This window comes from Pan paniscus, chromosome 4, assembly GCF_029289425.2.
Source record: "Pan paniscus chromosome 4, NHGRI_mPanPan1-v2.0_pri, whole genome shotgun sequence".
In the NCBI taxonomy this organism is placed as follows: domain Eukaryota; kingdom Metazoa; phylum Chordata; class Mammalia; order Primates; family Hominidae; genus Pan; species Pan paniscus.
In genome coordinates this window covers 167442975-167731332 of record NC_073253.2, presented here as the reverse complement: position 1 = coordinate 167731332, position 288358 = coordinate 167442975, and the positions used below count along the sequence as shown (strand labels likewise).

Sequence of the window (288358 nt, the reverse complement as noted above, 5' to 3'; positions counted from 1 at the left end):
AATTTAAGCAAGTAGGCACATTTGCCAAAAGGAATCTATGAAAAATGAGGATGGACTGTGTGTCAAAAAGATGTTAATGGCGACATTGTAATAATCAAACAATTTGGCCACTGGATAAGGTCTAAATGCTAATTAGTGGGACATTGGTTAGATCAGCACCATTGACATTTGGGACCAGGTAATTCTTCATTAGAGGGAGCTGTCCTGTCAATTGTAGGATGTTTAGCAACATCTCTGACCTCTACCCACTAGATGCCAGTAGCACCCCGCCCCTCAAGTTGTGACAATCAAAAATGTCTCCAGATGCTGCCAAGTAAGAACCTTGAGTCAGATAAACTAGGAGGCAGCCGTGCAATGGACTGCTGTGTCGCCTTGAAACCGCATGATGTCTAAATAGCTTGGGAAGATTCCCGTGACATTTTTGAGTAGAAAAAAAAAGACAGGTGGCAAAACTGGATGTATAATAAGATTCCATTTTTACATCTGAGTGTATTTGCATGCACACACGTAGAAGAAAGAGAAGAGAAAAGGTGAAAGCTTTTCTGACTTCCTGCTGCACGGGTGTATCTGAGGCCTTCACACCAATGAAATCTTGAGTTTTTCGGAGTCCACGGGAGACACAGATTTGAGGGCCACGAGCACTTCCTGCTTGGACTCAGACCCCTGCTGGGAAGGGTTTGGGATCTGGAGTCAGGCCCCACCTCCAGCTGGTGCTCCTGGCAGCCCCTTGCCTGGCATGGAGGACCTCTCTGACGCCGGCTGTCCACTGCACGGCTGGGATCAGCGCTCTTCCCTAGGGATAGGACCCTGGTCCCTACTGCCAGCCCCTAACTGAGGTTGCCCTCAATAGGTCACAAGCCCTGGCACTGTGCTCCACTCCCTTGCTCCCCCAGCTAAGCCCCATCTCCAGCCTGAGTCCCTGGTTCATCTAGACAGTTCCTCTGCATCGCAGAATGCCTTGCTAGGTCCTCTACCATCTTCTGGGGTGTGGGTAGAGATCAGCCCAGCTGTACCCCAGTGGACAGCAGCAGCAGCTGGGTGGGTTTTACCCCAGTCTCAGCATCCTCCAACTGCCCCCATCAGACATAATGGGCTCTGGAGTTGGACAAACCTGGACACAAATCCTGTCCTGGGCATGTACCACCTGTGTGGCTTTGAGCAACGTATTGTTCTTTCCTGAGCTTCATTCTCCTCATCTGCGAAACAGACTCCTCTCAAAGCTATGAGGAGGGTTAGCTGAGCTAATGGGAGTGAAGAAGGCAGCACAGTGCATAGTTTCTCCCGAATCAATGGTAGCTTATGGGGTTTCCACTTGGGGTGGTGAAAAGTTCTGGAACTGGATAGTGGGCATTGTATGACATTGTGCATGTCTTTAATGCCACTGAACTGTACACTTTAACACAGTTGAGAGGGCAATTTTTATGTTATATGCATTTTACTACAATCGATCAATCAATCAGTCAATCAGTCAGTCAGTCCATCAATGGCAGCTTCCTTCCTATCTATTCCAGAGCTCTTTATGCTTTGGCCTATCCAGGTTTAATATTTTCATGTCTTTGCCTACTCTTCCACATCCAGATACTCCTTAGAAAAGTGCTCTGACCTTAGAGTTGAGACATCTTGTCTTTTCCTCTTCTTGGAGGGCTCAGAACCCCAGAGACCTTCCATAGAGCAGGCCAGGGAAGGGAGGGACCAGAGGAGACAGGGCTGACCATCCCCCATGATTCGAGCTCCGTAACTATAGTTGGCACCTGGGAGGGAGGAACAACTGGCCCAGGAGTTTGGAAGGAATCCTTCATCTCTCTGGGGTGCTGGGGGTCAGCAGCTGAGGCCCTCCTCGGTCTGTAGCTAAGCCTGGACTGGTGAGCTCCCCCATTCAGCCTCCTCGACCACAAGCCCCTCAGGGCAACCTGCTCGCTCTAAATTCATCACCCCCATCCCAGCTGCCTCTTCCCTTTTCTGGGATTCCAAAACCCGGGAGCAGCACCTATGTCTATTCAGCTGCCCAAGCCAGAGACCCAGAGCCCAGAACCCTCCTTCTCCCCACTTCTGACTTTCCTCCAGACCTTCAGGAGCCCAGAATTCTCTGCCCAAACTTCCAGGGCCAACACAGAGGACCCGAGTTCCACCTCCTGAGAGTGGACTACACCACTGATGTGTGCATCAAGCTGCCTCCAGAGGGTGGGAGATGGGGTCCAGGCCCTGCCTCCTGCTCAGGAAGGCTGGGTGGCGAGGGATGGAGGAAACAAGCACATCTTTTTGCCCGAGGGACGGTTGGTGGAAGTTTGGGCTAGGTCCACTGCGTGTGTGTTGCCGGGGGGGCAAAGAGAGGGGTGAACCTGCTTCTACTCCCCAGAAACAGAGGGGTGAGCCTGCTTCCACTCCCCAGAAACAGAGGGGTGAGCCTGCTTCCACTCCCCAGAGGGAACTTGTTTCCTCCAGCCCCCACCACCCAGCCTTCCTGCGCAAGAGGCAGGGCCTGGGCCCCATCCCCTACCCTCCAGAGGGCAGCTTTCCGTCAGTCCCTAAGTGTTTAATCCCATGTTTCCAGTACATCTGCCACACCACTTATCTCTGTGCCTTCTGTGGTGTGGAGCCAGGGCTTCCAACCAGTGAGGCCTGAGGCTTAGCTTGATGCCAACTAGGAGGTCTCCTGCTAAGAAAGAGAACGAGGGCCGTCGATCTGGCCAGCAGGGCTGAAGTGGAGCCACCCAGGGCAAGGCCCACACCTCAGCTTCCTCTGGAGACCAGAGAGCAGCTGCTGGACCTCAGATCTTCCTCCGCCCTCCCCAGCCTCGCTCTTCCTCATACAACTGGTCAAGCCGCACCCCACCCCATCCCCAGCCCCCACCCTTACTCGCCCCCTGGCTCCCCAATCTCTCTGCCCTGGTCAACCTCTCCCAGCCATCCTCCACCCTGCAGCCGGAATGAACTCTCCAAAACGCAAGCTTTCTCCCTGCTGACAGTGCCAGGGGCTCCAATCGCTGTCTGGCTAACGCCCAGATTCCTCGCAGGACCCAGCTGACCCCTCCCGCCTCGCCCTGCCTCACTGTTTGCTATAGCAAACAGCTCACGTTTTCCTTCTCAGGGCGAGCTGGTTCCTACTTTTGTGCCCTTGCATGACACCTCCTCCACCTGCCTTTTCACCTGCAAATTCTCCTTCATTCACATCCATCAAGACCTGCAAGGTGAATCTTAATAGCATCCCTGATAGAATAATACCCAACAAGCAGCTCCATCGAAGGAGGTGGTTTCAAGTAATAACACAAAGAAGCAACTCTATCCTTTGACGGCCCTGGGTGCAGATCTCCAGTGTGATGTTTATTGGCTTCGTGACCTGGGACAAGGTACTTAACCCCTCTGAATCTATATCTTCACCTGTAAAGCAGGACCAAAATATTGACCTATAGGGAAGTGATGAGATTGACATTAACAAGAAAGGAAGTGAGCAAGGCTAAGACAATATCAGTCGTATTTTCTGCATCAAGAAGGACACATAGGTAGTGCATCTCAATTTTAATAGGGAAGATCTAATCCAGGCTTGAAAAACAATGAGAACATACATTGTATTTCATCGGGTGAAATAAGCAGATCCCAATGGTGTGCACAGGATGACTGAATTTTTGCATAAATAATGACATATTTTTGTAGAGAGGGAAGAACATTTAGGAGACATCCCAAAAGGTTAGAGTTGTTATCTCTGGGTAATGCAACTTTTTAACAATTTTATTTTTATCTCTTTTTTCTTTTGTTTATCTCTGTTTTTGCCTACAAATTCCCTACGATTTCCTACCCAAGTTGTTGTGGGTAGAATTGTGTGCTCAAAAGCCAGGTGGAAGTCCTAACCTCTGATACGTGTGAGTGTGATCCCACTTGGAAATTGTCATCTTTTCCCATGTAATCACATTAAGATGGAAATCATACTTGATTAGGGTGGGCCATAATCCAATATGACTGGTCTCCTTGTAAGAAGAGGAGAGACACAGGGACACACAGGGAGAACGCTGTGTGACCATGGAGGCAGAGATTGGAGCAATGTGTCACCAAGCCAAGGATGCCAAGGTTTGTCAGCAACACTAACAGCTAAGAGGGCGGGGAGGAAGGATTCTCTCCTGGGGCTTTCAGAAGGAGCACAGCCCTGCCGACTCCTTGATTTCACACTTCCAGGTTCTCTAGAATGGCGAGAGAATTAATTCCTGCTCTAGGCCACCCAGCTTTTATAATTTGTTGTGGCAGCCACAGGAAATTAATATAAAGAGTAAGCCTTACTTATGTACTAGAAAGGGCCAAGGGTTTAAAAAAGAAAAAGAGGAGGAGGAAGAGGAGAGTGCCCCGATCAAGAGTGCTCCCTGGAGGGCTGGAAGTGTCTGCTCAGGACTCGGCGCATATGCGTAGTGAGTGTTTGTTGAGTGAATAAATATGCCTGCAGCATGTGACATTGTCTTGTCTCTGTCCTGTCTCCCCACGGATCTCTCACTCTAGCCCAAAGCTGCCTGTCATGAAGGAGCTCCCTAGAGAGGCTGGAAGCACAGCTGGGCTTCACGCACAGGCCCAGCCCTCAGCTCTGTGGCTGCCATGGGGGAAGCAGGCAAGGACCTGAAGGACTCTAGGTCAACAGCTCTATCCCCATCAACTTTGTCAGGGTCCCTGTGTGATGATGCCATGCCCTCGGCCGCATACCCAGCTTCTTATTCTCTGTGACCAAGCCACACCTTGTCATTGATCAGATCTTTATGCTGCTTCCAAAGCAATCTACCTAAAACTCAGGTTAGACCCTGCCATGCCCTCCTAAAGACCTTTGGCGGCTCCCCCATTCCTCGACACAGCATTCAAGGCCACTATCTATTCCAAGACATTTTGGGGCTTACCTGTCAACTCCCCACCTCCAGCCCCTCTTGCTGCCTTCTCCCCCAGCAATCCCACATGCTCAACCTCTGCCCCGGGGGCCTGCCTGCCCTCCCACCTTCTCTAATCTCAGCACTGCCCAGGCCTCCCAGCAGAGTGGAAATGTCATTCAGGGGGGCTGTGGAGAGCACGGTGTCCCTGGCTCTCCTTCCAGGAAGAGGGAACAGAGGGAGGGCTTTTCTGGAATGTTTCCAGGCCTATCCTTCTTAGCTGGACAGGGACTCTATCTGCAGCAGGGGAAGAAACAGCAGATGTCTTCTGCTCCTCTGAGTGACCCAGTCAGCCTTGAAGAATCACAGGAAATGGCTCTTGGGACTTGCTAATGAGCTTTGGACGTCTTCCCTCTGTCCTGGCAGTGTTGGGTGGGGAGAGCTTCTGGGTCCCACTTGTTGGCCTTTCTCCTACTTTCCAAATGCCTCCTTCCTTTTCCTCCTCCAGGAGCTGGGAGGTGCGATGCCGAGCCCCACGTAGTGAGGGGAAGCCCTGGCAGAGGAAGCCTGTTTGTTCTCCAGCTTGGGCTCGCTGTAAACAACTTTTCTTTTTCCTGATTAGGTCACACTCTTGAGCAGGGTTTTCGGGACACCTTGACTTGGTCAGGGGCTACTTGCCTCTAAGGAACAGAAAACCCAGTCAAAATAACTGAAATTAGTGGGAGACTGGGAAAGGTCATGGAACCCAAGGGGAACCACCAAGCCTCAAGAGGAAGAACCATCAGACACAAAGCAAGAAGCAAACTGTCAGACGCAAAGGGGACGCTCACTCTGTCCCTCCTTGGCCCACCTCTCTTCGTCATCACCATTTTTTCTGATTTGCTTTGGAGATCAGCTCCCTCTGTTTGCTCATGAGGGTCCCCAAATGGCTGTCCTCAAATGTCAGTCTTCCTTCCCAAACCTTACAGGTCCCCCAGGCCCAGCCAACTAATCTAGTCTCTTCCTCTGTGGGAGCAAGAATGACCATCACGACCCGATAGCAAACTTGTGGAGCCCCAGTGATGTGCCAGCCACTGGTCCAAGGTCTTTATGTGAGTTTTCTCATGTAATTCTCAAAATAACCTCACAAGGCAAGTTGTATTGTCATCCTTACTTATGAAGATAATAAACAAGGACACAGAAGCTAGGAGGGGTTAATTTGCCCAGGATCACCTAGTTAATGGGTAAGGAAGTTGGGGTTTGAACCCAGGTTGCTGGGCTCCAAGGTCTGAGCTCTGAAATGAATTGGCCTGGCCCAGTGTCTGATCCACTCCCTGGATCAGGTGTCCCTCCCCGGCCCAATCAGCAATGGCGGCAGGATGGGTTTAGGGGTGTCACAGAACACTCCAGGGCTGTGGGAGAAGGAGGGGACATGGCACTCTCCTGGAACGTCAGCTCCTCCGTGGCTGCGATTTTTTTTGTCTTGTGCCTTGATGCACTCAGTGCCTAGAACAGTTCCTGGCACACAGTAGGTGCTCAGCAAATGTTTGCTGAATGAATGAATGAACTTCAAGTATCTTGGACTTGTCCCTGGCAGATGAAGAGGGAGAGTTGGACATAGCCTTATTTGGGGCACCTGTGACCATCTCACCCTTCCAAGAAAAAAAAAAAGATACATTTTATTGGTGTTTGGTCATGGGGAAAAAACAACCCCAGCCCTGGTCCTCTCTCCTCCGCAGGGAGCCTCCTCCTCACTAGTTTAATCCGAGAGCACCACCCAGAAGTTCTGCTCAGAGCGATGCCGCTGGATGTTAGTAGCCATCCATGCCAAGGGCCCTGGTTCTATATGTGGACACTGTGGTGTCTGGTTCAATGTATTTTCACTCTGCACCTTCAATGGCTTAATGAGCTCTGTGACTTACATGTGGTTCTTCCCCAAGATATTTGATCACCAAAGGCATCTCATGGGACTAGTAGTTTGAACAATACATTTTGAGAAATAAAAATTTGATCAGTTTTGTTGCCTAATTTCATTTGCTCATTGGAACTGGGTTTAAGTTCCTATTGCATGCTGGGTAAGAAAGTCTCTGTTTCTCCCCAGTCCCTCCAGTTCCTTTGGAAGTGCTTACAAGGGCTTCTAGGGTGAGACCCTTCCCCAGGCTCCCTCTCCCACCTACCTTCATTAACCTCACTTGTTGAAAATCTCCCCCAAAGCCCTTGCACCCTCAGGTCTCCTTCTTGGCCTCTAGTTGGTCACCGGGATGGAGCTTCTCCTCCCACACTCCGGCTGTCTGGCCCCAGCCCCTTTCTTTCACTTCGTGGTTTAAAATGCAATTATAGCACATTTCCCTGAATGGGTTCTAGGCAGAATATTAAGCTTGAAAACAATTGCAGTAGATTGCATTAATCATTTTCATTTCGTTTTGCAAATCTGGAGGTTGGGACCTTAGCTTGGGATATGTCAGTGAAAGAAAATTAGGCAGCATCTCATCAGTTAATGGATTTCTTTGGTGCTAGGTAGGTGGCTTGTGCTTGCTCCAAAAACCCCCCTTTGGGTTCCTATCAGCTGCCTGACACATGGTATAATCTTCCAGAACTTTCCGAGGCATGTCCTTGGACTTGGCTACTCTTCCTTTTTTAAGAAGGGAATACATTCTTATAAAAAAATTATTATTATCAAAAACTGTTTTGTTGTGTTTGTTTGTCCTTCATCACTTGTGCCAAGCAAAAGTGACAGTCTGAGTGTCCCAGCCTTTCCCTTCCCCAGCCACTAAAGACCGTCTGGCTTGGATGTCTTGTCTTTGTGTCTCCAGACCCCCTGTCCCTCCCCACCCTGCTCAATGCCACACTGTTCTCCCTTTTAGCTTCCAGTCGGGTTGCCCAGTGGGCAGTGCTGGAGGCTGGAGGGAAGGAGGGAGGAGAGAGGTCAATCTTTTATTTCCTTGGTTTCCAGCAACCTCTAGGTTTGGGTCAGTTGCTCCCTCCTCTCTTCCCTTTCAGGCCTAGGGTGGTCTCTGTGGTTTTTGGCACCTTTCCAAATAGTCGCCACGTTAACCCCTCCTTGGGAGACTGGAGTTCCTTGTCCCATCTGTTGTCTGGGCCCTGCACTGAAAGGGGCAGTCAGGTTCTTCCCCTTCCCTCCTAGGAAGGATCTACTATCCTCAGTTCTTTGGGGGTGTTGATGATGCAGATTTGGAAGAACAGGGGAGGGGATGGACCTGGAGGCTCTGCAGGTATGGAGGCAACAGATGGAAGAGGAAAGAGAGACTTTAAGAAAAGTTGTTAGGAACCAGGAATTCCCATCATGGTGTTTGCGAAATACAAATTGGAGCCAGGCAAGGTGGCTCATGCCTGTAATCCCAGCACTCTGGGAGGCCGAGATGGGCAGACTGCTTGAACTCAGGAATTTGAGACCAGCCTGGACAACATGGTCAAACCCCATCTCTACAAAAAATACAAAAGTTAGCTGGGCATGGTGGCGTGCATCTATAATCCCAGCTACAAGGGAGGCTGAGGTGGAAGGATGGCTTGAGCCCGGGAGGCAGAGGTTGCAGTGAGCCGAGATCGCACCACTGCACTCCAGCCTGGGTAACAGAGCCAGACCCTGCCTCAAACAACAACAACAACAAACAAACAGAAAAACCCCAAGAAATATAAGTCGAGAGGTTCAGCTACTCTGAGCACCCTTTCTGAGGCTGCACTGGTTTTCTCTGACCTCATCAGCAAGCCTGGACCTTATGGGTATGGCCTCAGCATGCAAATCTCCAGGTTTAGCTATCTTGTGGCCTCTTCGGAACGGCTGCACCTCTAAACCTTGAATCTATTTATCCTATCACTACCAAAATAGAAACCCCCCAAAACTACATAGACCTTCCAAGAGGGCCTGAGACAAATTCCCAGGCTTCAAGGCAACCCAGTGAGAGCTTGGCAAAGGAAGTGTCTCACCACTTCCGTGCCTAAAAGAAAATCCCTCCAAACCCCGCATCCAGGCAGAGGATGTGTTTGCTGTCCCCTTGCAGAAGATTAGGGTTAAAATACCTTAGGACCCAACTGTGCTCTGCACCCTGCCCTGGGCACCAGGGAATCAGATGATGCAGACAGAGCCCCTGCTCTCCAGGAGCAGCTGGGGAGATGGGCGTCCCTAGAAGACGGTGACGCAGCAGACAGCACAGTGGGGGATGATAGGGAAGCACCATGAAAGGCCTTGGAGGCTTCCTGGAGGATGACAGGACCCCCCTTCCATAGGGGGTACCAATGCCAAGTCTTACAGAGAAGCAAGGGTTGGTGGACGCAGGGACAGGGAAGTGGAAAGGCCATTCTAGGTGTCTGAGGAGTAGGCAGAAGGCACAACAAAAATAAAGGCTTGAGGCTAGAACGGCATGGGTGTACAAGAAGCTAAGCAGGTCAGTGTTGCTGGCATGTCATATGGGAGGCAGGGCATGTACAGGTAGGAAGCCGGAGAGCCAGGCAGGCCAGGTCCCAGGGGGCTTTGGCTGTCATGCCCCTATGACATGGCTGTGAGTCTGTGGGCTCCCAGGCAGTTACTAGAAGGGTCAGGTGGGAGAATGACAAGGTGTGGATTGGGAGGATCACTGGGGGCTCTAGGGATGGGGCATCTGAGAGGAAGCCCTGAAAGCAGGGGTCCAGCCAGCAGGCTGCTGCCCACACCAGGAGAGAGGAGGGCTGGCCTCTTATTCTCCAGGCAGGCATCTGGATGCCAGCCAAGCTGTGCCAAGAGCACTGGTAACACTGCGCTGCTCAGAGTCGGGCACTGTACCCCAGCCTCACTTGGCAGCAGGTGAGGATGGAGGTGAGTGGGGGCGGTGTGGCGTAGGGCAGCCAGGCAGAGCTCCCCCTTGGTGGCCTGCTTGTGGGTGGCCGCTTCCCATGGTATCTGACAACCTCTGGGTTGGGTGGCCCTTGGCTGGGAGGACAGCAGGGTTGCGAAGGTCTCTGTCTGCCTTCACATGCTCTGTCTGCCAGAAGTTTCTGACAACTCCCAGATAGGGCTTTTGGCCCATGGAGGCAGGACAGATTTCTGGCTATAGCCATGGGCCCCAGTGTTGTTTCCTTTGGGAAGCTGTACTGGGGATGTCAGACACAGAAGCTGTGTGCTGGCATAACTTCCTCTCCATCCCTTCCACGCAGGTCACGATGGGGACTGACTCCAGCAAGAAAGGGCTGATTGATGCAGATCCTGCTCTGCAGACCCAGAATTGGAGGTGTGGAGGCCTCGAGCTGGAGGAATTGGAGGTGTGGAGGCCTCGAGCTGGAGGAATTGGAGGTGCGGAGGCCTTGAACTGGAAGCAGCAGGAGCAAAGGCATGAAGTTCCAGAGTAGAGAGAGGTGGGGGCCATGACGAGCCATGAGTGGGCCACAAGGAGGCAGGAGCCACGAGAAAAAAGGGCAGCGAGTAGGGAGGGGAGCAATAAAATGAGGGGAGCCAGAGTCCAGCAGGGAGAGCTCAGCATGCCCAAGTGGGGCAGAAGAAGGGACACTGACCACCCCCAGAGGTCCCTCAAAGCTAACCCCATCCCCACAGGCAGGACTCTGCCATATGTGAGCATCCCCATTATCCTCTGTGTATTTCTTAACAAATCCCCATCACCCTGGGACCAACGGCGCCAAAGCAGGTGTGTTGCGGGTAGCTTTCCACCTTCGGATCCCAGACCCTGCCTGTGTCTGCACAGGTTGGGACACCCCACCCTCCAGCTCCATTTATGCCTCAGTCCCAGACTTCAGGGATTGAAGGACACTTGGTGGCCTCTAGGACAGCACTTCCCAGGTGTGGGCCATGAGAGGATTTTAGGGGGCAAGGAGAAGGCTTTTCTTCAAACATTTAAAATATATGCATTGGCCAGGCGCAGTGTCTCACGCCTGTAATCCCAGCACTTTGGGAGGCCAAGGTGGGTGGATCACAAGGTCAAGAGATCAAGACCATCCTAACCAACATAGTGAAATCCCGTCTCTACTAAAAACGCAAAAATTAGCTGGGCATGGTGGTGGGTGCCTGTAATCCCAGTTACTTGGGAGGCTGAGGCAGGAGAATCACCTGAACCTGGGAGACAGAGGTTGCAGTGAGCCGAGATCGTGCTACTGCACTCCAGCCTGGCGACAGAGCGAGACTCCATCTCAAAAAAAACAAAAAGTATGCATTAATTTTAAGACGCATTAGAAAAATCACATAACTAGCCTGTCGTATACATGCTTTCAAGATAGAGTTTAGAATGAGGATGGATTTAATTAAGTTTTTTTAAAAAGGAGATAATAAAAAGGTAAGTGTTAAGTGTAAATGCAAGTGGAGGGCTGATTAGTGATGGTTGAACTTGAAAACTGACACTTACGGAAAACTGCTCCTGGATGGTCCTTTTCTCTCTACCATACTTCATGCAGGAGCCTTGAATTCTTCTCAAAATGAGCATCTCACTACAGATAAGGCAGCTGTGGCCCTCTGTAGATCCAAGAATCTGACTTACCCTGGCCCCCAAGTTTGGCTCCACAAACATACACTATCCTGTCTGGCGCACCTGGTGCTGGACTTTTTGCTGGGGATGTGCGGTTGAAAAGGTCACAGCTCTGCCTCTTTGTCCCATGCCTTTGTCTCTTCGAAGCTTCTGTTTCCCATCTGTAAAGTGAGGATGCACCCCTTAAATCAGGAAAGCTCCTGGCTTTCCTGGTAGGTGATCAATAAATGCTCCTTCCCTTTTCCTTGACCCCCTTGCCAAGTTCTTTCTTTTGCAACACAAAGAATGGATGTCATAAAAAGAGTACAGTGTTAGAGACTTCTTGGATAGCTGCGTGACCTTAGGCAGGTCACTCAACCTCTCTGAGCCTCAGATTCCCCATCTATAAAGTGGGGATAACAATATCACCTGTTGCACATTTATGTGGATAAAATGAGGTATTATTTGCAAAGCACCAAACACAATATTTGTTCAAACTTCCCCCTTAAAAACTCTTCTTGTCTGAACAGAGCCTGCCTTTCTGTAGCTCTCTCTCAGGGCCAAGCTGTGGATAAGGGCAGGGTAGCCCAGCAACGAAGAAGGCTGACCCTTCTGGGAACTGCTCATCCTTTGTGTTCTTTTGTTTTTTGTTTTGTTTTTTTTTTTTTTGAGACGGAGTTTCACTCTTGTTGCCCAGGCTGGAGTGCAATGGCGTGATCTCAGCTCATTGCAACCTCCGCCTCCCAGGTTCAAGTGATTCTCCTGCCTCAGCTTCCCAAGTAGCTGGGACTACAGGGATGCATCACCAGGTCCGGCTGATTTTGTATTTTTAGTAGAGATGGGGTTTCACCATGTTGGTCAGGCTGGTCTCGAAGTCCTGATCTCAAGTGATCCACCTGCCTCAGCCTTCCAAAGTGCTGGGATTACAGGTGTGAGCCACCGCATCTGGCCCCTTTGTGTTCTTTTTCTCTTGTAGTTCAAAGTCCTCTCCCACTCCTCTTGGGCCCCTTAAGTCCCACTCAGTCTCTGACCCTCACCCCATTCTTTCATCAGCAGCTGGATCATGGGGTAGGCTGACTCTGCATGGCCAAGCCGAAAGCTGCCACCTCCACCCAAGCCCACCTTGGCTCTCTCCCCATTGTGCCTCCCTCTCCCTCCACTTTTAGGCCTTCCTGCTTTCAGAAGCTACCTCCAGACAACAGTCTTTTTTTTTTTTTTTTTTTTTTTGAGACGGAGTCTCACTCTGTCACTCAGGCTGGAGTGCAGTGGCACGATCTCGGCTCACTGCAAGCTCCGCCTCCCGGGTTCACACCATTCTCTTGCCTCAGCCTCCCGAGTAGCTGGGACTACAGGCGCCCACCACCACGCCTGGCTAATTTTTTGTACTTTTAGTAGAGACGGAGTTTCACTGTGTTAGCCAGGATGGTCTCGATCACAACAGTCATTTTTTAATACTCCCCACCCTGCTGGTAGGAGATCCTACTGCATCCTGATGACAGAACCAACGAGGTTCTATAAAGTCAGTGGGACTGTAAACCCATCAGCTCCAGTCTATGACAGACAGAATACAAGGTCTGCCCCCACAACTGAGAGCCCTGCTTCCCTCTGCCCTTTGGATGTCATTGGAGATGAGTGCTCTGAGCTTGCAGGCGTCTGGAATCCCCTTCTAATGGTGTCTTTGTTCTGTTTATTCCACATGTCATGGACAACTAAGTAGAGTGTTCCTCTCACTTTCTGGAGCCCTGGCACTGTGTCCAGCACTGAGGATCCAATCAGGAAATGTCTGTGGAAGGGAGGGAGGGAAGTCTGGTAACAATGGCATCTGCATGATGGCCAGCCTTCTTTCATCTCTGGTTGCCATTTACTTTCTTTGCAAGGGACTCCCTTGGGCAGCACTCTGGCCAGTTCTAGAAATGCACGTGGGGGCCACGGCCTGGGGCCTGCGCCTGAGTCCCCCACCTCTTCAGCATTGCTTGCACAACGCTCAAGTGTCCCAATGCGTTCCTGGGTCACATGGCTGGGGGACATACCCCCTGTGGGGCTAGTGCCATGTGCTGTGGCTGCAAGCACAGGGCATCTTTGCGAGATCATCCAGATAACAGCGGCAGCCAGCTCTTCAAACGTGCCAGGCCCAGGGCCCACAGCCATCTTCTCACACGTTCTCACAGCAACCCCTCGAGGGAGGAATCCATGCTGATGAGGAAACTGAAGTTCAGAGAGGCAGGGAGACTGCTCAAAGTCACACAGCAGCAAGCACTGAGGATGGATTTGAACTCCTGTCTGCCTGATTCTCAAGTCAGGCCTCTTGATCCCATGCTGTGCTGCAAATGGGGCTGACTGAGAAGGGACATAGGCACTTCCCACTGCGCATGGGCGACAGCTAGGGGCTGGCATACAGTGTCCTCAGTGCATCCCGATTAGGGGACAGAGGTTGAGAAGTCTACTCGTGGGGCAGGGATGGACAGAGCCCGAGTGGCCCAAGGCCCACTGGATAAGCAGAGGTCCAGCTGCAGAGAGGGCTTAGGGGGAAAGGGTGGACAGAAAAGGCCCTGTGGCCCAGGCTGGGTCAGAAAGCCTGTGATCTGGGGTCCAGTTGTGCCTCTTTCCAGCTGTGTGCCACTGGGCACGTTACCTCCCATCTCGCTGCCTCTGCTTCAACATCTGCACAGCAGGAAAGTTGTGGAGGACCAGCACCTCTGTCCAAAAGTACCTGGAGGGGGTCTGGCTGGAGGACAGGCCCGGCCAAGCCTGTGCCCTCTCCCTTCCTTCCCTCTCTATGTCCATTCTCCCTCCCTCCCTTTCTTCTCTCCCTTTACCTCCCTTCCTTTATTTTCTCCCTCTCCAACCCCCTTCTTGGAAATTCCTTTTCAGAGGCTTTGCAGAGACCCAGTCCTCCTTCCAGGGTGATCTCAGTGCTCCCAGTGGAGCACTGACTCTGAGGCCACCTTTCAAGGGGTTTGGGGGGTGGGGTGGTGCCCTGGGGGCCCCTCCCAGGTGCTCTGGCAGCCACAGAGACCGCCTTCCAGCAGGGCCAGAAAAAGCAGGGCTCCCAATCCCCCACAGACTAAACCTAGCAACAGCCAGGGTTCCTATGGCAACCCACAATTTATTTTTAGTCGTACTTTAACATTAACATGATGTGAGGGGATCTGAGACTTATATTACTCGCTTTTAAACAGTGCCCAAAAAAAGGAAAGAAAAAGGAAAGAAAAAAAGAAAAGAAAGAACGTCTCTTTGGAAGGAGGCATCGGCCAATGGGGGAGGGGAGAGGGGACAACAAATCCCCAGTGGTATCTGCAGGGAACTGATCTTGGAGAAAAGCAGCAACTCTTTTTCTCTGGTGTAGCCAACTGGGCTTCAGGATACTCAGGCCACAAGGAGGAAGAGGGGCTGTGAGTGGGGTCAGCCTAACCCACACAGAAACAGCAGCAGCCCTCCCTTCCTCAGCTTCGTGGCCAGAGTTGGAGAAGAACATAAAATAGTCCACTCATTTTGTGAAGGACCACTGAGCTTCCAAGTGAACAAGCAAGGGAAAGGGAGAGAGGGAGAAGAAAAGAAAGAAAGGAAGGAAGGGAGGGAGGGAGGGAGGGGAAGGAGAGGAAGGATGGAAGGAAGGAAAGAAGGAAGGGAGGGAGGGAAGGAAAGATGGAAAGAAGGAAGGAAGGAAGGGAAGGAAAGATGGAAAGAAGGAGGGAAGGAAGGAAAGGAAAGATGGAAGGAAGGAAGGAAAGGAAACATGGAAGGAAGTAAGGAAAGAAGGAAGGAAGGGAAGGAAAGATGGAAGAAAGGAAGGAAGGCTCAACCATGAAGCCAAGTAACCATGTGACCTGGGATGCCAGCCTCTGGGATTCCAGCCCGACCTCGGGGACTCAGAAGGAAAGAAGGGCTGGCGTCCGCCTACCAGCCAGAGGACACAGCAGTCCCGGGAGCAGTGCCTAGAAGAAGGCAGGGCACAGGCAGGCAGAGAGCAGAGGGTGGGTTCAGATGGAGGCCGTGGAGAGGACACTGGACGCTGGCTGTAAAGACGTATCAGCCCATGCTCTGTGACCAGCCCCATAGCAGGCATCGGGGCCGTGGAGATGTGGGGTCTAGTCCTATCTGGAGAAACTCGCATTTGGGGGAAGAGGATGTGGAGACAAATAATCCAGAGGCAGCTTGGAACATGCATATGCCTGTGCAAGGTGGGTTACGCACAGAAACGAAGAAGCATCTGAGCTGGTTCTGGGTTTTCAGTTGTTTCGCTTGGGCTTTTTTCTGGCCAGGGAGGGCTGCTTCTTCCCCTGGTCCTAGATGGCACTCCTCTGGTCAGAGGCCTGGCCACTTAAAATACTGCATCCTCGGCCAGCGTGATTGGCTCAAGGAATGGGCACATGACCCAAGCACAACCAATCAGAGCCTTCCCTGGGACTAAGCTACAGATATCGGGAGAGAGCGGCTCTCCCTCCTCTGGGTTGCTGGGCCGGGGCTTCTGAGAGCCTCAGTCTTGGCCTCCTGGAGGCAGCACAGCCACAGGAGGAGAAAGAAGGCCGACGGCAAAGAGAAGCAGAGACAGACAGAATGTTGACTGACGGGCACCCACATGCTTCCTTTGCTGCTGGGCCCTTTGACAGGAGCCTCTTCAGTTTTCTTTTAAGCCAATTTGAGTTGGCTTCTGTCCCTGACAGTAGAACCAACCTGACTAATTCAGATGGTCACTGTGATTTTGCTCACATGAGGGGACAGTAGCGCCTTCTGAAGGAGAAAGAAAGGAAGGCTGCTTCCTGCACCTGCTATGAATCAGCACCATGCCAGTGACTTGCAGATCTTTTTCAGAGCTAATCTTCACGGCCTTCTTGGAAATTCAATATTAGCGTAATATTACCTGCAAGAAGCCTGGGGCACAGAGAGCAAATGACTCGCCTAAGGGCACACAGCCAGCAATGCCAGAGCAGGGCTGACCCCCAGGCCTTCCTGACTCCTGGCTGAGCTACACCATCTTTCCTTCCCAACTCTGGAGTAGCGGCCCCAGGACAGGTTGTCTGGGTGTAGCCTGCGATTCCCAAAGCGTAATCCTTGGACAACGCCCATGGGAAGCACCTGGTGCTGAATAAAAACAGATTCCTAGGCTCAAGATCTCTCTCCAGCCTCCATTCTGACCCCCTATCACCATCATCCCTACCCCAGCAGCCTGTGTCCCCAGCAAGCTGTTCCCTAAACACTGCATGAGCTCTCTGGTTACTGTGCCTTTGCTAGTGACCACCCTCTTTGTCCACCAACTGGGCTGACCTGTTACCTTCCTCACCTCAGTTTCCTGTGACTCTCAACATCCCCCTCCCCAACAAAAACATGCACAAGGCTGGCCCCTCACCCTGGCAGAATCTATGCCTCCCTGCCCTGGCCTCATACAACACCCCTCCCCAGCCCCCTGTCCTGGCCCCATTCTTGTGCCTCTGGGTCTCGGCATGTTGTCTGTCCTCAGCCTCGCTCCCTCCCACCCAGCTGGAAATTCTAAGACAGCAGGTCCTAGCAGGGAGCCTGGCAGACAACATGCATCTCTGCATGGCCGGGCTGCCTCTGACTCTGTTTCTCGGAAAGGGCTGAAATCCTCCACTTCTAATGCTGCATCTTTTAAAGGGTTAACTTCATTCACATTTTATTTATTTATTTTTTAATGTAGGAAGACAGCTTCGCATGGGGCTAAGCACAGAGAACACCCAGGCCTCTGGCTGGTGTGACTTCTGTGAACCCTGGGCAAATGACCCTCCCTCTCTGTGCCTCAGTTCTCTCATCTGGAGATGGGGAGAATAACAGCACCTTATAGGGTTGTGGTGAGGAGAAAGTGAAGTGGTGCCTGTCAAATGTCAGCTTTCATCACTGTCGCTTCACGGGAGCCGAGACATGGCTGGTAACCCCCAGAATTCCCACAGGGACACAACTTTAGACATTATCTCATTTAATCCTCTAGATAAGCATAAGCATCAGAAACATTACTATCATTATTTAACAGTTGGCAAATCTAAGGAACAGAGAGGTCAAGTGACTTGTCCAAGGCCACACAGCCTACAAGAGGAAGAGCTGCGATTTGAACACGTTTGTGGTTGAGCACAAACTTTGACATTACACAGATGTGACTTCAGATTCGGGCTCTGTTCCTCGCTAGCTTTATGATTAAGACAACACGTTTCACTTAATTGAGATGAACTGAGATCCGCCACAGGGGGACTGTTAGCTCCAACTTGAGTGTAAATCCTGGCTCAACAATAGTTGCTTTCCACCACAATGAGCTACCTCTCAGCTGCAAGGCACGTGGAACTCAAGATGGCTCCCTTCTCATGGAAACCCTTGAGTCCTAGGGTTTTCCAAGCTTCCTTCCCAGAACCCTGGCCCCCTGGGCAAGAAGGTAGGCCAGGAAGAACTGACTTCCCCTTTCTGAGCCCTGGCATCCTCATCTGTAGGATGCAGATAGCAGCAGTGCCCTCCTGGCAGGGATGTGGTGTGGCTCTCCCAAGGTGACCTCCCAGTGCACTGAGTGAGACTCTGAAGGTGCAGGTGTAGAGGCAGCCACCAGGCAGAAACATGCACTGTGCCTGGAGACACAGCTGAGAGGTGCTGGGCTCTGCAAGGGGAGAAGGAAAGAGACGGGCAGGGAACAGACAGAAAGAAATGCAGGGAGAAAGCCAGAGAGTACGAGGGCCAGGGCGGAAGGGCTGCAGTGCTGGCTGAAAGTTCCTTTCAGGAGGGGACTCCAACACTGCACCACATCTGTATTTCTGTGAGTAAACCCCTCCTGATCCCTCACCTCAAATGTTTAGGAAATGTCCCTCACTCGCAAATGTTCAACCAGCTTGGAACGGAGGGGGCTTCTCCCTCTGCTTCCTGTTAAATCGGGTCATTCTCTTAAATCCTCCTTCCTCCCTAGGAGCCAGGGACAAACTCCATGTTTGGGGATCTTTTTCTTCCCCCCTTCCCTTCCCTTTCCCTCCCTCCCTCCTTCCTTCCTTCCCTCCTTCCCTCCTTCCTTCCCTCCTTCCCTCCTTCCTTCCCTCTTTCCCTCCTTCTTTCTCTCCCTACTTCCTGGATCTTTTCTTCCTTCTCTCTCTCCCTTCCACCCTCCCTCGTTCCTTTTTTCCATCCCTCCCTTCTTCCTTTCATCCCTCCCTCCTTCCCTCCCTCCCTTCCTCCTTCCTTTTCCCCTCCTTTCCCTCCTTCCTTCCGTCCCTCCCTTCTTCCTTCCATTCTTCCCTCCCTCCCTTCGTCCGTCCTTCCCTCCTTTCCCTCCTTCCTTCCATCTTTCCCTCCTTCCTTCCTCCCTTTAACAGGGAAGAGAGAAGAAAATGTATTGGCTTAATATTTTCAAAATATTCCTAGAAAATTTTCATCTCCATCTGACAGATGGGAGGGGCTCAGAGCTACACAGTGAGGACTGTGACCAGGTCGGCCTGTATTCTTAACTACAAAGCTCTCCTGCCTGCCTGGACACGACAGGTCAAAGTTGTTGACTCTAAAAGGCCATATAGGGCTAAAGCGGTGATGACATCCCCTCCCCCTCTCCAGATTCCCAGCCAGAACCTCAGAGTCCCCATGCTGCCCAGGCGCATGGCCACAGGGAAAGAGGATCTTGACAGAGTCACTCACTTCTTTGCCTTTAAAGGAAATGCCCAGTAAACAACCTTTCTGCTTTGAATCGAGCCCAGATGGTGGGATTTTAGGCACTCAAGAGGGGGATGTCTTCAGGCCAGGGTGCCGCTGAGAAGCCTCCCCAGTCACTGGCCCAGTCACTGCCCAGGATGACAGCCTGCCCTTAAATGAACACAGTTAACCCACCACCTTCCCTCAGAGGAACAGGACTGACGGGGCTTGGCCTCTTGGCCGGCTCCTGTTGTTCTGCCAGAGACAGGTGGGACGGGGCGGGGCGGGGCGGGGGCAGGAGAGAAAGCAGATCTCCGACCCGGGTGAGTGTTTCCAGCAGGGTTTAGGCTGTAGTACACCTGCCTTGAATTGTTCCCTCAGCAAGGAGCTTTTCAGCCAAAATCAGGGGGACTTTTCCATCTGGACAACATCAGATTCTTGTCTAACTCAGACTCAATGTAAACGAGGTGGTGGGGAGTGGAAGGGAGCACTGGGTGATGGGTAATCTCCATCCCACCCCACCCCCAGCACCACGACAGCACGTCCACACATGGAGCCTCGGAGTCCCAGCTGTGTGGTGAGCCAGGTAGACCAGATGATCCAGAAGGACTCTTCCTAGCTCTCCCTATTAAGATGCCTGTGGTGTGAGGGGGGCGACCCCCTGTGTGCATGTGTGGGTGGTGAGGAAGGGATGTCTACCGCCTCCTGAGCACTGCAGTCAGAAAATCTGAGGCCTCAAAGAAGACTGGAACATGTAGGTTTGATAGGCCATCTGAAGAAAAACAACCATCAAAGATTTTAGGAGCCAGGTTGCCCTGGGTTCAAATCCAACACTAAGACGCTGTGTGACCTTGGGCCATACAGGTCTGAGCCTCAGTTTCCATGTCCCCCCATGGTTCACCCACACCTTCCAATGGGCAGGGCTCCGTTAGGACATGTGTGGGCCCTAGGCCATTTGTCTCTATGGCCCCTTATTCCAGAAAAAAATATTGATAATTATGAATGCATTGGTATAGAGAAGAATATATCCAGAGTACATTATATTCATTTTTTCTTGTGATTTTACAGTAAATCAGAACATTTTTGTGGCCCCTGCAAGTCTGGTGGGTTCTAAGTGCTATACAGTGCCCGGGAGAACCTCTCTCCTGCTAAGTATTTATGGGGAAGCCTTGTCGAGATCAGCACTTCCCACAAAAGGATGGGGCTTGGAGGCTGGGAATTTCTGGGAGTGTGGATGGGGGCTGCATGAGGGCAGGAGGATCAGGAGCCTGCTGGTTTTGAGCTCAGTCAGATCCAGGAAGCCCAGCAGTCCGAGTTCCTGAGAAGCAAGAGTCTGACTCGGGCACATGTAGTGCCCCAGGACCTGGGGTCCTACACTTGCTGGGGTGACACCAGCTCACCCCATGTTATTTGCTGATAATCTCCCGTGGGCCAGGCCTATAACACACCAAATGCCTCGTATGTACAATCTCATTTAATGCAGGCAAGATTATTATCCCCATTTCCAAATGGGGAAACTGAGGCTTAGAAGGGGCTTACCTTCTCCTTCTAACTTATCTCCCGAGCTTCTGCTGGGGTCTGATAGAGCCATTGACTGGCCCCTGATCCATCCTCTGGGCCTTTGCACATGCCACCCCTGCTGCTGGGAACTCCCTCACTGCTGGAAGCTCCCTGCTGGGAATATCCCCCCTGCTGGGAACTCCCTCACTGGTCCCTTCCATACCCTCCTTCAAGGCCCAGGTCCAGCCCCACCTTCTCCAGGAAGGCTTCCCTGACTGCTTCTGCTCCTTGTGACCATCTTGTCCTTTGAAATCCCTGGACTTTTTCCAACAGTACATTTATTTAACCCAATAAATGTTTACTGTGCCTCCACCCTGGGCCGGGCCCAGGTCATCTTGTTGGACTCAAGACACAAAGGCAACTTGGTCTAGGCTGGACTGGAAGGAGCTCCCGCCCTGTCCTGTTGTGGGAGACGGGCATCCATGGCTTGTGATGCGACAGTGCAGACAGTACAGTCCAGGACTTAGTGGCAGAGGACCCTGAGGCTGTTGACAAGAGGAGAGAGAGCCCCTCCCACTTCTGAAGGGGTGGATGTTGGAGCTGGGGATGGAGGATTGGTCAGCATTTACCTGGCCTGGAGGAAGGGAAACCCAGGGAATGAGTCAGGCAAAGACCCAGCAGAGGAAGGGGCGTGGCTCTTTGTGAAGGCCACACTGGCCTTTATTCTGTTCTCAGATTCACTGAGCTCAAGCCTGCCTCAGCCCCTTTGCGCTTGCTGTTCCTCCGCCTAAAAGGCCCTCCCTCCAGAGCCTCCCGTGGCCGGAGCCTGCTCCTGGTCCAGCTTGCATCTCCTCAGAGAGGCCTTCCCCGGCCGCCCGCTCCAGCACCTCTCCTGCCCCGCATCCCTCTCTGGCCACCCCTCTGCTTGATTTCTTCTTAGCACACATCACTCTATGAAATTGTTTCTTTATTTGCTGGTTTCACCTGTCTCCCCACTAGAATGTCAACTCCAGGGGGGCAACAGGGACCTTGCCCGTTCACTGTGGTGCCACCTGGAACAGATAATGGCACAGGGTAGATGCTCCATCAATATTTATGGCAGAAGGAAAGAGGAAAGGAGGGGGAAGGGAGGGGAGGTGGCAGGGAAGGAGGGGAGGAGAGGAAGGGAGGAAGGAAGCGGTGAATGAAGGTAATGCATCCGATAGGATTTGGAAGATAACCTAAGTATACTCGATCTGGTAATCTGAAGAGTTATTTTCAAAGGGGTGGGCAGAGTGTAGGGAAATCAGCATGGCATAGTACAAGCCCAGAGCTGGGCAATGGGGAAGCTGGTCATGCCCTGGGCTGCAGGCAGTGTTGCCTGGGTGGAAGCCAGCCCGCAGAGGCCCTATAGGGACGCAGCTGCAGCAACAGTGCCCTGGCCCCTGCCACACTCTTGTCATCTGGACCTAGCTAGAAGTCACCATGCAATGGAGCTACTATAGAGGCCATGGAGGTTGGCTTCCAGGGGCTCAGGTCAGGGAGCTGAGTGGAAAGTGAGTCCAGAGCCACACAGGGAGAGCAGAGGTCAAGGAGGTCATCTGCAGAGACCACAGGGCCCGAACTCTGTTGTTCTGCTAGAACCCAGCTCAGGACTGCACCAGGACCGGGGACACCTCCCTCCCTCCCTGTCCATCAAGGCTCTGATGTTGGTGGGAAACAGTTGTTTCGGCGGTTCCTATCTAGCTTCAGCATTGTTAAGATGTCACTGAGTGTCATCTGAAAATAGAAGGTGCCTGGGCCTGCCATGGAAACACTATTGCAGGAGGAGGCGTGGCCTTCTGCGCCCGCCTGTGGGTGAAAGCGGCTTTCGTCTGAATGCCTGTTCGGCCACCAAGATAGAGTGAGCGTTTTCCAAGAGCACCCACATGCCAGGCACTGGGTTAAGCTCATTCCAGACATCATCATGTTATTTTATTCTCACATCAACTCTCTGTGGGTGGCCTCTTCTTCTCCCTGTTTTATAGATGGGCCGCTGAGGGTCAGGTGGTAGTAACTGCTCGAGACCACATCTAATAGGTGATGGGGCTGGTATTTGGATCTGATGCCAGAAGCAGGTTTCATGAGTTCTCAACGGAGAGAATGTCCAGGAAACCAATCAACTTAAGAACCATTCCATCCATCCATCCATCCATCCATCCAGTGCAATAATCAGTTATAAGAAGAGCCAATGTTTTTCGAGTGGTTACTCTGTGCCCAGCCCTGCGCTGAGGCTTTCTCACACACTCTCTCAGCTAATCTTTATAATAACATTGGAAAGTAGGTACAGTTCCTACCTCCACTTTATTAGTTGTGAAACTGAAGCTCAGAGAGCCCAAGCAGCTTGCCCAAGGCCACACAGCAAGGAAGAGGTAGGACAGGCACTTGAGGCCAGAGCTCCTCACACTTACCAGCCAGGCCCTGTGCCAGTCGGTGTCGATTCACATGTGAATGAGGTCTAGGCCTTTCCCTAGAGGTGTTCCATGTGGAGGGAGGTGACCTTGAGGAGAATTTGGTGGCCTTTTTCTTGGAAAGGTGTTTCAGAAAACCCTGCCTACCCCTTTTGACAAACTTCCAAAGATGCTAAGCCAAGTGGCGATGTCTACAGAGAGGTGGAGTGTCCCAGCCCAGCTCTGTTGGCCCCACCTCCCTGCACTGGTGCCGTGGGGCAGCCCCTCCTACCTCTCCGAGTGCCTCACCTTCCCCTTAATGGGGAGAGGGTGCCTCTGGGCGATGGTGCTACAGACGGGAGCCCAGCCTTGCTGCAGCTTTCCAAGGACAGCAGATGGAAGAGGCCATTTCCTTCCCTCCCCAGCTGTCAGGAACTGAACTGTGTCATCCCCAAATTTACACGTTGGAGTCCTAACCCCCAGTATCCCTAAATGGGACCTTATTTGGAGATAGGTTCTTCACAGAGGCCATCAAATTAAAATGAGGTCTTTAGGGTGGGCTATACTCCAACATGACTGGTGTCCTTATAAAAACACAAAATGCGGACACAGAGAGACAGACACAGGGAGATGTGAAGATAAAGGCCAAGATCGGGTGACATGCCCACAAGCCAAGGAACACCAAGTGCCAGCAAACCGCCAGAAGCTCAGGGAGAGGCAGGGAACAGGTCCTGCCTCACAGCCTCAGAAGGAACCAATCCTGGCAGCACCCCGATCCCGGACTTCTGGCCTCCAGAGCAGTGAGACAATGCACTTGTGCAGCTTAGGGCCCCCAGCGTGTCACATGTTGCTACAGCAGCCCTCGTAAACTTGTGCTTCTCCTCAAGCACTCAGCAGGAGAGAGCTGCCTTCTCTGCGAGGGGCAGGCCTTCTTGGCCAGCAATCTGGGTTTTCCCACCCCATTTCTGAATGTTCCCTGGCAGACCACAGGAGACAAGGAGGTCCCAGAGAGAGCAAGTCTTCCAGGCCAGACAGAGGCTGTGGCAGTGCCCAGCATCCTCATTCAGTCCTCATTCAGTCTTCCTGCCAACCTTAGAGGGGTTCCCATTTTACAGATGGGAAAACAGGAAGAGAGGTCTTTGTCTAGGGTGTGGCAGAGCTGGGATTCAGATCCAATTCCCTCTTATTCCGGGCCAAAGATAGAACCACCATGCTCTCCTGTTTTCCAGGGGGCATGACAGTGGCAATCCAGGCAGAGCTGTCCTTGTTCCCTGGGAAGTTGCCCACAGCTTGTGTACTGAGTCCTCCTAAAGCCCTCCCAGAGCCAGGTACTGCCTGAGAAAAGCCACCAGCTGCCAACAGTGTAGCAGGGCCCACTGGGCTGAGACTGGCTGCCTGCCTCATCCCTGGATTTCACTTCCTGCAAAGCCCCTGGGCCACAAGCGACATGCCCCTATTCCTCTGCAGAGAGAGAGGTCTTAAGAGAAATGGTGTGTCTTCAGTGGGCTCTGCACCCTTTATTTCTCCCAATCTGCTCTTGCCAGCTCCTTCCCCAAACTCAGCCCCAGTTGGGTAGTCAGCCACCAAGTCTGATGTCCATAGAGCTGGGTTCAAATCCTGTTTTTGCTTCTGCTAGCTGGGTGGCCCTGGCTAAGTCGCTGTCACTCTGAGTCCTCATTACCTTATTGGTACGACAGGGGTAATTAGAGTACCCACTCTACAGGGCCATTGAGGGGAGCAGATGAAAGGAGGATGCACTATTGCACTTGGCACCGCACATCATGTCCTCATCTGTACAGCGGGGATGGAAATCCTCACCTCCAAGAGCTGTTGGAAGACTTGAATGAGGAAACGCATATGTTGCTGCCTGGTCACTGGTTGGAATTTACAAACAAACCAGGAGTATCTCCTGCTGCCAAGCTGCTCCCCAGCTTTCACAGAGCGGATCAAATGAAACAATGCAGGTGAAAGCCCCCGGCGCATGGCAGGTGCTCAGCCAGCGTCTGAGCCTGAACAAACAAGTCGAGTGTTTGCCTAAGACCGTGTGTATCTATGTGAGCGCTGCTCGTGTTGGTTCACCCACCCATGCTGCTTAGCGTGCATTTACTCAGGCAATCGATTAGGAAAGGGATCTTATCTCTCAGGAATGGTGAGGGGCCTCCCAGGCCGTGTCTTGCAGGGGCAAGACCTACCTGGCAGCAGCAGTCCCGATACAAACCTCAAAGGAGCCCTTTGGCATGGTTCTGGGCTGGGTATACAAAGCTTGTGGTGTTTTCTTTGCTTGTTTATTTGGCTTATAACCTTCTGGGATGTTCATCTGCTGGCTCTGTTCCCCCCACTCCACCCTGTGCATGATGGGAGGGGACGGGGAGGAGGTTGTCATCAGCTCATCTCTGTCCCCACTTCTCCAGAATCTCCTTGGGAGGGTAGCTGGTCTCCTGTCTGATGGGATCTGGGAGTCGGAAGTTTCCTTAGTTGGTAGATGAGGATACTGAGGCCCAAGAAATGCAGTCACAGCTAATGAGAAACCAAGGCAGCATGCAAGCCCAGGGCTTCTGATCCCACAAGAGAGAACATGGCTGGACAGAAAGAAGGGCTTACTGACTGCTCCGAGGCAAAATTTGAACAGAGACCTCTAGGAGAGTTGCAGTAGGATACCTTTGTGGTTGGAGACAGTTTTCTTACTGAGGCTTAGCATACTAAGAAAACCAAAGCTGGGAGGTGAGGCAACTTGCCCAGGGTCCCAGAGCCACTGGGCTGTGGTAGCAGAGTCTTGGAAGGCAGGTCTCTCCTGGACAGCACCTGGGGGTGTGGGCTTGCCTGGGATGTGCTGCTGCTGGGGGTGGCCTATGCTGGCCGGGGGCTCTCCTTTCTGTTCCCCAAATGGTCAAGTGCGGGCATGTGTGCTTGGCTGGTGGAGTCCGGTGGCTTGGCCTCACTCCCAGGTTCACCTGGCACTGGGTCCCCACAGCCAGCCCCTTCCCAGTGGCCTTTGATGCTGTTCCTGGAGCCCCCTTCCTTGCTTTTGAACCCATCCCTTTTCTTTCCAGTTCCATGGACCAAACCATGACCTGAAGTCCACCCTCTGCCCTGTCAATGCTGGCAGGAGATCACCACCATTTTGTCAGTGTGAGCACTGCCAACCCTCCCCTGGTTCTTGCTGCTTGTGATGTAAATCCATTTTAACCAGCTCATAGCAGACTTGCAGAGGGTGCACTGACTTCTTCTCTGCCCCAAGGGCAAAAGACTGTGAAGGTAGCTAACACAGTGCTTGGCACAAGTGAGTGCTCAATAGCCATCTGGCCTCTGCCACCCTTTATGTCTTCCTCTCCTGCCTTTCTCTCCTGGGCTCCCTGGGCTTCTGCCTCACTGGCCTCCCCACTGTTGCTAGGCAACACCAAGCTTGTTCCTACCCCAGGGCCTTTGCATTGTGTTTCCTCAGGCTGGTACACACTTCCAAGCTCAGCTCTTCAAGTTTGCTGTCTCCTTCTTGTCACTTAGGGCTCAACTCAAATGTCACCTACTCAAATCACCTTCCCTGACCTCCCAGACTAAGGTCACAGCCGCCAGCCCTGGTGCCTCTCTATCATATCACCCTGTTTTATTTTCTTCATGGCATTTATTACTTTCGGAAATTATTAATGTTTAGAATCTCTTTCCTCCCCCTATATGTTTAACTCCAATATGACGGAGGCCTTGACTCTCACATCTACTGCTATGACCCCATACGAGGAACCATGCATGGTATGCCGGAGGCAATCTCTAAGTATTCACTGGGCACACAAATGAGCAAATGCAGAAGTTCTGAGTGTACAGTGTCAAGTCTGAAGTAGCTGGCCTTGCTAGCAAGACGTTTCTTTGAAATCTTATGGTTTATCTTTAAACGTCACATGAATTTTGCACGGTCATGCGTTATCTCCATGTTTGTTTTAATTTTTAGAAATGGGTTTTTGCCTCCATAAAGATGAGTAAAACGAAGCCTCTTGGAGGGTGCATTTCACTTCTCCTGTAGCCTTGTAAGCTCTTGCACTATGTTGGAGAATCACAGATCTGGCCCACATGCTGGCAAAGTGCACAGACTCTATGCATGACACGTTATAGGGAAACGGTCTCTCCTGCCCACTGCCCATGGGGTGTAGACTGAACCAACCATTTAGGAGAGCAATTCGGCATATCCAATAAAATGGAAAATGTACATATTCAAAAACCGTAGTAGACTGCAAAAAATGGCCCCAATTCCTCCCCTCCCTGTGTTCATACCCTTTGCAATGTGACTTGCCACTCTTCCTGTCAAGAAGTGAGTTTTCCAGTCTGAGCAATAATGAGACCTCCACTCTACAAAAAATTTAAAAATTAGCCAGGCGTGGTGGTGAGCACCTGTAGTCCCAGCTACTCGGGAGGTTGGGGTGGGAGGATCACTTGAGCCCAGGAGGCAGACTGTAGTGGATTTTATTTTCCCATCTGTTGAATCTGTGGAATATCCTGATCTGCTTTGGCTGATAGAATGGAGCATGAGTGATGGTGAGCCAGTTGTAAGCCCAGACTTCAAGAAGCCCTGAGTAATTCCACTCTCTCTCAGGCCCCTGTCCCCACCACGAGAATGAACCCAAGCCAGTCTGATTGAGGAAGAGAGGCCACATAAAGCAGAGATGAGTTTCCCAGCTAAGACCATCCAAGACCAGCCAGCCCCCAGCTGACCCGCCAGCCAGCCCTGAACACATAAGTAACACTCAGCTGTGATCAGTTAAGCTGAGGTCAGATCAGCAGAACTACCCAACCAACAACCAGTTGACTGATGAGAATGAACGATTGTTGTTTTAAGCCATTAAATCTTGAGTTGTTTGTTACACAGTATTGTTGTGGCAATAGATAACTGATACAAAACCTTGATGGTTCCACTCCTTGGAATCTGCCTTGAGAAACACACACATATCAGCAAAGAAAGCAAGGACAAGGATATTTGCTGTACGATTGCAACAACAAAACACAACAAGCAAACCTAAGTATCCAGCAGTAGGAAAATTGATTCATAAACTATGATTCATCCTTACAATGGAATTCTAACCAACAAAAAGAACAAGGCAGATCAACATGTACTGACATGGCAAGACCTCTAAGAGAGTCTGATGATTGGGAAAAGCAAGCTGAAGAATGATTTGTACAGCATTTTATCATGCATGTAAGAACACACCCATAAAAACATATACTGGATATTTGTGATGGGGGGGGACATGTCTGCAAATATAAAGAAGGGGCTGGGCGTGGTAGCTCACGCCTGTAATCCCAGCATGTTGGGAGGCCGAGGCAGGCAGATCGCTTGAGCTCAGGAGTTCAAGACTAGCCTGGGCAACATGGCAAAACCCTGTCTCCACAAAAAAAAAAAAAAAAAAAAAAAATTAAATTAGTTGGACATGGGGCACACATCTGTGGTCCCAACTGCTTGGGAGGCTGAGGTGGGAGGATCGCTTGAGCCTGGGAGCTGGAAGTTGCAGTGAGCTGTGATCGCACCACTGCACTCCAGCTTAGGCCATAAAGCAAGACCCTGTCTAAAAAAACTAAAAATAAAGAAGGATCTCTGAGAAGAAACAAGGGGTTATAAAGGGATCCCTCAGTGCAGTCATGGGAGTCTCAAGTCTTACATAAGACATTTTTCCTATTCTTGCAAGATGAATACATTTATGTATATTACTCATGTAATAAACCATTCCAGTTTTAAAAGTTAGGTTAGGAGAGGTAGGGATAATGGCACATGATCCTCTAATCCCCTCCCAAATTTCCAAGGTCTTCTTATGGGAGTGTCAAGGCCTTGGTTCAAGACTCCCCACATTTCATTTTCAAAATCCCATGTGAGATGCAAGCCTGTGAAAAGATACTTAACATTATTAATCACCGGAGAAATGCAAATTGAAACCACAGTAAGATACCTACTAACCCCTACTAACAACACGGCTAAAATTTAAAAGATTTCCAATATCAAGTGATGGCAAGGATATGGAGTAACTAGAACTCTTAGACATTGCTGATGGGAGTGTAAAATGTACAGCCTCTTTGGGAAAAGGTCTGGAAGTTCCTTATAAAACTAAACATACATTTATAATATGCACCAATAACTCCGCTGATATTTACTCTCCTGGTATTTACTCAAGAGAAATGAGAGCATATGTTCACCCAAAGACTGGAAACAACCTAAAATGGTTATTAGTAAATGAATGAGTAAATTAATTGTGTCGTGTCCACATAAATGCAATACAACTTGGCACTAAAAAGGAATGGACCCGGCCGGGTGTGATGGCTCACGCCTGTTATCTCAGCACTTTGGGAGGCCCAGGGGGGTGGATCACTTGAGGTTGGGAGTTCGAGACCAGCCTGGCCAATATGGTGAAACCCTATCTCTACTAAGAATACAAAAATTAACCACGTGTAGAGGTACACGCCTGTCGTCCCAGCTACTAAAAATATAAAAATTAGCCAGGCGTGGTGGTGGGTCCCTATAATCCCAGCTACTCGGGAGGCTGAGGCAGGAGAATTGCTTGAACCTGGCAGGCGGAGGTTGCAGTGAGTCGAGATCACGCCACTGCACTCCAGACTGGGCGACAAAGCAAGACTCCATCTCGAAAGAAAAAAAAAAAAGGAATGGACCTGTGATTCCCTCGGCAAGGTAGGTGAATCTCAGAAACATTTCGTGGCATGAGAATAGCCTGATGCCAAAGAGTCCATCCTAGGTGATTTCATTCATATAAAATTTTAGAAAAGGTGAAACCAACACATAGTGACAGAAGGCAGATTAGTGATTAGTTAGGGCAGAGTGGGTATTGACAGATGGGGCAAGAGGAAATGTTATTGGAGAGATTCTAAGTCTTGATGGGGTGATGATTTTTTGGTTTTATGGGTTTTGTAGGTTTTTAGTAGGTTTATCCAAACTGTGAATTTTATTGTACGTAGATTATATCTCAATAAAGCTGAGAGCGTGCAAAAGACTTTATTCCTTCCAGCCAGGTCCATGGGTCCCAGCACTGCTGCCTCCTTAACTGGTTGCAAAACAGAAACCGGCACTCTCTCTCCTCTCTCCCTTCTCAGGCTCCTGGGCCAGTCTCCCAAGACAGTGAGTAATTAGCCGCGAAAGAGTCTTGGATGTGAAGCCAAAAACAACAGCAGTGTCACGTCAGATGCTGAGACATCTCCAGCTAAGAGCTGAGCTCAGCCCCCACCCGCCCCCTCCACCCCCCAGCCGCAGCCACCAGCAGAAGGAAAACAGCCCCGTGCGGCTGAGTACAACCAGGGCTGCCTTTCTCCCCCGTGTCCGCCATTCTGGTCTCGTGCCGCAGCAGGCATTGCTAGATGATTGCCGTCATGGCTCATACTAACAATAAATAGGTCCTCCCGGGGACCCACCACCCAAACTCCTTGTGCTGGGAACAGCTACTAAAGGGGAGGCCCTTTCCATATTCCGCTTCATTCTCCCCTCCTGGCGTGCCTCAAGGAACGACCACTGTCCCCAGGTTACAGGTGAGGAAGCCGAGGCTCTGAAATATGACTGCGCCAAGTGGCCAGAATCTCGAGCAGCCTGACTGCCTCCCGCCCCAGCCCCTGGAGGCCTCGAGTCCTCCTTTACAGGAATGCCTCCCACCCCCAGCCCAGTTCATTCCAGCAGCCTCCGAGCTCCCCCTTCTCCATCCCTCCCTGCGGTCTGAGCCCTGCCTTCCGAGCCCTGCCTTCCCAGTGTGGAAGGGGAACTGGGTGGGGTAAGGCACCTCTGTTTTCTCACGAAAAAGTCCCTCTCTAGGGCGGAGGCCCTTGAAGAAGAAGGAAAGGCTGTGGGGATTGATGGGCCCCTGGAGGACTGTCATGGAGGGTGGGTGTCTGCAAGTCCAGAGGCACATCCTGCCCCCTTTCAGGGGCCTCTGGTGTGGGGTCTGGAAGTGAGTGGCTGGTGCAGGCTGTGGTCTTCCTGCTAAGCCACTAGGGCTACTGGGGCCATAGCCTCCAGAGCCTGCTCACAACTGGTCTACTCAGCCTCCAGTCCAAGCCGCTGAGCACAGATCTCAGGGCCCTGCACGTTCTGGGCCGTGCCTCCTGACATCTGAGATGAGAACGAGCCCTCCAGGAGGTCCCATATGATGTGCCCCTGTGACCTGCATTGTCTGGAGGCAGTAGACCCAGTAGTTGGTGACCAGGAGTGAAAATCTGAACAGTCTCCTGTGTGTCCCTGGGCAACTTGCTCAACCTCACTGATCTCTGAAAATGGGCACGATAATAGGACCTGGGTGGTTGAGAGTACACCACAGGACCACATGTGCCTTTCGTGGCCCACACTGGTCCTTCTGCCTGGAATTATTTTCCACTTGTCAGGTGCTTCTTCACCCCAACAAGGCTCAATCAAGTGTGTTCTTCTCTGGGAAGCTGCAGACATCTGACCCCAGGCCACAGAGTCATACCCAGTCTGGCTCCCACAGCCCTCCCAGGCTGTCTGGTGTCAGTGCAGTGCTGTGGATGGGAACACACCTCTACCGTGTTGAGCTGCTCTGAGGTTTAAATGCGTTACTGCTAATTGGGATCTTGGAACAACTCCTGGTGCATAGTGAGTACTCAAGAAAATGTGATGTCTCTTTATTCTCTTAGCAACTTTTGTCCTGGGTGAAAGTTGTCTGCCCTCCTCACCGGCCTGCAGGCTCTTCTAGGGCAGGATGGGGCTTGGTTCCTGTCTGCATCTGGTGAATCCCCTGACACACATTAGGTATCCTTACTCAAGGGAAGAGGGGCTTGCCTTTGGGACGGGGATGATGAAACTCAGCAGCCTTTGCAGGGTTTGTGATTTAGCCTGTGTCATTTTTGTGTGTCAGTGTAACTCTGGCTTGGCTTAGCTCTGTCAAACTCTATGGGATAAGAAGAGCAGAGCATGAACCTGAAAACACACCCCAACCCCAAATTATTTCTGTTTCCAGGACACACACAGGACAGACTGGAATAAATACTGGTGGTTTATCACAGGAAGGCTGGCCTCAGCTTGGGAGAGTGAGCGTGCACGCATACACAGCCAGCTGATTTATTGTGACCCGAGCCAAGCACTGAACAGAGCGAGGCCATTTATCTACTTGGTTGGAGGAGAGGTCAAGAGAGAGAAGTCAGAGATTAAGCTAAATAGTTCAGTGCCTTTGTTAACTCCCGGGGCGTCTCCTCTCCACGGCTTGTGTTCCCAGGGAATACTGTCATGAGCTCCACAGGGAAGACTGGACTCCTTCTTGGGGAGACAGCCCTGGCCCCAGGGAGCAGCGTGGCCAAGGACATTCTCAGCCTCTTGGGGTTGCCAAAAGGGAGCAGAAGCAGGAGGAGGGAGGCGGGGAGCTGGGAGGAACACCCCATCGTGGAAGACCTGCTGCCAATGCGGGGCTGCAGTCCCAGTCTCTGCCGCCACCAGACCCTGGTCAGGAGACATCACAGACAGGCTCCCTTCTCCCGCCTTCATTCAGGGCTCTGCTCAAACAGCCCATTTGCAATAGGACTTCCTGCAGTGTCCTAGTTAAATACCCCCACCCATGCCCCCCATCGTACTCTATCCCTTCCCCTGCTTTATTTTTCTTCATGGTGCTCAGCACCCTGACATATCTATGTCTGTATTTGTTTACTTATTGTTGGGTCTGTTTTTGAATGAACTGCTGTGTGTGTGGTGTAAAGTCCAACATGTGGCAGATTCTAGGTGCTCAATAAATATCTATTCAGTGAATGACGAATTGTTGCTAATAGTTTACAGCTGCTGAATATGTGCCTAGATAAGCTTTGTAGATCTCACTGTATATAACACCTCAACAGTACCATACTGTACATACTGTCCTTAGGCTCAGAGAGGCGAAGTGGCTTGCCCATGGCCACACAGCTGGAACCAGATTCAAACTCACCTGGCATCAGGGCCTGAGCTCCAGCCACTCTCCCAAGAGAGGACATGGCCATGGACTTGTCTAGAGAAGGATTAGTCACGCCCCAGCCCAAGGCATCCTAGGAAAGGGGAACCTTGATCTGAAAAGAAATACTTTTTGCCTTCTCCCTGCCTTCATTCAGGGCTCTGATTCATTGCAAGAAGGCAAAAAAGAAAATTTTTTTTCTAACAGTGAGATGACTTGGATGATTAAAGAGGAAGCTAAATATCCTAAATATTGAAAGCAAATTCCAGCCAGGCGCAGTGGCTCACACCTGTAATCCAGCACTTTGGGAGGCTGAGGCGGGCGGATCATGAGGTCAGGAGAACGAGACCAGCCTGAAACCCCGTCTCTACTAAAAATACAAAAATTAGCTGGGCATGGTGGCACACGCCTGTAGTCCCAGCTACTCGGGAGGCTGAGGCAGGAAAATCCGGGAGGCGGAGGTTGCAGTGAGCCGAGATCGCGCCACTGCACTCCAGCCTGGCGACAGAGCGTGACTCCATCTCAAAAAGAAAGAAAGCAAATTCCACCTAAAATGGAATTACCACTGTTTATTGAAAACCACTGTGTGCCAGGCATCGGCCAAGAGCTCCCGTCCATGACCCTGTTTAATCTTCCTGATAACCCCCAGCAGCACATTCTGTTATTATCACCATTGTAATAATAGCATGGCAGAGGAAGGCCTAGTTGTTTTCCTAGGGTCGCTGTATTAGTCAGGGTTCTCTAGAGGGACAGAACTAATGGAATAGATATACATATAAAGGGGAGTTTATTACGTATTAACTCACGTGATCATAAGGTCCCACAATAGGCCATCTGCAGGCTGAGAGCCAGTCCGAGTTCCAAAACTGAAGAACTTGGAGTCCGGTGTTCGAGGGCAGGAAGCATCCAGCACGGGAGAAAGATACAGGCTGGGAGGCTAGGCCAGTCTCTCTTTTCGCATTTTTTTGCCTGCTTATATTCTAGCCGCGCTAGCAGCTGATTAGATGGTGCCCACCCAGATAAAGAGTGGGTCTGCTTTTTCCAGCCCACTGACTCCAATGTTAATCTCCTTTGGCAACACCCTCACAGACACACCGGGGATCAATACTTTGTATTCTTCAATCCAGTCAAGTTGACACTCAGTATTAACCATCACAGCCAGTAAGTTAGTGAGCAGCCCATCTCATTCCAGAGCCTGGGTCATCTCCTCTTTAACCTGCTGCTTTCATGCCTCATTCTATTAGACATAAAGTTGTAAGCTCCCAAATTGTACCGTGCATTTGGCAAGGGGAGAGTCGGGGTCTGGCTTATCTTTTTATTCTCAGTGCAACGCTGGCTATAGGTGGGTGCTCGGTGAGGGTTTGCCGACTGGCTGGATGAATGAATGGAGGAGGGATGTGAGTGAAAAGGGGAGTGGTTTTCAACTTAATCTGAAGACATCGTCTCTAGAACACTGAGGCCTAGACCGCTAGAACACTCTCAAGAAGACTGCCTCAGAAGCCCACATGCGGCTCGTTAAGTATTCAGATTCCTGGACTCCAAGGCAGCCTCTGGTCAGAAGACCTGAAGCCTAGAAAACTGCATTGCCGGGAGATTCTGATGTTCACCGAAGTTCGAGACCTGCAGCCTGAAGCTCAGCTCAAATATCCCCACTGAACTGGGGCCCCTTTCACACACTGGAGCCCCTGGATGCTGCCAATTGGCATCTGCCGGCTGCATAAACGAAGGCCGGCTGGAGGCGGTCCCGGGAAAAGTGAGAGAGATTACCAAGGGTGAGGAAGATGACTTATTAGGAAAGATGGAAGGAACCGACGGGCAGCGTTTGCATGAGGAAAAACAGGAGCCACACATAAATCTTGAGGGCCAGCTGGCAGCTGACGAGGGAGAGGTATTATACATCTTTGCGCACAGGCATTACCGGGCCTAATGGGGGCAGGGATTATACGTGAGAAACTTGAACTCTGTGCCAGGGAGACATTTATAACGGGCGACTTAGGCTGCTAGCCCATTATGATTTTGCAACAAGATTCATCAACTCTGGACCTGGAAGACCTTTACGGAACATCTCATCCATTTGTATTCAAGCTTTTAAAAGGTTGTTAGAAGCAACAGATTTCTTTGTTCAAATGAAATTTTTTACATGATCCAAACATGTAAGACAAATGAAAATGAAAATGCTCAGTCCACCACTCCCCCGGGGCATCTCCACAGAATTCCAGGGCCCCAAGGGACCCAGTGTGAGAGCCACTGACCCTCACTGGTGGATCCTCATTTTAGTCCTCATTTTGCATAAGGAGAAACTGAGTCTCCAAATAGAGAGATAGGACTTGCCCCAAGGCACACAGTGAGTTGGTAGCATTACCAGGAGCAGCCTGGGCTGCTGAGGGCTCAGGGTGGACAGATAAGTCTCCTGCCTTGGAGGAGGGCCCAGGCAAATTGCGGAAACAACAGCAGTAAAAACAGCGAACACACACAGAGTGCTTTCTCTGTGCTGGGCTCTGTTTTCAGTCCTTGATTTGCATGATGTGGCTTCATCCTCACTACAGCCCTGTGGTGACTCGTGTTTTTAGGGTGAGGAAACAAAGCACAGAGAGATTGAACACTGTAAATGAGGTCACACAACTAAAAGAAGTAGAGGGGGAACTGGAAACAAGAACAAGGGGCTCCAGAACACATCCTTTCCTTACCCCTCCAGACTGCTACCCCCAAGAGCACAGAGGTTCTAAGTTGGAGTTGCTCTTGCCTGCTTCACATCATCCTCCCCAGAGAAGCCAGACTGTTGTTTTTAAAACACAAATCTGGCTGGGTGCGGTGGCTCACGCCTGTAATCCCAGCATTTTGGGAGGCCGAGGCCGGTGGATCACCTGAGGTCAGGAGTTCGAGACCAGCCTGGCCAACATGGTAAAACCCCCGTCTCTACTAAAAATACAGAAAATTAGCCAGGTGTGGTGGTGTGCACCTGTAATCCCAGCTACTCAGGAGGCTGAGGCAGGAGAATCACTTGAACCCGGAAGGTGGAGGTTGTAGTCAGCCAAGATCGTGCCCTTGTACTCCAGCCTGGGCAAAAAGAGCAAAACTCCATCTCAAAAATAAAAAAATAAAAATAAAACCACAAATATGATATGGAGCCCCTCTCCTGCTCAAGCACCTTCAGTGGCTCCCCACTGCCCCTTAAGATACCTCTCCAGCCTCACGTCAATGTACTGCCCCACTCCTTTCTGGATTCCAGCCACAGCAGCCTTCCTGGTTCTTTCCAGCCTCCCCACCTTTGTATATATACAACAGTGGTCTCCACATTTTGTTGACAAGCACCACATTCATAGAATTATTTTCAGCACACCCCAATACTGATACACTTTTTATCATCAAAAGTAGCTACCTGTACTTCTGTGCTAACATGTTGCATACATTTAAAGTATACTTCAATAGTTGAAATGAAAGAAAGGCAAGATGAAAAATAGACATATAAGGCAAATGAAAATGAAAATGCTCAGTCCACCACTCCCCCTGGGGCATCTCCACAGAATTCCAGGGTCCCAGGGAACCCAGTGTGAGAACCACTGATCCTCATTGGTGGATCCTCATTTTGATCCTTTTATTGAATGTTTATCAAGATTTTTAAAAATTTAGTGATTTCTTCCTGTACCCCAGGGAATTACCTTGCACATTCCCTGGGGTGCCCATGGTCACATTCGAGGCTCCTGGTCTATGCTATCCCTAGGCTGGGGCACCTGTCTGAAGCCACTGCTTCCGACCTTGGTAACCATCATTCTTCCTTCAGATCCAGGCGGTCACCTCGCTTCTTCCAAGAAGCCTCCTCTGCTCCAGGGCACCCTGAGTATCTTCCAGCCCTGGTCTCTCTCTTAATCATTTAATGGAGTCTTTTAAATCAATTGTTGCATCTGTCCCCCTGTCCAGACTGTGTGTGCCCTCCAGGAGGACGAGGCTGGGGGTGGTTTTATGTGTGACCCAGCACCCATCAACCAGGAGCTAACACCATTTGTTGACTGACTAGGCGACTAGCACAGGGCTTGGTACCTCATGGGTGATCTAAACTCTAGTCCAGTGGTTTTCACACTTGAGCAGGCAGCAGAATCACCAGGGGCTCCTCACAACACAGACTGCCAGGTCCCTCCCCAGGATTTCCGATTCAGTAAGTGTTATGGGCTGAATTGCATTCCCCCAGAAAAATTCGCATGTTGAAGCCCTAACCTCCAGTACCTCAGCATGTATTTGGACATAGGGCCTTTAAAGAAGTAAATGAGGTAAACTGAAGTCGCTGGGGTGGGCCCTAATCCAATATGACTGGTGTTGTTATAAGAAGAGGAGATCAGGACACAGTGAGCCACAAGACACAGAGGGATGACCACCTGAGACACAGCAGGAAGGTGGCCATCTGCAGGCCAAGCAGAGAGGCCTCAGAAGAAACCAACCCGGGCTGGGTGCGGTGGCTCATGCCTGTAATCCCAGCACTCTGGAAGGCCAAGATGGGTGGATCATTAGGTCAGGATATCGAGACCATCCTGACCAATATGGTGAAACCCCGTCTCTACTAAAATACAAAAAAAAATTAGCCGGGCATGGTGGTGCACGCCTGTAGTCCCAGCTACTCGGGAGGCTGAGGCAGGGGAATCACTTGAACCCGGGAGGTGGAGGTTGTAGTGAGCCAAGATAGTGCCACTACACTCCAGCCTGGTGACAGAGCAAGATTCTGTCTCAGGAAGAAAGAAAAGAAAAGAAGGAAAGAAAGAAAGAAAGAAAAGAAAGAAAGAAAGAAAGAAAGGAAGGAAAAGAAAAGAAAGAAAAGAAAAGAAAAAGAAGGAAGGAAGGAAGGAAGGCAGGCAGGTAGGCAAGCTGGGCAGCACCTTGGTCTCATACTTTTAACCTCCAGAACGAAGAGAAAAGAAGTCTCTGTTGTTTAAGCCACCCAAACTACGGGACTTTGTTATGGCAGCCCTAGCAAATTATTACAGTGGGTCTGGCATGGGGGCTGGAATGTTGCATTTCTGACAAGCATGTGAATGACACTGATGCCGCTGGCGCAGGGACCACACTCTGAGAACCGCTGCTCTGGCCTCTGAGTGATAGGGAAGAAGGGGCTGAAGAATGAGGGAAGCCTGGAGGGGTAGAGGGGAAGGTTGCTGGCCAAGAATGCTGCCCTGGCATTTCCTGGGCTCCAGGGAGCAAGCTCTCCCCAGCGGGAGTGAGCCCTGGTATCGGCCGAGGTGTTCTGAGCTGTTACTCACTCTCCCTGCTCTTGGCTGGGGACCCTGGGAAGGAAGGGCTGGGAGTGGGGGGTCTCCCCAGGTATCACATCTCCCTGCTGGGGACTCTGGGAAGGAAGGGCTGGGAGTAGGGGGTCTCCCCAGATATCACAGTTCCCTGCTGGGGACTCTGGGGCCCAGTCACAGGGAAGTCAGCTTGCCCAGTCTCTTCTCAAAGAGCAAGGCACTGCCGGGCAGGCAGAGGCGGGAGGAAGCCAGCAAGTTGATGGAATCCTCAGCTCATGCCGAGAAGATGTAATTTTTTCTCCCAAAGCTCTGAGTGAGTCTACTCATAAGGTGTTACCTTGGTGGGCTTAACAGTCAGTCAAGGAAAAGACACCCAACTGTCCATGACAATCAGATTCTGCCCCAATGAGAGAGAGAGAACCAAAGCCAGCACCACTTGTGTTGGTTGGATTCCCCTAGATCTTGGATGCACGGTTGAAATCCTTTCCCACCAAGGAAGCCCCTCTCCAGTCCAGCACATGAGGCCATGCCCTCCATGTTTTTCTGTTCACAGAGCTTATCCCGTCTCCCACCCCAGATGATACAAGCCAGGACTGTTTTGGTTGCAAGTGGCAGAAGTCCAACTCCAGCTAGCTTTAGCCCAAATGGGCCTTTATTTGCTCCCAGGACTGAAAAGGCCAAGGGCAGAGCCGGCCTCAGGGGCTCTACTGTGTTGTCGGGAAGGGCCTCTTTGCGTGTGGCTCTGCTCTCTGTGGGGCTCTCGTCTCAGGAGGCCCTCCCCACAGGGGCAAGATGGCTGGCAGCAGCACCCGAGACCCCACTGTGCCAGCTCAGCCACCCCAGCAGATAGAGCCCTCTGCCCCAGCCTCCGGAGGGGCTCTGAGTGGCCAAGCCTGGGTCAGGGAGCAGAGGAAGGTGTTTCCCCAAAGGGAGGAGAGGCCAATGGGCAGAAACATAAAGACACACTCTCCAGGGACTTAATCGGGCTTCCTGGCCCCCCTCCTCTTTGCCATGTGACCTTGGACCAGTCACTTCCTGTCCTGAACCTCAATTTCTTAATTAGCAAAACAGGGTGACCTCCCGCCTGTGAGGAATGCTTGAAAGCATTCAATGAGTTAAGGTGCATGAATTGCCTCGCATGGCACCCGGCATGCAGGGGGCACCAGGCCTCTGCCCCACTGCCCGCCGTGTGCACCCATACCCAGGCAGGGATGCTCCCAGCATGCGGACGAGCTGCTCCTTAAACAGCAATTTAATTACACCCTTTCCCCCTCGCAGGCATCTCTGCCTGTGAGCTGTTCCAGCTGCCGTCTCTCCTAGCGCTCTCCTGAGACTATGAAGCTCTTAAGTGGAAGCCCCTAGAGACAGGTGACAGCAATAACTACTCATTCAACACACGTTCCCCAGCCCTGTTAGGAGCTCAGAAGTGTCCTGGGCACTGTGGATGCAGCCGACAGCAAGGCTGACCCGGGCCCTGCCCTCATGGGGTTTGCGCTCACCCACGGGTGTGCCTCTCGCTGTGCTGGCCTGTGTGCAGGCCATCTCCTTCATCCTCCTAGCAAACATGAAGTTAATATTATCTCATTGGCTCATTTGAGTTTCCTTGTGCTCATTTCACAGAGGAGGAAACTGAGGCTCAGGGGGGCACAATCCCCTCATGTAAGTTGATCATTCAGCAAGTGAGAGGCAGAAATAAGACACTTCACTCCTTCACACTTCCTTCCCAGACAAAGCCTGAGTCAGCCTCCACGCAGAACTCAGTGAAGGTTAATTACAGTGACAGCTCCTGTAAAAATCAAACAGGCCATCTCCCAGGAAGCTACAAGAGAGGAAAAAAAAATCCTTGTGCAAAGTCAACGCAGGGTCTGGGGAGAGCCGTGTTGAGTCCATACATGGAAATCCACATCCACCAGGATGGGCCGCCCCAGAGGCAGGCGAGAAGCCCCCAGCAGGCGCCCAGTATCAGGAGGAACCGAACAATTCAAACTGCGACCAAGAAGCTGAGAGCAGACAGGCTGTGTTGAAACAACTGGCCGAGCTGCCATCAGGCCCAAAGCCGCCCTTTGGGAAGTCCTGGGGTCCAGGGGAAGGTCGCGCAGTCCCTAACCCAGCCCACCAGCAGCCACCAGCCGCCACCAGCCTGGTCCATAAGGAGGCCTGGACAAGATCATCCCACAGCTCCAATCGCTGCATAGTTTTACAAAAACTAAAGAGCTAACTGGCTAGTCCAAGGCAGAGACTAGCAGTCAGCAGTGACTTTGTAACCCAACAGAGCATTCTTGGCTGTAGGACTTGGGGCAATTGATTTCCTCTCTGAGACTCAGTGTTCTCGTCTGCAAAGTGGGAATGCCTAATACCTGCCTTAGAGAGTAAGGAATAAATGAGGCAACGGTGCAATCACTCTACACATGTTATACCACACAATCCATGCAATTAGGGATTGAAATTCTCAGCTGCACACAAAGAAGCTGAGGCTCAGGCAGGCCAGTCCCTTGCACGGTCACACAGCTGGTCAATGGCAGATACAGGTTTGAAACCCCGATCTGTCTGAGTCCACAGCCCAGCTCTGCCCACCTCACCCAACACACAGCAGGTCCTGGCTATGTGCCAGGTGCTTTCTCTGCATACTTCCATTCTGGCAGTTTCCAGTTTAATCCTGCACGTGTCCTGCTGGGGTATTAGTTCTGAAAGTGTTGGCTGTGTTTGCTTCCTGGTATGCCGTGGAAGACTTGGGAATTCAAATATACTTGTGAAATCCAAACAGATGCATTTATTAATGGCCCACAATCAGGCAGAGCCTATTCGCTGAACAAACAGACAATACAAGGCCTTCCTCCAGGCACAGAAGAAACAAAAGGTTCTTTCTAGCTGTCAGAGGCTGGGCGGCAGCTTAGCTCTTGGAGGAGATGACAGGCATCCTCGGTGGATAGCCATGGCTCATGCATCTGTACAAGACACAGGATCTGGATAGCGAAGTTCTCATCGTACTTCCCACTCACCACGCTCTCTCTGAAGCTACTCACACACACTGTTGGCTTACCCTGCTCAGGTGTGAGGGCATCAGAGGGCCGGTGTGTGCAGCAGCCTGACAGCTGGCAAGGCCCAGAGAGTGAGGGTACCAGGGGACAAAGAAGAGAAGGGCTGGAGGACCAACTCCCCTTCCCAAATATAGTACAAGCGGCTCCATAGAACCAAGCCCTTCACCTCTTGCAGGTAAGGGACTGCACGTTAAGTGCCAGGAGGAAGGCAGAGATGGAGCTGACCTGGGCCCAGCTTTCGAGGAGCACAAGGCTGATGTGCTGCCTCAGTTTCCCCTGAGTGATCAATTTTTGGGATGCCTAAGGCAAAAGTTACAGAAATATCCGGCCTTCAGCAAGTTCCAGGTTTTTTGGCCGTGCAACTTCTCTTTTCCTCCTGGTGGTTCCTGACAAACACTCCAAGCCTGGCTCCCTTTGCAGGGGGTATCATGCTGCCGACACAATTTGGAAATAATGGCATTCACCTTCCCAGGCTGCAGGGGGAGGAATTTAAGCGGCCAGTCTCCAGCTTAACCCTTGAAGGTTCCCTGGTGTCCCTGCAGACCTGGGTTCAAATCCCAGCTCTGCCCCTTCCTCCCTGATGACTGTGGGCAGTTCACATAGTTCACGTTGCATTGCTGAGCCTCCACGTCTGCACCTGTAGCATGGGGATTGTGATAACAGTGCCTCGAAGGCTTGGTGGGGACAGACGACATAATGTGCAAAGGGCCTGGAGCAGGGCAGTCATCAGATGAACGCAGCTCTTTAGGACCACTGCCCAAAGCCCATCTTCAGTGAAAAGCGCACCTTTGTCTCAGGCAGACAGCGAGAACTTGGATTGAAGACACCCACATTTATGTCGCTATCCTGGACCTCGCCCCAGAAATGAACTCACGTATCTGATGATCTCCTGGACTCACACTTGATATGCACAAGGTTGATTTCTTGATTTTGCCCCCACCCCCTCCAAACTTGCCCCTCTTTTGCCCCTCCCCATCTCAGGAAACGGTGCCTGCTCTGCCAGTTACTCTGGCCAAAAATCTTGAGACCATCTTTGATTTTCCTTGGCCACCCTGTATCTAATTCTCCTCGGCTCTACCTTCAACATGGAGCCGGAATCCAGCTACTTGCCGCCACCTTTTCACAGCTGCCATGCTGCCCAAGCCCCCTTGCCTTTCTGGGGGATGGTTGAAAAGCCTCCTGACAGGTCTTTCTGCTTCTTCCCAAGACTTTTAGTTCTCTGCAGAGGAGCTACAGGGATCTGTATTAGTTTCCTGTGTCTGCTGTAACAAATTAACACAAACTTGGTGGTCTGAAACAACACACATTTATTCTCTTACAGCTCTGGAGGCTCAAAGCCCAAAAGCAGATTCACTGAATAAGGTCAAGACATCAGCAGAGTTGGTTTCTTCCAGTGGCTCTAGAGAGAATCTGGTCCTTGCTCTGTCTAGCTTCTGGAGACCACCTGCCTCAGCTCACGTCTCTCCACGTCTTGCTTCTGCCATCACCTCCCCTCCTCCTCTGGACCAGCACCTCCTTTGCTTCCCTCTAATAAGGACATCTGTGGTTACATCAGTGGGTAATCTTCCCATCTCAGGGACTTTGACCTTCATCACGTCTGCAAAGTTCTTTTAGCCATATTCACGGTCTGGAGATTGGCTGTAGACGTCTTAGAGGTGCATTTTTCAGCCTACTTAAAATGTACGTTGGGTTCTGTCTCTCCTCTGCTCATCCCCCACCCCGGAAGCCCTCCATCTCAGAGTAAAAGCTAGAACCTTACAACAGCCCTCAAAGCCCTCTGAATCCCACGCCTCTCTGACTTCAAATCCTGCCCCCCTGCCCTCGCTCACTCTGCTCAGGTCATGCCAGCCTCTTTGCTGTGCCTCATCTATGCCAGATACACTCCTGCCACAGGAGTGGCAGTCCCCTCTGCCCAGAATGCACTTCCCCCCCATGCCCTCATGGCTCAGTGCCTCTATCACTCCAGCCTCTACTCAAGTGACATCATCGCAGTGAGAACTCCCTAGGCCTCTCTAAAAAATAAAGCCTCCTGTAGCCCCTATCCCTCTCTGTCCCCCCATTCTGCTTTACTTTTGTTTTTAATCATCGTCACCCTCTGAGATAGGTTTATTGGCTATTTGCCTCCCTACTAGGTTGTAAGTTTTTCAAGAGCAGTAATTTTTTTCATTGCTGTATTCCCAGTGCTGAAATCAGTGCCTGACATGGAGTAGGTATGCCAATAAATACTTGTAGATGGATGCATCTGTGTGACCCAGAGTCTCAAGCTCTGAAAGGATTGAACTCTAGCCATTGTATACTGTGTTGATCCCAAAACTCCCCCAGCACGTTGGCTGGAAGATCTTAATCCGAAGGTGAAAATGCAATCGCCAATAGGATTTGGAATGTTACCGCCCGCATCTTGCTCCACCGCTGGTTCCTGGATGGGCTCAATCCCAGACCAGGTGTAGAGCTAACAGCTGTGTTAGCTCTACGTCCTGGCCCCATGTGCCAGGACTAGTCTATGCCCTGCCCATGAATTAACTCATTTAATCCTCAGCACAGCTCTGGAAGGCAAGCACTATTGTGGTCATCCTCATGTTACAGATGATGAAAATTGAAGCGGGGACAGTTCCGCTGTGGGCTAAGGGCACACGATGCTGTGCTTTTCCCACGGGCAGGCTCAAGCCTGGTCCCTCCCTGAATTCCCACCAAGAAGCCCAGACAAGGGCAGAGGGTGGGTGTTTAGAACCTCAGAACAGCCGAGAGGAAAGGAACTTGCAGGTCCATCGAGCCCAACCACCCCTCCCAGGCACCAGGCTGCCCTGTAAATGCTCAGGGGCCCCAGGTCAGGTAGGAAAGGTTGAGAGGCTGGGCCCTGAGGTGCTGGTCTCCAAGGGGTGCTCAGGCAGCCCTGGGGATGTGATGAGATGGGGACAGGGGAGCACAGACCTCCTCTCAGGCAGGGACTGGAAGGATTGGGAAGAATCCTTCTACAAACTCCTCTGGTTGGAGGTTAGACCCCATCTAGCCTAGGTCCTCAAGATGAGAGCCTCTGTAACCACAGAGAGGCTTTCTGAAGGGACCAGGGACAGCAGGTGAACAATGGGGCTTCGTTTTGTGGCTGGGTGTCCAAGTGGGAGCTGGAGCCCAAATGCCAACCGCAGTACAGGAGAGGCTATGGCAGCCACCAGAAGGGCCCTGCCTTCCACGACACAGGGAACACAGTCTGCTCAATATGTTGAATGGATATTTAAAGAGTTTGGGTTGGAAGGCATGACAATTCTTCTCCTGCCCAGACATCTGCGTGCTAACCCTGAATTCACAGTGGGCTCAGTCGCCCCATCAGGCAGTTGGCATCCTCTTCAGAGCCTCCTGGCGTTGCCAAGAACAATGCTATGGGTGTCAAGTAGGTTCCATCTGTCTGCATCTGGTGGGCAGCCAGCTGCACTAATAAAACTTCTCAGCCCCTGCCTGACCTGTAAGAATCTGAGCCAGATCAGTGTGACAAGGTCTCAGCTGATTTTGGTGGCTTTGGGAGGGTAGTGGGTAAATGGCTTTGTGGGGATAGTGGGTAAATTTGATGAAAATATGATGAATGAGTGAATGAATGAATGATATGTACCCAAGAAGAGCATCACGTATCAGACCCAAATAGTGCCTATTCTCCCTGATATACTCCACTCTGTAGCTAAGACCTTCTAATATATGACCTCAAAGGTTAGTTTGCCTCTAGCTCAAAGCCTCCACCTCAATTAGAGGTAATCTCCTTGTTCATGATGATAATAACCATCTATTATTCATAACCCACCTTCCAAACCCTGTACCGAGCATTTACTAGCCAGTATTCTAAGTCATGTCAACAGCCTTCTGTTGTGGGTATTGCTAATCTTACTTCACAGATAAGGAAGCCGACATAAAGAGAGGGAAAGCCCAAGGACACGCAGCTTTGAAGTGACAGACCCAGCAGATGAGTGAACCTGGTCATTCCAGCTCAAGACGTTGCACTATTCACCACTCTGCTCAGGCACTGCAAACCAGAGGCCTGGCCACAGCTTGCCCATGAACTCATGTGCTTATTTATCTGGCTGGTAATTGTTCACACAGGCATGCTGTGTACACGTGTGCACACACCTACACACACACCCCTCAGGAGCATAAGCTCCATGCTAATGAGCACTTCGCATGTCTTGTTGCTGGCACGTGACTCAAATACGTGCTTGTTACTGACTGAATGCCTATGCCCCTCCCCCAAACTCATGCTGAAGCCTTAACACCCGTGGTGAGTGTATTTGGAGACAGGGCCTTTAGTAAGTAGGTAAGGTTGAATGAGGTCACGAGGGTGGGGTCCTGATCCAATAGGATTAGTGTCTTCAACAGCAGAGACACCAGAGAGCTCACTGCCCTCCCTCCGTGCATGCACAGAGAAGAGTCCAAGTGAGGACATAGCCAGAAGGTGGCTGTCTGCAAGCCAGGAAGGGAGCCCTCACCAGAACCCAGCCCAGACCTTGACCTGAGACTTCCAGCCTTCAGAACTGTGCAAAAATACATTTCTGTTGTTTGAGCCACCCAGTCCGTGGTAATTGGTGGTGACAGCCGGAGCTGACTAATACAGTGCTCAATACATTTTTGTTGTGCTGCACAGATCTAGTTTGGTGCACACTATTTTTAAAAAGAGAATTTTTGTAGCTAGAAAAGAAGAGTTATAATGTTCCAACACAAAGAAAAGATCAATGTTGGAGATGATGGCTATCCTTAATACCCTGATGTGATCATTACATATGGTATGAGTGTATCAAAATATCACATGAACCCCCAAAATATGCACAACTATTATACACCAATAAAGAAATTTTTAAGAGGATTTTGAAGGTTCCAACAGCCCTTCCTCCTCAGCATCCCTCATTCTTCTGCCCTGAGTTTGCAGGGGCTCTGGGTTTGTGGGGACCCTGGGTTTGCGGGGGCCCTGGGTTTGTAGCTGTGCTCTGAGCTGGACTCAAGCTTCAGCATCAGGTCAGGTCCAAGTCAGGGTTCGATCCATGTGCATTTTTGGGTAGGTTGAGAGAAACAAGTGGTCCTTCTCATTCCCCCCAAGTCTCCGCCCAAGGTGGGAGCACCCAGGCATGTATGTTGGGGACAGCTCTCTGCTGGGCCTGGGAGGCTTTCCCTACCTTGCAGCTGCTGGCAGCTCCCGGCCTTCAGCTCACTCCACAGGGACAGGGTCTCGCAACCACCACACGGCATGTGGGGAGAGGTTCTCTGGGGACCTGCTCGCTGCATGGTGGCCCTGGTAAAGAGCCCAGCTCCGGCAGCACCCCTGGTCCTCAGAAACAGCAAGGTACGGGGAAGATGCTGAACACTTCACTAGCCCCTAAAGGCCCACCCAGCGTGCAGCCTGGAGAGTGAGGAAATCCAAGAGGGTAACTAGAGTGGCTGCAATGCCCAGGGGAGAGACCCGCCCCTCTGCCACCTGGCCCTCGGAGTCCAGCTGCCACTCACCATCCCACTGCAAAGCACAGGTGGGCAGCAGCGGGCCTGCCGGGGCGCCAGCAGGATGCTGGCCTCTCCAGCTGGGGTGGGGGATGTGGGGGTGCAGAGAATGGAGTTCTGCCCCAGCATAGTCACCAGCACGCCTGAGTCAGGAAGCTGTTGCTTTGCCTGGGTGAGCCTTGTTTTTCCCTTGGAGAGATGGTCCGAGATGAGCGATGGTGGAGGGACAAATATTGACCAGGCACCTACTAGGTGCTGGGTGTTCATTCCTGTGTTAATCATCACAGCTGGTCCCGACTGAGCTCTTGCAGGGCCAGGCACTGCATACATTACCAGTGCCATACATTATCTCACTTAACCCTCACAAAATGGCTATGAGTAGGTATTACTACCCTTGTTCCATGAATGAGGAAAGTGAAACTCAGAGAAGTAATCTGACGGCCCCAAGATCACACAGCTGATGAAACACAGGTTTGGGATCCAGCCAGGGCTGGATCCAGCTAGGGCTCCCAAACACTGTTCCATATTGTCCAATGGACAATAATAAATAAGCTCTCAAATTTCTGGAGTGCTTCCATGTGTCAGGAAATCTTTTGAGCATTTTGCATTCGTTAACCTGTTTAATTCTCCCCATAGCCCTTTAAAGTAGGTACTTCTATTATCACCATTTTATAGATGAGGCAACTGGGGTACAAAGAGATTAAGTGACTTGCCCAAGGTCAAACAGCAGCTAATGAATGGTCACAGCAGGATTTGAAGCCAGGCAGTCTGGCCCCAGGGCCCTAAAACTACAAGGCAACCCTGGCTCTCAGCTCAGCTCCTGTGATCCCCCAACTGAGCCCCAGACTTAAGTTCTCGGTCCAAGGTCACCCAGAGGGCTAAGAGCAAAGCTGGGATTTGAATCCAACCATTTCTTGCTGTGTTCTTACCACAGTAATAACTACCGTTCCCATTCAATGGGCGCTTACTACCTGTCAGGCTTTTAACCAAGAGTGTTACCTGTATCCTCACACTGAAGTTTCACAGCCACCTCGCGAAGGAGAGATTGTCTCAGCCAGGATAGGCACAGTTATGCTGTGATAACCAATAATTTTAATTTTAACAGCTTCAAATTTTAAAGCTTGCATTTATTTGCTTATTTACTTTTTTGCTGACGATACATATTTTACCTAAGGGGCTTCACTCAGGGGCCCAGATTGAGGCCCCATTTATGTGCAGATTCACCAGAACACACAAAGGGAAGATTCAATTCAAGCAGTTAAATGTTCCCCCTGGAAGTGACACATGTCACTTTTACTCACAGCTAGTCATGTGGCCCCACTCAATCACAGGGAGGCCAGCACGTGTAATCCTATCATGTACACAGGAGGCAGAGAGCCCCACGAGCAGACTACCCCAATATTATCCCAGCACTATAGATGGGGAAAGCCAGGCTCCCAGCTGATAAGTAACAGAGCCCTGAGCCAAACCAGACGAGAGCCCGTTGTCTTCCGACCACACGTAGCCCCTGAGACACAAAGCAGACCCATGATAAAAACACATTTAGCCTGTAGTTTACAATGAGTGTTCCCACTCATTATCTCATTTAACTCACTCGGCCCTGGTGCGGGGGACAGAAGAATCTTCCTCAGTTTGCGGCAGAGGAAACGGAAGTTCAGAGACAGGCAGTCACTGGATTAAAGCCAGGCTGATTTTGAAGGGTGGGGCAAGGATGAGAACCTGGGTCTCCTGACTACGGCCTCCTGCTTGAGGTAGCCCTCCCGCCCTCCCAGTTCAGGACAAAGAAGAGAAACTTAGACTACTTTTCTTTTCTCACAAGGTGAGAACTGAAAAGAACAGAGCTGGCATTTTTATACTAACAGAAGGTGGAGAGACAAGCCAGGCACAGACCAAGGTCAAGGAGCCTGATCATGTCTCAAAGGTCCCCACTCATGGCCAGGAACTTCCGAGAATCCAACCTTCATAAGCTCATCAACAAACCTTTGCGGCCCCAGCATCTTATCCAGTCTTCACAACAGGCAAGTGCCATAGATATAACCATTTGGCCCATTTTATAGATAAGGAAACTGAGGCTTAGAACTTAACAGACAGCCTGACACAGAAGACTCATCAAAATTTTGTGAGCAGAGGGCCAGCTGGGTCAGAGGGGCTGAGAGCTTAGCTCATGGGTACCCAGTTCATGAGGACAGGAATTAGTCTCAGCCCTGGCCAGTTTGCTCAGACTCTAGGTTTACTGAATGAGGTGGGGGGTGGGAGGGGGCAAAAATCCCAGCTCTGCTACCCTCTGGCTGTGCCCTTGAGCAAGTGACTTCTCACCTCAAGTTTCTCACCTGCAAAATAGAGGTAAAAAGAGACTACATAGGGTTGTCATGGGGATTAGTTAATATCTGAGAAGCGCAGCATGGCACAGAGGAAGTGCTCCCTGAAGGTCAACCCTTTTTGCTCTTGTGGTTATCAAGTTTCCAGTTTGAAAAGGAAAACACTTCAAACATCAAAGAATAACATGTATAAACCAATAGTGATGGCCATCTATGGGCCAGAAACAACAGACGGGAAATATAAGAAGATTGATTGGCTGACAATTATGAGCACACAGGATAAGAATGTCTCTCCGAGTCTCTCTCTATTTTTAAAATTAATTCGTTAATTAATTTTTAAGTTGACAGATAAAAAATGTATATACTTATAGTGTACAACATGATGTTTTGATATATGTATACATTATTCTCCAAATCTTTTAAAGCACACATAATTATAATTGTATGTCTTAGTCCATTTGGGCTGCTGTAACAAAATATCATAGACTGGGTGGTTTATAAACAACAGAAATTTATTTCTCTCAGTTGTGGAGGCTGGGAAGTCCAAAACCAAGGTGAATTGGATTCTGGTCCTTCCATTTCCCAGCTGTGTGACTGTGGCCTAGTTATTCAGCCCCTCTGAGCCTCCATCCCATCACTTGTAAAATGGGAAAAAAATCACCCCCTCTAAGATTATAATTAGAGAATCGTTAGTTTTCAGAAGTGGGATTGCAGGTTAGCAGGCAGTCACAATTTAAGGCTCTTGGTATCTATGGCCAAAATATTTGAATTGGAATGCAGCTCTTCACCAACCCCAGCAACATTGCCACTGCTATAGTCTGAAGGTTTGTGTTTTATGAGATTCATTGTTTTATGAGGGTTCCTATTTCGTAGATGGCTGTCTATTCCCTGTGTCATCACATGGCAGAAGGGGCAAGGGAGCTCTCTAGGGCTTCTTTTATAGGGACACTAATCCTATTCATGAGGGCTCCACCCTCATCATCTAATCACCTCCCAAAGCCCCCCCTCCAAATACCATCATCTTAGGGGGTTATGAGTTCAACATATGAGTTTTGGGGGACACAAACCTTCAGACTATAGCAGTGGCAATGTTACTGGGGTTGGTGAAGAGTTGCACTCCAATTCAAACATTTTGGCGATAGATACCAAGAACCTTAAATTGTGACTGCCTGCTAACCTGCAATTCCACTTCTGAAAACTAACAATTCTCTAATGTAATCTTAGAGGGGGTGATTTTTTTCCCATTTTACAAGTGATGGGATGGAGGCTCAGAGAGGCCAAATAACTAGGCCATAGTCACACAGCTGGGAAATGGAGGACCAAAATCCAACCCATGTCTGACTGCAAAACCGTGCTCTCCACAGCTACACTTTATGATGACAGTCCTGCAAATACAAGGATATACAGAAATATAAGGGTTCAACATCCTGATTTGCAGTGCCACAGTGGCTCTGTGGAAAATTCCAAAGTATCCATGAAAAAGCAACTTGAACTAACTGGTGAATTTAGCCAGGTCACAGCATACAAAGTCAATACATAAAAATCGATTTAACTTCAATACTCCAAAAATGAATGATTGGAATTTGAAAAATTTTTTAAAGTTCAATTTGCAAAGTATCAAAAACACATGAAATACTTAGAGATAAATCTAATAAAATATGTGCAAGATCTACATACTGAAAACTATCTAACTATAAATCACTGAGAGGTATCAAAGAAGACCTAAACAGAGAAATATACTGTGTTCATGGATTGGAAGACTCAATATACTTGAGATGTCAGTTCTCCTGGAATTGATCCAAAAATTCAATACAATAGCATTTAAAATCCAAATCGGCCTTTTCTGATAGAAATTGATAAATTAAGATTCATATAAAAAGGCCAAGGAACTAGAACAGCCAAAACAATTTTGAAAAAGAAGAGCAAAATTGGAGGACTGTGTTACTTGATTTTAGGACTTCTTATAAAGCTGCAGTAATCAAGACAACGTGGGACTAGCAAAAGGATGAACCCATAGATCAATGGAACAGATTGGAATCCAGAAGCAGATCCACAGATATATGGCCAATTGTTTTTTCTGTTGTTTTGTTTTGTTTTTCGAGATGGAGTCTGCTCTGTCACCCAGGCTGGAGTGCAGTGGTACGATCTTGGCTCACTGCAACCTCTGCCTCCCAGGTTCAAGCAATTCTCCTGCCTCAGCCTCCCAAGTAGCTGGGATTACAGGCATGTGCCACCATGCCTGGCTAATTTTTGTATTTTTAGTAGAGATGGGGCTTCACCATGTTGGCCAGGCATGTCTCAAACTCCTGACCTCAGATGATCCACCTGCCTCGGCCTCCCAAACTGCTGAGATTATAGATGTGAGCCACCATGCTCAGCTGGCCAATTGATTTTTGAACAAAGGTCCAAAGGCAATTCAATGGAGAAAGAATAGTCTTTTCAGGAAATGATGTTGAAACAGCTACACATACAAATGCAAAAAAAAAAAAAAAAAAAAAAACAAGTACCTTAACCCCTATCTCATACTAAATATTAAAAAACACTTGAAATTAATCATAGACCTAAATATATAAAACCTAAAACTCTAAAACTTCTTGAAGAAAACACATGAGAACAATCTTTGTGACTTTGGGTTAGGCAAAGATTTCTTAGGGCACAAAAAGCACAAACTAGAAAAGAAAAAAATTGATAAATAGGACTTTATCAAATTTTAAAATTTTGCTCTTCAAAAGATGTTATTAAGGTGCCTGTAATCCCAGCACTCTGGGAGGCCAAGGCTGAGGGACCTCTTGAGCCCAGGAGTTCAAGACCTGCCTGAGCAACCTGGTGAAACCCCGTTTCTACAAAAAATTAGCCGGATGTGGTGGTGAGTGCCTTAGTTCCAACTACTCAGGAGGCTGAGGTGGGAGAATTGCGGGATCCCGGGAATTCAAGGCTGCAGTGAGCCTGGGTGACGGAGTGAGACCTGGTCTCAAAAAAGAAAAAAAAAATCCAGAAAACCCCCAAAAAACAAAAAACACATTATTAAGGGAACAAAAAGACAAGTCACAGGCTGGAGAAAATATTTGCAAAATACAGATTTGATAAAAGACTTGTATCCCAAATATATAAAGTGCTCTCACAGTTCAGTAATAAGAAAATAAACAATCCAATTTTTAAAATTGGCAAAGGAGTTGAACACATAACTTCATCAAAAAAGAGATGTAGATAAGAACATGAAAAATACTTGACATCATTAATCATTAGGTAAATGCACATTAAAACCATAATGAGATTACACTACATACTATTAGAATGGCTAAAAAATTCTTTAAATGCTGACAATGCTAAGTGTTGGTGAGGATGTGGAGCAACTGGAACTCTCATTACGTGGCTGGTACAGCCATTTTGAAAGCAGTTTGGCAGTGTCTTACCAAGTTAAGTATCCACTTACCAATATGACCCAGCTATACCACTCCTAGAAAAGAAAATCTGTTCACACAAAGATGAACATGCAAATATAGTAGCTTAATCCATCATTGCTAAAACTGGAAACAACCCAAAAATCCACAATTTGAGTTATATCCACACAATGGAATACTGCTCAGCCATAATAGAAATAATTTATTAATACACAGAAACAACATGGATGGATCTCAAAGGTATTATACAAGTGAAAGAAAGAAGCCAGGCACAGGCCAGGCACAGTGGCTCATGCCTGAAATCCCAGCACTTTAGGAGGCCAAAGCGGGTGGATCACTTGAGGCCAGGAGTTTGAGACCAGCCTGGGCAACATGGAGAAAACCCGTCTCTACTAAAAATACGAAGATGAGCCAGGTGTGGTGGCGCACGTCTGTAATTCCAGCTACTGAGGTGGTTGAGGCACAAGAATTGTTTGAACTCATGAGGCAGAGGTTGCAGTGAGCCGAGATCACACCACTGCACTCCAGCCTGGGTGACACGGCGAGACTCTGTCTCAAAAAATAATAATTTTTAAAAAAGAAAAGAAAGAAGCAAGACACAAAAGGCTACATTTAGTGTGATTCCATTTATTCAACTTTCTGGAAAAGGCAAAGCTATAGAAATCAGGTCAGCGATTGCCAGGTGCTGGGGCTGGGGAAGGGATAAACTGCAAAGGGGCATAAAGGAACTTTCTATGGCGATGGAAATACTCTACATCTTGATCATAGTGGCAGATATACAACTGTATACGTTTGTGAAACTCATAAAATGGTACAATTAAAAAGTGTGAATTTTATTTTACATAAATCATCCCTCAATAAAACTGAAAAAACAATAAATGAGGTCGGCCAAACAAAACATTCATTTGACAACAAAAATTTATTGAACATATATTATGTGCCATCAACAAAATGGATAAGGGTCCACCTCTCATAGAGCTTCTGTCCCTCTGTCATGTGTGTGTGCATGAGTCTCAGTCAGTACGTTTATTGATTTCATGGGTTGAAGTCCCTCTAACTTGTCTGCTTTTGTTTGCTCTCTGGCATGTTTAAATAGTTGTTTTAAAATTTCATCCACAGTTGATCATTGTTGTCTGTCAGAGGATTAGTCTGATACAATCTATTCCACTAAGACTAGAACTAGGACTGGGGTGAGATGAGGACATTGATGCTGAGAAAACTGTGATGACTTTGGAGATGTCACAAATAACCCCAACAATAAGCATACATGATTCCAGAATAATTTTAATATTCAGCTATTCTAGTATTTCATAACATGCCTGCAATCCTGATTACATACAGTGTTGTTAGGAAATGGAAGATAATCAGTGTGTTCCACGTACTAATAAATATGTATGTATGCATTTATTTATTTATTTGTTCACTCAACAAACATGAGCTGGGACAGAGCCAGTGCAAAATGATAATTTAGAGCTCCTTGTTCAAAGATCATGAAAAAAGCGCTGTTAAAGTTTCTTCTTTCTTCCATGGTCTTTCTCTTGACTTATTATGATGCTATTCATTTGCTATTTGATGTTCTAAGTAAAGAAAAAATAAAATTTTTTATTACTGGCATGAATTTACTGTTCAGCTTTATATTGTGAAATTCCAGTTTCAAATGCAAAAGAGCGAGCATTTAATGCGTTATCAAAATCACTGAAATTACAGTTTGTATTATGTGGCTCAACCCTATGGGAGTGCCTTAAGTGGCCACAAGAGACAAACAAGCCAGACACAAGAAGGCTGAAAAGAGGAGGAGAGGAACACACACACACACAACACACACACACACACCCCCATACATACTTACATACACACACACCTGACACAGAGCCAGCTGCTGGAGCATTCCTGGGTACAGGGATACTCTCTCTGGTATGGGGGATACTAGCAGGGAGAGGACAGAAGTTCGCAAGTGCCTGGGGCCTTACCCTGCAACATGGGACACGCATGCTTGCTTGAGTCTGAGGGCAGCTGGGTTCACCCTCAGCCAGTGACTGGACTGACAAGACCTGCCCTGGCTAGGGCGGGGTCTGGGGAAGCTGAGCCAAGCCTGCCTCTTCCCACAGCCTGTTCTCCAACCCACCGCAGACAGGGATCCTTGGGAATGTTTAACGCTCTAAGCCAACATGCTCTGGGTACCTGGATCAGGGGTGGGCGAAAGGCTGGACCTGGTTGGACACAGCCTCCAGCTGGCCACCCACCAGATGCACTGTGGTGCTTAACCCTGGGCCATGCCCTACCGAAAGATGCCACTAAGTGTGCATGCCTACCCCTAATCCTCTCCGTGCCTGCTGGATGGAGGACAGCAGCAGTCATAGGGCAGGGGCAGGGGGTGGAGGTGGAGGGATGGGTATCTGACCCACCCTGGGGAGGTGATGGAAGGCAGGACTGTGTGAGAGCTGAGGCTCCAAGTCCCTAAAGCATACTTGGGGTCCCATCAGACTTCACTTACGAAACACAAATTCAAAAAAAAATTATTAAAAATTTCAAGACAACGATGGTGACATCACACGTGGTGACCAAGGCCCCATCTTTCTAGGGCCTTATGTGATGGCCCTGGTCGCAAGCCCATGAAGCCAGCCCTGGGTGATGCCCAACCAGAGATGAATCAGACACAATTCCTGCCCTCTGTTTATGTCATCAGGCAACAAGCATGCGTCAGGCACTTAGGCTAGGCACTGAAGACAGAGGAGAGACCACTAGGAAAAGTGTCCCCACTCTTAAAAAGCTCACAGCCTGGCTACAAGGCAGGCTGACCTCTGCTTGGTAGCCAGGAACAATGGGAGCCCAGGGGCAGGGGCTGCCAGCCAAGCCTCAGGGGTCCAGGGAGGCTCCAGGGAAAAGCAGAATTCATGCAGGATCTGGATAATGGGATCTGGGTGAAGACATGGTGCAAGAACAAACAGTCCAGGCAAAAACTGGGTGTGCCAAAGCCCCAGGCTGGAGGGAACTTGGCATTTCGAGATACTGAAAGGAATGCCTCATTATTCAGAGTGATAAGCACTGTGCCATCCCACAGAAACGTCCACACTGAATTTTTCACTGTAATCTCAGCCTCCTATTTATTACTGTGACATGAAGTGCAGTTGCCTGATGACCCACCTGGGACACACTGTGTCTGTGAGTCTGGTGGGCGGTTATTAAAGTACAAGTAGTCCCTGACTCTCCCTAGTTTCATTTATAGCATGGTCTGTCGGCTTAACGAGAACACGTGGTCTCCCCACAGTGGCTCTGCCTGCCGGGTTCAGTCAGGGGCCCTGCTGCCCACCAGATGCCCACGTTAGGGCCCAGGATTCCGCCCCCACTCCTGGGCTCCCCCTCCCCGACTCTTCACACCAGTTGGGCTGTAGCCTAGTCCTCCTCCCACCCCTACCTCTGTGTGGTTGCTGCAAAGACCAGAGATTCTCCTGTGGCGATATATACAGCTTTAAATACTTCACGTGACGGTGAGGCTTGTGGCTTGTACGGGACACCTGAGCTCTTTTTGTATCTGTCTGTACTGTCTTCCTTTTTTGCAACTTGGCTCTGACCCAGCATGTAAACATGGATTAGTCTTTTGTACTTTTTGCAGGTTGTATAATACCAGTACAGTGTGAATAGAATAAAATAAATGCTTGCAAACTAAAAAGAAGAAGAACCTCATGCCCGGCCCTCCCAGTTCAGGGCAGGCAGGAAGAAAGCCTCCGCCCGGAAGCACCTTTTCAAGCCCCCGAGCTCCCTGTGATTGGACCAGCTGGGATCACGTGCCCATCTCTGAACCGATCAATCCTGTGGCCAGGGTAGTCAGTATATTGACTGGCAGGGAGCAGGGTGGGTCCCACTCAAAGCAAGAAGATGGACGATTGGGGAGCTATGGTTTCCTAAAAAAGAAATTACGGGGCCACTTCCAAAAAAGGGGTTGGATGGGGCAGCCAGAACACCCCTCAAAAGTCGACTATCCCTGTCCTTTCCTATTGATGCTAATTTCCAGCCACATGGCTGGTGTAGTGGAGAGAACACGGCTAGTCTGAAACAGACCTGAGTGCTAGTTCTGGTTTCTCTTCTCTACTGTCTGTGGGTCTCTGGGCTACAACTCCCCGAGCCTAAGATCCCTCCTTTATTAAAAATGCCGGTGAGAATACACAGCAAGCTGTGAGGATTAAATACAAGGAAAGTGCCTGAAATGCAGTAAGTGCTCAATCAACGCTAATTAGCAGCTACACAAACAGTGTCTTGCACCCACACAAATACACAGCCTTTGAAAATGCTGATTCACTTTTCTGGAATGCACTTCTCTCTCTTATCAGCACATGCCCCCAAACCCCATTCTTCCACACGCCACCCACCCTGGGTGCCTCCTCTGTGTACTGTTACAGCAGAGTGGTTAAAAACATGCCACTTGGACCGGGCACGGTGGCTCACGCCTGTAATCCCAGCGCTTTGGGAGGCCAAGGTGGGTGGATCGCCTGAGGTCAGGAGTTCAAGACCAGCCTAGCCAACATGGCAAAACCCTGTCTCTCTACTAAAAATACAAAAAATTAGCTAGGTGTGGTGGCGGGCACCTGTAATCGTAGCTACTTGGGAGGCTGAGGAAGGAGAATTGGTTGAACCTGGGGAGGCGGACGTTGCAGTGAGCTGAGATTGCACCACTGTACTCCAGCCTGGGTGAAGAGCGAGACTCTGCCTCAAAAAAACAAAACAAAACAAACAAACAAAACTTCACATTTGGAGTCAGATAGCACTGAGTTCAAATCCACATAACCTCTTGGAGCTCCAAGTTTTTCGTTTGTCAAATGGGCACAACAGTACTCATCTCGAGGTTGTTAGGAGGATTGAGCGAGCATTCAGGCAAAGTGCCTAGCACACAGAGTAGATACTCAATGAAGATGAGCCTTTGTTATTATGCATCCCACCATTTTGTAAGTACCTTTTCTATGCCAGCCTCTTAGGCTAGAATGGGAGCTTCTAGATGGCAGGGGCTCTGCTGGAGTCACAGCTTCGTTTCACTTTCACCCATGACCCTACTGCCTTCATGCCCAAGCAAGGCCTGGTGTCAAGCAGGTGCCCTGGAAATGCTTAGAGGATGCCTGGATGAAAGCCACCTCTTGCTGCAGGAAGACTGCCTGCCTTCTGTGAAGAAGGTAAGGTAGGCCAGTTTCTTCCTTCCCACTCACCCCCTTTCTCACTTGCCAGCTGCTGCCACTGTTCTGCACTTGAATGGGGATGGCAGGGAGAATGGAGGGGAGGTAAAAGGGGACAGGAGAGGGTCCACTTGATGGGGACTGCCTTATACTGTCCTCTGCTTGCAAGCATAAAGCTGATTCTCGTGGGTGCTTTTGTGAGTTCTTCAGAGACCCCCCCCCACCAGTGCTAGGCCCTCAATGTGGGTGATGTCATCTCTTGAGTCTCATTGCTTCCTCTATCGATAGCCTTTCGGAATCAGCTGCCCCCTCCAGCTTCCAGCTGCTAAGAGCTCACCTTCTCCTGGGGAGGGGGCCTTTTGGACAGACCTTGGATGGTCTCATTCCAGCCCTTTTGCCTGTGGCCCTCATCTAATCCATGGGAAATGTCCATGTATGCCTTCCCCAAGAAACTCGAGAAGGTGGCCAATCCCACTGCGGCCACAACCTCTCTTTCACGTCTGCTGTTGGGGCAGTCAGTGAAATCACTAAGATGGTCTTATCTTGTCGATTTTCCAAGCGAGAGCCAGACACTGCCCACTACTGTATCCCCTGACTGCAAGGGACAGGGATGAAGCCCTCCAAGTGTTCTATTGAAATTCCTCTCTCTTGACCTGAAGTAAAAGAAAAAGCACTCTTGGGATAGGGTGGGGCTCCTGGCCCCAGCTCCTCTCCCAAGCTTCATTCGCTTCCTTTTTACAGCCTCCACGTGAGTGAGGGGCTGAAGAGTCAGGTCACCAGAGGCTGGATAAATCATTTCACAAGTGCCCAGGGGAACTCATCTCAACATGTAATTTAGTTTCTGATATTTATTGTGTCATGGAGCTTCCTCTGAAATTTTCAGTTTCACTTCTTACTACTTGAATGAATAAAGAACTCGAACACATTTTGGGGATCGGTAGGCTGAATTTCCCCACCCCCACCAAGATGTCCACGTTTCTCCATCTATAGGTTAGAAAATCCTAAAGGAGTTACTTCTCAGCCCTTAAAATCAGTAAACAGGCTCTGGAATCAAACAGATTCCAGATTCTATAGGTGACTTCTGGCTTCTCCTCTTAACAGTTGTGTGATTGTAGATAACTTATCTTACCACTCTGTGCCTCAGTTTCCACTTCTGTAAAAGGAGATGCTAATAGTGTGTGCTTGACGTGTTCTGCGAGGATTACCTGAGGAGTACGTGGGAAGCATTGGCCTGGTGCCCGCCGAGGGCTCGCTGTTGTCTCCTGCTGTGGTGCTGATGGGCCTGCCCTGAGCCTGCCTCTGGAGTGGGCATCAGCAGACCCAGCTCCTCTGGCCTCTCCTTCAGCACTCTGCGCATACAGTGAAGCCAGATGCAGGTTTGAAGGACTTGTGTACTGTCAGTTCTAACCCTCGCCACTTTCCTAGGGGGTCACTAGCCATCTCCTGCCTCTTGACATTCACCCAATGTCTTGTCACTACCTTGTCCTTCTAGTAAAAATGGCAGCACCATCCCTAGTGTTTTCATTCAGTCTCTGTTGATTGTGAGGTACTTCATCAAGTTGAATATTTGTCCTTTTGGAGGCTTCTCAGCACCATGCCCATCACCTCAATTTGTGAACCCCCTGACACTGTGTATGCTCCTGGAAGATTCAGGGCCCCCAGGCCTCCCCCAAATCGAAATGGGGATCTACTCTCCCTCTCACCACTCCCTGTTGACCAGGGTGTGTGAAGTGCTCCTACGTAGAGCTTGGCATTCAAAGTGCCAAGTGCCAGAGGGATACCCATGGTCAGGACAAGAGTGCCTAGGCCACCCTATTCCTGATAAGGACAAAAACTAAGTGGTGTCCATGCCTCTCACCTCCTCACTCCCCCATGCTACCTCCTCTGTACCATCAGGGTTGGGAGTCTGCAAACTTTCTCTCCCAGTTTCCCTTGCAATGACCTTTTATTAGGGTCTGCCAATGGGACACATTCACAGGAAGTTAGAAGGTAGAAGAAGGGAGAAGCCATTTGTTTCAGGTTTCTGGCAATGGCTTTCAGCAGCAGCAGCAAACAACTGAGCATAACTGCAGGGGACTTCCAGTAGCATCGATGTAGCTGCATCTGCAGGAGTATGGCCCTGGGATTCCTACCCAGCTACAGTAAGGAGGTTTTAACAGCAGGAGCAGTGGCACCTCCAGCAGCTCAGTGGGGCATGTGGGCTCTCAGGCTCCAGCCCAGGGACTGGTGGCAGCTTCCTGTCCTGTAGAAAACAGCCTTATTCTTCCTTGTGAGTCTTCTCTCTTTTGCTTGTCAGCCCTTCCAACATCTTTGTAATGAATTCCCTGTATTAAATACCTACTGTTTGAAATATCTAGAGTGGTTTCTGATTCTGACTGTTATTGTGTTTCCTGATTCTTGATCCCCCCTAGATCTATTTTGTTCTGCCCACTTATCAAGCCTGAGTCTACAGCCTCCCATCAATTCTATGAGCCCTGACATGCCTTCTAAAAGTCCCCTTTCTCTTTAAAAGTTAATTTCTGCAGCTTCCAATCAAGAACCCTTACTCTAAACCATTAATTTGATTTTAGCTTATAGGTTTACAATTTTAGCTTGCAGGTTTACAAATATTAGATAAATAAAATAATAGCTAATATTTGCTGAGGCTTTTCTGTGTGTCTGGCACTATGCTCAATCATATCTGTTTTTTAATTTATTCCTCACAATAACTAGGTGAGGTAGATATTATTACCAGCACCATGTTGCATACACAAAATGGAGGTTGCTGCAAAGTTAAGTCATTTGATTTAACTTTTCTACAGCTTGGAACTGGTAGAACCAAGATTTGAACTAAATTCATCCAATGAAAGATCTCTCATTTTTAACTAATACAGTCTATTGCCTGGTAACACATTAAATATGCACTTCAATTATAAGATGCATTCTAATTTCAGAAACATAAACTCCCACACCATTCTAAAATACAGTATATACATACTAGTTTTCACTCTGGGAATTTGCTGGTGGGGCACTGCTGGCAAAAAAAAAAAAAAAAAAAAAAAAAAGATGGAGTCATTTTCAAGCTTAGAAGCCAAGTTTCTCCTAAGCCAAAAATATTTCCATTAAATTCCTGTCATAGTGCCTGAAATTCCCACCATTCCATCTCCTTGCATTAGGGCATTCTATCCTCAGAAGTCCCTTGTGAAAGTGTGAACATGTTACTTGACAAGACAGTCAAAAGCATATTTTCTTCAATTGTCCAAAATATTCCCCCAGGAACTTCTTCTCCTGGTAACAAATCTTAGCCCTGTTTCCCATAAAGGCAGCACGTGATTCAGTCTGGACCAATCTTAGCATTCCATTCCCCTGGCCACTGACTGGTCCAGAGAAGGACATGTGACCCAAAGCGGGCCAATCAGAGATCTTCTCTGGGATTTTTTTTTCTGACAAGATTTGCAGGAGAAACTCTTCTTGTCCCTTGGGCCATGGACCTGGAAGGGTATGAAGCCACAGAGCCCAGAGCTAGAAGCAAAGCCAGAGAAAAGGGCAAAGCTGGGAGTAGCGAGTGGCACATGAGGCCCTAAGACCAGCTCCATTCCCAGCCTTTCCTCAGACTGGCTATGAGGAGCCAATAATATCTTTTGGCGTAATCCCATTTGAGTTTGGTTTCTGTTCCTTGCAAACAACCTCACATCAGTTGGCTCCTACTAACACAAGCTCCTGAAATGGCAGAACACTGGACAGATAAATTTAGGAGAAAGGGAAGATATCAGGCATGGGCTTGAGGGGGGACAGGGCTGGAGGAGTGGACAAGACCAGGGACAAACCAAGCAGCCTCTCTACAAGCTTTTGTGAGAACCTCAAAGCCAAACAGCAAGAAGTTCCATCAGCTAAAACCAGCTCCTCTACCAGCAGGTGTGATAAATGTGCAGGGTAACTTTCTTAAATACCTTCCCCTCTTTCCTATTCCATATGAAACAAGCATTCGTTGCAAGCTCCTTCTCTTTGAGCAGAAGCCCTGGAGTGAGGACACCTGGTCCAGCTCAGTTGCGTGCCCTGGATCCAACCACTTCCCCTCTTCAGAACTCACCGGAAAAACAGGAATAATGACTGCTTCCTTCCAGAGTCATTACCAGGATGAAGCAAAATAGCACACTGATGCGTTACACCCCAGGAGACTCTCAATATGTGGAGGTCATTTGGAGAGAAGGTTTCTCTCTAGGAAAGCTATCCCAGACACACAGAATGGGTGTGGGGAGCAGAAAAGTGCACAGGCTGACCTGAGACAGGTTCAGCCCAGCACCACAGAGTTGGGAGGTGTGTATTTTCTTATTTTCTGTATGCTTGATGCTCTGGCATCTGTGGCCCCACTGAGTGAGGAGAGACTGCCCTTCCCAGGGCTAGCCAGTTTTTAGAAATAGCAAACAAGTGTGCCTTCCTTACAAGCGTCCCTTCCATATGCATGTCAATCAATTTAGCCCAACTGGACTTTATCTTTTTTCCAACTACCCATCAAACTCTTCCCATATCATCAAGCCCCTTCTTCCCATATCCTCCTGCCCTCATCAATCCAGGGCCGAGTATCAGACTACGAGAGGCAGTCGCTACACCTGGGAGCCCACTGAAATTATTCAAACTGGCCAGTCCTAAACCTGCTTAACCTGTCTGACCCATTTTTTCTCATGGAAACCACAATCAAGACTTTTGGACAACCCCTTCCCTCACTCCTTCTACCTCCTGCTGAACCTTGGCGCTTCCCCATGTGGCCTTGCACGGCGTGCGATGCCTCCTGTTTCTAGGGACCTAGAATGCTTTAAACAATTGCTTTTGCAGATTAAGACAATTTATAATATCCAGTGTGGAGGAAGGGGCGGAGAGATAGGTACTCCAGTGCCCTGCTGGAAGTTGTGTAAGTATAAACACTTCGTCCTTCGTGACAGTCGTGGGTCTTACCGTACCTAATTTAAACAAATCCTGGGTACATTTTAAAACAGAAGGTGTAAGTTCAAATCCCACCTGCCCTACTGCTCACCTGCGGTGGGACTAGGCCAAGCATTTCCTCTCTCTGAGCCTCACTGTATTGAGAAAAATAAGGGCAAGAATCATAACCACTTCGTGTGGCTCTTGGGAGGAATCATGGAAACCAGGAACAAAAGAAACCCCACACACTGTAAGCTTGAAACCACTGTGTCCATATGAGCTAGTATTATGTAAGACTTCACCAGGAAAAGGGAGCAGCCCCGCTGAGCACAAGGAACAGGGGAGGCTTCAGGTTAAGGCCATAGATTGAGATGGCCCCATAGATAGAGATGGTTAAGGCCATAGATCGAGGTGGCCCCATAGATAGAGATGTTTAAGGCCATGGATAGAGATGGCCCCACAGATAGGGATGGTTAAGGCCATAGATAGAGATGGCCCCATAGATAGAGATGTTTAAGGCCATGGATAGAGATGGCCCCACAGATAGAGATGGTTAAGGCCATAGATAGAGATGGCCCCACAGATAGAGATGGTTAAGGCCATAGATAGAGATGGCCCCATAGATAGAGATGGTTAAGGCCATAGATAGAGATGGCCCCATAGATAGAGATGGCCCCACAGATAGAGATGGTTAAGGCCATCGATAGAAATGGCCCCATAGATAGAGATGGTCACGGTTAAGGCCATACATAGATTGAGATGGCCCCATAGATAGAGATGGTTAAAGCCATAGACAGAGGTGGCCCCAGCGGGAACACACCCCTGATTCCTTCACTACCAGGGAGCAGAGCAGCCACCGAGGAAGACAGGAGAGTTCTCAGCCACCAGAGAGGACCACAGGACCGGGAAGCAGCAGCCCCAAAGTGGGGCCCCCAGTCTGTTCACCGAATTCCTCTTATCTGCCCTGGCCTGGCTGAGGAGTCCACAAAGGGAGCGGGGCTCAGGGAGAGAAAATAAAATCAGGCTCCAGAAGGGATAACTCAAATCCCAGGATTTCAACAGCCAAAGAGAAACACAGACACTTAGCTTTGAGCATTCCTGGCTCTTCCCTGCTAATGCTTTAAACAATTGCTTTTGCAGATTAAGACTATTTATAATATCCAGGGTGGAAGAACGAGCAGAGAGATAGGTACCCCAGTGCCCTGCTGGAGTTGTGTAAGTTAATATGCCTTAAAGTGGCAGTTCCGCATTGAGTATCCAAAGTCCAAAAAGGGCATGTTATTCTTTGGCCGGCAATTCCACTCTTAGAATTTATCTTAAGGATTTACTCAGACACGTGCACTAAGATGTATATACAAGGATATTCATCACAGTGTTGTTTATAACAGCAAAATACTGGAAATGATCTAAATATTCATCAATAAGGGATTGTCTAAATAAAGTGTTACATCCCTACTATGGAATGCCATGCGGCCTTCTAAAAAAGATGTTGCAATTTTACTTTTGTTGACGGTGGAAGATACCCATCATATGTTGTTGAGTGAAAAAAAAATGGGTTGCAAAATAGCACATATAGCATGAGCATGTTTCTGTCAAATTATGCGCATCTATAAATCTACATGTAAATATGCAGATTGGAGGGATGATACCAAAATGAGGACTAGTTGTCTCTGGATAGTACGACTGGGGGGCATTTTTGCCTTCCTCTTTATACGTTTGTACTGTAACAAGATATAGACCATTTCATTCAGCACGGTTCCTAGAAAGCGGCTTCTTAGCCTTGGGATTGGAAAATTCTTCCTCGTAGGAGACTGCCCTGTGCACATTATAGGATGTTTAGCAGCATCCCCAATTTCTACCTGCAAATACCAGCGGCACTTCCCTAACTCCAGCCCCCATTGTGACAATAAAAAACGTTTCTGGACACTGCCAAATGTCCCTGGAATACTAGATCATCCCTGATTGAGAACCACTGTCCTAGAGTAAGGAGAAGGCAGACTAGATGACAAAGCTGCTCCCAAGAAAAGACTTGGAAAGAAAGATTAGACCACATTGCCCCGCAACTAACAAGGAAAGAGCCCGGGGCAGTCTGGGGAATGGGATTGAGCAAGATGGCAGAGGGCCAGATGGCACTTGACTCTATTACCCCTCAAGTCTTTGGTGGAGTTCAAAATCCTGAGAATCCTGAGCAAGACAGGTGTGCTGTGAAAATTGTGATAAGGCCAAACCAAGATGGAAGGCTTGGGTGCGGAACAGGCTGGTAGGGGATCAGTAGGAACTTGGTGGGAGCTGGCAGCATCTGGGAGGCTGCAGACACACATGGGCTGTGCCCCGGAGGCTTGAGGCTGCTGACACAGAGTCGGAACAGCACGCTCAGCCTTCACTAGCTCCATGCCTTACTCCTCTTTAGTTGTCATGTGCGATTGTTGTCTCCATCCAAAACAGGGCTGTCTGGAGTTTGTCAGGGCTTTGTGCCCACAATAGGTCTCTGAAAAATAAAAATTACTAGCATTTATTTAAGATTGTAACCACATGCCAGGCACTATTCAGAGACTTTTTTTTTTTTTTTTTTTGGAAAGGAGTCTCGTTCTGTTGCCCAGGCTGGAGTGCAGTGGCACGATCTCGGCTCACTGCAACCTCCACTTCCCAGGTTCAAGCGATTCTCCTGCCTCAGCCTCCCAAGTAGCTGGGACTACAGGCGTGCAGCACCACACCTGGCTAATTTTTGTGTTTTTAGTAGAGATGGGGTTTCACCATATTGGTCAGGCTGGTCTTGAATTCCTGACCTCATGATCCACCCGCCTCTGCCTCCCAAAGTGCTGGGATTACAGGCGTGAGCCACCGTGCCCAGCCTCAGAGACCTTTTAAAGCTATTACTTGTGTAATCCTCACAGCAGCTGTATGAGATATCATGACCACTCCCAGGTTACAGATAGGGAAACTGAGGTGTGGCCACTTAAAGTAAGTCAGCCAAAGCCCCCTAACTAGTATGAGTGAGAACTGGGTTTCAATCTAGCTCCAGAGCCTATGGTCTCTACCACTTCACTATTCTGTATCTGAAGAAGGGCCATGGGGCCCCAAAGTGAGAATGACAACATTCCCAACCACTGTGCTGAACTGCCTCTTTAATGCCAACACCTGCCATTAGTCCAGTGCCCCACACATGCCCATGCAATAGAAGGTACTTTACATATACTATTTTTATTCCTCACAACAGCCATAGGAGACAAGCACTATGACTACTACTCTCATTTTACAGATGGGGAAACTGAGGCTGGATTCCCTGTCCTTTGTGCTAACTTGGTGGCCCTTTGATCCCCATGTTGCAATTTATCATGCATCTGTATCCCATCTGGTGGCAGGGGCTGTGCCTGACTCTCCTCTCACCCTCGGTGCCCAGCACTGGAAGTACGACACTGCAGTCTGTGCTCATCACGTTTTTGTGTGCCCAACATCAGAGCCCCTTCCTGGGTTTGAAGAAACAGCCACTGTGTAAGTCCTATTGAGCCCCACCTCTCTCTATGGAAGCCGAACAGGCCAGACATATGTTTTCCTGGCCCCTGAAATTCAGCCAGCCTGTCCAGTGACTCCATCTGGGACACAAACATGTATGCAAGACAGAGAGAAGCAGAAATCCTTCCTATTTCATCACAAAGTTGGTGGCATCTGGGACCTTGAGTACTGGGCTGCAGCAGAATGGAGTTGCAAGTCCAGTGGACCAGTGGCCAGTGGCAGCCAGGACAGCAGTAGCAGTGTTCTAATCAGATCTGAGGATGACGTCTCTGTGTGTCCTTGGCCCACCAGCCTCTCCCTCAGTCCTTCTACAAGCTGCCAAGCCAGGATCCTTGCAATAAACCCTTTTTTTGCACAAATCCAGATTGATTTCTGTAATAACGGTTGCAAATATGCAACTAAGATCCTAATGCTAATCAAGAGTAAAAAAAGAAGAGAGGGCAGGAAGAAAGGAGATAATGCAGGAGAGCAGGAGGGAGGGAAGCCATGCATCACTTTCACCCTGTAAGAATCACTACGTTGGCCAGGCGCGGTGGCTCAAGCTTGTAATCCCAGCACTTTGGGAGGCCGAGGTGGGCGGATCACGAGGTCAGGAGATCGAGACCACGGTGAAACCCCGTCTCTACTAAAAATACAAAAAATTAGCCGGGCATGGTGGGCATGGTGGCGGGTGCCTGTAGTCCCAGCCTCTCGGAGACGCTGAGGTAGGAGAATGGCGTGAACCCGGGAGGCGGAGCTTGCAGTGAGCCGAGATGGCGCCACTGCACTCCAGCCTGGGCGACAGAGCAAGACTCCGTCTCAAAAAAAAAAAAAAAAAAAAAAAGAATCACTACGTCAAGTAAAATGTCACCAGCAGTTTCTACTTTTGCCACTTGAAGCATCAGATGGTCTGAGTGGAAGCACTCACTTATGCAGACTCCCCAACCAGCTGCAGATGTGGCCAAATCAGACACAGGAGATAAGGCAAAAGATCGGCTTTGGGGTACTGAGCTGAAGCCACTGTTGGAAAACCCTATTCCTACTGAAACCCCACTCTGAGCCAACCTAACTATAGAAATAGCCTGAGATTATATTATCCTAATTGCTCCTGCAATTCAGGTATTGAGACCTCCCTTGTTCAATGCATTAGAGGGGAAATTGGCCTAAGCACCTTTAATTCTACATGCTGTGGAGTCCAGGATCCCAAGCTTGCAGTGGATGAGTCAGCTGGGAATAAGAGCCATGTGATACTAAATATGGCCACACCAGCCCAAAAGGTGGCCCAAGAAGGCAGCCGGTACTGGCACCTTGGGGCCAGACAGTACAGGCCAGGAAGATAAGAAGGGCTCTGTTCTCTCCTCTGTGGCTCCACCCTTATCATCCCTTCCCTTGGAACCTTCTCTGCCCTTAGCAAGAAGTGGTCAAAGAAGCCTCAATTTTTATGTGGTTGTTAGGCTCATCCTGACCTCTAAATTTCCCCACCTTGCCCTGCCCCTTCATTACCATGGGCAGAGCCCATCCAGATATAGAGCCTGCCAAAAATCTCCCTGTATTTCTGCAGGAAGAACCCTTAATGTGGACAGGCTGAATGGGGCCTTCATAGACACCTAGTTATTCCTCCCTAAATAAAATTGTTAGTTTTGCCTGTTTTTTAAATGCTTTTAAAAATGGATTCATACTGTATGTATTCTTTTGTGCCTTACTCCAATTTGCTCAACATTATATTTTTAAGAACCAAGGTTGTGAGTAGTTCATTCATTTGCATTGTATGAATATACTACAATTTATCCATTGTACTCTCAATGAATATTTGGATGGTTTCATATTTGGGTATTACAAATTATGCTGTGAACACTTGTGTGTTCTTAAAGCCTATTTTATAGGAATTTAACACAGCTACATCAGTTTTCCCTTGCTCAGCACTTCTATAGTATTTCGTTTTCTATCTTTTTATTTTTAACCATTCTGTATTCTTATGTTTTACATGTGACCCTTATAAATAGCATATAGTTAGGTTTCATATTTTCCCCCCAAGTCTGACAGTGTTAATCTTTTAAAAGAATAATTTAGTCCATTTACATTTAATATAATTGCTAATAGTTCTTTTTTCTGCCTATAACTGTTTCATTTTCTCTTATGTATTGACTTCTTTGGGATTTTTTTCTCTTCTAATTTGGAAGTCATTTACTTTTTAGTGCTTACCCATGCATCCTTGACTCATCAGTGTCTAATTGATTTGTATATTTATCTTCCTCACAAATAGAAAGACTTTAGAACATGTTAACACCATTTATCCCCCTCCTGACTTTTGTATTATAGTTGCTGTGCATTTTAATTCTACATATATTTTTAAGGCTCCATTGGTGTTCATTTAAATGTACCACTTTCTTTGCTGTTCATTCTTTCTTTCATTTCCTTTTTGTTTTGCTAGTGTTAAGGTTATGTTTACCTTTTTAAAACAACTTATTGAGTTGTCATTTACATACCATAAAATTCACCCACTTAAAGTGTACAATTCAGTAGATTTTAGTGTGCAACCATCACTACAGCCAATTTTAGTATATTTAATCACCTCAAAAAAAAAAAAAAAACAACCTTTGTACCCATTAGCTCTTACCCCCTATTCTCCACCACTCTCTTCTGTTTCCATAGATTTCCCTACGCTGGACTATCATATGAATGGAATCATATAATATGTGAACTCCGATAATGGACTTCTTTCACTTAGCAAAACCATTTCAAGGTACATTCATGTTGAAGCAAGTATCAATACTTTATTTCTTTTTTAAAAAATAATAAACTTTAGAGAAGTTTTGAGTTCACAGAAAAGTGGAGCAGAAAGTATAGAAATTCTTCCTAGATTTCTGTACACTGCCTGTTCTCAGTCATGCAAAATTTCCCCACCTAGCAACATCCCACACCACCATGGTGTATTTGTTACAATTTATGATCCTACGTTAGCACATAATTATCACCCAAAGTTCATAGTTTATATTAGGATTCACTCTTGAAGTTGTACATTCTATAGGTTTTGACAAATGTAAAATGACATATATCCACCATTGCAGTATACACAGTAGTTTCAACTGCCCTTAAAAGATCCTTTGTGCTCCGCTATTCATCCATCCCTCCAAACAGGCCCTTGGCAGTCACTAATCATTTTATGGACTCCATAACCTTGTCTTTTCCAGAATGTCATGTAGTTGGATCCATAAAATATATAGCATTTTCAGATTGGTTTCTTTTACTTGGTAATATGCATTTAAGTTTCTTTCATGTCTTTTAATGACTTGATAGCTCAATTCTTTTAGTGTTTAATAAATATCCCACTGTCTAGATATATAGCAGTTTATATATCCATTCACCTCCCAAAGGACATCTTGGTTGCTTCCTAGTTTTAGCAATTATGAATAAAACTACCATAAACTTCCATGTATAGGAGCTACCATAAACTTCTACGTGCAGGTTTTGTGTGGATATAACTTTTCAATTCATTTGAGGATGTACCAAGAAGTGTGATTTCTGAATTGTATGGTAAAAGTGTATTTAGTTCTGTGAGAAACTGCCACATTGTCTTCCAAAAATGGCCGTACCATTTCGTTTTCCCACCAGTAATGAATAAGAGTTCCTATTGTTCTACATCCTCATCAGCATTTGGTATTGTCAGTGTTTTGCACTTTGGCCATTCTATTAGGTATGTAGTGGTAGTATTGTCTTAATTTGCATTTTTGTAATGACATGATATGGAACACCTTTTCATATGCTTACTTGCTATCTATATATCTTCTTTGTTGAGATGTCTGTTCAGGTCTTTTGCCCATTTTTAAATTGGGTTGTTTATGTTTTATTGTTGAGTTTCAAGAGTTCTTTGTATATTTTGAATAAGTCATTTATCAGATGTGTTTTGCAAATATTTTCTTCTAGTCTGTGGCTTGTCTTCTCATTCTCTTGGCATTATCTTTTGGAGAGTAGAAGTTTTTAATTTTAATACAGTTCAACTTATTATTTCTCTCATGAATTATGTTTTTGGTGTTGTACCTAAAAGTCATTGCCATACCCAAAGTCACCTAGATTTTTCTCCTATATTATCCTCTAGGATTTTTGTAGTTTTGTGTTTTATATTTACATCTATGATCCTTTTGAATTAGTTTTTGTGGAAGATGTAAGACTTATGTCTAAATTCATTTTGTAGCATGTGGATGTTCAGTTGTTCCAGCACAATTTATGGAAAAGACTATCTTTGCTCCAGTGTATTGCCTTTGCTCCTTTGTCAAATATAAGTTGACACTTTTGATGTGGGTCTATTTCTGGGCTCTCTAACCTGTTTCATTGACCTATTTGCCTAATCTTTCACCAATATCACACTGTATTGATTGCTGTAGCTTTATCACAAGTCTTAAAGTCAAATAGTTTCAGTTCTCTGATGGGGTTCTTCTCTTTCAATAACAAGTTGGCTATTCTGGGTCTTTTGCCTCTCCATATAAACTTGAGAATCAATTTGTTAATATCCACAAAATAATTTGCTGGGATTTTGGCTGGGATTGCATTGAATCTACAGATCAAATCGGGGAGAACTGACATCTTGACATTATTATGTCTTTTTATCCATGAACATGGAATATCTTTACCTTTATTTACTTCTTTGATATCTTTCATCAGAGTTTTCTAATTTTTCTCATATAGATCTTGTACATATTTTGTTAGATTTATATCTAAGCATTTCATTTTTCTTGGTGCTAATGCATATAGTAATTTTTAAAATTTCAAATTCCACTTGTTTTTTGCTCAATATAAAAAAGCAATGGACTTTTGTATATTAACTTTGTATCTTGCCACCTTGGTATAATTGCTTATTAGTTTCAGGAGTTTTGTTGCCAATTTTGGGAGGGAGGATTTTCTGTATAAATGATCACATCATCTATGAACTAAGATAATTTTATTTCTTCCTTCCCAGTGCATATACCTTTTATTTCCTTTTTATCTTATTGAATTAGATAGGACTTCCAGTATGATATTGAAAAGGAGAGGGGATACTCTTGCCTTGTTCCTCATCTTAGAAGAAAAGTGTCTAGTTTCTCACCATTACATATGATATTAGCTGTAGGGTTTTTTTGTAAATGTTCAGTAAATTTCTCTTTATTCCTAGTTTTTTGAGAGTTTTTATCATGAATGGGTGTTGAATTTTGTCAAATGCTTTTTCTGCACCTATTGATATGATCATGTGATATTCCTCTTTAGCCTGTTGATTGGTGGATTACATTAATTGGTTTTTTTTGAATGTTGAACCAGCCTTGAATACCTAGGGTAAATTCCACTGGTGGTGGGCTATAAATTTAATTTTTATATATTTTTTATTCAATTTGCTGATGTTTTGTTGATGATTTTTGCATTTACGTTCATGAGATATACTAGTCTGTAGTTTTCTTGTAATGTCTTTGTCTGGTTTTGGTATTAAGGTCATGCTGACCACATAGAGTGAGTGAGAGAGTTACGAAGTATTCTGTCTAGTTTTATCTTCTGAAGAAGGTAGTAGATAATTTGTATAATTTATTCCTTAAAAGTTTGGTAGAATTCACCAGTGAACTCATCTGGACTTGGTGCTTTCTGTTTTGCAATGTTATTAATAATTGATTGAATTTCATTAACAGATATAGTCCTATTCAGATTGTCCTTTTTTGTTCATGTAAGTTGTGGTAGATTGTATCTTTCAAAGAATTGGTCATTTCATCTAAGTTATCAAATTGGTTGGTATAGTTTTTCATAATATCTTTTATTATCTTTTAAATGTCCATGATATCTGGAGTAATGTCCCCTCCTATATTTCTGATACTAACAAGTATCTTCTGTCTTTTTTTCTTAGTTAGCCTGGTCAGAGGTCTATAAACCTCATTGATCTTTTCAAAGAACCAGCTTTTGATTTTGATTTTCTCTATTGATTTTCTGTTTTTAACTTCATTGATTTCTACTATAATTTTTATCATTTCTTCTGCTTACTTTGGATTTAATATGCTCTTTTTCAAGTTTTTTAAGGTGGAAGATTTCATCATTGATTTTAGGTCTTCTTTTCTAGTGTATGTATTCAATGTGATAAATTTTCTTCTAAGCGTTGCTTTTACTGTATTCCACAAGGTTTGATAAGTTCTATGTTCATTTTCATTTCGTCCAAAATATTTTTTAAATTTCTCATGAAAGCCAGGCATGGTGGCTCATGCCTATAATCCCAGCATTTTGGGAGGCCACAGTGGGCATATCACTTGAGCCCAGGAGCTTGAGACCAGCCTGGGCAACATGAAAAGACCCCACCTCTACAAAAAAAATACAAAAATTAGCCAGGTGTGGTGGTGTGCCCCTGTAGTCCCAGCTACTCAGGAGGCTGAGGCAGAAGGATCAATGGAGCCCAGGAAGCCGAGGCTGTAGTGAACCATGATGGTGCCACTGCACTCCAACCTGATAAAGACCTTATCAATCAGTCAATCAATCAAATAATCAATTTCTCATGAAGTTTTCTTTGACCCATGTGTTATTTAGAAGTTTCTTGTTTAATCTCCAAGTTTTGGGGGAAATTTTCTAGTTATCCTTTTGTTATTCATTTCTAGTTTAATTCCACTGTGGTTTGAGAGAAGATATTGTGTGATTTCCATTCTTCCAAATTTGTTCAAGTGTGTTTTGTGGCTCAGAATCTACCTTGGTGAATGTTTCATGTGATCTTGAGGAGAAGGTTTAATCTGCAGTTGTTGGATGAAGCAGTCTGTAGATGTCTGTTATATCCAGTTGATTGATAGTGCTATTGAATTCAAGTATGTCCTTACTGATTTTCTACCTGATGGATCTATCCATTTCTGGTGTTTAAATCTCCAACTGTAATAATGTTTCATCTATTTCTCTTTGCAGCTCTATCAGTTTTTGTCTCATGTATTTTAACACTTTGTTGTTAGTTGCATACACATTAAAGATTCCTGTCTTCTTGGATTATTGGCCCTCTTATCATTATGTAATACCCCTCTTTATCCTTAATAATTTTCCTTGCTCTGAAGTCTGCTCTGTCTGAAATTAAAATACCTACTCCCACTTTCTTCTGATGAGTGTGAGCATGATATATATTTTGCCATCCCTTTACTTTTAACCTGTGTGTGTTTATATTTAAAGTGGTTTTCTTATAGAAAATATATATTTAGGTCTTGTTTTTGGTCCACTCTGACAATCTGTCTTTTCATTGGTGTACTTAGACCAATTTTTATGTTTAAAGTGATTATTGATCTAGTTGAATTATATCTACCGTGTTTGTTACTGTTTCCTATTTGTTGCCCTTGTTCTTTGTTCCTACTTTAGTCTTCCACCTTTTTTCTGCCTTTTGTGATTTTAATTGAGCATTTTATATAATTCCATTTTCTCTCCTTTCTTAGCATATCAGTTATACTTTTTTGTTTACCTCTTTTAGTGATTGCCCTAGAGTTTGCAATATACATTTACAGCTAATCCATGTCCACTTTCAAATAAAAATATACTGCCTCATGGATAGTGCAAGTACTATTTAGTAATAAAATATTCCTGATTCTGTCTTCCTGTCACTGATACCATTGCTGTCATTCATGTCATTTATATATAATCATACATAAGCATATATATATATACATATATCTAAGTACATTGTTGCTATTATTTTGGACAAACTGTTATCTCTTAGATCAGTTATGACTAAGAAAAACCAGTTTTTTTCATTTTACCTTCACTTATTCATTCTCTGATGCTCTTCCTTTCTTTATGTAGATCCAGTTTCCAACCTACATGTTTTCTTTCTCTCTGGAGAACTTTTTTAACATTTCCTGCAAGGCAGGTCTACTGGCAACAAATTCCCTCAATTTTTATTTGAGAAAGTCTTTATTTTTTTCACTTTTGAAGAATAATTTCATAGGGTAAAAAGTTCTAGGTTGGTGGGTTTTTTCTCTTAACACTTTAAATATTCCATTCCACTCTCTTCTTGCTTGCATGGTTTCTGAGGAGAAGTCAGATGTAATTCTTATCTTTGCTTCTCTATGGGTAAGGCATTTTCCCCCTCTGTTTTTTTTTTTTAAGATTTTTTCTTTATTGTTGATTTTCTGAAGATTGAATATTATATCCTAGGTGCCATTTTTCTGACGTTTATCTTGCTTGGTGTTCTGTGAGCTTTATGTAATCTGTTGTTTAGTGTCTGGCATTAATTTGAGGGAAATTCTTAGTCATTGTTGCTTCAAATATTGCTTCTGCCTCTGACTCTTTCTTCTCCTGATATTCCCATTACATGTATGTTACACCCTTTTGTAAGTTCTTCATAGTCTGTTCTTGGTTAGTGTGTTCTGGGTGGGTGGGGGGTGGGGATTGGTCTTTAGTTCCCTTTGCTTTTCAGTTTTGGAAGTCTGTACTGTCATACCTTCAGATCAGAGATTCTTTCCTCAGCCATATCCAGTCTACTAATAAGCTGATCAAAACCATTCTTCATTTCTGTTACACTGTTTTTGATGCCTAGAATTTCTTTTTTATTCTTCCTTAGAATTTCCATTCTTCTGCTTACATTATCCATTTGTTATTATATGCCTTCTACCTTTTTCATTAGAGCCCTTAGCATAATAATCATATTTTTAAAAGAATTATTTGTCTTATAATTCTAACATTCCAGCCTTACCTGACTCCTGTCCTGATGTTTGTCCAGTCTCTTCAAAATGTGTTTTTGCTTTTTAGTATGTCTTGTAATTTCCTGTTGAAAGGTGGATGTGATGTACTGGGTAAAAGTAACTGCAGTAAATCGGCCTTTAATAATGTAGTGGTAAGGTGTGGGGGAGGGGAACCATTCTATAGTTCTATAATTAAGTCTCAATCTTTTTGTTTTGTTTTGTTTTCACTCTTGTTGCCCAGGCTGGAGTACAGTGGCACAATCTCAGCTCACTGCAACTTCCACCTCCCAGGTTCAAGCAATTCTTCTGCCTCAGCCTCCCATGTAGCTGGGATTACAGGCATGTGCCACCATGCCCAGCTAATTTTGTGTTTTTAGCAGAGACAGGGTTTCTCCATGTTGGCCAGGCTGGTTTCAAACTCCTGACCTCAGGTGATCCACCCACCTCAGCCTCCCAAAGTGCTGTGATTACAGGCATGAGCCACCGCACCTGGCCTAGGTCTCAGTCTTTTGATGAACCTGTACCTCTGAACTGTGAACTTCATCAGTGCCTCTCAGTTTTGTTTTTCCCCCTATGTGTGACAGGATGACTAAGGCTGGCTGGAACTGGGTATTTCTCTTTCTACAGGTCAATCAGGCTCTGATATATCCCAGCAGATTAGAGTCTGGTAAAATAGTTTCTTCTGCAGGCAACCCTTGTTAAGAAGAACATAATGCTCTGGGGCAGTGGTCCCCAACCTTTTTGGCACCTGGGACAGACTTTGTGGAAGACAATTTTTCCACAGACAGAGTTGGGCAGGGGATAGTTTGGGATGAAACTGTTCCACCTCAGATCATCAGGCCTTCATTCTCCTAAGGAGCATGCAACCTAGATCCCTTGCATGAGCAGTTCACCATAGAGTTTACACTCTTATGAGAATCTAATGCCGCCACCCATCTGACAGGTGACAGAGCTCAGGCCATGATGCTTGGTCACCTGCCGCTCACCTCCTGCTGTATGGCCCAATTCCTAACAGTCCCTGGACCAGTACTGGTCCACAGCCCAGGGGTTGGGGACCCCTGCTCTGGGGTATTTCAAAATGATTCATTTTCCCCTCCCCTGCTGGAAGCATAAGGGGATTTTCTGTCTGATTTTTCACTGTGAGGACCTAGTAGAGCTTCTGGAGATAAAACTCACAAAAGTGTGGTGGTCCTTCTATGACTGGGTCCCCCTGGAGTTTTAACTGTCAAACTAAGCCTCCACACTAAGCCTCCAGCAATTCACAGTTACAGTTCAGGTTTTCCTGTCCTGGCACTGACTCTCATGGAGGTTTCTACTCATGGTTTCTGCTCTGGTATGTTGTGATTCTCTATATTCACCTATCTGTCTCTCTAGTTTGGGGGCAGCCGTTTGCCCGGTGACTTCACTTCTCTTACAGACACAAGAAAAGTTATTTTTCAGTTTGTTCAGTTTTTTACTTGTTAAGACAGAGTGGCAACTTCTAAGCTCCTTATATGATGGGCTGGAAACTAGAAGTCCCCTTCCTTCTTTTTATGGCCAAACAATATTCCATTGTATGGATATACCACATTTTTAGCCATTCATCTATTGCTGGACATATGGGTTGTTTCTACCTTTTGGCTATTAAAAATAATGCTGCTATAAATATGTGTACACGTTTTTGGGAGAACATATATTTTGATTTCTTGGACATATACCTAGGAGTGGAATTGCTGAGTCATATGGTAATTCTATGTTTAATTATTGAAGAATTGCCAAACTTTTTCTGAAGTAGCTGTGCCATTTTACTTTCCTACTAGCAGTGTATGAAAATTCCAGTTTCTCTACATCTTCACCAACATGTTATTCTTTTACTTTATTTTAGCCATTCTAGTGGGTATGAAAAGGTATCTGAATGGTTTTGACTTGTATTTCCCTGATGACTGATAAAATTGTACATATTTCCATGTGCTTATTGGCCACTTATGTATCTTCCTTGGAGAAATGTCTATTCAGATCCTTTGTTCATTTTTTAATTGGGTTATTTTTTATTATTATTGAGTTGTAAGAGTTTTTAATATATTCTAGATATACATTTTTATAAGATATATGATTTGCAAATATTTTCTCCTATCCTGTGGGTTGTCTTTTTTTTATAGTGTTCTTGGAAGCACAAAATATTTTCATTTTTATGAAATCCAATTTACCTATTTTTTCTTTTATTGCTCATCTTTCATTTCTGATCTTCCGTCTGGAATTATTTTCTTCTGAAGAATATCTTTAGTGAGTGTCTACTGGTGACCATTTATCTGGGGAGTGTTTGGGCAAAAATTGCATTTATTTTACTTCCATTTCTACAGGATATTTCCATGTATACTAAGTTAGGGGTTTGGGGTACATTCCCCCAGTACATCAATGATGTTATTTTGCTGTTTTCTGACTTCCATTATTGCTATTGAGAAGTCAGCTGTTCTGTCACTCCTTTGAAAATACTATCCCTTTTCTCCAGCTTCTTTTAAGATTGTTTTCTTCAGATTCACTATGATATACCAAGATATAGATTTTTTTTGTATCCTACTTGGGCTTCTTGAATTCATGAATATTGAAATTGGTATTTTTCAACAGATCTGAAAATTCTCAGCCATCATCTCTTCATATTTCTCTTTCCTTCTAGAACTCCACTCCAATTACAATAGTTAGATGTTCTCACTGTGTTTTATCATTCTTTCTTAAATATATTTAGTCTTTTTGTCTCTCAGGATACATTCTGGATACTTTCTTCTGATCTGCCTTCCAGTTAATTAATTTTCTCTTCAGCTGTATCTAATGTACCATTAAACAGACTGTGAGTTCTTAATTTTTTATTTTTTAGTTTTCAAAGTTTGTTTTTTCAATTTACAATATAGTTTCTCATAGTTTTTTGTCCCCCAATATTTCTTTAAGCATAGTACACATTTTCCTTATATTCTGTGTCTAACAATTCTAATAACTAAAGTTTTTGTGTGTGTGCTTCTGTTGTTCTCACTCAGGTTTCTTATTTCCTTAAGTACCTGACTATTTTTCACTGTGTGCCAGACATTTGATTTGAAAAAGTATTTGTAAGAATGATTTGTTACCTAAAATGGTGCTATTTTTCTGCACAAAGGAATTTTGTTTGCTTTTACCAAGAGTCTGGAAACTCTACCAGCATGGAACCACCTTAATTCAAGTTCAAGGTTTGTTGTTTTCTGGATGACCTAGATGACTAGAACCTATAAGTCTGTGGGAATTAATTTACTTATGCTTTATCATAACTTTCAGAGATAGCCATTTGGGATCCCAGCCAAAAGGAAGGAAAGAGAACAGTTATCACAGGCCCCACTTTTGGTAGACTCTGGGCCTTATATTTTTTCCTGAGGCCGCCAAGACCATAGCTGTTTCTTCTGGATTAGTAAATGTCCTTAGGGAAAATACAGCTTTGCATACTAGGTTTACTTCTCTGGGTTCTCATTTTTTACTAGATTTTAGTCAGCTAATTCTTTATTCTCTTATTAGCTCTTTGATACATTTAAGATGTTATTTTCCATATAGCTTTTCCCATTGTCCTCTTTGGATGGTTTGGTCCTAATTAACGGCCCCCCATACAGTGTCTCATGCAAGCTTCACGGCAGTTCTATTGGGTGAGAAAGCAAAGAAACTTTTTTATATGAGGAATGTGAGCCCCCTTTAAATTATCAGGTCCAGGGAGGCATTGGAATGAGACAGCAGTTACATCCCACCCCATTCCCTTGACCTAAGTAATCATCTCCTGAAGCCACTTGTTATTTGGACTCTAGACTCACTAACACCCCAAGAAACTATAAATTAAACTAACAATGTTGCACATGGACATAATAACTCATAGCCTATACAAATATATAGCCAATTACTAATCAATGTTATTTCTGCTAACCTATGAGAATTCCTGAGAAACATCTTTTGTAATCACCCCCTCTCCTGATTCACCCTGTCTTCTTTCAAAGCTGGGGCCTCTCCTTTACTCTCTAGAGCACTTCCCAAGGTAACTTGGAAGTGTTTTCTGGGTTGCAGTCCTCAAATTTAGCCCAAATAAACTCTCTACTTATATTAATTTTGCCTAAATTTCTTCCTTTAGGTCGACATGGGTACACAGTATTACTTACATTTTGTTGATGTAGAAACTAAGGCTCAGAATGGAGAAATGACTTGCCCCAGATTGCACAGAGGATGTGGTAGAGCATGAATTGGACATCAATGAGCAAAAGTTCCATTAACCACCTCTTTCATAAAACAGGTGCCAACTATATCTGCAAAACAGGCACAATGCCCTTCTCTACCACATATCTGGGTGGATCAACTGACATTACCGTTTTGAAAGAATTTTCCAACGTGAAAAATTCTCTGCACACTGCAGAGGTGATTACAATGAAATGTTACTTAGCAGTGACAATGACCTTTTATAGAAGTGGCTTTGATACTCACTGGGAACTAAATTTTTAGCTTAGGAGTTGAAATTGGGTTTAAAGTCACCTCCTCATTCATTGTATTCATGCCTTTAGCATGTAGTTAGCATCTACTCTGGGCAGACCTGTGCTCAGAGATCTCCTGTCTCAGGGAGGATTGGACAAGACTGTATGATATGGTGTGATCAGTGCCTGGGGAGGTGCTGGGAGCAGTAGTAGGACAGCAGCAGTAATAAACAAAACAACTACCATTTACTGGGCAGTTACCATGTACCAAGCACTGACTACTCTGAATTAGATACACACACCCACACACACAAACATACACACACACATTTGGTCCTCAAGGTATGAGGAGGTATACTGATCACTTTCCAGCTGTGAGACCTTGGATAAGTTATTTTGCATTTTTGCACAATGCGACTTAACAGTAGCCCCTACCTCCTAAATGCATCAATATAAAGAGTTTGATAAAAGCAGCTATTATATACTAGTCCTGTGGTCAGATGAAAACACCAAGGCTCAGAGAGTTTAATCTACCTGCCCACCTTCCACAGCTGATAAGCAAACATTACTCAGTACCTGCTGTGTGCGGGCCACAGTGCTAGGGGCTGGGCCATATTCAGAGCAAACATGGCCCCTTTCTCAGACGGCCGAAACAGCCCAGTATCCAACTCTAAAGGCTATGACTTTGCCCCAGCATGGGCAGCAGAGCATGGACAGGTCATGGGAGACTTCCCTAGGGAAATTCCTCCATCTGGCTTACAAAGCACAAAGAGGGGTTTTGCAGATGGAAAAGTTGAGCAGGAGTGTTTCAGGCAGGGAGAACAATGCACGCCGAAAACGAGGGCACGGACCTTTTTCTTTCTTGTTCTGTCTGGGGAGGAGCACATCCTTCACCTGCATTTTCCATCCAAGTGCTGACGCAGCATCCTTGTTACAAGGAAGTAGGTCACATTTCCAGTCCCTCAAAAGGAAACTGCTACCTCCATTGTGACAGAGTGTGAAACAGCCACCTCCGCTGCCTCCCCCACGTGCCTGTGATCCTGGCTCCCTGGGGTTTGCTATTCCCAGAGCAGCTTTCCTCTCCCTGACCGCTGAGTGAGCCTTGCAGGGGAATTCATCAGCAGCCCCTGAGCTGGCCCTGATAGAGGTGGGGGTGCGGTGGGGAGAATCTGAGGCTGGCGTGGGTGCCATAGCCCGCTTTCTGACGCAGCTGACTTGTACCAAGAGGGGAGTGGCTTTTCTCAGGGGGAAAAAAGCTCAGGTAGTGAACCTTGCAAAGGAAGTGGGGTCTCAAGCCCTACCTCGCCTATGATCTACTCACACAGAGCTTTGGAGCCTTTCTTTAGAGGACTGCAGAGACTCTGGGGTCATCTCAGTATGACAGTAAACCTAAGCCTGGGCAACAGATTACACCAAGGACCTGTGGCCATGGGCTCCATGCTGCCTGCATCTGCTTCTTGGAGCTGCCAAGGAAATTATTGATCCCAGGCCCAAGCCATGCAGCTAAGTGTTAGATTCGAGCTAATGATGCCGAGTTCTCTGGCAAAGAGTTCTCTGGGAGAGTGTGTAACGTGGTGGAAACGGTGAAGATTTGGAGACAGATGGGTATCATGAGCAGAACTGTCTCAAAAGGACCCCAGAATCTCATCCCATGTTGTCTAAGCAATGAGCTGCAGGAGGACCACCCTGTTTCCACAGATTAATGGCCCCCTCTTACCACCACGGCAGGGGAACTGTAACATCCCACTGGCCCCCAAGATCCCCAAGGCCTCTGGGTGCTGGCAGTCAGCATCCCCAAACAACCTCTGCAAACAGCCATCTCCCCAACTCCACTCCGCCTGGATCCAAGCAGCTGTGATGCTCCAGGGACTGAGCCACTCTCTCTCATGTTTGCCCTTTCAAAGGGAGACTCCTGGGAGAGAAGGAAGGGGCGTTGGGAGACCTCTGGCTCAGAAGACTTCATACTGGGCCATTTCCCACTCTCAGTCCTCAGGGCCCCCTCCACTCCTGCCTCTTTGGAGAAGGAATGAAGCCCTGGGTGTGGACAGTGCCATCCAGGAAGGGCTCCACTGGGCAAGGACCTTCCCGCTGTTGTTTTCCCCAAGTTCATTCCTGTATTAGTTTCCTAGGTCTGCCATGAAAAGTTACCACAAACTCGGTGGCTTGAAACAACAGAAATTTATTTTCTCATAGTTCTGGAGGTCAGAACTCCAAAACTGAGGCGTCAGCAGGACCAGGCTCCCTCTGGAGGCTCTGAGGCCGTCTCAACCCAGGCCTCTCTCCCAGCCTCTGGTGGCTGCCAGCAATCCTTGGTTTTCTTGGCTTGTAGCTGTGTCCCTCCAATCTCTCCCCCATCTTCACATCACCTTCTCTCTTTGTGTCTGTCTTCTCCTCTGTGTATCTCTTTTAAAGACACTTGTCACTGGATTCAGGGTTCACTGGACAACCCAGGATAATCTCATCTCAAGATGCTTAACTTAAATACGTTGACAAAGATGCCTTTTTCTCTCTCTCTCTTTTTTTTTTTTTTTTTTTTTTTTTGAGACAGAGTCTTACTCTATCACCCAGGCTGGAGTGCAGTGAAGCAATCTCGGCTCACTGCAACCTCCGCCTCCCAGGTTCAAGTTATTCTCCTGCCTCAGGCTCCCGAGTAGATGGGGTTACAGGCACCCACCGCCACACCCAGATACTTTTTGTATTTTTAGTAGAGATGGGATTTCACCATGTTGGCCAGGCTGGTCTTAAACTCCTGACTTCAGGTGATCCACTGGCCTTGGCCTCGCAAAATGCTGGGATTACAGGTGTGAGCCACTGTGCCCGGCCCAAAGATGCCTTTTTCAAGTAAGGTTTCATTAGCAGGTTCCAAGGACATATCTTCTGGGGTGGCCACCATTCAACCTACTACAAGCCCCTTCCAGTTTCTCCAGAAGATGTAATGGTTCTAATTTCACCATCCGGAGAGAAGACAAACCTGTTATGTGTCAGGTACTTTTACGTTCACTATCTCAAATCTTCTTTCTATTCCCTCTTTCCAGATGAGGAAATAGAGGATCAGAGATGTTAAGTAACTTGTCCAAGGCCACACAGCTAAAAAGTAACACCAGGGCATGACACGCCAGGTCTACCTGTGTCATACAAAGGAGTCCCTTCTGGATCTTCCTTGTCACACACCAGGGCTCAAGACAAATTCTACAATATCACATGGGACAGGTTAAGATACTTTCTTGGAGAGAGGGGGCACTCATATGAGCCAATGGTCAGTGAAAAGTGAGAAGACAGGGAGCCCCTCAAACCTCCCATCAGTCCCCAGAGAGGAGTGGCAGGGCCAGGGCACTGAGGCAGAGGTCAGATTGTTGGTGTCGAGAGAGCAGAGGGAGAGAGTTGGGCAAAGCCCTCCTGGTGAAGGGCCTGGTGGGGAGTTGGCATTTTCTCGGGATTTGGTAGCCAGCCATTGCAGGGTTGAGAGCTGACAAGTGAGGAGATCTCCTATACCTTATTTATTTATTTATTTTACTTTTTTTTTTTTTTTAGATGAAGTCTCGCTCTGTCACCCAGGCTAGAGTGCAGTGGCACGATCTCGATTCACTGCAACCTCCACCTCCTGAGCTCAAGCGATTCTCCTGCCTCAGCCTCCTGAGTCGCTGGGATTACACGCACGTGCCACCATGCCTGGTAATTTTTCTATTTTTAGTAGAGACGGGGTTTCACCATGTTAGCCAAGCTGGTGTCGAACTGCTGACCTCGAGTGATCCACCTGCCTCGGCTTCCCAAAGTCCTGGGATTACAGGCATGAGCTGCCATGCCTGACCCCCATACCTTTTAAAAGCTCACTGTGTGAGGAAATATTAGACAAGCCCAGATTGAGGGAAGTGCTGTAAAATCATTGGACTATATTCAAAATGCCAAGGTCGTGACAGGTGAAGACAGACGAAGGTACTGCTCCCAGGTAAAGGAGACTGAAGAGGCAGGAGGACAGAAGGTGATGTGTGAGCCAGACGCTCCTTCTGGGAGACAGGCAGCAGTGAACAGGGCTGCAGGGCTGCTGCCAGGACCGTGTCACCAGCGCTGCTTTTGATCACCGTGCTGCAGTCATGTGAGTGTCTTTGTGTGTCGAAATGTCCCACTAGAGTATTTAGGGGTAAAGGGGCATCGTTTGCAACTGACTCTAATGTTCTAGAAAAAATACATCTGTAGATAGAAAGAGACAAGCAAATGCAGGGAGTAGAGGGAAGGCTGTGTGGGAAGGCTTTGTACTATTGCCATTTTTCTGTAAGTCTAGGATTTCTGTTAAAAATTAAAAGAAAAAGGTGAGGCTGCTGTGTGGAGAGCTGACTGTAGAAGGGGCGAGAGTGAGAGCAGGGAGCGTGGGGAGGGGTCTGAGCAGCAGAGAGCCGGGAGCATTGGGGGTGGGGGTGGACCGTTGCGGCGGCAGTGGAGGTGGGGATGGGTGAGATGGGAGATACATGCTGATGATGGAGCCATCAGGACCTCCTGGTGGGTTGGACTTGGGGGCTTGGGGGAAAGACAATAATCAGGATCTTTTAACCGGGTACAACAAAAATAGAAAGGATGAATAAGACCTACTATTTGATAGCACAATAGAGTGACTATAGCCGTAGTAACTTAATTGTACATTTTAGAATAAGTTAGAGTGTAATTGAATTGTAACTCAAAGGATAAATTCTTGAGGGGATGGATACCCCATTCCCCATGATTTGGTTATTTCACATCGCATGCCTGTATCAAAACATCTCCTGTACCCCATCAACATATATATATCTACTATGTACTCACACACACACAAAAAAAGATCTTACAGCTGAATGGAGGTCCTTTCCCAAAATGGGAAGGGCTGGGGGTGGGGGTGCCGTTTAGGGTAATGTCAAGAATCTGTGACCAGCAATGGCAAGGGTGTCTGGTTTCAAATGCCATCTCCAGAGCCGATGTCATGGAACGGTGTTTAATGCTGTGGAAGAGGACAAGCCCATCTAGGGAGTCGATGCAGGGTAAACAAGAGATGATGGAGTCGCCCATATTTAAAGTCTCTTAAGAGAAGAAACGGGTTCATTTTAAGCCCTAGGGGTGAGTGATTTACAATGATGATTTATTAAGTGCTTCCAGGGTACCAGGCACTGAGCAAGGCATTTTCGATTTAATACCTTTTCCTCTTCTCCCAATAGCCTTGTGAGATGAGCATCATTATCCCATTTAAAACATGATGTTACTAAGGCTCAGAGAGGTGAAGTGACTTGCCCAAGGTCACACAGCCAGCAAGCAGCAGAGCTGGGCTTTGAACCACATCCATCCCCTGCTAGAGAACCGGCCTGGGAGTTCCTGTTTTCCATCATGTCTTGCTCTGTTTCCCCATAGGACTGAGGTCTCACCTCTTTGAAAGGAAGCCACACAGCTGTTTTTTCCTGACAGCTGTGAGGCTACTTTCCAAGGGAGGGAGTCTTTTGTTGCCAATCCAGCCCCTTCCAGGAAAGAGTCCCTGAACTGCAGGATTCCACCCACCCTTGCTCCTCTGACATACAAAACTAGACCTGGCCGCTCCCAGGGCAAGCCCTTTGGCTCCCTGCATTTTCTGTTTCTCCTCCTCTGAAAACAGCTCCCAAGAGGGTGAGGCCCAGCATCCCGGGGCCCTGGTCCATTCTGTGGATGGATGCAAATTTGCACTCCTATACTTGTGTCATGTTGTTAACAGAGATCAATAGCAATGGCTATGAGTCATTGAGAACCTACTGCGTGTCAGGCTTTCTCTGTACATCAAGTCTAATTTCCCCAGGACCAGGTAAAATTGATATTCTCATCCTCACTTTCAATACAGAGAGCCTGTGGCTCAGAGGGTTGAAGGGGCCTATCTGAGGTCACAAGGCTGGGAAGAGTAGCTAAGCCAGCATTCAGCCCACAGCACAGAGCTGCCCTACTGGTGCTCAGTAATGACTTCTTCAATGGACTCAAGTTTTCTGGAGGTTCTGACCACAAAGCTCCATCCAGCTTCTGAGCTTCAGGGTCATGAACACAAGCCAAGCCAAAAGGCAAAAAAAGGTTTTGCTCCCCTGGCTCCAGCCCCTGCTCTAGGCCCTGACTTTCCAATATCCATGCCTTCTGCCTGCTGTCTGTGTTCTAGCACAGCCTCACCCCGCCACACCCAGCCCAGCCCAAGCCAGACTTGGTCTGCAAAACACTCTGTTTCTCATCCCACCTTGCGTCTGCTTCTCCTCTGGGCAGCCCCAGCCTGGAAGGAGGAAGAAGTGGGCGGTAGGGGCTGGGTGCAGCTGGGCCAGAAGAACAAAGAGAACTCCTTCTCAGAGGGCTGGAAGGCTTGGCAGCCTTGCTGCTTTGGGCCCAGACGCATTCCTCTGCACACTGCACAGCCCAGGAGAACAGGCCCGTTATGTCCAATTCCACAGCTGGGTACAGAGAGTCCACCACATCAGTCAGGGCTGTCTAACTGCTGTGGTGAACGGCCCCTCAGCTCAGTGGCTTAGCATGATAAAGGGTGTTTACCTTTTGATTTTGTTTGCCCTTGTGCATGATGTCTGGTAATTACTTTAAAATACTCCAGCAAACAATTTAAAATGGGGTCAGAGGCCAGGCGCGGTGGCTCACGCCTGTAATCCCAGCACTTTGGGAGGCCAAGGTGGGAGGATCATAACGTCAAGAGATCGAGACCATCCTGGCCAACATGCTGAAACCCTGTCTCTACTAAAACTACAAAAATTAGCTGGGCGTGGTGGTGCGTGCCTGTAATCCCAGCTACTCGGGAGGCTGAGACAGGAGAATCGCTTGAACCCAGGAGGCGGAGGTTGCAGTGAGCCGAGATGGCGCCACTGCACTCCAACCTGGCGACAGAACGAGACTCTGTCAAAAAACAAAACAAAACAAAACAAAAAAAATAGTGCGGGGGGGTGGGGGTAGTCGAGTGGTATATTAAAGAAGACTTGGAAAAATGTTGATAATTTCTGGAAGCGGAATGATAGATGGCTAGGATGAGTTATTCTAGTGTGCTCTCTGCTTCTTTTGTATATTTGAAGCCTTTACGTATGTTTATTTCTCCCTCATACAAACTCTAATGCTGTGTTCCTGGCTCGTGGCTCTCATGGGTGGTTTTCCTCCAACGGTTGCCCTGAGACACAGGCCGCTTCTATCTTGAGGATCCTCTACCATCCTGTGGCCCCAAGGTTGTCCTGGTGTCATCCAAACAGCCAACTGGGAGAAGAAAGAGAAGATGGCATAGCCACTACTTAACCCCTCATCCTGACAGCACCTGGATCCCTCTGCTCACACTGCATTGCTGAAAACTAGTCATGTGGGAAGCAAGGAGTACTGGGAAATGTAGTTCTCGGCTGAACAGGCACCTACCAGCCAGCGCCACAACCAGACAGATGGTGTAAGGGGAACTTGACCTCTGTTGGTCAGTTGATCTTCTCAGCTACATCCACTGTGTGTTGGATGGGGCCATGTCAAGGGTGATGCCCTAGGGAAGTGGCCTGGGCTCCTGTGAGAAGATGGCAAAGGGATTGGTAAGGGGCTGATAGGATGAACTTGTGAGTTGCGTATACCAGGCTTCCCAAACTTGTTCCATGATACACCTATGAAACAGTCTTGGCTCACAGAGAGAGGGAGGGTGATGGGGAAGGAGGCAACTCTCACCAGAGCTCTCTGGGCATTTCTCCTTCAACATACTGGTGCCCACCCCCCACCCCCCACCCCCCACCACCTCCTCCTCAAAAGCGGCAAAGGAATCATTTTACAAAATGTGACCATTGGGGTGAAATAGGCACAAAGCACAAGCAGTCTCTCTGAGTCATTTCTTATGACTGTGAATCTGCAATTATCTCAAAATTTTTCAACACAAAAGTAGGGGAGTGGCCGGGCACGATGGCTCACGCCTGTAATCCCAGCACTTTAGGAGGTCGAGGCGGGCGAATCATGAGGTCAGGAGTTCAAGACCATCCCGGCCAACATGGAGATACCCCGTCTCTACTAAAAATACAAAAAAATAGCTGGGCGTGGTGGTGGGCACCTGTAATTCCAGTTATTCAAGAGGCTGAGGCAGGAGAATCGCTTGAACCCGGGAAGCGGAGGTTGCAGTGAGCCAAGATCACGCCACTGCACTCCAGCCCGGCCAACAGTGCAAGACTCTGTCACACACACACACACACACACACAAAATAAGTTGGGGGGAGTGGCACAAACAAGACCCTGGAAGACCCCAAGGCACTGGAGAGTGCCCTAGGATGAACGAAGGGCCTCTTTCTCCAGTCCCCGCCTTTCCTCCCAGGTCCCCCAGGGTGGTTGCTTCAAAGTCCAGATCGGCCTGACTACTCCGCTGCCCTGCTTAATTCTGTGGCTTACAAGATGGTGTCCAGTCTCTGTCACAATGCCTCATGGTCTGACTCTTCCCAAACCATCTCTCCATCCATAACCTCTTCCCTCTGCATGTGCACCCCATCAATCACTCCAAGCCCTAGCTGTTATCCAAACCCACTGTGCTTTCTTCCCCTTGGTCCTTACCACGTGCTGTCCCTTTCAGCCCCACTCCACACGTGGAAAATGCCCATACATGTTCCGAGACTCCCCTGCCCTGCAATGTCACCTCCTCTGGGCTCTGGGCTCTAGGCTCTATGTTCATCTTCAATCCCAGCATTCAGTTGTCTACCTCAGTTTGTGGGTCTTTCTCTCTTGCTAGACTGTAAGCTCCTTGGGTGCAGACACTGTGAACCACTCATTTTGATGTCCGTAGTTCTCAGCATAAGGCCTGGGAAAGACTAGTTCTTACTAAAATGTTAATGACTGGCTAAATGGAGAAATGAATGAATGAATGAATGAATGAATCCGTGAGGGAATGGGGAAGATAGCAGTATGTCTTCTGCTTGTCTAGTAGGGTTGTTGGCAAGTTTAAATGGTCCTCAGAGGGGATCTTGGGATCACTCTCAGCTGCTGCACCACGCTCCCATCCCACCACCTACCCACGCTTCACTTATCCCGCCAGATCCTTCTAGAGCCTGGCCAGGCATTGTGGTGTAGTGGGAAGACAAGGAGACCTGCAACTGGAGAGCCATGGCCTCAGAGCCTGACTCTGCCAATTCCTAGCTGTGTGTTCTTGCACACCCTAGCTCAAGTTTCTGGGCCTCAGTTTCCTTCTCTGTGAAATGGACACAATCACTGCTCCTCCCAGAGTTGATATGAGGATTACAGGAGGAGTGTATGTAGGAACACCCAGTACAGCTCAACGAATGTTTGTTCCCATCCGAAAAAGCCCCTCCCCTTGCCCATTAGCGACCCTTCTTACCTTTCAAATCTTTGATGAATGAATGGTGAGCACTGCACAGCCCATGACTGTTAGTCCGGGATCCCCAGGTGGATTATTAAAGCCTTGAAAGCAAGGGCCTGTGGGGACTATTTCCTCTGTCACCCAGAGGACCCAGCTCAGCAGAAAGCATGTATTGGGTTCAAGCGGGAAATCAAAGCATCATTATGATCATCTTGCCCTTTCCTGGAGAAACACCCTGGAGGGTCACTGTGGCAAGATGACCAGCTCCCATTTTTAAGCACCTACTATGTGCTTTCCATTTTACATTTATTTTTACATTTAAGCTTAACTATACAACAATTTGAAGGAGGTACTCTCATTATCCTCATTTTTAAAACTATTAATATTTATTTTCTACTACATAATTTAATCACGTTTCAAAAATTAAAGGAACACAGTGAGAAGTCTCATCCTGCTCCTATTCTCCTTGTTTAAAGAATCATTTTTATTAGTTTCTAGTGTATTCCCCGAGAGTCTGTTTATGTAAATACCAGAATATATTCTTAAATCCCCCTTTTCTGGCTGGGCGTGGTTGCTGACATCTATCTTCCCAGCACTTTGGGAGGCAGAGGCAGGAGGATCGCTTGAGCCCAGGAGTTTGAGGCCAGCCTGGGTGACACAGTGAGACCTTGTTGCTACAAAAAATTTTAAAATCAGCCAGGCATGGTGGTGCACACCTGTAATCCCAACTATTTAGGGGTCTGAGGTGAGAGGATTGCTTGAGCCCAAGAGGTCGAGGCTACAGTGAGCTATGATCATGCCACTGCACTCCAGCCTGGGCAACAGAGCAAGACCCTGCCTCAAAAAAAAAAAGTCCCCCTTTTACTTATACAAAAGGGAAACACTGTCCTACACTTTACACTTGTCCCTCTACATTTTATCTTAAAGGTCTTTCTATATCAATACACAGAGAATCTCTTGACTTTGCCCCACTGTCTGGAGGTAATTTTAGGCTGTAGGAACCGAAGCTCAGAGAGGCAAAGCTACTTGCTCAAGGTCACACAGACAGGAGGTAAAAAGAAGGACTTACTCCCAGGTCCCCAGGTCCTGCCCTTCTCTCTCTCTCTCTCTCTCTCTCTCTGTCTCTCTCTCTCTCTCTCTGTGTCTCTGTAGAAACAGGGTCTCATTCTGACACCCAGGCTGGAGTGCAGTGGCACGATCATAGCTCACTATAACCTTGAACTCCTGGCTTCAAGTGATCCTCCCACCTCAGTTTCCCCAGTAGCCAGGACTATAATAGGCATATGCCACCACACCCAGCTAATTTTTTAAAATCTTTTTTTGTGGAGACAAAGTTTTGCTGTCTCCCAGGCTGGTCTTGAACTTCTGGGCTCAAGAGATCCTCCTACGTTGGCCTCCTGAAGTGCTGGAATTACAAGCATGAGCCACGGCGCCCAGCCCTCCCCTCCTCTTTTCTTTTCACACCTAGAGAAGCTTCCCTAAGTCTCTCTGGAAAACACAGTGCACACAAGAGTACACTTTGAAAAGGGGCTGCTTCACTCATCAGCTTCCCTGGCTAAGGAAGCTGGCTCTAGGCACCTGGAAATACCTGAAGAAGGTGAAAAGACCTGGATCCCAGCATCAGCTAGGTGATCTGTAATGCTGGTCCTAGAGAGGCTGCCTGGGTTCCAGTCCAGGCCCTGCCACTGAGTGGCATATGACACTGGCCATGAGACCAAATTTCTCTGAGCCTCCGCTTCCCCATCTGTAAAATGGGAATGACTGTTGTATTCATCAGGGTTTTCCAGAGAAACAGAGGTGATAGGAGGTAATGGATAGAAATGTAGACTTATTTTAAGGAATTGGCTCATGTGGTTGTGGGGGCTGGTAAGTCCAAAATCCGTAGGGTGGCCCAGCAGGCTGGAAACTCAGGGAGGATTTCCTTACTACAGTTGAGGGAAAATTGTTCCTTCTTCAGGAAACCTTGGTGTTTGCTCTTAAGGCCTTCAACTGACTAGGTGAGGCCTACTCACATTATCAAGGGTAATATTTTTTACTTAAAGTCAACCGATTATAGATGCTAATCGGGTCTCACTCTGTCACCCAGGCTGGAGTCCAGTGGCACGACCATAGCTCACTATCGTCTCAAACTCCTGGCTTCACAGCAATATCTAGACTAGCAGTGGACCAAACCACTGGGCGCAGTAGACTAACCAAGGTGACAAAACCATCACAGCAGTCATACCCCACAGGAAAGTGGTGAGAAGAGGGTTGGGCATAGCATGGAAACGGATGCACTCAATGCAATTGAGTGCTAGCTGCCATATTGTTCACTGCGCTACCGTGGGGTGTTTCTGTGTTTGAGGAGGCATGAGAGCAGTTACACAGGGTGCCCTGAGCCAGGCCCTGGAGGGACAGAGGTGATGAGGTCAGGGTATGAGCCCCTGAAGAGCTCAGAGGAGGGGCTGAGAGGGACAGAAACGCAGAAACTCAGACCACAGACTGTGGCAACACTGAGAGAATGCCTCTGACTGGACAGCGTGCAGAAGCCTGTGGAACCCCAGCCAGTAAGAGGTGAGCGAGGGACGGCTTCTCAGAGAAGGGTACAAAAATGACTTGTTTTAAATTATTTTAAAAATAAATAAAGCACGCGGGGCACAGTGGCTCATGCCTGTAATCCCAGCACTTTGGGAAGCCAAGGTGGGCGGATCACGAGATCAGATCGAGACCATCCTGGCTAATACAGTGAAACCCGTCTCTACTAAAAAAAATACAAAAAATTAGCCAGGCATGGTGGCGCATGCCTGTAATCCCAGCTACCCGGGAGGCTGAGGCAGCAGAATCGCTTGAACCTGGGAGGCAGAGGTTGCAGTGAGCCAAGACTGTACCACTGCACTCCAGCCTGGGTGATGGAGCGAGCCTCTGTCTCAATAAATAAATAAATAAAGCAGAATTAGCCAAGTGAAGAAAGAAGAAAGGGCAAAAGAATAGAGGAGCATTCCAGGCAGACCGGCAAGCACTAAGCCTTGGAGGTGTGAGAGACGCAGGGAACTGGTGTGATGGGGGGCCAAGTGCTGCGGCTAGAGAGGGCTGAGGGACCCGGTCACTCCGGCATGGTGGGCCAGGCCAAGGAGTCAGCCTTCCTCTCCACAGTAACACAGCTTGCACAAGCACTCACTATGTGATAGGCACGACACTGAATAGGCCTCACAGGAATTGCTGATTTTCACCCCTGCTCTCATAGGAGGTAGGTGCTATTAGCATCCCTGTCGGGTCATTGCAAAGCCACGCAAAGCTAGAAGTGGTGGGCTGAGATTCAAGTCCACACCACTGGCTCCAGAGATGAGGGGGGTGACAGGGGGCTGGGGGTGAACATGGGGATGCTGGGATGGCTGGGCAGGGTTTAGATTGCTTTGTTGAATTTCAGGCAATGGGAACAACCGAGGTAGAGGGGTCAGTAGCACTTGGAGACGCGAATGCTGGAGACAGAAATTCAGACCCACCATCAGCAGCAGAAGTTGGCCATGCTCTCAGCAATGCTCACCCAGCATGTACCAGCCTAAATCCTCCCCAAATCCCTGCAGAAGGGGTATAATCATTTTCATTCCGAGATGAAGAGACTGAGGCTCTCACCCAAGCCACCCCTGGCTATAAAGGAGGCTGGGAATACAGAGGGCCCCAGGCTGTCTGCATCACCACCCTGAGTAGAATCAGGGTTCTGTAGGCAAGGATGACTTGGGAAATGGGTATCGGGTTGGAATTTGACAGCATCTGCTCCATGGAGGCTCAGAGAGGTCAGATATTAGCCCAAGTGACACAGCTGATACATTTCTACCGGGGTTTAAACTCTGTCCAATGTTGTCTGTGCACCCCTTCCCCGGACTCAGCTGCCTTCCAGGAACTGATCTCCTCAGCATTGCACTAAAGCCAACCATTCACTCACGCATCCCGGCTCTTTCATTCCTTCACCCCCAGCACTGCCTGCCAGCACTGGGCTCCGGCCATCTGCCCTTGATTCTATGAGCACTTCCTGCCATGGGCTGTCCTGCTACAACGGCTCTAAAGCTCCCTTGGCCACAGTCCATGCATGCCCAAAACTCTGATTCCTGTTTTTATCTGTCATTCTTTCCAGGTTCTCTGTTCTCCAGCCCTTCCTCCCCGACCCCCTCTTTCCCTAGAGGCTTCCTCAGCCCCAAAGACCACAGAGAATGAATGACATCATCTGAGCTCAGACCTCGCTGGGCCCAATTATCAGGCTATAAGTGGAAGCGCCCTACATTTTCCCACAGGAAAGTGCCCTCCCACACTCCCGACTTGCTGCTTCTGGGGACCTTGGCAGAGTCCACAGGCTCTGGCCTGAAGAAAACCGAGCCCCTTCCCCATGGGCACGCTGTTCAGGTCTCTTTTCTATCCACTGGGCTTTGGAGACATTCTCAAGCTCCCAACCTGGGCACGAGGCAGCTTTCTGTAGAAGGGCGGCAGTGCCATGGGATCATTAAATCAGCCGTGTGGAAGCCTTTTGGACCTACCTACCCTGGCGTCCAGCTCCTCCTTTTTCCACCTCTGTGACCTTGGCCAAGTGGCTTCAGGGTTCTGGGATTCTATTGTCTCATTTTAAATTGGAGAAAATAACAGATATCATATCATTAAATCCTTTTAACAGTCCTCTGAGGTACACATATTATTCCCATTTTAAGATGAGTAACTGTATTAGTCTGTTCTCACGCTGCTAATAAAGACATACCCGAGAATGGGTAATTTATAAAGGAAAAAGGTTTAATTGACTCACGCTCCACATGGCTGGGGAGGCCTCACAATCATGGTGGAGGGCGAATGAGGAGCAGTCACGTCTTACATGGTGGCAGGCAAGAGAGCATGTGCAGGGGAACTCCCCTTTATAAAACCATCTGATCTTATGAGACTTATTCAGTATCACTAGAACAACACAGGAAAGACCCACCTTCGTGATTCAATTACCCCTCATCAGGTCTCTCCCATGACACATAGGAATTATGGGAGCTACAGTTCAAAATGAGATTTGGATGGAGACACAGCCAAACCATATCACTAACCAAGGACAAAGAGTTAGACAACTGTACAAAGCCACAGTTTGTCAATGGTGGCACCAGGGCCTGGATTAGAACCCCTGAAATCAGGAGATTTCTGAACTGCCGAGGAGTGTCTGGAAGCTCATTCACTGGTGAAGGTGGGAGGGTGAGGGGGGAAGGTTCTTAGCTTCCAGACTTGGCTTGGGGCAGAGGGCAAGTTACTTTCTTGGGGACTCAGCTTTTCCAGCTGTAAAATGGGGATGACAGTCCTTGCTTCAGAGCTGCCGTGAAGACCACAGGAGGTAAGGCTTCCTGGATCTCCACCATTCCTGCATTGCAGGCCAGTTTTTAGCTCCCCTGTGTTATTCACTAATGATTTTCTTCTTTAAATAGACTAAGATTTATTATTCAAATATATGTATTGAAATGAAATTTCCTATCACTACCATAAAAAGAAGACCAGGCACATTCACTGTAAATAACAGGTAACCATGAAAATAAATACAGTGAAGCCAAAATTCGGGCTTTGCAGCTGCAAAAGAGTGTTAAACAGGTGTTTAAAGACCTGATTTCAGTGACCTGCTGACCTGACCTGCCCTGGGTCCCCTTCCCACCCCTTCCTGACTGCTGGTTGGTGCTCAGAAATGGAAATGTTAGCTCCCCTCTTCCACCCCAGTCCCTCCCGGAACAGGCTACTCACGGGAAGAAGCTGGCCTTCCTCCTCCAAAGGGCAGAGCAACCACAGCAACAAGCAACAACCTCCAATTACACGCAGATGCCATCCCTACCATCAGCCTTGAAAGAGGGCTGAGGTTTACTGCTGACCATAACTAAACGTGGCATGTGGCGTGGCAGACCATGGCACATTGTCCCCAGCAACTGTCCTGAGCTTTCTGACACTGGAGCTAAATGGCTCTCATGGGTGCTGGGAACCTGCTGTGCTCTAAAACATCTTTGGCTCCCCATTGCCTGGAGGAACAAATCCACCTCAGCCCTCCAACTGTATCCTCATTGTCCTCGGGGTATATTCTCAAGACTCCTTCCCCTAAATCTGAACCTTCCCTTGACTCTCTTGTAGGCTGAATGCCCTTAGGTGAAGCACTCAAACTCTCTGAGTCCCAGCGCTCCAGGAGGGCAAGATCCCCTATTTCACTGGCTCCTCCAGAGGCCCTAAGAAGAGAACGTCCCTAGGCAGCAGTGCCTTGCTTTCCATGGGGCTGTGATCCCTCTGGCAATGTTAGCACGTGGTTTTCCAGTCTGCACTGGCTTCCCCAGCTGGGCCCTCTCTGCTCAGAGTGCTTGTCCTCTACTGCCTGTGACCTCCCTCATGCTTGGCTCTCAGCTTAGGGTCACCTCCTCCAGGAAGTCCTTCCTGACTTCAGACTGGCTCATGTCCCTGTTACTGCTCCAAAAACAAGTGTCCCCTTCAGAACACCACTTTGATTATCTAAACTGCAGTCCCTGCTCCTAAGCTCCATGTAGCCCAGAGCTATGTCACTTCTGTTGCTCCTCTGGCCCCAGCACCTCTTCCAGAGCCTGGCACAGGATCAGAGCCCAAAAATGGATCCTGTCATTAGAATGTTGGTACTCATCAGCCTGGGGGAAACAGGTGGTGTGTCCACCTCTCTATCTTACTCCTGTTGTCTGGATGGTGCATGTCCTTCTCCTTCTTTGTTTTTTTTTTTTTTTTCTTTTTTTTTTTTTGAGACAGAGTCTCACTCATGTCGCCCAGGATGGAGTGCAGTGGTGCGATTTCGGCTCACTGCAACCTCCGCTTCCCAGGTTCAACCAATTCTCCTGCCTCAGCCTCCCAAGTAACTGGGATTACAGGCACCCGCCGCCAGGCCCGGATAACTTTTGTATTTTTAGTAGATACCATTTTTAGTTTCGCCATGTTGGCCAGGCTGGTGTCAAACTCCTGATCTCAGGTGATCCACCCGCCTTGGCCTCCTAAGTGCTGGGATTTCAGGCGTGAGCCACTGCGCCCAGCCCTTCTCCTTTTTCTCTGCCAGTACACACCCCTATCCCATCTTGTCCCATTTACAAACCTTTTTTCTTTGGATCCTCACAGCCTCCCTGTGAGGCAGCAAAGCAGATTTCCATTGGATTTTAGACACAGAAACTGAGGTCCAAGGAGCAAACATGACTTGCCTGAGCTCCCAAATCTAACAAGTGGCCAGACCTTGAAGCAAACTAGAACCCCTATTTTGAAACTCAGCCCTGAGTTCAGCTTTGAGCTCCTGGGCTCAAGTGATCCTCCCACCTCAGCCTCCGAGTAGCTGGGATTACAGACTTCAGCCACAATAGCCGCCTAACATCTAGTTCTAAATGGCTCCAACTTCATTCTCACTTTAAAGAATCCCCTTTTCCATTCTCACGGGTGCTCATCTAGTAAGGAGTCAAGAAGGTGCTAGAATGCAATTTCTCACCAGAGACTCCCTGGTCAGCAGGGCTCCTAGTTCCCTATTACAGGCTGATAGTGCTAATGGCTTCACAGGTTGTCCAAGGTTCCTGGAAGACCCAGAAGCCAGAAGAAGGGAAGGTGCGGGGGTATAGCTCAGGGGTAGAGCATCGGACTGCAGAAGAAGGGAAGCTGGAGACGCAAGCATCCATGGATAAAGCTGCTGACGCAAGCATCCGTGGATAAAGCTGGAGACTCAAGCATCCGTGGATAAAGCTGGAGACGCAAGCATCCGTGGATAAAGCACACCACTGCCTCTTCAGGGAGGGGTTGAGAGGCTCATGGTCTGGAGGGGGTCCCAGCTGCAGACATGTGAGAGTCCTCAAAGACCTGCCCTGGGCTAAGAGCATTGTCTCAACATCTGGCTCCGGTCTGCTCCGCTTCCAGCTGTGTGGACTTGAGTAAGCCTGGCCTGGCTGAGCCTCAGTTTTCTCATCTGTCATGTAGGATGACAGTATGTGTGCCTCCTCCCAGGGCTGTGGAGGGGCATACGGTAAACAAGATCATGTGCATATCTCTCAGGCCAGGCACAGGGCATCACACTGAAGGAATGACAGGAGGCCAGGCGCAATGGCTCATGCCTGTAATCCCAGCACTTTAGGAGGCCAAGGCAGGTGGATCACCTGAGGTCGGGTGTTTGAGACCATCCTGGCCAACAGGGTGAACCCCCATCTCTACTAAAAATACAAAAATTAGCTGGGCATGGTGGCGTGCACCTGTAATCCCTGCTACTGCTACTCGGGAGGCTGAGGCAGGAGAATCGCTTGAACCCAGGAGGCGGAGGTTGCAGTGAGCTGAGATTGCACCACTGCACTCCAGTCTGGGCGATAGAGCGAAACTCAGTCTCAAAAAAATAAAAGAGAAAGAAATGACAGGGATGAGGCAGACAGCGGTGGCAGCAGCTCTTCAGGTGTGTGAAGACAGACTTGTGGGCCCCTCACCCTTTCCTTCCACAGGCTGGGAGTCCTCGTTCCTCCAGTGGTTCTTCAGGAGGGAAGGAGACCAGGAAATCTGGAATGATCTGACCTGGAAGGGAGGGAGGCCATCTCAGGCACTCTGCGGCCTCAGCATCTCATATTCCTCCCAAAGTCTCTTTCCTTACTGTGGCCTCCAAGGGCCCCCACCTCTGGTCCCAAGCCCCAATCTAACCCCATCTCCTACCACTCTGCATGCCCTACACCAGACCAGCCTCCTTGCCGCACTTTGAACACACCAAGCAGCCTCCAGTCTCCGGGCCTTTGCACTTGCTGTGATCCTGCCTAGAATGTTCTTCCTGGACCTTTAAAGTTCAGTCCCTTGCTTCATTTAGGCCTCAGCTCAAATGTCACCTCTTCAGAGAGGCCCTTCCTGGCCACCCCATCTAAACTAGCAGCCCGTCCCTGCTACAGGGGTTTTTCTGCCCACTGTCCCCAACCCTAGGCTGCACAGCAGTCAGGTAAGTTGACAGACCCCATTGCGGGGATGACCTGTGACAGGCCTAGCCACTTACAGTGCCCATGACCCTGCATGCCATCTCGTCTCTTATCTTCTCTTTTCCCTCAGCCCATCCGTTAGCACTTATCCTTCCCTAAAATTATTTCATGCATCTATTTACATGCTTGTTAATTGTCTGTTACCTCAGAAATAAAATATAAGCCCCACAAGGGCAAAAGCTGTGCTTTGTTCACTGCGGTACCCACAGCACACAGAGCAGCAGTGGATGCCCAACAAATACTGACTCCCCTTCAGATGAGCACATGCCTTTCATTCATCCCTAGTTTGGCCATTTCATAGCAGTGAGACCTTGGAAAAGTCACTTCTCCCTGCCTCTCAGTGTTCTTATTCATACAATGTGGCTAACCACCCCTTATGTGCAAGAGTGTCACCACTGCAGGACGCAGCTGTGGGAAGAAAGGCCCTGTACTGTGTACAGCAGGTCCTGCTTGCCCCGCCTTCAGTGCAGATCCTCTAGGAACAGGTGACACGTGTCACCTCAACGCTTTTGCTTAGCTCGGGGAGGGAACCTGTCCAGAAGGGCTTCTCACCATCACCCCACCCTGCTCCCCAGCTGGGCTTTTTGCACGGGTTCCTGCAGACCTCATGAATAACTGATGATGCGTGGGTCCCTTTCCGATCTTCTCATAGTCCCTAGGGAAGAAAAGAAGTCTCTGTCTTGTTTTGATCCCTTGACTTGGCCTCCCTGTCTGCAGGTGAGTCACCCTGTCTTCATCCTGCAGCTGCTCCCAGCAGATGACCCGAGGCCTCCCCTTGGAACCCCAGAAGCAGGGCCAGGAAAAGAGCCTCCCCAGAGTGTGGGTGGCCAGTGGGCAGCTGGGCCTCAGGAGCAGCATGCCCAAGCTGGCCTGGCATTCTAGAAGCAATTCCTGTTCACCTGCAGATGCCAGGCAGAATGCCCATTCCTTCCCAGGCACCCTCAGGCCCAGTCCTGAGACTAAGCCAGGAGCTACCTGAGGAAACGCATGTGCCTAAGGATGGACCGTCCGTGCCCCTGTGGGGAGCCATGCACAGTTCCTGGGTACTGACCAGGGACAGCCACCGTGTTGGACGTTTCACGTCTTGTCTCATTCCTTCCCCCCAGCCCCCTAGAGAAGCAGGGTGGTTGGTCTCATTACACACCTGAGGAGGCAACAGAGAGGTGAAGTAACTTGCCTAAAGTCACACAGCTGGCAAGTGGCAGATCTCTCTGGCTCCATATCAGCAGGGAGACATGCCACACATTTTGGGAGCTTCTGGGATTGCCCACTTTATCAGGCCAGGGCCTAGAGTCACGCTCGACTAGCGAGGGCCCAGCTAGTTCCTTGGCAGCCCCCACCACCCACCCCAGGACACAGAAGAGACATTGCAGGAACGACCCCCGCCATGGCCCATAGTTCACCCACCTCCACTTAGGAGCATTTATTTACCCCTGCCTCTTGCAATGAATCACACGCCTGGCTGATCACTCCCCTAAGCTGAGCACTCCCCTGGGAGTCAAAACCCCTGAATTCTGCCATCAGCTCTGGCCCCGAGCTGCTGTGTGACCTGGACAAGTCATAACTTTCCTGTTTCCTCGCTCATAAAATGATAGATTTTGATATTCTCTCTTGGGAAATCTAGGTTCTAAAAGCAACGATCCCCATGGGGTGATTTTTATTTTTATCTTTTTTGTTGTTGTTTGTTGTTGAGATGGAGTCTTGCTCTCTTTGCCCAGGCTGGAGTGCAGTGGCACAATCTCGGCTCACTGCAACCTCCACCTCCCGGGTTCAAGTGATTCTCCTGCCTCAGCCTCCCAAGTAGCTGGGATTACAGGCGCCGCCCCCATGCCCAGCTAATTTTTTTATTTTTAGTAGAGACGGGGTTTCACCATGCTGGCCAGGCTGGTCTCGAACTCCTGACCTCAAGTGATCCGCCTGCCTCGGCCTCCTAAAGTGCTTGGAATACAGCCATGAGCCACCACACCCAGCCACCACAGGGTGATATTAAAAGCACTGGGGTAGTTGCACCTCTCCCCCCAGGTCAGGTAGTCCGACTGTGGGGTGCGTGTGGACGCAGGAGCCTCCATCCTCACCTATGATCCGACACCCGCTTCATCTTCCAACCTCGCGGGCACACGGAGAAGGCTCCATGTTCCTGTTGCCTCAGGGGCGCAGGGCTTTTGCCGCCCACTCTCCTTGAGGCAGTCAGGGAAATTGACTGACCCCACTCCACGGTGGACTTGTGACTGGCCTGGCCACCTCAAGTGCCTATGCCCCAGCTGAGCTGACCCGCTCCAGGGACAGCCTGTGACCCTAGATGACCCATCAGAAGGAAACTCCAGGCTTTGCTGGGAATGCTGCAGAGAGGTGCCTGTTCTTCCCACTCGATGTGAATGAAGGAAGATGTAGCTCTGGGTGCTGCTGGCAGCTGTCTTGGGACCAGAGGGAAGGTCAACCCAACCACAGGGGCCTCGCTGAAGAAGCCAACCCCTGAAATGGAGAGAAACTGAGAAGTCCTGGAGGATGCTGCCTTGGACAGCAGAGCACATGAGCTTTTACTCTGTCATTTGCAACCAAAGAACCCTGATACTGACTGATATGGTTGGGATTTGTGTCCCCGCCCAAATCTCATGTTAAACTGTAATCCCCAATGTTGGAGGAGGGGCCTGGTGTGAGGTGATTGGATCATGCGGGTGGATTCCCCCTTGCTGTTCTCATGATAGTGAGTGAGTTCTCATGAGATCTGGTTGTTTACAAGTGTGTGGTACCTCCCCTTCCCTCTCTTCCTCCTGCTCCGGCCCTAGGATGATGCACCTCCTTCCTCTTCACCTTCTGCCATGATTATAAGTTTCCTGAGGCCTCCCCCCAGCGATGCTTTCTGTACAGCCTGCAGAACCGTGAGCCAATTAAACCTCTTCTCTTTATAAATTACCCAGTTTCATGTATTTCTTTATAGCAGTGCGAAAATGGACTAAGACACATGCAGATGATCAACACATATGAATCAATGAAGTTTATTCCAGAACTCAATACCTCCATCTTACATGTGGTAGGGCCCTTGAAGAGCAGGTGAGCTGAGGCTGGCTAAGATTCTGCAGTGTGCTCAGGACACAGCCTGCTACTGCCAGGTAGGAAACATGAAGTGCTCAGAGTCAGGAAGTGTTGAGTCCAGACTGGGGCCCACGCTGATCTGAGCATAATTCCACAGAAGCACGGGAAGTGGGTTTTCCTATCTCGTTTGGTCAAGAGGCCTATTCATATCTAAAGATGGTCTCTTTTTCCCTTCCAGACTGGTCACCAGGTCTACTTTCTCCACATGGTTGGGATGTCTGATAGACTTCTGTTGGGGAGGGCATCAGCAGCTTCCCAGTGGCTGTGATCCAAGCCCCCAACATGGGCCTCCCCACTGAGGACCCTCGAAGGCCCACTCCCAAATCACAGCTCGCCATTTCTTCCCAAGGGAAGTTCTGAGGAGTCCCAGCCCTGCCCTCTCCCCTCTGGATTTCCACAAAACCTTCTCCTCCCGCTTCTCTTCTCTCTGGGGCCACACGGCCACCCAACAAGGCTCCGATCTCCAGGGCTGTCCCTCCCAGGAGTGCCTCTGATTGGCCACTCCCCTCTTGGTCGTACCCCCAAGCCTCCTGTCTGAGGCACTGTTAGGAACAGAGGCTCGTTCAAGTGTCTGACACCGCAACAGAGTGCCAGTCACGAGGCCATGCCTGGAGATGGAAGCCAGGCAGAGTGGGGACCTCGCAGACACCTGCCATGCACCAGGCAGGGGGAAACCATGAGGAACAGGACAAAGATGGAATCACCATGTGGAATTTACAGCCCAGCAACCGCAAACTGTCATCACCCCATGCATACAACTGGCTGCGGTCATGTTTAACCCTCCTCCACACACACCACCATCACAGAGTTCTATGAGTCCAAGTAACTCCATATAAACACCTAGGAAAAGGTTTGGAAGGATCTGCACCAAACTGTTAACAGTGGTTACCCCTGGAGAGGGGGGCTGTTCAAAGCGACTTTAGCCCATCTACGGTGCTTGCTTTTCTTCCCGAACTCCCTTTCCCATCATGGAGAATGTATTCTTATTTTATTCATGCTCCTAAAAATTAATTTTGAAAAACTAGCAAATATGCAAACATTGTTAAATAATGAAAACTGTGCGTTTTTCTGGGAAGAGCGTGTCCAGGGTGCTGACTGCTTATCTCAAGACAAAGAGTGGGAAGTGACGAAGCGGAAGCACCCCACGCTCTGAAGAGGGATGCAGGGGCTCTATCCCTACCTCTGATCGCTTCTCTGGGAGGTGGTGCACCCCCACAGGCCTTGCCCCCAGGGCTCGGGAATTTCCTGGAAGCCTGAGGCATCATGAGAAAAAGCATCTTCTCATGGCCTTCCTTCGGGCAGGAGTTGAGTGAATGTCTTTTAATTAGCATTTTTATCATTTTTCTGTATTTTATAAAATCCAGTGTGTGGTGGGGGAGAGGGAGCAGAGTGAGGCTTCAGAGAGGAGAGGCCAGGGTTTCACAGGGTTTGATACCCAGGAGAGAAATGCTTTCTGGACAAAGCCAGCCTCAAGGCCAAACAAGCCTTTGGAAAACAATTTTTAAGAAATATTATGTATCCTGTGTTTTAATGACAAAAGTAACACACGAAAAGGTTCTCTTAACAATTGGAACAATCCTGATGAAGTGAAGGTCCCCTGCCCCACACTCCCCATCCCGTCCCCTCTGAAGGTTGACCATCCTACTCCATTTGGCTAACATCCTTCCAGAACTTTCTCAAAGCCTTGATAGCCATACCTGGACCTACTGAAATAGGAAATCTTGCTTTGCCTCTGTTTTTTAATAAGTACATGCTGTACACGTTCTCTTACAACTTCTTTTTCTCTTAACAAGTCTTAGAAATCTAAGTTGGTTCACACAGATCTTTTTTTTTTAAATATGACAAAGGACTATAGTATTAATGTGCCATACCTTATTTAATACTATTTAATACGGTATTAATAATAATTATTATTATTATAAATATAAGTATAAATAATAATATTTAATACTATTAATACTATTTAATACAGTGATTATTTAAAACAAAATGCTTCACTGATTTACAAAGAAAAGAAGCCTCTGCTCCTCCACCACACTTGCGTCTCTCACCTCAGTTTTCTCACCTGTGAAATGGGGGTATTTGCCTAAATGATCTCTATGGCCATTTGCGCAGCCTGTGATTATAAACATTTTCCCTGCCCCATACAGATGCCCCTGTTGAAGTTCCCCCTGCTGTGTCTGGTTTCCTCTGGGACCCTGGCTTTCCCAAGTCTGTCTGTGAGTCAGCCGAGGACCCCTCCTCTCCTTGTCCTGCCCCCTCTGCCCTGACTTCCAAGCTCACTCCAGCAACTCTGACAAGCCTGTGACAGGAGAACACAGGCGCGCCCTCTGAGCTCCTGCAGCTGCCTTAAAATAGCAGCTTTGTCTCACTCCATGCTTTTCTGACGCAGCCACGCTTGGTCCTGTCTGGAACTGTCTGGAAACAGAGACAACGGGCCCATCACCGTCACCAACTCTCAGAACATGGAGGCCTCATACAAAGGACAAATCTTCTGCCCCAATGTCCTTTCTGATCAACGCCAAGGGGTGGGGGACTCAGGCAGAAGAGAGAGGCTGGAACAGGCCTGACTGCACGCTCCCACCTGCAGTAGGGGATGGCCAACGCTCTTGTCCTTCTGCCCCACAAGAGGGTTGTCTAACCAAGGCACTGAGTTTGGGTTTGACTCAGCACAGCTCTGCTTCCCACGAGATAATAATATATTCTATGAGCCCATTTAGTGACACAAAAACCCCATGAGGTAGGTTCTGCTGTTGCCTCTACTTGGCAGATAAAAACACTGAAACAAGTACCCCAGGTAAACACAGCTATTCAGAGGCAGAGCCGGGCCCAGGCCCAGGCAGTCTGTACTCCAATTCACTATTCTATATGTTCTCCATAACCCTTTGGAGGGATGGAAAGGACTTTTCAAATTGAGAGTGGTGGTAATAAAAGGACTTACCTCAGAGGACCATGGGGTATGATGAAAGAGCCATTTATGGAGCCTGGGTTCCAATTGCAAGCTTCTTCTCACCACAGGGCCTTTGCATATGCGGCTTCCTGTGCCTGGAACATTCTTCCCATCCTACTCACCCTTCTGCCTATCCTCCCTTTGCCTAACTTTTCCAAGGCTAACTTCCTTTTATCTTTTATGTGAGGCAGCAGCCAGAGTCACTCACTCACTCATTTCATTCATTCATTTGTTCATTCATTCACTCACTCACAAAGTATGTATTATGCACCTTCTATGTGCCTGGCATTGTGTTATTGACAAGATAGACACAGCTCCTGCCCTGGAGAGGCTTATGGACCACAGCTGATTGGAAAGTGCTCAGCCAAGAGACTGGCACGTAGTAGGTCTTCAGTAAACAAATGCAGACTTGGAGTAGTTATGGCAATGCACAGTTGAGGACATGGAAGTGGGAGAACTCTGTTCCTGGGAGAGCACTCCTGTCACCTCCTCACACCCTGCTCCATGCTTCTGGGCACCGTCTTTCCAAGATGGTGAGAATGGAAACTGCCTTCCACTCCCCAAGCCATTTCACAGAAAAATTACTGCAAAACCTCCCAGATCATCAACAGGACCCAGGCTGCTCTGAGTCCTCCATGCTACAGTTGTCATAGCAGCCAACCGGGTTCTCACCCACCCCAGGATCCTATTCATTTTCTTGATTCCACCAAATTCCCTGAGGCCACTCTGTGACAAGCCCCATGCCAGGTCTCAGAGATACAGAGGAAATTAGACACTGTCTTGAATCCATGGACAACCCAGTAGGAAGGAGTCTCAAAGAAGATTGGTGGACTTGATCCCCCCCACACATGCACATACACATACACACAAGCATGCACACAGCACACACATGCACACACACACAAGCATGCACACAGCACACACATGCACACACACACGAGCATGCACACAGCACACACATGCACACACACACAAGCATGCACACAGCACACACATGCACACACATACGAGCATGCACACAGCACACACATGAGCATGCACACAGCACACACATGCACACACGCACGAGCATGCACACGGCACACACATGCACACACACACAAGCATGCACACGGCACATACATGCACACACGCACGAGCATGCACACGGCACACACATGCACATACAAGCATGCACACGGCACACACATGCACACACGCACGAGCATGCACACAGCACACACATGCACATACAAGCATGCGCTCACACAAGCATGCACACACGCACAAGCATGCACACAGCACACATGCACACACGCACGAGCATGCACACAGCACACACATGCACACACGCACGAGCATGCACACAGCACACACGTGCACACGCACGAGCATGCACACAGCACACACGTGCACACACGCATGAGCATGCACACAGCACACACGTGCACACACGCATGAGCATGCACACAGCACACATATGCACATACAAGCATGCACTCACATACACATGCACACTGGCACGAGCATGCACACATACACACACGAGCATGCACACACACACAAGCATGCACACATGCACACTCCAGACCCCCGTGCACATGGAAGTGGAAAATCAAGCCACTCACAAGCTTGTAGAGGGAACAGACGAACACAGATTATGAAACAATGCTCTGATGGCAATTTCAGGGGGCAGTGGAGTGCACCTCGGCAGCCACTGTTGTTTGCCAGCTGTATTAGTTATCTACTGCCACATAACAAGTTACCCCCAAACTTAGCAGTCCAAAACAATAGACGTCCGACATTTCATGTGGTTCTAAGGGTCAGGAATCCAGAAGCACTCAGCTGTGTGCCTCTGGCTCATGGTCTCTCGGAGGGGGTGGCAGTCAAGCTCTCAGCCAGGGCCACAGCCTCTGAAGGGGCTGGGGATCTGCTCCCAGGCATGCTAGTATGGCTGTGGGCTTCAGCTCCTGGCCACATGGGCCTCTCTGCTCAAGACACGGCCTCCCCCAGAATAAGCATCCCAAGGGGAAGAGAGAGCACACGAGTTAGCAAGAGAGAAGCCAAGATGGAAACCACAGTGCTTACAACCTCATCTCAAAAGCAAAATACCATCACCTCTGCCCCATGCTATTGGTCACACAAACCAACCCAGTGCAAGGTGAGAGGTAGCAATACAAGGCTGGGCATCGCAGCAGGTGGAATCGTTGGGGGCCATCCTGGAGGCCAACGACCACACTAACTAATAACCTTTCCCCTTCTCTCTTGCTAATAAAACCCCAATTTTGATCAGATGATTCCTCTTTAGCTCCAAAGAGAGAATCTGATTGGTTTGAGTGAATCATGTGATCCCATATTCCTTATCTGGAATTAGTTTAGAATGTGCCAATGACCCAATCCTGGCCATGGGAACCTGAGGGGAAGTCTGCAGAGGGGCTCCTGAGAAAGCTTTTCCTCCCTGCTACGGAAAACAAAGTACCACCCCTTTCTGGATGTCATACACAGATTTGTCTGGAGCTGTGGCAGCCATTTTGTCATCATGAGGGGAGTCATCACCAACAACCTAGATGGCAAAGAAGAAAGACCTGGTTGTGGCTGGGTGTGGTGGCTCACGCCTGTAATCCCAGCACTTTGGGATGCTGATGCGGACTGATCACCTGAGGTCAGGAGTTCAAGACCAGCCTGGCCAACATGGTGAAAACACCATCTCTACAAAAATACAAAAAGTAGCCAGGCATGATGGTGGGTGCCTGTAATCCCAGCTACTCAGGAGGCTGAGGCAGGAGAATCACTTGATCCTGGGAGGCAGAGGTTGCAGTGAGCCGAGATCACGCCATTGCACTCCAACCTGGGGGACTAAGCAAGACTCCATCTCAAAAAAAAAAAAAGAAAGACCTGGTTGTCCCTGAATCAAACAATCTTGGAACTGTCCTACCTCCAGGTTGCTTGTTAAATGAAATGATCAATTTCTCATTGCTTAAGCTTCTTTTAGTTGAGGGGTCTGTTACATACTGCCAAAAGCACACCAATAGAAACAGGCACCTCCCCAAGCATGGGGAAGTCAGGGAAGGCTTTGAGAAGAGTCATCTTTAGGTTGGGCCTTGATGAATAATTAGGAGTTCACCAGGTCAACCAGGGTGGAAAGCACTGCAGACAGTGGGAAGAGCATGACAAAGACCCAGAGGTCTGGAAGAACAGGGGCTGCCGGTTCTGGAGCATAAGACATATGAGCTTGAGCAGCAGCGGGAAGAGGCGATGCAGGAGGGTGAGTAGGATCCGGATCATGAGGGACCCATCAGGCAAGCAGGCAGGCTACAGTGGCCTGACTTTACCTAGAAGGTGATGGAAGCCACAAAGAGGAATGTGGTGAAGCCCTCTGGAAGGACCTCTCTGGAGGCAGCATGGAGATGCCGGGGAAGCCGGAGGCAGAAGGAAAGCAGGGCCTGGGTCTGCTGCATGCGTGGACCTGTCCCAGGCCAGCAGCGTGGCTGGCTGCCAAGGGGTGAACACCAGGCAGCACCCAGGACCTGGCTGGACGCACCTGCCCCACCACCCAAGAGGCTGAAAGGAGGGATTTCACTTGCTAGAGTGTGGCAAAGTGGGATTGCATCATGCTTTAAAACCATCCACTGGTTTCCCATCACACTAAGAGTAAAATCCAAATTCCCTCCCTGGCCTCAAAGGCCCCACATCGTATTTCCTCCACTATCCCCAGATTCTAGTACTACTCATGGCACAACAGTGGACACAGAGGAATGTCTGTTCAGCTCATGCCCACATCTTCATCTTCATGTGGAATCTGAGGCCACTCAGACAGAGAAGAAATCAGCCTCATCAGCAGGAAGATACCCATCAGTTTTCCCATCTTGCTGTTATGTCTAAACCGATCTCTGGCAGATTATATAAGAAACTTAGAGGGCAGAGACTGTGACTTTTACATGCACAGGGTCTGAGTGCAGTCCTACAGCTAGGTATTTAACAAGCACTTGCTGGTCGTGCAAACCAATGATGATGATGATGATCAGTCTGACAATCATCGAACAGCTGGAGATTGTGAAAATACAGAAAGCTAAGGTGGGGCCCTAACCTTGAACAGTTTATAATCGAAACAGACAAGCCACACAGAATGCTGATGATAATAGCACACACAGAGCAAAGGGCACAGGCTCCAGAGTCAGACAGGCTTTCATTTCAAACTCCAGCTCCACTGCTTGCTGCTGTGTGACCTGGAAAAATCCTCAACCTCTCTGTGCCTCTTTGTTCTCACCTACAGACGAAGATAGTCACTGTTACCTCAAAGGGCTGTAAAAGCGTGGCTCAGCACACAGTAAGTCCTCCACAGATGATCATCAGGATTACAATTATAATCCTGATTACAACAGTTATGTTGTAAAAGAAAAACCTTACCGTGTGGAGCGGCCATCCCCAACCTTTTTGGCACAAGGGACTGGTTTTGTGGAAGACAAAATACACGGTCCAAAACCATGGACAGGGCGGGGAGGGCAGGGGATGGTTTTGGGATGATTCAAGCACATTACATGTATTGTGCACTTTATTTCTATTATTATTACATTGTAATGTATAATGAAATAATTACACAACTCACCATCGTGTAGAATAGTGGGAGCCCTGAGCTTGTTTTCCTGCAACTAGACGGTCCTATCTAGGGGTGATGGGAGACAGTGACAGATCATCAGGCATTAGATTCTTATAAGGAGCCGCAACCCAGATCCCTCACATGCGCAGCTCACAATAGGGTTTGTGCTCCTATTCAAATCTAATGTTGCCACTGCTCTGACAGCAGGCAGAGTTCAAGGGTAATGTGAGCGACGGGGAGCAACTGTAAATACAGATGAAGTTTCCCTCATTCACTTACCCACTGCTCACCTCCTGCTATGCGGCCTGGTTTCTAACAGGCCACAGACCCACACCAGTCCATGGCCCCAGGGTTGGGGCCCCCTGTTTTAGAGATACATATTATAATAGTTACAAGTAAAATTGATGAAACAAGAGTGGCCAGAAGTTGAAGACATAGCTGCAAGATCAGTACATTGGACTTCAAATTATATTATTCTCTATGTTTTTATTTGTTTTTGAAATTTTTCATCATAAAAAGTATATGAGGCCAGGTGTGGAGGCTTATGCCTGTAATCTCAGCACTTTGGGAGGCTGAGGTGGGAGGACTGCTTGAGTACAGGAGTTTGAGACCAGCCCGAGCAATGCAGCAAGACCTCGTCTCTACTAAAAAAATAAAAATAAAAATAAAATTAGCCAGGCATGGTGGTGCGCATCTGCAGTCCCAGCTACTTGGGAGGCTGAGACCGGAGGATTGCTTGAGCCTGGGAGGCAGAGACTGCAGTGAGCTTGATCACACCACAGCCCTCCAGCCTGAGTGACAGAGTGAGACTCTGTCTCACCAAAAAAATAAAGAGTATATTAGCCAGGTGCAGTGGTACACACCTGTAGTCCCAGCTACTTGGGAGGCTGAGGCAGGAGAATCACTTGAAGCCAGGAGTGTGAGGCTACAGTGTGTGAGGATCATGCCTGTGATTAGCCGCTGTACTCCAGCCTGGGCAACATAGCCAGATCTCATCTTTAAAAAAAAAAAAAAAAAAAAAGCATATTTAAAAAGTTCTTCAAAGAACAGGTAAGAAAGATACTCTAATTTCCCTGTTTTTCAGATGAGAATATGAGTCTCAGAGAGGTTAAGTTATTTGTCCACAGTCACACAGCTCATGTGGCAACGGAGTCCGAATTCATACCCAGGTCAACAGGACTCTAGAACCCAGACTCTAACCATAACACCAGTCATCAGGAAAAAAATTACAAGACAACCAAAAATCGGTGCAAATGTTCACCGAGAGATATATTTAGTCAAACAACTAAAAAAAGAACTGCTTTTAAAGGCCCAAACTGAAATGTAAATTGAAGGGAAACACTTCTTTCAATCATTCACTTGGGAGGAAAAAAGAAACTCTGCTCCTCTTTACTCATTTTCTTCAGTGCTTCTTTTTCTCTAAGGATCAGAGTTAGAGAGGGTGGTAATAAACAGTAATAGCAATACATGTGTCCTATCTTGCCACAAGGCCGGCCACTGTCCCTGCGTCTTCCAGAGGCTTCCCGCACAGGCCTGGGCACAGCATGGACGCTCCACAAAAGGCTGCCAATCTAAGACTGGTGGCGGTGGGAGGGGTGCACCCCACCATGGTTCCCTGGAGCCCCACAGTCTGGGTTCAAATCCAGTTTGCCCCTTGAGCTGTGTGACCTTGAGCAAGTCACTCTCCCGCAGGGACTCTTGCAGGGCCCTGAGCACTGTGCTGGACAAGTAGGCCTCACCGAGGAAGGGTTCCCCCCACCACCACTGCTCCTCCCTCTCGCAGAAGCAAGCCTTGCTGAGTAACACGAAGCATCAATCCAGCACCCTGTGTGAAACCATCGTAAGTTGTGAATGAGTGGAAATTGACTTACTAAGGCTGGGGCTGAATCATTCCCTGCATCTTCCGCATCTGCGGGGGCTCCCGGCGCAGAAGGCAGATGAATGGGCAGGGCGTGTGTCCCTGACAGCAGCAGCTCCAGCGTCTTCAGGTGCCACACTGCCTCCAGACGGCTTCCCTTTCACGGGGAGTGCATGGCGGGAGCGAACCTGTGTGCCTGGGGCATGTTCTTTGGAAGGCGGGGTCCCCAGCAGGGTGTTGGGAATGGAGGCAGTGGTCCCAGCCATGGGCAGCTCAGAAAGATCAGCTGTCTGTCCCCTCATTTCACACGAGGAAGCAACTGATTGAGAAACAAATTAGAATCTGAAGGGTTTGCCATTCATCCAGGACTCCCTCTGTCTGTCTGTCTGTCTGTCTGTCTGCCTGAGGATCGTTTGAAGGGCGGTGACAAAGCCCTCTGGTGGCGAGTCAGCCCGCTTCTCAGGGACGTCCACTGAGCACACGAGGAATAAGAAGGCAGTGAGTGCCCCCATCTGGCAGGAGTCAAGAATGTAGGACTCCTGATAAAAGATCCTAGAGGAATGACAACAGCCCCAAGGTGACATCATAGCAGGTTTAATGAGCACCTACTGTGTGCCAGGCTCTTTTCACATGCTATCTCATTTAATCCCCACAATCACCCCCACGAAGCCCCATTTTACAGAAAAGAAAACTGAGGCTCCAAGGGGTTTACTGCTCTGGCCAAGGTCACTCAGTTATTCCATAGCACAACCACAATCAAACTCAGGGTCCAGGCTTTATTTGCCAGAGGGAGAAGGAGAGACGAAAAGAATGAAAATAACATTTATTGAGCATCATCTGTGTCCCACTTCTATGGACTGAATGGTGACCCCCCAAAATTCATGTTGAATCCCTAACACCCAATGTGATGGTACTTGGAGATGGGCCTTTGGAAGGTAATGAGGGTTAGACGACATCATGAGGGCAAGGAATTAACACCCTTATAAGAAAAGATACCAGAGAGCTCCCTCTCATTCTCCATCTTGTGAGGACACAGTAAGAAGGTGGCTGTCTGCACGTCAGGAAGAGAGTCCTCACCAGGATCTGAATTGGCCAGCACCTCCAACTTGAATTTCTAGCCTCCAGAACTTTGAGAAATAAATGTCTGTTGTTCCAGTCATGCAGTCTATGGTATTTTGTTACGGCAGCCTGAGCTGATAAGACAGCAGATAGCATGGCCCTCATGATAAGAGCAGCCCACACTTACCGAGTGCTTACTGTGTGCCACGCATGCAGTGTCTGAGGGCATTACCCAAACCACTGGTTTTCATTAATCCACACAATAACCCTGCAAAGTAAGTACAATACATATCCTGATTTAGAAATGAGACACAGGGAAGATAAGTAACCCACCCAGAAGCCAGAGCCTGTGTATGTAAGGGGCAGATCCGGCAGACAGAAATTACTGGCAATGCTAAGTGTGATCATGTGGTGTGCCAGTTCAGGTCCTCCAGGAAGCGGATGCCAAGATAGGATTCAATGTGCAAGAGAAAGAGATGTATTGGTGGAAACACCTGTGTAGGACAGAGAGGGAGCAGAAGGCAGCAGGGAGAGTTTGGGTGCTGTGCACATTTAACACCTAGGAAAGGAGAGCAAGAGGGAAGGACTGGGGAGGAAGAGCGCCAGACAGCAGCAGAATTCCGGGAATGTCTTGGCCAGGCTGATAGGAAGTTCCCAAGTCAAGGCGCTGATAGAGGAATCCCACATAGGGCAGGAATGGCCTGGTTCTAGTATTCCCACTGTGTTCAGTTGTGGCTGTGTCAAGTGTGACAGCAGAGTAGACCACTGGTGGGTTAAAAGTTACGGCCACTGAACTGTCCATCAAATGTGCTTCCCACAGTGGGTCCTCTTGAAGGGAGAGCTGAACAGAGCACCTTGGTGGCTGTCATGCTTGGTGTAGGTGGCATCCACCAGACCACCCGGCCACTCCATTGTACCCTATACCTATTGTGATTGATCTCATGCATGGGACAATTCTTTGAGACCATGTGAATATTCTATACTCCAACAACCTATCTGTCTATTGGTTTTAGCATTTACTGATATGATCTTTGAACCAATTGTGGGTTGCGAGATGATGATTTTCTGATTCTTTCATGGCTTTCGAATGCATTAGTTCTGTTGTTCTGTAAGACAGAACTCCCTTCTGCCTTTTTTAGTGTCACCACAAACTCATGGAGTTTTTCATTTACTATGTGATAAGCCATTCCCATCACTCTTCTTTCAATATTTCAGTTGTTCCCGAGTAGACCATCGGAGCCCCGTCCAACAGATCCTGTGTCCTTTTATTAATAGTTTGTCCACATCAGTCTTTGAGCCCTTCCTTTTGCTCCAGACTCACCTTGTATGTTCCCTGTCCATTTCTTTGAGGAGTTGGTGAGGAATGGTCTTTAGAAACCAAGATCTGGGGAAAGGTGTCCTCACTGCTGTTTTAGTTAAATTTTAATTATTAGCTTACAATGATTGTTCCAAATCAAATTCAACACCCCAGGTTTCTCCCACGCTTTCCTTATGCCATACTTTTTTTTTTTTTTTTTTGAGACAGAGTCTTGCTCAGTCGCCCACACTGGAGTGCAGTGGCGTGATCTCGGCTCACTGCAAGCTCCGCCTCCTGGGTTCACGCCATTCTCCTGCCTCAGCCTCCCAAGTAGCTGGGATTACAGGTGCCCGCCACTATGCCCGGCTAATTTTTTTTGTATTTTTAGTAGAGACGGGGTTTCACCGTGTTAGCCAGGATGGTCTCGATCTCCTAACCTCATGATCCTCCCGTCTGGGCCTCCCAAAGTGCTGGGATTACAGGCGTGAGCCACCATGCCTGGCCCCCTATGCCATACTTGAACCTCTCTTCTTCCACAGTGAGAACTCTGGCTGACAGTAACATCCATATATTAACTCCACTTCACAGTGCAAACGAATAACTACACCAATGCCACTACCGACAACTGCTCTACCAAGTTCATGGTTTAGTGGCGGTTATTTCATCCTTAAAATATAGCCCACTAAGAGTGTGCACGCACAGTCCTGGAATTACTTCCACTGTCTGTGTGGTTGCTATCAATTTGACAGGCAGGTTCGTTTGTTTCTATTGCTTTTCCCATCATTTTGTTTTTCTCTTTTTTGAGACAGAGTCTTGCTCTGTCACCCAGGCTGGAGTGCAGTGGCGCCATCTTGGCTCACTGCAACCTCCCGGGTTCAAGTGATTCTCCTGTCTCAGCCTCCTGAGTAGCTGGGATTATAGGCGCGTGCCACCACGCCTGGCTGATTTTTTGTATTTTTAGTAGAGACGGGGTTTCACCATGTTGGCCAGGCTGGTCATGAACTCCTGACCTCGTTATCCACCCACCTAGGCCTCTCAACGTGCTGGGATTACAGGCGTGAGCCTGTGGCCTCCCATCATTTTTATTTAATTTTTTATTCAGTAAATCATTTATATGGCTCAAAACTCAAAAATTGTAAAAAGGTAGTGACTCTTTCATCTCTACCCTTTTCTCCCCATTTATTACTTTCATAGGCAATCATTTTCATTATTTCTGGACTTACTCTTCCCACATTCCATTTTTATAAATTGTAATGGTTTCACAAAAAAAAAATGGAACTTTTTTGCACTTAAAAATATATTTTGGAAACAACTCCATTCGGCTCATAGAAATCCTCTCAAATATATTTTTTCATTAAATTTGAATTACTCAAGTAAACACAACTCTCATCTTTGTTTTTTAAAAGTTGAACATTGCATGCAAGGCTGAAGGCCTCTCTCACTGCCCTCCAACCTCCTAACCCTCCTGGAGCCCTCCTAGAGCTTGGTCTTCCTCCTCCAGACCTTTCCCCATGCAGGTATAAACTTCTATTTATTCTTAGAGGTTTCTTTGCATAGATGGTATCACATTATAAAATTATTCTGCGCCAGGCACGGTGGCTCATACCCGTAATCCCAGCACTTTGAGAGGCCGAGGCAGGTGGATCACCTGAGATCAGGAGTTCCAGACCAGCCTGGCCAACATGACGAAACCCCATCTTTACTAAAAATACAAAAATTAGCCAGGCATGGTAGCAGATGCCTGTAATCCCAGCTACTCTGGAGGCTGAGGCAGGAGAATATCTTGAACCCGGGAGGCAGAGGTTGCAGTGAGCTCTCACTGCACTACAGCCTGGGTGACAGAGCAAGACTTCATCTCAAAAAAAAAAAAAAAAAAAAAAAAAATATATATATATATATATATATATAGCCTTACTGTATTTTTTATCTTAATTAGAGTCTTAGGGGGGCACCCCTTTTAATTTTACATCTGAGACAAATATCTTACTCAGCTCACCTTAATCCTGGCCCTGCCTTGTGCAATTATTTAACTCTTTTATGCCTCAGTTTCCCCATCTGTGAAATGGGAGGAATAATAGCACCTCCCTGACAATGTAAATAAGCTAAGTTATGTACAGAGCTTCAATCAGAGCTCAGCAGGTGCTAGTTAAGTATTATCTATTATTATGATGGCCATCATGCCAGGCACATAGCACACAGTTAATGTTGGACAACAAATGAAAGCTACAATAGCTACTGCATGCCTAAGAGTTGGTTCAGATCTCTTATAATCATCACATCAAACAAGATTTCACCATAATTCTCTAGGAAATACCATGTACTTGATGTTTCTTTTTGCCCCACAATGATTTGTTTCCAATGTAATCTCACAGTTGTTTTATGAAGGATAAAAAGTTCCACTCCAATCATTCAGCATTCTTGTAAAACCCCATTATCGCTGGCCACGATTACATCTCGCCTCTTCCCGCAAGCTCTCTGCTACTCCGGGATCCCTGTCTGGACTTCAGTTACAAATGCATCTCAATTGCCTGTCAACACGGCCTTCACTGCCTGCTTTCCTCTACATTCAGTCTAACTCACAAAAGACATTTACACAAATGTTCTTTCCACTACTTACATTTCCTGCCAGTGTGAAAACCTAAGCAGTGCGGGGCAGTCCTGCCTCCCTCGTTACTTACCACCTTTTAACTCAGTCATCCATCTTTCAACTCTTCATTCGATTTGTTACATTGTCTTCCTGTGCTAGCTTGCTTTAAAATACAGTTTAATCACTTTGGGAGGCCGAGGAGGGTGGATCACCCGAGATCAGGAGTTTAAGACCAGTCTGGTCAACATGGTGAAACCCCATCTCTGCTAAAAATACAAAAATCAGCTGGGCATGGTCGCGGGCGCCTGTAATCCCAGCTACTTGGGAGGCTGGGGCAGAAGAATCGCTTGCATACAGGAAGCAGAGATTGCAGTGAGCCAAGATCGCACCATTGCACTCCAGCCTGGGTGACAGTAAGACTCCGTCTCAAAAAACTAAATAAAAATAAAAATTAATTAATTAATTAATTAAAAAACAGCTTAACGATTAATCTTTCTCTTATTAAATTGTTCCTTTTCCCTTTTACTCTAACATATTAATTCTTTTTCTTCCATTTTTCATGCCTTTTCTACTTGCTTTCCATTCTGTATCTTGATGTTCTATGCCTGATTCTGTTCTCTGGTCTCCTGGCCCATTCAAATCAAAGCAACACATATTGATCTCCATTTCCATTTAGGACTTCCCAATTATCCCCAGTTCCATTTCACACATCCATTTGTAAAGCCTATATCTTCCTGGATCCACTTTTCTTTTGATCAACTTCACAATGAGGGCCACTGCCACAGCCACAGTCACTGTCGCTCCTGGCCCCAAGCCCAGGCAGCCCCTCTGCTTTGGACTTCATCCCCAGATCCTCCTGCACATCTCAGCACCTGCAGGAACCTTCACATCTGTCCTTAACTCTGCTAAGAAAAGAAGACAGCCCTAGGGCAGCCAGACGCCAGTGAACAGAGGGACCTCTAGGCCCTGGGATCCTAAGCAGAAATGCCAACAGCTTCTTAATTACAATAAGAGTACATTTACTGATTTCCTCTTGGGTCCAAGATCCATTTAGAAGAATGCTTTTGATGTTGCTGTTGTTTTTCATTCCTAAGTAGTTGGGTTTTTTGCTTTCAACTTAAACCATGGTATTCATATCTTGATTTCATTGCTTTGTGGTCAATGGACATGGACAACACACTTTCTGCCTTTTGTATTTAATTTGACTTTTCTTAGTGGCTTCAGATAGAGTCTATCTTTGCACCTGGCCCGTGGGCACCATAAAGATTTATTCTTGCCGGGCGCGGTGGCTCACGCCTGTAATCCCAGCACTTTGGGAGGCCAAGGGGGGCTGATCATGAGGTCAGGAGATCGAGATCATCCTGGCTAACATGGTGAAACCCCGTCTCTACTAAAAATACAAAAAAAATTAGCCAGGCGTGGTGGCGGGTGCTTGTAGTCCCAGCTACACGGGAGGCTGAGGCAGGAGAATGGCGTGAACCTGGGAGGCGGAGCTTGCAGTGAGCCGAGATCGCACCACTGCACTCCAGCCTGGGCAACAGAGCGAGACTCTGTCTCAAAAAAAAAAAAAAAAAGATTTATTCTTTATTTGCAAAGTACAAAATGGAATGTGTGTCCCTTAACTCCACCTTATAGCTCCAACGGTAACAGCCACCATCCACTGAGGGCTTGCTGTGTACATGGATCTATGCTGAGCCCTTTCCATGAATTCTCTCATTCAGTTCCCGGGACCCTGCAAGATATGTCTTTTGTGATCCTCTTTTTACTGACAAGGAAACTAAGGCTCAGAGATGTTCAATAACTTGCCTCCAGTCACACAACCAGAGGCATGGGGCTTGGATTTCAATTTAACTCTGATTCCTAAGCTTGGGCTAGTTTATAATTAAAGTCCTCCATTTCAGGGGCTCTTCCCTTGAGATCCATGGAGCTCATGGCAGTGTAATGAACATCCCAGTTGTGCGCAAAAGACTGACAGACCTGCAGATGTACGCTGGGCAGAGGAGGGCCCATTGAGCTCATTCACTGCTCTAAAATGGCCAAGAACATTGCTCCATGCTTGGATTTATTTCTTGTCTATTTAGCAAAGAATGGGATGGAGGTTTAGCAAGCTGCCCCCCTCTTAGGTTTATTTCCATGTCTTTCTTCTGCTTTGCCTATTTTGTTGCACTGTTTTTCAGCACAGAAAGGCCTGTGACTGACTCACAGCATCAGTATAAATGATACTATCCTCCTTCTCAGCATAAAATGACTCTCCTAAACTAAATAACTATGTTTTGGAATCCAGGTTTAGCCCTTGCTGGCTGTGTTACCTTGGACCACGCATTTCCCTTCTCTGAACCTTGGTTCTCTAGTAAGGTCTCCCATTCCTGACATTAAGGCCCTGGTTAGGCTTAGCAGAAACCATCTAAGCCCATAAGGCCAGAAACACATGTCTACACCTGAGTTCCTGTTTCCTCCTAGCAGAAATATTTTTCTCCCCACATTCAACCAGGGAGCTGACTCTGGGCTTCCCTGCCCCTGGGAGATTTGAAGCAAGACTTTTCCTTCTTAAACCTAAGCCCCCTGAGGAGAGCAGGATTTAAAGAAGAAAGTAAAAGAAAAAAGCAGTCCTGGCCAGGCGCGGTGGCTCACGCTTGTAATCTCAGCACTTTGGGAGGCCAAGGAGGGCAGATCACCTGAGGTCAGGAGTTCACGACCAGCCTGGCCAACACGGTGAAGCCCTGTCCTTACTAAAAATACAAAAATTAGCCAGGCATGGTGGCAGGAGCCTGTAATCCCAGCTACTTGGGAGGCTGAGGCAGGAGAATCGCTTGAACCCAGGAGGCAGAGGTTGCGGTGAGCTGAGATGGCACCACTTCACTCCAGCCTGGGCAACAAGAGGGAGAATCTGTCTCAAAAAAAAAAAAAAAGAGAGAGAGAGAAAGAGAAAGAGAAAGAAGCAGTCCTGACACCAAAAGCTGGTAGCTGGCCTCCTGCTTCCAGCCAGGCTGTGCCACGCCATCCTGAACACACACAGTTTCACAGAATAGCAATGTCAGATGAGGACACTGTGAAGGTGAGGAAACAGAACAAAAAAAGACCACTCCTTAATTGTGCCCTGCAGAGACAAAAACCAAGACCCTGGGCAATGCCCTAAACAGCACGTATTCCCCTCCCGCCCAAGCTGAGCAATTGGGCTCTTTTCCCCCTGCCTCCTAGATAAAAAGTATTACTAGACTCTGAATTATCCCTGCTTCCTGACAGCAGCCCATCCAGAGCAAAACCCCACCTCTTTGACTCCTCTCCCAAATCCCCCAACACAGCCCAAGATCTAACAAGTCCCTCCTAACGGTTCAGGGTTTCTGCGTGTATGAGAGATGGAAGTAAGGCTGGAGTACACATTTGGCACACAGAAGGTGCTCAATCAAAATGGTTGTCATTTACATGAGGGGGCGGGACAGGAAGAGAAATCAGACAGAAAGCTCAAACAAGTTTATGTCAGGGAAGATAAAATAGTACTTATCAATAATTCAAAACCTCAGACCTACTGTTATCTAGCAGTAGCTTGAATGAACAGGGAATTAACTACTAGTGCTTCCAAAATAACAAAACAGTAAGAATAAGAATGCTGGGCCGAGCGTGGTGGCTCACAGCTGTAATTCCAGCATTTTGGGAGGTCGAGGTGGGCGAATCACTTGAGGCCAGGAGTTCGAGACCAGCCTGGCCAACAAGGTGAAACCTTGTCTCTACTAAAAATTAAAAAAAAAAAAAATAGCCAGGCATGGTGGCACATGCCTGTGGTCCCAGGTACTCAGGAGGCTGAGGCAGGAGAATCATTTGAACCTAGGAGGTGGAGGTTGCAGTGAGCCGAGATTGCACCATTGCACCATTGCCTGAGCAACAGAGCAAGACTCTGGAAAAAAAAAAAAAAGAGAGAGAGAATTGCAACATCTCTTTCTCCTCTTGACCTTTATTTGAGCACTTACTGTTTGCTCTACACTTTCTGGGCCTCATCTTGAATCCTCCCAAGAACCCAGCAGGTGAAGTAATCATTTGAGGGTTTCAATAGGTAAAAAATGAAAAGAACCTTGTTCTAGAATTTCCAGAAAAATGGAATAAATATGTTTTTCCCTCTTCTTCCCACTAAATACAAAAAAAAAATCCTAGATATTTGATATAAAACAAACGTAAGAAGACTCTGGAAGGTGGAGAGAAGAAGGCAGACCAGCTGGAATGTTAGGACCCAACTAACAGCAGGGTGGTGGGCTCTCTGGGTTGTTCCCAAACTGAATACTAGACAAGCTAGAAACCCAGAAACGTCAATGGGTCGACTGAAGAAGCTCCAAGAAGAGCCTGCACTCTCTAACTAGAAGACCAGACAAGGGGCAGCTTGGCAAGACAGGAAACGTTTAGATAATAACCACTCTGCTCTAGCCCAGCTCCACAGAAAACACTGCCCACGCCCGCGAAGGCCAAGGGGAGGGCCTGGCCTTCCACCCTGGCCAAGCTGTAGCAAGCCTCCCCTACTGCACCACCAGGGCAGTGTCGGAGAGACCCAGAAGGAAGCTGGTGGTCCTGAGGCCTCCTCCATTGTGTCAGTGGAGACTATGGGGGAGTCTGGACTCCATCCAGCCCACCCGTGGTAACAAGGTGCCCCTCGACCTCCCTACCGGGGTGGTGTCAGAGGAGACCTGAGGAGAGTCAGGACATTTACCACTACTCAGCAATGACGAGACCACCCCATATACACAGTGGCAGTGGAGGCCACATAGGAAAATGGAATTCCCACCCTGCCCAGCAGTAACAAGAAGCCCCCTGCTTCAGGCATAAACATAAGCCAAGTGGAAAACCTGGACTTCCACCCTCACTTGGCAGTAACGAGGAAGAGGCCCCTACATCCTCTACAACAACGTCAGAAAATGCCTGCTAAAACCTACAATTTAAATAAGATCCAGAGTCTTATGATACCCAAAATGTCCAAGTTTCAATCAAAAATCACTTATCAGGCCGGGCGCAGTGGCTCACACCTGTAATACCCAGCACTTTAGAAGTCAAGGCAGGTGAATCATTTGAGGTCAGGAGTTCGAGACCAGCCTGGCCAACATAGTGAAACCCCATCTCTACTAAAAAAAAAAAAAATTAGTCAGGCATGGTGGTGCGTGACTGTAGTCCCTCCCAGCTACTTGGGATGCCGAGGCAGGGGAATCTCTTGAACCCGGGAGGTGGAGGTTGCAACAAGCCAAGGTTGCATCACTGCACTCCAGCCTGGGAGACAAAGTGAGCCTCTGTCAAAAAAAAAAAAAAAAATCAAAATCACTTATCATACCAAGAACCAGGAAGATCTTAAATAAAATGAGAAAAAACAATCAACAGATACCAACATCAAGATGACACAGATGTTCGAATCATCTGACACAGATTTTAAAGCAGAAATCCTAAAAGTGCTTCAACAAACAATTAAGAACACATTTAAAATCAAGGATAAATTAGAAAGTCTCAGCAAAAAAGTTGAAGATATTAAAAAACAAGTAGAAATTTGGGAACTAAAAAAATACAATAACCAAAATTAAGAACTCAATGGATATCTCAACACCAGAATGGATATGACAAAGGAAAGGATTAGTAAACTTGATGATGGAACAAAAGAAATGACCCAACCTGAACAACAGAGAAGAAATAAATTGGGAAAAAAATGAACAGAGCCTCAGGTACACTTACAACTGTAACAGAAGAGCTAACACTCATGCCATTGGAGTCCTGGAGGGAAACGAGAAAGAAACGGAAAGGAAAGGATAAAGAAGGTTGTGCTGAAAAAGGATTTGAAAATGTTTCAACTTTGGGAAAAAAAAAAAAAGTCTACAGATTTAAGAAGTTGAGAAAACCCCAAATAGGATCAATCCAAAGAAATCCACGAGAAGACACACATGGTCAACCTTCTGAAAGCTAAGACAGTCTTGAAAGCAGCCAAAGAGAAGCAACACATTGCCAGTGGGGGGGCGGGAGGGAATTCAAATGACAACTTCTTTATCATCAGATACCATGGAGACCAGAAAGAAGTGGCAAAACATTTTTCAGATGCGAAAACTGCCAACCTAGAATTGTAGGTCCAGCAAATAAAAAAAATCCTTCAGGAATAAAGGAGAAATCAAGACATTCTTAGATGAAGGAATACCAGGAGAATTTGTCACCAGCAGACCTACCCTAAAAGAATGGCTAAAAGAAGTTGTCTAAACATAGGAAGTGACAAAAGATAGAATCTTGGAACATCAGGAATTTAAAAAAAATAGCATGGAAACAGCAAATATATAGGTAAATAAGATAGACTTTCCTTCTTCTTTTGAGTTTTCTGAATTATGTTTGACTGTGAAACAAACATAACACTGTCTAATATGATTCTCAGTGTATGAAGAGGAAGTATTTAAGGCTATTATAAGTAGGGGAGGAGAGGGGACACAAAGGGAGATAATGTTTCTATACTTCATTTGAACTTATAAAATGTTAACACCAGTAGACTTTGATAAGCTTTGAATATATAATGCCTAGAACAACCACTAAAATAAGCTATACGAAGTTATACACTCAAAAACATTATAGATATTCTTTTCAACACATGTGTCTGAGACAACTGGATAACCACGTGTAAAAGAATGAAACTGGACTCTTACCTCATACCGCATACAAAAAATTAATTCAAGATGAATCAAATGCCTAAATACAAGGAGTAAAACTATAAAACTCTTAGAAGAAAACACAGAAATAAGTTTTTATGACCTTGAGTTTGGCAATGGATCCTTAGATAAAACACCAAAAGCAGCAACAAAAGAAAAAGTAGATAAATTGGGCTTCATCAAAATTGAAGACTTTTATGCTTTATAGGACACTATCAAGAAAGTGAAAAAACCAACCTACACAATGTGAGAAAATATTTGCAAATCATAATCTGCTAAGAGACTTGTAACTAGAATAAAAAAGAACTCTTACACTCCATACCAAGAAGACAAACAACCTAATTCAAAAATGGGCAAAGGACCCGAATAAACCCTTCTCCAAAGAAGATATATAAATGGCCAGCAAGCACATGAAAAGATGCTCAACATAATTAGTCCTTAGGGAAATGCAAGTTAAAACCACACTGCGACATCACTTCATACCCATTAGGATGGCCATATCAAAACAAAACAAAACAGTAAGTGTTTGCAAGGAAATGGAGAAACTGGAACCCTCATACATTGCTGGTGGACCTGTTACACGACACATCCACTGTGGAAAACTATTTGACGGTTCCTCAATACGTTAATTAATGAATGACCACATGACTCGACAATTCCACTCGTAAAGAATTGAAAATAGGTATTCAAACTAAGACTTAGACACAAATATTCATAGTGGCACTATTCACAATTGCCAAAAGGTGAAAACAACCCAAATGGCCATCAACTTCTGAGTGACTAAACATTCACAACGTTATAGCCACACAGTGGAATATCACCACACACCTATGAGAACAGCTAAATTAAAAATAGTGGCAATATCGAACACTGGTGAGGATGGAGAGAAATTTGATTTCTCATACATTGCTAGTGGGAATGGAAAATGGTGTAGCCATTCTGGAAAACAGTTGGCAGTTTCTTAAATAGGTACAAAACTTACCAGACTCTAAAGATATTTCAGTATTCTTGAACTGAAAGATTCTAATGGAAAATGAGACTGAAGAAGTAGTTAGAAATCTGGGGATACTGAGCAGAAATTTTGCAATAGACCTTCCCTCTTGCAGGGAAATGAGCGGAAGTAGAAGACAGCAAGCTATGGAAATTTACTCCAAGGAAAAAGAGAGTGACATCTGGCTGCACCCACCTCACTTTTTGCTCGGACCTGAGCTGGCTGCCTGTACCTGAATATTAAAGGAGCAGAGACTCATTAGGGGACAAGCAGGATTTGACTCCACCACTGTCTTCAAAGCCACTGTCAGGTCTCTGGAAAATCTGTAGCTCTTTCTCCCTGAAGCTTGGTAAGGCCTTCCAGACTCTGTCCCCTACTAAGGCCCTGTCCTACCCACTCCCCGGCATCTGTCTCTATGCTTCCCCTTATACCCTGCTCTGAAGGTCCACTTCTTGGCCTCTTTCCAACAGGCATGGCCGGGCACAGAGCCCTTGGAGGGCACTTGTCTTCCGGCCATGTGCTTCCAGGTGGCTCCAGCCCAGCCACGTTCCCAGCCCGCACTTGACCCAAAGGAACTGCTGGCACTTTTGCCTGGCCAGATTCTGGAAGTGAGGCCACTGTCTTCTGAGTCCTCTCACTTGGCTGTGCCCTCATGGGTGGCTCCAGCCCACCATGGCCCTCCGTTTTCCAGAGCACAGACAGAATCCAGTGGCTTTGGCTCCACCCCCGCCCCCAATTCCCCCCTCCCCCGCAATGAGCATCCATGCTACTGGAGCCCTCCAGGGTCTGTAACTCAACGAACGTGGGGTGGATTGGAGGGCAATGACGAAAGTGTCAGTTTCCCTGCTGGCTGACTCCCTACTTTCTACGAGCAGTTGTCTTGAAGGCCACCCCTTTTTTGATCTGCAAGAGGGAGGGAGAGAACCAAGAGAAGAGAAAGAGAAATGTATCACCCCAAAAACTCTCTTCAAAGAAATCCTCACCCCAGTGATCTTAAGCTTTCTCTGGTGTGACCTGGGGTGACGGTGAACTAAGAGTCACAAACCTCTTTTACCCCAGGGATTTAATTCTGCTTTAAGGCCTAGGCATACACAGTGTGGGCCTATTTATCTGACCATCACTCCTCTCTTAAAAATCCTCTAAAGTTGGCCAGGCGCGGTGCCTCACGCCTGTAATCCTAGCACTTTGGGAGGCCAAGGCGGGTGGATTGCCTGAGCTCAGGAGTTTGAGACCAGCCTGGGCAACATGGCGAAACCCTGTCTCTACTGAAAATACAAAGAGTTAGCCAGGCGTGGTGGTGCGTGCCTGTAATCCCAGATACTCAAGAGGCTGAGACAGGAGAACTGCTTGAACCTGGGAGGTGGAGATTGCAGTGAGCCAAGATCATGCCACTGCACTCCAGCCTGGGTGACAAAGCGAGACTCTGTCTCAAAAAAAAAAAAAAAAATCCTCTAAAGGCTTCTCAGGGACCTTAGGATAAAATCCAAAACACTGAATGAAGCCCACCTCCACTACATCCCTGCCTTATCTTACACCACACTCCTCCTCTGAGGCCTTCTCACCATTCCTTGAATGGCTACTTCAGGACCTTTGCACATGCTGTTCCCGTGATCTGCCACCCAATCCCATGATTAAGTCAGTCACACTTACCCATCAGTTCTCCACTTAAATATGACCTTTTCAGGGCAGCCAACAGGCCGGACTGGCCTCCTATGCCTTCATAGCACCCATCACAGGTTGTGAACATAAGTTTATAAACAGCCAGGGACACAAGTGCGTGAACTCTGCAGACTGCTTTGGTTCAAATCCTGGTTCTGCCACTTACCAGCTTTCGTGAGTATTGAATCTCTCTATACTTCATTTCCTTGTCTGCAAAATGGGGGAAAAAAATAGTACCTACCTGATAGCCCTGTTGTGAGGATTGAGTGGTTATATGTAGAGTGCTTAGAAGTATCTGGCCCAGGCACAGGGTAAGTGCAACACAGTATCTGTTTAAATAAGCAAATAAGCCTGGGTGCAGTGGCTCATGTCTGCAATCCCAACACTTTGGGAGGACAAGGCAGGAGGATCACTTGAGGCCAAGAGTTTGAGACCAGCCTGGGTGACAGAGTGAGAACCTGTTTCTAAAAACTAAAATAAATAAGCAAATAAATAAAAATGCATATATGACACTAATGGTAGGTTATATAGTAAAATAAGTAAAAAGGCTGAAAGATATTTTTTAATGTCCCCAAATCATCAAAAAACTCACATTTGTGTCCCCAGGCAAGGAACCCTAATTGGTGACCAAAGAACTCAGGACCAGTTTTCACTGGAGGCATTTGTCAATCTGACCACTTGAGAGGCTGAATTGCCCTCTTGTCAGCCTCAAAGTGCTAGGTGGGCACAATTTAGAACTAGGGACTGTCAAGGGCTGAGATCTTAGTAAACCACCTCCACCTTTTGGGCTGGGACTCTGGCAGGCTGCCTTCTAGAATTAAGGGCAAATCAGAAAGAAGCCAGCCATGGAATAGACTGTGGTTTGGTTTTATAGCATCAAGCCTGGAACTTAGGCCATAGGGTCCCAAAACCCTTTCTGAGGGAAGATAATGTCATTAGGCCTCAAACTATTTCAATAAATGCTTTTTCAATAAAGTATCCAGGAAAAAAAAAAGATAGAAGACAAAATGAATTAGAAACAGCAGAAACAATAGACATTAGAAACAGGCCTATAGAATTCCAGAAGTTGGAATTCTCAGAAAAACTATGAAACAGTGTATTTTATCAACTTCAGTGTATTTTATCAACTTCAGCATGCCAGGGAAAGAACCACCTTTAAAGATTACAGCCAAATCCTCAAAAAGCTCACACTTGGCCAGGAATAGTGGTTCTCTCCTAAGGCAAGAATGGGAAGGTCATAACTCATAACTCACAGGGCATCAGTCAGATTTCTCAGAAGGATCTTGCCTCAGTAGTGGGGAAAAGTTGACCCTAGATTAAATGCAGCTCTCATCTTGCCTAACAAAATATAAAGAGGAGATCCGAAAGAATCAAGCCATTTCCAAATAGCTTTACTGCATTCCAGAACAAAGCTCGAGAATATTTATATGACTATAAAAATATCCAGCACCCAACAAGGTAAAATTCGCCATATCTAGAATCCAGCCCCATCTCAGCATCTCCACTGCTAATGCCTGGTCTGGGCCACCATCATCTCTCATCTGGACCATTGCAGTAACCTCCTAGCAGGCTGCCCTGTTCTACGCTTGCCTCTAGCAATCAGGAAAGGATAGGCTAGGCTGCAGTAAAAAATAATATCAAAAGCCCAGTCACTGAGCCAACAAAGGTTTTGCTCACACATTCGGCACATGTCTGCAGGGGGCTTCTGTTCCTCATTGTCCCTCCAAGACCCAGACTGATGCCATCTGGAGCACTGCCAGGCACAGAATAGAGGCAAAGTTGCCCATTGGGTCCTCCTGCCTGGAGGGGAAGCACTTTGTTTCTCTTCACATTTCAATGGCCAAGCAAGTCACAGGACCCACTCAGAGTGGTAGGGGGTGGAAGACTGTGATCCGGGCCCATGCCCAGGAGAGCTGGCATCTATCCTAGACGGAGCGAGCTCTCCAAAACAGAAGTTAGGTCGTCCTGCTCCTCGCGCTCCAATTCCCTCAGAGTCAAAGCCAGCGTTCCCACGATCCCTGCAAAGTTCCACGTGCCCTGGTGCCTCTCTGTCCCCGTATGTCCTGCTTCTCTTTCCTCTTGTCACTCCACTCCAGCCACACTGACCTCCTTTTTCTTCCTCAGACCTGCCAGCCACATTCCCACCTTTGGGCCTCTGCACTGACTGTTCCTGCCTTCTGGAAGGCTCTTCCCCCAGGCGCCTGCTCGGCTCACTCCCTCACCTCCTTCTAGTCTTTACTCAAATGTCACCTTCTACCCTATTTTAAGCTGCCTCCTATTCTCCCCGCCCCAGCCTCCCCGTCCCCCTTATCCCTGCGTCGTGTTTGTTGCGTTCACAGCGGTATCGTGTTCATCACCTTTTAACAGGCTGTTCAATTTCCTTATGGGCTATATTTATCGCTTATTGCCTGACTTCCCTGTTAGAATGTGAGTGCCACAAGAAAATGAATCTTCACCTGTTTAGTTCACTGATGTATCCCAAGCACCTCACACAGCACAGTGCCTGGCACGCGTCAGGCACTCTGTAAAGACTTGCTGACCTGGCGAACATAATAACTGCACTTTTGGATCATGTTCCGAAGCACTTTCTCTGAGTAGGAAAGGCTGAACCATAACCTTTATAGTCAACGGAACAAACTCATGGGGTAACAAAGCAGTTAGATTCCCCAGGAAATGCGGGGCATGGGAAGCACTGGGGAGCAATTATTAAACATTAATTGTTGCTCCTTGCGGGAGGCGGTGCCATGGCGGCCATGGCAGGCTGCCACCTTGTGGCTGAATAAGGAAATGCACCCAAGCCGCTCAAAGGTTGGTAACCTGTATCTTTTTTCTTTTTTTTTTTTTTTGAGACGGAGTCTAGCTGTGTCGCCCAGGCTGGAGTGCAGTGGCGCGATCTCGGCTCACTGCGAGCTCTGCCTTCTGGGTTCACGCCATTCTCCTGCCTCAGCCTCCTGAATAGCTGGGACTACAGGCGCCCGGCACCACGCCCGGCTAACTTTTTGTGTTGGTTACCTCCATCTTTCAAGCACCCTTAGTCTTTCTGCAGGTATCTCCAGGCTTCTGTGAACAAGATGAGAGTCACCAGGCTTGGACACCGCAGAGACTACTGGAGTATATGCCCATTGACATGAAACATAAGCCAAAACTCTTTTGTGATCAATATGATCTTTCATACGTGCACACGTCCATTCACGATTTTCTCATTCATTCTTTCACCCATCCATCCATTCAACAAAGATTTGCTGAGCACACCAGGAACCAGATACTGTGGGATAGAAGGGTCCCTGCCCTTCTTGTGGAAAAGACACCCATCCACGTATTCAACAACTATTTACTAAGAGCCTGCTGGCACTGTGCTGGCATTGGGTGATAAAAACTAATGAGACAGACTGGACTGCCCTCAAGGGGAGTTCTAGTTGGGAGAGAAACAAGAAAAGGATGACAACAGCAATAAGTGCTGTGAAGGAAATACACAGGGAGGTCGGGGAGCTACTTTAGGGAAGGCCTCAGAAGAGCTGACATTTAAAGGAAAGCTTGAAAGATAGAGTGTTGGTGGGAACGCATTCCAGGAGGAGAGAACAGCATGTGCAAAGAGATGTGTGTTTTAAGAATAGAGAGAACGGCCGGGTGTGGTGGCTCATGCCTGTAATCCTAGCACTTTGGGAGACCAAGGCAGATGGATCACCTGAGGTCAGGAGCTCGAGGCCAGCCTGGCCAACATGGCGAAACCCCGTCTCTACTAAAAATACAAAAATTAGCCAAGCATGGTGGCGGGTGCCTGTAGTCCCAACTCGGGAGGCTGAGGCAGGAGAATTGCTTCAGCCTGGAAGGCAGAGGTTGCAGTGAGCCAAGATCGTGCCACTGCACTCCAGCCTGGGCAACAGAGCGAGACTCCATCTCAAAGGAAAAAAAAAAGAATGGAGAGAAGGTCAGAGTAGCTACAGGGGAGTGTGCCAGGGAGCAGGATGTTATGAGGTCAACAGGTCACGAGAGGCTAGTTCCTGCTGGGCCTTGGAAGCTGTGTTGAGGACTTTCTCTTTATTCTAAGTGCAACGGGAAGTCACTGGAGCATTTTAAGCAAAGGTGGGGTGGGGGTGGGGAATATGATCTGACTTGCCTTTTCGAAAGACCCATCTGGCTAGTGATAGAGAACAGCTTAGAGGACAGGGGCTGGTGTCTTCCTAGTTTTGTATTCATTCCCACCTACATCATGGAGGACAGTGGACACTAGTCCCTGTCCTCAAGGGAAATCTTGCCTCCATGGAAAGAACATAAGTCAAGCAGCCAGATAGATCTGAGTTCAAATCCCACCTCCACAATTTTCCTGTGTTATAACCTTGGGCAACTTCTCTAAGCTTTGATTTTCTCACTGGAATGGGAAAAATACTATGCACACTGCAGACTTCTTGGGCATATTAGATACAGAAACTGATATAAACTATGTGGTGCTATAGACAGCGATTGGTTCGTGCTCAAGAAAAGCTATATTACAACACGCACATCCCTTTGAGAAGTGGGGAAAAGAGAGAGAGATGCAAAATTTTTTTTTCTTTTTTTGAGACAGAGTCTCGCTCTGTCGCCTAGGCTGGAGTGCAGTGGCACAATCTCAGCTCACTGCAACCTCTGCCTCCCAGGTTCAAGTGATTCTCCTGCCTCAGCCTCCAGAGTAGCTGGGACTACAGGTGCGTGCCACCACGCCCAGCTAATGTTTTGTATTTTTAGTAGAGACAGGGTTTCACTGTGTTAGCCAGGATGGTCTCGATCTCCTGACCTCATGATCCACCCACCTCCCAAAGTGCTGGGATTATAGGCGTGAGCCACCGCGCCCGGCCAAGATGCACAACTTATAAACACAAAGTAGATACACATGACGGGAGTACTGAAGGAACAAGGTCATGGAAACCTTGAATGCCAACCTAAAGCTCATGAACACGTGTGAGTGGTAGGAGCAAAGTGAGAGTTTCTGAGCAGGGGAGGATCCACAGAGCTTCCCTTTAGGAAGATACAATTGGCAGCCAGGAAAGAGAGAGAAGATGGAATGAAGGAGGCTGAGGTCTCTTTCTCCCTGTCCCTGAGCTATCGCATCACTCAACCTCCTCCCCACCCCCAAGGCTCTGCCCTGCAACCTGGGCACCTGGAATTTTGCCATAAGGCCTGCTTTCTTATAGCCTGTGGTCTGTTTCTCAGGACCACGTGTGCGGGGCCACTGAGCATTAGAAAGCGTGGCCACATTAGTTATGACCACCCTGCAATGCCAGCCAATCAGACAGCAGTCACGGAGGGAATCTCTTTCCAAGCCCAGCTTCTTCCCAGAGACTGTGGATGGAGAAAGGAAAAGAAGGAGCAGACCTCAGCTCCCTGGGTCTGGCTATCTGTCCTGGGGACTAGGGATTTGGGAGAAGTGCAGCCTGCCAGCCAGGCAGACACCGAAATCACGAAAAGAGTAGAAGCTGATTCAGGTCGATGGACTCAATGCCCCTTGAACACGTGGCCCTGATCACAAATAAACCTGCCATGTGGAATTCTGCGGTCCGTTGGCTCCAGCATTGATTTTCTATGGTCTACAGCTCTCGAGCCTGCAAAATGCACTTCTAGAACAGAAATTTAGAGGAATGAAGTCAGCTAAGGTGGAATATTTACCTCCTTTTCCACCTTCTACACTCCACACCTCGATCGGGGAAGTGTCAGTGCTCCCAGAACCGTGTGAAACAGCGAAATGGCGCGAAGAGGCCTGGGGAATGGGCAGGGGCAACAGCAAGCCTGGCCCTGGAGGTTCAATTAATGTCCCTGAGGACTTAGGTTAGAGTTCATGAGATAGAGGTGAGTTCATTCAGCCCACAGCATCTCTTTGGGGCCTCTCTTTGCTAATTCTGTGCCAAAGGTGGGAAATTTGAGACAAATAAGGCCATTCTGGCTCCTTGGGAGCTTGGAGTCTGGCAAAGGAGTTGGATATTAAGAAAACAATCACAGCCCAGAATGACAGCTGGGACAAGGCACAGTGGCAGCCGGGTGGGGGGGGAGACAATTACCCATCTGGGAGTCAGGGCTTCCTACAGGAAGTGATATTAGTGACATTCAGTATGGACTTTGAAGGCTGCATGAGAGTTCACCAGCAGACAAGGTGGGGAAATGAGCAGCTTATGCCAAGGCATGTCGGTGCTGTTACCGGAAAAGGTCTCGATTAAAACCTCAAGGGAGGGTTCCTGGACCTCATGCAAGAAATAATTTGGGGCAAGTCCATAGAATAAAGTGAAAGCAAGTTGATTAAGATAGTAAAGGAATAAAGAGTGGCTACCCCATAGGCAGAGCCCTGGCATGTGATGCTCGAGTCTAAGTATACTTATGGTTATTTCTTGATCACGTGCTAAACAAGGGGTGGATTATTCATGAGTTTTCCAAGAAAGGGGCAGGGATTTCTGGAACTTTTTAGACTATGTAGAGTAACTTCCAGACATCACTATGGCATTTGTAAACTGTCATGGTGCTGGTGGGAATGTCTCTTAGCACGCTAATGGATTATAACTAATATAATGAGCAGTGAGGACAACCAGAGATCTCTTTCATTGCCATCCTGGTTTTGGTGGGTTTTGGCCGGCTTCTTTACAGCATTCTGTTTTATCAGTAAGGTCTTTGTGACCTGTGTCTTGTGCGGACCTCCTATCTCATTCTGTGACTAAGAATGCCTTAACCTCCTGGGAATGCAGCCCAGTAGATCTCCGCCTTATTTCACCCAGTCCCTATTCAAGATGGAGTTGCTCTGGTTCACACGCCTCTGATAGTGGGAAAAAACCGAATCTATTTTCTTCTAGAGATGACAAGTTATGTCTACTTTTGGGACATGGAGAAAGGGAGGTGACTGGTAGTAGGTGAACCTGGACACATAGCCAGGGAACTATAAAGAGGGTCCAGATGAGAAAAAAGTGAATGTGGTTCAGGGCGGCCCTAGGATTAAAATCAGCTTTGGGATTTGAATGGGTATCCATCCAAATGGATAAAGATGCAGGTTAAAGAGAGATGTTTAACTGTCAATTTGGCCAGTAGCAAAATAATAAAAAACACATGGGGCTTTCAATATATGGTGTAATTTAGACACCCGAACAAGCCTACAGGTCTTATCCCTGTCTTACAGATAAAGAGACTGGGGCACAGAGAGGTCAAGTGGCTTCCCAAGATCACACACCTGGCAAGTGGCTGAGCGACTACTAGACACAGATTCCCAAATGAACACAAAGCCTGGAGTCAGGCTGGCTCCAGATGCCTGCTCCGGACCAGCTCTGGGGCCTTAGACTCTTTCACTTCACTCAGATTCCGTTTCCCACCAGCAACTGAAAAGGATGGCATCCAACTTGCAGGGCTGTTATAATCATTCAGATCATGTATATAAAGCACCATAACCCAGGACAAAGCCCATCAGCAAACCGCAAGAAATATCACTGGGGTGCCTTTCTATATCACCCATTTACCTCCTAGACAACTTGGCTTTCTATATCTTCTTGCCTTTCTATATCTTCTTGCCTTTCTATATCATCCATTTAGGCTCTGCTTGGGAGAACCGAAGATTATCTGCTGATAAAAATCTCAACCCAGATGGTCACTACAATTCACTGGAACTGGACTAGTTGAAATGGGATTTCTCTTCCATTCGAGTTCTCCCTTAGGTTTGGGCTCCCCGATGAACTCGAATTTGCAGAAGTGTTTTGTGTTTGTGACAAGGAACTAGTCCAGTTCCAGTGAATTGTAGTGACCATCTGGGTTGAGATTTTTATCAGCAGATAATCTTCAGTTCTCCCAAGCAGAGCCTAAATGGATCTTTCCAGTCTGAACAGCCAGCCTAAACTGCATCACCAGCCCACAATTCAGTTCTCCAAAAACTATGGTGGACACTCAGAAAAGCCCAAGTTGTCTAGGAGGTAAATGGGTGATATAGAAATGTAAGAAGAAAAAAACCAATAACACAATTTTAAAATGCACAAAGGACTTGAATAGACACTTCTCCAAAGAAGATAAACAAATGGCCAACAAGCACATGAAAAGATGCTGAATATCACTCATCATTAGAGAAATGCAAATCGAAACCACAATGAGATTCCATTTCACATCCATTAGAATGGTTATTATCAAAAACAAATGAACAAATAAAGAAATAAAAACAGGCCAGACACAGTGGCTCATGCCTGTAATCCCAGCACTTTGGGAGGCCAATGCAGGAAGATCACTTGAGGCCAGAAGTCCAAAACCAGACTGGTCAACATCGTGAGATTCTGTCTCTACAAAAGGAAAATTTTAAAAATAGCCAGATGTGCTGGTGGGTGCCTATAGTCCCAGCTACCAGGGAGGCGGAGGCAGAGGATCCCTTGAGCCCAGGAGATCAAGGCTGCAGTAAGCCATGATCAAAATCACTGCACTCCAGCCTGGGTGACAGGATGAGACCCTGTCTCTTAAAAAACAAAACAAGGCTGGGGGCGGTGGCTCATGCCTGTAATCCCAGCACTTTGGGAGGTTGAGGGGGGTGAGGTCAGGAGTTTGAGACCAGCCTGACCAATATGGTGAAACCCCATCTCTACTAAAAATACAAAAATTAGCCAGGCATGGCGGGCGCCTATAGTCCCAGCTACTCGGGAGGCTGAGACAGGAGAACTGCTTGAACCCAGGAGGCAGGGGTTACAGTGAGCTGAGATTGCGCCACTGCACTCCAGCCTGGGAGACAGAGCAAGACTCTTTCTCAAACAAAACAAAACAAACAAACAAAACAGATAATAACAAGTGTTGGCAAGGATGTAGAGAAATTGGAACCTTTGTGCATTGCTGAGGGAATGCGAAATGCCACAGCCCCTGTGGAAGACAGTTTAGGGGCTCCTCAAAAAAAAAATTAAACATAGAATTATCACATGATCCAGCAATTCCATTTCTTGGTATATGCACAAAAGAACTGAAACCAGGGACTTGAACAGATATTTGTATACCAACGTTCACAGCAGCATTATTCAGAATAGCCAAAAGATGAAAACAACCCAAGTGACTGTTGACAGATGAATGGATACAGAAAAAGTGCTATATTCATATAATGGAATATTATTCAGCCATAACAAGGAAATTCTGACACATGCTACAACATGGATGAGCTTTGAGGGCATTATGCCGAGTGAAATAAGCCAGACACAAAAAGACAAACATTGTGTGATTCCACTCACATGAAGTACCTAGCGTAGTCAAACTCATAGAGACGGAAAGTAGAACAATGGTTGCCAAGGCCTGGAGGAGGTTGGGGGGCAGTGGGCGGGGACTCAGTGTTTAATAGGGACAGAGCTCCAGTTTGGGAAGATGAGAAAGTTCTGGAGAGGGATGGTGGTGACGGTTGCACAACAATGTGAGTGTACTTAATGCCACTCAACTGTATGCTTTAAACATGGTTGAAATGTTAAATTTTATGTTATGTATTTTTTACTACAATAAAAAAGTAAGACAAAGGAAAGATACGGAAAGATGCAGGGATAGCATCTTCTGCTACTGGTGGTTGTGGGGGGAACTTTGTCTTCCCCAGACAGAGGAGACGGACACAGCCAGCAGGACCCACCTCTGCCGCCCATGGTGTGGCTGGGGGCAGGTCTCTCTGCCTCTCCGGAAAAACCCAGGAAGCTGGCTGATTCAGAGAGGGCCTCTAGCTTCTACCTTATTAGGAAGGCTTGGCTCCTAATAAGGCAATGCACGATGTGGCAGGGACAGAAAAGCAGACCTTCACTTCTTTGGACATTTCCAATGAGGCCTCAGGACCCTCTGGCTTGGGACTGTACTTCAGAAGAATGTGCCTTACAGGAATTACATGAGTGAGGGTCCTGGCACCGAACAGATGCCACCCTCAAGCTGGGTCCATGAAGACAGTTTAGTAAAGGGTCAATGTATACAGGTGTGGGCGGGGCTAAGGAAGCACCGAGGATGGCGTAGTACCCAGGGCTTGCAACAGCAAGACTGTCACTGTCCTGAGCAGAAAAGTGGCTTCAGGAACCCTGAGAGAGACCACGTGAGAAAGGGCACCTTTGGTAAAAACAATCGGGGAGGAGGGGCTTAGGGATTAAATACCCAGACCTCCCTCTCTCCTCCTGCCCTCAATCTCCTGCCAGGCCCTTCCACTGGCCAAGCCAAACAGGAAGACCAGGACAGAGAGCTGTCAGTGAAATCCACACAGGCCAGCCTCTGGGGCCGAAGCAGGATGGTAAAGTCTGGCAAGGAAGTCAGAGGAGCAAATGGAGGGGCGGATCCAAAGTGAATCAGCCCAAATCATCCACGTGGCCTGGCCAGGGTGGCTGAGAGCCGTCCTCCCCTGGATAAGCCCACCCTCTTCCAAAGGCTGATCCTGGACCGGGATGGGAAGTAGCTCTGTCGTGGCACGGAGAAGAGTCGTACGGTTTGTTGAAAAGAGCCCCCACTTACTGGCTGTGAAAACACTGGCCAGGGGCCTAAACCTCCCATCCATGCATTATATATTCATTTATCCATTCATTCAGCCAACATCTCCTGAAAGTGACTCAGTGCCCAGCCAGTGCTAGGAGGCACTAGATGAAGAAACGAGGAGCTGCCCCAGCCACGGTAGCTTCAACGTGTGAGATCCACCTAGAGGCAGGCAGTGACGGCCTCCATCCACCGCCTCCCTGACTCTGGACCTTCACTGATGTAATTCCTGTAAGGCACATTCTTCTGAAGTGCAGTTCCCAAGTCAGAGGGTCCTCGGGCCTCACTGGAAATGTCCAAATGTCTGGAGGCCGCCCTCTGTAAAAACACCTTTTCCTCCTAGAGTCTGCCTGAGGATGCAAAGACAGCATTTGTGAAAAGCAGGGGCCACGGGGCCCAGCGAGCAGTTAAGTGCTCCGCAACTGGAAATCGATGGCCTTGCTAACAAGCACCCAGGTGCCCCTCACACATAGTCACCACCCTTTTATCCCCTTTTGTTGCTTCCATCGCAATTACATTGCACGTATGCGCATTTGTTGCAGTTTTTCTCTCCCTCACTCCCCATGTCCCAGACTGAGGCTGGGGGAACCTGGTCATGGGTCTCTTGCTCCTCCTGAATCACCAGGGCTTGGGGTGGGTTTAGGAATGCCAGCACTCATACCATGGACTGCACTGCGGAATGGCTTCACATGCACTTAATCCTGGGCGCAGCACCGGCAGGCAGGCGGTACCACTGACACATGCTACAATATGGATGAGCCCTGAGGACGTTATGCCGAGTGAAATAAGCCAGACACAAAAAGACAAACATGGTGCTTGTACTACTAGGCTCATATTATAGACGAACAGACCCAACCCAGAGAGGTTAAGCAACTTGCCGAGGGCACAGAGTGGAAAAGCGGCAAAGCCGGGATTCGAACCCGGGTGTCCGGCTCTCCAAACTGGCGGTGGATGGCGGCTGCCGGAGCGAGAGTGCTGGAATGAATCGACACGTCAATCAGTGAACGGGCGACGGGGTCAGTCCAGTCCCCTCCCCCGGCGCGGCGGCTCAGCACCGGGACAAAGGCCGGGCGGGGGCCGGACGTGGCCGGCGGGGTTCGCGCGCGGTGGGCGGGGGTCGGGGCCGGGCCCTTTAAGGGGGGCGGGCCGGCGGCGCGGGGGGCGGTGCGGGGGGCGGTGCGGGGGGCGGCGCGGGGGGCGGCGCGGGGGGCGGCGCGGGGGGCGGGCCGGGGGCGGGCGGCGGCGGCTGGGCCCGGCTGGAGTGCGCGCCGAGCGAAGGGCGGCGGCGGTGGCGGCGGCGGCTCGTGCTCGGCCCCGGCTGTGATTGCGCTCAGCTCCAGGTTCCCTGCCCGCGGCGGCGCGCCCCCAGCGCTCCCTGCACCCCGCGCCACCCGCACCCGCGCTCGGCCCGCTGCGGGCGGAGGAGCGGCCATGCCGCCGCGGCGCAGCATCGTGGAGGTGAAGGTGCTAGACGTGCAGAAGCGGCGGGTGCCCAACAAGCATTATGTGAGTGCGGCGCGGCCCCCACGCCCCCTTGAGCCCGCGCCCCGTCGGGGGCGACCGAGGGCCCCCGGCTTGGAAAACTTCTGCCTCCAGCGCTTCCCGTCCCCTCCTCCCCTGCTCTCCCCTCGGCCCTGCGGCGGCGCTGCCCGGGTCCCTCCCGACTCCTCCTCCCTCCCCTCCCCTCCCCGCTTTTGCCTCGTTCTCCCCCTCCATCCCTTCCCCTCCCCTCCCCGCTTTTGCCTCGTTCTCCCCCTCCATCCCTTCCTCCCGCCTCGCCCCCCTAGTCGCCTCCCTGCGGCTCCTCTACCCCTTTCCGTCTCCTCCGTGTCCCCCCAACTCCCGTCCTGCTCATCTGTGGAAAAGTCTGGCCCCAGCCGCTGAGGGGTCTGAGACAGAAAGCGGGAGAGAGAGAAGTGCCTGTTCTCAGGCCGCCCGCCTTGCCCCTCCTTGTCCAGAGGCGCGCAGACCCGCAGTCCCCAGCCACAGGTAGCCCCTCTAGGGTTCGCCGAATTTGACTCCGTTCTTTGGCAAGAGCCGGCCTGGGCGATGGAGGAGATCTCTGGGAATGGATCATTTGAGTGGCTACGCCTTTAAAGGGTTAAAAACATCCCCTGCCCCCTCTCTCCAGTAACTTCTGTTTTAAAATGTACGAAAGTTTTCTCCTGGCATCTCCCTCTGGAACATGGGAATCTTGTTTGGAGCTGGCAAGGACTTGAGAAAATGGGACAGAAGCGTCGTTTTGCAGATAGGAAGGCTGAGGCTCAGAGGTTGCAGGTCCTGGAACATAGAGCTGCATTCGGGCTTCCCTCCCTCCAGCAGGGGTGCCTGGGGCTGACGGTGACCTGCAGGTGGAAAGTGGCTTCCGCAGCAACCTAGGGGACACGTCTGCAGATTCAGGAGGCCCTGGGACCACCTCGCAGGTTCTAGGTGGAGATAAAGGGGATGTGGGGTGATGGGCCCACATGAGGCCTTGGGGAGGGCCTCATTACAGCAGGGAAGGGGGCTATAGTGTCTCTGGCGGTGAGAAGTGGGCAGTGGCGGAGCCTGGCTGCAGAGAAGTTAACCAGGAAGGGAAAAAGAGTAAGAGGGAGGGAAAAAATCCTAACAAAGAAGTATAGAACAATGAATAGAAAAGGGCGTTGGCTGGCTAAATTAAGCTCCTTGGCCTCCCTGGAAGTCGTCTTCAGATCTTTTTTTTTTTTAAGAACTAATTCTTACAAAGTAGATCTGCATGCCTTCCATGAATAGCCTATGAAATTCTGAAAGGAGATAGCCGGGAACCCTCTCCGCGCTCTCCACAAGAAAGGGTGTGCTGTGTGAGTCTGTATTGTTATTGGCTGGGCAGCCAGTTATTCAGCCCTTAGCCAGGCGGTGGGAAGCTATTTCCTGGACCTGTGGCATCTTTATATAGAGTGAAGTTTCCCTTGATTCCAGAGCTGAGCTAAATTGTCTTTTTTTTTTTCTTCCTTTTTTTATTTTTTGTTAACTGTTTTCAAATGCTGCCAAATCTTAGTTTCTTGTTTGAGCCTGTTAGCGTGTAAGTGAGTTTGCCTCTTTGGCATGAAGACAGTTTTCACCAACATGGCAACTGGAGGAAGTCTGGAATTCTCCATGCCACCTCCCACCAGGTCTGTGAGCTGGCAAAAACGAGAATAGATACCGCCACCGAGGCCCGGCCATCATCGTCCACGCGCCCTCTTCTGGCCTCTCCTATCACGCCCATATCAGGCAGAGGGCCTTAAGCCCATTTGACAGATGAGGAAACCAGGGCTCAGCAAAGTGAGGTCCCACGCCTAAGGTCACAGTCAAGAGCCAAGCAGGGATGTAGATCCAGGCCCGCTGGACCCCAAAAGGACCACACCACTTCCCACATCCAGTACCCCTATAGTTTCTCTGAGCAAAGTCCTCTGAAAAACTGGGAAATCTCTCTTATCATTAGTGAAAACCTGGAAGCTTTTCATTCTCTGCTCTGTCAGCTCCATCCTTGCCAGTTTTTTGAAGGTTTTGCGCTTTGAGAACCGTCTTTTGAAGCTTTCAGCCACTTTTTGGGGGCCCCCTGAGACAAGTTTCTATGTTAAAACATAGATTGGGATTCAGATCTTGGCCTCCCAGCTTGTAGCTGTGTCACCTCAGCCTCAGTTTTTTCATCTGTGTAATGGGGATGGTGGTGTCCATTTCCTAGGGGTAGCAGCCACATGACAGGCTGCCTTAGGGCATTCCTAAATGCCCTAAAGGCATAGCTCCCTGCCTGCCTGTCCTGAGGTATCTTGTCACTGATTGGGAACATGCCAAAGTCACATGGTAGGGGGATTCATCAAGAACTTGTTTTTCTGCATGTGGCTTTAGTCACTCATGTGATTCAAGGGGCCCTCTCCCTTCTAGCCCAGGCTTCTGGGTTCATCAGATGAGGAGGGGCAATGGGCTGAACTGAAGCCTGAGTCATCCACAGGAACAGAGAACATTTACTGCCTTGATGGCAGGGGAGCCGAACCCAATGGAAACAGATCCCTGTGGTGGGCGACCGCTGCTGTTCCCAAGCTCCACCCCAACCCCTCACACAATCTGGAAAGAGTGGGCATGAAGGCAGCTATTGGCGAGCCTGGACTTTGACTCCCATTTGGTATCCCTCTTTCTGAAGCCACCCTGGAGAGACAGCATCAGCTGGGGAGTTGAACTTTTCTGCTGTGTGACCTCGGACTGGTTGGTTTGCCTCTCTGAGCTCTAGCTTCTGTGTAAATACTGCTACATCCCTCAAGGGCAGAGTTTCTCAAACTCAACACTTTTGACATTTGGGGCTGGATCATTCTTTGTTACAGGGCTGTCCTGTGGATTGCAGGATGTTTCGCAGCATCCCTGGCTTCTACCCAGCTAGTCATCCCCCTTCCCAATTGTGACACCCAAAAGGCCTCCAGGCATTGATTGCTGCATGTCCTCTGGGGGGCAGCACCACACACATCCCACCCCAGCCACTGCACCATAGAATATAAAGTCAGTTTTTGAGAGTCCTCTTCACTATGCCCCCTAATTTCCCACTACCCCTCTCCCCATTTGTAGCCATCTCGGCCACCACCTGCTCATCACTCACTTGCCTGTGAGGGACAGGGTCACAGGTGCTGTAGATGTCATTGGAGAACTGCACCCGGAGTTCAGGGCTGCCCATCAGGGCTGGGCCACCTGCTCCCTCTGAAATGGTGCCTTCTCCATGATCAGAATGGCGTCCTCTCCAGCCCCAGCCTCAGTCACCCGCAGGCAGAGACATCATCCATGGGCCCAGGGGCAGAGCCACAGGCCAGGTCTGGAGAATGCAGGGCCAGAAGCTCCGGGTGCCTGTGAGATCCTGAGAGGCTGATGACAATGAACCATGATATTGTTTGGAGAGCGTTTCCCTGGAGCCACTGCCCTCTGTTGGAAGCAGGGAGGTGAAGATTTGGGGAGCTCCTGCCTTTCTCTGCCAGCATCTTTCCTGCACTAGAGCCCGAGGGCTTGGGGATGAATGGAGAGGGGCTTTTGAGGGTGACATCCTGGGAGACCCTCCCCAGCTAGCTTGTCTTCAGCTTGGGGGGAGGAAGAAGAGCTCCAGGTAGGATTTGTGGGTTTTATTTGGATCACCCCATTTCCCGCACTGGAGAGGGATGTACAGAAGCATTAGTGTCTCGGCAGCAGGAGCCTGGAGATGCTGGCCTGCTCTGTCTCAAGATCTTTAAATGTTAAGAGGAGCAGGATGGTCGGAATATTTATGGCAGCAAGAATAACAGTGGTCAAAGTGTCCTCGGTAACCTGAGCGGGGCACTGGGTCCCTTTCAAATGGGTATATTTTCAATATAGTAATACAATATTCTGCACATATATAGATACATAGAATAAAATAGCTGTCTATATCTATATACCTTCCAAGTCTTCACATCTCTATATTTTGCCAATTTGTTTCAAAACTTTTTTGTTTTTATTTTTAAGAAATAAAGCATCGCAGATGCAAACCCCCCGGACGCCCTCCCCGATGCTGCCCCTCCCCCATAAAACCACTATCCTGCATTTGATGTTGATCATTCCCATGCACTTATAAAAAATAGACTAATAGATAGGATATTTTTTTAACAGCTTGCTTTCTTGAGGTATAATTTACATACCATAAAATTCACCCATTGTAAGTGTGCAATTCACTTATTTTTAAAGTAAATTTGCAGAGCTATGCAACCATCACCACAATGCAGTATTATAACATTTCCATCATCCCCAGAAAGATCCCCCACGCCCATTTGCCATCAATCCCCTTCCCACCGCAGCCCATGGACCTTTTAATGTTTTTCCCTTTTTAACATTCCCTAAAATCTTGTATTGTCGTGAATGTTTTAAAACTATAAATAAGCATTACACTTTTGAGATCTATGTCGATCCAGCTAGCTCCAGTTCGTTTTAACTGTCGTTTACTATGGCATTGATGAATATGCCCCTGTTTTTTCAAGCTCGTGCCGGGAACTGTTAGGATGTTTCCAGCAGTTGACTTTCTTACCGCTGCCTCCTTGCACAGGGTCCCACGGTAGAATTGCTGGGTCTTGGGGTTTGTGCGTTTTCAACTTTGCACTTACATCCCCAGGGTTCCCTTTGCTCTCTGTTCTTGCTAACACTCCGTATCATCAGACTTTTCAGTCTTTGCCAATCCAATAGGTGCAAAAGTGGTGCTTGTTCACACCAGTGAGGTTGAGCAGCTTTTCATACCTTTATCGGCTATCTGAGTTTCCTCTTCTGCGAATTACCAGTTTTTATCCTTTGCCTGTTTTTCAATATATTGGGTTATTTGTCTTTTATTGATTGGCGGGATTTATTTATACATTTGGGATACTAATCCTTCAGGTAATTACATTAGTTTTTTGTTTTCCCCTGGAGGAGTCTGCAGATTCAGAGAGGTGGAGGCATGTGCCTGAGGTCACACAGCAAGGAGTGGCTGCGTGGGAATTGCCCTTGTGTCTGGGAGAAACGTAGGGGGATCCTGTGATTCCACCACGGAGCTGACTGACCTTGGATGGGTCACTTAGGCTTCTGGACCCCGGTTTCCCCTTATATGAGATACTGGGGCCATCCCAGGCCCTTCTCTGATCTCACCATTTATTCAGCCCCGACTGAAGAAGTGCAAGCCACCGCCAGCCCTTAGTCATTCTCACCCCAGGAAGCTCTGGGTAGATGGTGCCCCTGGAGTGATGGCTCTGCAGGCTCTGTGCTGCCAGCCTGAAACCTCCCTCTTTGATTTGCCAGGCTCCGGAAGCCTAGGGGTCACTGTGCTGAGCAGCTGAGTTTGGAAGAGTAGATTGCGCCCTTAGTAGGCATTACTGGCATTCTCAGTCCCTTAAGGGGCCTCCAGCAGGTGAGCCCAATGGTCTAGAACAAACCATGGATCTGCTGCCCAAATTAGCTTCATTATCTTCTCCAGCCCCCAGTTTCCTCCCTCTCCTCCTATCCCTGGCACCTGTTTTGTGGGAACACAGAGGGCAGGGCAGCAAAGTTGAGTGGAAAGAACTCGGGTGTTAGAGGTAAACATCTGGATTCAAGTTCTTCATGGCCTTGGACAATTGGCCGAATGCCCCCGCTTAGTTTTTACATTTGTAAAATAGGTGCAGTGACTTCCTTCTGAGACGGTTGTGCAGGCTTTTGGTGATGTATGCACGGAATCTGTGCTCCAGCCCTGCTGCTGGGAAGAATAAAACTGCTAGCACATGTCTTTCCAACCCACCGTTACCTTCATGATGAAAAGACCTGGCTTTGAATTCTCTTCAAGCGCTCCTGAGCGGGGTGACCTTGCACTATGTGAGGATCTGTAAAATGGGAATAGTCATAGTACCTAGCACACAATGCTGAGCCTCACGGGTATAGAAGGCACTCAATAAATCACTTGAACCTGGGAGGCGGAGGTTGCAGTGAGCCGAGATCGCGCCACTTCACTCCAGCCTGGGTGACAAAGGGAGACTCTGTCGGCAAAAATAAAATAAAGGTACTCAATAAATGGTAGTCATGAAAAGTACTATTGATGATAATAATAGTTGTGATCTAAATTTCTGCACCGCTTTCCGGCCTGCTGCCCAGAAGGCACACCATGCAGTTTTCATGGTCTTTTCATTCAAGAGGCATTCTGGGGGATACCTGCCCCAGGCTGGGCCCATGCCGCTGCTGGGATAGGCCCCCGGGAGCAAGGCAGAGCCATTCCTACCTATTGCACAGGGGGGTTCTTGTCCTCTACTTTGTCTGTGTCACAAGAGTTAGGGCCCTCTTAAGGCCCCTTGGGTAGGTTTTTCTTTAACGACTATTGCTTTCTTTGGATTGGGAAAAAGTAGGTGCTTGTCACACAGGCAAGCTATGTATGCCAAGTGAGTGGCAAGCAAAGGGCATTTCTGTGTTGATCTGGGATGCTCTGCTAGGGACCTGGTCAACCATGCTCCCCCACCCCACCCCATAGGTGCAATGCACCAGCCCCTCAGCTCACCTAGCCGGTCATCCTCAATGGGAGAAGTCCCAGCCTGCTCTGGTGCACTCTGTGCTGCTGCAGGTGTCTCAGGGTCAAAGGAGGTGGAGCAGTCATATCTTCAAATTATTTAAATGTCACTTTAGTTCAGACTTTGAATCAATGCCATTCTGCGCCTCTAGTGGGCTGAGAAAGTACATCAGACAGCTTGGGTTCACATCCCTGCTCTGCCACCTACCAACTGTGTGACCTCAGACAAGCCTCTGTGCCTCAGTTTCCTCATCTATAAAATGAGGATAAAAATAGTTCCAATTTCATAGGGCTAATGTGAGAGTTAAAGGGGCCTAGCATGTAATTGAGGTTTGATAATGGTAAACTATATTAGGAGTGTACAAACCTAGTATCATTTATGATCATAAAAGGTTGGTAACCACTTAAAAGTGCATCAGTAGAGATGCAAAGATAAAACGTGCTATATCCATGAGCTAGAATACCATCAAGATGGTAAAACTGTGTTCCATCTTCTATCACAAGAATATTAAATAGCTAAAGCTGGTTTGCAAAACAGCATGCTCAGGCTGATTTTCACCTGATTACAAACGAAGGATGAAAATATGAGTCTGTGTAAGCTCAGAAGTACAGCTGATAAAATGTCATTCCTTTTTTTTTTTCTGCTTGTCTGTGCTTTTCTGTGCTTTTCTCTTTTCCGAATGTTCTGCAATGAACACATATTCTTGTTTTTAGTAAAAATAAAAAAAACAGCAAATGCTCATTTTTAAAAAGAAGCTATGTCAAGCTGGGGCAGCTCCAGCCAGATCCCCACATCCTGCTGCCCCATCCTGTCCCAAAGGATTCTCCTGTCCTCCTGAGGCAGGCACCAGCCTTCAGAGGCTCTTTCCCCACTCCTGCCACAGAGGGAGGTCTCTGGATGTGGCTTTCCAGTCCGTGAGCTAGAGAAATAGAAAGCGATGAGTTTAAAATACCACGAGGGAAGGCCTGGGCAGATGCTTTCCTGGTTAAAATGCTCCTTGCTCAGCAAGTCCAGGCCCTTCCCCATCGTGCTTGCAGCCAAATAGGGTTGGGAAGAATTGTAGGCTCAAGTTCTGCAGATCCAGCATGGTCTGTACCCTAAAGTCACAGGGCACCAGAAACGTCATCCAGGTTAGAGGTGTGCCCTACAGCCCACTTCCCTGGGCGTTTCATGCATCCTCTTGCCTCCCACTGGAGGTGCAGGCGAGTCAGCAAGCAGCCCAGTTATCACACTGCCAAACAAGGAAGGCTAGAGGGACCATGCCGTTCCCGCCGTGACACTCACGTCCTGCTTGCAAATTGTGCATCCTTTTTTCCTCGGAGAAAGAGCTGTGGTAGCGGGAATGTCAGGGGAGCAGTCTTGCTTTGCATGACTCAGTTTTCCCCTTCCCCTTGGCGATGAAGCCAGCTGTGGGTCCCTGCAGCTGCAGGAAAGGGAGCCACTGCCCCCCGAGCAGCCTGTTAGTCTGGTGGGTTCAACCAGGGAGTTGTGAGCACCCACAAGTGGCCAAAAGAGAAGACAGGTTTATTGAGAAGGCCATGTGGCTTCTGCAGGCAGGGCCTGGGTTCTAATTTGGTTCTGTCATTCACTCACTGTTGGCCCTGAGCCTTCTCTGGGCAGTAGGGGGCTTTGTTGGGGAGATCCAATGAGCTTTTATGCAGAATGCCTGAGGAGGGGTGCTGCTGGCCTGGGTAATGCCCAGAAGCCGAGGCTCTGTGGTCCCTATCCTAGAGCCCTTGTCGGGGGGGTCAGCTGGCCCCTGGGTGGAGCTGGCATCCTTTGCCCACTGACGTGACACGGGAACCAGCTGACATGACAGACTCAGGAGGCTCAGTGCCTCCAGCAGTGGGCCGGGGGCAGGGCTCATGTGGCTGCCTGCTGCGGACTCTGCCTCTGCAGAAGCCTGCGGACCTGAGCTCCGCCACAAGCCATCGGCCTCTGCCCCATTCTCCAAACTGCAGGACTTTCTCCTCCCTTATTTGCTGGCCCAGATGCACACCTGCAGGCGGGCATGACTCTCAGCCCAGGGTCTTCTTCAGGTGGTAAAGGGAGGAGGGGCTGTGGGCAGAGCTCACCTGCCTGCTTCTGCAGCCCTGTCTCAGGCTTTCCCAGGGCTGAGGGTGGCCAGAGTTAGCAAATGAAAATGCAGAATGCCCAGTTCAATTTCGGTTTCAAATAAACATGCAATATTTGGGACATTTTTATGAGAAACAATTACTCGTTGTTTATCCGAGATTCAGATTTTACCGGGCATCCTATTCTTTAACTGGCAAAGCTGCCAGAGCTACCACTTTGGAAAAACAGCAACCACCACCAAGAAGCCTTCATTATAAGGGCTGGGCATGGGAGTTCACGCCTGTAATCCCAGCATCTTGGGAGGCTGAGGCGAGAAGATCGCTTGAGCCCAGGAGTTCAATACCAGCCTGGGGAACATAGTGAGACCTCATCTCTACTAAAAATCCACAAAATTAGCTGGGTGTGATGATTCTCGCCTGCAATCCCAGCTACTTGAGAGGCTGAGGCAGGAAGATCGCTTGAGCCCAGGAGGTGGAGGCTGCAGTGAGCCGTGTTTGCGCCACTGCACTCCAGCCTGGGCGACAGAGATGACATGTGGATAGACAAAGCAGGAATTGAGACCTCAAGAAGGTCAGTGTCCTGACAGGCAGACAGGTGCCCTGGGCTTCTGGGGGACCTGGTCCTGGGGAAGGCAGCACTGCAGAGGTGACCCGAGGCCAGTCACAAAGCATGGGAGGGATGCTGCCAAGTGGGCAAGGGTGAAGGAGTTACAGGTAGAGAGAACAGGAGGGCAAAGAAATGGAAACCCTGGCACATGGCGTGTTTGAAAAAGCAGAAGAGGTTTGAATAATGGAGATGAAGCTCTGTGGGTAGAGGGGCCAGAAGGACCTGGGGGCTCCTGGCTGACCTGAGAACCACAGGAGAGAAGGCATGGGTCCCCCTCAGGAAGGCCATAGCTCCAGTACAGCACACGAAGGCTGAGGCCAGGGCTCGGGGCCAGAGGCAGTCACTGGAGTAGCGGGAGGAGCTGGTGCTCAGAAGCACTTCCCCAGCTTGAAGGGTGGGTAGAAGAGCCCTTCATGGGTGAATCCAGGGAGCAGAGCACAGACAGACCCAGGAGCCCCTGTCCAAATGAGCCATGTGCAGACAGTGGAGATGGAGGGAGAGAGGGAAGGTTATTAGAGGGGACTCTGCAAGCCAGTAGTAATCCTGAAATTCCAGGGCAATTAAATAACTCCAAATTTGTTTTGTTCTCAAGATTCAATAGTAATTTTTTATTATTAACAGTATAGAAGAGCTATCATTTATCTAAGTGCTTACTATGTGCTCAAGGCTTTTCATGCTTTATGTCTTTGAATCCACATAGCAGCTCTGTGAGATAAGGAGTATTAGTCAGGATTCTGGGATTGCATGTGACAGAAACAGACCTGGCTAACTTAAGCCAAACAGAATGTATTGGAAAGGTGGGGCTGTCAGAATCAGGGGGAAAGCTCAGCACCCAGTCTTGGAAAGAACGTGGGCAGCTGGAGCCATCCAGGGAGTGGGAACTCCAGTAGGTATTAGGACATCACCAGGCAGGCAGCTGATCCATCCATTTTCAGACCTTTTAGCCGCTCAAGAGTCCAGTTCCAGGAGAGACTCTTACTGGCCCAGCCAGATTACCTGACCCTATGGGCCAGGTGTGAGTGGGATATTAAGATCGACGGTCCCACTGAAATCACTGGTAGTGAGAGGGATAGTTGTGGAAGGAGATTCAGGGCGCTGTTGCTGGGAGAAGGGGGCATGGAGCTTGGACAGGCAAAAACAATACATGTCTGCTACATGGATGCTGTTATTAGCCCATTTCACAAATGTGGAAACTGAGGCTTAGAAAGGTGAAGCAGTTTGCCAGGATCACTCTTGGCTCCCCTGCCTATCACTGACTGGTAATAAGGGGATAGTCACTTTCCCAGCCCCCACCTCCGTCCTGAATGGAAAAGTTGCCTTCAAGCACATAAGCATGGTATTTTCTGTTTTGTTTAATTAAGCAGAATTGCATGGCCCCCCGCCCGCTGTGCTGGCAAAGAAAGCTAGAACCCACGCGTTGGCGTCACCATTTCCTCCTCCTCAGCCAAGGTGTGAATCAGCAGCCTGTGGCTTCAGGCCACTGTTGGCTTCCAGTCAGTTCCACAGATGTGGGTTTATTGTCTGCCCTGGGCCAGGTCTGGCCCAGAGCCAGAGAGAGGCTAAGATGACCAAGCACAGTCTTGTCCTCACAGAGGTCACCGTCTGTTCAGAATGCATCTCCATAGGATAAGGGCTGCGACAGGGCCTGGAGTACCCATTCCTGCTGGGACAGAGAGGTGCACTGTCAGCTGGGTTCAAAAGCAAAGGGGTGTTCAGGGGCTGGGAAAGCCGACTAGCAGTGGGGTTCTTTACATGGGTGGAATTCAGAGGGTCCTTGAACGTAGAAGGGGAAGAATTACATCTTAATTTTCACTAACCTCCAACTGAAATTTAGCATTGCCTTCTATGATGAATGAAGGCAGCAACTCGCGGTGATACTAGTAATACATGTGACTTTGTCACCAATAGCGATTCCCTTATTTTCATCTTACTTGACAGTCGTTGCATGGATGCCTGGAGAGCATCTATACTCCTGACTATTTCCAAGTTACGGTGTCATTAGACCCACCACGAGGTTCTGTTATTTGTGGTTTTAATAAAAATGTACATATAGTCATAATTTTGTTTTTTGAAACATTTTGATAACTGTAATTCAGTATCATTAGTTTCATTTGGGATCTATGTGTTTTACTCGTTTTAAATCATTCTGAGAAGGGGTCCGTGGGTTTCCTCAGATGCCAAAGAGATTCATGGCTCCAAAAAAAGATGAAAGACCCCTCTGGGTGGAAGAGGTAGAACTTGGGAGCCAGATGGCGTGGGTTGGACCTGGCTCTGCCGTGTGTGATCTTGAGTCAGTGACTGAACCTCTCCGTGCTTCAGTTTCCTCTTCTACAAAATGAGGCTAACAAGAGTATCCACTGTGGATTATTCATGTAGAGGGTTTAGAGCCCTTCCTGGCATGTAGAAGTGCTGAATAAATTACCTGTTATTATTATCTTTACCATCATCATCATCATCATTTATCTGACTAGTGATGTGCATTTTGAGTAAGCAACCTCAAATGATGTGACACGGGCCATCTGGAATGACCACATATTAAGAAACAGACCCTAATTAAGGATGTACTCCTTGAAATTTGTAGCTGTTTTCTCCCAAAGATTTATATATTTGGATATTCAGCAGTATGGGAATTTAAACAATGTTCAAAGTAGCCTAAATGTTTATCACTGGAGGCATGATTAAATAAATGATATATATAGCCTTACAATGAACTATAAAGGCATCTTTAAAAGTGGTTTGTCCAAAGGATGTTTGATGAAATGGAGAAATGACCGCCATCTCATGCAAATGAAAAAAACCAAATCATATATATAGTGTGATCATAATTTTGAAAAATATTTCTATGCATAGGAAAAGGGTCTGAGAAGACGCATGCCCAAAGCATCATCTCTGATGGTGGAAACATGGACAGTGTTTAAGACCTCTGACCGTGCAGTCAGCCTGTTTGATTCCTAGGTTGAACAAGTTACCCAGCCTCCTTGGGCCTTACCTTTCTCCACTGCAGAACGGAAATGATAGGATAGTGTGACCTCATAGGATTGCTAAGATAGAGCACATTAAGCACATTCTAGACTCTTAAATGTTGTTAGTGATTACGGTAAACTGTCTACATTTTATTTACTATCCAAGTTTTCTCTGCAGGAGAGAGGACAGTGTAGGATGGCAAAGAAGTCCACACAGGGCTCACATTGGGACAGGGGCAGGGATTAGTCTCTGGCAGATTAGGAGCCCAACAAGGGAGGGGTCCAGGAGTGGCCAAGGGTACCCACAGAATCTGGCCTTCAGAAACCACATGTGATTTCATGGAGGAATCCCTTCTCCTCCCCTATGACACCCCTAAAAGGTGGCTGTCCCCAGGGTCTGAGAGCATACTCCCTTTACATTCCTATCTAGTTCTCTTCTCCTTGTCCTGACCCCAAGCTCAGTGGGAAGGGAGGATGAGGCTGGATTCGGTTGGGGCATTGTCAAGAGGGTATCCTAGACCAGCCTAGTTGGCCTGTTTCTGGGCAACCCTTCCGTTACCTCACCAGGGTACCCAGCTTTGATGTTGAGGCCCCAGTGGACCAATCCTATCATGACACGTACACACTGAGTTCATCATCGTCTAGGGTGTGAACCCCCCCATTTTTTCTTCAGGGCCTGGCCTAGAATAAATGCCCAGCCCAAGTGTGTTTCTTGAACAAAGCCATTAACTGCTTGTACCCTCGCAGTCCCAAGGTCCCATGATTCTAAGGCAACGGCCACTGACGTCCTTGGTGCTGAGACAGAAGCACATGTGATAACGCCCTGCTGGCCCCAGGCCGGGCAGTCAGTGTGTCATCATGTTTAAGCTGCAGGCTTTGGAGGCAGCCAGGCCCGAGTACAAACCCTGGCTTTGTCACTTTCCAGTTATATGATTTGGGCCAGGTTACTTAACCTCTCAGAACCTCAGTATCTTCTTCGTCTCTAAATGAGGGGGAAGGAGGGTCATCGCTGTGCCTGATACTGAAGTGAAGAGTACTAACTCTTAGTCTAGTTCAGTGGACACAAATGAGATCCTCTAGCCCCTGGGATGCTGTTAGGTTGAACCATATGAAATTGTCAATATTTAGCCTATAAAAATGGCAATTTCACTTGGTTCATCGTAATGTTTTAGGATTGATTTGGGCCTGTGGAGCTCACTCTTGCTTACATGGAAGGGGGTTATAAGCCACCACTGTACCAGGGGTGTTACAGGCACAATCCCATTTATACTTCACAGCAGCCCCCGAGAGACAGGTTCTTAGCACCCCCCTTTTACAGATGGGAAAACTGAGCCTCCTAACTAGCTTCTCTAGGACCCCCACTTAAGTCTTGTAGTTGGGATTGAACCCAGGTCTGTCCAGTTCAGAGTCTGTCGCTTCCACCATTGCTGTCTTGAGACTTGGTTTCCTTTTGCGTGTGGCATGGCCTTGCCTCGCAGCTGGAAGAGCCCTGGACATTCTCTAGGACGCCCCGGCCCGGGACCTGGTGGCTCCCTACTGAGATTCCCCATGATGCAGCCAGTCGGAGCCCCAGTTTCCAGCCCTAAGTGGGAGCTCGGGTTTGAACTGTCTTGACTTCTGCAGTTTTCTGCTCTGACATTTTTGGCTTTGGTTGTGGGGCTGAAAGGTGAGAGGATGACATGTGTCAATTCTCCTTCTGCACTTTGGGGGTGTTCTTCCTGAGCTCTCCTGCCCGCTTGTTAAATGCAAGTCCCGACACCTAGACTCCTGATCCAGGCACAGCATCCCCAGGTCTCACCCTTGCCCACAGCCCCATCGAGGCAGGGCCAAAATGGCTGCTGGAGGCAGGAGGTCAGACCTGGGGGATGCGGGGTGGGGTGGCAGAAACCCAGGCGGGTGATTGTGTAGGAGGACGTGCAGGATTGCTACTTTGCCATCTCGACCGCGTGCTCCTTGAAGACAGCTTTGATGCTACTGCCTTGCGCATAGTGGGTGCTCTTGTTGGCGGCTCCATTCACTCTGGACAGCTCTGTCAACACGAGAGAGGCCCTCACTTGAAATCTTTCACCCAGGTCTGTTTCCTTCATTGCCCAGGCTCCTCTGAGGCCTGGCAGCCTTGGAGATCTCAACAAGCCCTAAGTGCTTGCCCTGGAGACTTTCCTAGAAAGCCAGCCTTCAGGTTGGTTCCGGCTGAGCCTGGGCTCCAGCTGCCAGCACCTCTGCTTGCCATTGGAAAGTTCCCCACGCCGCCTCGGGCCAGATGTGTGCGAGTAGCAGTGCGTGAGCTGGCAGCCAGAGGCCTGGGCTGGAGCTGCACGCCTGGAGCAGCGAGTGTTTCCACCAGCCCAGTGTCTCAGTCGGCAAGAGTGGAGATGCCTGGCCTGGCCAACCCTGGAAATAGTTCCTGCTGCCCATGCCGCTGGATAAGATTCCATGAGTTAGGGGAGCCCAGAGGGTGGGCAGCTCTGTGTGTGTGTGTGTGTGTGTGTGTGTGTGTGTGTGCGCGCGTGCGCACGCGCACACACACATACCTGGTTTTTACAGCTTGACATTCCCGACTTTTCCTCTTAACATATCTTACTTTGCAATATTTGAGTTGGCCCAAGGAAGATGGCTACTCAGTTGGTTGGGGCCTCCAGTGTCTAATCTCCTTAATGGGTTATTAGTGATGGCCCTGGAAGCTGTCTGTGACCAGATGGTGTGCCAAGCACCTGACATGCATTAGCGCCTTTAGCCCTCAGCCAACCCTATAAAGTAGGTACTGTTCTCTCCATTTTCCAGGTGTGAAGAAATGGAAGCTCAGAGCTGTGAGGTGATTTGCAAAGTCACAGCAGCATCAGGCTATAGAGGCAAGATTCATAGTCAGGTATTCTAAAGCTGATGCCTGTGGTTTTTTTGGGGTTGTTTTTTTTTTTTTTTTTTTTTTTTCTGTTTTTTCTGTTTCTGTGGCCCAGGCTGGAGTGCAGTGGCGTGATCTTGCCTCACTGCAGCCTCCACCTCCAGGGTTCAAGCGATTCTCCTGCCTCAGCCTCCTGAGTAGCTGGGACTACAGGTGCGCACCACCACAGGCCGGCTAATTTTTGTATTTTTAGTAGAGATGGGGTTTCACCACATTGGTCAGCTGGTCTCGAACTCCCGACCTCAGGTGATCTGCCCGCCTTGGCCTCCCAAAGTGCTGGGATTACAGGCATGAACCACCACGCCCTGCCATCTTTTTTTTTTTTTTTTAATGACATTAAAGCATGATTGTTATTTTTAATTTTTTACTTTACGTGGATGCTGTAAAATTCCCTTTTGTGGTGTAACGCAGTAAAATTTTGTTTTTTGGTGTAGCATGTTATGGTGTGCAGGTTCCTGTAACCTCCACTACAGAACAATTCCAACACCTCAAAGAATTCCCTCAGCTTTACTGTCTCTGACATACAATGGGATGAGGCATTCCCCCTGGAGTTTAAATCACTCCTGGGTATTCTGTTTTTTGCCATTACCTCTTCAGAGAAACTCTGGGGTGGAACGTGGACTTCCCTTTTTGGGTTGGGTCCCATGCCTGCATTCCCTCTGTGACAAAGCCAGCACTGTTTCTGGTACCCTTGGCAATAGAGCTGTTCATTCAGCTATTTCACGAGCATTGTTACTCTCTGGACACAGAGAGCCTTGAGTGAGGTCACCTTGGTTTTTGACTGTGTGGCCCTGTTTCGGCTTTTTGTCTCTTTTACCGGGCATTTCCTGAGAGCTCATTGTCGCCAGGCACTGGGGGGACCATGGTGAATAGACAAACCCGGCCCTGCCCCAAGGGCCCCCAGGGCAGTGGGGGTGCAGTAATGCAAAGAGACCAGCACCCCTAGAGGAACAGGTTCTGAGAGAGGGTGGCCCTAGCCCTGTGGGAACTCAGAGAGTGGGAGCTAGACTGAGACTTGGGGTGTCCAGGAAGGCTTCCAAGGAGAGGTGACTTCTAGGCTGATGCTGGAGAAATGAAGAGGAGCTGAGCAGGGCAGGGAGAGGAAATGTTCCCGCCAGAGGCAGTGGCAGGCATTGAGTCCTGCAGGCAAGAGAAAGCCAGCCAGGCTGGAGCAGAGGAGGGGCAGACTGCAGAGGCCCCTAAGCCCCACGTTGTGCCTGTGTGGTGTGTTTTCTTTCTCGATTGAGGCCCTTCGAGCAGAGCTTGGTGCACAGTAGGTCTCTGTGTATATGCCAAATGAATGAATGAATGAGCTGAAGAGTTTGAGGCAGGGGGAGAGAGATCAGATTCCCACTTTGGAGGCTACTCCTCTCCCCCTACTCCTGCCGCCATTTCCCCATTTGGCACACCTCTGCACACAGGGATAAGCAGAGCCCTCAGCTCAACCAGCCACCTGAGCCTTCGCTGCGTGCCCTGTGGACAGAGTGCAGTAGGAACACAGCCCTAAGCGTCTCATCTGACGCAAGACACCACAAGCACTTGTATTTTGGCCCTAATCCAAGCATTCACTTAATTGAAAAAATTGGGGGAAAAAAATATTGGCAGCCTGCCACCTCCAGTGTGTCACTTGCTGCAGAGCCTGAGCTTGGTGATTCCTGGCGCTGACGTGGGGACCGGAAAGCTCTGGCCTGGGGCCAGGAGACCCAAGGCCTTGGGATGCTGGGAGAAGAAAGTGAAGAGGCTTTGGAGGCTGGCAGAGCTGGGATTGGATCTCACGTCACCCACTTCCCAGCCTCTCGACTTCAGGCGCAGCATGGCTCTGTGCCTCGGTTTCCTCCTCTCCCCCTTCAGCACTTCTGGTGGTGATGCTGCCCTGGGGTGTTGGGAAATCAAACAAACTTTGGGTGCTGCAGTTCCAAAAAGAGGTTGGAGGTGCTGACCTGTATAGGCCAGATGTTGGACACAAAGCTGGGGACAGTCAACAGATCAGAACCAAAGGGAACCCAGGGTCTCCACGAAGCATGGCAGAGTCAGGTTTCCCATTAGTCAAGCCCGTGGAGCTCCATCCGACCGCCCTGCCCTCTCCTCGCTCTCCATCTCTCCCTTGCCCTTGTTGCTTTCCCTTCCCCAGCACCCACGAGGACCATACTTATCCCCCTTGGGCCTGTGTGACCAAGACAGCATATTCCCAGAGCAAGCCATCTGCAACCCAGCCAGTCACTAACTCCCAAGCTCTTTCCAGGATCTGCCACCTGGGAACCCAGCCAGTGTGGGAGCTTGATGGAGGGAATCCAACCCCCTTCTTACAGCTAGCTGCCTTCTGAAACTGGGGTCTGTGGATTCCTACGGACCCTCGGACATAGTCCTGAACCCTTCTCTACAGGAAATGAATTCACCTGGATCTTGAAGCCAGCACTACTCCTCGAGCCCAGAGCTGCATGTGCTTTGGCATTTAAGCTTGCTCTGGCTGTAGAGCAGAACGGCTTTAGCAATCACAGCCTGATGACCCGCTGCAGAAGCTGTGTAGCCTGTGAGCGGAAGCCCTAGCCCCTCCGTGCACTGCATGAGAGACAGCATATTTGCTCCCTTCATCTCCACAGGCTTCTACTGTTTCGTAGGTATGAGAAACAGCAGTCTGGAGCAGAGGGCCCGCATTCTCAGCACCTCCCGATGGTAGCCCTGGCTTCTGGTTCCAGCTTTCCTCCCTGCTGGCTACAGGGCCTTGGGCAAGTCCCTTTCCCCTCTGGCCTCATATCCCTAACTATAGAACAAAGGATAGTCTAGAAGAGGGTTTTCAAATGTTTTAAAGGCCTGGAACCCTTTGTTGTCTGCCTGAAGCAGGCAGAATAGGGCTGTGGCCGGTGAAGGAGCCTGGGCCCTGTATAGAGGCAGTTCTGGTGGTGATTTGGCTGCAGGCTGCTGGGTTATACCCTGAAGCATACACAGAAGAGCCAAAAGTGGCACTGCGCTATGGAAACTGGGGTGGATGACCCAAAAGCCCACCCACGGGGCCTCTCCAGGATCCTGGGGCTTCTTGGAGGCCAGTTTCACTGCTGGCCTGAGTCACTTCTAAGAGCCCTCCAGATTAAAGCTCTCTGGGCAAGTCTCTTATGTGAGAGGCCCATAGGGGCACAAGGAACCTGCAAGGAAATTCAGACACTGTCATGGAAGCAGAAAGAGTCCATAGCTGAGAGTGTAACCCTAAGCAAGTCACTGCACCTCTTGGCCAGCACCTCCCTATCTTCATTTGTAAAATGGAGGGATTGATCTAGACCAGGGATGCCAAGTAGGTAGCGCCCATCTCATTAGCCCTCAGCTCCTGCCCCTGGCAGACATTGCTAATGGACCACAGAGTTCTGTCTCGCGGATGCTGCTTTCTCACAGCCCCTGCAAGGAAACAGCCCCGGCCCCATTTGTGCCTTCTCTTGAGATGTTGTCTTCAGTCACCCAATTTGTTCCTGGCTATCCACCAGGCTTGCAGAGCCAGGAGAGGGCTCTGACTTCAGAAAGGTTATAGCTGTTGATCTATAAAAAAACAAAACTTGGCTGCGCGTGATGGCCCGCACCTACAATTCCAGCACTTTGGGAGGCTGAGGCAGGTAGATCGCTTGAGGCCAGGAGTTCCAGACCATGCTGGTCAGCTTACTGAGATCCAATCTCTACAAAAAAATTTGTTTATTAGCCAGGCATGGTGGTGCATGCCTGTAATTCCACCTACTCGGGAGGCTGAGGCTGGAGAATTGTTTGAGCCTGGGAATTCAAGGCTGCTGTGATTACACCACTGTACTCCAACCTGGATGACAGAGGGAGCAAGACCCTGTCTCAAACAAACAAACAAACAAATACCTCCAGATACAGTGAGAATGGCAAGGAATTCCACTAACACAGGACGATCCTCATTCTCAATCTTACCAGCACCATCATAATTTTCGACATATCCACAAACTCCCTACAGTATATATTCCTAATACAGTATTCTTCAAATTGACTCACATTTTTACTTAAATTACTTTTAAATGGGAATTTTAGCTGTCTGCTATACCTGGGGAAAACCAGTCGTAGCACTTGCTAAAAATAGAAGGAAATGAAATTCAAAAGAAAGAGAAAAATCAATGTGTTAAAGTTCTTCCTGGCTAGTGTCGCCTGTTCTGAGGTCTTCTGTTCCTTCTTTAAGAAAGGAGACCTGCTGTGTGTGGTGGCTCACGTCTGTAATCCCAGCACTTTGGGAAGCCAAGGAGGGTGAATTGCCTGAGCTCAGAAGTTTGAGACCAGCCTGAGCAACATGGCGAAACCCCATCTCTACTAAAAATACAAAAAATTAGCTGGGCATGGTGGTGCATGCCTGTAATCCCAGCTACTTGGGAGACTGAGGCATGAGAATCACTTGAACCTGGGAGGTGGAGGTTGCAATGAGCCGAGATCGTGCCACTGCACTCCATCCTGGGCAAGAGAGCGAGACTCTGTCTGAAAAAAAAAAAAAAAAAAACCATTGGCCACTGCATCCCAGGACCAAAATGTAATAACTTTGTCATGGGACCAGTGTGGCAGCCCCAGCCCTTGTAATTAATGCCAGCCAGGAATTTCAGCTGGATTCTTTGACAACCCTAAAAACCCCACCAAATAGATTTGCAAAGGAAAGTAAGACTGGAGGGCGTTCCCCCATGCCTCAGACATTTTACTAGCAGGGCAAAAACTTTTTACCTTGTTTTCCAGTTCACATGGTGAACACTTGGGAGCTCACAGAGCTCCGGAGGCAGGGGAAGCAGGGCGGCAGCTGTTTCACATCATCCGACCCTGGGGACAGCGTATCGATGGAGTTCTGGGGCCTTTCTAAGAGCTACAGCCCCTTGCAGAGATCTGGGCCAGTGGGTCGGCAAGGATAAGGATGTCAGCTAACCCAGGGGTGCCGGGGGCTTGCAGAGGTATCTTGGCCTGTTTATAGCCTGGCCCTGTTGTTTGTCAAGAGCCTCTAAGCTTGATACTGGCTTAAATCTTTTTACATTTTATTGATACATAATACTTGTCCATTTTCATGGGACATTTATGACATTTTGTTGCATGCATAGAGTGTGTAACGATCAAGTCAGGGCATTTGGGGTATCCGTCCCCTCAAATATTTGTCATTTCTATGTGTTGAGAGCATTTCAAGTCCTCTCTTCTAGCTATTTTGAAATACACAATACACTGTTGTTAACTGTAGTTAGTCTACTCTGCTATTGAATGTTAGCACTTTATTCATGGAAGAGCTGACCCCTTGGCTGTTACTGCTTGGGAATGGTGCCCAAATTCTTGCATGCTTAATGGGGGCCCTCTGGACACTGGGAGTCCCCATCCCCTTAGACTGGAGTTAGACCCCGCGAGGAGGTGAAAGGTTGGGCAACATTCAATGAACATTTGCCCTCAAGTCCCACCATGAGCAGAGATTCCAACCAACCAACATGGATTCCTTTCTAGAGATCTCTCCATTTCTGGAGAGCTTAGCTTGCAAGGTAGGATGGACCTTATCTCTATTTTTCAGATAACAGAGAGGCTGTAAGAGGTCAAGGACTTAACCTCACTCCCATAGTAAGTTCTGGGTTGGGGCCCATCTGCTGGCTTCCCGGCCGGTGAGCCAGTATCCTGCCACCCCCACTCTGGGCATCCCTGTGCCATCGGCTGGGCTGGCACCCGGCAGGGGCTCCTTGGTGGCCCTAGGACTGAGCCAGGGTAACGGAGAAGATGCTGGCCTGAGGTTCAAGACAAGAAAGTGCCCCACAGACAGGTTTCTTTCAGTGCTCCTAGAAAGTGACATCTTTTTTTCTGATTGTAAAAGAAAATAAAGTGTAAAAAATCTGGAATATACAAGCATCAGGAACAGAATTTTTAAAGTCACCCATATTCATACCACCCCAAAGCGAACCACTGACATATATATGCATGGTCATGTGTCATTTAACGACAGGGATAGTTCTGAGAAATGTGTTGCTAGGCAGTTTCATCACGTGAATATCACAGTGCGTACTTACACAAACCTAGATGGTATAGTCTACTACACACCTAGGCTCTGTGGTATAGCTCACGGCTCCTGGGCTACAAACCTGTACACTGTGTTACTGTACTGAATACTGTAGGCAATTGTAACACAATGGTGAGTATTTGAGTAGAATATACAAATACTCGCCATTGTGTTACATAGAAAAGGTTTTGTAAAAATACCGTGTTATAATCTTACGGAACCACTGTTGTATATGTGGTCTGTCATTGGAAAATGTTAGGTGGTGCGTAACTGTGTGTGTGTGTGTGTGTGTGTGTGTGTACAGACACATAAACGCACATACATTTAGATATGGTACAGTCAATTCTTCCCCCCCCCCCTTTTTTTTGAGACAGAGTTTCGCTCTTGTTGACCAGGCTGGAGTGCAAAGCACAATCTCAGCTCACTACAATCTCCGCCTCCCAGATTCAAGTGATTCTTCTCCCTCAGCCTCCCGCGTAGCTGGAATTACAGGCATGCACCACCATGCCTGGCTAATTTTTGTATTATTAGTAGAAACGGAGGTTCACCAGCCAGGCTGGTCTTGAACTCCTAACCTCAGGTGATCCATCTGCCTCGGCCTCCCAAAATGCTGGGATTACAGGCAGACCGCACCCAGCCAGTCAATCCTCATTATTCATAGATTTCGTGTTTGCAAATTTGCCTACTTGCTAAAATTTATTTGTAACTCAAAAGCGATACTCGAAGCACTTTTGTGGGCATTTTCGGACATGGGCACGTGCAGAGCGGTGAAAAATTTGAGTCACCCAACATGCACGTTCCCAGCTGAGATTGAATGAGCAACACTCCCCCCTCATTTCAGCTCCCATACTCTTAACAAGAATCCTTGTCCTAGTCTATGAGTGCTGCATTTGTACATTTTTGTGCTTTTTGTTGATTTTGCTGTTTAGTATGGCCCACAAATGCTGTGCTAACATGCTGTCTGGTGAGCCTAAACGCAAGATGGCTGTGATGTGCCTATGGAGACGCTTCATTCAGGCACGAGTTGCAGTGCTGTTGACTGTGAGTTCAGCATTGATGAATTAACTATGCATATTAAATAAGGTTGTTTATTTCTTTGTTTGTTTGTTTGAGACGCAGTCTCACTCTGTTGTCCAGGCTGGAGGGCAGTAGCACAATCTCAGCTCACTACAACCTCCACCTCCCAGGTTCAAGCGATTCTCCTGCCTCAGCCTCTCCAGTAGCTGGGATTACAGGCGCCCACCCGCCTGGGTGATGTTTGTATTTTTCGTAGAGATGGGGTTTCACCATGTTGGCCAGGCTGGTCTCGAACCCCTGACCTCAGGTGATCCGCTCACCTTGGCCTCTCAAAGTGCTAGGACTACACGCGTAATCTAGGATTACGAGCCACTGCGCCCGGCCTAAATAAGGTATCTTTAAAGAGAAACACACATGCAACAAAGTTATGTATTGATCACTTGACAAAAACAAAACATAGGCTCGAAAGACCCTAACCCTGTATTTCTCCTAGAGTATTTGCTAAATCAGTGTTCTCAGTGACTTTACAGAACGTAACTACCGCAAACAATGAGCATCAACTGTGTGTGTGTGTGTGTGCAATGGGTGTCTGTGTATATAAACACCCACACGCATTTATATACAGTTGATATAATTACAGAATTTTTTTGAGATTGAGATTACATTGTTTTAGCTTGTTCTTTTTACCTAAGATAATGCCTGAACTTTTCCCCTGTAATTCATGGAATTGTTTTAGTTGCACAAAAACCCTCATCATGCCAAAAGGAGAATTAGCTGAAAGGCCCAGGCCCCTGTTGTGCGTCATAGTAGCCTCCGGTGGGCGGGCAGGCCTGGGAAGCGGGAACTGGAGTACTGCCCGAAGCCAAGCCAGGCTCTCCCCGTCGCTCTTCTCCCCACACCTCTCCTTCACTTATCCTCTCTGCAGACCTAGTGTTTGGAGCACGGCTCCGGGTTGCAGCTCTTCTGGATGGAGCTGGCATGCTCAGGGCTGATCCCAGATTTCTGAGAAAGAAAGAACCTGATTGGCCGGGCTTGGATCACGTGACGGTGTCCATGAGCCAGTCAGTTGTGGCCATGGGGGTTAGGCAGAACAGGTGGTTACAGCCTGGGCGCGGTGGCTCACGCCTGTAATCCCAGCACTTTGGGAGGCCGAGGCGGGTGGGTCACCTGAGACCAGAAGTTCGAGACCAGCCTTGGGAACATGGTGAAACCCCGTCTCTATTAAAAATACAAAAATTAGCCAGGAGTGGTGATGGGCGCCTGTAATCCCAGCTACTTGGGAGGCTGAAGAATGAGAATCGCTTGAACCTGGGATGTGGAGGTTGCGTTGAGCCGAGATCGCACCACTGCACTCCAGCCTGAGTGACAGAACAAGACTCCATCTCAAAAAAAAAAAAAAAGAAAGAAAGAACAGGTGGTTACTTCTCAAGTGGGGCGTTGGCCAGGGATTTGGTTTTCTTTCCTGCCTTTTCAAAGTGGTCAAGTTTAAGAAAAGTGGCTTTTAGAGGCCCTGGCACAGGTTGGTCCTCAGAGGAAGAGGGTTATTCTGGCCCAGGCCACAAAACACCTAACACCATCCATGAGCAGTGTCACTCTTCCTCTCAATGTCAGCTCCTGGCAAGGTCGGGCTGACCTGGGACAGTTCTCAACCGTAAGTGGAGGAGGAAAGCCAGGAAAGATGAAGCCCGGGCGCCAGTCAGGCTCTCAAGTGTGTGGCAGTTGGCATTTGGGTCAGATAATGGCTCCCTTCCATTCAGACTGAGGCCCAGGGTGGGTGGGGGTGTCAGGGCCTTCCCCACAGGCACCCATGGGGAGGGACAAAGCCCTGACTCTCTGGCAGCTGGGAAACCTGTGCCCCAGGCTCAGGCACGGTGGGCCTGTGTTCCCAGGACTATGGGGGCCATCCCCCTGCACCCCTGTGGGACCCAGAGAACAGAAAGGACAGGTGGAGAGGGCAGAGCCCAGGGAGATGGGTGTGGGATGGAGAGAGGTGGGACGGGCTGTGGGAAGTTCATTTGTAGGGAGAAGGAGCAGGGACAAGGGTTCCTTCACCTTTGTGACCCTCTGCTCACAATGATGCTGCTGCTGACAGTTTCTCTTTATGGAACATTTACCATATCCAGGCACCAAGCGAAAGAATCTACATGCATGTTCTCATTTCATCCTCGCCCCAACTTTGCAGTTAGTAGTATTGCAGACCTCATTTTTTACAAATGAGGAAACTGAGTCATGGGGGTTAAGCCACTTTCCCAAGAGCACAAAGCTAGTTGTGAAGGAAGCAGGATATAAATCCAGGCCATTGTGACCCTAGAACTCCACAGCCTCGCAGAACAGTAGGATGATGTACTGGTCACTCTGACAGTTAGGAGGGTGAGCAGACATCTCCCTGCTGGCCCACGCTCCAGCTGCAGCCAAGCTGGGGCATGGCATGGCAGGATTAGAGGTGACCTAGGTTAGAGTCCCTGCTCTGCACGTCATAGCTGTGCAACTGTAGGCACTGTACTTCTGAGCCTCCGTCCCTTGCTGGGAAAACATGGGAAGTGTTAGCCTGGCCTGCTGGCTCGGGGATTTGGAAGAGACCAAGTTCAGCCATCTACCCACCTGCAAAAGGATCCTGGCTCAGCACACCCCACCCCAATTCCTCCCACCCTCCCTTCACCACCAGTTCGGCTTCTCGCTGACTTAGAGGAAGTGAGGAAACCTGGGACTTCTGTTCCTGGTGAAACTGGGTTTGCAATCAGGTTGGAAAGTCTGGACTTGGTTAGATCACACAGGCCCTGCTGCTGAGATTGTGTAAGAAGAGATTTAAAGGGTGGATGATTCCGGCTCAAATCCCGTCTGGGAACAGAAGAAAACCTCCGTGACTCTCTAACCCCAGTTGTGGTTTCTGTGCTTCCTTGTTCCTTGAGCAGAGGGAAGCAGTCCCAGCTGCTCCCCAAAACATGTTGCTCCCAAGGGGCGGGGGTGTTTGCAGATTGTGGTGAAGCAGCACAGGGGACAGAGAGGAAAAGCAAGGGGGCAGGACCACCTCAGCAACATGGCCAGGGTCCCTTTCTACAGACCAAAGGCCTGCCGAGGAGAGGCGCTCCTCTCTGTGAGGGCTTGGCCTCCTGGCATCTCATTTTCTTCCCCATTTATTCACGAAGCCTAGATTTTTCCACCCTGCCCAGTGCTGGGCATACAGCAGTCCATTAACAAGACAGGCCAGGTCCTTGCTCGCGTGAAACTTAGCACCCAGCAGGAAATCAGACACTTGAGCAATTTCAGTAAAGCATTCATTGGCTTTGTGATGGGAAAGTGGGTGCTAAGGAGACCTATAGCAGGGGCACCCAACCTCATACTGGTGGGCAGGGAGCAGTCACAGAGGGCTTTCTGGAGGCAGTAGCATCTGAGCTGTGCCCTGCTAGTTGACTTGTAGAACATTGCCCATTCCAGATCTGTCTGCTTCCTTATGATGTCATTTATCTTGTTCTTCTGCCTCCTATATTTGTTGTAAATTAGAACCTAGGTCAAGAGCTTGAGCTCAAGTTAAACATTGTTGGCAACAATACCAACAGCAGATTGTGTATACTTCACATTGCATCACCTCGAGGGCCACACAGTAACTGGATTGTCCCTCTATCCATGAGGCTAGGTTTGGTCACCTGGTTAAGTTGTAGAGTTACACATTTTTCCCCTGGCTGGGAAAGTAATCATGGGGTTATACTTTGACACCGTGTGAGTGTCCTGTTCAACAGCCTTTCACCCGGTGGTTCAGCACCCACTGAGGATCTTCCCAGAGTGGCTGTGGCATTTTGCTTCCCCACCAGCAATGCATGAGGGTTCCAGTTGCCGTGCATTTTCATCAGCACTTGTTATTGTCGCTATTTTTTAATCGTAGCCATTCCGATAGATGAGTAGTGGCATCTCCTCCTGGTTTCACTTTGCCTCGCTAGTGGCAGTGACCATATTTCATGTGCTTCCTTGCCCTCCATATGTCCTCTTGGATGAAGTGTCTCTTTAAGTTTTGTCCATCTTGTAATCTGGTTGGTTGTTTCCTTACAAGCAAGACTTCAAGAAATGTATTCTGCATAGAAGTTGTTTCTCAGATGTGCAGCTCATGTTTTGAAGGCTGTGCCATGGAGAAAGTTTTAGTGTCATTTCCAGGGCACATGACATGCAGTATGTAAATCTCTGCAGGAAATCTGCTTTAAAAAATTGTTTCTTTGGCCGGGTGCGGTGGCTCATGCCTGTAATCCCAGCACTTTGGGAGGCCGAGGTGGGTGGATCACGAGGTCAGGAGTTCGAGACCAGCCTGGCCAAGATAGTGAAACCCCGTCTCTACTAAAAATACAAAAAATTAGCCGAGCATGGTGGCAGGCGCCTGTAATCCCAGCTGCTCGGGAGGCTGAGGCAGAGAATTGCTTGAACCCGGGAGGCAGAGGTTGCGGTGAGCCGAGATCACCCCACTGCACTCCAGCCTGGGTGACAGGGCAAGACTCCATCTCAAAAAAAAAAAAAAAAAATCGTGGTAACACACACAACATAAAACTTAACATTTCAGCCATTTCCTAGCAACCATCACCACCATCCATCGCCAGAACTTTTTTCATCTCCCTAGACTGAAACTCTGCACCCATTAAACAACAACTCCCAGCCAGGCACGGTGGCTCACGGCTGTAATCCCAATAATTTGAGATACTGAGGCGGGAAGATCACTTGAGCCAGGAGTTCGATAACTGCCTAGGCAACAAAGCAAGACCCTGTCTCTACAAAAAATAATAATAATAAAATTAACCAGGCATAATGGCACATGCCTGTAGTCCCAGCTACTTCGGAGGCTGAGGTGGGAGGATTGCTTGAGTCCAGGAATTTGAAGTTGCAGTGAGCTATGATCACACCACCATACTCCACCCTGGGTGACAGAGCGAGACCTCATCTCAGAAAAATGAAAAATAACCACTCCCCATTCTACCCATTCTGGAAACCACCATCCTCCTTTCTGTATCTATAAATTTAACTACTCCAGGTACCTCCTGTAATCATACAGTATTTGTTCTATTGTGACCGGCTTATTTCACATAGCCTAATATCCTCAAGGTTCATTCATAGGGTAGCATGTGTCAGAATTTTCTCTTTTTAGAGCTGAATGATGTCCCATTTTATGTCTAAACCACATTTTCTTTATGCATGCATCCATCAATGGACACTTGGGTTGTTTCCATCTTTGGCCTCTTGTGAATACTACCACTATGAGGAAGTCTTTAATTCCTTAGCACCAAGCCACTAAGTATTACCTGGGTTGGGGATGTAAAAAAGGAAATGTCTAGTGTGTTAGGATTGCACTGGTTGCAAGTAACAGACACCAAATCAAACTGGTGTGAACAAGAAAAGGACTGTTTTGTCTTGCATCTGGGAAATGTCCCGGATTCAGGCTGGATCCAGGGGTTCAAATGTTGCCACGGGGTCTGAGCCCTCCTCTCTCCCTCTGGCTCTGCTTTCTTCTGTGTGACAGGCGCTTTCCATGGGAAATTCCTGGTGTAGGTTCTCCCAGCAGCCACTGAGTGGGCAAAATGGTCTGTTCCCTGAGAGTGCCATCAAAAGTCCTGGAATTGGGTCTCATCCGTCTTGTGCCCATCCCTGAGCCTTCATTCATCAGCAGGGCTGTGGTTGGCTGGGCCTGGGAGGGAGACATGCCCACTCCCCTCATGAAGACCAGAGGAGGGATTCCTCATGGGAAATCAGGATTCTGTTACCAAAAGGAGGGGAAGGTACTAGACAAGCAGGAACATGGATGGGATGACCACTGTGAGGGAAGCTCAACGTTGCACTCCTAGTGCGTGCCAGGTGTTGGCCCCATCTCCGTTAGCTATTGTGGCTTACCCCTCAAGGGAGATTATTGTCCTCGTTTTAGAGAGAAGGGTGGGTGGCCAGAGAGGTGAATGCCTTGTGAGTTTCTCTAGCAGCAGAGCTGGCTCTGTGACCCAGGGTGTGTGCTCTCTCACCAGCCCCCAAACCCAGGATGGGGACAAAGCCCTACGCTAGGGCAGCTCTCGTTAAAAAATTAGGTCTCTGCCTAAAAATGCAGACATCACGTTGTGTTCAGGGGTTGATTCCAATAAACCAATTAGGCTTGCTGCAGAGTCCTTGTACTGTATGTTCAGAACTTTAAAAATTGTAAACAAGAGATCAAGGATGAATTGTGTAAGCAGAATTTTTTTTTTCCATTTATGGGAGTGTGCTTTTTATTGGTTTTAAGAAAAAAAATCCATTCTTTGACAATTTTTCCTTGTTTTTTAATCCCCGTTGGCATTGTCCTTGACAGTCATTCAAACCCAGCTTAAGCATCCCCAGTGGTGGGGACCTTTGGTACAGTATTTTCCCTTTCTGACCCTCAGTTTACCCATTTGGCAGGTGCAGCCCTTCAATGAGCTGCATTCTTTGGTCCGCTCCAGCTCTAACTTCCTGTCAGTGGTGCAAAAGATGCCTTACTGGTGTCCCTGCCCCTCTTCAAGCCGTTTCCACACAGCAGCTGGAGGGATACCTATGGATATTTTTAAACACGTACCCTGGATCCTGTCGCACACCTCCCCAACCCCTTCAAGCTCTTCAATAGAATGAAATCCAGACGCTTCTCTGTGGCCTGCAAGCCCCTCATCATCAGCTGCTGCCTCCTCCCCCGCTCAGCCCCTTCCTCCCGCAGCACTGTCGGCTGTCATACTCTCCTGTTCCTCACACAGGCAAGCATTTTCCTGCTGCCACATCTTCGTTCCCACTTTTCTTTTTCCCTGTACACCCTTTCCTCAGCTCTCAACCAGCTCCTCACCCTTCAGATCTCAGTTCAAAGGTTGCCTCCTCAGATAGGCTTCCCTTCCAAGGCCCCCTTATCCAAGTAGCCAGCCCCCCCACCTACCACCCTCATGCAGACTTCGAGGTCCTGCCCAGCATGTTGGCAGGTTTGCTGGTTTATTGCCCATCTCCACTTAACAAGGGCAGGGTCTGGGTCTGCCTTGCTCCCCATAGTATCTCAACCCCTAGCAGAGGGCCTGGCATGCAGTCGGTGCTTAATAGATGTTGAAGAGTGAATGACTGAATGGAAACCATTCAAAATCTCCATGCTGGAGTCTTGGTGAAGCAGGGTGGAAAGCTAAGAAACAGATTTGAAGTCTTCTTGTTAAGTAAAACATCAGGACTGTTGAGCGTTTTTTCACATCACAAAGCCGCCTTTCTGAGATGATGACTGACTCTTACCTCCTAAAGGATGCCGTGGCCCCTTCCCTGGCTCCATGAGTTACCTAGGAACGGGGAGCGCAAACAAGGAAGAAGGGTGGGCTGGATGCCCAAATCCTTGGTGTCAAAGGAGCCTGTTTTTATGAGCAGGGATGGGGTAGGCATTGGGTGGTCTGAGAGCAAGGTGCTGAGGTTTCATGAACTTTTTCTGTCTTCCTGGCAAGGTGCTCAGAGCTTTTCCTCTTGTGCTAATCACAACTCTGTATGCTTGATGACCCCATTTTACCAGATAAGAAAGCTGAGGCTCCAGGAGTTAGGAAATTGTGTAAGTCCAGAGCTTCTTGACTCTAGAGCCCAAGCTCCCCCATTTCTGCCATGTTTTGAAATATAATCTGTGTTGGGTTTGATGAGGCCATGCCAGGTGAACTCCTTAGCGTGGCATTCAAGGTCACCTCCAAACTTGTCCTGATTTATCCTAACATTTTTCGTCTCTTCTCACCTGAAGAACCTTCTCCTATAAGTCCATGATATTCACACTGGTGTCTGGCCCCAGCCCCTAAAGTTGTTCTATCTTTTTCTGTTTGGAATGTGAATGTTCTCCTAAGAACTCATTTGAAAAGAGACTCTGGCTAAAACCACTGTGGAAACCGCTGCCAGGCACAGTGTGGCTTCACCCTGAGCTGGTCTTTGTTCTACCCTCATTCCCCTCTACCCACAGCCACTGCCTTCCTCTCCTGCTGTCTAAATCCTACATGACCATCAGTTACACTGTGGTGGCTCCAGGCGTCAGAGATCTCTCTCCTGCCCCCTTCCGGTATCAACCTGGACTGGATTACGTGGGTCAGAAACCCAACTTGAACTGGCTGCAAAAGTTATTCAAGACAGTGGATGTGGCCCAAGACGTAATTATTGGCCCACGAAACTGGACAGTCCAGGAATAAATTTAGCTTCAGGCAGAGCTGGATGTAAGCTTAGACTGTGCATCGGGATGGTGGCTCCTTTCTCAGGCAGGCTCCCCCGCACCCCCAGTGAGGATAGGTAGCCCCCAGCAGCTCCACATCCTGACAGCCTGTCAACTTCAGGAGAAGAGCTTGGCTTTCTCCAGAGTTGGAGCAAAAGTCCCAGGGCGGGCCGGGCGCGGTGGCTCAAGCATGTAATCCCAACACTTTGGGAGGCCGACATAGGCTGATCACTTGAGGTCAAGAGTTCGAGACCAGCCTGAGCAACATGACAAAACCCCGTCTCTACCAAAAATACAAAAATTAGCCAGGCACGGTAGCACTCGCCTGTAATTAGCTACTCGGGAGGCTAAAGCACGAGAATCTCTTGAACCCGGGAGGCAGTGAGCTGAGATTGTGCCACTGCACTCCAGCCTGGGTGACAGAGCTAGACTCCCTCTCCAAAAAAAAAAAACCAAACCAAAAAAGTCCCAGGGCAGACTCCTACTGGCTGTGATTGGCCCAGCTCAAGTCACATGTTCTCCCTTCAACCAATCACCATGAATAGAGAATGTGCGGCCCCCCCCCCCCACTTATCCAAGTGGGTGAGCTGAAGGTAGGGAAGGAGGATTCCAGGAGTCAGTCATCTTCACTTATGTATGCGTTGTCTCTCCTTCTAACCCTCACCTCATGGAGGACAGGGACACTGCCTGTGAAACCCCAGGGCTTCTAACAGCACTGAGCACCTTGTGTTTCTATGACATTTCTTTGTTTCCAAACAGCTTTCACGTGTGCATATATTTTAATTGTCACAACTACCCTATGGCAACAAATAGTTTATGCAGTCCAGGAATGGGTCACAGGTATGCTGATCCCTTAGCCCTTAGGTGTCTACCTGGTGTGTCCGGGGCCACCAAAGGCCCCAGCCAGGCACCTCTGACCTCTAATAGTCACCTCAGTTTGCCCGGGTTTGTTATCAATGTATTGTTTTCTGTGTGTGCCGTGACGTGTGACACAGGCTGGAAGCACAGCCCAGTGGTTTATAAAATGGTCCTTCATCCTTAATTTCATCAGCACCTCACATCTATCCTGGGAGGCAGAGGAGGCAGAGGAAGCAGGTGCTGTTAGCCCCATTCACAGGAGAAACTGGGACTCGGGGAAAAAATAACTTGGCCTAGGTCCTCGTCGGTGGAGACAGCATGATGGGCTGGCCTGTGGAAAATATAAGATGGCCAAGAGCTGCACGTCTCCGTGACTTCTGATGAAAGTCAAGGTTTTAGGAATGACTGGCAAGATAGCCAGCCTGTCTCTCACTGAACTGAGCAGGTAGCGAGGAATCCTGGCAATGCTGAAAACAGCAGCTTCTCCTGAGCTGATGTGCTGCCAGTGCATCCCCATACTTGATGTCATTCATCCTTTGCACAACTCTGTTGGGGGTTATTACACTCATTTTATTGAGGAGGGAGATGAGGCTTACAGCAAGCAACTTGTCCAGCCAGTCATTGGCAGAGCTAAGGCTGAACCCCATGTCTTTCTGACTCTGAGTCTTGTGCTCCCCCTGGGTCCCAGAGATTGGGAGACCACCTTCTGGTGTTAACACCCATCTCCTCTGTTGCTCCCGCAGGTCTACATCATCCGGGTCACGTGGTCCAGCGGCTCCACCGAGGCCATTTACCGGCGCTACAGCAAGTTTTTTGACCTCCAGGTAAGGATTTGAGGTCTCTGGTGAGCTACAGGATCGGAAAGAGTTTAATTGGACTTACATTCCACTACAACTTTAGAGTCCAGAATTTTTTTAATTTCCCAGACTTAAAAATGACATCCATGGCTGGGCGCAGTGGCTCACACCTGTAATCCCAGCACTTTGGGAGGCTGAGGTGGGTGGATCACTCGAGGTTAGAAGTTTGAGACCAGCCCGGCCAACATGGTGAAACCCCGTCTCTACTAAAAATACAAACATTAGCCAGGTGTGGTGACGGGTGCCTATAATCCCAGCTACTCAGAAGGCTGAGGCAGGAGAATTGCTTGAACCCGGGAGGCAGAGGTTGCAGTGAGCCAAGATCGTGCCATTGCACTCCAGCCTGGGCAACAAGAGCAAAACTCCGTCTCAAAAAAAAAATGACATCCATTACTTTTGAGACACCAATAATGTGCTTTGTTGCTTTATGCTTTGATATTTCATATTTCCTCCATAAGAGAAAGGGTACCTGTTAACTGCTCCAGAATGGAGGGTAATCTGGAAATCATTTCCAAATGGCTTTGGCATGCAGTGTTTGAACTTAAGTTTTAAACGATAATCGTGTTTGCTGGTGAGCTGGGTTTGTTGAGTGTGTCTAGACTTTTGGGGCCATTCAGCTCTGAAGACAGACCTGCATCTCCTGCCTCACCTTGGCCTCTCTCCACAGGCCTTTGCCCTCCCCACATACTCCTGTGCCTTCCCAGCTCACTCATGGCTCCAGTAACCCCTTCTGCCCTTCAGGGCTCTCACCCCCTAGGAAACCTTGCCTCTGTTCCCTGGCCAGCGAGGGCCACCCATTCTGTGCCCCTACAGCTCTGTGTGTCTCTCTGTATTGAAGCTGTCTGCTTGTCTGTCTCCCTGCCTAGACTGTGACTATCGTGGGCCAGAACCACATCTTTCTCTTCCTGTCTGTCCTTAATAGTTTATTCAAGGCCTAACACACAGTGTATGTCCAGTCAGTGTTTGGTGAATGAATGAATGAATGAACGAACACCATGTATACTACCAGTCTTATAGGGAGCCAGGCAGAATGTGAACAGCTCGGTATAAGCATATCCCCATTAGGGTAAAACAAGTCTAACCAGTGGGTTAGTAGTTTCTTCTTGATGTCACTAATGGCATGTAACAGCAAGTGTGAGAGGTAGTCATGGTTCCTCCTCGTAGGATGTAACAGAGTTATTTAGAAAACCCTCGGGAGACATTGGGAACTTGCCCGGCTTTCTGAACATGTGTCTTCTCCCAGCCTCCTGGTAAGGGGCTATGTCACCTCTCAGGCCAACACAAGTCTCCATCCTGACGTGACAGTCTTCTTTTCAGTCAGAATGCTTCTGTTGCAAGTGACAGAAACCCAACTCAAGCTGGATGAAGTAAACAGGAGGTTTTTTCGCGGGTGTAACTGAACGTCCTAGGAGAATATATCTCCCAGGCTTCAGGCACATCTTAATCCAGGGTTTTTTTGGTGTCACCTGATCTGGCTTCTTCCTCTCATTCCAATCTCTACTTCCATGGTGCTGGCTTTATCCTCGGATCCCACATGATTGCACAATGATACAACAGCTCTGGGCTCACACCCAGCAGGAAAGGGTAAAAGTCACTTGTCAGAAATCCCAGCAAACACATTATTGTGTGTCATAGGCTCAACTCGACGCCAATCAATATGAGTGAGAAATGTCGCAGCCAATGGGCTTGCCGGGGTCCCTGCTCCACCCCAGAAGTCAATAAGGGTGGAGACTGACACCTGAAAGAGGTAGTTTCACAAACTGCCGCGAACAGAGGTAAAGTCAACATTTCCTGGCCGTCAGAAGACTGCCTCTGTCCTTTGTACATCATCCTGTCTTTTTGCCACACAGTTTCTCTCAGAAGGCTGGCATCCTTCATTATTCTGACCTAATCTGCTCCTGACAGTGCCGAATAGAGAATTTTCAGAGCTTGTGTTTCATTATTTTGTAGGGGGAGGGGAAATAATGTGTTCCTAACTGGTTTCCCGAAACGCCTACATAACAAACTGCCAAGAGTCATTGCATAATATAAAGCAAGTGAGACACCAGTTACCTAATTATTTAAAATGTAATGAATTCATTAGCGATGTTTTGTGTTCAGTATGCAATAATATCAAACAGTATCATAAACAAATTATATTTTTGCTTCTGCTCTGCAGCAAACAGAATGTAAATAAACAAAGCAGCTATAAGTTAAAGATGCTAAGATACCATCTAAAGTGAACTTGACAGGAGCGAACACTGGGGCAGGGAAGAAAGATCTAAACCCTGGGGAAGAGGAAGGGAGGATCACAGTGGTGATGCCCAGCATCTTTCGATGCCATGGGCAGGAGGCACAGTCCTGGCTGAGAATGAATGAGATACAAATGGAGGACCCTCCGCATTCTCTACCCAGATCTGTGGTGATTTATGCAGATTCACTATAGCAGGTCTTCAAAGAGTGAGTGTTAGGTAAACATGTTTCAAGTTGCTAGACTGACTTTTTGTGCAGTGAGGGTCTAGATAGGGAGGGCTACCTGTATTTTGCTTTCAGAGGCCTCTTGCCTGCCTGACACCTCCAAGGAGCAGAAGAGGAGGTACGGAACAATAACACCTGATTGTTATCCCAGGAATTATTTACATCCACCGAGCAAAGCCCACTCAGCTAGCTCGGGCACGAAGAGAGGGGTGGGGTTGGATATATTGTTCCCTGAAACCCAGAGCAGAAAATGCAGCCAGCCTCGCAGGGGCCAGGAACCAGCTGGCAGCTCCCGGGCCATCTGTGCTTGTGGCCTCAGGATCTCCCATGGAGCCTGTTCTGGACCACTTCCTGCAGTTGCCCACTGGCCCACATCCCCCAAGAGCAACCCCCAGTGAGCACCTTCCACCTGGAGCTGCAGTGTGCTTCCCTGTTGTCAAAGCACTAGAGTTTCTGGATGCTGATTCCAGTCTCCAGAAGGGAGAATCTGATTGTCCTAAGGGCCCTGGATCATAGTTCACTGCTGAGCCTGTCAGCTGTTGCCGAGGAGGTGGGGACGTAGAGTCATCTGGAAGAGATTTGATGAGAAGCGGAGTGGGAAGGGGGCCCTGGAAGTGCTTATGCAAATGTTGTTCATTGCTGACATGTCGAGGCACGCGGCCAGGCCGTGTGCAAGGTGGACTGGGTTCTCTGAGTTCCCTATTCCAGCACAGCCTAAGGCTTAAGACCTTGGCTTTCAGTCAGACAGACCTGGGTGCAAATCTCAGCTTTGCCTGTTCAGGGCTCAGCTTGGGGTCACCGCTGTATGTTTCTGAGCCTCAGCCTCCTCATCTGCATAGTAGGAATGAAAGTGCCTTCCTCGTGCATTTATTGTGCCGGTTAAGCGGACGCACCTGGCTCAGTAAGCACATTAGCTGTCAGCCGTCCCTCTGCACAGGTGTGACTTGCCCAAGCTGATACCCTTTGGGAATGCTTGAGCCAGGGTTTGATCACGGGTCTTCCTGTCCCGAGGCCCATGCTCCTTCCACTCTCCTGTTCCGACTCAACTTTCTTATTTCTACCAGAACTTAAGGTTTTCCTCCATGCTCAGCATAATCGGTAATAACTGGGGGGGTTGCCGCGACAGGCTTCCCTCCTGTAACAAAGTTGTCTAAGGCAGGACTTCATCCAGGCTCAGAGTCCCAGATGGACGGCTGGAGTGGGAAAGTCATGGAATTCCAGAGGGTCCTGCTTATCCTGGAAGCATCGTGGAACCGGCTGCCTCCTCCCCCACACACACCCCAGCAGGGAAAGCTGGAAGAGGTTAGGGCAGGATCGCACCAGCCCTTGCGGGCCTGCAACACCCTGGAGTTAGATGATTTCATGATTCCACCCTCCCCTCCCGTCTGGCAAGCAGCCTTGGTTTTTTCAGAAGTAACTTGGCCCAAACAGTATGGGGAGAGCCGAGCCTTGGTGGAGGAGCAGCAAGGCCAGTGTGGCGTAATGGAAAAAGCAGAGGACTAAGTCAGGAGACCTGGGGCCCAGCCACCCTCCAGCTGTGTGGCCTTGGGCACACCCCTTAACCCCTCTGTGCCTGAGAGCCCTCATTGGTGACATGGGGTGAAAACAATAGAAACAGCTGGCATTTCTGGAACACTGAATGTGGGCCCCCATCCTGCTAAACATCTAGATGTAGTGACTCATTCAGTCCTCCAGACAAGCTTATCCAATTACGCAAATGAAGAAACCCAGGCTCAGAGAGGTTAAGTGGTTCGCCCGAAGTCACACAGCTAGTGAGCCTCAGAGCTCAGATTGGAAGCTGGCAGGCGACCCCAGTATCCACACTTTTAGCTGCTCTGCTTTTCTGGGGCTCCTCTCTGTAGTGGCTGCTTCACAAGGTTCTCATGAGTTAAAACTTATCATCTGTGTCCAAAAGAGGCAGATTCATAGACAGAAAGCAGGTTCGTGGCTGCCAGAGGCTAGGGGAAAATGGGAAGATACTGCTAATGGGTACTGGGTACCTTTTAGGGGTGATGAAGATGTTCTAGAATGATTTAGTGGTCATGGAGGCGTAACCTTATGAATATACTGGAAGCCACTACATTGAACACTCTAAAAGGGTGACTTTTATGGTATGTGAAGTATATCTCAGTGTAAAAGGGATGGTGAGTGCCAGAGCAGTTTCTAGGCTGTCGAGCACCAAGCAAATGTCAGCTATTAGGATTATTGATGGGCATGGGTGCTGCTAGGAATTGGCATAAAGATTAGAGGAGGAGATTATGCCAGTTAATAGAGTGGTGAAGATCCTGGGCTTTGGGATTAGACAGGGCTGGGCTTTGATCCAAATTCTGCCACTTGCTGGCCATGAGATCTTGTTTTCATCAGAACTCTTTTAGGTACAAATGACAGAAGCCCAGTCAAGATGGATTATTCAAACAGAGCATTGATTAGCTGAGTGTAAATGAGAAGTCTAAGGAAATTGGCTTCAGGTGTGGCTGGATCTAGGCACCGAACGTCAATGAGGACTTGGCTTTCTTCACTTCTTAGCTTTCTTTGTGTCCAGGCCAGGTGGTGTCCAGCTGGTGGCAGCCACAGCCCCAGGCTGCATCCCACAGATAGCCCAGTGACTTCAGGGAAAGAGAACACCCCAACAGTTAAAGCAAAAGTCTCATTGGCTCATCTTGGGTCACATGACCAGGCTATTCAGGACCAGCCTGGGGACTGAAAGTAGAATCAGTGTCCTGCCAGTGCATGGAGACTAACAGAGCAGTGGCAGATTCCCTGGAGGACATCATGGAAATAGCCCGTAGGTGATAGAAAACAATATGCCCCCTCCAACGGGGGCAGGACATTCAGGCAGAGGAAACAGTCTGCAGAGAGGCCACTCAGGAGTTGGAGCATGACCCAGGCTCCCTTGTGGGAAAAGAGACTCACAGTCACCGAGTGTGATGGCTCACACCTGTAATCCCATCACTTTGGGAGGCTGAGGCAGACAGATCACTTAAGCCCAGAAATTCAAGACCAGCCTGGCCAACAAAACAAGATCCCATCTCTACAAAAAATTTAGAAATTAGCCAGGTGTGACGGTGCGCACCTGTAGCCCAGGCTACTTGGGAGGCTGAGGTGGGAGGATCCCTTGAGCTTAGCAGGTCAAGGCTGCAGTGAGCTGAGATTGTGCCACTGCACTCTAGCCTAGGCAACAGAGCAAGACCCTGTCTCAAAAAAAAAAAAGAGAGAGAGAGAGAGAGACTCACAGTCTCTATGAAAAGGTCCTTTAAAAAAAAAAAAAAAAAAAAAAAGTAGAGGCCGGGCGCAGTGGCTCACGCCTGTAATCCCAGCACTTTGGGAGGCCGAGGTGGGCGGATCACAAGGTCAGGAGTTCAATACCAGCCTGGCCAAGATAGTGAAACCCCATCTCTACTAAAAATACAAAAATTAGCTGGGCGCGGTTGTGGGCACCTGTAATCCCAGCTACTCAGGAGGCTGAGGCAGGAGAATCGTTTGAACCCGGGAGGCAGAGGTTACAGTAAGCCTAGATCGTGCATTGCACTCCAGCTTAGGCAACAAGAGCGAAACTCCGTCTCAAAAAAAAAAAAAGGTAGAGACAGGGTCTCACTTTGTCACTCAGGCTGGAGTGCAGTGGCGCCATCACAGCTCACTTGCAGCCCCAAACTCCTAGGTTCAAGTGATCCTCCCACCTTAGCCTCCCGAGTAGCTGAGACTACAGGTGTTTGCCACCACGCCTAATTTTTTAAATTTTTGTAGAGACGGAGTCTTGCTTTGTTGCCCCGACTGGTCTCAAACTCCTGGACTCAAGTCACCCACCCACCTCGGCCTCCCAAAGTGCTGGGATTACAGGCCTGAGCCACCGCGCCCGGCTGGAAGTTCCCCTTTATGAAGATTCACCTTCCAACTTGGTTTCCTGACTTGCTTACCTTAGAAGGGCCTGATAGTGATGCCTGATGCTCTTACTTGACATCTGACCACGCGTCTCATTCACCTGAGGGTGCAGGAGATGGGATAGAGCCCTGGGCTTGAAATAAGAATACCTGGTGTCGGGTCCTTCCCTCTGTCTTACCAGCTGTGCGGCCTTGGGATGGTCACCCAGCCTCTCTGATTCTCCCTTTCTGCCCTGGCTTGGGATTACCCTGGAGAGTCCATCAGTGTGGCAAAGGAAATTGGCATCCAGGCAGAACACTGGGGATGACTGGAGTGCCCAGAGAGCTGAGGGTAGTGCCTAGCAGAAATGTGGCTGGGTTGAGCCACATGGTAACAGTATCGGCAGTCACTAACTGGAATGTGCCAGATGCCCATCTTATATGCCATCTCATTCTGTCCTCACAGGCATGAGGTCAGTATTGTATCCATTTCACAGATGGGGAAACTGAAGCTCAGAAAGGCAGAGTCACATGCCCAGAAAGCAGCATGGCTGGGATTCAAGCCCAGGTGTGGCTGGATCTCAAACTTGCACTCCTAACCTCCCTGCCTCCTTGGGCCCTGGGATTGCCTTTCAATCTGCCTGCTGAAAGACAGATTTACCCACATAGAGTCCTGCCTATGGCTGCCCCTTTTTAAGGCCCATTTGGCTCCTCCCTCTAAGATACAGGCAGAGTCTATCCCGCAGAGGGCAGTTCTGACCAAAACGTGAGCCCATCTACACTGTACTGTGCAACCTTTGTCTTCTGAGTTCCCACTGGTTCATTGTGTCCCCCAGGCCAAGGGTCATGGTCATCACTGGAGCCAGGGCTTCCCTCACAGAAGGCACAGTTAAACATTTGCTAACCTAGACCTCGAGCTGCCACAAGGGACCCAGATGGATCTCTGCTTTCCATAAGCCTCCAGGGTAGTGGGAATAGGCACGTTATTTCAGGTAGAGAGAAACCCAGGTGTTCACAGAGGGACCTCCCTCCTAGCCAGGGAGCTCAGACAGGGCTCACTTCCTGGAGGAGGTGACATCTGAGCAGGGTCTTGACAATAAATAAGGAATGGCCCCTCCACCGAATGGGGGAGGGCATTGCATGCAGAGGACACCATGTGCAAAGGTGCAGAGGTGCAATGGAGCAGGAGTCTTAGCTGGGCATCTTCCAGAATTCCAACATTGGCAGGGGAGCACAGAGCCAGCTGAGTCACTCTGCCCATGAAGGAGCCCTCGGGAGAAATGCCAGCCTCATCTGTAAGAAGGAACACTCCCTACGGGGAAGTTCATGCTGCAGGGATCCAGAGAAGCTTTTCTGGCTCCTCTCCTGCTCCGCACGCTGTGCCGGAAGGTTGCTGCTAGGCACAGGGGCTTGCAGCTCGAGCAGTTCTTGGACGCATCAAATCACAGGTGGAGGCTGCATCTCCGTCTATGCCTTTGTCTCTCCAGAGACTGTCCCAAGTCATGCAACAGAAACCACTTGTTTCCAGTTTCCATTGAGCTAGGACTGACCTATCCCCTTCTTCTTTTTTTTTTTTTAAGATGGAGTCTCGCTCTGGGCAGTGGCGCGATCTCGGCTCACGGCCACCTCCGCTTCCCGGGTTCAAACGATTCCCCCACCTCAGCCTCCGGAGTAGCTGGGATTACAGGCACGCGCTACCATGCCTGGCTAATTTTTGTATTTTTAGTAGAGATGGGGTTTTGCCATGTTGGTCAGGCCAGTATTGAACTCCTGGCCTCAAGCAATCCACCCGCCTCAGCCTCCCAAAGCGCTGGGATTACAGGCGTGAGCCACTGCGCCCGGCCTTGACCTGTCTCCTTCTAAGATCCTGGTCCTTCCACCTCGGCCCTCTTGGGAGTTTAACAGCCCCAAGTGTACTTTTTAAGACTATCTGCCCATAAGCCCCCATGCTCCACTGCAGAGGCCAAAGGGAAGGGAGGGTTTTCTTCTAGCTTTTCTGAGGACAGGTCTAGGGGATGGCAGAACTGAAGAGTTTTCACTCCCTCGGCAGGCATTGCCTGGCCGGGAAGCCTTCCCAGCAAGATCCCAGCCAACATCTGGCCCAAGACTCCACCAACCATATTTATCCAAATACTGCCTTTACTCCATCCTCAGACACACTTTTTCTCCCAGACATTATCTTCTGGAATTGGAGTATGCCTCCAACGTGTTGTGCATACTTAAATGGAATAGTTTTCCCTTCCCACTAAAAGCTATTACCATATGGAAGGTGTGTCACTGGGAAAATACCGTAGTTGCCTTTTTCCACACAGTTAGCAATTCTTTATTTCTAAAATAGAAAGAGGCATGATTATCTTGGGCAGTTGCAGCTAAACTCAGGTCCAGGCCGTGTTGCTGCCACCTGGTATGTAATTTTTCCTTTCCCAGAGAGTGGCTGACCAAACCAGTTAACCACTTTTTCTCATTTGTTTTTTCATTCATTCATTAATTCATTTACTCATTTGTTCTTTGCACAAATATCTAACAGGTGCCTACCGTGTACCAGTGAGGAGGTAGTGGGGCAGAAGAGAGGGTAAACAGTAGTAAGGGGGTTGAACTGAGAAAATACAAGCCTGGACTTAGGGGGAGCAGTAAGTATGGAGAGAAGCGGACAGACCGGAGGTGGTGGCAGCCTCCGTGCGGCACGTCCATCAGGACACCAGACACATTGATATTTAGACCAGCTCGTGGAGGGGCCAGAATCCTCAAAGACAACAAACCACAGATGGTAGACTAGGCCCAGGGACACCGTTGTGTTCAGGGCCCTGAAAGCCCTGCCCCAGGACCTTGTGGCTTTCTGCCAGCCTGCAGCTGCGCATGATGGCCCCAGGCCTTTCTCCACTTCCTGCTCCGGCTCCGCTGGGACTTGGGGCTTTTGTGATATTGAGGGGGTAAACCCCTCCCAAGTCCAGCCTCGATGGCTGCTGCTAACACAAACCACGTGCGGTGGCCAGCTTCCATGGCGTGTTCTTTGGACAGCGTGTCTCGCATTCCCTCTACCGCAAGCTGATGTCTTGAAAACTGCTGATGGAGTGTTCTCTCTTTCTTCTTGGAAGCCTGTGATGTGGCAACTTGATGTGACTCCTTCTCCCTTCCTACTCCCCAAATGACTCATCTTCCTCTTCAGTTTCCAGTCCTCCTCGCCCTGAGCGCCACTTCTTTTGTTATCTGGGGGGAGCGCGGGTAGTGGGTTTTCTCATTACCAAGGATGACATGGGTTAGGCTTTGAGGAGCATGCCTCTGCTCCTGCTGCTGCAGACAGCCTGGGCCTGGTCCCTTGGAGAACCTACTTCAAGGCCTTTGGATGCCTAGTGTTACAGTTCTCTGCATAGACGCAATTGGTGGCCGGTAAACCGGGACACACCAAGACCAGCTCGGCGAGGAAAGCTTGCAGGGCTCTAATCCCCCAGCATCTTATCCTGAGTCCTAGTCTTTGCAACTAGCAAACTCACAGATGGCCGTTGACATTGGACACAGTGATGAAGAAAACGAAATAAAATTGGATGTGGTTTAAATAGGAGGATATTGTGATAGTCCAGCCCTGCACTGTCCGGGATGGCAGCCGCTCGTCACATGAGGGTATTTAAATGTAAATTCAAGTCAATTAAAGAAAATTTTTAAATTGAGCTCCTGAGTTGCAGGAGCAGCATTTCACGTGCTCAATAGCTACCAGGAGGCTAGTGGCCACTGGATTGGACAGCAAGATGTAGAACACCTCCATGATGGCAGAAAGTGCCAGCAGACAGCCCTGCTACAGCCACGGGGCCACCCGGGCAGTCCTGAGGGGTTTTTTGCCAACCTTAAAACACAGCCTCACAATCAAATATTATTCAGCCTTAAAAAAGAAGGAAATTCTGCCACATGCTATAAAATGGATGGAGCTTGAGGACCTTATGCTAAGTGAAATATGCCAGTCCCAAAAGGGCAAATACTGTGTCATCCGCTTATTGGAGGTAGCTACAACAGTCAGATTCATAGAGGCAGAAAGCAGAGTAGTGGTTGCCAGGGCCCAGGGGGAGGGAGAGGGGGGAGTCACAGTTTCAGTTTTGGATGATGAAGAGGTTCCGGAGAGGGATGGTGGTGATGTTTGCACAACACTGTGAATGTGCTGAATGCCACTGAACTGTACACTCAAGTGTGGTTGAAATGGTAAATCTTCTCTTGTGTATATTTAACACGATTAAAAAAAAAACCACACAGCCTTACAGACTACTAAAAGTTATCCCCAAATAACTTTCAAAATAACGTATTCAATATGGGCAGAGTGTAAGGAGCGGGGATTTCTTGCTGAGCATCTGTTGTGCTCCCCAGAGTTTCCACATAGCACTCATTTACCCAGCCCCGCCGCGGAGCAGGCTGCGTCCCTCATCCTGCAGACGGCCAAACAGGCTCAGGGGATGAAGTGTCTGGCCAAGGACACACAGCTGGCATGAGGAAGCATCAGGATTGAACCCCGGGGCTGTTGGGTCCCCAGCAGTCATGTCTGTGGTTAGACTATGCAGTATTTAAACCCAGATCTGCCACCTCCAACAAATAAATAACACAAAGGGAAGCCTTTCAGCTCCTTGGGCCATGCTGATCTGGGTAAAATCAAGTCAGGACAAAGGGCAAGAGAGCAGCTTCTTAAGACCAGGCAGTAGAGACCCCTCTGAGGACTGAAAAACACAGCAGTGGCAGGGACTCATTGGCTGACGTGTACATTCATACAGGGACTCCAAAGGAACCCGGAGATTGGAAATAGTCGTGTTAGGGTGGACAGATTACTAGTGCATTGTTTAAAAAAAAAAAAGTTCCCTTTAATGGTGTTTCATTGTCATAACAAATAAAATTGAGAAGGGAAAAAGTAGATAGTGTTAGGCAAAAACCTATAAATCTCTAACATACTCCACAGCTGAGACTGATTAATGGCTCTGCTTTCGAAAAGAAAGCATGCTGTTGACATGTGCACAGAATATTAAACTTACCTCATCTCAGGCTGACTTTTGTGTTCACGTGACACTCTGAAGCTGCCTCAAAGAGTGGTCTTAGGCAAAAAGAATGGAATTTAGACAAAGGTGCATGGACTGGCTGGACACACCACTTAGCTGTGTGACTTCAGGCAAGTTCACTGCCCTCTCTGCTTCTCAGTTACCTCATCTGTGACAAGGGGAATGTAACATTTATTTCACAGAGTTACTGTCAAGGTCACATGAAATCGTATATGAGAGGACATGTTCACTGTGAACTGTTATACACGTGTTAGTTGTGATTACTAATTATTATTTAGTATTAGTAATGTGAATATTATTCCTCAGAGTTACTTGGCAAACATGTCCTGAAGTTGCCTCCCAAAGCGTTTGCTCAGTTGCGTTCATTGGTTCAGCCAATTTTTTTTTAATCAATAAACTTTAGTTTTTAGAGAAGTTTTAGGTTCTCAGAAAAATTGACTGGAAAGTACAGAGCATAGCCCCTTGTCCTCGCCACTCACAACCTCTCTTCATCGACATCAAGTTCAGCCCGTTTTTATTGAGCATCTACTATGTGCTGGCATTGAAGAGCTCTTGGATTCACAAAAGGAAGGCTGCCTTTTCCAGCAAGGCCCCACTGTGGCCTCACCTGTCTCTGAATGACAGTGGACCAAGCATTTCCACCTCACCAGGCAACAGAACAGGGGACAATGACTCAAAACCACAAATAAAACCACATGTTTAAAATACTGGCAAGGATGTAGAGAAAAGGGAACTCTTATACACAGTAGGTGGGAACGTAAACTAGTATAGCCACCATGGGAAACAATGTAGAGGTTCCACAAAACACTGCAAAGAGAACTACCATATGATTCAGCAATCCCACCACTAGGCATTTATCCAAAGGAAAGGAAATCAGTATATCTAAGAGATAATACATCCCATGTTGATTGCAGCTCTAGTCACAGCAGCCAAGGTGTGGAATCAGCCTAAGTAGCCATCAGCAGATGAATGGATAAAGAAATTGTGGTATGGGCCGGGCACAGTGGCTCATGCCTGTAATCCCAGCACTTTGGGAGGCCGGAGCAGGTGGATCACCTGAGGTCAGGAGTTCCAGACTAGCCTGACCAACATGGTGAAACCCTGTCTGTACTAAAAATACAAAAATTATCCAGGTGTGGTGACCCATGCCTGTAATCTCAGCTACCGGGGAGGCTGAGGCAGGAGAATCGCTTGAACCCAGGAGGCGGAGGCTGCAGTGAGCCAAGATCGCGTCATTGCACTCCAGCCTGGGCAGCAAGAGCGAAATTCTGTCTCAAAAAAAAGAAAAGAAAAAGAAAAAGAAAATGTGGTATGCATACACAATTGAATACTATTCAGCCATCAAAAATAAGGAAATCCTGTCATTTGCAGCAACATAGATGCCACTGGAGGACATTATGTTAAGTGAAATAAGCCAGGAACATAAAGTTCTCACTTACATGTGGAAGCTAAAAAAGTTGATCTCATAAAGTGAAAAGTAGCACAGAGGACTAGAGGCTGGGGAGGGTAGGGGGAAGTGGGGAGATAGGGAGAGATTTGTAAAAGGAAACAAAATTACAGCTAAATAGGAGGAATAAGTTCTAGTGTTTTGGGTGTTTTTGGTTTTGTTTTTGTTTTGAGACGGAGTTTTGCTCTTGTTGTCCAGGCTGTAGTGCAATGGTGCAGTCTCGGCTCGCTGCAACCTCCACCTCCCAGGTTCAAGCGATTCTCCTGCCTCAGTCTCCCTAGTAGCTGGGATTACAGGTGCCCGCCACCATGCCCAGCTAATTTTTTTGTATTTTTAGTGGAGAGGGGGTTTCACTGTTAGTCAGGCTGGTCTCGATCTCCTGACCTCAGGCCATCCACCCACCTTGGCCTCTCAGAGTGCTGGGGTTACAGGTGTGAGCCACCGTGCCTGGCCAGTTCTAGTGTTTTATAGTACTGTGAGATGACTATAGTTAACAATAGCGTATTATATAGTTTCAGATAGCTGGGAAGAAAACATTGAATATTTCTAACACAAATAAATGATACATGTTTGAGATGATGAATGTGTAAATATGCTGATCTGATCACTACATATTATGTGAATCAACATTACTAATGTACCCCATGAATATATACAATTATTATGTGTCAATTAAAAATTAAATTTTAGAAATTTAAAAAATTAAAATAAACTAGAAAGTGAAAACCCAGGCCAGGCGTGGTGGCTCATGTCTGTAATCCCAGCACTTTGAGAGGCCAAGGCAGACAGATCACCTGAGGTTAGGAGTTCGAGACCAGCCTGGCCAACATGGTAAAACCCCGTCTCTACTAAAAATAAAGTTAGGCAGGCACCTGTAATCCCAGCTACTTGGGAGGCTGAGGCAGGAGAATTTCTTGAACCTGGGAGGTGGAGGTTGCAGTGAACCAAGACCACGCCATTGCACCCCAGCCTGGGCAACAAGAGGGAAACTCCATCTCAAAAAAAAAAAAAAAATGATAACCCAAAGCACACAAAAGAAAGGCAGTAATTAAGATAAGAAATCGATAGCCTGAGCAACATGGCAAAAGCCATCTGTACAAAATACAAAAAAATTAGCTGAGCATGGTGGCACACGCCTGTAGTCCCAGCTGCTCTGGAGGCTGAGATGGGAGGATCACCTGAGCCCAGGGAGATTGAGGCTGCAGTGAGCCATGATTGTGCCACCGCACTCCAGCCTGGGTGACAGAGCAAGACCCTGTCTCAAAAAAGAAAAGAAATTGAGAACAGAAAAAGAATAAAGAAAATCAGTGAAACTAAAAGCAAGTTCTTTGAAACGATAAAGATTAATAAACCTGTAGCTAGCGACCAAGGGAAAAAAGAGAGAAGGAAAAAAAAAAAACCCACAGTTTAAAAGTTTAAAGACTTCTGGGGCAAGGCCGTGCATCCCAGCAGCTTCCAGGATGCGCAGCCAACCTGAGGCTGACTCACCTGCCCAGGGCATCATGTAGAACAGCACCAAAGAGGCCGGGAGCTCCAGCCTGGGAAAGCAGCCCTGGCCTTTTTAATTGTCTTTGTAGCATTTCAGAGGCGAGGTGATTTGATGATAAAGAAGCAAGTGGTCTTCAGTCTCTGGCCCCTCTGCTTTGTTGGCTACAGGCCTTCAGTTTCCTGGACAGTCATGTCCACCTTAAAGCAATGATCAAGGATTTAATGAGGGAATGTTTCTAAAGAATCTAGCCCATGTCTGGCAGATAGTAGGTGTTTCATACACGTATCTCTGTTCTCTCCCACTTCAGGTCCTCCCCTCCCTCCCCAAATGCCTACACAATAGCTGGTGTATTTCTCCTGGACTTTTCAAAGTTTCTTTTATTCCATGAGAGGGACAGATCTTAAGTGCCAGAGTGACGTTCCTGTGGGCAGGCTTTTCACATTCCAGCCATTACTCCACAAGGCTTGGGACTTTCTCCCTCCCCATCTGCTTTGATTCCTTGACCCGTGTACTAAACAGGGTAGGTTAAGATGCTGCTTACGCAAATAGCCTCACTGTACAACCAGAGCATCTTGGCATAGCTCACTCAGGCCACATGTCCAGCAGAGGTCACTGGGGTCTTTGGACCTCATCCCATGACCGCGGCCAGCAGAGAAGCCAGGCTCTGGAGAGTGGCCAATCCCCATGGAAGAGGGAAATAGCAAGTGGGAAAGCATCCACCAGTCATCATCTTCCACCCTGAAGTGACACATGTCTCCAGCTCACATGGAATGGCCACATCCTACTTCAAGGGACTGGGGAAAGTACAAATCTACCATGTGCTCAGAAGAACCAGAAATATTTGACAACAGTGTTAATGACTTCCGCAGCCCAGCTTTAATCCATAAAATAACGCTGCAAGTCAGTGTCCTTATAGCAGACTTAAAGATGAGGTCCTAAAAGGTTTTGTCACTTTCCTAAGACCCCATGGGGAGTAAGAAGCAGATCCTCGTGATTTTGTATGCCAAATCCGATATTTCACATGAAGTCCCTGAAGCTTTCAGAGATACGTTTATGGTACTATGAAAGGTTTTTGTTTTGGGGACTCTGCCCTCTTGTACCTCTACCCCCACAGCAGCCTACACCTCCCTCTCTTTGCACCACCTTTTAATGATCAGTTCTCTTCTCAGTCCCCTCTCTAGATGATGAATCTTTTCCTCGCTGTCTCCTGTTCCTCTAGCACAGAGCCAGGCCCAAAGCTATCTGTTGAGCCGACCTGGAGAATTCTTCCTGGGTCAGGGGAATATAGTGCCCTCATAAGCATGAACCGAACCACATTGATTGGATGCTAATGATTTATTCCTTACCTCAACCCAGAAATACTTAGGAGCAGGATGACCTGCTGTCCATGAAATCCTGGTGGCCCTGAGAGTGTTGTTCACGTTTCAGATCCTGTGGATGGAGAACCCCAGGAAAGCCGGGAATGGTCTCTCCTAACTCTGAACCTTCACAAATCTGGCAGCTGTGGATATAAACATTGTTTTCATGGGGTTTCTAGGTCCAACTGAAATTGCCTTTCCCATTAGTTTGGGTTTCTGGAAAGCTGAACGCAGTGAACTTTTAGTATATCACATCACATATTTCACATAATTCCTTTAAAATGTCCTAGATGATGTTTAGTGCATTATGAAAGGTTTTTGTTTTTGGTATTCGCCCCCCACTTAGATGCAGATGTTGGACAAATTTCCCATGGAAGGAGGACAGAAGGACCCCAAGCAGCGGATCATCCCCTTTCTGCCAGGTAGGTGAGATGGGTGCTCTCAGACTGGGACACTGGGGGCTCTGTTATAGTTCCCAAAGCCCTTGGGACAGTTTATCAGCTTGTCTTCCTTTATCAGGGGACACCATCCCACTGACCAGAATCTCAGCCATTTGTAGAAATTAACCCATTTATGCCGGAGGTTGCAATTTTTTGTACTTTTACATGAGTGAAAAATCAGACCTTGGCAGTGACCTTGAGCAGTAATATATAAATAATTCCCACAGGCTTAGCATTCTAATAATGGAACACTAGGCATAAGTGGGTTAATGACTGAGTACTTGGGTTTTGGCATTAGATGCCACACCATTTACTAGCTGATGAATGACTTTGAGAAGATCCTTTACCTCTGGGATCCTCAGTTTCTCCCATCTCTAAAATGGGAATAATTCGAACTCAGAAAGTTTTTCTAGTGAGTGCTTTCTGTTTCTATAACTATGGTATTCGTTTTCTATTCTTGCATAACAAATTACCACCAATTTAATAGCTTAAAACACCCATGTGTTACCTCACAGATCTGTGGGCCAAAAATCCAGGCAGGGTTTTTGGCCCAACTGGGTTCTGCTCAAGGTCTCATGAGGCTGAAGTCAAGATGTCAGCTGAGCCAAGCTCTTATCTGGAGGACCTACAGAAAAGTCTACTTCCAGCCTCCACATAGATTGTTGGCAGAGTTCAGTTCGTCACAGCTATAGGACCAAGATCTGTTTCCTTGCTGGCTGCCACCCTCTCACCCTCTAAAAGCTTCCCACATCCCTCATCACAGGAGCCCTCTCCCTCTCCCAGCCAACAGTGGGGCAGCAAACCTGACTAGGGCTTCAGATCCCTCTGACTTTGCCTTCTGCCACCGGTCAGGGAAGGCTGTCTGCTTTTAAGGACTCATACAATTATTACCTGACTAATCCAGGATAATCTCCCTCTTCTAAAGTCAACGGAAGGCATATAATAGCTCGTCACATATACAAGCTTTGGGGATTAGGGCGGCACATCCTTGGGGCATATTTTAGAAAGTTTATGAACCTACCTCACATGGCTACCAGGCAGCACACCAGCTGCTGTGCAGCGTTTAATGCAATTATGCCTAGTCTCTGTTCCCAAGGCAGTCAGTCTCCATCCCCCCAAATTCTTACCAAAGAATACTATCACGACTTCAGCTCAAAGAGAGGGGTTACCCAAACCAGTGTTACTGCTTCAAGTATAATAATAGCTCCCTACTGTGGGCCAGTCACTCAGTGCTTTACTTTCATTACCTCATTTGCTCCTCAGAGCAGCCCTGCGGCATAGGCATTACTGCACCCATTTCACAGATGAGGAAAATTGAGGCTCAGGGAACCTATGGGTGCTTGCACAGATGGCAGAACTGGAATTCAGACACAGGTATGGCTGGCTCCAAAATTCGTGCCTGGAGTCAGACAACCTGGGTTCCAATCCCAGCATGCCCCCCTCACCAACTCTGTCACCTTGGGTAGATGACTTCATTTGCAAATTGGAGATAATAATGGTACTAAAATGATGAAGTTGTTATGATGATTCTGTAAATGCCTGGCAGGTCACTAACAGCTATCAAGCACTTACTATGATGATTTTTATGTACTGAAAATCAGCAATCTGACAATCACCCTAAGTCACAGATCTTTAGAGCTGGACAGGCCCTTTAGATCCTTTTTCAAGGCCAGGCATGGTGGCTCACACCTGTAATCCTAGCACTTTGGGAAGCCAAGGTGAGTGGATTATCTGAGGCTAGGAGTTTGAGACCAGGCTGGCCAACATGGCAAAACCCCTTCTCTACTAAAAATATAAAAATTAGCTGGGCGTGGTGGCGGGCACCTGTAATCCCAGCCACTTGGGAGGCTGAGGCTTGAACCCGGGGAGTGGAGGTTGCAGTGAGCCGAGATTGCACCACTTCAGCCTGGGTGAAAGAGCGAAACTCTATCTCAAAAAAAAAAAAAAAAAAAAAAAAAAAAAATCTTTTTTCAGCAAAGGGAACAGGTCTAGAGACTGGGGGGACTCCCTGGGTCACACAAGTGCCAGTCTCCCAACCCCCTAGTCCGGAACATAGTGGGTTCTTCAGGTATTACTGTCACTGAATGGGTTTAGAGACAGGGCGCATGTGTTTGCCAGGCCTCCTCCACTGGGAGAATCCTTTACCTAAAAAAGCTAACATTTATAGTTTCTCCACTGGCAAAGTGTACAACCATGCTGGAATTTTCTTTCCTGCTGGAGAAAACCCCGCTGGCCAGCTGCAGCAGCCAAATGTCAGCGCTCCAAAGCGTGTGCTTCAGAGTCAAACAAACTAGCCTGTGACCTCAAGCAAGCGACATCCCCCTCTGAGCCTCAGTTTCCACATCTGTTAAAAACGGGACAGTGACCCCTGCTTCACAAGGTCCAGTTCCTGGCACATAGTAGATTATTGGTAAAGGCAGAAACAGGGTCCTGGGACATGCCTTTGGAATCTCTTGGTTTCACATGTTAGAGTCCTCCTTAAATGACCATTCTGGATATTCAAGGTAAACTGGACTCCAAATGTAGGTTTTTTACATCAAGAAAGGAAAGGAAGGCAGTGAGTTCTAACTCTTTACTGGATAAAAGGCAAACTCAGCTCTGGAAAACTATCCAAGACAGAGAAGAACTTGAGCCGACCCTCTCCCAAGCTCTTAAAAGCTTTCATGGTTACGTAATCCATCTCCACCAAAGAATTAATGAAAATGCCGTTCCCAGGGACTTGGTCCCTTCTCAAGGCACCCACTTGTGGCTTGGAGAGGTCCTGCTGGACCCCAGGACCCCGCTGGGCCCCAGGACCCCGGACCACCCCTTCTGAGCCACCTCTTAGCTTTTCCTCAAGGCCGAGGGTGAGGCCAAGGCAGGGAAGCACAAAAGAAGCGCCCCCTCTCCTAGGGGTCAGTTTTCTGCCAAGACTGCCGCGTCAGCAGAACAAAAGCAAGTCTCATGTTAGCACAAAGGCGGGGGAGGGGAGAGCAGCCTGCACAGTTTTCCATCCCAGCAGGAGCTGGGGAAGCCAACTTGGCAGAGGATGCTGCCTGAAAAATAGGAATTACAGTCTGGCCTTCCTCCACAGTGGAAAACAAAAGCCGACCATTCCCACCAAAGGCTGTGCTCGCCTCTGAACACCCTTTCCACTCCAGGAAGGCAGCTGGCTCACCCTCCTTCCCTGAGATGCACACAGAAACACCTCATGTCAGGCACAGGCCAGGGCCGCTGCCCGTGGCACCTCACCAGGGAGGCCCTGGCCAAGGAGGTGCTGGCTCCCATGCCTACCGCTGGCCTCACGGTTCTGCCCCACAGCCAGGGCCTGAGCCACAACTCGGGCTCTGCTGTGGGTAAATGACAAATTGGCCCGCTGGAGGCAGGTTTAAGAAAGCTGGGAGTTGAGGAAAGAACGTGCACTCTGAATTGCAGAGTGCATGAATCATCTAAAGTCTAAAGTAATTGCCCCTTTGCAAGCACCTACTAAGGGCCACCCCTGTGCTGGGTGTCATGGAGACAGCTTCTAAGAGCTAGGGGCTGCTGTCCCATTTCACAGATGAGGAGACTGAGGCTCCGGGAGGGAAATGCATTCCCCAAAATTCCCCCTATTGGGGGAACCCACCCCCAATAATTCAATGTGGGTCCTTTTCTATTTTCACTAAGTGTCGGCCGGTCTGAGAAATAAAGGGAAAGAGTACAGAAGAGAGAAATCTTAAAGCTGGTGTCTGGGGGAGACATCACATGTCGGCAGGTTCCGTGATGCCCCGCAAGCCGCAAAATGAGCAAGTTTTTATTAGTGATTTTCAAAAGGGGAGGGAGTGTACGAATAGGGTGTGGGTCACAGAGATCACATGCTTCACAAGATAATAAAATATCAGAAGGCAAATGGAGTCAGGGCGAGATCACAGGACCGGGGCAAAATTAAAATTGCTAATGAAGTTTCGGGCATGCATTGTCATTGATAACATCTTATCAGGAGACAGGGTTTGAGAGCAGACAACAGTCTGACCAAAATTTATGAGGCAGGAATTTCCTTATCCTAATAAGCCTGGGAGCGCTACAGGAGACCGGGGCTTATTTCATCCCTTACCTGCAACCGTAAAAGACAAGACGTTCCCAGAGTGGCCATTTCAGATACCTTCCCCTAGGAACGCATTCTCTTTCTCAGGGCTGTTCCTTGCTGAGAAAAAGAATTCAGCGATATTTCTCCTATTTGCTTTTGAAAGAAGAGAAATATGGCTCTGTTCTGCCCAGCTCTCAGGCAGCCAGACCTAATGGTTATCTCCCTTGTTTCCTGAACATTGCTGTTATCCTGTTCTTTTTTCAAGGTGCCCAGATTTCATATTGTTTAAACAATTTGTGCAGTTAACGCAATCATCACAGGGTCCTGAGGCGACATACATCCTCAGCTTACGAAGATGATGGGGTTAAGAGATAAAGTAAAGACAGGCATAGGAAATCAGAAGAATATTGATTGGGGAAGTGATACATGTCCCTGAAATCTTCATGGACATTTGTTGTTCTGTATGTTCAGAGATTGCAGTAAAGATAGGCGTAAGAAATTATAAAAGTATTAATTTGGGGAACTAATAAATGTCCATGAAATCTTCACAATTTATGTTCTTCTGCCATGGCTTCAGCTGGTCCCTTCGTTCGGGGTCCCTGACTTCCTACAACATCTCTCCCTTTCTTTTTATATAAATGTGCCATGGCGATGAAGGCTTGTTCGTTCTCTCAATTTTGATGCAGGATTCTTTGACTGGTCCGGCACACTAAAGATAAGCCAATTAAACAGAGAAACATAATTCTAAGATTTACTACAGTGGAGCCCCCAATAGACTTAATCCAAGTCGTGGGGTTTAATCCAGAAAGATTTTCTGCCACCTGATCTAACGCCTCAGCTCCAGGCACAATGGATAAATGAGCTTGAGAGGCTTCAAAAATTTGTTTCTTTAATTTAGTTATGTCCAATGATAAATTATCTTCCCTACCTAGAAGGTGTCCTTTGAATGATCAGTCTCATTGTAGGAATACGGGGTGATACAGAAATCCGAAGTATTCCAATCGCACTGCATTTGAATGTGATGTTCGAGACTCACCACCCAATCTCCAAGCCAAATAACAGACTGTCTTAAATCATTAATTTGATTAGCCAATTTTTGATCAATGCCTTGTTGAGAATTCCACATTTGGGTGGAATTGGCTTGCCAATCGTTAACAAAATGAGCCGTTTGAATAGATTGATGTAACGCCATTCCAGCAGTGGTGGCCAGTGCAGTGACTATAATTAGGCCTATGATCACAGCGCTTAAAGTGAAAACAAATCTCTTAGATCTTTTTAGAATTTGCTGTAACACTTCATTAATTAAATGTATTGAGGAGGAGGATTCCCAAGGTCTGGGCGAAGTTACCAGAATGCAGATTCCTTCTCGAGCCCGAACCAACATTACACTTTCCCTGGAGTCAAAATGGGAGTTAATACAAGTGTATAAATGACAATTAATGCATTGGACAGTTTGATTGTTCGTCCAAATTTTGATATTTCCTACTAACAGCATGTAAGGAAGCTTAACACAACTCTGTGTGGGAACAGTCAGGTTGGAGGTAAGTAAAGCAGAATGTCTGGATCTATGGTGATACTGAGAGAAGGGGACGGTAGTGGGGACAACAGACAGAGTAGTTTTCCCTTCCCATACTTGCAGTCCAGACATGGCAATAGCCAATTTCCAAAGTTCTGGGTGTTCTGGGCTCAGAATGGGAAGTATCATATGAGGCCTCAGGGGGGTAATGCCTTTATCTTCCCATTTTAAGGGAAAGAACAAGCTGAACCTCCTGTGCAAAGTAGAATGATGATTCTCGTTCTCCCGATAAGAAATAAAATAAGTAGCCTCCAGGCATTCCCTTCTGTCAGAGGAGCAATTGTTTTTTAAATAGCCCTTTGGTGCCCAGTCTATTACTAAACCATATGAGTCATTTTTTAATATTACTGCATGTGAGTTAACACAGTCTTCCCAAATTAAAGTTTTAGATGGGCCCTCAAAATTTTTAGGGCATGGTTTTCCTCAGGTTTATATTGAAAGTATGGGGTATCTCCCATTACTCCCCCTTTCATTTGTTTCAAAGGAGAAAGGGAGAGGCCGGAGACCAAATGTCCCATTTCCTCTGTAGCTGATCTCTCTGGAAGATAAGCAGCCCAGACTTGAGTTTCTAGATGGATACAACCAGGTGCATGTTCGAGGCACAGAGGAGGGTATTTATCACCCGTGGTAACATTAAATGCAGTGCCTTCTTCTCCTGGTTGAGCAGGGCAACAGTCATCTGTGGCTCCAGGCATCCACACACTATCATTAGTGTAGATTTCTGCAGGAACATCTATCCAGGTGAGAGGTCGAATAAGTGCAGGAAAAGGCACATAAGCCCAATAAGAATAATTTTGTGTAGCAGGTAAATCAGTGTGAGAGGAAACTGGTGAGACAGAAAGTATAAGGAGGAGAATAATTAAATAAAACCCAGTGTAAGCGAGATTGAGTGCTGAAGGAGGAAGAGAAGAACAGAGGGATGTTATTGTCAGGCTAATAGAAATGGTGAGATTTTTAGGTTTGTAAGGAGAAAAAGAAAGGCAATCAGGAGAAGTGGGATTAGTTAGATGGGTCTCCATTGCCATCAAGGAGGATTGAATCAGACCCATTGTGATTTGGTGTGCCAGCTTCTAAGGAGTTGGCACAGATCTCACCACGTCTGAGGGCAGTCTCTGATGCAGACGTCTTTTCCCTGTGGTTTTCTTTTGATGATCTCCTGGTGAAACACAAGCATATTCTCTTTCCCATGTTAAGTAGAATAAGAGACAATATTTAAAGGTTTGGGGAAATCCTGTAAGGCAGTATTTATAGCAATTAACTCAGCCTTTTGAGCAGAGGTATAAGGGGTAGAAATAAGCTTGTTTGTAGGACCTACATAACCAGCATTTACATTGCTGGAGCCATCAGTGAACACTGTAACAGCCTCAGGAATGGGCTGATCTTTGGTTAATCGAGGGACCACCCAAGACGTCATTTTTATAAAATCAAACAATTTGTTCTTTGGATAATGATTGTCAATAATGCCAATAAAATCAGCCAAGTGAATTTGCCATAGTACGGAATGTTGAAAGGCGGCTTGAACTTCAAGCTGACTTAAAGGAACTTCAGTTAAATTCAGATCAAATCTGGAAATTTTAAGTATTCTACACTGAGCCTGTCCAATTAAGGTGGCCATTTGATCTAGATAAACAAATTTTTGACACAGAACGAGGAAGAAAACACCACTCCACTAAATCATTATGTTGAACTATTAGTCCAGTAAGGGAGTGTAATGAAGCAAAAACCAGAAGCTGAAAAGGCTGAAACAGCTGTACTCTAGATAACTGGAATTTCCTCTATGAATTCCAGTTCTAGTGAAGCCTCAGGGGTCAAAGTCCTGGGACTGCGGAGATTGGAATCTCCCCACGGTGTAGAAAACAAGTTAGACAGCACATAGGTCGGAATACCTAAAGTAGGTCTTAAATAATTAATGTTACCCAAAAGTTTTTGGAAGTCATTTAAAGTTTTCAAAGAATCTTTCCTAATTTGAACTTTTTGAGGTTGAATACGTTGTTTATCGACCACCATTCCTAAATATTGAACAGGAGTGGTCTGTTGAAGTTTATCCTGAGTGATGTGTAATCCAGCCTCTGTAACACGGCAGCTCAAACTTTGATAAGTCAATTAATTCTTTATCAGTGGGGGCAGCAATTAAAATATCATCAATATAATGAAGAATATAGGCCTGGGGAAATTGGGCTCAAACTGGTGAAAGCACTTGCCCAACATAAAGCTGGAAGATTGTAGGGCTATTTAGCATTCCCTGAGGAAGTACTTTCCATTGATAATGAGCTGCAGGCTCCTGATTATTGATGGATGGTACAGTAAAAGCAAATTTTTCACAATCCGATTTATGTAAAGGAATATGAAAAAAACAATCTTTAAGGTCAATAACTATGAGAGGCCAATTTTTAGGTATTAAAGCAGGAGCAGGCATGCCAGGTTCGACGGCCCCCATAGGTTTAATTACAGTGTTAATGGCCCTTAAATCGGTTACCATCCGCCACTTGCCTGATTTCTTTTTTACCAGAAACACAGGAGAATTCCAGGGGGAAGGAGAAGGTTCCACATTTCCAAGTTGTAACTGTTCAGAAACTAAGTGAGTTAAAGCCTCCAGTTTGTCTTTAGAGAGCGGCCACTGCTGAATCCAAACAGGTGTGTCAGATTTCCATTGTAAAGGGATAGGATCAGGAGGCATGGCAGCAGCTGCCACTAAAAAGGATAACCTAAACCCGCCCTGTTTTCTTTTACAGTAACTGGGAGGGGTTTAGTAATCCTTTCATGCTTTTGACCGAGACTGAGCCCAGGAACAAACCCCATGTTTTCCATCATATGCTGATGGGGAGCACTATAAGAGTTACGTGGAACATTAATTTCAGCCCCCCATTGTGCCAGTAAATCTCTACCAAAGGGAATCGGGTTCCCACATGCACTTAGGAAAAAAGAAAGACCATGTTGGGTGCCAGATATCGGGGGAACCCACCCCCAATAATTCAACGTTATTTCACGTAGGTTCTTTTCTATTTCCCTAAGTGTCGGCCGGTCTGAGAAATAAAGGGAAAGAGTACAAAAGAGAGAAATTTTAAAGCTGGGTGTCCGGGGGAGACATCACATGTTGGCAGGTTCTGTGATGCCCCCCAAGCTGCAAAACCAGCAAGTTTTATTAGTGATTTTCAAAAGGGGAGGGAGTGTCAAATAGGGTGTGGGTCACAGAGATCATGTGCTTCACAAGGTAATAAAATATTACAAGGCAAATGGAGGCAGGGCGAGATCACAGGACCGGGGCAAAATTAAAATTGCTAATGAAGTTTCGGGCATGCATTGTCATTGATAACACCTTATCAGGAGACAGGGTTTGAGAGCAGACAACGGTCTGACCAAAATTTATTAGGCGGGAATTTCCTCATCCTAATAGGACTGGGAGCGCTACAGGAGACCGGAGCTTATTTCATCCCTTATCTTCAACCATAAAAGACAGACGTTCCCAGAGCGGCCATTTCAGAGACCTCCCCCTACGAATGCATTCTCTTTCTCAGGGCTGTTCCTTGCTGAGAAAAAGAATTCAGCAATATTTCTCCTATTTGCTTTTGAAAGAAGAGAAATATGGCTCAGTTCTGCCTGGCTCTCAGGCAGCCAGACCTAAAGGTTATCTCCCTTGTGATACTTTGTGATACGTATTCATCTACATTTTTTTCTTTCTTTTTTTGAGACAGAGTTTTGCTCTTGTCACCCAGGCTGGAGTGCAATGGCATGATCTCAGCTCACTGCAACCTCCATCTCCTGGGTTCAAGCAATTCTCCTGCCTCAGTCTCCCGAGTAGCTGGGATTACAGGCATGTGCCACCAGCTAATTTTCGTATTTTTAGTAGAGACGGGGTTTTTACCACGTTGGCCAGGCTAGTCTCAAATTCCTGACCTCAGGTTATCCACCTGCCTCGACTTCCCAAAGTGTGGGGATTACAGGCGTGAGCCACTGCACCCAGCCTAGATATTTTTTTAATTGGTGAAAATGAGCAAAAAAAAAAAAAGGCTTTCTCTCTTTTTTTAAATTTACCTTGTCTACCTAGTTTCCAAATAGTGTCCTTTTGCACCGGAGCAAGTAGTCCAGTTGTTTAAAATGTTGGATTAGCTACATGGTCTTTTAGGGTGCAAATCTCCTTTACCACTTTGCATTGCAAATCTTTAAAAGTCAGTAGGGTTGTTTTTCAGCATTCCTTCCAGTTCTGTCATATGAAAATTCTTACTATACTAGTCTCTTTTTTTTTTTTTTTGAGACAGAGTCTCACTTATTCTGTCACCCAGGCTGGAGTGCTGTGGTATGATCTTGGATCACTGCATCCTCTGCCTCCCAGATGCGAGTGATTCTCCTGCCTTAGCCTCCTGAGTAGCTGGGACTACAGGCACATGCTACCACACCTGGCTGATTTCTTTTTTTTTCTTTTTTTTTTTTGTATTTTTAGTAGAGACAGGGTTTTGCCATGTTGGCCAGGTTGGTCTCAAACTCCTGACCTCAAGTGATCCACCCACCTCGGCCTCCCAAAGTGCTGGGGTTACAGGCGTGAGTCACCACGCCCAATCCTTACTACACTTTTCTATGCCATCCTATCCCTGCCTGCCCAAGCTTGATCTGTGGAGATAGCCATCTCACCAGAAACCATCTTAGATCAATAGTAATCTCTCTTCACCTTGCCAGGCTCTTGACCCAAATTCCTCTTTTTAACCAACCTCCTAGGACCAGAAATAGAGAGAGCTCTTAGTAGGTCTCCATGCTCTGCTCTCCAGAGCAGCTTTGGTCCTCCCACACCTTCCCCTTGACCTACCCATAGATACCCCCAGTTGCTCTGCACGAGCTTAGTAGAGGTGCTTATCTCCATCTCCCATGTCTTTGGCCCTCCTTTGTATCTTATTTCTGATTTCCCCCACCCCTGACTGTGTGGTAGATTCAGAATGGTGAGTCATGTGGTCTTAACCCTTAGTGCATATGCTTCGCCACCATCTCCCCAAGAGAGGATATCCTGTCTAAACTCTCTGAGAACCCACTGATTTGCTTTAAACAGGCATCACCCATGACATTTCAATGTCTTGGATATTTCCAGAGATCTTCAGTGGCATCATGTATATACCCGTGTTTTCCTGTGACCCACATTCTCTACCCATGTGTCATATTGGTGGTTCATAGCCCCATGCCCCAGAGTTTCGGATGTTGTGAAGCAGGTCATGGACTCTCAGTTAATATTTGGTGAAATAAGAGAACTCAGAACCCTTCTCTTACGAACACTAACTGGGGAAGGAACTAGAAGGATCTGTCATCTTTGCAGGTGGAAGCCACATTCATACATTTATCAAACATTATTGTCACAAAATGGACTGAGATGCAGTCAGTTCCTATTGGTGCAGAGCACATGATTGGTAGGACAGAAGAAGTGCTATAAAAATAAATAATGTGTGCAGTCAGAAAGAGCCAGGAACTCTTAACCCCTATGAGGGATGGTGGTGGGGATGCATGGGGAGGTGTCCAGGCAGAGGGGAGGGCTCAGAATGGTAGAGCATGGGGGTTTAGGGAACATGAGGAAAAGGCAGAGGGTGAATGAGGAGAAGGGAGGAGACTGAACTATTGCTGAGGGCATGTCTGTTTGTCCACTGTACTGTTCACCCAGCCAGAATCCTGGAGTTGGACAGGACCTCACATGCTCGGGTCCAACCTTCTTTCTTCATCAGGTAGGAGCGGCTTCCTTCCACAGTTGCTTCCAGCCTCCCTTATCTCACCAAAACTTATTCCGTGGGTCCCATTCCCCCAAGCCCTTGTGTTAGAGCTGTGAACAGGGTTTAGGGGGACCTCACATGGGCTTATCCAAGCCTCACGGAAGTCCAGTGGGGGTACCTTGATCGCAGCCAGGAATTTTGGCACCACTCAGACCTACCCTAGGAACCGCCATGTCCACACCCTCTCAGGTTGCTGAGAGCTTGTCCCTGTTCCCTGACAACACTGTCTTTGCTCTCATCTTCTGCAGGTAAGATTCTCTTCAGACGAAGCCACATCCGGGACGTGGCTGTCAAACGCCTGATACCAATTGATGAATACTGTAAGGTAAGGCTGAGAAATGCCCACGCAGTCTTCCCTGTAGGTGTATTCTGTTTTCTTTTCTTTTTCTGGCTACAAGATGCTCAACAATAAAAATTTATGCAATTCAAAGGAATGTAAAGAAATTAGGGGGAAAATCATTCATTATCATTCAACTTAGAGGCAACAGTTATTAAGGGTTTTACATATTTCCTTTCCACCTTTTCTTTATGCGCATTTCTTAATGATGTTGAGACCATTCTGTATGTGTTATTTTGTTGCTCTTTCTCTTTTGCCGTAATTATTATGTGAGAATTTCCCTACTATTAAAACATCCTCGGCCGGGCGCGGTGGCTCACGCCTGTAATCCCAGCACTTTGGGAGGCCGAGGCGGGTGGATCATGAGGTCAGGAGATCGAGACCATCCTGGCTAACAAGGTGAAACCCCGTCTCTACTAAAAATACAAAAAATTAGCCGGGCGCGGTGGCGGGCGCCTGTAGTCCCAGCTACTCAGGAGGCTGAGGCAGGAGAATGGCGTGAACCTGGGAAGCGGAGCTTGCAGTGAGCCGAGATTGCGCCACTGCAGTCCGCAGTCCGGCCTGGGCGACAGAGCGAGACTCCGTCTCAAAAAAAAAAACAAAAAAAAAAAACATCCTCTTGACTGGGTACAGTGGCTCACGCCTATAATCCCAGCACTTTGGGAGGCCAAGGCAGGTGGATCACTTGAAGTCAGGAGTTCGAGACCAGCCTGACCAAACATGTTGAAACCCCATCTGTACTAAAAATACAAAAATTAGCCAGGTGTGGTGGGACACACCTGTAGTCCCAGCTACTCAGGAGGCTGAGGCAGGAGAATCGCTTGAACCTGGGAGGGGGAGGTTGCAGTGAGCTGAGATGGCACACTACCCTCCCACCTGGGCAACAGAGTGAGACTCTGTCTCAAAAAAAAAAAAAATCCTCTTAAGCCTACTTTTAATGACCACGTAGTATTCCATTATACATTCGTGCTTCCAGAGTTATTTAGCCAATCCCTGTTGTTTGATGGTGCAGCGGCTTCCTGTCCCTTGAACGTCCTAAACAACAAGAGACCTGCATTTTGGTTATATTTCATTTGACTTGAGGCTATAGTCAGGAAAGGAGCATGTTTTTATATTGTTTAGCAGCTTTTCTTTGGTATTTGTTTCTCCAAGTTAAAATCACTAGCGATTCTGATGGGAGAGGGGTAGGAATAGCAAGAAATGGTTTTTAAATGGAGCAGTGAAAAATCTCCCCCTCAGATCAGGAACAAAGCAAGTATGCTTACCCTTACATGTCTGTTCTACATTTTACTAGGGGACTAGCCCGTGTAAGCACACAAAAAAGAAAGATAAGGCATCCAGATTGGGAAGGAAAGAGTATTGACTCTTGACTCACAGATGACACGATTCTCTATGCAGAAAATCATAAGAGATCCATCAAAAAAATGTTAGGACAAATAAATGAGTTTAGTAAGATCAGGATAAAAGCTCAATATACAGAAAACAATTGTATTTCTAAATTCTAGGAACAAATAATCCAGAAATGAAACTAAGAAAACAGTCCCACTCCCAATAGCATCAAAAAGAATAAAATACTTAGAAATAAATTTAACAAAAGAAGTGCAGGATTTATACAAAACATTTCAATGAAAATTAAAGAAGATCTAAATTCATGGAGAGATATTCCATACTTGTGGATTGGAAGACTCAATATTGTTAAAATGGAACTCCTCCCAGAATGAATCTACATATTCAATACAATCGCTGTCAAAATCTTTTCTATAGGCTTTTTTATAGAAATTGACAAGCCAATCCTCAAGTGTATGTGGAAATATAAAGGATCCAGAATAGTCAAAACACTTTTGAAAAAGAACAAAGTTAGATGAGCCATATTACCCATTTTGAAAACTCCCTACAAGGTGCAGTAATCAGGATAGTATGGTACTGACAAAAATAGGCATGTAGATCAGCGGAACAACATTGAGAGTCCAGAAATAAAATCCTACAAAATGTTTGATCAGTTGATATTCCACAAAGGTGCCAAGACAATTCACTGGCAAAAGGATAGTTTTTGTTTATTTATTTGTTTTTGTTTTTGAGATGGAGTCTCGCTCTGTTGCCCAGGCTGGAGTGCCGTGGCGCCATCTCGGCTCACTACAACCTCTGCCTCCTGGGTTCAAGGGATTCTCCTGCCTCAGCCTCCTGAGTCGCTGGGATTACAGGCACCCACCACCATGCCTGGCTAATTTTTTTTTTTTTTTTTTTTTTTTGTATTTTTAGTAGAGACGGGGTTACACTATATGTTGGCCAGGCTGGTCTCGGACTCCTGACCTCAAGTGATCCACCCACTTCGGCCTCCCAAAGTGCTGGGATTACAGGCATGAGCCACCATGCTGGGCTGAAAAGGATAGTCTTTTTAACAAACAGTTGAGATAGTCACCTGTTGCATTCGTTTCCTAGGGCTGCATAGCAAAATACCACAAACTGGTTGGCTTACAACATCATTTAGTTTCCTACAGTTCTGGAGACTGGAAGTCTAGGCAGCAGGGCCTTCTGACCTCTCTCATTGGTTTATAGATGAGATGCCTCTTCTCCCTGTGTCTTTACAAGGTCTTTTCTGTACCTTTCTATGCCCTAATCTCCTCTTCCTGTAAAGACACAGTTATATTGGATTAAGGCACATCCCTAGTGACTTCATTTTACTTTAAATTACCTCTTTAAAGATCCCATCTCCAAATATATTCATATTCTAGGGGCTTGGGGGTTAGGTCTTTAATATATAAATAGGGGGTGGAGAGCAAAACACTATAACCCACAACAGCTATACATATGCAAAAAAAAAAAAAAAAAATGAAGTTAGACCCTTATCTCAAAATGAAGTTAGATCCTTATCTCATACCATGCATGAAAATCAACTCAAAGTGGATCATAATCCTAAATATAAGAGCTAAAACTGTAAAACTTCTAGAAGAAAACATAGGAGAAACTCATCACGACCTTGAGTTGGGCAGAGTTTTTAGCTATGACTCCAAAAGTGTGAGCCTTTAAAGAAAAACTGATAAAAATTTAATTTAATTTAATTGACTTATAGACTTCTGTATCTCAAAAAGTACCATTAACAAAATGGCCAGGCCAGTGGCTCATGCCTATAATTCCAGCACTTTGGAGTGCCAAGGCAGACAGATCACAAGGCAGACAGAGGTCCAGGGTTTGAGACCAGCCTGGCCAACTTGGTGAAACCTCATCTCTACTAAAAATACAAAAACTAGCTGGGCATAGTGGCACACGCTTGTAATCCCAGCTATTTGGGAGGCTGAAGTGGGAGGATGGCTTGAATCCAGGAGGTGGAGGTTGCAGTGAGCCAAGATCGTGCCACTGCACTCCAGCCTGGGCAACAGAGTGAGACTCCATCTCAAAAAAAGAGAAATGGCAAGCCGTGGACTGGGAGAAAATATTTGTTAATCGTATATCTGATAAAGGATTTGTATTGAACATACACAAAGAACTCAATAATAGTAAGACAACCCGATTTTAAAGACTTCAATAAAAATTTTACCCAAGAAGGCATAGGAATGACTAGTAAACACATGAATAGATGCTCAATATCATTAGTCATTATGGGAATGCAAAATAAAACCATAACGAGATACTTACACAGCCACTAGAGTTGCTTATAATCAACAAGACAGGACAATACCAAGGGATGGTGAGAACATAGAGTAACTGGAGCCCTTAAGATAGGAAGCTGCAAGCCGGGCGTGGTGGCTCACGGCTGTAATCCCAGTACTTTGGGAGGCTGAGGCGGGTGGATCACCTGAGGTCGGGAGTTCGAGACCAGCCTGACCAACATGGAGAAACCTCATCTCTACTAAAAATACAAAATTAGCCAGGCAAGGTGGCGCATGCCTGTAATCCCAGCTACTCAGGAGGCTGAGGCAGGAGAATCGCTTGAACCCGGGAAGTGGAGATTGTGGTGAGCCGAGATCGTGTCATTGCACTCCATCCTGGGCAACAAGGGCAAAACTCTGTCACACACACACACACAAAAAAAAGATGGGAAGCTACTTTGGAAGACGGTTTGGCAGTTTCCTCAAAAGTTAAACTTGTCATATGACCACTCTTAGGTATATACTCAAGAGAATTGAAAACTTATGTCCACACAAAGACTTGGCTGCAAATGTTCATGGCAACATTAATTCATAATAGCCAACAACTGGAAGTGATCCACAAGTCCATCAGCTGGTGCATGGATACACAAAATGTGTAATATCCATACAATAGACATATCTTTTTGTTTGGCAATAAAAGGCACTGGGAGCGTGCCACAGTGGCTTGAGCCTGCACTCCCAGGACACAGAAGGCTGAGGCAGGAGGATTGCTTGAGTCCAGGAGTTGGAGGCTGCCATGAGCCTTGATAGTGCTACTGTACTCCAGCCTGGGTGACAGAGCAAGACTCCAGCTCTAAATAAATAAATTAAGCAATGAAACACTGGTAAATGCTACAAGCTGGATGAATCTCCAAAGCATAATGCTAAGTGAAAGAAGCCAGATGTGTACAACTACATATTGTATGATTCTGTTTATATGAAATCTGCAGAAAAGGCAAATTTATGGAGGCAAAAAGCAGATCAGTGGTTTCCCAGACCTGGGGGTGGTAGAAGAAACAGAGATGACCTGTAAATTAGGTTGGGGGACATTTTTGAAGTGATGGAAAAGTTTTGAAACTAGATTGTGGTGATTGCTGCACAACTCTGTAATTTACCAAATAACATTGATATTGTGCACTTATAATGGGTAAATTTTATGGTGTGTAATTTATGCCACAGTAAATCTGTTAAAAAGTATTAGTCCAGGCGCAGTGGCTCATGCCTGTAATCCCAGCAGTTTGGGAGGCTAAGGTGGGAAGACTGCTTCAGGCCAGGAGTTTGAGACCAGCCTGGGCAACATAGTGAGACCCCCATCTCTACAAAAAAAGTGTTGAACAGAAGGGGGCAGTGTGGGGACAGATGATCCCTCTCTTGGCAGGAGATATCAAAGAAGGTCAGAAAACCTCTCCTGATTGGCGTCTGCTCTTTGCCAGATGGGACCTTGTCTTATCTCTCCAACCACTTTGAGGAGTAGGCTTTATTTTTATTATTTTGAGACAAGGTCTTGCTCTATCTCCCAGGCTGGATACAGTAGGGTGACCTTGGTTCACTGCAACCTCAGTCTCCTAGGCTCAAGTGATCCTCCCACCTCAGCCTCCTGAGTAGCTGGAACTACCAGCACATACCAATTTTTTTTTTTTTTTTTTTTTTTTTTTGGTAGAGATGAGGTTTCACCATGTTGTCCAGGCTGGTCTCGAATTCCTAGGCAGGAGTAAGTTTTATTATTCCCATCATATAGATGAGGAGGTGGAGGCCCAACACAGTTACTTATAATAAGATTTTAGGTTTGAGTGTTAGAGAGTTGGACTCAAGCCTTTTACACCTCCACACTCACATACCACTTATGGCCTCTAAGAAAGTAAAAATGCAAGGCCGGGCGTGGTGGCTCATGCCTGTAATTCCAGCATTTTGGGAGGCCAAAGCAGGCAGATCACGAGGTCAGGAGTTTGAGACCAGCCTGACCAATGTGGTGAAACCCCATCTCTACTAAAAATATAAAAATTATCCAGGTGTGGTGGTCGGCACCTGTAATCCCAGCCACTCAGGAGGCTGAGGCAGGAGAATTGCTTGAACCCAGGAGGCAGAGGTTGCAGTGAGCCAAGATCATGCCATTACACTCCAGCCTGGGTGACAGAGTGAGACTCAGTCTCAAAAAAAAAACAAAGTAAAAATGCAAAAGGCCAAGGTATTCAAATGTGTGTTTCTTAGAGCCAGATAAACCCAGACTCTTCTGTCTTCTAAGTACCTCATGACAAAGGAAGGGCCAGGGCTAAGGGGCAGCCATCAGCGCTGCTGTTGCCTCCCAGCCCTCAGAAGAAGGTTCAGCTCTTCCTTGTCACTTTCCAAACCTCTAGAGCCTGAAATTCCAATTCTGGAGATGATCTTCTTTTGTCCAGGCCCTGCTGGCAAGGACTATAGGGTCACCTTGCCTAGCCGGGAAGTTCCAGTTCATACCTTCCCCAGAATCTGTTGTCCCTCAGCCCAAATCAGCCTATTCTGCTTCTTGCCCAGCCCACCTGACTTCTCTCCAGAGTCAGACTTTCCTTGCACCCAGGGCTTCACCAACTCCTGGACTTTTGGTTTTGAAAAGGAAATTTAAAATCCGAGAGTAATACAGGATAGCAGCAGCCTGATGCTTGAAATGGTACAGAGATAATGAATTCACTTGGACTAACCACAGGGAGGGAACTGCTTATGTTAAATGAGCCACGTGGAAGTTACTACCCCCTGCTATTAATGAAACATAATAAATAGAGTGGATATTTGGAGTTTTTTTGGCCAGATTTCCTGGGCTCAGCTTCAAGGGAACTGATGAAATGATCCCTTTCTTTTATAGACTACATAGGCTGTTACATGACATTTGGGTATCTGTTACTGACATTGTTGTGAACCAACTGAAGCCAATTTGATCTATCATAACTAGCTTTATTTTAGTAGAAAGTGAAGGTCTCTAATAGAGATAGATGAGAGCTATAGATGATATCCCAAAGCTAGCTACCAAGTGTATATTACAATGGAAGAAACTTTCTGCTCTACCAGACCTATTGTAAAGTTACAGTAATTAACATAGTGCAGTATTAGCACAAGGATAGACAAACTCTTGAAACAAATAGAAAACCCAGAAACAGATCCATGTGTATTTGGATGGACACTGTGATATTGACAAAGGCAGCCTTGCAGATCATTCCTCAATAAATGGGTATCCACATGGGAAAAAAACAAAAAAGATAACTTATCCCTGCCTCACACCACACATGAAATCATTTCCAAGAAAATTAAAGACATAAATGTAAGAGGCAATATTACAAAATGTTTTAGGAGATAACATTAGGAAAATATATTTATAATCTCTAGGTATAGGATTTCTAAAGATACAAAAAGGATACCAAGCACAAAAAGATTGGTTTATTTGAATACATTAAATTTAAGAACTTCTGTTCATCAAAAGACACAATGAAAATATGACTTAGCTGAATCCTGTCACACATACAAGTATTTATTATCAAGCCACCTCATAAATAGCCACTCAAGTTTTTCTGGAAGCTCCTTGAAATCCCAGTTGTCTGTCTGACATCTCTTTGCATGAATGATTCCTCAAGGCAGATGCAACCACATTCTAGAGGCAGGATCAGCTCATCCTAACCATGGTCTGACAGTAAAATCCTCAAGAAGAGGCTGAACCCGAACCCTAAATCCTAGACCCAGGGCCCCGTTCTGAAGGGTGTACGGTACTGGGCTCACCAGGTTCTGTTTGTGCAAGGGCCAGAGTGTCTGAGAATATTTCTAGGAGCATTTCACCAGTAGAAAAAAAAAATTCTTTCTAACAACAGTTAAGCTAATGAATAAAGGCTGTGGCATTGATCCACAATGAAGACAGCTAAAGCCCTGAAGCAGCCTTTTCTGAAGTGTGGACTTCTGATTAGAGTCTTTCACTTGCACCAGTGTTCATTCTCAATGAGGAGACATCAGGTAGTAACTAAGCATCATACGGTGTAGCTTAAATGGAACACACATGCAAACGTACGCACTTGTGAGTGTGTGTGCCCATGCTGTAGTATTTTAAACTATGGGCAACATAACAGTAGTATTTACCAGGCTCCAGTCACTTGAGACTTCCCTTCTGGAATTCTGTCATACACCACCCACCTATATTATTATTCATATTTTTCTTCAACTCACTTTTTGAACTTCTTCAGATTATGAGACTGGCTTGCTGCCTACTGTGCTGAGGGCTTCCTGACTTTTTGAACTTCTGAAAACAATATGTCTTTGAGAAAACTTTATATCACAACCATAACATAAAACTGGTATCAGCTCACGCCTGTAATCCCAACACTTTGGAAGGCTGAGGCAGGTGGATCGTTTGAGCCCAGCAGTTTGAGACCGGCCTGGGCAATGTGGTGAAACCCTGTTTCTACTAAAAATACAAAAATTAGCCAGGCATGGTGGTGCACGCCTGTAACCCCAGCTACTCAGGAGGCTGAGGTGGGAGGATCTCGAGCCCAGGAGGTGGAGACTGCAGTGAGCTGAGATCCCACCCCGCGCTGCAGCCTGGGCCACAGAGCCAGACCCTGTCTCAAAAACAAGCAAACAAACAAAACAAAACAAATGGGTATCATGTGCCTGCCATAAAAGTAAAAAATAAAAACAATAAAACAATAAAACAACAACAACAGAAAACGTTTTTAAATCTGTTACCTGCCTACCAGAGGCTCTGCAGAGCCCGTCCTGCTCTCAGGAAGCAAGTTAGACAAGTGTTACTTCTCTGGGGCATTCTTTTTTAAATTAAAGAGGGTTGAAAGAGAATTGAGAAAACATGAACCTTCTCCCTAGCCAAGATATTGTCATTTAACATAATCATCTGTCTGCCTCTGAAATCGCCTTTGGAAACACTATATTCTTGTACCTGGGACAGTATAGAGAGCCAACAGGGTTATCCAGTGTCCATCAAGCAGCTAATATATGATGGAAACCATACAACCACTTCCTCACTTATTCTATAGCACAGCCCTCCAAGATGGGTGTTCTTTATTTCCGCTTTGCAGATGAGAAGACTGAGGCTCAGAGAGGCAGTGAGACTTGGCCAGAATCTCACAGCCAGGAAGTGACGAGGCCAGAGTCAGGAGCTGGTTCTCTCTGACCTTTATTGTTACCCTCTGCAAGCAGGACTTGCTCTCCTCTCTCGTGCCTGCATCAGCCACATCTGTCCAAAGCGCCAGGATCCATTCCAGAACAGGACTGAGTTTGCTGGAGCTGTGGTTCTTTGTCACTACTGACAGGACTTAGGACTATCCTGGAGTCTTTCAGAAGCAGAATGGTTTCTCAGCCCCGGGTCATTTTTTACTGGTAGCCAAGTCCATCCCAAATGAAATGGGCCAACATCAAAGCATTCAGCCCTGCCTTTTATTAGTAACTTGACTTCTTTTATGGTTTAGGGGTTTGGTTTGGCTTTTACTTCCTGGGCATAGCTCAAAACCAGAAGAGAACTTGGCATCATCAGGAGGTTTTCATGGGCCTCGTTGTCCCTTCCCCTTCTGGTCCATTTGGGGCCTCTGCCCATCCTGGGAGGCCCCCTCCAGGCAGAGACAGTGACCACCTCCAGGGGCCATGCCCCACACCCACCTAGCTCTCCTCTAACAGAGACACATGGCCAGCTCCGGGCTGTTCCCTCGTGTTACTTAGGGTCTCCCCAGCACTGTCTAGGCACCTAGGGAAGGTGGAGGAGGAACAGCTGCCACTCTGCCGCCTTTTGTGGATTTAAGGTAGAGGTTTGCAGTCAGCCTTTCCTGGAATCTCTAGACCAAGCCACCTCAACAGAGCCTCCATTTCCCCATCTCTTAAATGGGCCAGCCTTCCCAGGGTTATATAAAGTGACACAGATGAACACGTTTCAGGAGCCACACAGTGCTGAGCCAAGGTCAAGGAGTGCCGTTATTGCAGTCTTGGGGGGAAGCCGCAAGATATTTGCACACAAAGCAGCCAGGACACACCACAGTCCAGCATATAATCAGCTCCTTCATTATGTGGCTCCAACTGCAAGGGCTGCAGGATTTCAGAGGAAAAAGAGGCCCATGGGGAGGGGGGAGCAGACAGCAGCTCATCCAGGCCAGGAGAATGACCACTCACTGCTTGGAACCAGAAAAAGAAGGGGGACCAGAAACAGGAGGTGAGGGAGGGAAGGGCCTGCTCCTGTCTCTGGGACTCCCTGATTCAACTCTGGAAACAGTCCTTAAGGATTTGCTGCAGAGCAGGAGCTACTTAAAGGCTAATTTTAAAAATTGGTGAGCCCTTTAGTCACCCCTCAGAAGGGTGGAAGGGTGGACAGTGACCAGGGAAGGTGCCCTACTAGACCATCCACGTCCCTCATGATGTGTTTTATCCATTTTGAGTCTGGAGCAGATTGCAGCTCGGGGGCTTAAAGTTAGAGCCTGACTCAAAGTAATGTAGGGTTGGCAACCCAAGTGTCCATCGACAGGTGAATGATAAGCAAAATGCGGTGTATCCATACAATGGAATATTACTCAGCCTTTAAAAGGAAGGAAGTGTTTACGCCTGCTGCAAGCATGAACCTTGAATGGATGAGCATGCTAAATGACATCAGCCAGACTCAAAAAGACAAACACTGTATGATTCCACTTATATGAGCTACCTGGAATCATCAATCCCTAGAGACAGAAGTAGAATGGTGGTTGCTGGGGGAGGGTGGAAGGGTAGTTGTTGTTTAATGGGTACAGAGTTTCAGTTTTGCAAGATGAATAGAGTTCTGTGGATGGATGGCGGTGCTGGTAGCACAGCAGTGTGAATGCATTAAATACTTAATGCACTGTACGGTACACTTGAAAATGGGTGAGATGGTAAGCTTTTTACTGTGTGTATTTTACCACAATTTAATTTTTTTAATGGGAGAAATAATTGTGTAGGGTCAACATATCCCCAAAGCCCTGTAAAAGGTGCCACACTGGAGGCGTCCATTCATCTCTCCGTTGGTCCACGAGAGCCCAGTACTGCTGCAGCGTCGGCACATCACTTTGGGAGTTGGGTGGTGAGCTATTAAGGGCTGGTTATATAGAAAATGCAAGACACAGGCCCGGCGCAGTGGCTCACGCCTGTAATCCCAGCACTTTGGGAGCCGAGGTGGGTGGATCACGAAGTCAGGAGATCGAGACTATCCTGGCCAACATGGTGAAACCCCATCTCTACTAAAATATAAAAAATTAGCCGGGTGGGGTGGCGTGCGCCTGTAATCCCAGCTACTAGGGAGGCTGAGGCTGGGGAATCACTTGAACCCGGGAGGCAGAGGTTGCAGTGTGCTAAGATAGCACCACAGCACTCCAGCCTGGTGACAGAGCAAGACTCTGTCTCAAAAAAAAAAAAAAGAAAGAAAGAAAGGAAATGCAAGACACATCTCTTCTATCCCAGACCCCAGAGACTCAGGCTCAGCATGGTGAGAAGGCTCATGAGAGGCACCAGGGAACTGAGGCCCTCTAGGAGAGAACAGAGTCCAGCCTCATGCAGAGCACGCACTGCTTGGGCAGCTTGGCTGGCAGAATCACCTGTGCAATTCATGCATATGCACACGTGTTCTCTGCACAGGTGTGTGCAACAAAATGTATGCGTGAACCACCTGAACCACCCTCAGATCTGCATCCTCATTACCCTGGTCCAGGGCCCGGGCCAAAGGAGGCTTAAGTAAATATTTGTTAAACTGAGCTGTTTATTCATGATGGCCATGTCTGAGTTTCAGACCCTTTAACGAGCAGAGTGTACCCTGCACTTCTGTTGTATTTGGCACAGAAACTAGTGCAGTGCTGAGCACAAAGAAAATTTTTGCTCATTGAATCATTGAATGAATACCTGTTAGTAGATAAACCAGCTTTGTGGAGGTTAGTAAATAAACCAGCATTGTGGAGGGCTACACAGCCAGTGAGTCACTGGGGCAGATTAATGTGGAATTTGGCCAGTGGAAGATCTATTTCAACCCCTCATCAACTTGGAGACTTTGAACCTCTATCCAAATCATAAAACAGTCCCTTCACTTTAATGCTTCAGATTCGTGAGTTAAGACATATATGTGAGCATGTTGGAAATAACCTAAAGATTCACCAGTAGACGAGTTGAATAAAGTATGACACAGCTGTACAAAATCCAGTATCCAGTATAGATGATGTTATAGAAGAATAATGAAATGAGCCAGGTGCAGTGGCTCAAACACCTGTAATCCCAGCACTTTGGGAGGCTGAAGTGGGTGGATCACTTGAGGCCGGGAGTTCGAGACCAGCCTGGCCAACATGCCGAAACCCTGTCTCTACTAAAAATACAAAAAAAAAAAAATTAGCCAGGCATGGTAGCACATGCCTATAATCCCAGCTACCCAGGAGACTAGGGCACAAAAATCGCTTGAACCCAGGAGGCAGAGGTTGTGGTGAGCCGAGGCTGCACCACTGCACTCCAGCCTGAGTGACAGAGCAAGATCCTGTCTCAACATAAATAAATAAGAATAATGAAATGGCATGAAGTTGACAATTTATAGCTAAGTGAAAGCATAGGTTTACTAAATAGCATGTACAGTATGGTCTGATTTTGCCTAAATATGGACATATTACTTGAACAAATATGCCTATGCGTGTATATCATACATTGTGTGTGTGTGTGTGTGTGTGTGTGTGTGTTGTTCTCCAAACCAGCAGCATCACCAGGAAACTTTTTTAGAAATGCACATCCTCAGCCCCCTCCGCAGAACTACTGGATCAGAAACTCGGGTGGGGCTCCACGATCTTTGTTTTAATAAGCCCTCCAAGTGATTCTGGTGCCTTCCCGAGTCTGAGAGCCACTGGTGGTATATGGCATTCCTAACACCCGTCTCCTTCCTTTGCTTTTTGGTTTTGCTTTTGTGTTTGTATGTGTGTGTGTTTGAGACAGTCTCGCTCTGTCACCCAGTCTGGAGTGCAGTGGCGCGATCTCAGCTCACTGCAACCTCCGCCTCCCAGGTTCAAACAATTATCTTGCCTCAGCCTCCCGAGTAGCTGGGATTATAGGCGCGTGCCACCATGCTCAGCCCCCTCTCCTCCTTTGCACTCACCTGCGTCTCTCTTCTCCAGGCCCTCATCCAGCTGCCCCCCTACATCTCTCAGTGTGATGAGGTGCTGCAGTTCTTTGAGACAAGACCTGAGGACCTGAATCCCCCCAAAGAGTAAGTTTGTTTGTGGGCTTCCCCAGATGGAGCCCCACAGCCCTCCCTCCTGCCAGTCCAGCCACCCCCAAGTAAAGCAAAGTGCAGCCAAAAGTGGGTTTCGTCGGCTGAGCCCCTGTGAGACCGCACTTCACTTAGCCTTCAGAGTTGCTGTAAGTGGGTAGTGATCGTCCCGTTTGACAGGTGAAGGAAACTGGCTGAGTGCCACTCCTGTCATCCCATCATACTCTCCACCTGCCCACAGCACTTATCGAGGTGTGTCGGACCTGAGCAGACTGAGTCCGCGAGGCAGGGGCTGAGCCGTAGATTCATCTAGCTTCTGTCCACAGAGGTGGAGGTGGGTGTGCTCGGGAACTGCCAGGGAGGTGAATGCGGGAGCAACCCAAACCAACGAAGACCCCACTGCCGGTGAGCAGCGGGGCCGGGATTTCATCCTGACCAGCCAGGCTCCGAAGCTCTCCAAAATGCCCACCACAGCCCTGCCTCCCTGTCGCTTCTCCCTGCAGTGGACAGGCCACTTGCCCAGATGCCTGTCGCTACACAGCCAGCAGCCCCAGCCACACAGTGCACACCACATAAAACTCTAGCACCGCCTGCTTACCCGCACTTACGTACCAACACTCTGGCCGGCCCGGGTGCTTTGGGGAAAGCAGGAAGGGATCTGGCTAACGGAGAAACAGCAGTGGGGAAAAGAGATCAGCCCAAGGTGCTGGGAGTGTCCTGGGGTCACAGGAGCAAAAGCGGGCAGAGTTTGGGGTCCGTCTGGGCTCATTCGAGAAGGGCTGAAAAGTACCAGCCAGGCTCTGTTCCAGAAGTAGATGCTGCTGCTCTTGGCGCTGCGTTCGCTGGATGCCCCAGGCAGCAGCCGTAACCAAGGCTGAGTTTGCTGAGCAGCCAGCGTGGCGGGCAGTGTGCCAAGCACTGTATGTGTATCGAGAGAGAAAGACACATGCTCCCTTTTGGAAATGATCTGCTGGAATCACAAAAAATTTTTAAATAGACTTGTGAGGAGAAAGCATGAAAGTGTTCTAACAAGTGAAGTCAGGCCATTTATATTTATACACACACACAGCGACCTCCAAAATCGAGTTCACAGACTTCCGAGTACACCACTCAGGACTGATGGTTTGCTAGCACACAGATGAGTAGACCTAAGTTTCTGCAATAAATATATCCCAATATGCACCATTTCCTGTGACGAGCATGGAGCGAGTAAACACAGCTTCTCATAGTGAGTGCACAGAAGTGCGTGGTTTTGGAGTGAAGGGAGACTGTAAGAGGCAACAGTAAACCTTTGAATCAGATGTCACAAGGGAATGCCTTACCAACACGGGAGCCAAGACACAGTTTCATAAATTTGAAAATAATCATAAAGATACAGAATAATATAAATCTGATAATTTGGGGTGTTTCGCTCGTGCTGGCTAATGTTTTTGTTCTTAGTGTCTTTGGCGTTGGTGTCTGGTAAGCATTTCCCAATTTGTGTCGCCATCATGAAATACGGGAAAATATTCTCAAAGCACCTTTGTCTCCAGTCCTCCTGGGCTTACAGGATTGAACTGCCATTCAGGCTCATAGCCTCTGGCTTCAATTATAATTTCTACACAAGGTAAATCAAAGGATACAGAGCTTATTGTGTTCCCTTTCCACTTCATTTTCTCACAAAACTGCCCAATAAAAACTGTCATTCCCTCATGCCTGTAATCCCAGCACTTTAGGAGGCCAAGGCAGAAGGATTGCTTGAGCACAGGAGTTCAAGACCAGCCTGAGCAACATAGTCAGACCCTGTCTCTACTAAAAATAAAAAAAAATTAGCCGGGCATAGTGGTACGTGCCTGTAGTCCCAGATACTCAGGAAGCTGAGATGGGAGAATTGCTCGGGCCAAGGAGGTTGAGGCTGCAGTGAGCAGTGATCGCCACCACTGCACTCCAGCCTGGGTGACAGAGGGAGCCTCTGTCTCAAAAACAAAAACAAAAAAACCTGTCATTCCTCTCTTACAGATGAGGAAGCTGAGGTTCAGAATAATAAAAGGGACTTTTAACAAAATAATAATGAAAGAGAGGCACAGTTTGGAAGAGGTGAAGGTGAATTTTCCCCAGGTCAGCCTGAGTCTGAACCTAAGCTCAGTCCCACACAAGAGGCTCACTTGATAGAAAAGAGCCTGAGTTTGGAATCTAGTACACCCAGGTTCGAATCCTGCCTCTGCCACTCCTGGGCTTTGTGGCCATGGGCCTCCCTCACTTTGCTTCTGGGCTTCCACTTGCTCTATTGTGAAATGGGAGTAGCTGTACTTTTTAGGGTAATGTTGAGGACTGAGTGACTGCCACAGGGAAAAATTCTAAGACCATGCCAGCTGCTCAGGAAGTGGCGGCTCATGGTAGTGCCCCTCTTGGAATGACCAGACATTGCTGTCTTTATTCCAGCGCTGTCTCTTAAGAGTTGATCAAGATGCCCAGCCTGATATACCCTCAGCAGGGAAAATTGCCTGACTACTGTCTTAGTCTGTTCCACCTGCTATGACAAAAATATCACAGACTGGGTGGCTTAAACAAAAATGTATTTCTCACTTTCTGGAGGCTGGAAATCCAAGATCAAGGTGCCAGCTATTTCAGTGCCTGGTGAAGGCCACTTCCTGGTTTGCAGATGTGTCCCCACATGGGGGGGGGGGGGAGAGAGAGAGAGAGAGAGAGAGAGAGAAAGCCAGCTCTCTTATGTCTCTTCTTTTTTTTTTTTTTTTTTTTTAATTTTTTGTAGAGACAGGGTCTGGCTATGTTGTCCAGGCTGGTCTGAAACTCCTGGGCTCAAGCGATCCTCTTACCTTTGTGTCTTCTCATAAAGGCGCTAATCCCATCCGGGGGGCTCCACGTTTATGACCTAATTACCCCTAAAGCCTCCATCTCCAAGCACCATCACACTGGGGTTAGTGTTTCAATATATGAATTCAGTTTATAGAAGCCACTTTCCTTTTTTTTTTTTTTTTGAGACAGAGTCTTGCTCTGTCACCCAGGCTGGAGTGCAGTGGCGTGATCTTGGCTCACTGCAAGCTCCGCCTCCCAGGTTCACACCATTCTCCTGCCTCAACCTCCCAAGTAGCTGGGACTACAGGCGCCCGCCACCATGCCCGGCTAATTTTTTGTATTTTTAGTAGAGACGGGGTTTCACCGTGTTAGCCAGGATGGTCTCGATCTCCTGGCCTCGTGATCCACCTGTCTTGACCTCCCAAAGTGCTGGGATTACAGGCATGAGCCACCATGCCCGGCCTATAGGAGCCACTTTCAAGCTGGGTGAGATTGGGCAGGTTTTTCTGCCCCTTGCCTCAGTCTCCTCTTATGTAAGATGGGCCTGATGACACCTCCCTCACAGCATTGCTTGGGGGATCAAATGAGAAGATGTGGAGAAAATCACTTGGAACTGCTCTACAGACCATATTGCCCAAGGCCAGAGGAAGGAGCAGACAGCAGCCACAAGGGTAGTATTGACATTGGTGTGCATTCCTTGGGCCCCTGGATTCAATGATAGCCAGATTTTCTTCTACTTTAACTTTGGGGAGCATCTTGGACCACTTAGAGAATCCAAGTTTCACTTTGGGGAGCATCATGGACCACTTAGAGATTCCAACAAAAGCTTTCTTCCCTCTTCCTGGGAGAGCACCTGTAGTTTCAGGAGGTCCTTATTTGTGCAGAATCCTGTACATGGACCTGAGGTGAAGAAGCCCCGCCCTGGTGGCCCTTCCCAGTGTTAGTGCTGGGATGCCTCTGCCCTCTCCCTGGCAAGGGTGGTTGCAGTGGCCCCAGCCTCTGAGAAAGCATCAGACCAACTTAGACACACAGAGGGGAGAGGGCCAGGCCAGGGGCAGCTGCTGTGCTTGGGAGGAGTCTGGTCATCTTCATTCAAGAAGGAAGGACACTCGGGGACAAGGGGTGTGAGCCAGCCCTCGAGAGGAGGTGGGAAGTCCTGGAGGCTGCATGGTGGCTTTGTAGCACTCTCTGGCTTCCTCTCTTTGGTGGCAGAGGCAGCCTCACTAGCTTGCTGGCTTGGGCTTGTAGAAATAGCGCAGGACAGGAGCTCTCAGCCCATGCTGCATCCAGCCAAGGGCACTGGCATTGTTCATTCATCAGCCAGATAGGGAGGGCCTGCTGACTTTCACAGTGGTGGGAAAGGCTGCGTGAACATGTGGGTACACAGGCACCCATGCATACACAAATAGAACATCCAATGAAAATACAAAACACAGCCTAGACTGTACCAAGGAAAGCACCAAGTAACAGCTGAGATAAGCTAGCATGCTTATCTCATATCTTATATATGTCCATCATGCTGGAGTTTATGTATCTGGTTCTGAGAGCCTTCCTGAAAAGAAAGGGAAGGTTCAAATCTCTTTGTCCCTTCCCAGCTGTGTGACCTTGGACAAATGACTTGACTTCTCTGAGCTTATTTTCTCATCAGTAAAGCGGGCATCACTACCCTGGCTCACAGCTTGGTTGTGAGGACTAAGCAAGACCCTGCCCATAAAGGATGGTGTCTGGCACAGGGCAGGTGCTTACCTAGTGATGCCTTCCTGTCTTTAAGCCAGGATTTGAAAATGAAGGAAGGTGGTTGCCAAGGGCCCAAGGGATGGTTCTGGGACCACAGCAGGCAGTCTCAGCTGGGTCCTGGTTGTTGGTTTAGGGATAGTGAACTTGAGGGTTATACCCATTGGGGTTGGTCTGTTGGTCAGGATCCTGAAGGTCAACCCATGTTAGGGCTTGACATGGACTTTGGGCGTCTTTCCTAGCCAGCTGGTGCTATTGGAGGAGGGTTTTGGCCGCCATGAGTAGGAAAACTTGGGAACACCCCAAGCATGTCACACCAAGAAGATGATCCACCTGCTTGAGCAAACACATGCTGTGGCTGCCTGAACCCAAGAGTCCCCTGCCGCCCCCACTCCTCTGCTCTGGCTGGGACAGTGGAAGCAGGGGTGCATGGCTCAGCAGGAGCCCGGGTCTTAAGCCCAGACCACGGCTCAGGTCGCAGGCCTGGATGGCAACTCTGGCAGCTGGTGCTTTCTGTAGAAGCAGCCTGGTGGAACCTTCGTTAGTGTGTCTTGATGCAGCAGCCAAGAGGGGAGCTTCAGTCACTGGATGGTCCAGGTGGTGGTCAGGAGAGTGGGCTCCAGCCAGACTTCCTGAGTTCCAGTCCTGGGCCTGGTACCTCACCTCTCTGGGCGTCAGTATCTTCATCTGCAAAATGGAGTAACCCTCAAAGGGATGTATGAGGACGCAGTGAGGCAGTCCAAGTGTAGCTTTCTGACCAGGACCCAGTGAGTGCCAGTGAAGGTGAGCTAGGACATTCCACTCTGACCCTCACCCTTCTCTGCATGGGCGCTGTGAAGGTCAACCTCAGTGATGTTATCCCTGGAGGGAGGACATCACCACCAGCCCAGCCCGACCTGGCCAGACTCTGCTGCGCCTCCCAGACATACAGAAGGACTGTAGCCCCTGCTCTTGAGCTTGGCTCCCTCACTGCTCTCTCCCAGGTTGCTCTGAAGCATTATTACATGGTGGTTAAAAACCCAGACATTGAGTAGACATTTCTCCAAAGAAAATGCACAAATAGCCGATAAGCATGAGAAGATCCTGGCATCATTATCCATCAGGAAATGCAAATCCAAGCTATAGTGAAATATCATTAGATCCAATTCACACCCACTAGAATGGCTGTAATCAAGAAGATAGATAGGCCAGGCATGGTGGCTCATACGTGTAATCCCAGCAGTTTGAGAGGCCAAAGCGGGCAAATCACCTGAGATCAGGAGTTCAAGACCAGCCTGGCCAACATAGCAAAACCCCGTCTCTACTAAAAATACAAAAATAGCCAGGCGTGGTGGTGGGCGTCCATAATCCCAGCTACATGGGAGGCTGAGGCAGGAGAATCGTTTGAACCTGGGAGGCAGAGGTTGCAGTGAGCCAAGATCACGCCTCTGCACTCCAGCCTGCGCAACAGAGCGAGACTCCACCTCAAAAAAACAAAAAAGAAGATATATGACAAGTATTGTCAAGGATATGAAGAGGTTGGAACCTTCATACGTTGCTGGTGGGAATATAAAATGGTGCAGTCACTGTGGACATCTGTGTGGCACTTCCTCAAGAAGTTAAACCTGGAGTTACCATATGACCTAGCAATTCCCCTCTTAGGTATATAACCAAGAGAAATAAAAATACATGTCCATACAAAAACTTGTACACAGATGTTCACAGAAACATTATTCAAAATAGCCAAAGAGTGGAAACAACCCAAATGTCAAGCAACTTAGTGAGGAGTAAACAAATTGTGGTTTATCCAGACAATGGAGTATTACTTAGCAACAAAAAGGAATGAAGTGCTGATACATACCATAACACAGATGAACCTCAAAGACATTATGCCAAATGAAAGAAGCCAGACACAAAAGGCCACACATTATATGATTCTATTTATATGAAACATCCAGAATAGGCAAATCGTTAGAGACAGCAAGCAGGATTTGTGGTTGCCAAGGGCTGGAGGAGGGGGACTGGGAAGTGACTAATAACAGGTATAGGGCTTCTTTTTGGAGTGATGAAAGTGGTCTGGTGATGGTTGGACAATCTTGTGAATATACTAAAAACCAGTAAATTGTATACCTTAAAAGGATGGGTTTTGTTTGTTTGTTTTGTTTTGTTTTTGAGACAGAGTCTCGCTCTGTCTCCCAGGCTGGAGTGCAGTGGCATGATCTCGGCTCACTGCAGCCTCCACCTCCCAGGTTCAAGCGATTCTCCTGCCTCAGCCTCCTGAGTAGCTGGGATTACAGGTGCCCACCACCACACCTGGCTCATTTTTGTATTTTTAGTAGAGATGAGGTTTTGCCATGTTGGCCAGGCTGGTCTCCAACTCCTGACCTCAGGTGATCTGCCTGCCCCAGGCCTCCCAAAGTGCTGGGATTACAGGCGTGAACCACCGCTCCTGGCCTAAAGGATGAGTTTTATGGTTTGTCAATTATATCAAGTTAGTTCGATCTGGGTTCCAATTCTAGCTGTGCTACTTGCTAGCTGTGTGACCTTGAGCAAATTACTTAGCCTCTCTGTTCCTCGTCTGTAAAATGGGAATAAGAATAATACTTATTTCCTGGGATCGTTGTGAGTATTGAATGAGTGAACTACAAATGCCTAGCAGGGTGCCGGCACTGGGTCTAGTACCATTTAATAATATTAGCTAATGCTACTGTTGCCACAATGTCCATCCCAACCCAACCACTGCAAACTTTATTACTCATGAGATAACTTACTTTAAAGTGCTTTGTAAGCCCTAATTTGTAATGCTGCATTTGTGATACAGTTGCTTTCCCCGCTCCCCCCACCAAGATGGAGTCTTGCTCTGTCACCCAGGCTAGAGTGCAGTGGCACGATCTCGGCTCACTGCACCTCCACCTCCCAGGTTCAATTGATTCTCCTGTCTCAGCTTCCCGAGTAGCTGGGACCACAGGCATGTGCCATCATGCCCAGCTAATTTTTGTATTTTTAATAGAGATGGGATTTCACCATGTTGGCCAGGCTGGTCTCAAACTCCAGACCTCAGGTGATCCACCCACCTCAGCCTCCCAAAGTGCTGGTATTACAGGCGTGAAGCACCATGCCTGGCTGATACAGTTGCATTTATAAACTCTGACATGGGTGACGACGGTAAGGGACTCACTATTCATTATTCCCTGTGAATTCTAGCCCATAGTAGAGTCCCCTCTCACCACTTGGGAGGTGCACTGTGTTCACTGCTGTCCAAACTTCTGCCCAGTTTTAATGTGTTCCCTGTACACTTACTGCCAAGCACTTTCTGCCCCATGTCTATGGCTTAGGGGACCCCAAGAAATGGGGCAGGGACCTCTGCTGTGCCTGATGAGGTAGGCATCAGGCTCAGTGCAGTGTGAGGACCTAACTCCTATTTTCAAACTGCAATCCCCTTCAGCTCCTCCCCAGGGCTTCCAGTCTACAAATAAATGGAGACACTGGTCCCCAGGGCACCAGAGCACTTATCAGGCAAAGGGGGAAAATTAAGAGAAGTTCTTTCTCTTTGAAGAAGTCAGGGTTCCTCTAGTTGGCCTGGGTTTTATTCATTCACTGATGATGTTGTGGGGGGTGGAGAATCTCAGTTTCCTAGCAGAATAACTCATGTCAATACATGGCAAGTACTGACTCATTACTCTTTCCCACCCCCTTTCTTTCCTGTACAGGGAGCACATTGGGAAAAAGAAATCTGGTAAGAATATTTTCTATTTTCTTCTCTTTGTTCAGTTTTCGGCAAACTCCAGCTGAGCACCTACTATGCACCAGGCCCTGGGTTCCATGCTGAGGATACAGTAATGTGGATGGGTGGATGGTTGGCAGGAGGGAGGGAAGGGAAGGAGGGGTGGTTGAACTGGTGGAGGGATGGATGGATGGATGGATGGATGCTTGATTGATTGGTTAATACCCCATCCCATTTCCCAAAAATAGTATTTGAGGTTGTTTCATCCAATATACCAAAAAACTGCCAAGTGGTTGAGACTTGGAGTCTTTCTCAGAGAATGCCTTCGTGGAGAAGGGGAGGCAGACTTCTTCCTAGCCATGCTATCGGGAGTTAAATGCCTTTGTTCCACTTTATACAGAGCAACGTGGTAGCTGAGAGCTAAGAGCATTCTTCTCAGGTGTGATAAGGGATCGGAAAGGGGGGACCCTGGGTCTGGATGAAGGATCAGAAGGTTTCCATAGAATGAGGGGCGTCCCGGGCTGAGGGGATCGCCAGGCACAGGCTGGGAAGCAGGAATGTGCGGTAGATTTGGGCCATATCCATTTGACATCCTTGGCACCAGACCCCAGCCCTTTTTGGGCAATGACAGATGCAGTGTCAAGCGACTCCCGTCCCTATTGCCATTCTCCCTAAAATACATTATATTCCCTCCTAATAAGCTTTCCATTTCCTGGATGACACAACTCTTCTCTCAGAAGCAATTATGGAGAAAGAGAAGGTGGGAAATTGCGTATGCACAGAGGAATAATTGAGCTCTCCCCTGGGGTTTATACATTTATATAAACAGTGGCCCAACTTTTTCTTCCTGCCACCCAAGATCATCCTCCACATCTGCAAAGGCCCCGGCCCATACCTTACCTGGAGCCAATGTGGACTTCGGAACTTCCAGAATCCAGCGCTCTTTAATTTCCTAGGGTGCCAGGAGGTTTGAAGGGGTTGATGAGGATCAGGGGTGCGAACAGAGATCCTAGAAGTGAAAAAGGATACCCCCTCTCATGGGCCTCAGTTTCCTTATCTGTAAACTGGGGTTGATATAGCAATCTGCCTTGTGGGATTATTATAGGATTTATAATCATATTTGTAAGACATCTAGAACAGTGCCTGGCACATTGTCAGTAATGTATGCTTGATGCCGTTTTTATTACTACTACTACTGTTACTTAAAATACATGGGTGCCCCTGACCAGCAGTAGTGTATTAGTTCATTCTCACACTTCTATAAAGAAATACCTGTGACTGGATAATTTATAAAGAAAAGAGGTTTCATTGGCTCATGGTTCTGCAGGCTGTACGGGAAGCACAGTGGCTTCTGCTCAGCTTCTGGGGAGGCCTCCGGGAGCTTTCCATCATGGTGGAAGGCAAAGGTGGAGCAAGCAGTTTTTATATGGAAGGAGCAGGACCAAGAGAGAGAGGGGCAGTGCTACACACTTTTAAACAACCAGATCTCCTGAGAACTCCATCTCGAGACAGCACCAAAGGGATGGAGCTGAACCATTCATGAAGGACCCACCCCCATGATCCAATCACCTCCCACCAGCCCCCACCTCCAACATTGGGGATTACAGTTCGACATGAGATTTGGGTGGGGACACAGATCCAAACCATATCAAGTAGAAATTCCAAATTCAAAAGCTCCAGTACCTTTGCTGCCCCTGGGTATGGGCCCTGTGTTCAACTTCACAGGCCCCACAGTCATTCTCTCTGCCTCAAGGAATGGCGTCGAGAATTAACTTCAGCCTTTTCCCAACCAGTCCATTTATAGCTCCTCTTTCTAGTTTAATAGGTACTGGCCAGAGCCATGGCATCCTACTAAAGCTGCAAATAGTTCCCGAGCCCCGGGGATAATTATATGTTTCTTAGAAAAGAGCAGAGAGAAGAGGAGCTGCCACTCTTGGGCTGGCAGAGTTTCTGGTTTCGAGTATGCAGAGACTTTCCCTAGAAGGAATGGGTGTGGGAGGGTAGAGAAGAGAGGAAAGAGACAGCTCTGGTTTGTGACAAACACAAATGTCCAGTCGGAACGGGCTTGATGAGGGGATTTGTCTGGAAAAGGGAGAAAAAGCTCTAATTTGTGGTGACTGCTGTTACGTCATTCACCTGAAATGATGGGGATGGATTTATTTATAGTTCAACTGGTTGGAAAATAGCATCTTTCTTCATTCAAACTAAGAACCCAAGCTGGGATTAGCCTTATATCTTATGTGACCTTTGAACACTTCCTTTATTTTAGAATAAGACTTTTGGATTGAATTTTAAAGGGATCTAACATTGACAGACTAACTCCTGAGATTTCTACACCAAAACTCTGCTTTGGAGAAGGCTTATCTGCCTCTGGCGTTTCCCAGTCATGGCTGGCTGGCTGGCTCCTACAGACTTTGGCTAATGTGGTCTCAAATTCTGCTCATCCTGCAGAAAATGAATCTTCTCACTAAAAGTCAAGAGATCATGCAATTATTTGAGGAACATATTTCTTCCTGATTTTTCTAACCTTTACTTAAAAGCATTCTTTGTTTACTGACTCTTTCAGCAAGATTGACAGTATAGTGAATTTTTGGAAGGAAAATCCCCTTTACCCTTCATCTTAAAAATTCAAGACATGTCATCATGAAGAAAAAATATGCCCAAACAGAAAACTTCTGTGGTAGATTAGGCACTGTACATCTTGAGAGTATTTTATAACACTTGATAATAAAAATCACCCTTCCAATGTCAGACTTTCCTCTTTCTCATCCCCTCTTCTCTCATATTTCCTGCTGGGCCACAAAAGTGATAATCCTTGCCTAGGAATCCTTTGATTTCACACTTGGCAACTCCTAGAATTTAGCTTTAGTTGCCTGCCGCAACATTTAGAGATTGCAATTATTATGGCATTATAGAGCTTGGCTGCAATATCACGCTCCACCAGTAGGTGTCTTCACTTAACAACTAAACGTCCTGAAGCCTAATTGGAGACTCCTGGTAGATCAAATGAATGAACTTTTTTTCATCAGTTTCAATAAGTTGAGTGCTCTGAGTGAAATGAAGCAACTTGCTCTGAAAGAACTGGTGCTGAAAAAGCAACTCCATGCATTCTCTGAACCACTTCATGGCAGAGAACTACAGTCTAAGCTACTGCCATGGAAAAACAGCAAGGAGATTGTAGTCTTGGACCTGGCCCCAGAGCAAGTCTTGGAGGAAGTGCCAGCCCTGAGCCCTGTGCCAGTCCGGGGTGTGCTCCAGCCAACCCAGAGTCACAGCCCAGAGCGCTCTCCCCTCCTCATTTCCTGGCTCTCTGTCTTGCTTATAGCAAATCTCATGATTCCTTGGTTCTGTCATTCTGTCACTGCTCATAGTTTTGCCAAATCCCATTGGCACACTGGTTAGGAGGGTTAGTGCAGAAACGCCCAGCGCATTCATCAGAGTCCTGAAAATTGTATGTGGTGCAACTGTGCCACCATCAGGTGTTAAAACTGGGTGGCAAAAGTTGAGCTTTTTGGACAGAGTAAACCTGACTTAACTGGATCTTCACTTAACTGAAGCCTTCTTTCTACTTATAGGCAAGAAGGAGTCATCTTTAATTTATAAGATTATAAATTTATAAGGATGCCTGGAGCCTTGTGTAGAGGAGGAAGGGTTTCTAGAAGTCTTCATTTATCCTGTGTTCATTCACCCCACAAATGTCTGTTGTACACCTGTGCTGGATGCTGAATGAACAAGACAGGTACAGTTATTCATTCAATATTTATTTAATGTATAATTAATTTATAATTTATTTAAACACCTACTAGGTGCTTAATAAATACTAAATGAGTAACTATCTGTACCTGGTAGTGCTCTAGATCCCCAGGTGGAAACCATTCTCACAGTCTGGTAGAAAAGAGACCTGTATAAACAAAACGAAATGTGAAGGAAGGCATTTGAATGCTCCCTGAGATAGGAAGTCATTACAGCTGGGGCAGGGTGGGGAGGGGTTGGGGGTTTTTTGTTAGTTTGTTTGTTTTTTGAGATGAAGTCTCACTCTGTTGCCCAAGCTGGAGTGCAGTGGCGTGATCTCGGCTCACTGCAACCTCCACCTCCCGGGTTCAAGCAATTCTCCTGCCTCAGCCTCCCGAGTAGCTGGGACTACAGGCACACACCACCATGCCTGGCTAATTTTTGCATGTTTAGTACAGACGGGATTTCAGTATGTTGGCCAGGCTGGTCTCAAACTCCTGACCTCATGATCCGCCCACCTCGGCCTCCCAAAGTGCTGGGATTACAGGCGTGAGCCACTGCACCCGGCAAAGCTGAGTTTTAAACTGTTCCTTCCTTCATTCAGACACTTACTGAGCCCTAGTAAGAAGCCATCCATGTTCTAGGCCAGGGGTTGACAAACTTTCTCTAAAGGGTCAGATAGTGAATATGTTAGCCTTTATAGGCCACATACAGTCTCTATCACTACTACCACCAATAATAACAATAGTTCTTTCTCATTTTCTCATTCCTCTTCTCCTTCTTTACAGCTCTTAAAAAATATTTTTAAAAAAACAAAACAAACAAAACAAAACAAAACAAAAAAATACATAAAAACATTCAACCAGGCGTGGTGATTTACACCTGTAATCCCAGCAGTTTGGGAGGCAAAGGTGGGCAGATCACCTGAGGTCAGGAGTTCGAGACCAGCCTGGCAAACATGGCGAAACCCTGTCTCTACTAAAAATGCAAAAATTAGCCAGGCATGGTGGTGCATGCCTGTAATCCCAGCTACTCAGGAGGCTGAGGCAGGAGAATTGCTTGAACCCAGGAGGCAGTGGTTGCAGTGAACCGAGATTGCACCATTGTACTCCAGCCTGGGCAACAAGAGCAAAACTCCATCTCAAAAAATATATATATATTTTTTTTTAATATTATATATTTAAAAATATATATTATATATAGCATATATAATATATATTATAAAAATGTATTTTATATATTTAATATACATATATTATATATTAAATATATATGTGTATTATATATATTAAATATATATGTATATTTTATATATATTAAATATATATATATATAAGCATTCTTAGCTCCCCTTGCACCAAAACACATCACGGGCCTACAAGCCGTTAGGCAGTATGAATATAGCAGTGAACAAGAGACTGTCCCTGCCCTTGTGGCACTTCTCTTCTAGAGTAGAAAAGTAAACAAGGAGACAAGTAAATATACAGAACCTATGACAGTTTTTGAAAGCACTGTGGAAGAAATAAAACTGAATGAGGCAGTGCAAGGCAGGCAGGGAAGGTCTCATTGATAAGATGCCACTTGAGCAGGAACCTGCAGGAAAGGAGAGCAAAGGCTATGCACATATCTGGAGAAGACTGTCACTAGCAGAGGGAACAGCAAATGCAAAGTTCCCTGCAGTAGAAACAGGCTTTGCATGAGAAGGACTGGCAAGGATGCTACTGGTCAGAGCCTAGCAACCAAAGACATAAGTGAATTAGGTTTGACTGCAAGTAGCAGAAAATCCAAAATAATTGTGACTTAAACAATTGAACTTTTTTCTTCTTAGTTCAAATCCCAGAGATAGTCCAGGAGTGATAGAGTGTTCAATGGTAGCAGGGACCCAGGCCCCCATCTTGCTGCTCTGCCATGCAACACCAGCATTCCCAAGGTTGCTTATGACCCAAGATGGCTGCTGCAGCACCAGCCATCACATTGACGTTTCAGCCAGTAGTAATGAGGAAAGGGTGATGCAGAGCCAGTTACCTCCTGGAAGTACTCTTACCAAGCACATGTGCGCAATTCCACACTTATATCCCATTGTCTGGGGCTTAGTTACATGACCACTCCCAACTATAAAGGAATCTTATTCCAAGTGGCCCTGTGCCCTGCCAAAGCTCAGGAATTCTATTACTATAGAAGAAATAGAGGATGGGGGATAAGTAACCATCTGTGCCACATTGGGGAGAGTGAAGGAGATAAGGTCTAATAAGGTATCAAAAGGCCAGGCGCAGTGGCTCACAACTGTAATCCCAGCACTTTGGGAGGCTGAGGCAAGTGGATTGGTTGAGCCCAGGAGTTCAAGACCAGTCCGGGCAACATGGTGAAACCCCAAATCTATTTGAAAAAAAAAAAAAAAAAAAAAAAACTGATGAGAGGGGGATTAGACAGGGCCCTGTAGGCCACAGAGGGTTTTCACAAGTGAGGTAAGGACCATCACAGGGACTTCACCTTTGAGAAACATGTTCTGACACATCTTTTAAAAGGATCACTCTAGCTGCTATATTGAAAACAGATGGCAGCCGGGCGCAGTGGCTCAAGCCTGTAATCCCAGCACTTTGGGAGGCCTTGGCAGGCGGATCACTTGAGGTCAAGAGTTTGAGACCAGCCTGGCCAACATGGGTGAGACCCCATCTCTACTAAAAATACGAAAATTAGCTGTGTGTGGTGGTGCATGCCTGTAGTCCCAGTTACTCGGGAGGCTGAGGCTAGAGAATCGCCTGAGCCCTGGGGGCAGAGGTTGCAGTGAGCTGAGATCGTGCCACTGCACTCCAGCCTGGGCGATGGGGCAAGACTCTGTCCCAAAAAAAAAAAAAAAAAAAAAAAATGGCCGGGCACGGTGGCTAACACCTATAATCCCAGCACTTTGGGAGGCCACAGCGGGCAGATCTCCAGGTCAGGAGATCAAGACCATCCTTGCCAACATGGTGAAACCCCATCTCTACTAAAATACAAAAAAATTAGCCAGGTGTGGTGACATGTGCCTGTAGTCCCAGCTACTCAGGAGGCTGAGGCAGGAGAATCGCTTGCACCTGGGAGGCAGAGATTGCAGTGAGCCGAGATTGCACCGCTGCACTCCAGCCTGGCAACAGAGCAAGACTTCGTCTCAAAAAAATAAATAAATAAAATAAAATAAAATAAATACATAAATTGCAGGGTCAAGGCTGGTACCAGGGACCAGTTAGGAGGCTAAGAATAGGTGGTTCCCATTGAAATAAGAAGGAGAGGTTGAGACATCCCAGGCAGAGAAAATAGCCTCTGCAAAGGCACCTTTGTGCTTTGCAGGTGCACCAGGGATGAAGTGGCCGAAAGACAAGATCAGAAGGCAAGCCGAGCCCATGGCAGGTGCTGAGCAGGGAGTGGCATGATCAGAGTAGCATTTTTGAGCAAGCATTCTGGCTGCTGTATGGAGGGCAGACTGGAGGGGCAGGACAGAGACCAGTTACAGCATCTGCCTCCCCTCCCCTCCCCTAGCCCCAGGGAAGCCCCTCTCAGACCCTGGGGCAGAGGGTGTGGCTCCATGAGGACATGGTGAAGCCAGGTGATGAAGCACTGCACAGAAAATCTGTGTGAAACCTGCGGCTCTGTGAGGAAATCCTCACAGCCACTCCCTGACCCCACACCAGCCAACGACTGCCTGCCTGGAAGACGTGGGCATGTCTCTTTGAGCATTAACCTGGGCAGCAGGTGCAGGCACCAACCTGGCTGTGAAGTGGATGCTTTTTCTCTTTCCTTTCCAGTTCTTTCTGTCAAGCTGAGGCACAGGGAAACACACTTACCTGGTCCAGCTCACCTGAGGGCCCAGACAGAAGGGAAACTGCAATCCTGGGGTTTTGAGCCCTCGGGCAGGCTGTATCCTGGGGTAGATGCTGGATTGGATTCAGAGAAGAGTGAGTCTAGTGACCAGGACACAGGTAGTCAAGAACCTTCAAAAGCCAGCATCCTACATTCATTCATTCACTGGACAGCACCTTCAAAGAGGTAGTAAGTGCCAGGTGGTTCAGAGGCAGTCAAGGCCACTGCCCTCAAGAAGCTCATTGTTAATGGGGCCAGCAGGAAGGGGGCGTGAAGCAGCCCACTCTCAGGCCACTGCTCACGTGGCTGGGCTGGCTTGGGGGAACTGTCATCTTGAGTCTAGAAAAAGTCGGCCCTGCCACCTGACCTCGGGGGAAGTGGAGGATGAGGAGAGGGCTGGAAATAGCAGACAAGCCTTGAAACACCCAGAGATGTCAGACTGAGCCTGACCAGGCCCTCGGGGAAGGAGAGCCCGCAGGCCTCAGACCACCCTTCTTCCTCCGTCATCTTATCTTTTCTCACTGTCGTGCCCCAACACCCAGAAGATCCTGGAGTCAAGTGGACAGAGTCCAGCTTTGTCCATAGCCAGCTGTGTGATCCAGAGAAAGTCACTTAACATCTCTGAGCCTCTGTGTTCCTGCCCACAAAATGGGGGTGGCAGTACCCAGCTTGCAGGGCAGCTGTGTTGGGATGGTTTCTGTGCTGTCTGTAGGCTGTGATAGACCCTCATTGAGGCTGCTTCCTGCCCGATCTTCTGAACCATCAGCCTGCATCTTCTGTTTCTTTCCTGCTCTCTCTTCCTCTGTTCTCCTCATGCTTTCTCTATGCAGAGTGCAAGCAGCAGGGTTGTCCCCAGCCCAAAGGCCCTCCCATTTCTCTGTTACCCTCAGGCAGGGAGGGGGAGTGGCCAGAGCATGGGCACAGAGCCAAGAAGCAGTACCCTTCACCCAGCTACAATGCCCTATTCTGCTTTTTCACATCAAAAATCCAGACCGCATGGTTCTAACAAGGGGCTTCTGTGCTGCTTCTGGTTGCAGAGGCTGGAGTGCAGTGGTGTGCTGGTGGATGCTTAACTACCAGCTCTCCAGTGGAGAAGCCCTGCTTTGTAGCATTTGCCAATTTCTGTGGTGTAAATACTCCCACCATGGCCAATTTCGAGCTACCAACAAGACACCACCCAACAGAGTGGGGAGAGATGCACAAAGTCAGCTCTGTGCGCTGGCTGTCCCACACTGCTCCACAGTTGGGTGGTTTTGGTTTGGTTTGGTTTGGTTTTTTGGTTTTTTTGGGCGGGGAGCAGAGGACGGAGTTTTGTTCTGTCACCCAGGCTGGAGTGCAGTGGTGCGATCTCAGGTCACTGCAACCTCTGCCTCCCGGGTTCAAGCGATTCTCATGGCTCAGCCTCCTGAGTAGCTGGGACTACAGGCGCGTGCCAGTATGCCCAGCTCCTTTTTGTATTTTTAGTAGAGACGGGGTTTCGCTATGTTGGCCAGGCTGGTCTTGAACTCCTGACCTCAGGTGATCCACCCTCCTCGGCTTCCCAAAGTGCTGGGATTACAGACATGAGCCACTACGCCTGGCCAATTGGGTGTATTTCGACACAAAAATGTGGGGTTTCCTGGATATTTTAATGATTTATAGGAACAATAGGAAAGATTATTTTGAATCAGAACTTTTAGAATACCAGGACCCTCCTGTGACCACAAATGTCTGGCTGCCCTTCCCCCACATTTAGCCTGCTGCTCTAAAAGTCACCCAGCTGCCCGCTTCTCTCTGGGGTCTCTGAACTCAGATGTCCTTGCTGTTTAAATCACCTGTATTCTGCATTATCTTTTCATTTATTTGTCAGATATGTCTTAGCCCTTAACCAGGGCCGCACGACTCCCAGGAAGCTGTCCACCCTGAATCCCATGGCACAGCCTCCCTGGAGCACCTCTCTACTTCATTCCCTCCTGCTGCCAATGCCCTGGTTCAGGCCACCTTCACCTCTTCCTTGACAACTTCATGTCTACCAGCTAGTCTCCTGCTTTCTTTCTTGCCAACCTCTGATCCATTCTCCACATGGCAGCCAGAATTATCTTTTTAAAGATGTAACGCTTGTCATTCCTTTCTCAAAGCCCTTAATTGACTTTCTATTTCAAGGTTAAAAGCAACCCAACTTCTTTACTTAGCCCCAAAGGCCCTGCCTGATCTGACCCATGCTTGCCTCGGGGACCTCACTCAGAACCACTCTTTCCATGCACTTCCTCACCTAGCCTCCTTCCAGTCCCGAAGACCCCAAGTCCTTTCCCATCTCAGAGTGTGCCTACGCTGCTCTTCCCCCATTCTCCTCATGACCCCTCCTCCTCTCTCGGGTCCCTGCGTTATGTCACCTCCTTAGGGAGGTCTTGCCAGCCACCCCGTTAAATGTAGCATTGTCTTTCCCCTTCATTCTCTGTCCCAGCATCCTGGTTGTTTCCAGCAATTTTTCATAAACTAACGCTTACATAATTCTATATATTATTAATTATATATACTTATGTACATGTCTCTCTGTGTGACTAGATTGAGTTACTTGAGGCTGGGAGTCATAGCTGTTTCATTCACCGTTGTACTCTTTAGAGTATCTGGAACATCACTGGTGATTTCATAGATTAATAGGCGAGTGATTTTGGATGGGTGATGAGATGGTTGATGGATGATGGTGTTTAATTGGATATATCATGAGTGGATAGATGGTTGAATGGACGGCAGATAGATGAATGTTTGGATGGATGGATGGATGGATGGACAGATGGATGGAGGGATGGCTAAGTATGAATGAATGAGCTTTCCCTCTAGGCTGTCAACATCTTCAGGGCAGGTACCATATCTTAATCAACTCTGAACCCCCAGTGCCTGCAAATAGCACTTGGTCAATTTTGGTGGTTGAGTAAGCACATGAATAGAACAATGAATGGATGAAGTCACCCTTGAGACGAGTCCTATAACTGCTTCTTTTTTATTTGGAATGTCCTCTTGACCCGCCCTACTGCCCTGGCTCCTGCTCTTTCATGCATGAGTGGTGGCCAGATGTCATGTCTGTTTCCTATCCACAGGAGGTGACCAAACCTCAGTGGACCCCATGGTCCTGGAGCAGTATGTGGTGGTAGCCAACTACCAGAAGCAGGAGAGTTCGGAGATCAGCCTCAGCGTGGGGCAGGTGGTGGACATCATCGAGAAGAATGAGTCAGGTGGGGACCTAGACCATCTCCCTCTCCCACTACCTGCCACCAAGCCCCTAGGACATGAAACATTTGGAAACTCAGAAACTGAAATGGCCAGTCCAGACTGGCCAGTTCCCATAGATCCTGCTGAGGGTCTCCTAGAAAGAGGCCCCTGTTTGATCACTGTGCTTGAATATCCCACCTGGCCACCACTCACCATTATCCTTCTGGCTCAGATGGTACCGATTTGTTCTGACGTTGACATTTTATAAACATTCCTTCTGGTTCTAAAGCACTGGCAGACAAAGTCCGGCATTCACTGGAAATGTGCTCTGTTGATTTGCCTTTGCTTACCCATGGGAGTCTCCGAGAAGGCTCCATTGCTCTGGGCTCTCATGGGACAGACACATTCCCTGTCTCCGTAGCCTACCTGCCCATCACAGGGACCACTGGTCATGGACACTGGCTGGGTCTGGGACAGAATGTGGTATGACTGAGACACTTAACCTGGATTTCCATCAGAATTCCACATTTCACAGTGGTTCATGTGCCTTCGTTCTCTGACTGTTAGTTTTCTTATCTACAAAATAAAAACTTCTGCTCTAAAGAGTGATTGTAAAGATTAAGTGAGGTAAGATACAAAGAGTGCTTAAACTTGTGCTTAGCACACAGTAGATGCTCAAAAAAATGTGGGTTTCCTTCCCCTTTGCCTTCCTTAGCTACAAAGCAGCCATTGCACCCCATTGAAGGCAAAGAGCAGGAAATAAGCAGATCCTCCCTGGGAAAATGCAGTGGAAACCACTGGGTTTGTTGTGGCTAACATGTGACATTAGCTAATCCTATCATTAGTGGGTCAGTCTCTGTGACAGCCCAATGGCTAGTTGAGGTCCAAAGAAGAGGAGAAAGATGATGTTTCTAACATCATCTGGATGGTGGTGGCATTAGTCATGAGACCAGCGCCAGCCAGCCAAACTTCCTTGGTTACTCAACATAGGAGTTGCCATCCCTGCTTCACAGCTGATGCAACCATGACTCCAAATGACTCAGTCACTCACCCCACATCTCACAACAGCCTGCAGAGCCAGAATTCGAAACCAACTCCAGCAGCCCCTAAGGCCATGTGACTTTCCAATTCCTGAGAATGAGTGTGTGCAGATTGTATGATGTGGCTAGGACACAACCATGGGGACGTAAAGACAGGAGCACCCACTGCCCTGGGCCCCCAGCTTGCAGGAAGTCAGGAAGCTTGGGTGACTGGGAAGAAGTGTGGGGGCCAGGAAGAGTGTTGGTATGTCCAGAGGGCAGCAAGAAGAAGGGAGAGGGTGAGTGGGTACATCTTCAAGTAGCCAACACACTGATGACATTTATTTTTAATTATATTGTACTTATCCAAGTAATACGTGGATACATTGTTCTTAGAAGATTAATGATGAAACTAAAATCTATTTTTTCTACCAGCTTCAACCCTGACCCCCTTTCTGAACCCTAGATAGCCCTTCTATCCATTAGGTATGAATCTTTCTTGAAAATGTTATATACACATGTGTGTATGTGTGCATGTGTGTACATGTGAATATATACACTCACACATTCACAGGTACTCATACATATATACTTGTACATATACAAACACATCATATTTTGTATGTATATATATGTATTTTTGTGGGTTTTTTAAAAACCCAATGGTGTCATTGTATACATTTTGATCTGCAACTTTTGTTAGTTACTATCTAGCTCCTCTGATACTTTTTCACATCTGTGTAGTATTCAGTGCCCGAGTGAGCCATGTTCATATATTCGTATTCGTACTCCAGTGTAAACATGTCTGTGTGCACGTCAGTGTTTCTTTAGGTTAGATTCTAAGAAGTGAAACAGCTGGACCCTAAGATACACATATTTTATTTATTTAGTTTTTTTGGAGACGGAGACTCGCTCTGTTGCGCCAGCTGGAGTGCAGTGGCATGATCTCGGCTCACTGCAGCCTCCGCCTCCCGGGTTCAAGTGATTCTCCTGTCTCCTGTCTCAGCCTCCCAAGTAGCTGGGACTACAGGCAAATGCCACCATGCCTGGCCAAGTTTTGTATTTTTAGTAGAGACAGGGTTTCACCATATTGGTCAGGCTGGTCTCGAACTCTTGACCTCAGGTGATCCAGCCGCCTCGGCCTCCCAAACTGCTGGGATTGCAGGCGTGAGCCACTGTACCTAGCCAGGACACACATATTTTAAATTTTAAGATACCACCAACTTGTCTGCTTCCAAAACAGCGGCTGTTTTGATTTATCCTCCCTCCAGCAGTGTGTGAGGCATTAGTGAAAATGGTTAAGAGCTCAGAGACCTCCTGGGTTTGAATCCTGGCGCTGCTGCTTTCTGTCTTCGTGACTTTGAGAGAGTTGCTGAGCCTCGGCTTCCCCATCTGTAAAATGGCAGCAATAATAATACACACCTCATAAGGCTGTGGTGAGGATCTAGCAAGCTAGGAGTGGACGTGCAGCACTCGGGACAGTATCTGACACATCACTGTTGCCATTGCTATCATTGTGTTATGACAGTTTCCTTATCTTCATACAAATATTTACAAATACAAATCTTTAGAAAATCGTAGACCCACCATGCATGAGCCACCGCGCCCGGCCGACAGCACATATTTATTATCTAATAGTCTGTGGGTCGGAAGTTCAGCATGGTCTCACTGGCCTAAAATCAAGGGATCGACAGGGCCCCATTGCTTTCTTTAGGTTCCGAATAGGATCTGTTTCCTTGCCTTTTCCAGATCCTGGAAGCCGCCTTGGCTCATGGCCCTTTCTTCCTTCTTCAGCGCCAGCAATGTTGCACCTCTCTGTGTCTTTCCTCAACAGCCACATCTCCCCATGACTTGTGCCTCCTTCTTGCATATTAAGGACCCCTGGGATTACATTAGGCCCACCCAGAGAATCTGGGATAAACTCCCTATTTTAAGGTCAGCAGATTAGCAACCTTAATTCCCTAGTGCCACGTAACTTCATGTATTTACAGGTTTGAGGGATTCGGACACAGACATCTTTGTGGGGAGGGGGTCATTATTCTCCCTCCCACAGGCCCCATGCAGGCCCTTCTCATTGGGGAATGTCTGAGCCTGGGTGAGAGGCCTCTGAAGCAGATGCTAAATCTGCATCTAAGGGCCTTTACAGTCAAACAGCCCCGTGCACACGTCACAGCTCTACCACAGCCACGTGAACTTGGACAAGTCGGTTTGCCTCTTTGAGCCTCAGTTTCCTCATGTGTGCAATCGGGATGATAATGTGAAGATTGTATTTAATGCAAGTGAAATGATGGGTGCATCACACATCTTAGTGAAGGTGAACGTTCTTTATACTTCTTTTTTTTTTTTTTTTGAGATGGGGGTCTCACTCTGTCGCCCGGGCCGGAGTGCAGTGGCACAATCATAGCTCACTGCAGCCTTGACCTCCTGGGCTCAGGTGATCCTCCCAACTCAGCCTCCCGAGTAGCTGGGACTACCAGCATGCACCACCATGCCTGGCTAATTTTTAAATTTTTCGTACAGACAGGGTTTTGTCATGTTGCCCAAGCTGGTCTTGAACTCCTGAACTCAAGCAATCCACCCAAAGTGCTGGGATTACAGGCATGAGCCACCGTGCATGGCCTCTTTATTGTCATTTAGGATGACTTTACTCTTCCCTGTCCCAGGCTCAGGAGCAAGTTTCTGGACCTGCTTTTAGCAGTTAGCAGGTAACATTGGTAGTTGTGTTCTACCAATAAAATGGTAACTTTAGCCTTACCCTGTGCATTGACTGGTACAGTGGCTGAATAGATTATTATGTTCTGACCCCCGGCCTCATGCTTGACACAACTAACATCATTCTGCACTCTCACTTCCCTAGGTTGGTGGTTCGTCAGCACTGCCGAGGAGCAAGGCTGGGTCCCTGCAACGTGCCTCGAAGGCCAGGATGGGGTGCAGGATGAGTTTTCTCTGCAGCCTGAAGAAGGTAGGGAGGAGCTCGAGCCTCTGCTCGCTGGGGAGGACCTGTGCAGTCATCGCCTATACTGGGTTGCCTTTTCACCCAATCTCTTCTTTTGGCCTCTGCCTCTGTGTCTCAGCAGCTCACTGGCTGAGGCTCCATGGCCTGTGAACCAGAAACCAGGCCATGGTATTAGAGCTGAGGGGCAAGCCCGCCCTCTCTTAGGGGCCTTTGGTAGCAACCTATGTGAGCCTGGCCAGAGCTCGAGCCCTAACCCTTTCATGGGACCCCAGGAGGGCCCCAGCCTGATCGCCAAAAACAGTTCACTATTCCTCCCTCGAATTATTCTGGCGGCCAAGGTGCTGGAGCTGCTTCAGCTCATTTGCAAGACATCTGACCCCATCTGTTTAAAAACCTCTGCTTTCTCTGTGGGTTTAAGTGGTCCTGACCAGGGGTCCCCCTCCACTCACCCACAGACACACTTCCGTTGTTTCCCAGAGAACCTTCCCTCCACATGTCCTGAATGGTGATTCCTGCCATGCCAGAAATGCTAAGTCCCAGCCAACTCCCTTTCCCCACTAGAAGCATTCCTAAAACTAGGGCAGTTAGTGAGTTCACTTCACTCATCAGCAGGGGCTTAGGAATCAGACACACCTGAATTTTAATCTCAGCTGTACCACTTCCTGGTTGAGTGGCCTTGGGCCAGTAATTTAACCTCTGTAAGCCTCAGCCTCTCATCTAAAAATGGAAACAATGATATCTATATCATAGGATTTTTGAAAAAATTAAATGAGATCCACATGCAAAGAACCTAGAACAATAAATGACCAGTAACAGTTATTATTGTATCAGCAATACCTGACTTAGAGTTGAGTTGTTTTGGCTTTTAGTTGACTGTTAAGAGAAAGCATGGAGCCACATAAAGCATATCTTTATCAGAAAAGAGGATGAGGAGAAGGGGGAAATTTCTGTGCTCAAAGGTTAGCAAAGCATTGACATATGGTTTTTGCATTCAGTTGTATTACAGCTAACGCCCCTCAGTAAAACATCTGTTGGTTTGCTCTGTGTTTGTGAGGCCCGCCAGGCACTGTGGGGGGTAACACAGGGTTACCATCAGAATCAACTCAGATTAAGGGGTCATGATGTAGTGCATGGAAACTAGAGCCCCTGAGATGGTGAATGATGACCACCATGAGAGCGCCTCTGTCAGGCAGTCATTGCTGTCCCCATTTTACAGATGAGGAAACAGGGTCTGAGAGGTCGGGAGACTTGCCCAGGGTCACACAGCTAGAAGATGGGAGCGAGACCACATTTTCCTGAGTTTGTACATTTATTTTCTTCCCTCGACCACAGGTAGTACTTTCTATTTTTTATTTGAGACAGAGTCTTGCTCTGTCTCCCAGGCTGGAGTACAGTGGCATGATCTCGGCTCACTGCGACCTCCGCCTCCTGGATTCAAGTGATTCTCCTGCCTCAGCCTCTCGAGTAGCTGGGATTACAGGCATGCACCACCACGCCCAGTTAGTTTTCGTATTTTTAGTAGAAACGGGGTTTCGCCATGTTGGCCAGGCTGATCTCGAACTCCTGACCTCAAGTGATCTGCCCACCTTGGCCTCTCAAAATGCTGGGATTACAGGCATGAGCAACTGTGCCTGGCCCTTTTTTTTTTTTTTTTTGAGATGGGGTCTCACTCTGTCACTCAGGCTGGAGTGCAGTGGCATGAACACGGCTCACTGCAGCCTTGAATTCCTGGGCTCAAGTGATCCTCCCACCTCAGCCTAACACCTCTTTATAATCATGCTAGGAATGGAATTATGTCTGCTAGAAGCCTCTTCACCCAAGTTCACGGTTAATACTCAGGAACTTGGTCTTCCTAAGATGCCTGGGGCTTGGATTAGACTCAGAGGTAATGCTCTCCTGGATGGGGACATGTGCTTGGTGCCACCTTTGCCTGTACACATTGTGGTGCTTTCTTCTCACCTCTGCCCTCTGCCCTTCCTCCCACATGCTGCCTATCCAGTCTCATGGAGGTATTGGTCTCTGCCCCGGCCCGTGGGCCGCCGCCGGACTCTGGGGGACTTGTATGCCATCAGCTGGCGTCAAGGTGCCTACCTCGGAGTTTTCTTCCCCGTTTGGTGTTTGGAGCCAGGTCCCTGCACCTGCATGAGCCTCCCTGCTCTGGGACTGCCCGTGCCTGTTGCATGTGAGAAACAGTGATCTCGTCTGTCTTGTGTGACATGTATGTTGTTGGCATGTGGGTTTGGGAGGAGTGAGCCTTGGGTATTTCTTGGCCTTGGGGATTTAAAGTTTCTCAGGTTAAAAATGATGCCTGTGGGTTTCTATAAGGCTGAACCAGTGACCTCTTCCTTCATTCAGGCTCATTTGAGTTGCAAGGGAAAGAAATCCATGTAAACCGGGTTAAGCAAAAGGGGAAGTGTATTGACTTATATCACTAAAAGCCCAGGGTAGGGCTAGCTTCAAGCAGAGCTGGATCTGGGGGTTTGAAACTGTCATCAGGACCTGGGACTCTCTCACCACCTCTCTGCTTGTTGGCACCATTCTCTCGTGATGACAGCAGTTCCAAGTACCTTTAAGGGACATCACCAAAGAAGGAGCTTCTCCTTCAACACAAGTCCTAGGATTGTTTCCAACTGACCCAGTAGGGTCACTTGCCATCCATAAAACCAGTCACGGTGGCCGGGAGTTGCAACACTTTGGCCAGGCCAGGGTCCCACACCTACTCCTTCCCTCCAGGAGGTGGTGAGCTTGGCCTCACCTAAGCCATGGGGACAAAGGCTGGTAGCACCACCAGAGGAAGGGCAAATGCACGCTAGGGAGGAAGCCCCCGCAGGCCTGCAGTCTACAGGGTCTTCCACCCTCTGCTGTGTGTGTAATCACTGAGCAATCCATGGATCCCAGAGAGGGACTCGGGTGATAGAAAATCCATCCCTGGCTGGGCGCGGTGGCTCGCACCTATAGTCCCAGCACTTTGGGAGGCCAAGGCGGGCGGATCACGAGGTCAGGAGATCGAGACCATCCTGGCTAACATGGTGAAACCCCATCTCTACTAAAAATACAAAAAATTAGCTGGGCGTGGTGGCGGGCACCTGTAGTCCCAGCTACTCGGGAGGCTGAGGCAGGAGAATGGCATGAACCCGGGAGGCAGAGCTTGCAGTGAGTGGAGATCGCGCCACTGCACTCCAGCCTGGGAAACAGAGCGAGACTCCGTCTCAAAAAAAAGAAAAAGAAAAAGAAAATCCATCCATGCAACTCAGCTGAAGGATGCAGGACCCCAGGAGTCCAGGCTCAGAGAACTGACTGCACTCGTTCTGGGACCCAGGTGGCACCCTTTCCCACCTGGACCAAACAGAACTTCTGTGCATCTGGGGTTGGATTCTTCCCTCCACCCCTCCCAGCCCAGCAGCCTAGCCTGCAGCTTCCGTGAAGGAGGGGAACGGCGGACTGTGCTGAGCACAGGATATGTGCAGCTTGAGTCAGCTCGGCCCCCGCCGAGCAGGTCAGCAGGCTAGATCAATAAATAAATAAACGCCCTGTGTGTTTTCCGCCTCCCTCTGCACCAGCTGGGCAGGCCGCGGACGGCATGTGGTATTTTCCCAAAGAGATAGCGACTGCAGCAGCATATTAACCATGACACCAGGCCACAACTGGCTCAGGCACTCACCAGGGGCGGAAATGTAACCAAAACAGGAGAGCCCTCTCCTCGCCTTGCTGGGCTCCCTTGAGACACACATCCATTTTTCTCCATTTCAGCTGCCAGAGCAGATAACACTGGGGGTGGGAGCTGTTCTAGCTCTGTGGGACACCCTGCCAGAGTGCAACGCTGAGCAACCCGCCCTGCCGAGCCCAGGCCCTCCAGGGCTACTGTGGGAGGGACGCAGCTGGGGGCAGCTCTCAGGGAGGAGGGTGAGGCCATAAGGATGGTCCCACAGTTTCAGGGGTCGGGGGACCGCAGAGAGTGTGGTAGAAGACATCCCAGTCACACGAATGAAAGTTGAAGCTTCGAGCATGGTTGGATTCAAAGACTTGAACATGATTAATAAAAAGTGAAGATCAGCTGCCGGCAAGGTAATGAAAATTGTGCACCGTGTCCGCAGTAGTGATTTCAGCCTGAAACCCTCCACTGCCAAAGTTCAGCTTCTCCCTGAACTCTCCACCTGCAAGAGCTAGTAAGGAGCCACAGACAGCTTAACCTCCTCTGTGTGAGCAAGGTGGCTCCCACCCAGCCTTCAGGTCTTGCTCATTTACTGCATATTGACTGATTTGCTAAACATTCCAAGCACCATGCCCAGTGCTGGAGACACAGGAATGAACAAGACAGACAAAGCCCTGCCTTCCTGGAGCTCATATTCCAGCAGAGGAAACAGACACACACTGAATAAAACACAATAAATAAGCTAAATACATGTCGTGTTACAAGGTAATTCCTGGTATGGGTGGGGGGCAATAAACCGGGATAAGGGGTATGAGAATGCCATGCATGGAAATACTGTATAAGGTGGTCAAGGAAGGTGAACTCGAAGCACAGATTGAAGCAGGTGAGGCTGAGTGTGTGGCGCTGAGGAGTTTCAGAGGGATCAAGATCTACCCTTTGTCCTGTGTTCTGTTGCTGCTTGCACAGGGCTGTCCAGGGCTAGGATTCCTTCTCTGAAGGAAATCCTCCCCCGACGGGCAAGGGCATCACGGGGATTACGGCATCCCAAGCCTCTTGGTGTCCTCTTCTGACTCCAGCTTCCTTTTTCCCCACAGAGGAGAAGTACACAGTCATCTACCCGTACACAGCTCGGGACCAGGATGAAATGAACCTGGAGAGAGGGGCTGTGGTGGAGGTCATCCAGAAAAACCTGGAAGGCTGGTGGAAGATCAGGTACCAGCCGCTGCCCCCCACGGTTGCTGGGTGGGTTTGGGGTCACGCTGGGTGGGTTTGGGGTCACATGGGCTCTGGCCTCACAGAGGTCGGTAAGTGATCGCATCTGGGCGAAGTTTCGGCCTGAACCATGAAAGGATACTTCTCCTCTGTGTTGTGTGGCCTCCCTCCCTACCCATGTCCTTCCCTAAAAGTCCATGATAAGCAAAACTTTCTCCAAACACACTGAACCACAGATAGCAGCAACCCCATTAAGCAAGGCTGGTTTCCACCTCCAGATGTTTCTCATAATGAGGAGTTGGAGGCCAAAGCTGCCCCATGTGAGTGACAGCCCCCTCCCACCCCATTCTGAGAACAAGATGGTGCATGAACACTCATGGACTGTAATTCATCCTAGGCTGATAATCTGCCCTCGTCTCTCAAAGTCCAATGGTAAAAGCAGGGCGTCTGCATTCCAAACACCTTTCACCTATGTGATGAAATCAGAGCCTCACAGGCAGGCAGGGTGGCCAGCTCGTCCTGCCTTGCCTGGGACTTGCCCAGTTTTAGTAATGAAAGTCCTGGGAACCCCTCCTTGATCACCCCCAATAGGCAGGGTGTGACCACGGGAAATTAGGGCAAGAGAGGAAGCCGAGGTCCCTGCGATCTAGTGTCTGCGCTATGATGTGTGGCGGGACATTCGGGCCATTTCCAGGAGGCTGAGCATGTAGCACTGCATTCATTCATTCATTCAACAAACACACACCAAGAATCTCTGTTGGGCCCAGCCCTGTTCTGGGAGCTGAGGAGTCAACAGTGAGCAAGATACAATAGCTCACACCACCTGGTACAGAAGACAAACTCATAAACGGTGATAGAGCAGGGGGTTGGCCGTGTTGGAGGGATGCATGGGGACTTTGGTACACAGAAGAGGGGCTCCTCAGCCTGGGGGTCAGGAAGGCTTCCTGAGGGAGATCTCAGAACCTAAATTTGAAGACGGATAATGATAGTAATAATGTATTAGTCTATTTTCATGCTGCCGATAAAGATATGCGCCCCAGACTGGGAAGAAAAAGCGGTTTAACTGGATTTACAGTTCCACATGGCTGGGGAGGCCTCAGAATCATGGCAGGAGGTGAAAAGCATTTCTTACATAGCATCGGCAAGAGAAAATGAGGAAGAAGCAAAAGTGGAAACCCCTGATAAATCCATCAGATCTTGTGAGACTTATTCACTATCACGAGAATAGCATGGGAAAGACTGGCCCCCATGATTCAGTTACCTCCCCCTGAGTCCCTCCCACAACATGTGGGAATTCTGGGAGATACAATTCAAGTCAAGATTTCGGTGGGGACACAGCCAAACCATATCAAATAGCAGACATGGGCCTGGCACGGTGGCTCATGCCTGTAATCACAGTACTTTAGGAGGTAAGGCAGGAGGATCACTTGAGGCCAGGAATTCAAGACCAGCCCGGGCAACATAGCATGATCCCATCTCTACATAAAAATCTTTTAAATTAGCCAGGCATGGTGATGCACGCCTGTAGTCCCAGCTACCCAGGAGGCTGAGGCAGGAGGATCACTCGAGCCCAAGAGTTTGAGGCTGCGATGAGCTATGATGGTGCCATTTAAAACTTTTTAAAAAAGGATAACAAACATATATTGAATAGTATGTTATCTTGCTGCATAATAAATTGTCCCAAAAGTTAGTGGCTCTGGAATTCAGCAGTGGCTTAATTAGACTCAAGGTCTCTCCCGAGGTTATAGTTAGGATGTCAGTAGGGGCTGCAGTCATCTCAAGATTTGATTGACACTAGAAAGTGACAGTCAGGATTTCAGCCCATTCCCTTCTCACCCCAGAGCCCAGTCAGCACTGCACATCGCCTCCCATCTTATGGCTCTGTGTCCCCAAACAATGAACTGTGTCAAACTGAGGGTGTGGGTTATATACAGCCTGGCACTTTCTAATTAGGATATTCCCTCTCAGAGCATATTTTAAGATTGATAGACACTAAACTGCAGATTTCTACCTCCTTTTAAATTTGCTTCCAGTCAAGAGAGACCTTTTTTTTTTTGCATTAAAACCCAGTGCTATTTAGTTCTTAAATTAATTCTTGACAAGAGATTCAGCCCTGCCATTGGGTCTGTTCAACTTTCCCCAAAGGTCTGGCCACCTGTTTTGTGGGTGCTGGTAAATGTTTAACAACCAGCTCTCCAAGGAAAAATACTCTTGAGTTACAGTGTTTGCCAGTTGCCATGGTGCAAATACTGCCACCATGGTCAATTTCAAGCTATCAATGTGATGTCACTAAATGTAGAGATTGGGAGAGATGTGCCCAACTGGCTGTCACAGCTGGTGTGACTGACTGCAGCACACCCCTGGTCTAGATTGGCCCCTCTGGTCCTTGCTGTTAAACTGAATTCTGGCCAAGCGTGGTGGCTCACACCTGTAATCCCAACACTTTGGGAGGCTGAGACAGGAAGATCACTTGAGTCTAGGAGCTCAAGACCAGCCTGAGCAACATAGCAACACCCCATCTCTACAAGAAATAATAAATAGCTGGGCTTGGTGGTGTGTACCTGTAATTCCAGCTACGTAGGAGACTGAGATGGGAGAATCGCTTGAGCCCAGGAGTTCAAGGCTGCAGTGAGCTATGATCGAACCACTGCACTCTGGCCTGGGTGACAGGGAGTCCCTATCTCAAAAACTGAATGTCTCCTGCAGAGGATTAAGAGATGATGACACTCATTGAAGTCCCTTTTGGGAGGACACTGAGCTGATCTGTCAGGGTCTCAGTCACTCTGTGGTTTAGTGATGGCCAGCTGACACTTGGCAAGCCCTGGACCCAGCTCTCAACCTGCTAATCCCATATGAAAGCATGTTTAATCTCCATGTTCATCAGCGTGAACAGATCTCCATCTGTCTATGCCAGGCTTTGGCCCCAGAGCTGGGGCTGCTGGGAAGAGGCAGCAAAGCACAGAGATTCAGAGCCCAGGCTGGTGCCCTGCTGGCTGGGTGGGACGTGGTGGGGGCTGTGACAGGGGCAAGTAGAGGCCGGGTTGGAAAGGCCTTGAAAATACCAAGCTCAGGGCTTAGGCATCATCAAGAGGAAATGTACAGTGTGCCAACCTCTTGCCCTGGGCAGTCACAACCTGTCGTTCCTGCTCCCTGGGACCTGTCATGTGATTCCCAGTAGGAGCAAGGCTTCTTCCCTTGGGCCTGGCGGAGCAGTGTGACAGCATCCTTCCTCCTCCTCACAGGTACCAGGGCAAAGAAGGCTGGGCCCCCGCCTCCTACCTAAAGAAGAACAGTGGGGAGCCCTTGCCCCCGAAGCCAGGCCCTGGCTCACCCTCCCACCCGGGTGCCCTTGACTTGGATGGTGTTTCCCGGCAGCAGAACGCGGTGGGCAGGGAGAAGGAGCTGCTCAGCAGCCAGAGGGATGGGCGGTTTGAAGGCCGCCCGGTGCCCGACGGTGACGCCAAGCAGAGTGAGTGACACCCTCCCAAGCTCCTGATAATCAGGGCCCCTGTGTGCCAGCTCTGTGCTCAAGGCGTCTCACATCATCCCTCATCCTCACAGCAGCCCAGCTGCTCCCCCATCCTCCAGATAAGAAAACAGAGGCCCAGAAACCCCGAGTAACTTATTCCAGATCATTCAGCCCGTGAATTGCAGAATCTGAGTCAAGAGGCATTGCTGGCCGGGCACAGTGGCTCACACCTGTAATCCCAGCACTTTGGGAGGCCGAGGTGGGTGGATCACCTGAGGTCAGGAGTTCAAGACCAGCCTGGCCAACATGGTGAAACCCCGTCTCTACTAAAAATACAAAAATTAGCCAGGCGTGGTGGTAGGTGCCTGTAATCCCAGCTACTTGGGAGGCTGAGGCAGGAGAATCGCTTGAACCCGGGAGGCAGAGGTTGCAGTGAGCCAAGATGCACCATTGTACTCGTGCTCCAGCCTGGGCGACAAGAGTGAAACTCCATTTAAAAAAAAAAAAAAGGGAGGCGTTGCTTTCCCATCCCAGGTTGCATTCTTTCTGCTATCTCACAGTGGTCACACTGGCTACTCTTTTTCAAGCACCTGCTACATGCCAGAAACCTTCTAATTAGTCTAATCGACCCCTCATAACTACCTTTGAGGGAATTACTACTTTTTCTGTTTTACAGATTGGGAGTCTGAAGGGTGAGAGGGTGTGCCCAAGGCCCCCAGCTAGTAGATGGCAGGGGCGGGGACTTGAACCTGGGGAGTGCTGTGCTCTCTATTGCTCCATGTGGCCTCGTTTCTAAGCCAGAGGAAGAAGATGACCTTGTGGGCTCTACTGCAACACAGTGCCTCTCCCATCTTGCTTTTCAAAGCCTCCTCGTGTATATTTTACCATTTAATGTTCCCAACACACCTGAGAGTAGAGTTCATTACTGTTGTCGGCCTGGTCACACTGGCTACCATACCATGTCTGCATGGGCACGCTGGTGCCCAGGACTTAGGCACAGTGCCCATGATCCTGTCTTGGCCATGCAGGGCAGGTGAACTCTGTTGAGAAAGGACTTCCAGCTACCCACAGAGATGAGGCCACTGCCCCTGGCGGGGCTTCTCCAGCTGTTTTTAAGTGGCAGTGAACTTCTTGAGTCCGTCAACCAAGTTTCGTACTTTGCTCAGCTGCCCTGAGAAGTCACTGATCATGTTTTCTCACATGCTGTGGCAGGGGTTCTGGCCATCCCCGAGTTTGTGTGATTCTAATCTGTCAATCCTGGCCAAGAGGTTAGATGTATTCCCATTAACTCTAGAGGAGCAAATGAAAATCTGCAGCCTCAATGTCTTTGTTAGTATATAGGTTCAGGCTGGGCACAGTGGCTCACGACTGTAATCCCAGTGCTTTGGGAGGCTGAGGCTGGAGGATCACTTGAGGCCAGGAGTTTGAGACCAGCCTGGGCAACATAGTGAGACCCCCTATCTACAAAAAAAAATTGTTTTTAATTAGCTGGGCGTGGTGGCACACACCTGTAGTCCCAGCTACTAGGGTGGCTGAGGTGGGAGGATCACTTGAACCCAGGAGATTGAGGCTACAGTGAGCTGTGATTGCTCCACTGCATTCCAGCCTGGGCAATAGAGCGAGACCCTGTCCCTCAAAAATAGATAGATAGATAGATAGATAGATAGATAGATAGATAGATAGATAGATTCAGATGCTAAAACAAAGACACCCCCCTACCACCACTGAATATACACATATACACACATCCAATAAACAATCTAGATATGTATTTCTTTCTCACAAAATAGTCTGTGTATATGTTCAGGGTTAATATGGCAGCTCCGGGCAATCAAGAGTCTTATTACTCCGCACCTATCTTGTTGCCCTCATCCCCCGGTCCAGAACGGCTCACTACTAGTCCAGCCAATGAAAAGCAGTGCATTGCACTCCAGCCTGGGTGACAAGAGCGAAACTCCATTTAAAAAAAAAAAAAAGGCGTTGCTTTCCTATCCCAGGTTGCATTCTTTCTGCTATCTCACAGTGGTCACACTGGCTACTGTGTGCACAGCTCAGAAGCCACACACTTTCTACTTTGTCTTACATCCCACTGCCAGAACTGGGTCATGTGGCAATACCTGGCTGCAAGGGTGACTGGAAAATGAAGTCTATATAGACAGCTAAGTGTCTTGGCCAATACTCTGTTGCTATTTATTCTAACAGAAGACAGGTAAATGGGAATTTAAGGGATTAGCAGTCTCCTCCGCACCCCAACGCCAAACTACCCTTCTGTGTGGACCCGTGCTGAACCTGGCCAACATTCTGCCTTTAGCCAGGAGCCTTGGACCACTGCAAAGTCCTCATCCTCCTGGCCCTGAGACCCAGAGCCAGGGCAGCTGCCTCGAGAGTATAAACCCTGAGTCATCAGCCCAAGCGTGTTTGGTTCAGTGTGTTTGTGTATTGTTGTGTTTGGGTTGTTCTCGAGCACAAAACCAGGTGCAGATAACATTCACTGCATGCCTGCCACACGCCAAGAGCTTCACAGATGTTTCCTTTCATCCTCACCGCTGCCCTGGGTGACACACATTATGCCAGTTCTACAGATGAGGGCCTTGTGGCTCACAGAATCCAATCATCTGTCCAGTGCCAGCAGCTGTGAGCCTCAGATCTGGATTGGGACCCATCTCTGTGTTATTCTGAAGACTTTGCTTTTTGCCCTTTCTGGAGAATGTCCATGACTTGAGGATCCAGCACCATCCCCTTTCATTCCTGTGTAGAAAAGATGCAAGAAAAGCTACGTCGAGAGAGTCCTGAGCCAACTATGAGCCACGCGTGAGCAGCTCCTTCCTGCCCAGGCTGTTCTCACAGGGAGGGTTGCAGCAGCATGCAGACACCTGTGTTCAATCTTCTGCAGGAGAAAATAGACCCGACCTGGCACCCAGCTCAGGAATCTCATCTGTAGCACATGGTGTAATAAGCTCTCATTTCTCCATAGGATCACCAAAGATGAGGCAGAGACCCCCTCCTCGCCGGGACATGACCATTGTAAGTGGACCCTCACTACTGGGGAGTGGCCACTGACTTGAGGGCTGTGAGAGGTGTCCACTAGCCCGTCACACACCCCTCGCCCTTCCAGAAATGCTCTCTTTCCTGTCCACACAACAGCCTTGTGAAGCAGGCTGTAGAAATGCTAGTCCCACTCGCAGGTGGAAAGACGGAGGTGCAGGCAGGTGAAACAGTTTGCCCGCGGGGCCAGAGTGCTCCTGTGACAGTTGGGCCTCGGGACCTGCTTTCTGCTCCCCGGGCCCTTCTCTTGGTCTTAGATCAGGCTTCTCAGGCGACTTGAGGCCCAAGCTGAGATGAGACACAAATATCATCTGTGGTCCCATTCTGATATTCTGCGCTCATACTCCATTATGTAAAATTCTCTAGGTACCTTTTTAGCCAATACTTTGAACCCAATGGGTTGTTGTTGGGTTTTGGGATTTTTTTTATTTGTTTGCATTGGTTTTTGAGACAGGGTCTTGCTCTGTTGGGGTTGTATTTTTTTAATGTCTGCTATTTATCAAGCACCTGTTGCGTGCCATGCAGTGTGCCGAGTGCCTCACAACATCAACTAATTTAATACTTGAAGCAACCCCACCAGGTAGACACTGTTATGCCCACTCTGCAGGAGAGAAAACTGAGGCTCCAGAAGGGGGTGATTTGCCCAAGGACACTCCCACCATCAGTGTTTCCAACCCAGATAGATCTACTAACAAACTTAAGCTCCCTCCACAACCCTCACTGCCTTTTATTTCAGAGAATATTGTCTTGCTCCAAATTCTCATGATTGTACCCAAATGTCCCATGTTTCTTCCCATCACCCTAAAGCTAATGGGCCAGTGAGGTCTCACCGAGGAGTGACAAACTGCGTGGTCCTGTTTGTGTTGTCCCTTAGAATCCAACTAGGTCCCCAGCACCCCCTTAAGGGTGATTGCATGCCCCAGGCCCTTAGACTCCCCCTGACACAGGGTCGCGGGAGTGCACTTAGCCTTGGAGATAACACTGTGTGTGATTGTACCAGCCTCGAGGCCTCAACCTGCCAAAGCCGCCCATCCCGCCCCAAGTGGAGGAAGAGTATTACACCATCGCCGAATTCCAGACAACCATCCCAGACGGCATCAGCTTCCAGGCGGGCCTGAAGGTCGAGGTGAGTGGCCCTGGTGTTCCTTTGCCTACTTGTGATTCCTGATTCCAGGCATCACCTCCTACTTCTCCCCGTCACCTCCTACTTCACTGGGTGGGTGGAGGTGGGGCGGAGATTAACAGCTTTATAGTTCACATACCATACAGTTTACAATTTGAAGTGTAAAATTCAGCGGCTTATGATATTCACAGGGTTGCACAACCCTCACCACTATCTAATTCCAGAACAAAAAGAAACTCCTTACCCATCAACGGTCACCCTCCATTTCCCCTCAACTTGCCAGCCCCTAGGCAGCCACCAATCCACTTTCTGTCTCCATAGATGTGCCTGTTTTAGACATTTCATATAGATGAAATCCCACAGTATGTGGTCTTGTGTGACTGGCTGTATGCCTTTCTTTACCACCTCCCACCTCCGTTCTTGCTTCTCCTCTCTCCTTTTCTTCCCACTCCCTCTGTTTGTCTACTTTGTTCCCCAGATTCTCTTCCTGCATTTCTCTTTCCTTTCCTCATGGGGTTAGAGCTTCAAGATATTTCTTTCTCATATTTGCAAGAAAACCTGTAAGTAAGGGGATGGCAGCTAGGGCCAGGGTTTGGAAACCTTTGGCAAAGATGGTTCTTGAGACACTTTCAGAAGCAGGTGAGCCAATCACAGGTATCACCAAATTCACTCTGTCATGTGTAAGAGTTGGTCAGACCCTCCTCACCTCACCTTGGGAGGCCAAGGTTCAATTTATTCATCTCTGCAACAAATAAAATACTCCTGGATCTCCTACTATGGTTGTGTGTGGCGGCTGCTTTTCTAGGCCCTGAAGAGTTGTCGTCACCATCCTCTTTCCTTTAAAGAACACAGCTCTGGTCCCTGGCACAGAGCACTGTCTGATGGCACAGGGCAGTAGACACCATTGATCAGTTCACTCCAGCATACCTCTCTAGGGCCCCTCCCTTCCTTCCTGGCTATATTCCAGGAAGGACTATAGCCTGCCTGCCTGCGCGCCTTCATTCCTTCCCTCCCTCCTTCCTTCCCTTCTTCCTTCCCTCCTTCTTTCCTTCCCTCCCTCCTTCCTTCCCTCCTTCCTTCCCTCCTTCTTTCCTTCCCTCCCTCCTTCCTTCCTCCTTTCTCCTTCCTTTGTTTTCCTTCCCTTCTTCCTTTCCTCCTTCCCTCCCTCCTTTCCCTCCTTCTCTCTTTCCTCCCTCCTTCCTCCTTCTTTCTTTCTCTCCCTCCTTCCTTCCTTTCTTCCATCCTCCTCCTTCCTTTTCCCTTACTCCAGCTTGCCAGCAGCTCCACCAGGCACAACATCTGGCCCAGGCCTTGCTGTGTACTACAGTCGAGAGGCTAGTTCTGCATCCTCTGGCCCCTGCTTCCAGAGGCATTGAAGTATCTTCATGTTTCACTAGAAGGAAATCCTTTTGTGTTTTCACTTTGCTATTATCTGAGTGAAGGGCTAAAGGGATGAGATTTGGGGAAATTCTGAATTGTGTTTTAATCCATTATAGGAAAATCTGCCCCTTCATACTCTTTCATTGTATACACATGTATTGAGTGCCTCCTTTTTTTTTTTTTTTTTTTTTTTTTTTGACAGAGCCTCGCTCCTCTGTTGCCCAGGCTGGAGTGCAATGGCTCAATCTCAGCTCACTGCAACCTCCGCCTCCCAGGTTCAAGTGATTCTCCTGCCTCAGCCTCTCTAGTAACTGGGATTACAGGCGCCCACCATGACGCCCGGCTGATTTTTGTATTTTTAGTAGAAACAGGGTTTTGCCATGTTGGCCAGGCTGGTCTCGAACTCCTGACCTCAGGTGATCTGCCCACCTCAGCCTCCCAAAGTTCTGGCATTACAGGCGTGAGCCACTGCACCTGGCTAGATGTTGTTTTCTTATGATAGATCCATATGCTCTGTTTTTCTCTTCTCCAGTTTTGCTTCCTGGCTCATTGCAACATTATCTTAGCCTTCAAAATTCATTAATGGAACCACAGCATTCTAGCAGTAGGGCTACCAGTAACACCTTAGTTACTTGTCTAGGCTGTTTATCTTCAGGATGTGTTATGATAATGATGATGATAATGATGATGATGATGACATAGGCACCTCTTCTGTGTCAGGTACCTTACCTCCTTGATAACTGATCTTCACAGAAGTCCCAAGAGGTCAAAATACCAGCATCATGGGGTTGGTTGGTTAGTTTGTTTTTCTTTTTTTTTTTCTATCAGCATGTTTTATAGATGAGACTCAGAGGGGTTCGGTAAATTAATTGCCTCTAGTAACACAGCTAGTAAGCAATGGAGTTGTGAAACCAGGTCTTTCTGGTTTTAAAGCCCACACTCTTTTCTTTCCCCTCATTCTTGTGATCTTTTTTTTTTTTTTTTCTTTGAAACGGAATCTTGCTCAGTCACCCAGGCTGGAGTGTAATGGCATGATCTTGGCTCGCTGCAACCTCCACCTCCTAGGTTCAGACAATTCTCTTGCCTCAGCCTCCCAAGTAGCTGGGATTACAGGCGCCTGCCATCACACCTGGCTAATTTTTTTTGTATTTTTAGTAGAGACGGGGTTTCACCATGTTGGCCAGGCTAGTCTCGAACTCCTGACCTCAGGTGATCCGCCCGCCTAAGCCTCCCAAAGCGGTGGGATTGCAGGCGTGAGCCACCGCACCCGGCTTCTGATCTTGCATTTGCTTTTATTCCTAGTAGTTCTTGGCTTCCCTCTAGTAAATGAAAATGCCCATTCCTCATGGTTCAGAACACACATGTTCAGAGCTTCTACCCCAATACTTTGCAAAGAGTGTAAGCTTGACAAATCTTACTGATACATCTAATATTGATTGCCCTATTTTCAGTTCCTCACACAGACTTAAGTATTAGTGTTGTTGAATTCATGGATGTGCTGACGATGACTCGTATGCCCAGTGTGGCCTGTAATTTTTACCAGAGCTATCAACTGTTGATAAGATGCCGGTCATCCTCACATAAACAGCTTACATTTATCAGTGGCCTTTCCTGGAGATTCCAGTGGGACTCATTAAGTGCTGCCTGTCAAGTGCATCCCGCTGGCTCAGTGACCTCCACTGTAATTTAATCGCAGCAGCATTTACCAAGTGCTGTTGTATGCATTAGCTCTTGTGGCTGCAAAAATTCTACAAGTGGGTGTTAAATTGTTCTTACCATTTTCCTTCTGTGATGTGGAATCTGAGGCACGTGGCTTGCCCCAGGCCACTCAGGCAGTAAGTTGCAGAGCCAAGACTAGAACCCGGGACTGCAGGCCCAGGAGCCCAGCATTTGCGTCCTGGCGCTGAGTCTGTGGCTGCCATCCCTCTCCCAGAAGGGCCACAAAGTGCCCGCAGCCATCTTTGCTCCTTCTGCAATTTCTTACCCCGGACACAGCCCTTCTCCAAGCAGGGTCTTTTTTTTTTCGAGACAGAGTCTTGCTCTGTCGCCCAGGCTGGAGTGCAATGGCACGATCTCGGCTCACTGCAACCTCTGCCTCCCAGGTTCAAGCGTTTCTCCTGCCTCAGCCTCCCGAGTAGCTGGGATTACAGGCGCACACCACCACACCCAGCTAATTTTTTGTATTTTTAGTAGACGCAGGGTTTCACCATGTTGGCCAGGCTGGTCTCAAACTCCTGACCCAGGTGATCCACCCGCCTTGGCCTCCCAAAGTGCTGGGATTACAGGTGTGAGCCACCGCGCCCGGCCAGGGGTTTCTTTTCTGAGAGGCAAGATTAGGTGACTCTGAAGCCCACCCCGCTGCCTTTGACTCTCCTCCGATCGACGAGCCTTCTACAGGACCCGCTGTGTGTTCCTCAGCTCTCCTGAGGCTCCGTTCTGCATGCGTAAAATGAGGTGACAGTTCCCAACTCACAGGGTGTCATGAGCGTTCATCAGATCTTCCGAGTCCAGAGAGAGCCTACCAGGGAATTGCAGTGTACATCTGTGATGGCTGCCATAACAAAATACCAGACTGGGTGGCTTAAACAACTGCAGTTTATTGTCTCACAGTTTGGGAAGCCAGAAGTTCAAGATCAAGGTGTCAGCAGGTTTGGTTTCTCCTGTGTCCTCTCTCCCTGGCTTCCGTATGGACACCTTCTCGCTGTTTCTCACGTGGTCATCCCTCAGTCCCTGTGTGTTTTCTAATCTCCTCTTCTTATTTGGACATCAGTCATATTGAACTAGGGCCCATGTATTAGGCCATTCCTGCATTGCTATAAAGAAATACCTGGCTGGGCACGGTGACTCATGCCTGTAATCCCAGCACTTTGGGAGGCCAAGGTGGGCAGATCACGAGGTCAGGAGATCAAGCCCATCCTGGCTAACACAGTGAAACCCCATCTCTACTAAAAATACAAAAAAAATTAGCCGGGCACGGTGGCAGGCGCCTGTAGTCCCAGCTACTTGGGAGGCTGAGGCAGGAGAATGGCGTGAACCCAGGCGGCGGAGCCTGCAGTGAGCCGAGATAGTGCCACTGCACTCCAGCCTGGGCAACAGAGCGAGACTCTGTCTCAAAAAAAAAAAAAAAAAAAAAAGAAATACCTGAGACTGGGTAATTTATAAAAAAAAGAGGTTTACTTGACTCATAGTTGGGCATGCTGTACAGAAAGCACGGTGCCAGCATCTGCTTGCCTTCTGGGGAGGCTCAGGGAGCTTTTACTCCAGGCGGAAGGCAAAGCAGGAGTAGGCACATCACATAGCAAGAGCAGGAGCAAGAGAGAGTGGCAAGGAGACACCACACACTTTTAAACAACCAGATCCCATGGGAACTCATTACCAAGGGAAGGACACCAAGCCATTCATGAGGGATCTGCCCCCGTGACCCAAACACCTCCCACCAGGCCCCACCTCCATCATTGGGGATCACATTTCAACATGAGACTTGGGTGGGGACATACATCCAAACTCAGCCCACCTTAATGATCCATTTTAACCTTAACCACCTCTTTAAAGGCCCTATTTCCAAGTACAGTCACAGTTGGAGGTATTGGGGGTTAGGGCTTCAACATACGAATTTGGGGAGGGGGACACAATTCAGCCCATAATAGCGAGCACACCTTTCACCTGTGTGAATTCAGCCACGCAGTGCTGGACAAAAAAGAGACAGAGAACAAGATCTTAGACAACATGAGTGAATCCACCCACCATTCCAGCTAACAGGCGTGTATCCCACAGGGAAGTAGGGACACAATGAAAATCTACTCTACTCCACCAGCTCCAGGTCCCCTGTATATAAACACGAGCATCTCTTTGAGCTGACTGTGATTCCTGCGTTCAAAGATAGGTATTTCTCAGGCCAGGCACAGTGGCTCACACCTGTAATCCCAGAACTTTGGGAGGCCGAGGCAGGCAGATCGCTAGAGACCAGGAGTTCGAGATCAGCCTGGCCAACATGGTAAAACCCCATCTCTACTAAAAATACAAAAATTAGCCAGGTGTGGTGGTACATGCCTGTAATCCCAGCTACTTGGGAGACTAAGGCATGAGAATCGCTTGAACCTGGGAGGCGGAGGTTGCAGTGAGCTGAGATCATGCCACTGCACTTCAGCCTGGGTGACAGAGCAAGACTCTGTCTCAAAAAAATGGTAAGTGTCTTTCATGTGTTGTGGCCTCTATAAATGCCAGCTAACTTCTTCATCCGATGCTCAGCCAAAGAAGCCAGGATCAAGGGTAGCTCTGACTTCTGCCTTGTCTTTAGAATTGTAGCAGACGCTGCCGGTGCCTCTGATCCACCTGAATTCACCTGCGCCTACACGCAGGTCCCTGCAAGCCGACAGCTTCCCAGAAGGGGAGAGGAGTTAATACCCTGGGTAGGGAGGAGCTGAGAGTCAATAGATAAATGCACGCATCCCCAGAGGGACCCGTTCTGAGGCACTGTCTTTGTGGTCTCTCAGAGGGTCCCTGGCAGATCAAGCCCCATGGCCCCGAGCAATAACTTGCTCATAATTGGCCTCTCCCTTTCCCTTCTTTCTCTGTCTACTTCCTTACTTGTATTTCCTAGGACCAACTCTCAAATTAAGTACCTATACCCAAGGCCACATCTCATGGACTGCTTTAGGGGGAGTCCCATACGACAAGAATCTCCCCCCATGTAAGATATTCCCGGAACATGGTAACGTCTCCATTGGTGGTCCCTGTAGACCTTGTCAGAGGAGCTGCTGAGTACACAGTGACAGCTTCTAGAGCTCCAGTTGCACATGGGTTCTGCCAAACCATTCCATCTGCTGGCCCTGGCATCGTACCCAAGTGCCTTTCTCTATCCTCCCTTGCAGGTGATCGAGAAAAACTTGAGTGGCTGGTGGTACATTCAGATTGAAGATAAGGAAGGGTGGGCCCCGGCAACCTTCATTGACAAGTACAAGAAGACCAGCAACGCCTCGAGACCCAACTTTCTGGCTCCCCTGCCCCACGAGGTGACCCAGCTCCGGCTGGGGGAAGCAGCAGCGCTGGAGAACAACACGGGCAGCGAAGCCACGGGCCCCTCCCGGCCCCTGCCTGACGCACCGCATGGTGTCATGGACTCGGGGTTGCCTTGGTCTAAAGACTGGAAGGGCAGTAAGGATGTCCTGAGGAAGGCATCTTCAGACATGTCTGCGTCAGCAGGCTACGAGGAGATCTCAGACCCCGACATGGAGGAGAAGCCCAGCCTCCCTCCGCGGAAAGAATCCATCATCAAGTCGGAGGGGGAGCTGCTGGAGCGGGAGCGGGAGCGGCAGAGGACGGAGCAGCTCCGGGGCCCCACCCCCAAGCCTCCGGGCATGATTTTGCCGATGATGCCAGCCAAACACACCCCTCCAGCCCGGGACAGCAGGAGGCCAGAGCCCAAACCTGACAAAAGCAAACTGTTCCAGCTGAAAAATGACATGGGGCTGGAGTGTGGCCACAAGGTCTTGGCCAAGGAAGTGAAGAAGCCCAACCTCCGGCCCATCTCCAAATCCAAAACTGACCTGCCGGAGGAGAAGCCAGATGCCACTCCCCAGAATCCCTTCTTGAAGTCCAGACCTCAGGTGAGGCCAAAACCAGCTCCTTCCCCCAAAACGGAGCCACCTCAGGGCGAAGACCAAGTCGACATCTGCAACCTCAGGAGTAAGCTCAGGCCTGCCAAGTCCCAAGACAAGTCCTTGTTGGATGGGGAGGGCCCCCAGGCAGTAGGGGGCCAAGACGTGGCCTTCAGCCGAAGCTTCCTCCCAGGAGAGGGGTCTGGCCGCGCCCAGGACAGGACGGGCAAACAGGATGGTCTCAGCCCAAAAGAGATTTCCTGCAGAGCCCCTCCGAGGCCAGCCAAGACCACAGATCCTGTGTCTAAGAGCGTGCCTGTTCCTCTCCAAGAGGCTCCCCAGCAGAGACCTGTGGTCCCACCCCGCAGACCACCTCCCCCAAAGAAAACCTCTTCGTCATCCAGGCCCCTCCCAGAGGTCAGAGGTCCACAGTGTGAAGGCCACGAAAGCAGGGCAGCTCCCACCCCAGGCCGTGCTCTCCTCGTCCCTCCAAAAGCCAAACCTTTTCTCTCCAACTCTTTGGGAGGCCAGGATGACACGCGAGGCAAAGGCAGCCTGGGGCCATGGGGGACCGGCAAGATTGGAGAAAACAGGGAGAAAGCAGCTGCAGCCTCTGTCCCCAGTGCCGACGGCCTGAAGGACTCTTTGTATGTGGCCGTGGCCGACTTTGAAGGAGACAAAGACACCAGCAGCTTCCAGGAAGGGACAGTGTTTGAAGTCCGGGAGAAGAACAGCAGTGGCTGGTGGTTCTGCCAGGTCCTGAGCGGAGCCCCTTCCTGGGAAGGGTGGATTCCTTCCAACTATCTCAGAAAGAAGCCGTAGCCGACTCCCTTTCTGCCTAGAGGGCCCGCTGGTCCTTGCTGGCTTTACCCACGTATTTAATACGCCTCTTAATTTATCATTCTCCACGCAGCTTCCAAGGCAGACAGACTCTGGGGTACTGTGACTTCTTGCCTCCCATGGGTGGAGAGTGAGTTTCGGACACCTTGAGCGCCCCTGGGCCTGATCCCTCCTATCACAGCATCACTGGAGGCTCAGAACCCACAGCCTTTGCTTTCTGTCCATGTCAGCATCCCTGCCTTAAGAGAACTCCTCCTGGCCAATGGCATTGCCACCCAGCAGTGGGACCAAGACTCCAAGACCTCCAGGACTGGATCCCATTGCCTGGAGAAACTCCAGCAAGGGTCTCTCATGGCTTGGACATGGCACAGTAAGGGGCAGCCAACCCAGTCCATGATGACTTTTGCTCCAACTTCTTCATGTTTCTAAAAGCCCAGTGGCTTTATTCACTCCTCCTAAATTGCCTGCTGCCAGAAGAAACTTCATCCTGAAGAAATGCATTCCATTACCAGTCCCAGGGAAAGTGTCCCCTTCCCCAAAGCCTCAGGCCCGTGGGCCTCTGAGGTTCCACTGGATGCGGCTCCCCCAGGAGTGGGCCTGGAGGTCCGCCCAGCCGCCCTGCCTCCCACCTTCTACCTTGGGACCATGGTCAGCCCTGAAGGGTGGTTCCAGCCCTGCGTATGCTGCACTTTGCTGCTGCAGGCTCCGGTCCCTCCAGGGCTTTTCAATGAGAATTCCCACCCCAACTTGGAGCATTTCATTTTTGCCTACCTAAAGCAAGAATCTCAAAGTTTGTTTGCATAAGAGGCCCATTCACAAGTCGTGCCCTTGTGAGCACCCCTTTGCTGAGTGCCTCGTGGGTGCCAAACACTGTACTTGGCGCTTTGCATTCATGCTTTGACCCTCACAAACTCCCTTTATAGATGAGGAAACTCATGCTCCATGTGCCCAAGGACACACCAGCCAGGAAGAAGAGGGAAGAGGATTTGAGTCCAGGCCTGCCTGACTTCAGTGCCTGTGCCCTCCCCTCTGTAAAAGACAAACCAGGCAGGGAAGAGATAGAAGCTGGCTAAGTGGTGGCCAAGTGGCTTCATTGTGATGGGGGTGAGGGGGCATTCGTGGCTGCTCCCACACCCACCATCCCTCCAGCCCACAGCAGCCTATACCAAAGGCTGTCCTGGACTCAACAGCTGCGTCTCCATGACAGGAGAATGCCAGGGTCTTGGTGGTTGGCACAGAGCCCTGTTCCCTGCTTCTAAGCTGTTGCCCCCTGGGGAATAGAGCTTATGGAGCAACGGGAGCTGAGGTGGCCTCGAGGGCCAACCTGGAGGGCTCTGAGCATAGCATGCAGCGGTCCCATAGGGAGGCAGGTAACCAAGGGCCAGGCAGAGCTGCTTCCTGTGCCTCTCCGGCATTTGTAATGTTTTTCTCTTTTTTCACGCACTGCCAAATCTGTTTTCTCCCTTCAAGAAACCCAGGGCAGATGTGGTCATCTGTCAAACTGAGGTCTGGAGAGGCATGACTAAATCACTGCAGAAGCAAAATCAGGACCCAGCATTTCTAGCTCCCAGCCCAGAGTAAGAGAGCAGAGCAGAACCCCTTCCCATTCTACCCGACCGAGGCAGCCCAGCCCTGCCCTGCCCTGCCCTGCCCTGCCCCTCCCCGCCCTGCCCTGCCCTAGAGATCTCCAGTTCACAGTGTTCATCAGGCGAGATACTTTTGGACCCACAAAGCCAGTTTTTTGGGGGGATGCTCAGTGTCTACCTGCAGTGCCAAAGTTTTGCTTGAACAGCCCTCTTCTGCCCCGCCTCCCAGCTCCACCCCCTATCATGTGGGCGCTGGCTGCTTCTGCATGAGAAGGAGCTTCCTCTGATCACCTGTAGCATCTTTAGTCCCTTCCTCCAGTCAGCCTGCAAATCCCATTCCCCAGAGAGGCTTGGGCAGGGCCCTGGGGCACCTCTTGCAGGGCCCCCACTTGCCACTTGGCCCTGTGCCCAGAGCGTTGGGGGCAGATGGCAGCCAGGGGAAGAAGGGAGGTGGGGAAGGGCCGCCACCGCTTGAGGGTCCCCTCCCTTGAGAGGAGGCCCCATGGCAGTTTTCCTGAGTTCTTGATCCACTTTGGTTTAAACAACTTTTGTGAAGCTATGTGAGATTTGACTACATTTCAAAAGACAAAACTCACATGTTTTTTTCTGATTTGCTTTTTGCCTTTCAGCGACGTTTTCAGATACTTTGTGAGTGTCTACTCTGTGCTAGGTGCTGAGTAGACTGGGATGTGTGTGGCTCCATCCCTGGCTGGAAGAGCTTTGAGTCCTGTCTGCTGACTTCACTGAAGGAGTTTCTCTCTTGCTTCATTCCTTCCTCCCGGGGGTCAGCTGGGTAGGAGCAGACTTGCCCTGCCTTCCTCTAGGCAGAAAGTTTTCCTGCAAATGAAAGAATCTGCCATTCTCTTTTGCTATGATGATAATTACTATTCTGACGTGACCCGCGGGTACTGAAGCCACATTCCTCTCTGTTCACTGTTCTCTCCTTGAGTCATATCTATGGCCTGAGGACGTCTGTATCCAGCTCCTTTTCCTACAATGGTAGACACTTCCCCAGGCAGTGGGTGGGTCGGGGTGGCCAGTCACTCTCCTAGCTGTCCTTGCCTGGGGACTTAGATTTACCCCATCCAGGACTGTGGTCGCTATTCTGTGAGCGATTGATGGCACATATGCAGAACTTCCCTGGAGTCATGGCTCTAGAAAGTGTCCAGGCCCGTCGTGACAACGGTGCCAAGCACCGGGCTGGTGACCAGTGCCTAAACACACTTGCTCCTTTAATCCTTACGGCAAGCCTGTGAGGCGGATAGGACCAGTCCTGATCTATAGTGAGAAAATTAAGGTTCAGAGGGAGAAGGTCCAAATAGTGGCCAAGCTGGGACTCAGATCTCGAGTTTTGGTTTGTTTGGTTTTGTTGTTGTTTCCCTTGTGTCCATGACTTTTTCTCTGCCATTAGCAGGGAAGTGTGCGGAGGGCTTCCAGGGAATCAAGTGACCCTCCCTCTGAATTTCGGTGTCTCTTCCCCCCACCCCTTGGTCACATATTTCAGTAGGTCACAGGCCAAATGGCAGCCCAAAAGGTGGGCAGAGATTTTTTTTTCTTCCCCTCACCCCTGCTTATTAACACAATTGTGACGACTACTTTACCTTACATCCCAGGGCAAATGGACAGCTTGTGGTACCTCCAAAATTTTGGGAAATCCTGAGTCTAAGACCACCTCTTGGCAAAAGAGGCCTTTGCTCACATTTTCTGCTCAGAATCTTTCTTTGCCATTGGTGGGTGTATGTCGTCCCAGCTGAGACTGTGGGAGAGCTGAGCTCCAGCTTAAACCGCTTTTAATGGCCCTTCCCTACTGGGGGATTGCTGAGCCCATGCCAGGTTACGGTAGTCATTTTAAACCTCTGCTACGAGGCCACGCCATAGAATCAATTTCCAAGGCAATGTTCTTGGCCCTAAAATGTTTGCGCCCACTGAGGATTTCATTACCAGGTGGAAGATGGGGGAACATACGCCACGTTAAAGAGCAAGTGCTGAGTGTGCCAGGACTTGAGAAGGACCTTAGGCTGAGGAGTGGACAGTCTGGTATTTATTTCGCCTCTCCCAGGTACCCAGCACAGAGTGGGAAAAAGAAGAAACTGCTCCTGCCTTCCAGTAGCTGGCAACTTGACATCAAGAACAAAAACATCCGTAGCTGGACCCCCGTCCTTTCATCGTGCCCAAGTCTTACATGTTGGCTTAAGCTGCCCCCTTGGAGGCCGTACCTTTCTCTTTGGACTGTGACAGTGGACACCTAACAGCCTGAGCCATGTGTGGCTGTCTTATCCCCCAAGGGTTGTCCAGGCCCATTCTGCAGGGCTGTTGTGTAGACTGCAGACACCCATACCTCACCACAGACCAAAGATGACCTCGTGTCAGACTGTGGGCTGATGAGAGGTAGAGCAGCATGCATCGAGGCCTGAGGGTGCAGGGCGCCCTCTCTTGGCCTGGAGGAATTGCTCCTAACTAGAATAAGTTTCCACGAGGGTCCCAGGCAGAGCTGCAGAGCTGGAACCGGAGGCTCCACAGTCCTTGCCTGCTCATGGACCTCCTTCAGAGCACCTTTCTACAGACTGGACTGCCCAGCTCCGTGGGGTGGCATCTGGTTTCTGGTGCTATTCTGCCAAGTTATCGAGCTCCTCCTCATGTTTCAACATTCCATCTTCCCGTTTCTATCCTCAACTCCAAAGTAAGCCTTCTTAGCTCCAATCAGGGATGAGGGGCTCAACCTCTTCTGTCCTCAAAGAGGCCAAACACAGTGCCACAGTCGGTAGCCTTCACTTTCAGATGTCCTATTGATGTAAAAAAGAAGGTGCCCCCACCAGGCTTATATCAGCAATAAGCAATTCTAATGCAACGATGGTGTCCACATTTTACCCCAGTGTGTGCCCATGTATGCCTTTGTGCCCGTGTAATTATTGTTAGTGCCCCTTTCACTTAGAGGGGTGATGATAAACTGTGGCCACCTTGATTACAACCCACATTTCTTGCTTTGGGGAGCTTCCAAGTAACAGGCCATTTCTTACCTCCCTCCAGGAACAGTGGGCACTGCCCACTACCTCGTGTCTGCTCATAGGATGACGCTGGAGATCCCCACACTTACTCTACCCTCTTGGCAAATTGGCATTCCGGTGGTGGTTTTTGTTTCCTTTAACACATTAAATAAACGAGTATATAGGATGTGAGGGGAGGGGTGAGAACAACTAGCTGTAGCATGTATAGGCTATATACTTTACCATTAGACTTTTTTCCTTTTTTTTTTTTTTTTAAATAAAAAAGTGCTTGACTGGTTTCAAGCTTCATCGTGAAGATGCAGTGTCCATGGATTTTATTTGGCAGGAGAAAGGGTACATAGCTTTGTGGCCTGGGATCTTCGGGGTCAAAGAACAGAAACCTATGCCAGCTATGTTTGGAAACTGTGGAGAAATAGGGGCGACCCCTCTCTGGGCCACAGTGCACCTTCATTCTCTTAACTACAATGTCCACAAACCAAAGGAAAGCTTCCTTTATGTCCAAAGGATGGTGAACCTCTTGCCGGCATTGTCTCCTGATGGTCAAGAGTGTGCTATGGAGGTCCAGGCCCAGTGGCTCACACCTGTAATCCCAGCACTTTGGGAGGCCGAGGCGGGCCGATCACCTGAGGTCAGGAGTTCGAGACCAGCCTGGCCAATATGGCGAAACCCCATCTCTACTAAAAATACAAAAATTCGCCGGGCGTGGTGTCGGGCGCCTGTAACCCCAGCTACTTGGGAGGCTGAGGCAGGAGAATCGTTTGAACCCGGGAGGCGGAGGTTGCAGTGAGTTGAGATCACGTCACTGCGCTCCAGCCTGGGTGACAGAGTGAGACTTGGTCTCAAAAAAAAAAAAAAAAAAATTGTGCGGTGGGGGTTTGGGGTGGGAAATGCAGCCACATTTGGGCCGCAGAGACTGCCCAAGCCATCTGCTCCTGGGAGGTGGAGCACACTGCCTAATGTTTTACTACTTTCCCAAAGGCAGCGCCCAAGCAAAACCCCAGTGTGGAGCCCCCTTGTTCCCAGGTGACTAACAGGACAGCACCACCCCACCTTCCTAAGGAGAGAAGAAAACCAGCAGAGTCCCCGAACAAAAGAACTTGGAGGGAAGGGATATACATGCAATATTCATGCTTCTTTAGAGGAAACAATATAACGACCTTCTTGCAGACCTTGCTTAGGAATAATGGTCATTAATATATTAATCTGTGTCCCTATTAGAAGGAGAAAAACAGAAGGTGTGGTGGCTCACCCGTAATCCCAGCACTTTGGGAGGCCAAGGCAGGAGGATCTGTTGAACCCAACAGTTTGAGACCAGGCTGGGCAACATAGCAAGACCTTTCCTCTACTCAAAGTTTAAAAAAAAAAAAAAGTAGCCAGGTGTGGTGGTGCACAACTACAGTCCCAGCTACTTGGGAGGCTGAAGTGGGAGGATTGCTTGAGCCCAGGAGTTCAAGGCTGCAGTGAGCTGTGATCGCACCACTATGCTCCAGCCTGGATGACAGAGCAAGACTGTGTCGCAAAAAAAAAAAGAAAGGAAAAAGTCATGCGGTGTTCTGGGCCTCCATAGGAGCAGGTTCACCCAAGTTCTTGCAAACCAAGAGTGCTTAATCATAACAGGACTGGCAATGGTATGGGCTTTCCGGCTGGGGCTGGAGGAGCATCCGCCTCATGGGATGGGACGGCAATGGGACCATGATCAGGGACCAAACCTGGCTTTCTCTTTGCAGGCTACATGCCCTCTCACTACACTTCTGCCCCATGACCTTCCTTCAGGTCTCACCTGGAAGTGTCACACTCGCCATTTCCTATCATATTGTTTTTTGTTTTGTTTTGTTTTTTGAGACGGAGTTTCACTCTTGTCACCCAGGCTGGAATGCAATGGCGCAATCTTGGCTCACTGCAACCTCCACCTCCCAGGCTCAAGCGATTCTTGTATCTCAGCCTCCTGAGTAGCTGGGATTACAGGTGTGTACTGCCAGCTAACTTTTGTATTTTTTATGGAGACAGGGTTTCACCATGTTGGCCAGGCTGGTCTCGAACTCCTGACCTCAGGTGATCCGCCTGCCTTGGCCTCCCAAAGTGCTGGGATTACAGGCATGAGCCACCGTGCCCAGCACCGTCATACTGTTTTAACCACGCCAAACATGATCCAGCTGTCTCACCCTCTCATACCTGCAAACACTCCCTCATCTAAGGTGAGTTTCTGAGTCCAAGATTACCATCACGGGGGCACGCTTCTCCAAGTCCTTGGTCTTCAATGTCCATTCCTTCTCTCATTCAGTATCATTTGGGCCACATGGGATTCTTCGGCGTCTTGCAACTCACGCTTCCTAATCAATGGCTCTCAAATTTTAATGACCTTAATGATTCACCAGGGATCTTGTCGAAAGACAGATTCCTCAGCTTCACTCCCTAAAAGTCAAACTCAGCAGGAATCAGCATCCTGAAAAATCCATTTTGAGGAAATAATCCGCATGCTCCACCCTGAGAAATGGCTGGGCTTTGCACCTTACCTGCTATAGTCCACATGTTCAAAAATTATATTCTGTGCTATTATTACTATTTATTTTTATTTTTATTTTTTTGGACAAGAGTCTCGCTCTGTTGCCCAAGCTGGAGCGCAGCGATGCAGTCATGGCTCACTGCAGCCTCCGCCTCCCAGGTTCAAGCGATTCTCCTGCCTCAGCCTCCTGAGTAGCTGGGATTACAGGCGTGGGCCACCATGCCCAGCTAATTTTTGTATTTTTAGTAGAGGCAGGGTTTCACCATGTTGGCCAGGCTGGTCATGAACTCTGGTCCTCAAGTGATCCACCCACCTTGGCCTCCCAAAGTGCTGGGATTGCAGGCGTGAGCCACCGCGCCCAGCCAGGATCTAACTTTTACTGAGTATATGCTAATAGTTGAGAAGTTTATAGATGTTATCTCTCTTAATCTTCACTACAGTTCTTACAGATAGGAAGTATTATATCCATTTTATGGGTGAGGAAATTAACAGTCTGAGAGATTAATTTACCCATGGCCACAGCTAGTAAGAGGATGAACTTGGGCATCTGAGCCCCTTACCATAAGCTCCCGAATCTATCATCTTCCCACTTAGCATTTCCCAAAATGTTTTTCAGAACAAATGTCGATAGGAATTTGGAAATAAGTGTTCTGAAGATACATTAGTTTGAGAACTGCTGTTTAAAGTCTATTGCAGGACTTCTTATGTAAGCATAATCAGCCTCTTACATACTAGTGTGCAATGTGAATGAGAGGGGGTTTACTTACACTGGGTTTCTCAAATGTATTTGACTGTGATACCATTCACAGAGCATCTATCAGGAGCAATGTTTCATGTAATAAACTCTGGAAAATGTCCAATTTTAAATTTCAGCTCTGCCTTGCATTCTGTCTGAACCATAATGCCTGTCTAACCTTAGCCACATCCTTCACCCAAATTCTGTTTGCAACTCACTGCAACAGAGAGCTGCTCACTGACTTCAAGCTTTCCTACTTGCTATTGCTCTACCTTGGAGTTGTCTGTAAGGATTTTCCCATACAAATTGAGCATCCCAAAATATAAAGACCCAAAATTGAAATACTCCAAAATCTGAAGCAATGGCATGACGTTCAAAGGAAATCCTCAATGAAGCACCCAGATTACAGATTTTTTTATTAGGCGCGCTCAACCGGTGTGTATTCTGCAAGTATTCCAAAATCTGAAAAAAAATTAATACCTACAACACTTCTGGTCCTAAGCATTTTGGATAAGGGCAACTCAACCCGCAGTGAGATTGCCACATATAGGAAACTTCAGAAAACAGCCACCAGGCAGGGAATCTTTCTATCTCCTAAACATGTTTTCCTTTAGAGACTTGTAAATTAATGGCAGTGTACAGAACATACATATTTTATTAATAAGGCCCAGGTTCATCTCCTCTTAAGATCCAGGAGGCTGGCCGGGCGCAGTGGCTTACGCCTGTAATCCCAGCACTTTGGGAGGCCAAGGAGGGCGGATCACGAGGTCAGGAGATCCAGACCATCCTGGCTAACACGGTGAAACCCTGTCTCTACTAAAAATACAAAAAATTAACCGGGCGTGGTGGCGGGTGCCTGTAGTCCCATCTACTTGAGAGGCTGAGGCAGGAGAATTGCTTGAACCCGGAAGGTGGAGCTTGCAGTGAGCCGAGATTGCGCCACTGCACTCCAGCCTGGGTGACAGAGCAAGACTCCATCTCAAAAAAAAAAAAAAAAAAGAATAACAAAGATCCAGGAGGCCCAGATCCTACAATAAACTATGTCCTCATTCCCTTTCAGCTGCGTGAAACTTGGCCTCCAATACTTCTACAGTATAGTACAGAATAGTGAACTTCAGTTTTCATTGCATACCCCTCAATAAAAATGTTAATATGTGACCAGGTGCAGTGGCTCATGCCTGTAATCCCAGTACTTTGGGAGGCTGAGGTGATCGGATCACTTGAGGTGAGAGGTTCGTGACTAGCCTGACCAACATGGCGAAACCTCATCTCTACTAAAAATACAAAAAAACTTAGCTGGGCATGGTGGCACGTGCCTGTAGTCCCAGCTACTCAGGAGGCTGAATCAGGAGAATCATTTGAACCGGGAAGGTGGAGGTTGCAGTGAGCTGAGATAGCACCACTGCACTCCAGCCTGGACAACAGAGCGAGACTCCATCTCAAAAAAAAAAAAAAATATATATATATATATACACACACACACACACACACACACACATATGTATATGTACGTATATGTATATATGTATATGTATATATGTGTGTATCTATACATTTAACATGTACAAAATACATGGATTAATAAATAAATGTCATGTACAATATTGTTACGTGGGAAACTCTTACATACACCCATGCTTGGTTTGTTCCCTTCCATGTGAATGGAGCTGCAATCACAGTAAGGCTCCAGCTCTCTCTCTCCCTGGGAAAGAGTGACTGATATTTAGGGGAGCAGGAAGCAGGTATGCACAGCTCAGCCTCTCTCCTACTAGGGATCAGATGGCCCAGGGACGCATATTCCACTGGGCCCCTAGCTGTGGGAAGAGGCCTGTGCCTGGGTCAGTGAGCGTGTCTTAATTCTTGGATTCAAGCTTGAGACATCATGACTGCCAGGCACCACACCTAAGCCAGATTCTCCCACGGCCCTCTCAAGAATAAAGCTAACATTTTGTTCTCTATCTCTCGGATCCCACTCTCTCAGTCAATTCTGAACTCAGGGGAGGAGAACAGGGAGCTATTTATTAGGATTCTTAAAAACTGTCTACTGAGGATGGAAGTGGTGGCTCACACCTGTAATCCCAACACTTCGGGAGGCCAAGACAGGAGGATCATTTGAGGCCAGTAGTTTAAAATCAGCCTAGGCGGCTGGGTGCGGTGGCTCACACCTGTAATCCCAGCACTTTGGGAGGCCGAGGCAGACGGATCATGAGGTCAGGAGTTCGAGACCAGCCTGGCCAATATAGTGAAACCCCGTCTCTACTAAAAATGCAAAAATTAGCCAGGCATGGTGGCACACGCCTGTAGTCCCAGCTACTCGGGAGGCTGAGGTGAGGCAGAGGTTGCAGTGAGCTGAGACCACGCCATTGCATTCCAGCCTGAGTGACAGAGTGAGAGAGTGAGACTCCATCTCAAAAAAAAAAATCAGCCTACTAGGCAATGTAGCGAGATCCCATGTCTATAAAAATTACAAAAATTAGCCAGTTACAGCTGGGCGTGGTGGCTCACGCCTATAATCCCAGGACTTTGGGAAACCGAAGCGGGGTGGATCACTTAAAGTCAGGAGTTCGAGACCAGCCTGGCCAACATGGTGAAACCCCATCTTTACTAAAAGTACAAAAAGTAGCTGGGCATGGTGCCACATGCTTGTAATCCCAGCTACTTGGGAGGCTGAGGCAGGAGAATTGCTTGAACCTGGGAGGCAGAGGTTGCATTGAGCCAAGATTATGCCACTGCACTCCAGCCTGGGTGACAGAGTAAGACTCCATCTCAAAAAAAAAAAAAAAAAAAAAACAACCCAGTTACAGTGGTATGCACCTGTAGTTCCAGATACTCAGGAGGCTGAGACAGGAGGGTCCCTTGAGCCCAGGAGATTGACACTACAGTGAGTTATAATCATACCACTGTACTCCAGTCTGGTTGACAGTGAGACCCTGCCTCTAAAATAAATAAACTGTCTATTGGCTACTGGTTAGGCCAATTTTAGTTGATTTGTTATGTATTGTAATAAAATACATATGCAAAATTGAGCATGCCTGAAGGATATGCTAAAAAACACACAATGAAAAGAGCAATGGTTCAGTGTGCCCCAGTGGCTTGTCTTATATACCCACTGGGATTCATGGAATCCACTTTGTAGACCACTGACAAAGGAACAATTCTGGGCTTTAGGGTTAGACCTGGGTTTGAGTTCTGGCTCTGACATGCATTTTACCTCTCGAAAACGATGTCCTCATTTATAAAATAGGGACAATAATGCCTTTCTCACAGAATCGTTGTGAAGATTAATGGAAATAATGTATACCTAGCACATAGTAGGCCCTTCTAATAGCGCATAATAATTTTTATTGTTTCTATGAAGAGTAGAATCTTCAGATTAACAATCTTCAGGCCAGGCATGGTGGTTCATGCCTGTAATCCCAACACTTTGGGAGGCCGTGGCGGGCGGATCACCTGAGGTCAGGAGTTCGAGACCAGTGTGGCCAACATGGTGAAACCTTGTCTCTACTAAAAATACAAAAATTAGCCAGGCTTGGTGGTGGCAGGCGCCTGTAATCCCAGCTACTCAGGAGGCTGAGGCAGGAGAATCACTTGAACCCAGGACGCAGAGGTTGCAATGAGCCAAGATCGTGCCACTTCACACCAGCTTGGGCGACAGAGTGAGACTCTGTCGCAAAAAAAAAAATCTTGAGACGTTTTCATTGCCTAGTACAGGAGTTGGCAAACTTTTTCTTAAAGGGTCAGATAGTAAATATTTGGGGCTTTGCAAACCAAGGGGCAAAACCAGAATGTTACACAAGTATTTACATAACTATTCAAAATACAACTGTCTGAAAATGTACAAACCATGTGAAAAGAAACATGCGGCTGGATGGGTTAAGCCCAAGGACTACAGAGCTTGACAACCCCTGCCTAGTATATATTTATCTTCTATTTTATTATTTTTCTCAAAATGGATATCTTTCCAAAGTATGTTTATGGAACACCCTCCCTCAACATGATCATGAAAAGCTGTTCTGTGGCTGAATCCACTTGACAAACACTTGTCTGAATATCCTCCAAATCTCCCTCCTTGGAGGGCCACACACCAGCACATTAAAGACTCCGAAGCCTTCAATTAACAAGCTGTTTAACCTAGTTCAATCCAGTTATTTCCAAAATATCTTTGACAACAGAATCCTCTTTTACGTGTAACGTTTATGAACATCCCACAGAACACACTTTGGCATGTATGCTGCTGTAGATCCTACATTTTAAGCATTATTCAGAACTTCACTATATTAAATTTAGTTTATTCCTTACAGTGAATAAATATGAGGAATCTGGGTTGGGTGGTGCATGTTAGTTACTATCCTCAGCGGAGTAACCAGGCCGCTATGGTTCAAATGTGTCCCCTCCTAAATTCAGATGTTGCCAATGTGACATTGGCCTTTAAGTATTAAGAGGCAGGGCCGCCAGCCAGGCGCGGTGGCTCACGCCTGTAATCCCAACACTTCGGGAGGCTGAGGCAGGCGGATCACCTGAGGTCGGGAGCTCGAGACCAGCCTGACCAACATGGAGAAACCCTGTCTTTACTACAAATACAAAATTAGCCAGGCCTGGCGGCATATGCCTGTAATCCCAGCTACTAGGGAGGCTGAGGCAGGAGAATCGCTTGAAACCAGGAGGTGGAGGTTGCGGTGAGCGGAGATCGTGTCATTGCACTTGCACTCCAGCCTGGGCAACAACAGCGAAACGCTGTCTCAAAACAAAACAAAACAAAACAAAACAAAACAAAACAAAAAACCAGGCAGGGCCTTTAAGCAGTGACTAGGCCAGGAGGGCCCCTCCCTCATGAATGGAATTAGTTGCCCTCGTAAAGGGGCTTGACAGAGGAAGTGTGTTTCAGCTGCTCTTCTGCCCTGCCAGGACACAGCGATCATCCCCCATTTGCCCTTCCGCCTTTCACCACGTGAGGACCCAGCGAGAAGGCCATCACCACATGCCGAGGCCTTGATCGTGGTCTTCCTAGACCCAAGAACTGTGAGAAATAAATCCCTGTTCTTTATAAATTACTCAGTCTGCGGTATGCTGTTATAGACAAACAGACAAAGTCCCAGGCCACGTTAGTCTTTCGTTTGGAAAGAACTGAAGATTTGCTGATTTTTCTCTCTGCATTCATCTAGGATCATAAGAATGTTCACTTGGAGAGCCCTGTGGAAGTCCCTCTTAGAAGAATCAAGATGCGGACAGCACTTGGGAAGCACGTGGGGGCTTCCATGGAGATGTGAGAACCACGTCATGTCCTTGCTGCTGTGAACATGAATTTGCTAAACTGCTTTTACTGTATTTTTTTTGTCGTGGCAAAATATGCGTAATACAAAACTTACCATTTCAGTCATTTTTAGTATATACTTCAGTAGTGTTACGCACACATTGTTGGACAACCACCACCACCATCCATCTTCAGACTTTTTTCATCTTCCCAAAATGAAACTGTGTGCCCATTAAACACTAACCCCACAATTCTCCTCTCCTCTCCCCCCAGCTCCCTGGCAATCGTCATTTTACTTTCTTTTTTTTTTTTTTTTTTTTTTTTTTTTTGAGATGGAGTTTCGCTCTTGTTGCTCAGGCTGGAATGCAGTGGTACGATCTCGGCTCACTGCAACCTCCACCTCCCAGGTTCAAGCGATTCTCCTGTCTCAGCCTCCCAAGTTGCTGGGATTACAGGCATGAGCCCCCACACCTGAGGAATTTTGTATTTTTAGTAGAGATGAGGTTTCACCATGTTGACCAGGGTGGTCTCGAACTCCTGACTTCAGATGATTCACCCGCCTCGGCTTCCCAAAATGCTGGGATTACAGGTGTGAGCCACGGCGCCCAGCCCATTTTACTTTCTGGCTCTATAAGTTTGACTACTCTAGGTACCTCATATAAATGTATGTCCTTTTGTGACTGGCTTATTTCCCTTAGCATAATGTCCTCAAGGTCCATCCATTTTGCAGCATGAGTCAGAATTTCCTTCCTTTTTAAGGCTCAGTAATATTCCATTGTCTCTTTAGACCACTGTGTTAAGCTATTCTTGCATTGCTATAAAGGAATATGTGAAACTAGGTAATTTATAAAGAAAAGAGGTTTAATTGGCTCACAGTTCTGCAGGCTGTACAGGAAACATGGTGCCAGGCATCTGCTCAGCTTCTGGGAAGGCCTCAGGAAGCTTGCAATCATGGCAGAAGGCAAAGGGGGAGGAGGTGTCTCACATAGCAAAAGCAGGAGCAAGAGAGAGAGTGGGTGGGAGGTGCCACACAGTTTTAAGCAACTAGATCTCATGAGAACTCATTCACTCAACGACAGCACCAAGACATAAGGGATCCTTCCCTTTCTTGCACGTGTCTCTCTTGCCCTTCTGCTTCTGCCACAGGATGATACAGCAAGAAGGCCCTCGCCAGATTCAGGCTCCTTGACCTTGGACTTCCGAGCCTCCACAACTGTGAGAAATAAATCCCTATTCTTTATCAATTACCCAGCCTGTGGTATTCTGTTATAGCAACACAAAATGGACTAAGACAACAGTTTTTCAAATTTGAGTTTGTACCCACCCATCTTAAAGATAACAAAATTCTTATAGACTCCCAGTGTTTAGACTTAAATGATTTTAAATTAATGTATATTATATACATAAGCCAGACATAAACATGTTGCCTTGTAGCTACTATGCAAGTAAAAAATGAATACTGGGCCAGCTGCAGTGGCTCACGCCTGTAGTCCCAGCACTTTGGGAGGCCGAGGTGGGCGGATCGCCTGAGGTCAGGAGTTCGAAACCAGCCTGGCCAAAATGATGAAACCCCTTCTCTACGAAAACTACAAAAATTATCCAGGTGTGGTGGCGCATGCCTGTATCCCCAGCTACTTTGGAAGCTGAGGCAGGAGAATCCCTTAAACCTGGAAGGCGGAGGTTGCAGTGAGCCGAGATGACGCCACTGCACGCCAGCCTGAGAGATAGAGCAAGACTCTGTCTCAAAAAAAAAAAAAGAATACTTTTACAGGTTAAACACAAAACCAACAGAGTTTACCTTAACATTAACAGGAGACCTGATGGTGCTTTTTATTTTTAATTCATACACACACACACACACATACACACACACATACATACACTGATTTTTTTCAGCTTTGCTGAAATTATATCTCCACTCACACTGACAGGATGGAGGCAACCGCATTGGAGTAGGTTTTTTGGAATCAATCTGCCTATATATTCTGAGTATTGTGATGACTCATTTTTCTCTAATGGAAATACTGGGAAAACCTTTGTTAAAGCAGCATATCGTGGTACATTCAACACTCATTTGGCACAAATATATCACTAACGTATGAAGTTGGACCTGATTCTTTTCTCCTTAGCTAATGAAATTTGAAGTCATAGCCTGAGACCCTGATTCACTTGCCAGCAGAAATCAGTTGTTGGGGCCAACGTTCAGATTCTCCAGAATATACCTATCCATCTTTTACTTATTTTGTTTTTATAAATGTATGAGGTACAAGTGTAATTTTATTACATGGATACGTTGCATAGTGTTGAATTCAGGGCTTTTACCAATCTGTCTTTTTTAAAATGTCATTGAAATGGAAACTCAGAATTTAAACATTCTCATAGAGAAGGGTTTTTTCCATTTTTTAAAAAATTTATTCTCATAGGGAAGTTTTATATCCAACTTAAGAAACACTATGGGGCCAGGTGTGATGGTGCATGCCTGTAATCAATGGGCACTGAGGCGGGAGGATCGCTTGGGTCCGGGAGTGCCAGGCTGCAGTGAGCTATGATCATTTCACTGCACTTCAGCCTGGGTGACAGAGCAAAGTTCCATCTCTAAAAAACAGAGAAAGAGAGGGAGAGAGGAAGAAAGGAAGGGTGGGAGGGAGGGAAAGAAGAGAGAAGAAAGAAGAGAGAAAGGAAGGAAGGAAGAGAGAGAGAGAGAAAGAAAGAAAAAGAAAGAAAGAAAGAAAGAGAAAGAAAAAGAAAGAAAGAAAAAAGAAAGAAGAAGGAAGAGGAGGGGAAGGAAGGAAGGAAAGGAAGGAGGAAAAGGAGGGAGGGAGGAAGGAAGGAAGGAGAGAGATAGGGAGGAAGGCAGGGAAATAAAAGAGAGAGAGAAACTCTGTCGTCCTGTTTAATCCTAAACTTTCCTTTAACTCTGCCAGACTCTGGGATGAATAGGCAGGTGCTCTCTGGTTGAAAAATCTCTTTGCCACTAGCCTCCCCACTTCCTGTAGGAGCCTGTCCATGCATGGAGTGTGTCCAGAGCTTTGTGTGTATTCTGGAAGTCATTCAGAAACTGCTGCGATCACCCAGGGACTCACTTTCACACCGGGCTGGCTCCCAGGAGCACACAGCAGCAGTGTGTTAAGAGATACCTAAAGCTGCTCATGGAAAACTTCATTTTTACCCAAAAATTGGCAATAGGAAAAAAAAATGGGGAATAGAGATTTAAGCAATTTAACCAGTAAGTTATTTTCGATATTTTCATATTAAAACAAACAAGAGTATATTATGCAGTAGAATTCAAACCTCACCTGAAGTTTTAAGATAAAACTTCAGACTTGAAAGAAATGTTGACTGCAGCAGGCTGCATCAGGCCAGGCCCCAGGGCCCAGGCCCCTGAGGGAACTTGAGTAAGTCAAGTTTGAGAAATTAAGTGATTAAGTCCTGCCACTGGCAAATAGGGTAAACGCAATTAGGAGACTTTCTCTTTCCAGGTGTACTCTACTCTGTGGGCTTATTATCAGTCTAAACCAGATGCCCTGTGGGGAATCAGCTGTAGAGATTCTCAGGAAGAGAGAAACTCTCAAATCCACTCTTTGCTAGTGCTGTAAGTAAAGGAAGAAAGGGTTTATTTGTCACTACATATTACTTATGAGTGGGAACTGAACAATGAGAACACCTGGATGGACACAGGGAAGGGAACAACACACCCTGGGGCCTGTAGTGGGGGGAGGGGAGGGAGAGCATCAGGATAAATAGCTAATGTATGCGGGGCTTAATACCTAGGTGATGGGTTGACAGGTGCAGCAAACCACCATGACACACGTTAACCTATGTAACAAACCTGCACGTCCCGCACGGGTATTCCGGAACTTAAAATAAAAGGGTTTGGGCCGGACGCGGTGGCTCACGCCTGTAATCCCAGCACTTTGGGAGGCCAAGGTGGGCGGATCACGAGGTCAGGAGATTGAGACCATCCTGGCTAACACGGTGAAACCCCGTCTCTGCTAAAAATACAAAAACAAAATTAGTCAGGCATGGTGGCGGGCGCCTGTCGTCCCAGCTACTTGGGAGGTTGAGGCAGGAGAATGACGTGAACCCAAGGCGGAGCTTGCAGTGAGCTGAGATCGCGCCACTGCACTCCAGCCTGGGTGACAGAGCAAGACTCCGTCTCAAAAAATAAATAAATAAAATAAAAACATTTGTTTGTAAAAGCAAATACTGGCTTGAGCCCAAGAGTTTGACACTGTGCAACATGGTGAAACCCCATCTCTACAAAAGATACAAAAATTAGCTGGGCCTGGTGGTGCATACTTGTAGTCCCAGCTACTTGGGAAGCTGGGGAGGATCATTTGAGCCCAGGAGGCAGAAGTTGGAGTGAGCTGAGATCGTGCCACTGCACTCCAGCGTGGGCAACAGAGGGACATTCTATCTCAAAATAAATAGGCCAGGCACAGTGGCTCACACCTGTAATCCCAGCACTTAGGGAGGGTGAGGCGGGTGGATCACTTGAGGCCAGGAGTTCCAGGCTGCAGTGAGCTATGGAGTTTGAGACCAGCCTGGCCAACATGGTGAAACCCCATCTCTACTAAAAATACAAAATTAGCCAGGTATGGTGGCACGCACCTGTAATCCCAGCTACGCGGGAGGCTGAGGAAGGAGAATCACTTGAACCTGGGAGGCGGAGGTTGCAGTGATCCGAGATCACACCATTGCACTCCAGCCTGGGCAAAAACAGTGAAATTCTATCTCAAACAAAAAAACAAACAGAATAAGGAAACTGAGTCTAGAGACTGTCTGGACAACCGTGAAACCTCCATCTTCACGAACAAGAACACAAGAACAACTAACCTATTTCTGGAACCCACTCTGGGCCAGGCCTGTTTCTGGCAAGTTGAAGAAATGAATAAGAGAAGTCCACAGTCTAGCCAGGAAGACGCCTACTAATAGCCACGGGGGACTCTGGGGAGAGTTATGAGAACATTGGCACGAAATGTCCAAGGGGTACAGAGCAAAAAGGAAAATCTGGCTGGGTGTGAAGGTTGTGAAAAGCTGCCTGAAAGGCCAAAACTATGGGACCCAGTAGATGAGGACACTGTTTCCCAAACGGGAGCTGGTTGAGCAGCACCATCGCAAATATTGCTGTATCCACAGCCAAACTTTACCAGCATTTACTTAATATTTCCTGTTAAATAGATTAACTCAAAAGGTAAATATGTTTCTTTAAAAGCAAGCTTTATATCTGTGAAAATAATTGGAAAACTTTTATAGTGTTCCATAATTAGAAGGTAGCTGTAAAAGTAAGTAAAATGAAAGTGAAATGGTATCATTGAGTTCCAGCTAAGTATAGCTGCCTATTTAAAAAGTTCTGACTCTGAGGCCTGTTCTCTCTAGAGAGATGAGCATGTTTTAAGGAGATGTTAAAGACAAGCTAACACTAGACTAAGACTTTATAATTTTTTGTTTTAATAAAACAAAATAATGGCAAGACTACTGTAAATGGTAATAACTTGCACATTGTAACCCGGTGTCATTTCACCTTTCCCACACTTTAAAATCACCCAAATCACCTTTCCCACACTTTAAAATCACTGGATTAATTTTAATACTTTTGTTAGGTCTAGAGGACCCAGGACTATTTAACCAGAACACAGACATGATGGGAAATGTGAATAAGTGGACACGGTACTTAGAAGCTGGCAGCCAGGGAGAATTAAGTACATTTTCATAATTGCGAAGTGAAATCTAAACAGAACCACCCCATTTGATCACCCTTTTCTGGATTTAATAATGCTCAATGAAGTCTATGGCAGAAATAATTTTTTATTTCAACTGAAATTCTTTTATCTTCTTTTCATAACACTACTGAATTACAGTAAGATGTTTTTGAACATTTTGTGTGGAAGGGAAACAAAAGGGAGAATTCCACATAGAGACTGTTGCTATAGGACGGGCACGGTGGCTCATGCCTGTAATCCCAGCACTTTGGGAGGCCAGGGTGGGCGGATCACAAGGTCAGGAGTTCAAGACCAGCCTGGCCAACATGGCGAAATCCCGTCTCTACTAAAAAAAATACAAAACTTAGCCAGGCGTGGTGGTGGACACCTGTAATCCCAGCTACTTGAGAGGCTGAGGTAGGAAAATCACTTGAATCCAGGAGGCTGAGGTTTCAGTGAGCCGAGATCGTGCCACTGCACTCTAGCATGGGCAACAGAGCGAGACTCTGTCTCAAAAAAAAATTTTGTTTTAATTTAAACATTTTTTAAAAAGAGACTGTTGCTGTAAAACTTACCACACTGCCCTGTAATCCTGTGTTTATGTGTCTGTCTACCCCACCAGACTGGAACCCTCCAGGCAGGTATCTCATGTTACTTTTCTGTCTCCGGAGTACCTGATAGAAGACTTAACACATTATAATGCTTGGTATTTGCTGCATGAATGAGTCCACCCAGTAGGGTAGTAGGAGGGGAAGAAAATTATCAAATACCCTAGTACATTTCTTTTTTTTTTTTTTATAGCTGGAATTTTGCTCTTATCTCCCAGGCTGGAGTGCAGTGGCAAGATCTCAACTCACTGCAACCTCCGCCTCCTGGGTTCAAGCAATTCTCCTGCCTCAGCCTCTCTAACAGCTGGGAATACAGGCACCCGCCACCATGCCCAGCTAATTTTTGTATTTTTAGTAGAGACAGGGTTTCACCACGTTGGCCAAGCTGGTCTCGAACTCCTGACCTTAGGTGATCTGTCCACCTCGGCCTCACAAAGTGCTGGGATTACAGTTGTGAGCCACCACGCCCAGTCCCTAGTACACTTCTGATTTATGTTTTCTAAATGTGAGACAATGTAATATGGTAACCAATTTGAGTTTCGGCAGATCTAAATTTTTGCCCTTAACGTGAGAACATAGTAGCACCTGCCTCATGGGGTAGTATAAGGATTACATGAGTTAATGGATGTAAAGTAGCTAGAAAGTGCTAGCACTGAAGTAAACTTCAGTTGATAGTAGCCTATCATTATCACTGTTATTGACATAATTTTAATAAAATTCGTTGTATATAATTAGCTTTTGCTTACATATATTAATTACATGTCTGCATATATATACACAGACAGACACACACATGAATTATCAAATACTTATATATGGTGGACATTTGTGATTTTAGCCACCCGTAATCTATTTTCCTTTCTTCAGGTAGTATTGCCCTCATTTTCCTTTGAGGAACCTCTTTTCCCTCTACTCTCAATCCATGTGATTTAGATGGGGCTAGCCTCACTCCTTGGTCCAAGAATGGGCATGTGAACCAGACCTCGCCAACCAGTACAGCCCAGTCTCCTGGCTACAACACGTGGCTCAGTCATGGACAGATGACCCAAGCCAAACCAATGAGGCTTGATCCTTAGACCTTTGCTGGAGATTCTGAGGAAGAGGAGCTCTTTTTTTTTTTTTGAGACGGAGTTTCACTCTTATTGCCCAGGCTGGAGTGCAATGCACGATCTCGGCTCACTGCAACCTCTGCCTCCTGGGTTCACCCAATTCTTCTGCCTCAGCCTCCCAAGTAGCTGGGATTACAGGCGTGAGACATCACGACCGGTTAATTTTTTGTATTTTTAGTAGAGACGGGGTTTCACCATGTTGGCCAGACTGGTCTCGAATTCCTGACCTCAGGTGATCCACCACCTCTCCCCCACTCCGCCTCCCAAAGTGCTGGGATTACAGCTGTGAGCCACCGCGCCTGACCTTGGGGAGCTCTTTTCTACTGTACTTGCCAAGCTGGCTGAATTTAGCCAACAGATGCTAGTAACCATATTGGTCATCTCAAGCGCAGAGCTTGCAGGAGAACAAAGCCTAATACAAAGGAAAGCAGAACAAAAATAGAGTGTAGGTGACACTGTTTGAAACTCTGCATCCAGCTGTGCCTGAAGGTGAATCAATGAACCAGCGATTTTCTTAAGTGACTGGGTTAAGTTTCTGTCACTGGCCACAAAAGAGTCTTAATAAACATATGGATTCAGGGAGCATGTTTATTTTCAATTTTTTTTTTTTTTTTTTTTTTTTGAGACGGAGTCTCACTCTGTCACCCAGGCTGGAGTGCAGTGGCGCGATCTCGGCTCACTGCAAGCTCCGCCTCCCGGGTTCACGCCATTCTCCTCCCTCAGCCTCCCGAGTAGCTGGGACTACAGGCGCCCGCTACCACGCCCGGCTATTTTTTTTTTGTATTTTTAGTAGAGACGGAGTTTCACCGTGTTATCCAGGATGGTCTCGATCTCCTGACCTCGTGGTCCACCCGCCTCAGCCTCCCAAAGTGCTGGGATTACAGGCATGAGCCACCATGCCCGGCCCAATTTTTTTTTTTTTAAACCAGGCTGTTGCCGGGCACAGTGGCTTGTGCCTATAATCCCAACTCTTTGGGAGGCCGAGGTGGGCAGATCACCTGAGGTTGGGAGTTTGAGACCAGCCTGACCAACATGGAGAAACCCCATCTCTACTAAAAATACTAAATCAGCCAGGCATGGTGGCGTATGCCTGTAATCCCAGCTGCTCAGGAGGCTGAGGCTGGAGAATCGCGTGAACTCGGGAGGCGGAGGTTGCGGTGAGCCGAGATGGCGCCATTGCACTCCAGCCTGGGCAACTAAAGCAAAACTCCACCTCAAAAAAAAAAAAAATATATATATATATATATAAAATAAAATAAAGTCAGGCTGTTAAAGGAAAAACTTGAGCAGAATTAAATTTAAGAGAGTTTAATTGAGCAAAAAACAATTCACCAATCGGGCAGCCCCAGAATCACAGCAGATTCAGAGAGACTCCAGGGATGCCTCATGGTCAGAACAAATTTGTAGACAAAAAAAGGGAAGCGACATACAGAAATCAGAAGTGAGGTACAGAAACAGCCAGATTGGTTACAGGTTGGCGTTTGCCTTATTTGAACACAGTTTGAACACTCAGCAGTGTATGAGTGGTTGAATGATGGCCACTGGGATTGGCCAGGACTCAGCTATTGTTACAGGCGCATACTCCTAAGTTAGGTTTTCAATCTTGTCTACTTACTAAGTTAGGTTGCAGTTTGTCCACAAAGACTCAAATAAAGACGTACAGAATCCTTCTCAGGCCATATGTAGTTTGGTTTCACAAGGCCTATTTAGAGATTACAAATTTCACCAAGTCCATTGAACAACTGGGTATTAAGGGCATTGTGGGGGTGTGCAGGGGACCATAAAGATGAGTAAGACTGTCCCTGCCCTCAAGGTTCACCTCTAGAAGGGAATATAGACAAAGCAACTCCACTTTACAGTCATGCTGTTACCGGAAAGGGGTCTCGGTCCCCAAGAGAGGGGTCTCGGTCCCCAAGAGAGGGTTCTCGGATCTCACGCAAGAAAGAATTCAGGGAAAGTCCACAGAGTAGAGTGAAAGCAAGTTTATTAGGAAAGTAAAGGAATGAACGAATGGCTATAGACAGAGCAGCCCTGAGGGCTGCTGTTTGCCCATTTTTATGGCTATTCCCTGATGATATGCTAAACAAGGAGTGGATTATTCATGCCTCCCATTTTTAGACCATATAGGGTAACTCCCTGACATTGCCATGGCATTTGTAATCTGTCATGATGCTGATGGGAGTGTAGTAGTGAGGATGACCAGAGATCACTCTCGTGGCCTTCTTGGTTTTGGTGGGTTTTTGCCGGCTTCTTCACTGCAACCTGTTTTATCAGCAAGGTCTTTATGACCTGTGTTTGTGCTGACCTCCTATCTCATCCTGTGACTCAGGATGCCTTAACAGTCTGAGAATGAAGCCCAGCAGGTCTTAGCCTCACTTTACTCAGCCCCTATTCAAGACAGAGTTGTTCTGGTTCACACACCTCTGACAATATCACGATCCGTGTTGCACTTGAGAGATTATGAGCACAGTAGAAGAACAAAGACAGGGAAGATCAATTCTGACCCAGGGTTGTCTGGGAGAGAAGGGAGTGTGGGTGCTTTAACTGTACAATAATTTCCAGACATTTAACAGTGCTCTCCTGCCTGGATTCTGGAAGTCACTCTGAGAATGCCTGTTTTCATTCGATTTTAATCACCCACAGGTCATATATTCCTTTAACGAATGCCTGATGACACCATGCAGAATGAAATGCGCTTTACTGCCTGCTTGGAATGTGTGCAGGCCTGCCTCATGGACCCCTAGAAGTTTCCTTCCAAAAGCAGTCCAGGTATGGTGAGAGGGAGGAATGGGGAGAACAGAAGCCCTATCTCTTACATACCTGTACAGGGAGTGTACAACTCAGTTTGGGCCCTGGCCTCCTGTTGTCAGAGGGTGTGTAATTTCAGCTGGGTGGGGCTATGACGTAAAGATTTCATGTCTGCCACTGCTTGGCTTTTTTTTTTTTTTTTTTTTTTCCGAGATGGAGTCTTGCTCTGTCGCCCAGGCTGGAGTGCAGTGACGCGATCTCGGCTCACTGCAAGCTCCGCTTCGCAGGTTCACGCCACTGCTTGCTTTTGAAAGGTCTACCCACCCATAGCTCCGATGCATGAAACGCTTCATATAGCTTTGCTGCTTACAGCCCCTCAGTTACTCCTCACTTGCCGGGGATCAAGCCTAAGCCTTTTTTTTTTTTTTTTTTTTTTTTTTTTGAGATGGCATCTCACTCTGTCCCCCAGGCTGGAGTGCAGTAGCGCGATCTTGGTTCACCGCAACCTCTGCCTCCCGGGGTTCAAGCGATTCTCTCGTCTAAGCCTTCCGAGTAAAAGGGATTACAGGCACCTGACACCACACCCAGCTAATTTTTGTATCTTTAATAGAGACAAGGTTTCACCATGTTGGACAGCCTGGTCTCAAACTCCTGACCTCAAGTGATTCGCCTGCCTCAGCCTCCAGTGCTGGGATTACAGGAGTGAGCCACCTCGCCCAGCCCTAAGTCTTTTAATATGGCACACAAGGATGCTTCCTTAGGAGTTAACACTGGGTACTTGGGAGACAAAGATAAATAAAACCTTTCCTACCCTCAAGTGAGAGAAACTCAACTGAGACTTACAGGAAATAAAATTTAAAACTACTGACTTACGAAACTGAAAATTCCACGGGGTAGATTCAAGCATTGCTGGATTTGGCTCAGATTATTTCTCAGGGGTTGGATTCTTCCTCTTTCTCAGCTGTATTTTCCTCTATGTTAGTGTCCCGCTTGCGTAGGCTCTCGCCAACTGGAGAGCAGCCCCAATTTTTTCCCTTTTAGGGACTCCAAGCAGCTGCAAGTTTACTTCCTCCAAAATTCATGGGCAGAAGAAAAGACTCTTCTAAACAATTGGTTGGCCGGGCGCGGTGGCTCATACCTGTCATCCCAGCACTTTGGAGGCCGAGGCAGGTGGATCACTTAAGGTCAGGAGTTTAAGGCCAGCCTGGCCAACATGGTGAAACCCTGTCTCTACTAAAAATACAAAAATTAGCTGGGTGTGGTGGCAGGTGCCTGTAATCCCAGCTACTCGGGAGGCTGAGGCAGGAGAATTGCTTGGACCCGAGAAACAGAGGTTGGAGTAAGCCAAGATCATGCCACTGCACTCCAGTCTAGGCAACAGAGTGAGACTCCGTCTCAAAAAAAAAAAAAAAAAATTAACAATTTATTGGTTATTTGGGGAGTTGTTTCAGGAGTTTATTGTTTGTTTTTTAAAGTCCTGGATCTGCCTCTTCTTAGCTTAGTTGAATCATATGACCATCCTAGAGCAATCCTGGGTTTGGGATGCATTGATTGGCTTGAGTCTGAGACTTGGGACCACGCTGGAGTGGGGAAGAAGTGGGCTCCACCAGAATCAGATGGACTAAGAGTCATAGATGGGAGGAACTGGCTCTTCAGAGGGAATTCTGGCCATCACTACTGGAGGAAGAATGAACGAATACTGGGCAGGCACAAACTACACAGATTAAAATCTAACCTTTATTCCACCGTGGCAATAAGTCCATTGTCTGGTCGTAATGCAGAGTGTTCTGTATGGAGTCCAAAAAACTGTGTTGAAGAGCAAGACTTTGTAGAGTCTCTTCAATATTTTTCAAAGGGCACAATACTCTGATTTCTAGGATTCTTTCCAGTTATCCAGAGAAAAGTTTATCTTCTTATTTGTAGACTAGAGAAAGAAAAGTCACAAGATAATAGGAACATTCCTTAGGAAGATCCAATTCCATCTGCTCGAATTATTTGCTTAACCAGCAACCGTCTAAACTATAGCTGGGGCCAGGCGCGGTGGGTCACGCCTGTAATCCCAGCACTTTGAGAGGCCGAGGCTGGCTGATCACTTGAGGTCAGGAGTTTGAGACCAGCCTGGCCAACATGGCGAAACCCTGTCTCTACTAAAAATACAAAAATTAGCCGGGCGTGGTGGTGGGCGCCTGTAATCCCAGGTACTCAGGAGGCTGAGGCAGGAGAATCACTTGAACCTGGGAGGTGGAGGTTGCAGCGAGCCGAGATCACACCACTGCACTCCAGCCTGGGTGACAGAGCAAGACTCCACCTCAAAAAAAAAAAAAACAAAAAAAAAACCATACTTGGGTGTCTTGAAAGGTCCCAGCTGCCACATCAGAAGGGAGACCCTGTGACCAGGACTGAGTGGGTGGTTAATTTCCCCAGCATAAATGAACAATGTGGAATTCCATCATATGCATCTATCTGTTCTTTGTCATCTCCCTGAGCTTGCTCCTCCCATGGAAAGATCAAATCAGGCACTTGAACTTGGACAGCCTCCTTGCCGTGGTTTTTCAGTAAGTAGAGATGATGCCTCAATAATTAGGCAGGCTGGGGGAATCAGCCTCTCTCTTTGCTACTTGTTAGCTGAGACATTGCCCTTTCAGAGCCAAAAGCAATATTTTCATCCCTACTAACTTAGATTCCTGGCTTGCTGTAATTTAACAAATATTTTTCTAAATAGCTACCATGTATTCACATTGGCCACCTGTGGTAGGTTGAACTATTTATTATTGGTCCCAGTTTTTCACCCCTCCATGTGTCCACACCTCTTGCCTGGGACTTTGCGCTCTCTCCCACCAAGTACTTCCTGGCCCTACCCCATCCTTACATCTCCCTTCCTCCACAGTGAGAACCCCGGCCTCCAATAATATCAATGTCTACTATCAAATCTACTCATTTGCTCAATCCTATAATATACCAAAGATAATTTTTGTGTTGTTTTGCCCATTTCAGTACAAAAATCAAATCTAATACAACAGAAGTCAGGGTTTGTTTGCAATTTGCTTCCCAACCCCAACCCTGACCAAAAACCAAGGACAAATATATAGTGTCCTCATACGGGTTTGTTCTTTTCTTTCCTTCAATGTGGTTATATTATTCATCGGAAATGCTGTTAAATCAATTTGTTTTAGTTTGCTTTTAAAGACAGAATGTACTTCCCCACTCTGACTTTGGGCTTGGCCATGTGACTTGCTTTGGTCAGTGGGATGTTGCCAGATGTGACGCAGCAGTGGGCCCCACCTGTGTTTCTGCAGTTGGCTGTGCCTCCTTTCTTGTACTAGTGCCTTAATCATGAGAGGACTATATCCTGCCTAGCCCAGTGGTCCAAGGAAGATGAGAGACACCTGAGGTGGGCCTGGACGCAACCCTCTGCTGGAGCGAAAGCCAACTGATTAATTAGCCTCAGCTGACCTGAAGACACATGCGGTAGCATAAATTATTTGGAAATAATTTCAAAAAATTTGTTTGAATTTCAACATATTGTTTGCAATTATTGTTAACATTTTATCCTGTTGGTTCTCTCTCTCTCTCTCTTTTTTTTTTTTTCAATTTTTTTTGAGACAGAGTCTCACTCTGTCACCCAGGCTAGAGTGCAGTGGCGAGATCTTGGCTCACTGCAACCTCTGCCTCCCAGGTTCAAGCGATTCTCCTGCCTCAGTCTCCCTAGTAGCTAAAACTACAGGTGCGCGCCACCACGCCCAGCTAATTTTGTGTATGTGTATTTTTAGTAGAAATGGGGTTTCACCATGTTAACCAGGCTTGTCTCAAACTCCTGGCTCAAGTGATCCCCCGGCCACCCCCAGCCCTTGGCCTCCCAAAGTGCTGGGATTAGAGGTGTGAGCCACCCAGCCCAGCTCCACTGGTTCTCTTGTATGTAAATTTTGGGGAGGAAACATTTGAGAATAAGTTGCATATATCATGCATTTCTTCCCCTAAATACATCAGCATGTTTTGCCTAAGAATAAGAACATTCTCTTTTATTATATAATCACAGAGCGGTTGTTAACTTCAGGAAATTTCACACCAATACAATATATTTATCTAACCTACCATTTATATTCCAGTTTTATCCATTGACCCAATCATGTCCTTTATTGAATTGTGTCTCTTTAATCTCCTGTAATCTGAAACAGTTTCTCAGCTGTTCTTTAACTTTAATGACATTGACCTTTTTAAAAATAGAGCCCTCATGTTTATTACAGAATGTCCCTCCACTTGCATTTGACTGTTATTTCCTCATGATTCCATTCAGGCTATGCATCCCCAGTCTGAACATCATACACGTGGTGCTCCATCACTCTCGGGGTATCCCATTCGAAGGCACAAGGTGTCCATCTGCCCCACTTTGGTGATGTTAATTTTGATCATTTGGTCAAGGTGTTGTCAATTTTTTTCTTCTCTACAGTTACTATTTTTTTCTCTTGCAACAAATAAGCAATCTACGGCAAGATATTTTAAGATAGTCAAATAAATATCAAGTGCTACATTAAAATTTCCTTCATAAATTTAGCATCCATTGATGATTTTCCCTGAACCAGTCTTTTTTTTTTTTTCTTTGTTTTGAAACAGGGTCTCACTTTGTCGCCTAGGCTGGAGTACAGTGGCACTATTATAACTCACTGCAGCCTCGACCTCCTGGGCTCAGGTAATCCTCCTGCCTCAGCCTGAGTAGCTGGAACTACAGGCATGAACCATCACACTTGGCTAAAACATTTTTATATATATTTTAGAAAGTGTGAGCTAACACTAAAACATTCCATTTTAGCCCATCTGCACTGATTTCTTGACTTTCCCCCATCCTTAGATCTCCCTTCCCCCGCAATGAGAACCCTGGCTCCCAATAATAGAAATGTATCCATTCATTTGCTCAATCTTGTTATATACCTAAGATAGTTTTTGTGTTGTTTTGCTCATTTCAGTACAAAAATCAAATCTAACAAAAAGGAATTCGGGGTTTGTTTGCAATTTGCTGCCCAACCCCAACCCTGACAAAAACCAAGGACATGTATACAAATAGTGTGCTCCTAAGTTACTTGGATTCGTTCTTTTCTTTCCTTCAATGTGGTTATATTATTCATCAGAAATGTTGTTAAATCAATTTGTTTTAGTTTTAGGTGTTTCGGGTATCCGCATTCTTGTTGATTTAATTTTATTTATTTATTTATTTATTATTTTCTTTTTGAGAAGGAGTTTCGCTCTTGTCCCCCAGGCTGGAGTGCAATGGTGCAATCTCGGCTCACTACAAACCTCCGCCTCCCAGGTTCAAGCAATTCTCTTGCCTCAGCCTCCTGAGTAGCCGAGATTATAAGCGCCCGCCACAATGCCCGGCTAAATTTTTTTGTATTTTTAGTAGAGATGGGGTTTCACCATGTTGGCCAGGCTGGTCTTAAACTCCTGACCTCAGGTGATCTGCCTGCCTTGGCCTCCCAAAATGCTAGGATTACAGGCGTGAGCCACTGAGCCCAGCCTTAATTTTATTTTTGAATATATAGAATATTAGAATGCTTCTAAAAGAAAAACCATACCAAAAAAAAGTATAATCAGAGAAAGGGACCAGGTGCAGCAGCTCGCGCCTGTAATCCCAGCACTTTGGGAAGCCGAAATGGTTGGATCACTTGAGGTCACGAGATCAAGACCAGCCTGGCCAACATGTTGAAACCTCTTCTCTACTAAAAATACAAAAAATACCCAGGCGTGGTGGCACCTTCCTGTAATCCCAGCTACTCGGGAGGCTGAGGCAGAGAATCACTTGAAGTCAGGAGGCGGAGTTTGCAGTGAGCCGAGATTGCACCACTGCACTCCAGCCTGGGTGACAGAATGAGACTGTCTGTCTCACAAAAAAAAAAAAAAAGAGAGAGACACTGAGAGAAAGGCACTCCTTTCCATATTCCTTCTGCTCATTCTCCACTCCCAATGCCCAATAGATTGTAGATAACCAACTTCATTATTTTCTGTTATATACTTTCCATGTTTCTTTCAGTAAAGGTAAACAGATATATGTCTGTTTTCATATTTTCCCTCTTTCTAAATATACATTTTGCTTGTTTCACTGAACAAAATATCTTGGGAAGAACTCCATATGACAAGAGGACATAAGACTGTCCTCTTTCTTTGTGCAGCTGCAGAGTATCCCTTGTAGGTATCATAGTTTATTCAACCTATTTCCTATATTTAGATATTGAGGTCATTTTCAGTGTTTTGCAATTATAAACAATACAGCAATGAAAACTTTTCTGCATTTTTTTTTTTTTAGACAGGGTCTCACTCTGTTGCTCAAGCTGAGAGCTGTGGCACTATCCCAGCTAACTGCAGCCTCGACTTCCTGGGCTCAAGCAATTCTCTGGCCTCAGCCTCCCAAGTAGCTGGGACCACAGGTTTGCACCACCATGCCTAGCTAATTTTTTATTATTTGCAGAGACGGGGGTCTCACTCTGTTGCTCAGGCTAGTCTTGAACTCCTGGACTCAAGCAATCCTCCCGCATCAGCCTCCCAGTGTGCTGGGATTATAGACATGAGCGCACCTGGCCCCACTTCTGCATATGTAGTTTTCTACTGTAGGAAATGTTATCTTTTGGGTAAGTCACCATAAGTGGGAATGTTACTGGGAATATTGGGTTAAAGGGTAAGTGCATATGTAGTTTTGTTAGGTATTGCCAAATTCCCTTCTCTAGTGGTTGGACCATAGGAGAGTGCTGGTTTCCCCGTGGACTCACCAATACAGTGAACTGTCAGGATTTTGAATTCTTGCCAAGCTGGCAGGTGAGAAATGATATCTCAGTGTAGTTTTTTAAAAACAATTTTTTGATACATAATTTACATGCCATAAAATCCACCCATTTAAAGTGTACAATGTAATTTTTTTGTTTTGTTGGTTGTTGTTGTTTTTATTTATTTTGAGACAGAGTCTCGCTCTGTCACCTAGGCTATGGGTGCAGTGGCATGATCTCGGCTCACTGCAACCTCCACCTCCCAAGTTCAAGCAATTCTCCTGCCTCAGTCTCCCAAGTGGCTGTGATTACAGGCACGAGCCACCATGCCCGGCTAATTTTTGTATTTTAGTAGGGATGGGGTTTCTCCATGTTGGCCAGGCTGGTCTCAAATTCCAAACCTCAGGTGATCCACCTGCCTCAGCCTCCCAAAGTGCTGGGATTACAGGCGTGAGCCACCATACCTGGCCATGTTTTTTAGTATCTTCACAGAGTTATGTTTTGCATCCCTATAATCTAATTTTAGAATATTTTCATCACCCCAAAAAGAAACCTCATACACACTAAAGTCACTTTTCCCCTCCCCCGGACAGCACTAATCTACTTTCTTGTTTTCTTGTTTTTTTTGGTTGTTGTTGTTTGTTTGTTTGAGATGGAGTTTCACTTTGTTGCCCAGGCTAGAGTTCAATGGCACCATCTCAGCTCACTGCAACCCCTGCCTCCCCCCAGGCCCAAGGATTCTCCTGACTCAGACTCCCAAGTAGCTGGGATTACAGGCATATGCCACCATACCTGGCTAATGTTTGAATTTTTAGTAGACACAGGGTTTCACCATGCTGATCAGGCTGGTCTAAAACTCTTGACCTCAAGGGATCCACCTACCTCAGCCTCCCAAAGTGCTGGGATTATAGGTGTTAGCCACCGCACCCAGCCCTACTTTCCGTCTGCATAGATTTGCCAATTATGGACATTTCATATAAATGCAATCAGACACTAAGTGGCCTTTTTCAACTGACTTCTATCACTTAGCATAATGTTTTCAAGGTTTTCTCCTAAAAATTTTATAGTTTTAGCTCTTATATTTAGGTCTTTGATGCATTTTGAGTTAATTTTGTTACAGGATGTGAAGCAAGAGTCCAATTTCATTCTTTTTCATGTGGATATCCAGTTGTCCTAGTACTATTTGTTGAAAGACTATTTTTTCCCCATTGAATTGCCTTGGCACCTTTGTGGGAAATCAATTGATAAATAAAAGCATTTACTTACGACATTCAATACTCAGTGTAGTTTTCATTTTTATTTCTTTTATTATGAGTTGTTGAACATATTTATATATGTTTAAGGGCCATTGGATAACTTTTGTGTGTGTGAGTTGTCTAGTCATGCCTTTTGTCAAATTTTCCACAGGATGTTTTTTCATCTTTTTTTCTTCATATATTTTGACTTTTTAAAACTGTGATGCAAACTGCAAATATTTTCTCCTTGTTGGTTATTCATCTTTTGACTTTGCTTGGGTGTTTTTGTCATGCAAAACGTTTTATTTTTATACAGTTAAATGAATCTATTTTTCTTGTATTGTATCTGGATTTTGAGACGCAATTTAAAAGACTTTCCCTGCATCTAAGTTATAGAATTTACCCATATTTTCATCTAGTTCTTGTCTAGACATACAGTTTCATATTTTATGTTTAAAACTCTGATCTATTTTGAGTTTATTCTTGTGTGTGGGATTAGGAATGAATCTAATTTTATTATCTTTTCCAAATGGTTTTTCAGTTGCCCCAATACTACTTATTAAAAATTCCAGGCCAGGAGCAGTGGCTCACGCCTGTAATCCCAGCACTTTGGGAAGCCAAAACGGGTGGATCACCTGAGGTCAGGAGTTTGACACCACCCTAACCAATATGATGAAACCCTGTCTCTACTAAAAATACAAAAATTAGCCGTGTGTGGTGGCAGGCGCCTGTAATTCCAGCTACTTGGGAGGCTGAGACAGGAGAATCACTTGACCCTGGGAGGCAGAGGTTGCAGTGAGCCAAGATGGTGCCATTGCACTCCAACCTGGGCAACAAGAGCGAAACTCCATCTCAAAAAAAAAAAAAAAAATTCCATATTTTCCACCTGAAGTTAATATCAACTTGTCCATATCATTAAAACAAAATTTTTTGGTATTTTTATGGGGCCCAGTTTAATATCATAAATGAATTTGGGGAGTAAGTTGAATCACTCTATCAAAGAGCAAGGAACGTTTTACCATTCATTCTAGTCTGCTTTTTTTTTTCCCAAGAGGCTAGACTCAAAACCCTGGGCTCAAGCAATCCTCCCACCTCAGCCTCCCAAGTAGCTGGGACTAGAGGCATGCACCAGCTTCAAGTCTACTTCTTATGTTTCAAAGTTTTCCCATACACATGTTGTGCATTTCTTGTTAACATTATTCCTAAATGTTTTATCTTCCTTGTCATCATTGTAAATGATTTTTCCTGCAAGATTATGCTCTAATTATTGTTTGGATGAAAGCTATTAAATTTTATATATTAATTTTATATACTATACCTGCAGAATGCTGTTACTGTTTGAACATTATCAACGAATCTCTGGGATTTACCAGGTATGCTATCATACCTTTGGCATACAGAGATACTTATTATATATTTTTTCCAATTCTTATGCCTAACTTGACTTTTCTTGTCTAATTGCATTGGCTTATACCTCCAGGACAATGTTAAATAATAGTGAAACTAATGAGTTTCCTTGTCTTATTCCTGATCTTTAGTGTTTTCCCTTAAGTAAGATACTGGCTTTAGGACTAACGTATATATGTTTTTAGTGTGTTTTTCAAGAGTTTTTTGTTGTTTGGTTTTTGTTTGTTACTTTTTCACAATGGATGCTTGGTTTTGTCAAAGCTTTTTTTGTTTGTTTGTTTTTTGTTTGTTTGTTTTGAGACAGATTCTCAAAACATTTTCTTCTTTTTTTTTTTTTTTTTTGAGATGGAGTTTTGATCTTGTCACCCAGGCTGTCGTGCAGTGGCTCGATCTTGGCTCACTGCAACCTCTGCCTCCCAGGCTCAAGCACTTCTCCTGCCTCAGTCTCCCAAGTAGCTAGGATTACAGGCTCATGCCACCATGCCTGGCTAATTTTTGTAATTTTAGTAGAGATGGGATTTCACCATGTTGGCCAGGCTGGTCTTGAACTCCTAGCCTCAAGTGATCTGCTAGCTTCAGCCTCCCAAAGTGCTGGGATTACAGGTGTGAGCCACCGCACCTGGCCAGTTTTGTCAAAGCTTTTTAAGTACATATGGGAATGATCATATGATTTTTCTTCTTAGATCTATAAATATGTTTAATTATATTAAAAGATTTTGCTGCTGGGCATGGTGGCTCACGCCTGTAATCCCAGCACTTTGGGAGGCTGAGGCGGGCAGATCACCTGAGGTCAGGAGTTCAAGACCAGCATGACCAACATGGAGAAAACCCATCTCTACTAAAAATACAAAATTAGCCAGGGTGGTGGCTCATACCTGTAATCCCAGCTACTCGGGAGGCTGAGGAAGGAGAATCACTTGAACCCAGAAAGCGGAGGTTGCGGTGAGCTGAGATTGTGCCATTGCACTCCAGCCTGGGCAACAACAGCAAAACTCTGGAAAAAAAAAAAAAAAGATTTTGCAATATTGGACTCATCTCACATTTTCATTATTAACTCCACTTGGTCATGGTTTATCATTTTCTTAATGTGGTATTTGAATCTGTTTGCTAACATTTTATTTAACATTATTTATTTTTATTCTCAAAGGAGGTGATATTTAGTTTTTTTTTTTTTTTTTTTTTTTTTTTGAGACAGAGTTTTTCTCTTGTTGCCCAGGCTGGAATGCAATGGCACAACCTCAGCTCACTGCAAACTCTGCCTTCTGGGTTCAAGGGATTCTCCTCCCTCAGCCTCCCAAGTGGCTGGGATGACAGGCATGCCCTTCCATGTCTGGCTAATTTTGTATTTTTAGTAGAGGTGGAGTTTCACCATGTTGGTCAGGCTGGCCTCAAATTCCTGACCTCAGGTGATCCACCCACCTCGGCCTCCCAACGTATTGGGATTACAGGCACGAGCCACTGCACCCAGCCAATATTTAGCATTTTTTAAAATGATACTGTGTCTGCTCTCTTTATCAGCTTAGGATATCAATGTCAACCTGCTTCATAGAATTTAGAAATTTCCCTTCATTTGGTCAAGGATACAAAAAAAAATCACCTTCATTTTCTCTTCTCTGGAATAATTTATGTAGTAATAGCCCTATTTATTTGTTAACCAATTTTATAAAATCCTCTTGTGAAACCATCTGAGCTTGGTGCTGATGTGAGTTAGTTCTTTGATAGCATGCCATATTTCTTCCTTGAAATTGATTTAACTTTTCAGTGAGGTCGATTTTGTTCAACTATATTTTACTGAGATATTATCCATTTCATTAGGTTTTCAAATTTCTTTGCATAGAGGTGTGGTATGGTCTGAATATTTGTGTCCCTCCCCAAATTCTTATGTTGAAATTCTAACCCCTGAGGTGATGGTATTAAGAAGTGGAGCTTGGGAAATGATTAAGTCATGAGGGTGGAGCCCCATGAATGTTATGTCATCCTAAATAACAAACAGAGAGGGAGACTCTCTAAATCACATTTGGAAATGGGTGTTGCAATGGGAATATACCCACAATAGTAAACTACATGCATATTGAGGGAGGTAAAGGAAGACAAAAGTTTTTAAAGAAAAAATGAGAGGGATTACATAATTCTTTTGAGATAATTATCTTTGGCTAAAAGGATCAATAACAAGGGTGGCGTCAGTCCAAGTTTGGACAGGCAGTTGCTGGGCAGATGTCCTCGCAGAAGAATTATTTTGTGTAAGGTTGTGCCTTTGTGCACGGTCATGGGTTTTGCAGTCTTTTGTGATAGCTTTTGTTGTCAGGCCTTCATGGCCTTCCCAGCTCTGCATTTCGGGATTTTTTTTTTTTTTTTTTTTTTTAACACAAGTGACTCCATTTTGATTCTGACAATATTCACAGGGATTAGTGCCCTTATAAAGTCAGCTCAAAGGAGCTCTGTCACCTCTTCCACCATGTGAGGGCACAGGTAGAAGCCACCATCTACGAATCAGAAAACAGGTCTTCACCAGATACCAAATCTGCTTGCCTTGATCTTAGGCTCCCAGCCTTCAGAACTGTGTGAAATAAATTCTGTTGTTTGTAAGCTACCCAGTTTACGGTATTTTGTTATAGCAGCCTAAATGGGCTAAGAGGTATGTGTGCACAGGAGTCTTTTATGACTGTCTGGCTTCCTCTGTAGTAATAGTCTCTTTCCCTTGCCATTTCTTATTCTGCATATTTGTGCTTACTCCTCCCCACGTATTTTTTAATTAAATTAGATCATGGCTTGACTATTTTCTGACTTTATTCAAAGAATCCGTATTTTGTTTTATTTTGATCTGCTGTTTTTCAGTTCTTGGCTTTATTGCTTTTTAGTTTTGTCTTTATTCTTTTCTTCCTTGTGTTTTCTTTTGTTTTTTATAACTTGAATTGGAAATGTAATTAATTTAAACCCAACTCATTGTTTAATTTTTATTGACGTGGGTGTTTTATACATCTGTTAAACTAAATTTGGCCTAAGGATGCCTCCATACTTGAGTCCTTATGGAACAAACTGCAACCTAACTTAGTACATAAATTAACTAAAAACCTAACTTAGGAGTATACTTTTGGAGCTAATATCTGAGTCTCAGCCAATCATAGCAGCCCAGCTTCAGTCAGTCGCAGCCCCCAGCTGAGGAGACCATGTTCAAATAAGGCAAATGCCCAGCTGTAATCAATAGAGCTGTCTCTGTACCTCCATTTTCTGTCCATAAATGCTGCCTGACCATATTGCAGGCTAGAGCTCTCTGAACCTGTTTTGGTTTTGAGGATTGCCTCATTTGTGAATTGTTTTTTGCTCAAATAAACTCTGCTAAATTTACTTTGAAGTTTTTCTTTTAACAGATTGGCATCAGAAGTGGGATCCAAAGTAAGCCTCCATTGGCAGAGTGTGATGGCTCACATCTGTGATCCCAGCTCTTTGGGAGGCTGAGGCAGGCTGATCCCTTGAGGGCAGAAGTTTGAGATCAGCCTGGCAAACGTGGCGAAACCCCAGCTCTACTAAAAATGCAAAAATTAGCGGGTGTAGTGGTGCACGCTTGTAATCCCAGCTGTGTGGGAGGCTGAGGCATGGGAATCACTTGAACCCAGGAGGCGGAGGTTGTAGTGAGCCGAGATCACACCACTGCACTCCAGCCTGGGCCACAGAGCAAGACTCTGTCTCAAAAAAAATAAAATAAAATTGGAGTTCCCACAACCCCTCTCCTCAGGTTTGATAATTTGCTGGAACAGCTCACAGAACTCAGCGATACGCTTTATTTACATATACCAGTTTACTATAAAATATATTATGTGCGGGCTCATGCCTGTAATCCCAGCACTTTGGGAGGCCAAGGTGGCTGGATCACTTAAGGACAGGAGTTTGAGACCAACCTGGCCAAAATGACAAAACCCCATCTCTACTAAAAATATAAGAATTAAGCAGGGCATGGTGGCATGCACTGTAATCCCAGCTACTTGGGAGGCTGAGGCATGAAAATCACTTGAACCTGAACCCAGGAGGCAGAGGTTCCTAGAGATCGCACCACTACACTCTAACCTGGGCGACAGAATGAGACTATGTCTCAAAAAAAAAAAGAGGCCAGGCGCGGTGGCTCACACCTGCAATCCCAGCGTTTTGCGAGTCTGAGGAGGGCAGATCACTTCAGGTCAGGAATTTGAGACCAGCCTGAGAGTGTGATTTTCCCCTTCCTGTGTCCATGTGTTCTCATTGTTCAATTCCCA

At 47.7% G+C, this 288358-nt stretch overlaps 1 protein-coding gene and 2 long non-coding RNA genes across 8 annotated transcripts; 2 read left to right on the top strand and 1 right to left on the bottom strand.

Annotated features, from left to right (window-relative positions):
* Positions 1-30048: 30048 nt before the first annotated feature.
* LOC130541554 (uncharacterized) lies at positions 30049-32494 on the top strand. The gene is made up of 3 exons (XR_008955624.1): positions 30049-30279; positions 31123-31351; positions 31716-32494. It is a non-coding gene; the product is annotated as an uncharacterized LOC130541554 (long non-coding RNA).
* Positions 32495-52856: 20362 nt separating this feature from the next.
* Positions 52857-111013, bottom strand: LOC134730465 (uncharacterized). Its single transcript, XR_010112245.1, has 3 exons — positions 110733-111013; positions 109500-109805; positions 52857-53700 (listed from the first exon to the last, which is right to left on the bottom strand). It is a non-coding gene; the product is annotated as an uncharacterized LOC134730465 (long non-coding RNA).
* A 24399-nt stretch (positions 111014-135412) lies between these two features.
* Positions 135413-265128, top strand: SH3PXD2B (SH3 and PX domains 2B). 6 transcript variants are annotated; one of them, XM_034960965.3, is made up of 14 exons: positions 135413-135678; positions 167485-167565; positions 183580-183655; positions 195284-195360; positions 208097-208188; positions 216411-216436; positions 227068-227202; positions 231056-231160; positions 233154-233237; positions 235901-236018; positions 239261-239487; positions 242462-242511; positions 243533-243658; positions 249907-256358. In XM_034960965.3, the coding sequence occupies exons 1-14, from the start codon at positions 135604-135606 to the stop codon at positions 251452-251454; spliced, it is 2820 nt and encodes a 939-aa protein (XP_034816856.1). In that variant the 5' UTR covers positions 135413-135603; the 3' UTR covers positions 251455-256358. The 6 variants fall into 6 exon arrangements, with proteins under 6 accessions (XP_034816856.1, XP_034816858.1, XP_003814073.3 ...); XM_034960967.4 differs by lacking the exons at positions 233154-233237; positions 249907-256358 and adding an exon at positions 264465-265128; XM_003814025.6 differs by lacking the exon at positions 233154-233237.
* The last annotated feature ends 23230 nt before the right edge of the window (positions 265129-288358 follow it).

Excerpts from the sequence above, each read along its gene's own strand:
- SH3PXD2B (XM_034960965.3), top strand. The coding sequence starts at position 135,604 with ATGCCGCCGCGGCGCAGCATCGTGGAGGTGAAGGTGCTAGACGTGCAG. Across the intron at positions 167,566-183,579 it reads GCAAGTTTTTTGACCTCCAG|ATGCAGATGTTGGACAAATT; the intron begins GTAAGGATTTGA and ends CCCCCCACTTAG. Across the intron at positions 216,437-227,067 it reads CATTGGGAAAAAGAAATCTG|GAGGTGACCAAACCTCAGTG; the intron begins GTAAGAATATTT and ends TCCTATCCACAG.